We start from the raw sequence: 218,781 nt of genomic DNA on the forward strand, positions 1-218,781 counted from the left end.
TTATTGCTGTTGTTCTTATCAATGCATTCACTCTTTCTCTTTTACTGCACATTTCTGAGAGGGAGCAGATTATGATTTATTTTTCCATTTAAGGAGTCACCTTTCCAGAATCAGAAAATAGTATAATGATGATAGCTATAATAAAGAGTAGTGTTAGTGATAAGGATGATCATCTTTGGCTTGATGAGTGTATCCTAATTTGTGTGTAATATTGTTGTAATTTAAGAATTTGCATCACCAAAAAAAACGGAGGGCACATTGTTGTGATATTTCAATATGTCTTGCTCATTTTCTTTCATCGGGGGATTTTATTTTTTGTCCACATTTAAAAATAAATAGATTTTTTGGTGTGTGTGTTGCTTTTGTTATTTTTCTGTTTCCTTCCATCTGTCATCTTTGGTTCAGTGAATGTACAACTGTGTGCTTCTCCTCACCTTCCCCTCCCTCCCAGCCTTCCTCCCCTCACCTCTTCCTCCGTGTCTCTTGCTGTCTGTCTGTGTAGCCTATTAATGTGCAGTGCTATAAGGCTCTCAGTGAAAAAAATATATATATAAGGCCTGTTGTTTTCGAGTGTCACGTTAAGAAGGAATAAAAATTGCATTGGTTAAAAACTTATATTATTACTATGTTACTATTTGAACATTACCTGTAATTAATGATATAATGCCAAAATGGATTATGCTGAGTAATTGTTATTGAAAAGTGTCAGAAAACATTGCAAAATTCATAATAAAAACACTATATGACGTCTTCATGAGAAAGTTTTACTTTTTTATTTAAGGAGGGTCTAAAAATAACAATAGAGGAATGTTTCAAAAGGCAACGTTGAAGTAAATCCTAGTTTGTTGCTTTAAAGTAAAAATGTTTAAAGCTGCAGTGTTTAACTTTAATTAAAAGAAGTATTGTACATATTTGTTATGTTATAACAGAATGGTATGAGACAGATAATCTATGAAAAGGTTGATTTCCCTGAGCTGCTACTGCTCAGTCATGTCTTAGTGCTGCCAATCATCCTAACGAATGTGCTAATGGCGGAAAACTGTTCGTCTCTCATCATCGGTGGCTACAGTAGAATAACAAGAAAGGAAGCTGGAGGGACGATTAGCAGCGCACACATGTGGATGATTGACTACGCTAAGACTCTCATTTACTGTTTCCAGTTACTGGTATAAGGCAGAGGAGCTGTATTTTTTTTCCCACAGATTATCTGTCTCATACTGTCACAACATGGTGACAGTTTCAACAAATATGTAAAAAAAAAATATATTGTCTATAAAAGTTGCTGCTGCAGCTTTAAGGGGAATGAATAATTATGTAAGGCAATATAAAATGAATACTTAGTTAATTGAGCTCCGAATATTTCAGTAATGTAACACTATACACCTGCTTTAATTATACCTTCAAACAATTTCAAATAACCCAAGACATGTAGATTGTTTGAATCCATTATGCTGCAATCCCAGATTCCAGATTTATCACAGCCTCGGCCTTTTTCATTTTTGGCACATCGTGCTTCCTTACACTCAAAGGTAGATTTGTCATGGAAGATCCAGTCTTCCTGTCCATCTGGAATAACTTTACGCCCATGCAGACAACCTGTTAGTATTTTGACACTGAGTTGATATATAACTTCCTTTTTGCATGTTAGTTTTACATTCCTTGGATTCAGTTTGTGTTGAAAAATAATGGTCTTGTAATATTTTCCCAAGCTTAACAGATCTCTGCAGCATTTTGTCTGAGGATCTGGAAGTCATGTACATTTTACAGCAGTTTGAAGCTTTGACCTATAAACAAAACCATTTTATTAAACTTTGTGAATATTTTATTCAACAGAATAAAATAAAACAGCATTCACTTTATTGAGGAAATTGCTTTTTTATTTACAAGATACTCCATCCAAATTGTATATTAAAACCATTAGTGACATAAAATAGTAATAATATACATAACATGCAAAAACAACAAAAACAGATGATAGAGAGTGTGTTTATTTTTTAATTTACAATAAATGGAGTGTCCTAAAGATCAATTATATAAATATAAATTGAATATATTATTATTATGTAAAACTATATATGAGTGCATCTATCTATCTATCTATCTATCTATCTATCTATCTATCTATCTATCTATCTATCTATCTATCTATCTATCTATCTATCTATCTATCTATCTATCTATCTATCTATCTATCTATCTATCTATCTATCTATCTATCTATCTATCTATCTATCTAAAATGTTTTCTTTGTTACTGAGTTTCATACTATCCAATAACACTACATGTGTTTTTATATCATGCTGGTTTCAGGACTTTGTTCCGTTCCCCGCATATTTTACGTAAACTTACGTTATTTTTCCTCTCTGACACCATTCTACGTAAAACGTTTGAAGAATACGCATCTGCGTTACGTCGCTAGTCTCTCTCCAGGCGCTCGGTCAATGGCTTTGCGGGTCATGGAGGAGGAAGGTAAATAAAGAAGGGGCGCCGAGAACACGCAGCAGCAGTCGTTGCCTGACGGTTGCTGGAGGATTTTCCTCTTTTATCGGCGTGTAAGCAAGAGACGGACAGGACGTGGAGCGACATCCCGCAGCGGAGCTACTTTCGTTGGGCTTCATCCGGAGCTGTCGGCGGTGAGATGAACAACACGCTACCCGTCTGCTCGCACTCCTCCTCGGGGTGAACACCGCAGGAATGATCGATTCTCTTGGCCCTCTGTAGCTAGCTTGTTAGCAAAACACAAGCGGCCTGTTATAGTTCATATCTTTTATTTTTTGTTGTGTTATTAGCTGCATGTTGGATAAATAATGGGATAAACATGAGTATCAAATCTAATGTTGCTGTTTGTAGCTACAGTTAGCTTCAGGTAGCAACACTTTAACGTTCCTGAACGCTGCTAGGTGTGCACAGTTCAACATTTTCTGGGTCTTTTACGTAGATTGCGTGTAAAAAGTAGGCTGTGTATAACAAAAACTGAGTGCTGTGTGTAAACAGGTGTCACAGTGGCCTATCTGTGATAATGTGAGCATTAATATCTTTGTCTAATCCTCTTACTTTGACCCTAATCATAATGCAGCAGCTGTGTGAATCGGTTAGAAAACTGCACTCTACAATGAATTGTCCACCTACAAAGCAATACTCTGTGGTGGTTTTAGTCGAGAGAAAGAAAAAAGGTTTCACTTTTATGGAATAGAAAGGGAATTAAATGACACTTCCACACATTTCATTATGGAAATTGTAGCTCAGTTGTGTCCCTAGATAGGTTAGGGATTTGGAGTAGGTCAGGATGTGACACATTTCTGTCATCTGTTTAGCCATAAACTTATCTAAACTGCAACATACATTTTATACATATTCAGTTGCTACAAAGTGTGGCCTGAGGGCCACACTTTTTATTTGTAATAAGGGTAGAATTACAGCCAACCTAATTTTCTTACAACAGCACAAAGGATTTGTCATTTTATAATAACTAGAACCATGTCTGAAGACTTTTGCTGAAAAGGCAACTTTATTGCATCCAAATCAGCTTTAATCTAATTTATTAAACTTGGTTAAATAAATAAGCATTTTGACAGAAAGTGACCGAAATCCTGTATACATTTTTTCAAGCCAAATTTTTTTTGAAAACTAGATGCATTTCTTTTAATACAGCAAACATGCAAAATCCTGTTTAAATTTTGGCCAGTAAGTACTTTTGACTCTACGATTTTGGCCCATGTGACAAAACGTTTGGATTAACTGTCTTGAGTTATAAAACTAGAAATGCACTACTGATTTCTAATTTCTCTAAGAACTGTAATATAATAGAAATACTAAAAAAATAAAATCAAATATTCTTGCTATGAATGATCACTCATTACTTATTTTACCAGGGAGATGTGAAATCACACCATATGTCAGAAAGCAGTCGCTATGTAAGACCAGATGTTTACATAAATTAGCATTTTATATTAGCCATTAGCTTTGTAAAAATGTAGAACCTAACTTGGCCTGTCGCAACAAGTCAATTAATCGCATAATAAATTGGAAATAAAATGTCAATAATTTCAGTTTGCATAATTTGTCATTTTTCTCTTCTCTCTTTCTGTCAAAAACTGGATAACAAAAGTCAGTCTGGTGCTTTGGTTACAACTTGTTTTATTTTGAAGGACAATTTTGTTTACAGAAACTTAATAATTCATAATTTGTTGTTTCTGTTGTTTCTTTATTTTGGATATTTAAAATATCCTCCTGTGTTAAATGCTCTTTAGAATTTAAATAAGAATGAGTTCTTGCATTATTATGCCATTACTTGAAAATTGTCTCAAAACAACATTATCATTTATTGCAATAACTTCAAACGGCACTAATTCGCTGTGCTACGTTTGACCTTCCTGTTTTTCTGTCTTGTAACCCAAATGAACTGTTGCCATGGTAACAGAAAGTACATGTTGCTTTTAAAGGTCTTTTTAAACCTCTTTTGCTTAGTTTAGTTTTATTTAAAGACAGGTCACTGACATTCACTTGATAACAGCACAGAGTGGTTTGGTTATTTGTTTCTTTAAGAATCCCATTTAGTTTCTACCATGGTAGAAACGATTCCTCCCAGGGTCCACAACACAAACATTACATTGGAGTCATGCTTTTACAAACCTTACACAAGAAAGAGCTAATAAAATACATTAAGACACAAACAAAACCAAAGCACAAAATTCAAATTCAACCCACTCAACAATTTTAACATTTCTCAGATATTACAAAAGGACATGATGAAATATCTTAAAACACACAAACAAAATTAAAACACAAGATTAAAAACAAACAAAAGCAATCTTCACTGTTATTTTTGCCAATTTAAATAATCAGCTGATGATATTGTGCTTTTGCTGATCAAAAAGAAAACCCAATTTCATTTGTCTAAAATTTACCAGATTTTGATAACAGGTGATTTCTTGGTGCATCTCTATTGGACAAAGTTTTTACTATCAAATGCTATCAGTCATTGTTGTTTTCATAAATGCTATGTTTTTTTCCTAAATGTAGAGATTACAGTGGCATTAAAAGCTCAAAATGATGTGACAGTAGCTGAAACATGCAGCCAGTGCCTGCCGGGCCTCCGTGTCCTCATTATTAATGGCTCACAGAAGGCCAGAGAATGTCGTGTAAAACAGCAGATGGGCTTTGAATTAGTTGATGTGACAAGAGCCTCCAGATTTGGCTTCGCCTGCTCTGACCGCTGTGAAAAACATTACTTTACTTAACTTCTTCCTGAGAAACGTTAATGATGAAAAAGTGCTAAAAGGATAGCTCATCCCTCAACAAGCTGCATTTCTCAACGCTGCATTTTAATGGTGGCCATGCAGACTGTTTGTAGAGATGCTCCATTCAGTCAGACGCAGATCAAAATTAGCTAGATTAAGTAACATACACAAAATCATATATTTTTTAAACGTAACCAAGCAGCATAGACCTTTTGTTGGACTCTAATAAAACATAGAAAACAAGAACTTAATTGCAATAATAGAAAGTTTTTTTTCCATTTATTATTGCAGGATTTCCCCCAGAAAACTTGCTAAGCCCGGTGCTTGGGGTGCTAGGGCAGTCATCCAGCCGGCCGCCATGTTTTTGAGTTAAAAAACGTTTAAAGTTGACAGGAAATTTGAAAATATTACTTGATAGTTATGCATTTTTGGAAGAGTGGAAGATTAATGCCTAAACACCAACTATAAAGTCTTAAAAAACGCAATAATAATAATAAACAAACTAAGATAAATTAACAATGCTAAGCCTGGTGGGGGCACAAGTAAATCCTGGTGGCCTGCCAGGTTTATAATACACTGAAGGAAACCCTGCATTGTGTAGGGTATGAATACTTTCCAACATGACATTACTTTAATAAAATGTGAATAGAAACAGTTGTTTTTTTGTTGTATTATATTTGATTCTCCTGGTGGAGGTTGTATTTGTTTTCTATTGAGATATTTCTATCTAATTTCTTATTAAAATCAAAGTTGTTATTGGTTGATTGATGATGTATTTCTAAACCTGCTTGGGGTTTGAATAGTTTTGGGAAAATGATGCAGATTAAATCTGCTGGGGCAAACATCAGCCATGTGTTAAATGTCTATATATTAAACTTTATTAGCAGTAAAAACATTTATATTTTATCTCTTATGTGGTCCAGGTAAAATTATCCAAATTCTCTCTCTAGCTTTTAGGGGATTTGGCTAGCGTTGCCTCATCCTTGTGTTGCCATGGCGATGCGGGAGCTGGTGGAGGCAGAATGCGGGGGAGCCAATCCCCTCATGAAGTTGACCGGTCACATGACCAAGGAAGAAGGGGCATGGCGGCACCGCTCGACACCCACCGTGAGTTTTCTATGTTTTTGTCATTTGATCACAAATGACAAAAACATTTGTGGTGGTTTTGTCATTTGAAGCTTGACAAAAGCTTAATTTAAATCCACCACATTTGGTTTTTATTGTAACACACATTTTCTTTTCTCTCAGATTGCCCCCACTCCTATTGAGATTGCAACAGAGGAAGAGGTCAGTGTTGATTTCTTTTTTTTATTTTCCCCCAATGGACGATTAATTTCACATCTTTTTGTTTATATATCCTTGGCTTCTTGTCTACTTTGTCCTTCAGCTTGTGAATGAGTTCCTGCAGGCTCCCCCTCGACCTGCACACACATTTGACATGGGTCAGCTCTTAGAGGAAATGCAGCAGATTGACCAGCAGAGCTACAGACAAGCTCCACAGAGAGGTACTAAACCACGTCAGGTTATTCCTAAGGCTGGACAATAAATCAATACCAAGTGATGTCACATTTCAATGAACTTTGTTACTGACAGCCATCTTGGCAGGCAGTTGCTATGAGTTGCTATGACAACAGCTTAGAACAAGCTCTTGCCTCGTTGCTATCTAACTTGTAAACAATAGAAGAGCATTATAATTACTTGAATATTCTACTCACCTCTATGTAATACCAAGATAAATATCAGTGCTGTATTACTGCTGAACTAAAATAGAATAGAATAGAATTCAACTTTATTGTCATTGCACTGTCACAAGTACAAGCAACGAGATGTAGTTTGCATCTATCCAGAAGTGCTCTACAAGATATAATATTTATTTACAGATGTATAAGACTATGTATGTATGGACTATAAGGGGTTATAGCAAAGAGATATAGATATTGTGTATAAATATAAATATGGGAGCTACATGCACAGATTATACAGAATATACAGATTATACAAGAATGTTAGGGAATGGATTATATATGTATATAATATAATATAATACAAGATAAATAATGGCAGATAAAATTTACAGGTTGTATATGTGTGTGAAGAAAACAAAATTAGCTTAGCTAATGTAGCGTTTATCTGCAAGACGGACATTTAGCTTACGCATTACTACATGTTACCAGCCCATATTACCAAATGTACTTACTCTGCCAGTCACCAGAACCTTGTTATTCGCACTAAGTGTTAGTACATCCTTTATAAATCTGCTTAAACACCAATTGTATTCAGTCATAGATTTAAAGCTCCTTTATGGTGTTCACTAGGCAGTAAACTAGACCGTAATATGAGATGGGAGGCAGCTTGTTGGCATCATCCTACATATTTTTCATCTCTGTCTCGTTCAGGTTGATCCTGAAAGCAGCAACTTTGTTCATGTATCTTTCTCTCGCACATTGGTCAAGAGTGCCCATATATTTTCTTTTTGTTGGTCTCTAAGCCATGGCTACGCTATGCACTGAGCTGTGTTTGTCTACTAAGATGGTGCGGATCACCTCCAGTTTAGACTTGTGGAAACTATGTATGACAATATATATCGCGATAGAGATGTGATCAATATGAGTAGATAATACATCTAACAGAAAATTTAGTAATTTAACTGAAATTGTGCGTTTCTGACCCAGAAAAGCACAGCATTCTTGAGGCAGAGGAAAGGCTTTAGCAACTTCTCATGGCTAGCTAAGCAAAATTGGTGGCACCAACTCACTCACTCACTCACTCTTCGGTTACCTATCAATCAATCAATCTATCAAATTTTATTTGTATAGCACATTTCAGCAGCAAGGCATTTCAAAGTGCTTTACATCATATCAAACACAGAAACACAATGCAACATAGAGTCAACAATCAAAACACGACATTAAGTCAAGTTCCATCAATAAATTTATAATTGATTACGTTTCAAATACAATCCTAAACAGGTGGGTTTTTAGTCGAGTTTGCATCCATAAAAGGTTTACGTGTTACACTCCTACTGTGTTATATGGAACAAAATACCTATTGCTATTTTTATTCCCACTCACGCTCACAATCACACAGTTTGCAACAACTTGCTGAGTAACAAGAAGTTTCAAATCCCCACAACCCCCAACTTCGGTTACCTAGCAACAACCTTCTGGGTAACTTGTGCAGCAGCAGTTTAAAGTTTTGCCATCATGCCTCATAACTGCTTAAAAATAAAAAACAATGGCTGTAAGTGAAAAATCTGGATAAAACTGGAGGTTATGCCACCAGTTTGGCAATACTTCAGATATTTAAAACAAAAGACCTAATCAATAATTATCAATATTGACTAATATTAAACATTTATATTGTGATTATTTTTCAGCCATATTGTCTAGCCCTGGTTATTTCTATAGGTATGGTATGAAGTTAGTTCAAGCCTCTTTGAGAAGTTTCAGTGGTTTTTTTTCTCCCTCATAGCACCAGATGTGGCAGCGTTGGCCCTCTCAGGCGACTGGGCTGCAGAGTTCGTCTCCGGCTCGGACTCTGCTGCCACAAATGCTCTTGGTGAAGCAGCAGATGCTGATTGGACGAGAGAATTTATCGCTGAGGCTGCAGGTAATCCGAGTTTGTCTCACTCAGGGTTCTCATGCAACGCTGGATGTGCAATCCAGCTTTCTGTGTTGTCATCGGTTTGCCATATGTCTTCTGTTTTTAATTGGAGCGCAGTAATCAAATCAGGCACACATTAACTTTCAAAACCTGAAGGTTTTCACATTCATCCAAATTGAAACCACAAACTTTGTGGATTTTATGGGGTTTTATGTTCTGCACTGGTAGAAAGTGTAGAATAATAATCAAGTGAAAGGAAACTGATTAATGTTTTTACAAATAAAAATCAGGAAACAAGCAGATGCTTGTATATTACACCCCTTCATTAAATTACATATTATGTATGTAACTTAATAAACTAAATAACTACCTTCATATGTGACACAATTAGTTTATGGAGTCCATCTGTGTGTAATTTAACCTGAATGAACAGCATCATGAAGACCGAGGAGCACATCAGACAGGACTGGGAGAAAGTTGTGGAGAAGTTTAAGACGGTGGGAGTGTTATTCTGTCCAGAGAAATAAATCAAGTTGGCGATTAACTTCAGCCCAACAGTTTCTGCAGAAAACGGGGGCAGTTGTCAGTGATCGTATAGTGGTTTTTAACATAAATTTGCATAATTAATCCTCATCTTTAACAGAAATAACGAATGTATATTTTAGTTCTGAAAATAAAATCACACATGTGGCATTCAAAGATAATAGAAACGTAACTTTGCATGAAAAATTAAAACATACCCCTCCAATGAAGGATGAGGCTTTGCTGATAAACAGTGAGGTTTAAAGGCAATAAAACTTTAGTTTCACTTGTGTATGAACACAAAAAAACAGTATTAGCTAAAAGACTTTGCTCTTGTTTACAACTTAAAAATATTGTTTATAATCTAAAACTATAAAACAAACAAATTCACAGTTTTAGTTGCTCAATATTAAAAACATACTTATTTACAAATTAAACATACCTTGTGCCTCTGTCAAGGAGGCTGCTAATGAGAAGATACGTTTGATCAACTCTTTTGTTGTTATTGTTAAACTGTCGTTCGATAATACCGACATTAGAAATTGTATTTTCTAAGATAAAAGCATCAAACCTAAAACCAGATTGTAATCATAGATTCTAAAAATAAAACAAAGTAAACTCGATGAGCTCTAAAAAAGGCGGTTAAAAACAAATAAGGAACTTAATGTGGGATTATATACAAATGCTTTTATACCACCTACGTGATGTATATGTGATTCAGACATGATGCTGTTTACTAGCGGCATGTTTGCCTGTTTCTGCTGCAGATCCCGGGCGCTGGGCGGAGGAGTATCTGGAGCAGTCTGAGGAGAAGCTGTGGCTCGGAGACCTTGGGGACAAGGAGACTGAATGGTGAGAGCAAGCTCTGCTTTGAGTCTATTCAGACAATAAATGGCTTTTCTAAATGGAAAGCTGCGATAAACCAGAGGAGAAGAGGAGCACAGAAAGACATTCAGAGCTAAACCTTGAAACATCGATGTGTTATCAGGTGAATGTGTCAATTGAAATTTCATTCCTCTAACTTTTAGCCTACTGTTTTTTCCTAAATATGTTCCTATTTGACAAACATCTTGCAAAAGGCAATTAAACACGAATAAAAGCTGCTTGGAGGATGTGAGCCTTGGTCTTCGTTGGCCTCATTTATCAAGCAACGATGCAGTTCTTTGTCTTCAGCCTGGGTTCATTTTAACCAGCTTTCATAACCGCAAGGAAATTAAACTGTCACTGAACCTCCAGCCCAAGTTATGTTGATGTTTTTTATATGTTTTCTTTTTTATCTGACAGGACAAAGGAGTATCAAGCTGGAGACGAGCTGAGGCAGACAGCCAATGAGCTTGTTTCTAAGGTCGATGACCCCAAGTTGCAAAATACAGAGGTGGGCAGCTTGTCTCTGTCCTCAATCTTTGAGATTGTCATTCTTTCTCCAACATCCGTCACCATACTCTTTCTCTATTTCTTTTGCATTTCGTTGTATGGATCTTTGTAACTGTGTCATAAGCATGATCAAGTTTTACTTTGCTTTGTTCAAGTCGTTGTAATGGCAAAAGCCTGACTCGTCAGAAATGGTAAACACATCTTTTGCTTGTTTATTTATTTTGTTTTGTTGTTGTGTAGTTCCTGCGATTCATTAGGCAGATTGGCGAGGGAAGTGTGACAGTGGAGAGCAGAACAGACAAACAGCACACAGATAAAGTTCAGGCCGAGGAGGCTCAGAACTGGGCCTCCAACCTCAACCAGGTATGAGTCACTTCCCACTGAGGAGGGAATGGTTTTAAACTGGGAACATATCAGGGGAGCAAATTGGTTCATTTTTGCACAGCGTAGGTTTTGTCTTGTGACTCATCGGTGTAATATTTTCCACAAATAAAGCCACAAGTCTCCCTGTAACAAGAATCTCAAGGCTGCACAGCTTTGGAGATTAAATTTGTTTTGTAGATAGAGGAGCTCTATGAATGTCTGCTTCATATCTTTGTTTTCTGTACATGTGCAGAAAAGCTCAGTTTGTTTCCCAGTTGACTCAATATTTCCTCTGTCCTTGGTTTTACTGCAGTTGCTGCATCGCCTCAGAGGCTTAAAAAGGAGACGTCTGATTTTGGGTTTCTGCTAAAGATCACAATAGTGTGTAGTACCACTCGTCCCAAGAAAACAAAATTATTAGCAAACCAGAAAAGGGGAAAATTACATTCAACATTAGGGGTGGGGGAAATCAATACACAGTGCAACATTTTAGCTTTCTACAATACGGCCCATAATTTGTAGGATGTCCTGGTTACTTTTTGAAACTTAGTGCTTGCTTTTCCATAACTTTCAGGTTTCATTAGGGAACTTTAAATAGTACCTAATACAAAAAAATTCACATTTGGAAATGAGCCGTTTCAAAAACCTCTCCATTCTTGAGTCACAATCAACAGGCATTGCACCGTTACCTAGCAACCCAAGCGCAACACCCAGCAGATTTGGTCAGCTGGTTTTACTGCTATAGTTCAATGGCTGCTGGAAAAGACAAGTGTTTTGTTGTTGACTTACCGTCCAGAAACCACTTGCTGTTACTTCCAAAACACAAAGTTTAAAAACTTTAACTGAATTTACTCCTTTTGTTTTTTACTTCCAGGTTGCTTTCTGGAGCTTTCTCTGAATTTACAGATTGTTTTCCAGAATTTTAGAGGTTACCTTCCAAAACCTATCTAGAAGTTACATATATTTTTGTTTTATTTTCCTGGAATCTGACATGGTACTTTTCACTGATTACTGGAAAATTTAAGATACTTTAAGTAACATGTAAAGCATGGACTGTGTTATGTACTGATACTTCATGTAAAATAGACCATTTTAGAAATCCTACTTGGAATCTGATATTTAGTTTTAAAAGTTCTCATTTATCATTTATTTACAGATCATCTTCATAAATTTGAATTTTACAATCAGATTTTCTCCACACAAAGCAAGTTGGGATTTTTAGTGATGATTATCCAGCCATAAATTGGTTTTTATTTTATGCTTAGCGGCGTATTTTTAAAAAAAAACTTTGCATGAATCATGAATAATTCTGCATTAAAAAACTTGTAATTAATTAATTTATTCCCTGAAAGGCCTCTTGCAGTTCAGACTATAAATTTTTCTGCCTCATTAATTTCAACTCATAAAAAATAACCTGTAACCCTTAATGAACCAACTTTGACAAATATGTGTTGACAAAAATAGAGAACTTTAGTAAGAATTAAGTTTACTGGTCTTTAATTTACTGGGCTCAATAAGAAATATGTCTTTAACTCAGTGCAAACTCTACAAATCATCTTTGTTATTACCATCTCAGATCATATTAGTTATTATCATTATATCATTATTCTCTTATTATTTGTACTTTGAAGCTACATTTTGCTATTTCCATTAATACTGAACTTCAAAATAATGGTTTATATGTCAGTCCTGCTGTTGCTTTGACTGTGTACCATTTTCCATGACATAACTTAAATACATTTTTCCCATTTTTTTTAACCTTCCCTTAAAATCCTGGCATGCCATTCCTTCAATTAACAACTACCACTTGTTAATTAATTACCTATACTACTCAAACTTGATGCTTATTCTCCCCTGCCCTCCTCCCCAAAATATAAAAACTTTGCCCACAAACTTCTTCCCGCCCCTCGAAACATGCATCTGTTTGCCCCTGCCTCCCCTCGTCGTCCTCATCGTAGTTCCTGGCGGAGACGGGGGGAGGGAGTCTTCCCTTGGAACCTGCAGAGACGAATCAAAGGATTGACAAAGTTAAAGCTAAACAAGCAGAGCAGTGGGCCAAAGTCGTCAGGCAGGTAGGACCTCTGTGGTCGTGGCAGCAGAAGGCTTATTTTATAAAATAATGGTTAATTTTAATTTAAGGACGCATTAAGCATTCAGTAACCTTGCTGTTAAATGCCTGTTAGATATTAGTTTATTAGAAAGATGCAAAAGAACAACTAGAAATGATTTCTTGTGTCCATCTTGCTTTCATCTTTGCTTCCTTTACATTCACCTCCCGGCTCTTTTCTGTCCCGTTTTTAAATGTCGCCATCCCTCGTTTCTGTAACAGTTTTCTTAGCCACAGCACCTGCAGACTCGTGCCACCTATTGTCGTTGCTCTTCGTTGCTATCCAGGTGTCAGAGGAGTCGGCTGAAGCCTGGGTGGACGAGTTCACCGCGTCGGGACCAGACTTCCAACAAGCCAAAGCTGCAGTGGAGGTACGGGAAGAATGTGAAAGTGGAAAAGCCGAACGGAAATCCAGTGGTTTAATTGGGAGGGAAGCTGCTGAAGGACACCGTCTTCTGACAGGTTGAGGATTTAAACCAAGAAAAAGATGAGGAAACCTTCCTCATCTTTCTAACAGAAAGAGAGTTTTGTTCATTTGTAATCTTTGTTTTTTCATTTTTAAACTGACAATTAATATAGATGCATTAAAACCATAATTTCCATATTGCAGGAATAATATTGATAAAGATCAAGCACTCTTTTAAATTTATTCTATGGATTTTATGTAGTATTTGGTTTGGAGGTTTCTTTTCCATCAAGAGTGAAGCTATGTCCACATCCTGGCCTTTAAAGGGTTAAAATTTCCAACATATTTTCCTATTAGTATGAATATTTTATTCTAAACTAGTTTTAGAAAGTTAAAAATTGTCTTTAGGATCTTGAGTGAGAGGTTTTACTATGCAGAGAATGTATTGATGCTTCAAAGTCATTGTTGCTGTCAGTGATGAATCTCAAAGCCTAATAATTAAAAAATTAAAAAATCTTATAAATTTATTTTATCTAAATTATTATTTTTTTCCTTAAAGATGATGCCTACTAGGGAGTTAAAACTAACAAAAATACAATTTATTTTTTAAATTTATATTTTTCAAAGGGGCAAAATATTTAATATGAATATTTTGAGCAAAATTCATTTAAAATATTGAAATGTTTAAAATATTTTATCTGTTTTGAGAAATTTGACATGTTAGTATTTTAAATTTTTTAAAAGAAAGGAGGGTGAAAACTGGTTTCCATCTAGACTTCCTGTTATCTCCTGGGAGTCTTGGTTTCTCTCTCAGCCTCAGCAGCTGTGTTTCCTTTGACCAAATAATGGCACAATTTGACATTTCAAAAATAAATTAGCTTAATGGAAACGTGCCAATTTAATCACAAAAAAAACTTGTTTTTGCAAAAAGTTTTGACGTTGGATAATTTAATTTTTTTAAATTGAAATTGGTTTAGTTCACAAAACTACAATAGAAACTTTTTTTTCATGTCACACGAGCCACATAATCAACAATCCGATGTTACTGTTGGTGCAAACCATGAAGAAGACGATGGCAGGAAGTGGATGAGGATGACGGCGCGGCGTGTTTTTTAATGACCTATCACATAAACAAGCTTATTCACTTGTGATTTTGTTCACTGATTAGAAAAAGATTGGACTTTTGAGTTTCAGGCCTTGCAGTCACCAATCAGGGTTGATATTTGTTCATCTCTTCCAGATGCATGACTCTAAAATCTTTGACTTGTTTGAAAACTCATTGAATGCGCTGATCTTTTTCCTTTAAAATTAGAAACTCAAACATGTCTGATGTGAGCTAACGAGGCAGTAACAGTGTGTGTTGTTGATTTTGCCAGAGTGACGTTGATTTCTGGGAGAAGCTGCAGCAGGAGTGGGAGGAGATGGCAAAGAGAGATGCAGAAAGCCATCCCTGGTTGTCCGACTACGACCAGCTGCTCAGCTCTTCTTACGACAAGGTGACCAAGCTGCAATGAATCCCATTCATTTCTCTACCTGGACCATTTCTGAGTTTTCCTGGTTGTGTTTCTGACAGGGGTATCAGTTTGAGGAGGACAACCCCTGCTTGTCCCACCCAGACCCTTTCTCAGAAGGACTGAAGAGGATGGAGGCGGGTGACATCCCTGGAGCTGTGCGCTTCTTTGAAAGCGCCGTCCAGAAGGAACCAGACAACCAGCTGGTGAGACGGCAACAGCGGCCATGTTAAGCTATTTTATCCACAAGAAAATTTCTTACAAAATAATGTTTTTTACCCAATTTTACTCAAATGCAGATAAAATGATTAAGAATATTTTTGGTTATAGTTTTTTTTTCAGTTCTAAAAAAACAAACCTATGTGGTCTAGAAAAGTGTAGAATTGGATTTGGTCATTTTCCAAATTTCCAAATCTAATTTTATGTTTCTGATTTAAAAACAAAGATCGCTTTGCTTTCGTTTATATTTGGATGAAAAGGAAATTCCTCTACTTTTGGTTTGTAACTCAAGGCGAAGGGAAAGGAGGATTGAAACTCCAATTTCTTTCATTTTTACACTTTTTTTAAAACAAACTTTAATTTAAATAATCTGTATTTCTATAAAATATTCCAGCCTGACTACTTTTTAAGCAATGTATAAGCAAAGGATGAGAAATTAAAAAATTTATTTGTTTTATTGCAGGCTTGGCAATACCTGGGAACCTGCCAGGCAGAGAACGAGCAGGAATTTGCTGCCATCAGCGCCCTCCGCAGGTGAGACCTGGAAATTGCAGAACATAATTTTAAAATTTAACTTCAACTGCAGAATTATGATTCATAGTGGAAACGATCAAAATTGACCAAGACGACTGCATTTAATTTTTATGCTTTTTCTTTTAAGTAGACATTTTTTGTCTGCTATACAGTTGTCCAATTACATATGTAACATGTATTTTCTTGTTTTTAAGGAGTCTCTAACTGTTTAGCCTTAATCTAAACTGTTAAATTTAGATTAAGGCTAGGTGAAAAAATATATACTTGTAAAAATGATAAATACAAAGTAATAGGGAATTAATGTTTTTATATTTAAAATATAAGAACATTGCAGAGCATAAGATTGTTTTTTGACAAATAATACAGATAATGTGTTGGCATCACATTATGCTTAAAATGGACAAGTTGGTCCAAGAACATAGAAAAATATTATTTTAGAAGCTGTGGCAAAAAAGCTTTCTGGAAGAGCAATAATGGTCCTAAAAGGCAACTTTTGTCTGAGATTTCACTCTGCTCAGTTCTGCCTGTTTTAGGGCCTCTTGTCACTTTAAATCCAAATAAGCTGCAGCTGGCCACGCCCCCAACTCAACATTTACAAATGACTGCAAACAGAGACACAATTATACATCCGTACATCGTTGAAAAGCAGGAAAGTCTTTTCAGCAGTAAAACCAGCTGACCAAATGTGTTAGAGCTCTTCTTGGGTTGCTAAGTGACGGACGGGTAAAGCTCTGCTAGGGTTGCTAGGTAACAGGCTAGGCTTGGTTGGGGTTACTAGATGAGGGCCTGTGGCTGCTAATTTGTAATTTGAAACATTAACTTATTGAAAAAACACCTGGGTATTTTTTAGACACTTGTGATGTTTTTAGAATCAGTTGAGACTCAAATTGAAGAAATATACAAAACTGTACAATTTGCATAATAGGTCCCCTTCAAGATACCTTTTTCTTGTAGCCAGTCTTATGTTGATCCACATTTGTGGAGAGAGGTGTTTATGAAAAGGTCGGTAGCATGGGCTTGACTGACGACCTGTGAGAGTTTCTGTTAGTTGCATCTTTTAATGTAACTTTCCTCCCTTTGTTTTGCTGCTTGCTGCTCTATACATCAACAGATGTATAGAGCTGAAAAAGGACAACCTGACTGCGCTGATGGCGCTGGCTGTCAGTTTCACTAACGAGTCGCTGCACAGGCAGGCCTGTGAGACGTTACGCGACTGGCTGAAGCACAATCCAAAATACCAGTCTGTGTGGGAGCAGTCCGAGCAGGACCGTCAAAGAGACGGCGGTCAGGAAAGAGAAAAGGAGAAGGAGCGGTTCGGATCGCTGTTGCCAGAGTGAGTAATGAAGCCCGGCAGACGTTCAGCGCTCATGTTACAGAAGTGACTCTTTTGTTTATTCTCTTTTCTTCTTGTTTTCCTGCACAGATCGTTGTTCACCGATGTCCAGAATCTGTTCCTACGTGCAGCCAACTCTGACCCTTCCCAGGTGGACCCCCAGCTGCAGTGCGGTCTGGGAGTTTTGTTCAACCTGAGCGGAGAGTACGACAAGGCGGTGGACTGCTTCGGTGCTGCCCTTTCCGTTACTCCACAGGTCAGAGGTCAACACTGGGCTCCTAGCCATAGTATGTCTGTTTCCGAGCTCTCCATTATTCCATCACCTCCTTTTATTTTGTGGCACAATCAGGATTATCTGTTGTGGAACAAGCTGGGCGCCACGCTGGCCAATGGGAGCCGCTCAGAAGAGGCAGTGGCCGCCTACAGGAGAGCTCTGGAACTGCAGCCAGGTTTTGTCCGCAGTCGCTACAACTTGGGAATCAGCTGCGTAAACTTAGGGGCGCACAGGTGAGGAAATGTCTAATTAGGAAACAATATTATAAGGCACATTCATTTTTTGAAAATTTTAAATTGGGGGATAAGAAATTGGTATCTAAGGCATAAAACTTATCTGTCTTCAGTAGTCTTTGCAATTAACCCTCTAAAGTTGAGTTTTACTTTATTGAAATAAATACATAGACTTTATATGATGTGAAATAATTACAGTAAATCATAAGTAATTGTAGTTATTACCCTACTCATTCAGGGTCTGTGTAGAATTTGAAACGTAATAACTACAGTTTTTCTAATTGAAGACTAATAATTTTATTAATTTTAATAGGTTTCTTATGGAAGACTGATATTGTCAAATAACAATGAAAATTAAATAAATACCTACTTATTTAACTATAAATAAATAAATTCAAATAAAAAATACAGAAACTTTGAACTATCAGCATTTGGATGGTTGATACTTTCACTTCGCACTGTATTGATAATAAGTCTGGACAATAAATCAATAATATATATTGCTATATAGACAGGATCAATATCAGTAGATCATTCAAATTCAAAATTACTTTATTGATCTCTAAGGGAAATTAAATTAAATCTTTAATCAAATTTGTCTAATAGAATATTCAATAATTTCACCGAATTCTGATCCAGAACTGCGCAGCATTCTGGGAGATGTAGGCAGAGAAAAGGCTTTAGCTGCTCAACCTCTCAAGGCAAGCTAAGCAAGGTTCAGGGTGTCGACTAACTCACTCACTCTTTGGTTACCTAGCAACTCACTCGCTCTATGGTCGCCTAGCAACAGCCTGTTGAGTAACTGGCACAGTAGCAATTTCAGGTTTTGCCACCGTGCCTCTTAACTGCTTGAACGATGTGGAGTGAAAACTGTGGATAAAACAGGAAAAGGTCACTCCACCACTTTGGCTGGATTTCACATACTTAAAACAAAAAAACAAATCAATAATTATCAATATTTACTGATCTGAAAGCCTTGTATTGTGATGCGTTTTTCAGCCATGTTGTCCAGCCCAAATTTGTAGCAAAACGGTAATATGCAAAATCTAAGAATTGTGGTCTGCGTAGATTCTTATAAAGTTGTAGACTTTTCTTATATGTGCATATAAATAATTTGCCCACAGAGAGGCTGTGGAGCACTTCCTGGAAGCGCTGTCTCTCCAGCGGCAGGCTGCAGGAGACGGAGCGAGAGCTGCGAGGGGACCCGGAGGCGCAGCAGCCACAGTGATGTCCGACAACATCTGGTCCACGCTACGGATGGCTCTCAGCATGATGGGAGAAAGCTCTCTGTACGCTGCGGCTGACCGCAGAGACTTGGACACGTTGCTGGCTCATTTCAGCCAGAGAGAAGTGGAGGGTGGAAGTGAATGAGGACTAGCGTTCATCGAGTGTGAATGTGCTCGGAATGGAGGTCGATGTTTGGGGGAATCGGAGCAGTTAATAGTCGGATATAAATGGCAGACGCGGACACTGTGACGTCGGAGATGCTAGATGTTCGTGTGTTTTAAACGAGTACTATAATGCAGTATCACTCTCCAGCTGGAGAAAAGCAGCCAGCAGTTGTTCAGTCAAGCTGCTGCTGGGTTTCAGATATTTTGCTAGTCCTCATATTGTTGTTCTAGCAAATGAGTTAAAAAGGTTCCCTTTTATTTACTTGAAGTTTTGATGAATAAAGTAAACAACAAGCATGTTGATGATTTGCATCTTCTGTAGCGAGTAATGTTAGGTTGGTTTGTGTCATGACACTCAGTACTCTCCCAGTCTTCATTACCTACAAGTACTTTTTAGGATTTAGGTGACTAAAGGTACAGTGCTGCTGTAATAATACCACGAGTTCTGCTTTTCACCCAGAAGAGCTCTGAAGACAGAAGGTTGATGCAGTTCAGGAGAAGAAACACAAGTCAAAAAGTGCTGCAGCTTTGTTTTAATATCATGTGCATTCTTAGTGACCATTGATCTGCCAGGACAGTGAACTGGCAACCAGCGGGACTGTTATTGCTATGATCAAGTGTGTGCGTCTCTTCATTGTGATTAACTGGGTAACATTTAAAACACGTCATGAGAATGATTGTTATGGCTCCCCTCTGTTTTGCTCTTTTTTTGTAATGCTCTTAAACTAATTTTGCTTCATTGTAAAATACTCCTGTATGCCATACTGTGTATTGTAACATAATTGATGCACTATGATTGTTTTCAGGCTACTTGAAGCCTGATTGCAATCTTTAATATAATATCCAGCAATAAAGCTTTGATTCCAAACATGAGATCACAAGAAGGGTTTTTTCTGATGGGTATTTTAACAACTATGTTTGTAGCTGTAGAAGAAGTCAAACAATACATAATATATAATGTACTTTTTTTGTAAATATACTTACACACAGAAAATTGTGCACCAAGTTAAGAATGGTACAGTTTGGATGTACTGGGAGATTTACGGGATACTTAATTAGCAAAAAACTTTCACTACAGGTATCAAGAAGAAGCTTTTAGAGTTGAAAAAGCTTAAACTCTAACAATTTTTCTCACTGTTAAACAGGAGAAAAATAAAAGAGAAAAACGTAATCTCTTTCTAAATTTGATTAAAATTTACTTACATTTTTTCTAATCCATAAAAGTAAAATATTTTGAAATAACTAATGTTCACAAAGAAATTTATCTTTTAGAATGATATGTTAAACAGATAGCAATAAAATGTGTAATTTCCTAAATTAAACTTGGAATATCACTACGTTTTTAGTTATTTTAACTGACCAGTTTTGCAAGGTACACCGCGTGTTTTTCTTCTATATCTTTTTTTCCGAAAAGAAACGAGTTTAAATAATGCAAATGGGTGTTTTTCTCAAAGATTTCAAACGAATATTTTATCTTTGGCGCAGACTGTTTAACTCAACGTTCAAAAACGTCGTTACGCATAGGCCACGCCCATTTCAAACGTGGCTTGGTTTAAGCCAATCGGACCTGAGGCGGCAAAGCGGAAGCGTGCGCTTATTGGCTCGTTTAAAAGAATGAGGCACGCAACCCGCCATTTAAATCTTTTAAAAACTCGTGTTTATCGGAAGGTGAAGTTGGAAGTGAAAGGGTCTGAAGTTGTGTGGCTTTGTCTCGTCTAAGGTAAAGAAACACTTTATAAACTTAAACTTTACGCCTTTTTCTTAGCTTTATTAGTAAAACATGAAAACTCTTTAGTTAGTTGACTGAACTTCGTTGCTTTTGACTTACTTTTTAGTCTTAAACACTTAATTGCTTAAATATATCAGCAATTAATGATTGCTGATATATTAAAAATAGATATTTTTAATATCTATTACAATTAGACACGGGTTCTATGCAGGGTTGAACAGTTTGTAATCTCTCTCTTTGTGTATTTTGGGAAATAAACCCTGTCAATTTTTACTACTTCGCTTAACATTATTCTGCTTTTTTTTTTTTTTTTGCTGTTACTTGCATTAGCCCTTACCACAGCTGCCTTTTGTCCAAGCAATAATTGCAAGTATGCTGCAGATATTTGCACTTGTGTGTTTATTTTAGAACAGTGGCTGTATAGAATCCCCTGTAGATAAAAGAACTTTGTTTTAAATTGTTATATTATTAGATAGAAACGTGTTGACTTAAGATCACTTTGCAGGGTTCATGTCAGTTCTTAATCTCAAATTTCTGGTGTTCTTTTTAACGTTAAACTTGCTTTTTGTCCACCTGGGATTCAGGTAACCTTTAATAGGCATTATGGGAACAAGTGAGAGCAAGATGGCTGTGCCTGCAGATGCAAAACCACAACCAGTCATCAAGAAGACGCATGTGAGCCATCTGATAGATCCGCGCTCTCCCTCTGTTGGGATTGATCGATCACCCATTCAGGTTGGTTATCTGGTTTGACTATACACTTTAATACATTTTATTGACACAGACCAACACAAAGCAGTGAATGCATTTTTCAGCTCCTGTAATCCCAGTTTAACTCCAGCTTCTCTTTGAAGGTCTCTGAGGTTTATTAGTGAACTAACAGCATCATGAAGACCAAAGGACACAGCAAGAGAGTCAAGCAGAAGGTTATGGAGAAATTTAAATCAGGGTTAGGATATAAAATATCCTAATATTGGAACCTTAGAGCATTGTTCAGTCTGAGTAGATAATATGTCACATCTGCCAACTTACCAAGTCATGGCTAAGCTAAATAGCTGGGCATGCAGAACTTTTAATCAGAGAAGCAAACCAATGTCCTATGGTAACGCTACAAGGATCCATTGCTCAGGTTCAAGAATCAGTGATGTCTTCTGGTTGTGCACTCCATAAATCAGCCCTTTATAGAAGAGCGGAAAAAAGAAAGCTATAAGAGGTCATGTTTGCTAAAAGACTATAAAATGCTTGAGACTGGGAGCTTTCAATGGACAAAACCAATGAAATGGTTTAGCTTGCACTAAAACTCCAGTCCCTGGAGTCTGTTGTTGTGTATGTGCCCCAGCACACTTGAGCTGAATTAGCTCATTAGCATTTCTCTGTGAAAGGTAACTTGGTTACCTGATTCAGGTGAAGTGGCTGCATGATATTAGAAAATTTTGCAACAGCTATGTTGGTAGAAATATTTGCCTATTTTTTTCTTTCCTCTCATCTCTTCTTCTCACTCTGTGACCTTGAGCATTGTAGGCATTTGCTGCTGTGAGACTGTCCACCTGGCTAAATATTACATTAGCATAAAAATGAGAGATCATAACCCTTGGAATAGATTGGTCAACAATAACTGCTCTACAAACATTCCTTTGTGATGTGAATATTGCACACACTGATGTTGCAATTACTATAAATTATGATATTCTGCAGCCTTACCAGGGAGGAATTTGAACTGGAGTTTATATTAGAGGTGGGTGATATGGACTTAAAGTTTTATCATGACATTTTGTGGTACAATTGTGATAACAATAAATGACAATGAGAACTATTGGTTACCTTTTTTTCCCCATTTGTAATTGCTTCACCAAACTGCGAACGGTAACTGTATTATCAAATCTATTTATTGATTTCTTTGAACAAACGGTGGACAAAACGGTAAAACTGTCAATCATAGTTTTTTTTTAATATTACCTGGAATTTATTGTGACAACAAGTCCAAATTCTTAAGACATTTGTGATAAATGATGCAATAAATGCCTCCACTTGTAGTTTATATACATTAGAACTTCTGGTTGTAAAGTAACTAAATGTGGACAAGGTGTGAATACTTCTGACAAGCGCTGGCTAAGTTTACTTCACCTCTTAGGTTTGTGGAAAGGAGTCCAGCTCTGCTGCAGCTGTGAAAAGCGAGTGCCCCCTGGCTGTAAACGATCCCCGCTCGCCTACCTTTGGTATCACCCGCACCCCTGTGAGGGAAATCATGAGAGGTAAATATTTTGTAAGCAACTTCCTGCTGGCCTTTACTCGGCCTCAGCGGTCTGACTTGAACTTCTGCTTTTTCTTCCCCCAGCAACCGTCGGATCCTTTGCCCGCCGCCTGGGCATGCTCTTCCACAACGAGGCTGAAGGCAAAGTCCCTGAAGGTCCTCAGAAACGCCACAGTGATCCACTTGATGAGGTCCATGGGGATGAGGAGCTGGCCTCTACAGAGCCGCTTCTCAGTCCACGCAGAGCAACTGACTTTAGCTCTCTAGCCGAACATGCAAACCTCTTGGCCACCCCAGCTTCTCAGGTGTTCGTTGGCAACTCGAGTCCCTTTGAGCTTCTCTGGGATCCTCAGGTGGCAGTAGAGATCGAAACAGAAGCGAATATTAGCCTGGAGGAGGCAGAAGAAGCAAGGGAGACCCCATTGCACAAGAGGCTGAGCATGAGCCTGATAACATGCCATGAGGGGGCAACTTCATCTCAGGTGTTTGCTGAGATTCACCATGAAAGTTGTGCTTTCTCAGAACCTAATGTGGAAAAGGACCAAGTTGTGGATGGCGTGGATCATGCGTACGCCCTTTCCTCTGTTACAGTCCAGCCAAAGGAAGCAGAGGAAACCAAATCTCCTTTGCCTCCCTCAGAGCAACCAGATACCCCCAGTCCAGAGCAGGTACCTGTGTGCACAGGAATACGCTGCCCCACCTTTGACATAAAGAGCCCCAGTCAGCTGGAGTTCAAGCCGCAGTGGTTGGGGAAAGGTTTCGGCGCCACTGGGCTGAGATCCAGAGGAGTTCAGGGGAACAAAGGAAGCTCCTCTCCTCTTGCTGTAAATGTGGCAGTAAAGAGCATCAGCAACGAAAACAAGGGGCAGTCTGGAAAACTGAAGCAAAAAGGTGTGTAAGGCGGATAGAATTGGTGTGAAGACTTTTGTCTCTTTTTATAGATTTGTAAGTTTTTGAGTGTTTCTCCTCCAGGTACTGAGGGTCGCTCTCCCCTTCAGATCCTTAAGGAGACCAACTCTCCCCGTGACCAACGTTCTCAGGTACAAACAGACATTCATTTATTACACTAATACCATCATCTCTTAAAGAGGATCCATTATTATGCTTTCTTGAACAGATAGGCACATGTTCACTACCTTTTTATTATTATTATTTGCACAAAATTATATTTGGATGATATTTCAGTCTGGACAGTTCTTATTTTGAGATCCTTTTAGAAAGAGCTTTTTAACGAGCTCCTGTCACTTTAAATCCAAATGAGCTGCTGCTGGCCACACCCCCCAACTCAATGTTTACATGCGCAAGTCGAAATGGCTGCAAATAATGTGCAATTATAGATCTGGTTTTTTGTTGTTGTTGTTTTTTTTTAACATTATTCAAACATCTTTTCTGAATGCTAAATCAACAACAAAACACTTGTTTCTTCCAGCAGCCATTGTACAGTGGTAAAACCAGCTGACCAAACACGCTGGAACTCAACTTGGGTTGCTAGGTAACGGGTGAGGGTTGCTAGGTGAGGGGCAGTGCCTACATTTTAAAGGTTTTTGAAACAGCTCTTTTTCCAAACACCAAAAAATATTAACTTATTGCCACAAAAATGTCTGGGTGTTTTTTATTTTGTTTGGAAGCACTTGGGCTGCTTGTTTTTTAAAAGCAGTAGAGACCCAAATGAAAGTACAAAAATGTGAATTTTGCTTAATGTGAGCCCATGTTGACTTATTGCAGAAGGATTTCTGATTATGTGTAATTCAATAAAATGAATCATTGCAGTGACTTTCTCTGTTTTCACTGTGCAGACGAAGCTGAAGGTGTCCAATCAGTCCAAGCAGAGACTTGGACAGATGGACCGCAGGGTGCTGGCAGTGACTCTGGACAAGGAGAACCACTGAAGGAAGATATTCAGAATCTGTCCCTCCTATGAATTTTTTTTAAAAAATGTACTTTTATGTGTAGCTTCTGGAAGTATGTAAATATTATATCTGCTGCAGTTTCCTACTTTGTTTGGTCTTTTTTTCCTCGTTTTGCTTGTCCTTTTACATGAGATTTTGTTAACTTTTTTTGTCGGACCTTTTTAAAGCATTTGTGTAATTTAAATTTGTCAAATCTTTTTGTCAACAGAATAAAGGCTTAACACTAAAAGATCAGCTCACGCCTAGCTGCCTTTTCATTTTCTGGTGCTTTTAGCAAAGTGCATCATGCTCCTCTGGTTTACCTGTGTCTACTTTTACTGCCACACATGCAGACGATTTGTAAAAATCCTAAAAACTTGTTGTTGTTGTAGCACAAGTTCACACCTGCTGTTAATTGTGAAACTTTTGGGGGGCCAGTGTTGCACCATTTGGTTCTCCAATATGTTTCACAATGCTGAAGCATACAGAGTTGGTCAGTTCCTATTGTGATTTCCATCTCACATCAGTTTATTTATTTTTTAATTATTAGGCATTTAAGTGCATACATACAATCTCAATCAACAATCTTGATTTTTATGTTTGGGGAATAGTTAATTTGGTTTTGGATAGTTTTTCCTGTTGAAAGCTCCAATGCTGACCTGTTTTCACTTTAGGGTCCACCAGAATTATTATTATTATTTTTTAAATCTTTAGGTAATAAAAATTTACCTAACTTTTATTACCTAATAAAAGTTATTATTACCTAATAAAAGTTGGGTAACACAAACTCCAGTGTTCCCAGAGTCTGGACAGAAACTCATCTGTGCTGCCACAGGATCCCCCATAGTGGACATGAAGTTCTTCATGTACTCCTCCTTGGTTTTACATTGGACCCACCTTGAGTGTTTAAACATTTTCACAAATTAAACAGTATTTTTCCAACCTGCTGGAGTTCCATTGGGTTGCTAGGTGATGGGCAGAGCTCTGCTGGGGTTGCTAGGTAACAGGCCGGGGTTGCACTTAAGTAGCCATTTTACTTTTTTTTTTTTTTTAAAGGTTTTGTTGGCTCTAGTGGCCTTTATTTGAAGGAAGTTCAACAGGAAACAGGGTAATGAGAAAGGGGGGGGGGGACATGTGACAAATGTCACCAGGCCAGGAATCGAACCTGCGACCACTGCCACGACAACTAAGGCCTCAAATATGTGGGTTGTGCTTTTCCCCTGCACCACCACAGCATCCCCCACTTAATAGTTTTTTATTCTTCAGTATGTTTTTTCAGATGACTACTCTCTAGTACAGATATATAAAACAAGTGGTACTCTTTAGTACATGTATATTTTTGTGCTGACTATTCACTCTTGCTGTGAGGTTAATTGGTTTCCCTAGATTGCCCTTAGGTGTGTTTGTGCTGCCTTGATGGACTAGTGACTAATGTGCTTCTTGACCAATGACTGCTGGAGATGAGCACTAGTGCAACCCTCCAAGGACAAGCAGGTACAGACAATAAATGGATATAACTGATACTGTGTTCTCACTTAAAGTTCAGTTTATCAAAGCCGTGAACATTATGAGTCAGAAATTAAGACTATGTACAATTGTTTATCAGAATCCCAAATTTATTCATTTACATTGCAGTGTAGGTCAAGTTTTGAAAAGAAATGTAGTTGAAATTTTAGTTCGATCATCTAAATGTATACAATCAGTATTCAGAGCCTACCTGCTATAAAGATAAATGTATAAGCAGATATATAAATATTCAAGGTTACTGCTTTGATACAGTTTTGACTTGAGACAAACGGGTCACCAAGTAACCATTTTACTAATCCATCTGTCATTTTGAGTTTTTACCTATTTACTGAGGGGATAAAGCCAAAAACAATCCCAAATCCTGCTAAATATTGTCCATCAGTCACATACAAAACAAACACAAATGCAGACATTTGCAAACTATTGACTCAAGTTTAAATAAAATTAGAAAATAAAAAGAAAGTTTAAGTACTTAGGGGATCTACCGAAGCTAAAACAAATGATTGTAAATTATGTTATTCATATGGTGTAACCTACGTTCTCATATTAAACAGCATATAAGTGGAGCTTCTGTGACTCTACACAGGCTGTGACTTGACGTGTGTCTAGTTCTGACTCATCCAGTGTGCTACCATTTCCATTTGGCAACTGTTCGCATTGGGTAATCTTAATATTGCTCCAAAAAATTATGCATCCGCCATCTGTTTAATCTGAATTACAGATCAACTAATGAGAAATTTGACTAGGACGCCCACTCTTTTGTTCTACCCTAATTTCCGCCAGAACATGAGAAGAAAGGTGAGAGTGCAGTGTGACTGGGAGAAGAGGAAACCCTTGCATTACACTCCTCTCCTCCAACATTAGAAATGACTTGGCACAGATAAAATACCCTCTTCTCACTCTACGTGTCTCCTCCTGCCTCCATTGATCTCGCCTTGTTTTAAATCTTCACATGTTTCCAAGCATAAATGAACCGCTTTCTTTCTGCTTGTAGCAGAGGGACAGCCTCAGTTCCATATCTTGAGGAAACTGTCCCAGGATCCCGTGCAGCAGGCCATGCCATCTGCAGGCACGCCAATGCAGCTCACTCTGTTGTCGTGACCGGCCAACACCCCTGAAAAACAGCATAAATCAAAGAAGGTGACTATTTCTGAAATAAAAACCACTATATATGATACATAAATAACATAACAATATAAATATAAGTCTTATTTATGCATTTGAAACCAGATATTTACATGCACTGTATAAAATAACACTATCCAACATTAAATCAGACAAACTTTTTCTGTTTTATGTCAGTCAAAATGATTAAACTTATTTCTATTTGATTATATTCACTAAAATGACTGTTTTCCAATAGTTTTCAATAGTCCAATTGATGTCATTGGTCTGTAAACTCCTGATAGGTCAATCAAACCGTAATAGGAAACTGTTTTGGATTAGGGCTGGACAATAAACCAATAACTATATATATTGTGTTAGAATTGTGATCAATATCAATAGATATTTAGATAATCCAGAACTGCACAGCATTCTGGGGGATGTAGGAAGAGGAAAGACTTTAGCTAATAAACCTCTCAAGACTAGCTAAGTAAAGTGATTTGAATCAACTCACTAACTCACTCTTTGGTTACCTAGCAACTCACTCTATGGTTACCTAGCAACAACCTGTTGGGTAACTTGCTCAGCAGCAGTTTCAGGTTTCACCACTGTGCCTCATAGCTGCTTAAAAATAAAAAACAACGTTGTGGAGAGAAAGCTGGATAAAACAGGAAAGGTCACATCACCAGTTTGTCATTATTTCAGATATTTAAAACAAAAAACTAATTGATAATTATTGATATCGACTGATATGGAACTCTGATACGGTGAGAAGTCTTTCAGCCATGTCATCCAGTCCTATTTTGAAACTATTTTATCGAACACACACAACGGGATTCTCTAGCCATCATAATATCTATGAAGGAAACGGTTCTGTGTCCCAGATATAAACATGTTTGGACTGAAATTTACTTCTCAACTCCACAACAAAAGCAAAAGACTGAGAGAGTTTATCCAAAGCAAAGAAGAGAACAACATAAAAGCCAGGTTACACTTTGAAAATGCATTTAGGTATCTTTGGTGGCAAGTCCAATCGTTTGTGGAAGCAAAATTGAAGCTTTACCTCCACAATCTATTTTTATTTTTTATTTTTAGTAAAAAGAACATTCACAAGCTGGAAAACATCGTGTTGTGGGGGTATTTTGCTGCTGGAGGGTCTGGTGCACTTCACAAAACAGATGGCATGATGAGTAAAGAACATTTTGTGGAAATGCTGAAGCAACAGCGTCAAACATCAGGCAGAAAGTTAAAAGTCCAACTGGACAATGAGCCAAATAATACAAGCAAATTCAGTTCCAAGGACAACAAAGTGGCCATCACAAAGCTCCCCTCACTGTCCTCTGCAGGGCAAATGTTTCTTCCATTGTCTGGTGTAATCCATAATTTATCAGGTTTCCACATGTACGTACCCACTCTCTCAGCCTTCAGCGTGTCCCAGATGTTCACATTGAAGTCGTCGTAGCCAGCCAGTATCAGCCGGCCGGACAGGGACGGGGCCAGGGAGGTGACGCCGCACATGATGCCGGAGTCCTGGTAGGTGATGAGCTCCTGGTCAGCCCGCAGGTCAAACAGTTTACAGGTGGCGTCATCTGATCCTGTTATCACTGCGTTACCATTGGGAAAAAACTGGAAAGAGTGACAAATTATTACAAATCGAGGCTTTTAGAGGAACAACATCCTGAAAACGTCTTCTTCATGCGTACCCCAATGGCATTGACATCACTCTCATGGCCTCCGAAGGTCTGTCTGCAGGTGCCCTCCCTGATGTCCCACAGCTTCGCCGTAAAGTCACATGCTCCTGAGATGAAAAACTTAAAGTCTGGCGCTACGGCCAGGGACATGCAGTCTCCTTGGTGTCCAGCATAAACAGTCTTCTGGGTCCCTGTCTCAATGTCCCAGAGTATGCTGAAATGAAATGAGCTTTTATTTTATGTTCTAAACACTAAGATGGTGGTCCAGTCAGCTGTGATCTGTTCTTACCAGGTGCAGTCGCCTGAGCTGGTGATGATCTCAGTGTCGCTGATGAAGCGGCAGCAGGAAAGATAACCTGGGAAGACAGAGGAGTTTAAAAACTAGAGATGAAACGATCCACTTTTTTCTTTTCCAATACTGATACAAATATCTGGGGTTTATTATCAACCGATGTCGCTCCGATACAGGAAAACAGAGCTGAACTGACTTAAAACTCTTCCTTTTTTAAAACACAGCCATAAATGTACTGAATAATAAATTTATTTGATAACTCTGCACCAGTACAACACACTCAAATACACCAGTAGCTGCACTGGCTTGATCAAACAGGTAAACACAATACAACTTTAGCAATTAGAGGAATAACAACCAGTGTAAAATAAATTAGAATGAAACTGAAATTGACAAAAACAATAGGATGACTACCTTGTTCAAACATGTAAAAACAAACTGCAACAAACCTTTCAAAATGTGCAATTAGGAATTCTAAATGTAATGTAAATAAATTATAAAGTACGGCGGCGCTCAGAGAACAAAATATAGAACTAGACTGAGTAGATGTGCCCTCATGTATTGGTCACAGTAGCTGCATTTTCATTACAAATGTGCAAAAATCTTTGTCTATATTCCGCTAATGTAAAAATAAATAAACACAAATTTGCAGTTGCGGTGTTTCCATTAAATAAGAAACGCAATTAAAATCACGTGTGAATAAGTTTGTTCACGCGATAATTCATTAAAAAATCATGCAGCGCCATCATCCTCCATCTACTTCCTGTCGTCGTCTTCTTCACGGTTTGCGCCGGTGTAAACATCCGGTTGTTGATCATGTGACTCACGTGATACAAAAAAAGTGTTTCAATTAAAAAATATCTATGTCTACACGGCCAAAAAAAAACAAAAAACTACCTCATCCGACCGCCAAAGCTTTTCTAGCGAAAAATGTGATTTTTTTTTTTTATCCCTAAATTGGCAAATGTATTTTTGTCATTTCAATTTGCTCAATTAGGCGCGTCCTACCTGTGTGTGCGGCCAGCTCTCGCATCACCTTGACGTTCCCATCCTTCCCCTTCAGGTTGTAGATGGAGCACATGTTGTCCAGGCCGCCGCAGGCCACCAGGTTTCCTGAGGGCGCGTAGGCACACGTCATCACCCAGGACGACTTCAGCGGGATGGCGTTCACCTGGCGACACACACAGGACACGTCCAGCTGTCTTAGAAACCTGAAAAACTGCGGTTTTACACACCTAAAAGCTAAGATAAGGTTGTGAATTTAATCAGGATCAATTTGAACAACACTAAAGAGGTAAATAATAGATTTAAGGCCTTTAAATACACTTTATTCTAAAATTTCAATAAAATTTAGCAAAATTAAATTTACTTTTAATAGATTTTTAAAGATGAAATTTTACTAATCCCATAACTGTCTACTGCTAATTGTTCAATCAGAACTAGTATGCTACAAATTGAAATATAATGCTATTAATCCATTACATATCAAAATAGTCTCATTTAGTTTTAGCAAGCTGTGATTTTTGAATAAAAAATCTATCCAAAACGGAAAATGCCTTTAGAGCGAAGAGTGCCAAGTTGTAATAAATAACTTATGAAATAATTATTTAAATGTACTGTTAATTTATTAAAGCAGGTGTGAGTTTGGATGAACTGATGAACTTCTTTTTATGATGACTTGCCAGAAAAGAAATGAAGTTGTGAAAAAGATTTTGCGCCATCAGTGGTGATGACTCAGCAGAAAACATATTTAACATAAAATTCCATCTTTTGCTTTAATTTTTACATAAAAAAGAAACCCCTGAACCAGAAGTGGTATTTGACATTTAATAATGTCCAAGTGTGTCCTTGTTTATTTTGGCAGGATGTTTTTACAAGGCTTTGTCTACATTAGGCAGGTTTAGTTACAGAGAGTTTTTACAACCACTAGGTAACAATAACTAGGAGTTTTATTATGATATCTCTGTATACAGAGGGCTGTAAAACAGGCATTCAAAACAAAAAGACACAATCATCAACAAATAAAAGGTTGTAACTCATTCAAATGTTTCTACAGTGAATTTTGTGAAAAATGTTCTGTAAATAAAACTGCCTGGCTCTTTGCCCTGCGTTATAACTCCTGACATTCAGTCATCAGTGGAAAAACAAATCCAAAGCTCCCATCATTGCAGGTGACGCTGTTTGTTTCTGACCCACCTTGTTGGTTGTGACGCTGTCCCACACGATGAGTTTTCCGTCCTGTGAGGCGCTGACGCACAGCCTGCAGCAAACAGAAATAAAAACACAAAAATCACATCAAACTCGGAAAAAACACAAAATCTTAACAAGTAGTTTTGTCTAGTTTTTAGCGCAAATATCTTAGTTCACTTGAAATAACACAAAACTAAATTAGAAGAAATACTATTAATATTGAAGTTCTAGCTCCTCTGGCAGATTATTTCACTTATAACATGGAAAAGATGTATTGCTATAAGTGAATTTATCTGGAACTAGAACTTTTCATTAATATTAAGGAATTATTTACTTAAAACAAGCCCCTATATCTTGCTGAAAAGTTACTTTTAAGTTTGTTTTTCTTATTTTAAGTGAAGTAAGATATTTGAACTAGAAAGTAGAGAAAAAAAACAATTGGAAAGATTTTGAGGTTTTGCAGCGAGATGCTCCAAAAGTAATTTTCCCAAGCTGTTATTATCGTTCTTGTATCTAACACACCGTTCTGCGTTCTGACAGAGATCGATTCTGTTGCAGGTAAACCAGGTGAACTCGTGTGCAGGGTTGCATGAATTTACCTGGAGTCGGTGGACCAGTGCATGGCGTAGATCTTGGCCAGGTGACCCCGTAGCGTCTTCCTGGTCTTCATCTGGATGCGCCCCACCACAGTGATCCCCGCTGCCGCCTCCTGCAGCGTGGTGTCCTGCACTCCCTTACGGGCCGCCTGCGGAGCACACAGACCCAAAACACGCTTACCCTCACAGAGAAAATGCACAAAATTCAGTTTTTTTTAATGTGATTATGTCACCACAAATCATCATCAACACACGGGAACACGTGGTCGCATGTTCCACAGGTGAAATAAATATATGTAACTTTAAATTTAAAAATTTGCAAATTTTTCCCACATGTTTTTGGTGTTTTTTTATCATAAATTATAAGTTTTACATGTGAAATACACATTTTCAAAGTTATTACATGATCTAATGTAACATGTTTTACATACATGTGACGTACATGCACAAAATATTAGATTTGACGGTTAATCCCATGTGCTTCACATGTGACTTCCACACGGGAAACATTTGTACATGTGCAAAGTTTTACCATGTTTCATTTGTTTGAAACGTCTGATGTGAAACATGAGCGGAAAAAGTTTAAATGTTGAATATTTGATCATGCGTGCTTCACATGTTACATAATTTTTCACATCAGAAAAACATTTTTGGAAAAAAATATGGAAGGCTTTCCCCTCGGTTTCACATACTACTACGCAATTTAATTTCCACATGTGAAAACATGGAATAAAACTTCACATGTTACTACATAAAATACTTTCTGGAAGTGACATGAAGATGTTATTTCACATGTTAATTTGATACACATATGAAAATCTATCAAATTCTTTGTAATTTCTATTTTTTAAATGACACATCAGGCCATTATGACAATATCTATGTGAAAATGTTTCTCATGTGATTTTAACAGTGAGAAGGACACATGTGAAAAGTGTTTTTCTCCTATTGATTCACAGAATAAGAGGGATTCATTTTGTAAGGATGATAGTTCACCCTGAGAATCACCATTAAACACAATAAACCTGGTTGTGTCCTGATTCTTGACAGAGAAGGATCTACTTACAGTGATCTGATCTTTGAGGCTTTCTGCCTCCTTTCTCAGCTGCTCCATTTCACCCATGGTGATGATTACCAGCAAATGTCACCAGTGGAAACAGAAAAAGACGTCCTAAAATAAAAACCATGAATAAAACATAATAAAAGTCAGGTCATTAGAAAGAAACCCTTCCACCTGTGCTTTCACCTCATATTGTAATCGAACCCGCGCCTACCTGAGCTTGTTAACCTGCCTTGCGCCTGACTCCAAGTAAGTGCTGCTTTGCAAGTCAAACGAACCCTCGTCTGCTTTGCAAACTTTCATAAATACGCAGGAACTCGCAGAGAAACCCGCGGGGCACACCTTCAGGACAACGTCAGCGCACACACACGCAGAGACCAGCGAGAGGTCGAACGAGGAGGCAAACATGACTTTAACGACTCGGTTTGTTCTTCCAGAAGATGCAACACATCCTCACCCTGAATGTACACAGAAAACCAGAATGTCCTGTCGCCGTGCCAGATGTGTGTCGGCTCCTCCTGAAACAACGCGGAGTTTGTGCTGAGCTCTCACTTAGTGCTGATGGCTTTTGAATTTTGGTAATGTGGTGATTAAAAAGGGTAGAAAATCAATCGCTTAATGGCCGAACTCACACGGTGTGACAAATGCAATCAGCAGACAGGCGAAGAAGCGATCACAGATTTAAAAATGAAGCATTTCACAGCAAAAAAATATGATAAGCTGACATAGCAAATTACTTTTCTTATGAATGAGCAATCAGGATATCTGTTCTTCCTTTGTCTTACCTGAAAACAATCGTATGTGTGCTATCCTATGTGTGCAGGCTGCAATCTCTCAGTCGCTCTTCTCACTATTTGAATGAGTGTCCTTGTCATAACACATGACCAAGAGGATTTGCCTTTAATTTGTTTAAAGTAAAAAAAGGAGGGTAAGAGAGTGAAGGTGGTATTAACTTTAAATGAAAGAGATCTGATTTATTTATTTTTTTTAAAACTCTGAATTAAAACCAGGCAGTCTCTTCTAGCAGCTGATGATCCTGAAAGTGAAAACTGGGGAGGATTTTATTGTTATTGTTATTTTATTGTTATTTGTTGTTTCTGAATGTGAGTTTGCCTTTTTGCCGTCCTGTTCCTGGAACGCTGTCATTGTTCCCATGTGATTAAATGGCTGCTGGATGGAGAAGTGCATTAAGGCAGGGAGGGAGGGCGAGAGGTGAGACAGAAGAGCCAGTTTAGTTTTTTTTTTTTTTTTAATCCAACAGGGCTGAGATTTTAAGGGAAGCCTTTTGATTCAAATCTGCTCTCATCCGATTATTGACTGCTCTTTACATCTGGATGAGAGACGGAGAAAGGGATGGGGAGAGGATAGCGGGATGAGATGGGCAGATGGAGGAGAGGGAGCTGGAGATTTTTCTTGCAGTAATTTCTGAAAATTACATCTATTGATCAAGTTTTCAATCAAGTCGAAAAATGACCGTTAGAGTCAGGTTCCACACATTTTCCAGTATAAATCTGAATGTGTGCACACAACCAATTTAATTCTGCTTTTTAAGGAATCCCACAGGAGAGGGAAGTTGCTTTTACTGAGATTATCTCTCCATATAATACCACCATAACATTCGCCTCAAATCTCTTTGCTTTATCTGCCACAAAAGATTAGCAAACAAATATGTTCATTGAGTTTGTGGCAATATGAGGTTGTCATCAGCATGAAGGGGAATATTTAAATAAAAACTGTTAATTCATCTTGATATGCTGGATTTTTACATTTGAAGGCTTTTATAGGTAAAAGAAAAGTTAAAGAAACGACCTAATTTATAAAAGATCTGATAGACGTGATTTTATTTTTATTTATTTTTAAATTTACACACAATAAGTACTGATCTGCAGAAAAACAAGATGAGAGAATGCATAGTAGCAACAAAAATAAAATACACAAACAACACAATAAAATAAAGAAGGAGGTAATCAAATGGTGTCACAACAAAAAACAATGAAACAATTTAACATATGTGGTTTAGGATTTATATACGTATATTTTCCTTTGCAAAATGTGATTTTATCCTTTCGGTGAACTTTTTTCCTGGTCACTGAAACTAAGTCTGAAGTGAAGCACATGAGCGTCCACTCACCAACTGTCTGGATCTTCAGCAGCTCTTCCTCCAGCGATCAGATCACTTCAGGTCGTTGTCATAAGTTCAGCACACTTTCTCCTCCGCTCAGTCACTTATTGTTGTCGCACACGCAGCGCGATGCTTCTCGCTCGGTCCACCGCTCCTATGAGGAACAGATGAGGATTGCAGGGATGAAGGCAGATCAGCGATGAGGGGATAAAACCTGATGGACAGAGAAGAGGGGCAGGGCGGGGGGGGAGAGCGGAGTGAAACCAAACAAGGTGTAAAACGTGGATGTGGGGGGTCACAGGGCCTGAGCAGGGGTGAATCAGAGTGAGAAACACAGAGATGGAAACCATACTGGGGAGGGAAGGAGACTGGATGTCAGACCTGGGAACATGGCTATTTATGGTGGTCAGAGCTGCAGTTTGTGTTCTGTAAACCTGAACTGAAGCTAATATTAGAAAGTTGGTGGATGGAGAGGAAGATCAGCAGAGCAGAGACCAGCCTGGAAGGAATAATGTGGGAATTTACTGATAGGCCTGTCGCAATAAATCAATTAATCACACGACAAATTAAAACGAGATCAATAATTCCTATTTACATGATTTATCTTTTTTCTCTTTTCTCTCCACTATAAACTGGATGACAAAAGTCTTCATTCTGGTGCTTTGGACTCAATTTTGTTTACAGAGACTTCATAATAGTGATGCACCAATTTATCCATTGATATCGATTTATTCACTTAATTTTGGGAGATCGGTTTTCGGCCGATACTTACATGTAAAGCTGATCTTATCTTCCTTAGCAAAGGTCTAAAAATCGACTTCTGTCTTCTTCTGCTCTCCAGTTAGAAAGGTTTGACTGACAGATCGGCCCGCCAAGTCGTGTCTGAACGTTTACATTTAATAACAGTCTCTCCACTGGTACCAACTCAGCAACTTTCTTGCTTTATTTAGCAACAATTCAGACAAAAAAATTGGTACCGGCCAAAATCAGAATCAGCAGGTCCGGCTTTTTAAAAATCGGTAATCGGACAGAAAACTGCAATCGGTGCAGCCCACCTTCAAAATTCATTTTATTTGTTGTTTCTTTTAGTTTTGTTTATTTATTGAGGATATTTAAAACGTCTTGCACTGTTACGCAATAACCATAATATCACTTAAAAATGATCACAAAACAACGTTATTGATTATTGCAATACTTATCGTCCAGCAAAACGTGTTATTGTGACAGAATGAATTACTGGAGCACAAAAATAAAAAGTCTACCTGGTTTATAATTACTGTGCAAACAGAACAACTGAGCAAACACACCCAGTCAGTGTAAATTAACTCTTCCTTCATCTGTCAGCCAAAACAAAATGTTTAGTGGGTCAGAGCAGCAGCAGGTTCTGATATGATCAACATGGCTCATGACCCAGGGTGCCGTTGTGCCAGGGGGCGGCAGAACTGCTTGAAAAGAAAATTATCTGAAAGATATATTGGTCACCTTCCTAAAATAACGGTCTGAGTCATTTTTTGTCAAAAGTGATTTTTTTTTTTCTTTGCCTAAAAAACTTTTGGAAAGAAAGAAGTCGTGACTTAGGCCTTTATTTTAGGAAGGTGACGTATTGCTAATTGTTCTGCTATTTCCAAAGTACTCAAAAATAAAAGTCTGCTGCCACTTAATTCCTTTTCGGGAAAGACAAAATGGTTTAGAGATTTTTCTTTCTGATTTTAAATATTTACACTGCACCAAATCAGCTTTTTAAAATATTCTTAAAGACATATTTTCAGTGCCCAAAGAAAGATTTGTATGCTTTGATTTAAAATCTTTATTTTCTGTTTCTGCTCACTCATTAAAACCAAACGCTCTCATAAAACCTGCCAAAATTCATCCGAGAGGTTTCTCTTCACAGCTGCTGCACGTCACCTAACCACCTAAATCACCTGTAGTCGTTATGAAACAGCTTAGCTTGGATCTGTTTCGTGAAATGGCAGATTCAGCCAAAGATTTAACTCGTTGACAGCAGAAACCAAATATTCTCCAGCAAGTTTGAGCAAAAAGACTTTAAATCAGCTGCTGGAGTTCCCAAAAACACTTTCAGTAATTTGTTTGAGCTGCTCATTATGGAAACCCTGTTGCTTACAAAACTCCTGTGTTTCTCATTAAAGTTGCAGTATGTGACTTTTACAAAAATATGTTTATTACATATTTGTTAAAACTGTCACCATAATATTAGACAAATCAGTGAAAATACCAATTTCCTCCAAATACTCCCAACTGGGAGTTTGTTCCATATTAAAGGGCATAGAAGCCGAATGCTGCTTCTCCATGTCTGCATCTCCAGAACCAGAACCAGAAGTCCTGACTGGTCTGGAGGGTTGATACAACAATAACAAATGTTTTGGTTCTGATTTTTAGGCCAACCTGTGAAGACACTGTTGCAGTTTAAAAGGTAAATAAATCCAATTCATAGTCAGATTTAAATGACAATCAAATGCTAACTAGTAAAAAAAAAAAAATCTAAAACCAACACATCATCCAGTTCCTTCATCCTGACAAAGTACAGGGTGACAGTGGAGAGGAACAACTTCCTCTGCAACAGGAGGGAGAGTCCTAAATGGAAACGCACCAATCAGAGGCAGGAGGCGGGTCTTACCGCTGTCAATCAATGCTGCAGAGAAACGACTTACCGTTCCAGGAAGTCATTTATCCGCCATCACTGGTGGCTACGCTAACTAGCCTTAGTATCCGTGTCATGTTGTGGTGAACCAGATGTAACAGAGAACAAGAGTGAGGAAGAGCGTATACTGTCAGAACATAATGATGACTTCACAAATATGTAAAAAAAACATAATTTTTAAATAAAAGTTACAGACTGCAGCTTAAACTGTTTTTGTCGTCATTATAATTCGTATAAGGTAACTTATACAAATTATACAGATTTTTTATAGTCAGGAAGAAAAAGTATCATTGTTTTTGCTGTACAGGTGGAGGATCATCTTGAAAATTAAGGATTGGCTTTAATTTACAATTTGCTGAAACTAAATGGAGGCTCCTTCCTGTTACAGAGGAAGTTGCTCCTCTCAACTGTCACTCTGTACTTTGTCAGGATGAGGGAACAGGATGTGTTGATTTTACTTCTTCTACTTAATATTTAATTGTCATTTAAGTCTGAGTATGAATTTATCTTTTGAACAATGTTTAAAAGATAAATGTTGCAGTGATTTACGTTTTAAACTACAACGGTGTTTTCACAGGTCTGCCTAAAAATCAGAACCAAAGTATTTTTTTTATTTTTGTATCAACCTTCCAGACCACTCAGGTCTTCTGGTTCTAGTTCTGCATCTCCAGAACCAGAACCAAACACGGAGAAGCAGCATTCAGCTTCTATGCTTCTCTAATCTGGAACAAACTTCCAGAAAACTGAAAAACTGCAGAAACAGAGTTCCTTTAAACCAAGGCTACAAACCTGCCTGTTTACAGCTGCTTTTGACTCATTGATCAACATATTCAACGTGTATTGATCTTTTTGATGACAAAATGTAACATTTGTCACTGGTTTCTCAATTTTTGACAGTATGATGTTTTACATTACATTTTAATTTTGTGTTTTTATGATGTAGAGCTGAAATGTGCCATACAAATAAACTTGAATTTACTTGAGAACTTGTTTTCTTATTACACTAGATAAAACACAAGATTTTCCTCTGTACTCCACATTTGTCCAGCGATAGAAAAGTGTTTATATAACTGACCGTTCTAAAGCTCAGGCTGCAGCACCTGTGTGAATAGATGAAGTGAATTAAAACGGCCCGCTTATTTGTATAGCACATTTCAACAGCAAGGCAGTTCAGAGTGCTTTACATAATGAAAATATAGAGCAAACAAAACATTACATTGCAGTGGCATAATAAAGGAAGGAAATAAAAAGCTGGACAACAAACCAAGATAAATGATACTCCGGTTAATATTAACTGAAGGCAATGTTAGCATCACTTTACTAAACGGTTAATACAGGCATTGATATCATAATGAAATTAAAATCTATTTGAAATTTAAACTTCTATTGCTATAAAGTTACCAAAGAATACCAGAAATCACAATATCTATGGGCTGTGTTCAGTTTTTTTTTTAATCTGTCATGTCTTATTTGTTTGTTTTTTCACAGAGAATGTTTGGATTGGCTTATATTATATTAATAAAACCTAAAACGTAATCACTTTAAAGAGGTAAGTCTTGTATGAATTTGTGGTTACCAAAACAATCTGTACATAAATATAACAACTGGTTGGGCTTTGTGAGACAAAAACTGACTGGGAATCTTCACTAAAGGACTCAAATGCTAAAATGCTGCCTGCAATTAACATTAAAATAAAACAAAATGTCCCTACTATAGGTTAAATGGGTCAAATATGAACATATTATTTCCAGTCAAGGATTGAAACCAGTAAAGATGAACGCTGTGCCAAAACAAAAAAAAAAACACATCATGAACTCTTTGTTTGCATGTTTTGTCCATATATCTAAATCTGGAGCAGAATAAACAGGCTTGTAATGTGTGTCAGTGTGTGTGCTGCCCACTTTGAGGTTTATATTATGATGCAGTGAGGATAAATTAAGCTGCGGGGGGTTTTAAAGTGTTGACCTGTGCTCCGTCGAGTGCAGTGACGACAGCAGCGCTGACCCGGGATTTGGAATGAGTGGAGCTTGGGAGAGACAGGCTGCGGGACACAAAAACCAGAAATGCAAAGAGGGGCTTTGTTAGCAGACACACCAGGCAGGATGCAGAGAGCATGCAGCAAATCGTGATTTTAGGACTAACAGGACAATATGTTGGTAGTATGAATGAATCAGATGATTAATCATAAATTATTTACCTTTCATCAGGAGATTTCCAACGTAAAGCCTTGGAATCTGAATGTGTCATGAATTAAAAATAATGTCTCTGCAACTTTGAATAGTTTTCCTGAAGAAAAGCAGCATGATGCTGCCACCATCATGTTCCACCAAGAGGATAGAGCGCTTACAGATAGAAAGGAAATATTTAAATTAAAAGTAGCTGCCTGCTCTTCCAGTTATCTGTTTTTGTAAATCAGTGACTTAAAGACATGATGTGATAAGATTTAGTAAAGATACATAACTATTATAAAAGATCAACCTCTTCAGTCAGAGGCTCCTTCAAATTCGCTGTAGTACAAACTGCTACAGGAGATCTTTCCTCCCATAACAACCTACAATAACTCGTCGAATGATTTAAATTAACATGAGTTACAACAACTTTTAATGTCCCTTTGGGATCAATAAAATATTTTTGAATTTGAGTCATGACAATAAATCAGAATTATTATCATATTAAGAAATTTATTACGATAAATGATAAATACCTGAATCTAACTCAATAAATTTCCAGACTGCTTCAAGAACCCTGCAATTTTTCAATTAAATTTGATTTTTTTTAAATGTTATTTTTATGTTTTCCAGACCAAACCTTGTGTTTATGGTAAATCTAATTCTGTAGATCTAAAAAGAAATCAAAGATAATCACACGGATGAGTCAGTTCATTCACAGAAAATCAAGCAGAGCTCGTGATTTTGAGGAAAAGATCGACAACGGGAAGCTCTGACTTCAGTTTCACAAGTTGCTCTATGTAATTTCTGCTCAAACTCCAAACAGCAGGAGGATGTCTGGATGTGAGTTTCATGGCTGTGATCGTCGGGAGCCTAATGGCACCTGCCTCCTCGGAGGAGATTAACCCCAACATTTTGTATGGCGAGGAAAGGAAAGGGTTAAAACTACATTAAATGAGCCGCTCGACCCGAATTTGTGTCAGATTACAGCACAGAGTGTTAATATGGGCCTGGCAGTAAAGGGAGGGGGCTGCAAAGAGACACTGGTTGTAATGGGAATGGTGAGGCTGCAGTGGGAGGCCGGCCGGCTGTCACACCACTGGATGTGTATGATTAAGTGCTCTCTCCTTGGATTAATAATCCATATTCTAAATGGGAGACTTTTTAAGCTTCATAAACAAATGCACTCATTTATAAGGGATTAACAGTAATCTCTCTATTTCTATCCTTTTTTTTTTTAACCTCGCTCACCTCTCTCTCTCTATCCAACATCTCTCTCCTGTTGTTTTGGGTTTTTTTGGTAGCAGAGTGTTGTGCGTCAGGCTCATGTCAGTCGAACTTTATTATTTTCCTCAAATTCAGAGCAGAATAAAACCGGCGGAGGTAAATCGCTGAGCAGATCTTGCAGCCTGGCCTTACTTTGCCACCGTTTCTAACCTCTCTCTCTCCGTCTATAATCCTCTTTCCTCTTGCATGCATTTGGTATGTGGCACTCGTGCTTCGCTGGTGAACAGTCACATTTAATGCACATTATATTCTTTCCATTTTCAAATCCAATGATTTGTCAGAAAAGCATCTGGAGCAATTATACAGACTGACATCACAGAGGCAGCTCTCCATCACTTACAGCATAAATAAAGCACAAATTAGACACAGGATTAAAAAACGAAACACAAACAGAGTGAGATGCTTGAGTGGAAACTGAGAGATGAAAATAAATTCCAGTTTCAGTCTTGAGCGTCTCTTCTGACTGTCACAGCTCGTCCTTGCGGCCCGTCACCGTGTTTCTCCCTCTGCTCCGTTCTTTGGGCGCGTGGCTCCGGGCGTTGCGGCCCGCGGTGGCGCTGCCCTCCTTCTCCTCCTCCTCCTCCTCGTCCTTCTTCAACGCGCTCTGTCCGTCGGCGGCCCACAAGGCCTCTGCTTCCTCTCGCTCCTGGAGCAGGGATGCAAAATATATCAAAATGCTGATTTCCTGATGGAAGCTGATTTGGAAAGCAAATTCTGAAGGAGTTGTGCAAAAACAAAGCGTTTGTTTCTTGTTTTTAAATTCATTCCTGTTGATGTTTTGTGTGACGTTGATGAAACTGAACTTAACAACCTTTTATACACCAAACACTTCAGTGAAATCAATGTATTATCTTGGGATTTTTGTGATGGAACCAGAGTTGAGGTAAATTTACTTTAGTAACTTTTTTGAAAAAAAAAAAACCCCAAAACTTTTAGGAGTATTTTTACTATGTTGTACACTGTAAAACATTTGAAGGTGGTTTAACTTGAAAATTCAACTCAACAGGGAAACTGTTTTGGTTTTAACTCAGAAACTCAGAAAATAAAGTTCATGAATTTGATTTGACAAGAAACAAATGTCTGAAATTGTTTTTTAAGTTCTGATAATTCATCAATCTTGAATTGTGAGTTTTAACTTAACGCTGCAATTTAAACCAAATAATAATTATTTCACAATATGCACAAACAAAATCTGCTCTCATCTATTTAAAGAGCACACATTACTCTATTATTTTCACTCACATTAACAAGTTAAAATAAATATTTGCTTTACTTTGGAACAACTTAAATTCTTGTTCCAAACTGGATGAACAAAATTTCTGAATGTTATTTTCTGTAGGACATTTGAAACCGTGTAAAGTTTGGATGTACATTGTATTTAACTTCTAATGTTAATAAAAACTCTAAATTAAAGGATTGCAGTGAAAAGTGTTGACTCATGAGGCTGAATAAAAATGCAGGCCACACTTTTCAGATCTTAATTAGAAAAGGGAATTTCTCATCTTTTCCTTCACTACGGTACGTTGTGTCGGCTTATTAGATAAAATCTCCGTAAAACATATTAAAGTTCACGGTTTTAACCTGACAAGACGTGGAATGGTTCAGTGGGTTTCAAGGCCTGAACCTGTTTTTTTTTCTCCCATGTTTGAGTAAAATCACTAAATGCGGAGTAAAGAGGTGAAACGCCGAGTCCTAAATGGTTAATCTTTGCCAAGCGTGCACACGATGAGACCGCATCGACCGGGCCGCAGAACAGGCTCGGTAAATGGCCATCGTCATGCAAAACCAGCAGCAGATTTGCATTGTGTTCGAGCCGCTCCGATTATCCAACACCAGAGTCACGACATCAGCGAGCGCAGCCGCAGGTGTGACATAAGTGGGGAAGAGGCCATTTTGGACCTCAGCGCTCACCATGTCCCTGTAGAGCTTCTCCTTGGTGAACCAGAGGGCCAGAGCGCAGCGCCGACCCCGGGTCACGGCCGTCACGCCGTGGGGGTTCACCGGCCCGGACGAAAAGCCCACCAGTCGACCACAGCTCGGCTTAACTCGAGCCTGCAGACAAGAATGAGGGCAAAGAAATCCAACATTCATTATTGGCGTTAAAAAAAATGATCAATAATCTGCATATTTCAGTTTATCAAAGTGACTCACTGTTACTGTTTTGGCGTCTCGTTTAGTGAAGAACAACTCTCCTCCGTCAAAGTTATCGTTCAAGTAGAGAATGGCGCTGTTGGGTAAAAATGACGAACATTTTCACACATATAAAAAGGACTTTATTATATTTTATAGGATGTAACGTATTGATTTTAGACAGTTTGGTAATGCAGTGACAGTTTGCTTAAAGACAACTTTCCTATAATCACCTTCTACATGCTGCAGAAGACTGAAAAAAGTTATATAGGTACATGGATTCCTTTCATTTTATCCCTTTATTTTGAGTTTTATTCCAATTCGCTCAATAAATATAAGTAGCTCAGGTAACAACTAAAAGAAATCCCGAATGAAAAGGAGGAGAAAGAAGAATAAACTTATAATATTTACATGAAGACAAACTTAGCTATTCAACTCAGAAAACTATTAGAAATACAAAACAAACTATCAGTTTATTCAATGCCAAATCCCCTCATCATAATGATTTTCAGTTTTCTTTTAAAATGCAGAAAGAAATTTTGATTTTTCCATAAATTAACACCTTTAACTAAAATGCATCTTTCCTGAATCTGATTATTTGAAAATCTCACTTCCGTTTAAGTTATATTTGCTTTCTCTTTTGTACACATTTGGAACAAGGTGGCATTAAATCAAAGCATCATGATTCAGAGTAAATAATGGCCGAAATGGAGCAAATGAAATAAACACTGATGACTAATGGACCTCAGGTTTTCTTGTACCTGAGGTCTCTGTGTATGAAGGCAGGCGGTTCCCTCCAACACTGTTTGGTTTCCGGCTCAAGAAGACAGTTATCGACATGGACCGGGTGAGACAAATCCATCCTGCCCTCCTGCTCACCTGGAAGGAAACAGACAAACAGAATCACGTGTCAGAACCAGTGTGGTGATGGAAACTGCAAGCTGTCCTGATCCGGTCCAAAGTATTGGCTCAAAAGCTGATTCAAGCATTTTTAAGTTATCTGCAGATCTATCGCAATGAGCAATAAGCACATAAATCAATAAATTGAGTGATAAATTAAAACGAGCTCAAAGATTTCCAGCTCGCATATTTGCACACCTGACCCAGATGACCCTTGACCCTAAAGAGTGTTTCAATAATTAAAAATAAGCAAAAGAGAGGACAATATGACTATATCACTTCTATAACTGATATCCATACTGTAATATTCAACAATAACATAGATTATTTTGTAATATCACACGGTTATAGAGTAAAGAAAGACTTGAAAAGCCAAGCTCTGTTGCACATTTAATAATAAAATGTTCTGTGCTTTGCTTTGCTGCATTCAATCAATTTTATCTTTTAAACTACGTCCCAAACTTAAATTTAATTTGCTAGAATTTCATGCAACACACCAACATGAAGCACATGTATGATGATAAAGAGGAGGAAAAATGACACAAAGCGTTTTTAAATGTGCTAGAGCTCTGCTTTGGTTGCTAGGCGACGGGCTGGGCTCGGCTGGGGTTGCTAGGTAACAGCTCAGAGCTCGTCGTTTGTGACTTAATCTGGAAGTTTGCAAAAGGGTTAATTTTTCAGACACCAACAACACATTAACTCATTTCCAAATAAAGACTGGATGTTGTTTTTAAGAGCTTGAAGTGTTTTCAAAAGCCAACTGGACGTATAAAAATACACAAAATGTGAATTTTTCACAATAGATTCCCTTTAAACTTCTCCATATTTCTGTCCCCGATTTAGCAGGTGTTTTCCTCCGTCTGCATGATTGTCTGCTGCTTGTTCACTAATGTCGTATCAAAAAAACAAAAAAATGTCTGAGACTTTTGGGAAATATGAACACTCGGAAATATGATACAACTATAACATCACTGTGTCGAAATGAAACTTTCTCTGATCCAGGACAGAATAAAGAGTGATTGTTATTACCCGTAGCGGCACTGCGACACACCAGGTGTGTGAAGGAGATGAAAAGCCCCGAGGGACTCCTGAAGTAGGAGTGCAGCAGGGTTCTCACTCTCTCACCCAGCTCATGTAGCAGTCTGGTGTCTGACTGGTCCACCAGTCCTTCCTGAGACAGCTGGGACACAGACAGCAGGAGGACTTCAGAGATTTCAAACAAAAACCTCTCCTATTGCTGCTCTCATCCTCTGATTTCCACCCACCTTCACAGCCCTGAGGATAGTGAGACCCTCGAACGTCTCATGAGGAGTGTGCGGGGACCGCCGTCCTCTGTAACCATCGCCAAGAGACGCCGCGACCTAAAAAACACAACGTACACTGTAAAAACAACCAATCTCACCAACTATTGTTTGTCTAGTTTCTATTGCAAATATATTTGGACACATGAATTAAGACAAAACTAACTTAACATTGACTAAAAGCAAGATATGAAATCTTGTTTTAAGTAAATCATTTCTTGATATAGATAAAAATTTTCCAGTTCTATAGACTGATTATTTCTTTTTTTCTCCGAATAGTTTTTGCGGTGCTAGTGGCTCGTATTTTTTGTGACAGTAGGCAGACAGGAAAGAGGGCGAGGAGAGGGGGGAGGACATGCGGCAAATGTTGCCGGGTGTCGAACCCGCGATGTCCGCGTTGAGGACTAAGGCCTCCAAACGTGGGGCGCGCTGTGGTGGCGCAGGGGGTTAGCACTAACCCCCTGCGCCACCGGCTGATTATTTCATTTATAACAAGGGGACATTTAAGTAAGTTTGTCTTTCAATAGAACTACAACTTTTTCATCAATGTCAAGGAATTACTTACTTAAAACAAGCCTTTATACGATACTTTTAAGTTAGTATAATCTTAATTGATGTGTACTAAAAACGTTTGACTAAAAACTAGACAAACAATTAGCAGTGCACCGATTGCAGTTTTTTTAGCCACTTGCCGATAACCGATTATTTAAAAAGCCTGACCTGTCTATCACAATTTTGGCCAATTTTTACATTTGTTTGTCTGAAATGTTGCTAATTACAGCAAAGAAGTCGGTGAATTTGCAACAATGGGGCGACTATTGTTTACTGCAAACTTGGAGATACGACCTGGTGAGCCGGTCTGTAAGTCAAACCTTCCTAACAGGAGAGCAGAAGAGGGCAGTGGTTGGTTTTTAGACCTTTTCCAAGGTGGATAAAATGGATGGATAAGATCGGCTTCACATGTAAAAATGGGCCGATCACCGATCTCCCAAAGTTAAGGAAATCAGTGCACCCCTACAAAAGCCTCTGTGTTGGAGGGAGAGTTGAGTTTTATTATTGGAACCTACAGTTGCCAGCTGCAGTATTTTATCACACTCCTTCTCAGTCATGACTCCGTCCAGAACGACCCGATTCGTCCCGTTTAGAGCATCATCGTCCATGGCTATGGTCACTCCCACCTGTGGAACCAGACCCCCTGTTGAGACCAACAACAGTAAAAGATGAGACAGAAGAAAAGCTAAATTATGAAACTATGGAACGACTTTCTTGCCTGCATAAAACCCGCTGTCGTCCACTTCTTCTGGCTGATCTCCTTCCTTTATTTTCTCATTTATCATCTGTTTTTCTGCTCTGTAGGGAATAAAACACTCTGAGTCAACCTTACATTTCAGGTGAATTTTGCCTCAGTTTGACGCACCTCCAGTTTTCTCTGAGAGACTCAGGCACAACATCCTCTGGAGTCCAGAGATCCTGCAAACAGGATGATGAATAAACTGAGCAAACAGACATTTACGGCGTTCAGTCGCTGCTCTGGGCGTTAGCGCTTACCGGGTCCGTGAAAGTAAAGTTCAGATTCTCCACACCGAAATACAACAGGCTCTTCTCCTGCAACGACTGGTTGATGTATCTGGCAATTTCCTGAATGAAAACACAAACTTTCAGTCAAACGTTACTGTTTGGATGAATGTTATTTAAATGATGTATAGATTTTATGCATTTCTTATTCTGCAGTGTCATTTTGTGGTTTTTATCACTGTGACATCAACCAGCCAGTCAGACTAGAGATGGAGATTAGCCACCTGCCTATAATCTTATATATTTACACATAAAGTGCTCTAAATAAATACATGTTATCCCATTTTTACAAAAGAAAATTGAACTTAAAATATTTAGAGGGAGATTGCACGACTAAACTCTGATTTATGTTTTCCTTCATTTTCCCATCAGTGGAAAATAACAATAACACAAAACAACCCTGTCCAGGGTCATATTTCTTTAACTTTTTCACATTTTGTCTTGTTATTCAATGTACTTTATAGTTTTCAAACCTTTTTAAAATTAGAAATCTGTTGTGACATGTATTTGTATTTACTATATTTAGGTCTGGACTTTAACTAGACCATTGTAGCAAAGTATATGCTCTGATTCTGCAGGTTTTCTTCTAGGATTGGCCTCTGTTCAGCATGATGCTGCCTCCACCCTGTTTCCTGCTGTACAAAACATTTTGCATGCATCGCCCAGCATTTTCTGACCAGAGCAGCTTCTTCCACACATCTATGGTGTCTTCATGATGCCTTTTGTTCACTAATGTTCACTAATACATTTAAACCGCCATTCATATGGAGATTAAATGACAAACTGGTGGACTCTAATGATTAGATGATCTGAAGGCATTTGGTTGCACTAAATTCCATCAAAAGGAACCAACGTATGAAGGCCTGAAGACAAATTCATGCCTCTATTTATAATATAATATAACAGAATATAATAAAAACATCCTTTATTGTCTCGTAAAGGAGAAACTCAGGTGTAACAGCAGCATCAGGTGTAAAGGTTCACACAAAAAAGTTCTTAAAGTCTAAAATATTATATATAAAAACAAGATTTCATTCATAATAATAATAATAATATATTGTACAAGTCTATAACAGCAGTTATTTTGGACCTGCAATCCGAAGGATGTGCAACTGAGTCGGATCACTTTTCTAAAAAGTTCAGAATGTGCATGTGTATTGAAAATTGCAAAAAAACAGACTAGTTACAATACAGCATATCAGTGCAGATTTACTATTCCTTATAATACCAATTCATTTATAGCTATGTACTGGTTGGTGCTGGTCTTTCACATTAAGTCCAAATAAAATCCATTAAAGTTTGTAGTTGAAACATGAGAACATTCAGATTTAGATTCTCTGCCAATGAGCGACCTCTAGAGTTTTACCCGAGCAGGTTGGATGCCGTGTGACTCGGCATCGCCCCCTAGTGTCTCATAGTAGAGCTGCAGGTTGTCTAAGGAGTCCTTGTCAGAGGGGTAAAACAGCAGAAAGGAGCGAAGTGTCTGCAGCGCTGCACTCACATCACCAGCTGTTGGAGAAATAAAAATCAACCATAAATAATGGAACAATAATTAAAACATTATTATTGTTTACTGAGCAAAGCCTCACATTTAAACTGCGCAATGTGCAGATGCTCAAGCTGAGTGGGTAAGAAGTCCTCCTGTGCAGAAATCCGTCCGGGTCGTGTGGCGACCTGAGTCACGCAGGACTGCCGGCATGAGAGGAAGGACAGGGACAGAGCTGGACAGGCGAGACAAACGAACGTCCATATGTGTCATAAACAACACTGGTCATTGCAGCACGTTTATGTTTTTACTCCTGATTGCTGGGCCAGACAGGCTTTTATGTATATATTGATTTTTTTAAATGAATGTTAATGTTTGGCAGAAATAATATGTGAGCTATATTAATATTATTATTAAAACTTATGACGGTATAGTCATTTTTTTTGGAAACAATAAGGAGTCATTGCCAAGAAGATGTGTTAAATCTATCATGCATCCGTTCACACCTACTGATGTAAAGGATTAATGTTCTATAATTTATATTAGTAAAATAACTTTTTCTTAGTGAATAGGGAACCAAAACAGGCTGCAGCCCGGGGCCCCTCATCCTTGTAAATCCGGCCCTGGCTGATTGACAGGTCAGAGTTTAGTGGTAATAAGAATCTGATTTCTGTTTAAATCATCATATATTGAACTGAAACTAAGTTGAACAACAGACAAAATAAAAAGAAAAAAATCTTTTGAAAGATATTCTGAAAACTTATAGAAAACCTGATTAAGACCACTTTAAAATATAAAAAAAACCTGGGGGAAACCTAAAGAAATCAAAAATTTGTTTATCCTCCAAGTTTGTAATTTTTGCAGAAAGAAAAACAAATAAAATCAAATTAACAAATTACAAGTTTGTCTATTTCCTCCTGTATTTATCATCTCATCCTATTAGTTTTACCTGACATATTTAAATTCAACCAAACTGCGTAAAGAGATTAAAAGCATTGAGAAAATATACTAAACAATAATCCAGAACAAAGTTTTCCTCGCTCCTGTGGCATGAGAATATCTCATCCTGTTTTGTAACTTTTCCCACCTGCAGCCTTTTCGAACGCGCCGTCCACCCCGTCCACTCCCCGGTCCTCAGGCAGCGGCTGCGGTGAAACCTCACACTGCACCCTGCACTCGTCTGTCCGCCACAGAGTTTCATTCACACACGCTCTCCATTTCTCCGCCGCCTGCAGCCAGTCGGACGACGCTTCGTGCTGCGTGGCTGCATCATACAGAACCTGAGGGAAAACAATGCGGCCGCACTAAAACTGGGAGCTTAGGTGAAACAACTTCAGGAACCGTAGTGGTGTATATTTTTAGTCCTCAACTTTACTGCAGTGTTTTCTTCTTTTTACAGTTTATCACATCACAACCTAAAGCTTTACTGTTTTTATTAAAGATTTTGAGGTTCAAAGTTTATTAAAGTTGTCAAGAAACATAGATTGGTGCCTAACTGGAAGGAAAAATATAAAAAGTGTGCATTTGCATTCAGTTTTCTTTATTATAATAACACTAAATAGAATCCAAGGCAATCAAATACTTTTGAAAGCACATATTTTTCCACTTCACAATGAAAGACTTATCATCACTTTCTGTTTTTCTATAACACAAAAACATACATTTTTGAGGTTTTACTAAAACAAAATATAAATTTCAAGGTGTTCAAATATTTCTGGAGGATGCTGTGCCTCATCACTGCATCCATTCAGACTCACTGCTGATAAACAGACCGTTTTTCTCATCTTACCCAATGTTTCTCAGCCTCTCTGTCATAGAAGTCGTCCTCCGTCACTCCCTCCATCCGCCTGTACTTCTCGATGTTGTTCCTCATCTCCAGGTGACTCGGGTTGGCCACAAAATATGTGTGAGCTGCAGACGCCGCCTTTTTCAACTTCTCTAACTGGTGTGGAGGAGGAGAGGATGTCAGACAAACACTGGCATGTTTCCAGAAAACACAACACAGTTAACAGCCTAGTAGCTAATTTCAATTAAACATCACAGAATATTGACTGTAGAGTCAACGGGAGTAAAAATACTAATAAGTTTATTAACCAGAGCTCTGAGGATGCACAGTACGAGTGTTTGGCAACGTATTTTGTTCAATGTAGATAGAAAAAAAGGAGGAAATCTATGCCAAAAACTTGAGAATAATCTCTGAAATTTTCTAGAAACAAATGTGGAAATTTCTGAGGTCCACAAGTCAAAAATGTGGAAGAAGAAACTCAGAATTTTTTAGATTAATCTCAGAAATTTTCAAGAAAAACTTCTAAGTTTAAAAAGTTGACTTTTCAACTTGACAAGGGTGTAAGAAAATGGATGGATGGGTGGATTTTTCAACTTTTGAAACTCAGAAGTTTTCATGTTTTTTTGTTCAGAGTTTTTTCTTGCAACTTTTCAACTTTTGAAACTCAGAAAATTTCCAAAAGTCAAAACCTTTCGACTTTTGAAACTCTGAAATTTCCAAAGTTTTCATAGAAATTTTCTGAGATTCATGTAAAATTTTCTGAGTTTTTTTAAGCAAATTTTTGACTTTTGAAACTCAGAAAATGTCATTGTTTCCCCTAGACAATTTGTGAAATTAGGAAAGAAATTTCAGATATTTTTTGGCTAAAATTTACTACCTGACTACAAAAATGTACCTTTTTCTTTGTATTTACAGTAACCCTAATATGCAATTGTACAGAAGATGAGTAGGATCACTAGAAAAAGAAAAAATATCTGACTTTTGATCTCAGAAGATTAAAGTCAGAATTTTTTCTTATCAGAGCCTTTAATAATCCTTTGTAGCATAAAGTGCATCTTACCTTGTAGTAAGTGACTTGTAGGAAGTTGTAGGGGTTGCGAGTGTTGAATTCATATTCGATGTCACTAGAAACAGGAAGCTGTCCAGTAGGGACGACGGAGCGTCCGATACAGAACCTCAGACACTCGGCTTTTTGCTGAATCCAGTCCAGAGCCCAGAGGTCCCACATGCTGCCCTTCTCTGAGTCTGACAACACAGAAAACACAAACACATCTCACATCCAGCCATATATGTATATACCTACTTAAGTGTGCAATACTGGTGCAGGGCTATCAAATACATTTGTAATTTGGTACATTTAAGTCTGTGTTTAAAAGAAAGGACATTTTTAACTTCATTCAGCGCAGGTTTTCTGTATCGGATCGGTATCAGCCAATCCTAAACCTCGGATATCTGTATCGGAAGTGAAAAAAGTGGATCGGTGCATCCTTAGTTGAAACCTAACTTCAGCTGACTGTGTAAAGTCCGACTGTCCTTAGGCGGTTTTGAGTTTTCTTTGTTGCATAAATCTCAACAAAATGCATTGCAGTTTGTAGTTGTAGCATGATAACCTGAAAACGTTTATGAATCTCTATGCAAACCACTGTACTTTAATAAACTCAACCAGCCTCTAAATTGACTGAGGTGAAGTTAAGCTGAGCGATCTGACATTTATTGTTAATTTAGACTGACTGATTCATAAATATCTTCACCAGAATATAGTTATTACCTATAAACTTACCCAGTTTGTTGAAAGCCTCGGTCCCAGATGCCACACAGTCATCATGACACTGTCTGCGGGCTCTCAGCAGAGCCTCCTTGGTCTGGATGGATTTCTCCAGCAGCTCTGCAGCCTTTGTCCACTCCTCTCCGTAATAAGCGCGGACCCCGCTGTAATACAGAAAGTCATACGGCTGCAAAAGAGACAAAACTTTAGATCCGCTACCTCCGGAAGCTCTTACAGTGAGGGTAGATAATGCTACAAGAAGAAAACACAACGCCACGTATACAGTGAAATGTTCAGAGCGCAGCGCCATGGTCCGAAAAGCAGATCCCACCGCAGCAGCAGGAGAGGAAGAGGAGGAGTGTCTGCAGATAAAGACCATCCAGAAAAAAATCAGCCAGAGTGAGAAAACGAAACCTCATCATTGTATGCTACAAGTTCTTCACATCTTTTTGATTACTTCATCAAATCCGAAAGATGTGTGTATAAATCAAATCAAAGTAAGTTTGCTGGTTTGTTTTGATCTTATTAAAGGGACAGAGCATGTTTTAATTTAGGCAGCGTTTGAAACTGCAACTGTTGTAATTCGCCACCAGAGGGCGCGATTTTCTTTAACTTAACTTCTACTACCGTAAAAAAGAAAGCAAGTGCGACACTGCATCTCAAAGTCAACACAGCCTGTTGGAATCTCACCGACAAGGCAAATATTCAGTCTTGGCTCGGCTGGATCTCTCTCTCTCTCTCTCTTTTTTAAAATTTCCTTAAAGTGGTCTAGATATCAAAAGCAAAAAAAAAAAAAAAAAATAAAATAAAAAGCATAAACAAAACAGTCTAAGGCACAGGTCCAGTCCTGGAGGGCCACGGCTCTGAAACTTGTAGAAGTGCCTCTGCTGCACCACACCTGACTATAATAATTAGGTCATTAATGCTCTGGAGAACTGATCTACTCAAGAAGGAGCTAATTAAGCCATTTCATTTCAGCGTTTGGTACCTGTGGCACATTTAAAAACTGCAGGACACCGGCCGGCCCTTGAGGACTGAAGTTTGACACCCCTGAGGGCTTTTTTAAAAAATCATGTCATTTTGATTTTGACCGTTTACAGTTTAATATAAGAATCATATATTACAAACTGCGTTTTTCACATATATAAATATAATTCTGACCTATTTTTGTAGAGAATAGAAGAAAGTAGCTCCATAATGATCCTTTTATTAAAATAAAAAATTACAAGATGTCCAGTTTTAACCTATGAATTCTTTAAAAGCTGAGATGGAAATCATTAAATAGAAAATAAAATACAACAAATTCCATGTCAAAGTCTCATCAATCCATAGCAAAGTTAGAAAGTTATAGTAAAAGCATATTTGGTCTAAAAGTTTTCCAGATATCTAGCTTGTCATAAAAATAACGTTTTCCTTTGCAATAGGTTGTCACACAAATTTTAATAATTTCTATTAATTTCATTTAATCTTCATACAATTTGTGTAAAGTTTACATAAATAACAGTGGGTGTCTTTATTCTGTGTATTACGGTAAACGCTGGCTCTTCTCTCGTTCGGCCTTCCTTTCCTCAACACCAGGCATCGGCTCCTGATTCATTCAGACCAAACGCATAGGAGAGACAACAGGCGCCCTTTAGAACCAGGTAAACAACCGACTAGGTGTCCAAACTCAGGACAGCAACCGTCCCACTGAAAAGCAGAGCGAGACATTTCACCATGGCGGACGTTGGAGAGGTTTTGATGTCAGTTTTGTCCACAATTCGCGTCCCAAAGCCTGGGGACCGCGTCCACAAAGACGAATGCGCCCTGTCATTTTCGTCACCGGTGAGCCTTTTCCTTTTGTGAAGCACTGCCTCCACTAGCCAGAAGAAGAGTGCTAGTTTTCCAAATGTATTCGTATCATTTGCTGTACCGTGACAAGAAAGAAATACCAGAGGTTTCCTACTTTGAGCTAGATTTTCTTGTGGCTAACTAGCAGGCTAGCTTGATGCTAAGCTAGTAATGCTCTGTAATGGAAAGTTAGCAGCGCTAGCCGTGTAGCTGAGTGTTTTAATTAGCAAAGTAGAAAACAAGTAAACTTTTTTTTAACAGCTACGACTTTGAACCAGCTTTAATTTAATATAAACTTGCCGCATACTTTAACCACTGTTTTCTTATCTCATTTTGTGCTGGAATTGTAGCAAAAGCTGCTAAGTAGTGACGCTTAGCAGGTTGACAGGAGCTAGAGCAACGGATGCTTTGTCATCAAGAGCTACAGATGTGCTCCAGCTTTAATTTCTTGTGTTATGGCTTGATGTTATGAATTATTCGTATTTGTCTGACTTTTGGTGCATGTTTTCTCTTTACAGGAGAGTGAAGGAGGCATATACGTGTGCATGAACACTTTTCTGGGTTTTGGCAGTCAGTACGTGGGCAGACATCACGCTCGGACTGGTCAGAGGGCTTACCTGCACATTACCCGGACTAGAAAGGCTAAGGTAGACTTTAATGTGTAATATAATATAAACTGTCTGTCAATTACTCGTTTGCAAATGATAATAAACATTTATTTTGTTCACAGAAGGAGGATGAAAACAACTCTGGCTCAGGACACCCACCTAAGAAAAAGCCCACTAGACTGGCTATAGGTGAGTTTTCCTGAGGGAAGGGATGAAACGTTTGCACAACTTGTCAAAAATCTGTAAGAGATGAGTTGGAGCTAAGACAATTTTCTGAAAGAAAACTGGCACATGGCCACACAAAGTCACAATTTTGGTATTTGTGTCAGTTTATTGTGGTTTGAACATAAAGGAGGAAAAAATGCAAAGTTTCTTCACGACTCCTGTTGCTTGTGGGTTCGCTTTTCTTTGTTTTTTCCTTTCCATTTCTAATTTTGGTCACTTTTCTCCCAGTTGGGAAAGGATCTTTCTTGGTTGCTCTTACAGGCGATGAAGCAGAGCTGCAAAATGCTACTTCACCAAACTTTTTCACATTTGTAGCTCGATATACGTGCACATGGATGTATTTTGCATGTGTTATTGAATTAAACTTCAAATGATTCTATGGCATTTAAATCAAAAGAATGTCAGGAAGAAAAGCTATATCTCTTAATGTAGCATGTAACATATTTCTGGTGTGATTTCATGTTTTCCTGTTGTGTTCCCCCGATGAGTTTTTCTTGATATTTAATTGCACTCTGCTCTTTGTGTTTCTGCTTTTTTTAAAACAATAAAATTCAGTCAATATTGGCACATCACTCTAACATTGGCTTTGTTTCCAGTGAGTTTTGTTAGTGTTGGCCTTTTGCATCACATAAAACACGACATCTGCTGTATGCAGGAATAAGTGTTTTAATATGGTTTTTCTAGACTCATCTGTCACCACTTGTTGAATAGCTAGATATGTTATTAAAAGTTTTAAAAGAACAGCAGTGAGGGTCAGTGGACAACCAAATAGGCGTCTACTTCCTGTCTTCACCAGAACTCAGAACCTGGACTAGAGGGAGAAAACCTCGGAGGACCATGGAGGGACATTTCATGTCTACATCACATGTTGGCATCATTATTGTTTCTAATTTCTTCCAGGGATTGAAGGAGGTTTTGATGTGGAGCAGGAGCTTTACGAGGAGGACGTAAAGGTGGTCATTTTACCTGACAGACAGGAAGTGACCTCAGAGGACCTTGGCACAATGCCGGATGTTGTTAGAGAGCGGGTAACTTTTTAAAAAAAATTGTATTAAGGATTACATCCAGCAGCTACAAAGCTCCTCTGATCTTACACATTACAAGTTTCGAGGTTTTATTCTCTTGCAATAGGAGCATTGACTCATTATTCATTAGATATTAATTTTTTGGCTCTAGGCAAAAAAAAAATAAGAACATTTCAGATTGTACACTTGGTGCTAAATGGTTCATTGGGAACTCCTGGACTTTTATCAACTAATACTTCTCCAAAGTTTCTGTTCTTTATTTTTGTTTGTAGAGTAAATAGTCTGAGCCTGTACTCTGGTTTGCAAGAGGTTCTGGATTAAAATTGTAGAATTTAATTTAATTTTCATTTTTATCTGTGTATTAGTCATTTACTCTCACTCAGTAACTTGAGTGTTACCTTACATTTTCATAGCAGAGCCGTTTAAACCTTGTAGTTCCAAGTAACTGAGACATTATTCTAACATTTCGTGCTTCCTCTCCTGTGTTTCCAGGTGTCTCTGTCTATGTCGGGTATCATGGCAGCAGACTCGGTGTCTCACACCTTACAAGTTCAACAGTGGGATGGAGAGGTGAGACAGGAGTCGAAGCATGCCGCTAACCTTAAACAGCTGGACAACGGAGTCAAGATCCCTCCCAGGTGGTTTATTTAACTAATCAATGTGTTTTTAAGAAATCTGCTACTTAAGAGAGTTTTTAGATTATTCAAATAAAACCTTGCCTAACACAGTTGCACTTCAACACATTCACACGCTAAAGAACCAAGTGACAGCTAATCGTCTTATACCCTTATAACACAGTTCTGATCTGAGAAAATGTAAACTTAACTAACAGGAAACGGAATATATTTTAACTTATCTTAAAGATTGATCATATTAGCAGCAGCTTTATTATTTAAGATCGTTGCTCAATGTTTGAAATCATAAATTAGAAACTAATTCTCACTCATCCTGTGGAGTAAATCTTTTTAATACTTTTCAAGTAGAAAAAAAGAGGTGCAGGTCGGTTCACTTGGTAGATATTGTGCTTAAACAAACTTTGTCTTCAGAAAATATAGTTGTTAGCAAAAGGGTTGCATCATTACAACAACTTTGGTTGTTAGAAATCTATTGTTTGAGACCGGTTCTGAGTCCAGATTTTCAGAGTAGGATGTTAGATGAGTAGGATTAATTGGATGAATCAAATATTGAAATAATGGTCATCTAATTTAGTAATCGATTGTTAATTGGAGTATATAGACTCAAAAAAAAGACAATGTGCAGAAAGAAGAACTAGTCAGAGCAGTAATTAATAAATGACACTTCATGTCAACAGTCAAAACGTTCATAAAAACTCCCTTCATGTTTATGACAGTGTCACGTCAGTCTTATGCACACCTCTTCAAACAAAGTGTTATCAAACGTTGATATTAATCTTAACTGAATTTTTTTATGTTTGTCTTTTTTAAGATTTTATAGCTGGTGTTTAGGTATTGTTAATATCTGTCTTCTAGTAACATCGTTACCTAGTGATGTTTTCAAATTTTCTGTCAACTTTAAACATTTTTAATTCTAAAACACCTAGCGCCTCTACCAGCGGGTTTGTCAGGTTTTCTGGGGAAACTCTGAGGTCCTTTTACATCCAGCCTGCAGGACGTTAGCTGTCTCTGTAATAATAGAGTTCAGAGAACATGGACTCTATGACACTCATGACACTCACTGGGTTTTTTCCCCCAGTGAGTGTCAGAGCTTTGATATGTGAGGTTTTAATCTTCTTTCCGCCTCCGCAGTGGCTGGCGGTGTGAGGTGTGTGACCTGCAGGAGAACATCTGGATGAACCTCACAGACGGCAAAGTGCTGTGCGGTCGTAGGTACTTCGACGGCTCCGGGGGCAACAACCACGCCCTCCTCCATTTCCAGGAGACCGGATACCCGCTGGCTGTCAAACTGGGCACAATCACTCCTGATGGTGCTGGTAAGCTGAGGACACAATCATGAGCTGTCAGTAGTAAAGGTTATAGATTTATCTGTATTCTGGAGGCGCTGTTGCTTTGTAAGTTTATAAATGTATAAACCAGCCTAGGAATAATGATAATAATTCTTCTAGAGATATATTTTCATTAATCTGCTTTCTGTAGGTCACCCTCTGTTTTCCAGTGACTCGTATCTAACAGACCTGTTTTAAATTTGCTCGAGTGTTCAGGCCTCTACATTATCATCTATAATAATAACTTGTAGAACAGGTGGAGATATTTGTTGTTAAAATTATTTTAGATGCAGATTATTCCTTTGCTGCAAATGATCAAACATTCACTAAAGGAAAGCTACAATATAGCACTCTAGGCAATAAAATGAATTATTTATTTGCATTTTTTATGTATTTATAATATTTGTATTAAAGACTTGTTTCATGATATTGTATAAAAATGGGCAGAAAGTGCCCATTTAAAACAAATCTTATCAATTAATTTTCAGAATAATTGATGACTAAAATAATTTAGTTGTGGAAAATATAATTTCTGTCCCCTGACCTCCACTAAGTAACTGGGTTCCCTTCGATCTTTTTTTTTGCTCTATTTCCAAATGTCACTGATTCTGAAAATGGATTTAGTCATGGATAAAACTCTATTGATCAGTTCTGTCAGCATTTCAGCTCTTGTTTAGCCTCTGTCTGTATGTCATCGTTCTCAGTCATCATCCCTGTTCCGTTTGTCCAGATGTGTATTCATACGATGAAGACGACATGGTGCTGGACTCCAAGTTACCGGAGCATCTAGCTCACTTCGGCATCAACATGATGACCATGGAGAAGGTACGCTTGTAACAGTCGACTCCAGAAGAACGAGTTGTACGACCAACAGATCTACTAATTCTTATGTCTTATTTCAGTTAAGCCAAAACTGTACAAAAATATATACATTTTTCATTTAAGAAATAAAAAAACACCTTTGTTAATATGTTCTACTCAGAACTGTGGCATAATTTTTTTTTTACAGAGTTCAAATTCTGTAAGAAAAAATAAAATTACTATTAAGCAACTTTTGGTATCATTTATTAATTGATTAATCCAAAACAATAATCAATAAATTAGCCCTGCACTGTACTGATAAGTCGAGCAGAAAGGACTGAACTTTTCACATGTTAAAGTATTTGTTAAAGTATTTCTTTAGCTGCAGATTCATCCGATACTACAAATGATCAAATGTTTGGTAAAGGAATGTTGCGTTGTTGCATTTTAGGCAATAAATGTTTATTTTATTTTTTTAAAAAGGAAGTGAATTGTTTATTTGCATCTTTTAATTTATTTCTAATATTGTAAAAAAAAAAATGGAATAAGTGGGTTAAATGGAAAAATTTGCACAGTATGCTGATTTTTTTTTTATCCGATTACTCGATTAATCAGAATAATTGATTACTAAAATAATCGTTAGATGTAGCAGTTCTAGTCAGATTATAGATTATTTTATCTAGAATACGAAATCAATTATATTTTGTCCATTTGGATGATTTTATTATATTGAGTGTCCAAAATTGTGCACACTCAACATGTTGCACATTTTTGGTCTCCACAATGTACTTGCACACTCAGAAAATAAAAACAGTTTGTGTTGCTCACAAGTCTGACAGGCATGTACTGTAGTAGTATCTTGTTTGGGCATTACACATTAAATTTATGCATGTTTCATATCACATTTGTCTAATAGTAGAAGCATATAATCTATTAAAGCAGCAACATATCTTCATTAGGCCTTTTTTCTCGACACCTGTATGTTTTGTGAATCCCTGCTGCTTTTAATTTCTTTGCCAGCTGCTTCTCCAATGCAAACCACAGATTGCACTAAAGTCGACGGCTCAGATCTCCATACCGCTCACTGCGTGCTGTAATGTTGTTTTTATGATACATTTATGCATTTGCCTAATGATGCTGCACAGACAGGCTGCAGGAGAAGTGTTGTAGCTCTTAGTGTTGAGATTTAAAAGTTCTTGGTTCACACTCTGTTACCTTCGTACAGCCGGATTCACCCAGTGTTGGTTTTCACCTCTGAACTCTCTCTTTTCAGACTGAGCGGACAATGACCGAGTTGGAAATTGCTGTAAACCAGCGAGTGGGGGAGTGGGAGGTCATCCAGGAGTCGGGGACGACCCTGAAGCCCCTGTTTGGACCCGGTGTGACGGGTATGAAGAACCTGGGAAACAGCTGCTACCTCAACTCCGTCATGCAAGTGCTCTTCACCGTCCCAGACTTCCAGAGCACGTCAGTAATGCCATCTTTTTTTTTTCTGCTTTTATAATCTCAGTTAACCAGTCTTTCTAAGTACTCAATGGTTTTGTAGACTGACATGAAATTATCACTTCAATGAAACTAGAAGGATCAAGTAATTCAGCCTGGTTTATATTGTTTTAAACTAATCAAGATCCAATGAATTTATTTATTTATTCTTTTATATTTATTCCTTACAGATACGTTTCAAACATTGATAAGATCATTGATGAAGCACCAAGTGACCCAACCCAGGACTTCAAAACTCAAGTGTGAGTATTTTCAAAACTGACTCTGATATTTCCATAAATTATCTAAAATCTTAGACACAATACGACTTTTCCAGAATCTACAATCTGTGTATCAGATACATGTTTTCATAGACTTTGAAATCAACTAAACAGAAACGTAACAGCTTTGGTGTGGATAGTTCACTTTAAAACAATCCGTTTTTGTTTTTCTGCAAAGTTATTATTCTCACCTTTGAAATTCTCCTTTAGGATTGGGTAATACTAAGAAGTCAACAATACCATTTTTATTGTTTGGGTCATGATTCTATTTCTATTAGATTCAATATTGATTTAAATACTTAAAATTTTAATTGATTTTATTTAAATGGGACAGTGTATATTAATGAATGTACAATATTGTCATAAATACATACAATTTAGCAAGATGCTAATTTCCATCTTCAGTCTGGTAAAACAATCAAAAATAAATTAATTCAATCGATTCACAGGGTTTCCCAAATATTGAATCTGGAAAGAATTAATTGCAATAGATTAATGAATCAATATTGCTATTTAGGATCACAAACTTCAAGTTGAAAAGTCCAGAAATGCGTCACTGCTACTGTATTTGTTGCTTTCTCTTGGCCAGGGCTCTATTGAAAAAGATATTTAAAATCTCAGTGGGTTTTTTTATTCTGGTTAAATAAAGTAAAATAAGCCTTTTTGAATCTCCTTTATGACACATTTTGGATGCACTGATGTCTGTTTTGTTTGTTTTTTCAGAGCCAAGCTCGGTTACGGCCTGTTGTCGGGAGAATACTCCAAACCTGCTCCAGATCCCGGAGATGAAATTGGTGCATCTGAACCCAGAGTGAGAAGACATAGTCTTACAATGCTCATTTTGGGAATTATACATAAACATATTTAACATCTAAAGCAGTCCAATTTAAATTCTGTTTGTGTTTTTCCTGCAGGGCGACCAGGTTGGGATAGCACCGCGGATGTTTAAAGCACTTGTTGGGCGGGGCCACCCAGAGTTTTCTACTAATCGACAACAGGATGCTCAGGAGTTTTTATTGCACTTCATTAACATGGTGGAGGTAAAGCTGCTCTCTCAGTTTTCCTCCCAGAGTGTGCATTCACACCATCCCTGTTTAGACGGTTTTGACCCAACTTTAGTTTGACCATCAGGTGTGTAAACACTCGTTAGTCCTCAGCTTCCTTATTAAATTAACCCACCTTTTCTTTCATAGAGGAACTGTCGCTCTGGGCCCAACCCATCTGAAGCCTTTAGGTTTCTGGTGGAGGAGAAGATAGTTTGTCAGCAGTCACAAAAAGCCAAGTACACACAGCGGGTAGATTACATAGTACAGCTGCCCGTTCCCATGGACCAGGCTGCTAACACAGGTGAGGTGCTAATAGACCTCCATGTTGTTCTTTATCTTTAGTTTTAAATGCATTCATCACATCCATATGTAGAGTCAGATGTTCAAATTAGGAGTACAAACAATTAATCTACTTATGATTAACTGTCCATTAATGGTTCATTAGATTAAAATTATTTCCAGTCAATTAACTAATATCGTCCGGTTAGAGCTGCTTGTAGTGCTGTAGTTTGGCCGCCGTGCAGCAGAGGGCGCCGCGGCTCTTACTTAAGCGGAGCCGTTGATACAGGAGTCAAGATGGCGGCGGGGCTTTACAGAAAGGTAAAGAGAAACGGTCCAAAGTCCGGTCTTCGTTACAAGATGCAATTTATGAGGTTCTATTTTGAAATGTAAGCACCCGACAATATTTTTGAGTTAAGTTTAACCATAATAGCACTCATCCAGCAGAGTCAACTTCTAATTTAAAAATTACTGATGGACTACGATGGCGAGGATGTGATGTCAGAAAAGCGAGAGCATAAAGCAAAAAATCTGTAACATGTCAGTAGGCGAGGTTGATTGTGGGTTCTGTAGTGAGTTAATTCACTTATTGGAACAAAGTTTCAACTTCAAAAGCAACCACAGACGTTAATTTGGTATGAATGTCCTTCTGTTTGTGAGGGATAAAGTGTTTCACATGTTCTTCTAATCTTTTATTTGTCTATTCAGAAACTCAAGAGGTTCCTGTTATATTTTATAAATATGTCAAATATGTTTATTAATGTTAGAAAACCACAATTTTCAATTAACTTTAAATTAACTCATTAATTGATATGTAACTTGCATAATGATACATCCAGTCCTTTATCTTATAAAGTTAACTTAGAAACTTTATTTATGTTTTAATTTTTTTTTTTTGTTTGTTTTTCCTCTGGTTTCCAGAGGAGCTTAAGGAGGCAGAGCGCCGCCGTGAGGAGGGGGACTCATCAGCGCCGACAGTGCGAGCACAAATCCCCTTCTCGGCTTGTATGGCGGCGCTCAGCGAACCAGAGATGCTCACAGACTTCTGGAGCTCAGCTGTGCAAGCAAAAACCTCTGCTACCAAGTAGGAAACTAAACAGCCTGCACAAAACTCAACTCAGATGAACTAGAAGAACTTATCTGTGTCATCTCATTTGTCAGAACAACTCGGTTTGCCTCTTTCCCCGATCACCTGGTTATACAGATTAAGAAGTTCACCTTTGGCCTTGACTGGGTGCCTAAGAAACTGGGTGAGCAAAGACGCTGTTTGCTGTTTGTGTGAAACTGAGTAAGTCCTCATCTTTAATCAAGAACGAACATTTTGATTAGTTTGGAAAGTTTCAGACAAACAAAAAGTTTCAATATAAAGTTTGGTGAATGCTTAACTTTTCTGAGCAACTCCTACTTGTTCCAGTTTCGTTCTCTTCAGCAGTATTTACTGATTGGAAATGGATGTTGTGCGATTATTTTTGCAGTCACAACATCCTTAAAGTTTGATTACGCTTTCTGCCCTCAGTGCTTACAGGAAATGCAGAGTTTAGGGACTCTGACACTGGAAAAACAGCGTCATAGGAAAATGATCATGTAGATGAATCAGACATCAGTTCTGGTAAAATATTCATAGATCCTTAATTTGATACGATTATATGTAACTTCTGGTTTTTAAGATGCAAATCTGAAGGGGATTTTCAGTCTTGTAATTTATTTGGTAGCATTTTATTCTTTCCTCTTACTAGCTTTCATTTAACATATCTTCATGGTTCCTTTATGCGCACCATTAAAAAATAGTATATATTATAATAATCTATATTTGTGGTAGAAATGAAGTGAATTTCTCTGGACAGATGTGAGCATCGACGTTCCGGACACCCTGGACCTGAGCGGCCTGCGTGCGACCGGCCAGCAGCCGGGGGAGGAGCTTCTACCTGAGGTGGCCCCGCCCCCACTCATGACCCCAGATGTGGAGGTCAAAGGTATCCTGGGTTCGCATGGCAACGAGGACGACGACTCGCTCTACTCCCCGCTGCTGTGTCAGTCTGTCTGTCATTTCTGCTCCTTTTCTTCTTCTCCTGCCACTTTTTTGTCCTCACTTGTTTTCCTTCTTTTCCTTTTTCTTCCTTTTCTGTTTTCATGAGTCCGTCCGTTGCCTTTTTAGTTCACAATTTTGGAAATGTTTTGTTTTTTTACTTGTTTTTAATTTTATTTGTATGTCATTTTTCTTTTACCAAGTAACTTGAACTTCAAAAACACAAAATCTTACCAAGTATTTTTTTGTCTAGTTTCTAGTGCAAATATCTTATTATACTTGGAATAAGACAAAACTAACTTACAGGTAAAATATCAGCAAAATGTTTGTTTTAAGTAAATATTTCCACAATATTGAAAAATTACTGCGGAAAAATATCTTGTAAAGTTTTATTTTCTTGGCACCTTTAACAGATAAAATCACAAAGTGCTTCACAAAGCATACAGGAAAATCGCATAAAAAATGACAAAATAACATTTTATGTAAATTTTTTATTAATTCATATAAAGGAATTACATTTTTAAAACAAGCTGCTATATCCTGCTGAAAACCTGCGTTCAAGTTTATTAGTATATTTTCACTAGAAATTAGGCTATAAAAATTGGTAAGATTCAGTTTTTTAGTTCAGAAAAATAGAAACTAGATAATCATAAAATAATTCAACTGTTTCCTGTCAACTTTATCCCAGCTCCAGTCCTCGATGACTCCACTGTGTCCCAGTTATGCGAAATGGGATTTCCACTGGAAGCCTGCAGGAAAGCAGTCTACTACACTGGGAATACTGGAATTGATGCTGCCATGAACTGGATCATGAGCCACATGGACGATCCTGGTGTGTAGAAACTGGGAATTTTCCAGGCAGCGTTCCAAGTGGGCTCTTTATCCAATCTGTTCGTGTTTCTGTCTCCTGGTTGTCTGCAGACTTTTCGGCTCCGCTTGTGTTGCCAGGCAGTAGTTCTGGACCTGGAACCACTCCCACAGAGAGCCTCTCTGAGGAACATCTGGCAACGATCGTCTCCATGGGCTTCAGTCGAGATCAGGCAACCAAAGCGCTCAGAGCAACGGTTAGTATCACAACATCCATTTAGAAGAGGAAATTGGCAACTTGTTTACATTTGGAAAATCTGTCTGATTATGCTGGCATGTTTTCCCAGTTTTATTACGGAAAACTTGATCTAACAGCTTTCAATTTCACTTTCTTGGGATGATGATGATCTCCTGAGAAACAGCTCCAGGCTTTCTGGATGTATTTTGTTTTTACATTTTTGTCAGATCATGATTTCTTGGTTAATGTCAAGTTGTCATAACAAAGACATTTTGAATAATGTCAACTTTGTATTAAAAGTGTCACGATTTACTGAATGACACTTTATGACAGCAGTCACAAATATTCATGAAGACTTACTCATGTTTATGATGGTGTCATGACAGTCTTATCCACAACCCGTCAAATAAAGTGTTACCCATAACCTTAACATTTTGCTTAAAAGTTAAGTGCAAAAACTTTAAGAATCTGATGAGGAAGTGATTCATTGATTGTTTGCTAAGGCAAAGTGACTGAGGGTGACTCTGAAGAAGCCATTTTCAAGTAAGACAAAATGCTGAGAAAAACGAAAAGAGAGAACTTGGCCAGAAATGTGTGGTGAAGGACGAGTCATGTCGATTTTAAAGCATGAAGAATGATGGAAGGTCTGCAGTTTACTGTGAAAAACCAAGGAGGATCCATCAGGGTTTTATATTTACGTTTCAGTCATTGGTCTGCAGATCCATAAAGCAGTTTTTCTGTTTTAGAAAAACATCTTCATATTTACATTCAAGATACTCAATAAAAGCTTGTCTTTTTAGTTGATTTGATCAATTTTGTAATAAGTTGCATTGATCTCTGTGATAGAGTAACGTGCTGGAGCGTGCGGTGGACTGGATCTTCTCTCACCTAGACGACCTGGACTCCATGGACGTGTCCGAAGCCGGGCGCTCGGCTGCAGAGAGCGAGGGTGGGAGGGATCCTCCACCTGGACCTCGCGTCAGAGACGGACCAGGGAGTGAGTAAATGAGACTGGCGGTCAGAATTACCTGTAGAAGAAAAGTTACAGCTTAGCTTTGTTTATTTAATGATGAAGCATAAAGGTTTTCCTCCTTTTTAGAGTACGAGTTGTTTGCATTCATCAGTCACATGGGGACGAGCACGATGTGTGGACACTATGTCTGCCACATCAAGAAGGACCAACAGTAAGTTTGTGTCTAAATATTGCTAACTTTCAAAGGTTCTTTAATAAAACTAAGTTTAAGCATCAGGTTGTAATAAACCCGTTTGGTGGAGACCAGTGACTAAATGAAATCTTTATTTAGAACAGAAAAAAATAAAATAATTCAGAAGAAAACAAAAAATATAATAACATAGAAAAACACCTTTTATCTCCAGTTTGGTGGATGTAGGCATAGGAAAGGCTTTATCTGCTCAACCTCTAACAATGAGCTCAGTAAGGTTGGTGGCTTTAACTGACTCGCTCGCTCTATGGTTACCTAGCAACTCATTAATGCTGTGGTTACCTAGCAACAGCTAGTTGAGTAAGTTGTCAGCAGTTTCACTGCTTAAAAAAAACAATGATGTGGAGTGAAAACTGTTTTAAAACAGGATAGTTCACCCCATCAGTCTGGCAATATTTAAAACAAAAAAAATCTATCAATTATTTTTCTACTGATATGAAAAACTTATCAAAACTACACACTTCTCGTATTTCATTTTAAGTTTTATTTTTTTAATAAAATAAACTACTTCTTTATATTCAAATAGTTTGAGAAGCTGAGCTTGTTGTTCTGTAAATATTTAATTTCCTCAGAGTAAACAGTCCTGGTAAAGCTTGAGATCATGTAAATTTTAAGTTTGCACAGTAGATGGCATCATAGTTCACGTAAAAAATGAGTCCTCACAGAGACGCTTCCTCATCAAGATTTAAATATATATATTTCTTTTTCATTCGCCTCCACTGTTTCCATTTGTGATTTTACGTACTTTGAAAAGCCTCAGCTGGTATTTTACTTTCCAAAATGATTCACTGAGTGATTAAACAGATTGTTGTATGACTCTGTATGTATTTATTTTTCCACAGATGGGTCATCTTTAACGATCAGAAGGTTTGTGCTTCAGAGAAACCTCCCAAAGACCTGGGCTACCTTTACTTCTACCGCAGAGTGGCCGACTGAGGCGGACCAGCGTTTCACTCCAGGAGAATACGACGCCAACAAAACCCACAACAGCAAGCTCTTAAAAACGCTCTGGCACGCTTCACAACTGACAAACATGTAAATAAATAAGTCCCTCAGATTGCTTATAAACACACTTTAATAAATTGGTGCAAATGTACAGATAAGTATTGTTGGGGGTGGGATGGGGGAGTTGCTGTCTGTCTGTAGCCACTGATAACAAACCGCAGGCCTGATGGAGGATAAACTCACCAGAGCAACTCTGAGTCAAAGCCAGAGCTAATCGAGACTAGTTAAAGCGCAGCATTCGGGTTTTACCCAGACAAAATATCCACCGCGTTCGGAAAACTTGAACAAACGCCCCAAACATGCGCCCGACTCGGACGCTGTGCTCATGATTGATATGTTTACGCAAGTGCTCATCTGTCCCGACTATTGATTTCCACTGCCATCAGTAGTCACTGCCCGTATTCACTGACATGTGACGCTTTCAGGCCTTTGTTTCTTGTTTGACTGGAACATTGCACCACTTTAGTTAGACTCAACCTCCTCTACCTGTTTAAGTGCTAAAAACACTCATAATAAAAAAAAACAAAAAACGGTAAAACCGATAAATCAACATGTTTCTCATAAGCGTCCGGTGAGGGTGATACTTGGGTGACTTGTGTTTTATTTTGAAAACAAATGCTTTGTTACTTCTGCTGTGAAAAATAAAGATTTCTCTCTGTCAACCTTGCTCTTCCGTGTCTTTCAGCTCATTTCTTGGATTTCACCTTTTCTGACTTCCCATTTATGAGCAAATGAAAGTAGGAACTGAATACTCTGGCTAAATAAGACATTTAATCGTTCTATTTGCATTTTTAAGTTCCTGGAGTTCTGTGAGAACAGCTTACAGAATGCCAGGCCTCGATTGTGAGAAAACTCACAGGCGTCACCAGCAAACCCACTGAGAGCTGGGGTTTAGATTGGCCTACAACTTTCCAAGTGCTGCTTTCTCTTCCGCCTTCTACACTTTCTGCATCCTTGCACACTTGCTTTGATGAACTGAACTAGTGAGAGGATAAGAGGTTTTTACCCTCAATAACGGCATGAAAAACAAAACAACAAACTGACTTAAGGTAAGATCTAAACGTAAATAGTTTGATTTATTTGTTTTGCAAATTTTGAGTATTTTTGGTGTTTCTCAATACATTTTTATTCGGTTTTGGAGTTTAAACAGAAAGACGACTTAACTTGAATGTTTTACGTTCAGATACTCCCATTTTCTTTCCAGCAAAGTACTTAAAATATTTTGTGCTCCAATTACCAAGTCAGTTTATTTTTGCTTGATAATTGTAGCAAATAATAATTTATCGATTGTTTTCAGCCTTCACTGATCAGATTATAATTATATGCAGAGTAATATAAGATTCATATTTTTGCTGCTTTAATGTAGCACAAAGTACGTCTGCAGACTGAAAACCCACTCTGAAACCTTTCCGGTTGTATAATTACATTTAAGAACTTAAATTACTGCTTCGATAAAACTGTTTTTAAGATCATTTTTAATTTATACATATTGTTTGTTCAGTAAAATCATTTAAAACTTGTTTTCAATCGAGGATTTGACTGTTTCCGCACCGGAAGCATCCTTAAGATGCGCCACAGTTGCAGCAATTTTAAAAGAGTAAATCCTCTATGCGTTTTATATTTTACGATTATTTCTACATTGTAAGTCAAACCAGCATAAGTTACATGTTTAATGAAAAAGAAGAGAGAACGGCAGGAAGTAGAGAGGAGCTTGGTGGTTGGGGATCACATGGTTGGTAAGGCGCTCTGAAACAGTAGCTGTGTGTTGGTAAAATGGAAAAAGTTTGCTTTCACTCTGATCTGCTGCATTCATGTTTCTGTTTTATGCTTTCACCTTTAGAATGAAGACAATCATCTTGTTTGGTTTGGGTGAGTTGGTTTGCCTCTGAAAATATATTCATACAGTAAGCTACAAAGCTCAATCAATGCTTAATAAACTTTTTTTTTCTTCAGTGCTGGGAGCGCTTTCTGCTGCAGACAAAGTTTATATCACAGACGTTGGGGGCAAAGTCACCCTACAGTGTGGCGTCAGCAGCTTCAAACACATGGTGGAGTGGAATCGTGATGATACACGTATAATCAGAGTCCAAAGAAATGGTTTATCTAGCAAAGGTTCCTACAAAATTAATTCTAGCAAAGTTCTTGTGTTTTTATGACATTAATAAAGATATAATCATGAAGTATATCTGTTTTCTATGTTAGGAGAAACTCCATTTAAAGACAGGACAAAGTCATTAAAAGACACAGACATAGAAATCTCCAAAATACAGGAAAGCGATTCTGGAAAGTTTACTTGTGTTGCAGATGGTTCACGTAATGAACACCTTCTGATCGTAGTTTCAGGTGAGTAACAGATCCAGGACAAAATAAAACTACAGTCAATTAAAAAACAGCACACAAGTTTATGATTACACTGATATATTGAAACTGTAATTATTAAGAATGAATGGAACAGCAAAGGATGAACAAAGTGGGAATATTTAACATGTTTTTCTTTTTAAAACTGTATGTTAGTTGTATGGGAAACAAAGGCTGCGTTAATTACAATACTCCACTGTTATGAACTGAAAGTTCAATCAGAAAACGATTTAAGAATAAGAGCAGAAGCCAAACAAAGGTCCAGCAATTTGCTTTTTAAACCTGTTAAAAGTTTGCACTGCTTTTCCATGGCCTACAAAGTAAACTGTGTAAACAATAGTCCAGTATCTTGTTTTTACACATTTGGATTTCCCATTGTGCTTGAACATCTCATCATCTTAGCTTCTGGTTCATAACAGTTTATTTTTACTTAACTAGGAAATAAATGACACCCAAATGTTTTTGAAGTAACAATAAATGCAGTCAAATTGTTGCCAGTGGTTCAGCTACCTTTAACTTTTATCCCTAGATGGTCAGATAATTATTAAGGACAGGAAAAGGTTTTTTTAAAAATACATCTTGATAAAACTACTGTATAATACAGTTAATTTTACACCTCTCATCCCAATTAACACACTATATACAATGGGGCTGCGTTATAAGCATAGACAGGCCTTTTCTTTTCACAATTTTGCTCAATTTCTGTTTAGATGTCTTAAAATGTTTTTTTTTTTTTAGATGCATCAACATTTGTGGCCAGAATACACAGCAGCTTTAGCATGAGTTCTGCATCTTTTAAGATTCTCACTGTGTCTTCTTTCTGTTTCTCATCCCTACTAGTCTCTGTTGTTCCCTCTGGTACTCTGAAGGTTGGCGCTGACGCTACTCTGGAGTGTAAAACAAATCCTGGAGTGTCAGGTCAACACAAACCTAATGTCAAGTGGCAGAAACCCGATGGTTCAGTTGAGACCAAACCCAAAGTTGAGCTCAAACATGTTGCTTCATCAGATAAAGGGACTTGGACGTGTCTAGTGTCCCATCAAGGGGAGACATTTAATAAAAGTGTAACCATCAATGTAGAAGGTAGGATGTTTTCACTAAAATATAAGACTACTCTGAAAAAACTGCTGTGTTCAGAAGTATAAAATGTCTTTTTGTTTTTTTTCAGAACATGTTGAGACAACAACTCCTCCTACAATAGTCGAAAATTCAAAATCCTCAAATTTAGGAAATGGGGAGAACTCCACTGGTTAGGACTGAATGTATCACTTATTCAACCATTTCCTGTTTTTGAGTTTCTCTCATTTTAATCCGGTCTGATGTTTTTGCTCAACCAGGTGGCGTCAGAGGATTTGGGCACCCAATAATGCTGCTGGGCCTGGTTTGGTGGATTTGGGTTGCAATCGGAGCCGGAGGCCTGGTAGTGATCATCCTGATCATCGTCATCATTGTCGTGCACAAGAGGAACAGAAGGAAGAAGGTACATGTGGAAAGTCAGGATACCTTTTTTGCTTCCTGTTGTAGGTGGGTAGGAGGCCCAAAAATTATACTGAAGAGTAGCATAACTTCAACATATTTTTACTCAAGTAAAAGTAAAATGTAATCTTCCAAAAAGTTACTCGAGTAAAAAAGTATTTGCTAAAAAAAAAGTCTACTCCTGTACTGAATGACTGACCAAAACGTCAATCATTTAATAATAATAACAAATTGATTTTTAAAATTGATTTGGAAATTATTTTCCAAATCAACGTCTTTCAATATGAAACATTAATAAAAAATGCAAGTGTGTGTCTGGTGAATATTTGCTTAAAACATGTTTTTTTCTTCATTCGGTTATTCACAGTAAGTTGAATATCCAAAAATGTTATTCAACTACAAGTAGCGCTACTTCATAATAAAATTATTCAAGTAAAAGTAAAAGGTTGCCATCCAAGTAAGAGGAAAAAGTATTTGGTAAAAAGGTAATTCATAAACTGAGTAATTGATCAAAACATCAATCACTCAATATTAAGAAATGACATGATCAGATGGAAGAAAATATAAAGTTATTCAATAAAAATCGGTATTTTAAAGATCAAAATGAAAATTATTCACATAAATGGCATAATGGTAAAATGACAATCAGGCAAATCAATTTATTTCAATATGAAACTAATAAAAATTACAGGTTTGTGTTTGAATTTTTGTTTAAAACAAGCCTGTGAGGTTAGTCACACTGTCCAGAAATTTTACTGGAGTAAGAGAAGCAATGCTTCATAATAAAGTTTAAAAGTAAAAGTAAAAAGTACAGTGTTAGTAAAAATACTTCTAAAAGTATTTTGTTTTTCCAAAAAGTTACAAATGTAAATGTAACTAGTAACTACTGAACTTTATTTACAGAAGAAATTTCTGAGGATGAAGAAAGCCCAGCTGTCTCAGAAACCAAAGAAGTACTGCCAGTGTGTGCGGTAAACGCTCCCAGCTCACTTCTATCTGTTAAAACATCCCTTTACCCCGTCCCCATTCATCTCCTTCTGCTTTTCTAATAGACTCTGCTCATTTTGTACAAAATGACCTTCGCTTTTCTCTGCTCCTTTTAGTGAGCTCTTCATTATTTTTGCCGTAATTAGTGTGAAAACTTCTCTTTACTCTCTTTATCACAGCCAAACAGCTGCAGCAAAGCCGCGGCAAGGACGCCGGAGAGAGAAGCCGTCAGCCCTGCCGCTTCAACCTCTGCTGCAGAAGTGACATGAAAGAGGGAGGAAGGAGAGATAAAGAGATGGAGATAAAGAGAAGGAGTGAACAGCAGAGGGTGAATGTGGCATGAATGTAAATGAGCGTCTGAATGAAAGTATAATCAAATGTAATGCTGTCAGCACTTTGAGCTTTTTCAGCAAATACTGTATAGGAGGTGATCATTGTAATTTTAGCTTTAACGGGGTTTTTTTTAATGCTCTTAGTGTAGCTCAACATGCTAGTGATAGCCATCATGCTAACGTTAGCATCTTAGCTAAAATGAGCAAATTTGAGCTCATTTTGATATAAAAGAACAAGCTAATTGATTTAAAGCTGCAGTAGTCAACTTTTATTTTTAAAAAAAGAAGTTTTACTTGCTAAGACTATAACCATGTTGTAACGAGATGAAATAATCGTTGAAAAGATCGATATTCTCCACCCCCTCCCTGGACTAATATTGCCGTCTGAAGGAATGCACCACTCCTGACCAACAATAACCAATCAGAGCCAGGAGGCGGGTCTCAGCGATGTCAATCATTCTCATGTACTCAATGTGATAAAGGGAGAGAAACAACCTTACGTTACAGGAAAACCGTTTATACGTCGTCATCAGTGGCTATGCTAACTAGCCTCGCATTCACAACAGGCTTTGCTAGCTGCAGTACAGCAGAAAGCAAGGGGAGGTGAGCAGTGTCACATGGAGTATGATTGACAGCACCAAGACCCGCCTCCTGGCTCTGATTGGTTGTTTCTAGATATCAGTAGGAGGAAGCAAAAAAATTTTTTTTCATAGATTTCCAGCCTTATACTGTCACAACATGTGACAGATTCAACAAATATGTTAAAAAATATATTTTATGAGTTACATACTGCTGCTGGAAAGTTGAGACTTTTTTCCAACCTTAACCTTTTTTGTTTCTGTTTCCTCCACCTTAAGAAGTTGCAAGATAAACCTGTGAACATTTCTTTATTAGTGCTTCAAGGTAACATATTTTATCATTTGATATGTGCTTGTTCATTTGTAAACTTATTGCCCTTTCTTATTGCTGGTTGTAAATAAAAATATTGAAGATTTGCTTCAAACTGTTTTTTTTTACTTTAATTTCCAATCAATAAATCAGATGGGATACCCAGATGACTCATTATTTCTGGATGCCTCCACCAGTCTGATAAAAATCACAATACCACACATCAGTAAACACGACACGGCCCGTTGATTGCCACACTGTTTTGTGCAGCTCCCCAGTGTGGTCATGCATAAAGTTATATTGCAGTGTAATCAATGGGAAAACGTCTACATGTAATCATATACTGAAGGGATATTTAATTCAGGCACAGCAAATGAGAAATTGTTGCTTCATGAGCTCTTTCATTGTAACTTCAAACAATATTGTTACACTTTGTTTGAGACGCAGTAAACTGGGCCTGTACTGGTTCCAAAGCTCTGAAATTCCCACAACTGGTGCACTAAGACGCAGGTGTTGACCCCAGTGCAGCTCTACATGCAATAAAACACCTGTTAAACACACACACACACACACACACCAACAGCAGTGACATATATACTAAAGAGTAAAAAGATAATATCTTATAAGTTAAAATGCAATCTTGTTTTGTCAGCTGGTAGCTCCTTGTTGTTCCTGCTCCTTAATAGCCTATAAGCCACAAGTAGTGGTGACATATTTCTGTTCAAATTTAAGCCACATGGATCATTTCCGGTTGCCTCTTGCTCCTGTTGCTTTTAGCGATAGCTGCAAGAGCTGCACCAAGGTAAATATATAACATCGCACAGGTAAACAAAACACTTAATGTTTACATACTGTAATACCCGTGTAAGCCTATCGATGTTAGCTATGTTAGACACATATGAGGTATTGTGGTGAACACACAACTTACCTTCGAAGTTCTTTATGAAGTTTGACACAAACAGCTTCAATCCTTTGTTGCTGAATAATTTTATAAACATTATTAATAGTCCTGCAGTGGCTGAGGAGCCATAGCTAACAGAGTGTTGCCTGGGCACCTGGAAGTGGTCTATGTGGCTAAAAAACGCATTAGTGCTAAAACAGAAGTCAGTGGCATATAGGCTATTTGAATTTAATGCAGGTGATCCATTTGGCTTGTAGCAGAACGGATTGGATCATAGAGGTGTTTGACTTCCTGTGTGTGTCGCGGTGTAGGAACGAGACGGTGTCACAGCATACAAGCTGCCAAATGTCAGAGCTGAACTCATTGCTGTACTGAGATCATCACCTGTGAGTAACTCCTAAATATTCTCTATTCACATAAAGCTTTATTAGAAAACAGTAGGCAAATTTAAAACGATTTATTTCTGATAGAAAACATAAAAGTCAGGCTTAAAATAGCAAAACGAACAAGTTAGGATACGTGACCAGTGATGAACACCTTAAGAGGGAAATGGTGTAAATACTTTGGTGTAACTTTGGCCTTTATTTCTTTTTTAACTCTCTCTGTGCAACAACTGATTTGATTTTAGACAGATTCAGGTGTGTTTGACCTTATAAAAATGTCTCCATAACTGAAATATGTACAACAAATAAAAGGAATCAGTTGGCAGACTGTTTATTATTATTTGATAAAAACATACAAAACAGTAAAGAAGTGGATCAAAATTTAGTGGGATTTAATACGTTACTCCTGTTCATCGCTGCACTTATAGCAAACCTGAAACACCAACTTTAATCAGCAGCTTTTCCTCCCTGACACTAATTTACGAGTGTTTCTATTTTCTTTCAAAGTTAGGACAGCCAGAGATTTTCAAAATGTCAAAACCTATATGCCAAAAATAGATGCTCGTCTTTACATTGAAAGATCAGAACTTATGCAACTGGAACGCGTATATTTCGCAATCATTGGATAAAAAGAATGCTAAATATGTGCTAATCCTACAGCAGCAGTTCATACATGGAGGTGAACAAACTTCAGCACATTTGATTTAAAAGTACACTAATCCTGGAGAGTGAAGCTCTTCTATGGAGGTTTTGTTGACTTTTATCTCCAGCTGCTGCCAATCGATTGAAAACGCTGCTGATAATGTGAAACCTGACTACTGTAACGTTGTTTAGTTTGTATTTAGAATAATAATTGTTCATCCGCATTTGAAAAAAACTGTTATTTGCAAACTAAATCCTGATCTGGGGGGGGGCACATTTACTGACGAAAACTGCAGAATATTCATGTATTTTTCTGAAGAGCAGAAGGTTATATAACTGATATTATCACCATAATGACATTCTTGACAAAACGTGTCCCTAATGGCTCCCCCTGGCACGATGTGCAAAATCAATGAGATTAGATATTATATACAGAGCATATTTTGTGTGATTTATGATTATAATAGGGTCATTAGGTCCATGCAGTGCTTGTATGAGTGTCACTGTTGGGTTTTATCGTAAACACACTGCTGGTTTGGAGCTTCTCGTGTAACGATAGTGAAGGTCTAATAAGAATAAATTGAATAAATCCCAATGTTCATGATCTCTGTGGGGAGAAAGCATCAGTGCGCCACGCAGGTCGAAGGCTTCATGAGCTGAAACTTTAAGCTGTTATCTGCAGGAGTTTGTTGCAAACGCAATGAAAGAAACAAGAGTTCAACTAAAGCCCTTAAACCTGGTGACAGCATAAAACTACTATTTAGTCCATCAGAAGTAACCAACCAGTTTCTATTTTTCTGGCAGATATTTTGTCTTGGTGGGTTACAATAACAGATTTTAAAACAACAAGGTTGTTTTAAAATCCGTTAAGTCGAATCACGTTCATTTTGGCGCCTGTGCTGCAAAACAAAGCATTTCTTATATTAAAAGTGTAAAAAAATAACATGGGAGACATCAAACAAATCCGCCCTTATATTGCTGATTTAGAGGACTGATTACATTCATTACACTGAAAAAAATATTTTAAGAAATGAGGACAGCGATGGGGAAAAAATAAAATCCGATGCCTGTATTGGTCAAGCTTTGTTGCTATCAGATGTCTAAAAACAATCCAGTGAGCAGAATAATCTGGATTTTTCTGTCTCGCTTCCTGGGATTTATGGATGTCTTGGCGCACAATCATAGAGCTGTAACTTAAAACGCTTTTTAATTAAAAGTGCAGAAATAATGCATGAATTCTGCTTTGTAATGCTGGTTTGTAAGGTTTAATAAATATTTGTGAATGTATTGAGATAATTATATGAAATAGTACTAAAAAACATCCAGTGGCGCGTCTGTTTCGCCGTTTGTTTCCGAGGGAAATTGTCTCTGATCTGTTATGTAAATAAAAGTCTGTATTTTACTTTAGTATTCTTACTACAAATCTGATGCAGTGATCATAATCTTCAGAGGTGCTGTTTGTATTTTATCCTGTATACTAATTAAACTCCCAGTATCTGTTACTGGGATTAGTGGGCATGTTGGTGCTATGGCTTTAAAAGAAAATAGAAAAAAAAAAATACAATAGCAACTTTAAACTTTCCCTTTTTGATTCATCAAATTAAAAAATGAAAACATTTTGAGTGTTTGGCATTATTATGGTGAAAAGTCCCAAGACATGTCTTTACTAAAATCTTTTTGTATTTTCAGAGGCACTTTAACCGTAGCTGCTCCTTTCATTCTCGTTGTCCAACCCTGAAAGTATAAATTCAGTTTGCTTCATTATAAGTGCATAAAATCTATGAATTAGGATTTAAATCTTGCTTATGCTCTCTTGTCTCAAGAGTGTTAGGTTTTGGATGAGGATTTGGGATTATAAAATGGATTAAATTGATCTTATTTGAAGAACAATTATCAATAAAAAGCTTTATTAGGAGATATAGTCTTGTTATAAAAACCTCCACTCTATTAAAATTAAAAGATAAATCAAATTTAACATTTAATATAATTTTTTTTGCTTTTTCAAGACATGAGCGCAAGTTTCGTAAGTTTTGTAAATGGAGACTCTTTAAGGATATGAAAACAAACTTTTGTTGTTTCACTTCCTTATTTGTTATATGATCTGATATGTTGGGGAGTTTTGGGTCTTTTTTGTCTCATTTTAGTTTTAGAAATGGTCAAATCTCCTCAGTGACCGCCCCGTAAAGACTGCAGGTGGGTCAGATTAAATGCTGTAACGATAGTCGAGCTAAGGATTTAAACGATTTTAGACAATGTAGTGGAGAATTTTTTTGTTGCGAACGAACATATATGTGTAATTTCCAAAATGCAGGAGAATATAGTATACCGTAAGGAGAATAAGGCTTGTTATGTTTGTGTTCGCTGCAAACTAGACTGCTTCAAAAAGCCATTTGTGCGTTCCTCTATTAGGCTTTTAGTCAGTCTGAGGACATATAATTGCAATATTTTATATTATATTACAATGGGGAGTCTTTATATAAGCTGTCTGAAGCTTTTTTAGTCCAATGCCAAGTATTTTGTATCATATCTGCTGCAAGATTTTGTTTAAAGACAGAATAGATTCACTTTGGTTAAAAAAAGAAAAGTTCTTGATTCTTTTTAAGAAATGACCTTTAAAGATAATGCTTGTTCTCTCACTGTCGATACATCGTAAGAAGGAATTATGTGTTTTTTGCGTGTGAAATAGCTCGCCTTGTTGATGGCCTGCGATAAAACTAAGATGAAGAGTCTCTGCTTCATAATTTCAATGCCGTCCTGCAGGCATATCTGTCTTTGTGATGTTTTAGCATTTGTACTGCAGTATCACTTTTCTGGAGCTGTTTTTACCTTCAGTCTGCTGGCTGTGGGAAATCAGGATCATCAAATGGCTTTGCTGTCCTAAACTTCTGCAGTTTTGCTGATTTCTTTGATGTCCGTCCACTTATTGCACATAAACCTGAAAAGCAGCAGTTCTTGATAAACTCTTGGCTTTGTGATGAATTAAAGTGACACAGCTTTTATTCTGCACCATTTTAAAGAGCAAAAACACATTAAATTTCTCCATTTCCTCTTGCTGGATTTAATTCATCATTTCACCCAACGTTTATGTCTACTTTCGAGCCTTAATGCGCGTTTTTTTCTTCTCTGCAGGCGATTACCAAGCTGTGTTTCCCTGTTATGAAAATATAACTGTCTATTCACTGGGGGTGTCCTCATATGAGACAATAGGATTCCCTTTTCATAGATTCATAATAACCGGCATTACTCAGTTCCCTTTTTCATTGTCTTTCACAAATGAACACACACATACACACACATTCAGGCATTCAAAGCGAAACCGAAATTCATGAACTGGTGATTATCCCTCCTTCTTGTATTTCCATTTCAAGTTGTGTTTTCCATCAGGAGCCAAAGCAGATCCGCTAATGTGATTTCACTTGCTTTTACTTCACCATAAAACAGCCGTTGTTGTGCAGGAAACCCAAGCACAAACTTGTGCCACATTCATGTTGAGCGCGGAGAGCAGCGGTGCTGCAGAACGGGAGTTTTAGGCATTTTAAACAAGCTGCCAGCTGCAGGTGCAAACTGAAGCCCTGCCAAAGGATTTAAACATTTTAAAAACTGAATGTTCTCGATCTGTTCGGAGTCAAATGATCATGTGTTGAGGTGTTTCCCCTCCCTGTAAACTCCCCTCATGTGTAGCTGCAGGCCCACGTAGGTTTCACACGTCGAAATCACTCGAGTTCACGTTTAAGTAAACTCCAGATTGTGATCAGACTTCAGACTCTGCTTGAGATAAAATTGTTTTTGAGAGCGATGAGGTGCTAAACTGATATTATAGGGACCCACATCTTAGTGGGGTTTTTGTTGGGTGTTAATGCTTCACTAGGGGATGTGGTGCAAATTAAAGGAAATAAGAGGTGATGGTGAAACTGGTCTGTTGGCCTTTAATGTTTCACAGGTGTGTTTCAGGCCACCAGCAGCAGAGCACCTGTCTGTGTTTGTGAGATAATCCTTTGATTCATGATCACGCTAAACGGATACGTCTGCATGTTTAACCACGTAGCATTAAAGCTGCCTTTTACATGAACTCTCCCAAAAGTCTTTACTGACTGAAGAAATACTCTAAATCTGAACTGGAGGCGCTTTTTAACATTGTTAAAAGTAATAGAAGAGCTGCAGGTGTAACAATAACAACCTTCTTTATCCTGCCATTTTACAAAAATTACACATTCAGAAAAATCTCTATTTGTTTTGTTCCTGACCGTTGTTACTTCTTTCACTGCAAAAACACAAAATCTTACCAAGTATTTTTGTTCTACTTTCTAGTGTAAATATCTCAGTATATTTGAAATAAAACAAAACTAACTTACGATTAACTTTTCAGCAAAATATAGGAGGTTATTTTTGATTCAATAATTCCTTAATATTGATGAAAAAGAATTAGCTATAAGTGAAATAATCTCCCAGCGGAACAGGATATTTTGACTTATAGCTAGTTCTTTTTCATCAGTATTAAGGAATTATTGACTTAAAGCAAACTCCCACATTTTGCCGAAAAGTTACTTGTAAGTTAGTTTTGCAGATTTTAGTCTATTTGCAGCAGAAAATAATGCAAATATAGAAAATACTTTGTAAGATTTTGTGTTTTTGCAGTGAATTCTCAGGTGGTTTATGGCTTTAAGAAAAATTATTCTCCTGAGCTGAAATGTTTGAAAACGCTTCAGGACGGTTGTAGTATGGATGGATATAACGCGTCTCCTGTGGATTTAGTAATATTTGTGTAGCAGATTAAACATGCCGCCTTTGAACTGTTGAGGGTAAAACTACATTTTCATCTTTACTTTTTCAAGCATTCACTCTGTTTCTGTCTCTAACGTCAACATCACTAAAACTGCAAAGCACTCTGTGTCTCTTCAGTGTGCAACATGAAGAATAAAGGCTTTGTGTACAAACAAGTGAATAAAAAAGTATTCATTAGGAGGATGAAGGTCGGAGCTTTAATTAGTTTTTTATTTGAGGACATTAAGGGACAAATCGACTTGGTTCATTGGCACTTACTTGCTCTGCAGATGCATTGCTCTCCATCTTCTCTAATATAACGTGTAATTACTCTGAAACAATGAGAGAAAGAAAAAAGAACATCTTTTTACATGAAATTGTCATATTGCATGCTTCTGCAGCTGTGAATTTGTGGACACTGAACTTTGAGATCGTCCAAATGAAGGACAATAGTTACACAGATGACATTTTTATTTTGATAAATTTTTACTTCATTAAAGAACAAAATCTTTAAAATTATTACAATACTTTTGACAACTTAAGATGCCTCCACTTAGATGCACACATCCATACGGGAACATACACACAAAACATATATATTTAAGTTCACAAAAAATGGCTTTGTTCTGATAACACCGACAAATGGTATGGTGGGTCTGGTTGCCCAACAGTGTCACAGCAGATTTCTTCTATAAAAATGTTAAATTCCTTCTGCTTGATTGTTAATATTCACAATAATCCACATCTGTTTCAGATCGGAGCTCATCATCAACGAGAAATCAACAAATACCCATAGAAATCTGCAAGAAGCTGTTCAGAAATATAGAGACATGAGCTATTTTTAGAGACTTCTTTAATTAATTATAAAGAAGTATAAATGTTTTTTATTACATGGCAAATCAGTTTTCTGTTTATATTCCCCCAGATTTGATGCACCTTTTACTTTGCTCTAGTATCTTTTGAGATATGCTTATCTGATTTCTCATCAGAAACAAATTTCTTGCGGGAATAAAAATGAAATAAAATTCAAAATATGCTGGGGTTGTGAAAGGCTTTGGGTTTAAATGCAGCTATAAAAGTACAGATTGTAACTCTGCTGCATGCTTTATGTGTTTTGCAGTCGTTCGCCAGATTAAAGGAACATTTTGAAAATAACAACCTTTAAGCAGGTATTAAACATACATTTCATTAAGACCACAGTTTTGTATAGAAAATATTGTTTATATTAGTCTGATGTAATCTAGAATGCGATTTCATTAGATACAAGCAGAAAATCACTATAATTTAGAGAGAAATTTGAGAAAAAACGATTTCAGCTGGTGAACTGAGTTACTGAAATAAACCAACTACTCAATATTCTAATTATTGAGTTTGGCTGTATGTAGTGTAATATATAGTTCATAGAGGACAGAAGGGAGACATTTCAAAACAAAAAGACAAAAATGCTTTTCAGGAATGACAGAATGCGTTTTCCTGCTACGAGGGACGTTTATGCTCCATTTAGACAATAAAATACGGCTCAAATTAGAAAGAAATTTGGGGAAATTTCTGATACAGGGGTAGAAAGTGATATACAAAATAAGTTTAACTCTTCTTTCACTGTTTAATTTGGTCCAATGGCGGAAAAAGCCCAACATATTTTTTTTTATAGCAGACTGATATTAAGTAAAGCAGAATATTAATGAAGCCAACGCCATAGTTTGTTAGTTTTTAACCCTGTATTTTTACATATATTGTTCATCTTCAAATGCATTTTGTTTAAAACACCTTATGCTTTGTTTACTTTCATTGTGTAACCTAAGAACATAATATGCCAACACTAAAAATAAATATTCTGGGATTTGTAAACTTTTTTTTCCATACATGACAGTTTTTGTTTCTATTTCAGTAGCCATATTACAATTTTTACACGAGTTGGCATAAAAAGATGAATACATATCTTGATTATTTACAGGAATATAGCAGCAAGTTTTGATGCGCAAACAGTAAATGATACAGACAGAGCAGAATGTAGGCAGAGCAAGTTTTCCATGGCCAACTAACGTCATCAATAACCTCTGTCATCATTAGCCAATCGCAGATCAAATGTAGGTTTCTGTCCTAACCACAGTGCATGTATTAAACTGGAGATGCAACGTGCCTCACTGAGGAGAATACCTGAACGTGAAACCATTTTAAATGACTGAACTGATGAACCTGTGTGTAAAAGTTGAACTCAACAGTCTGGAAGTTCATACAAGAACAAAATTTTAAGTGTTTTTTGTGATTTCAGTGACGATGAGGCACATAATCACAGACATATCCTGCCATTTTTGTGTTTTTTTATTTATTCTTTCCTCAGAACTTAGAGTTGGATTAAATTCACTGTGGAATCAGTTTTTCTTCCTCAGTAGACTGAAGCTTATTTTTCTTCAGACGATTAGATTTGAGGCTTTACTTTGACTCTTCCTTCCTTTGAGCTTATTTCTGTTGCAATTAACCTTTTCTATCAAACTGTAAACTTTAATATGTTTTTTGGAAGGGGTTATATTTTAGACTATCATCAAGTTGAACATACTGTAATTGTGAAATGGGAGAAAATGGATAAATTGTTTTAAAAATTTTACAAATGAAAACCTGAAAAGTTTGACACACATTTGTATTCAGACCCTTTTTTACTCTCATAGACCTAAATAAAAACCCTTATAAAAACCAAATTAGTAAACAAAAGACCTGAAATTTAATCTAATCCAGCTGTTCAGTTGATGTCTCAGGTTTGTTAGATAACATTAGTGAACAAACATCATCTTAAAGAACAAGAAACAGCAGAAACGTGATGCATGTAGAGGCTTTTCATGCCAGGCTAGGCTAGGTTAGCTAAGCTATGAACATCTCACAGATTGCTGTTCAATCTATCATCTGAACACGAAAACAGCATGGCGCACATCCAAATCTATTGCTAGGCCCATATTACAGTAACCAGACAATAGCTGCAGAGATCTAAGTCTTAAATGTGATCTATTAGGAATTTTCTCAAAATTCTCATTTGGGTCTTAACTGCCTCTAAAAACATCCAAAGCGTTTATGGAAAAAAAAACCCTATTTTTTTTTTTGGTGAAAAAAAAAACACCCTATTTTTGTTTTTTACCACTAAGTTTATGTTTTATGGCGTCTGAAAAATTAGCCGTTTAAAAAAAGCTACCGTTTGTCCAGTCGCAATCAACCGGCAAAGAGCCGTTACCTAGCAACCACAGCGGAACCCTGTCGGGGTTGGTAGCTGAGATCGGCTAGCAACCCCGGAGAGCTCCAGGAGTTTTGCTCAGCAAGTTTTACCGCTATTTGCGCTGTAAAATTGCTGCTGGAAAAGACAAGTGTTTTGTCGTTGACTTACCATTCAGAAAAGATGTTTGTATAATGTTGAAAGACGGTTGTATAATTACGCATAGAGTTGCAGTTTGCAGCCAATTTCTAGGCGACGGTAAGTTGGGGGCGTGGCCACCAGCAGTTTATTTGGATTTAAAGAGACAAGATACCTTAAAACAGCTCATTCTGAAAGGTACCCAAGATATTCAGAACTGACTACACTAAAGTCTCGTTATGTAAAAATGATTTTGTGCAAAAGAAAAATTGGAATGAAAATGTTTTGCATAGTCTAAAGACCTATCCTAACCAATTAATGGAAGCGTAATCTGTTTGTAGTTTAGGGACACAGCAAACATGTGGAAGAACATGCTCTAGTCTAGACTCATTTAAATGAGTCTAAGATGTCGTATTTTGAGCACAAAACATAACATAGCTGTATACATCACCTTGACAATACCATCTCCATTGAGAAACATAGTGGTGACAGCATCATGCTGTGGGGATACTTTCTTTCAGTAGGCCAAGGGAAGCTATTTAGAGTTGATGGAAGATGGGTAACGCTAAACACAGGACAATAATATAAGAAAATATGTTAGAATCTGCCAAACATTTAAGCTAGGAGCGGAGGTTCAGCTTCCAGTAGAACAACAACAACCATAAACATACGGCAGAGATACAATGGAACAATTTACTGTAGATGTTATAGTGGCCCAGTCAAAGTTCAGACCAAAATTTAAGTGAGAATCTGTAAGAAAGACAAGACGATCCCCAAATATCTGACTGAGAATTAGCTATTTTATGAAGAAGAATTGCCAAACATGGAGCATGAGTCGGAAAGTTTTGGCTAAGGGAAGCTAAATGCAAATTCACATTAATTACACTGTTTGTATCAAGAAACACTGTACAGCTGCTTAATACTGTAATCTGATTTACTGTAATCCTGTTTGTGTTATAAACTACTCTGTCTGTCAAAAACAAGGAGCCTGTATTTCCATTCTGACGAAGTGATCACAGAGCAGCCTACTAACCAAAAATAACATCACAGATGAAGAAGAAATGAGTGGGAGAGACCGTAAACTTTTCTGTCCTCATCCCCTGTTTCACAATGTTGAGGTTTCAAGAAAGCTTGAATGAAGTTCCCCTCCATCAGCTAAAAGATGAAAATGTTTTCAGTCACTGAGCAGAATGTCACTTGTTTTTCATTCTCTTTTCCACTGACATTTCGTGCATTGACACATCTGAAGTGTTGCAGAGAATGAAACATTTCGCTCTTTTCCACTGGGCCTCAAACATCCACCGTTTGTTTATTTGTTTAAATTAGCTTTAACATAAATTGGTTTTTCTGAATGCAAAAAAACAGAAGAAAAACTGAGATCGATCACTGAGGGAAACCCTCAGAAGGAGAACACGGGGGATGAGCAGAGTGAAAAATGTGAATCATTCCTTGTTTCTTGATCGTGGCCCACACTGGGTCTTTCTTTCTTTCGGTAATGACACGTTGTGATACACACACCCTCGTTAGGTGAGTGACTAACGAGGGAGTCCTCACTTTCAGGTGTTTTCCATCAAAATCACGAATCGACAGAGAGGAACGCCACGCTTGGCTTTTTTAAACAGATTCACACTCAGACCCTCTTTAAAGGCGGTTTATTATTTACAGGAGACGTGTTTCTAACCTGCAGGTCTCGTCGTGCAGAGGAAGCGACAGGCCCGTTTCATTTATGAGCTCAGAGGGAACAGAAGCAGGTGTGAAGCCTTCATGAAGGCAGTACAGAGGCAAGCACAGAAACCTCAGAGAGACACATGAGACGTGTATGAGATGTTTGTTTTGTCCTTGTTGTGGTTCCTGTCTCCAAACCACCTCAGCAGCGTGTTTCTGAAGCACCCGGCCCAATGATCTGATAACTGTAGCTGCTTAAGTGAACATTTACTCTATAACAGGATTAACGGTGTGAAATGTGCTGAACTGTATCATTTTTTTTTAATGTTTCTCCTTTTACAAATCAGGTTTTTCAGGTATCTAAGCAGATTTGAAGCAGTTAGCTTGGGAAATAATATAAAAAAGAACAAATGTCTGTGTGCAGCTTCACTTTATATTTGAGAAACTAAAGTTTTAACAGGTGATTTTCACACACACCAACCAAAACCATGACCAAAGGTCATGTCTCAAACAGAAACATATGTCTATAAAAATCCTCTCGGCGTTTTAGAAACGCACCCATCTGGCTTCTTTGTCCGCTACCGATCGGTTTTCTTTGAGATTTTTCATTTAAAAGGCCGTAACATGTAAAAGATGAAGAATATTCCAGTTAATGCATCAAAGAAGGGCCACACAAGTCCAGTCCTCTAGCTGCTCTCTTGCAACTTTTTTTTGGTCACTTGGTATGTTTTTCAACAAAAAGACAACTCGGAAACTGTTTATGGAGACTGTAATGTTTTGACAATTTAGCAGATTAGTATATTCATCAATTATTATTCCAGTCCTCATTCTGCATTTAAAGCCTTATAAAAAGCAATTTTCCAATTTTCTCCACAGACGTGCTTCTTGTAGCCTCAATTTTTTTCTTCTACAATTGTTATCCCCTTGCAACTTTTACTTCACCAAAACTCTTGAATCAAATTACTGAATTTCAAAATCATCATCCTCATCATTCACAGCTGTGGAGGCCTGTTACTGAACCGTTGGTTTGATTCTGGCGCGTTAGAGAAGGATGCATCTGAACGTTACAGGACAGAAGCCCTTGAGGACTGGACTTGAGCGCTGCTTCATCAGAGCACATTTCTCTAACCTTTATCTGATATTTACTTAATTAATTTAGAAAAAAGTGTGTGTGGTTGATGTGTTTAAAAATAATAATAGGAATAATAATGGGAAGTCTTATTTTTATGCATTCAATGAATTAAAAAGAATCTGATTTTTCAGTAGTTGATCTGCCCGATCAAAGGAAACTGTCTGATTCTGGTGTCTCTCTCTAGAGTCTGCATGAGGTTGAATTTAGACGAAACTAAGAAAAGACATAAATCCTGTCTTTTCTGTACTGCGCTGGATTCAGATGGACACATTTTAATTTTTAGAGAGAAGCTTTGCAGCCATGATGCAGAAAATGGAAAATGTTCTTTATCCCCAAGATTGAACCTTTTTTAACCAAATGTTTTCATGTTCATTTTAATTTCAAAGTTAGCTGGACCACAAACATCCAGTGACTTTCACCCAATGGGACTTGAGTCCCCATTCGTTAAGTTTCACAAAAAACAGAGTTTTTGAAAGAAGAGTGAATCGGATTGCGTTTGTGTTATTGAGAAGATAGACAATAGTTTTGGACGCAGCATCTCCTGAATGTTAAAACTGATTATTGTGAGCAGATTTTTAACTTCAGTCCTTCAATAGTTTCTCATATAGAAAGTAGTTGATTTTATTCAGCAGATTTTTACTTTAAATTTCAGAAACACATAAATTGAACATGGATTTTTACAATAAAAAACACAAGAGTTACAAAAGTTAAGAATTTGGTTGGTTGTTTAATTTTCTTTTTAAATGCCAAAGTTGGGCTTTGATAAACTGTTTCCAAATGATTATCTTTACATGTTTTAAACTAAAATATTATGGTTTTTTCATATTGAAAACAGTGAAACCTTCCACTAATAGACTTGTGTGTTGCTGGGACATATCCACAGCTCATTTTAATCATCATTTAGTCAGGTTAAATTTGTTCATGAAGTCATAAAACAAACATGGGAAAATCATACTATCTTTCTTTCCCTTTTAATGTATTCTTTGAAAAAATAAACAATGAAACGACTTGATATTAAAACTAAAAATAAAACTCGGTGCAAAAGATAAACTTTGAATTATTAGTCCATATTTGTAATACCTTCAGAAACAAACAACCACCACTGATCATAAAGTGAAATGTTTAATTTCTCCTGTTTATTCTTAATGAACGTCAGAGAGAGCAGAAAAGGAACAATATGTGTTTCCTAGCCTTAAAAAAACTTTGGCCATCTGAAGGCTTAGATTTGCAGAAAATACTGAAAAAGGTTAATGTTGTAGTAAAACTGCCAGCAAGCTTCCACTGGGCAGGAATAAAACACGATTAGAAGACCAAACTCAGCCACAGGCATCAACTATGCTGAGATTATTGAAGTCCATCTTGATGGAGGTGATTCCTATAGCAGGCTTTAAACTTTAAGCCCAAAATGAGCTCATATAAATTATTTAAATGGTCATTTCTCACCAGTTATCAGAGCCACGTTGTTGACGGCGACAGACTGTTTGACAAGTTTTCAAAAACCAGATTCAGACGGACAAGTTTCAGTCCTTAACTGATTAACGTTCGACACAGTTCTTCAAGCGAATAATATTTCATGTGAAGAATTTTGAATTATCGGCCCAAATTACAATAAAATAATTTACATTTTGATAAAGTATAGTGTTGAATTTTTAACACTTCACTCAAAGCTGCAGATTCAACAATGAAAAATGGCAGAAACACAGAAACTATTGCCTTTCTAAACAAAGACAAAATGTGTCGAAGCACGTTAAAGTGCTTAGACACATTAACAAAGTTCTGCTTTATTTACTTTGGACTAAATGGGATAATTGGATTAAAAAGAGTAGCTTGACCTGAAATAGTCGTATGTCCATAGATGTTCAGTGTTCTGACCTTGCAAAAGTTTCTTTTTGGGATTCTTTCAGTTTGTGTGGTAATGCAGATTTCTGATTTTTGAGTTTTTAAATGCGCAAGAAGACATGGACATACTGCGTCCTCTAAGTCCAAAGAAACCTCCGTTCCAGCTCTCAACATCGATTTGTTGTGGTGCTGAGAAGCTTTGGACTTGTTACACTGGTGAGTCGATTCAGGCATTAAAAATGTTCAATCTAAAAACATGGAAGACTGGGCACCGCATGGATCAGTGAGAGAGCCTGGGCTTTATAAACGGAGGCCCCTGTCCTCGAAGCGATTGTCCCCAGTTCGATTCCCGGCCCTCTGCCGTTTTCTGCATGTTTCCCACTTCTCTCTGTTTGCCCTTCCTCTTATCTACTTGCTGTTAAATAAAGGCCACTAAAATCCTTTAAAAAGAGCATTAAACCCTAAAAAAGCTGTGATAAACTCTGTTCTCGTGATTCGACGGGTTAAAGTTTGGAAACAGGAGCCGAGGTCGGTCGTAAACCTCTCAGATGGAACTAGTTAATTTTTGCTGGATAATAAATTATGCAGATTATACTAAATACAATTAACTGTTCTCAAGTTGTAGTTATTTATTTTTTTAACATATCATGTCTGTCAGAGAAAAAACACAAGACAAGATCCGAGAAGTCTGCTTCTACACCTGCAGAAAGAAAGAGAAAAAAAAAGCAGAAAACAGAAAAAATAATGTTTCTATCTCTAATAGTTCTTGTGTAATTACATATATATTTGTTTGTGGGTGGCTTAGTTTTCAGGGATGGTTCCTTTTTTAATCTACCTGCACTGTGAAGGCTGAGTTTGGATATTTTGTACGGAAATTAAAACAAATTGCAAAACATATTGAATAAAATATTGTTATTTGTCTAAAATGTGTTCATTAGATATTTATTAGACCAATAGGCTTTTTATGAAATATTTTGGACAGAAATTGTGAAAAAAAAAATCTTATTGATTTAAAACGGTATCTTCACACTACCCGAATGTTGAGTTTTGTGTTTCTAAGCTATAATTCATCCTGGAGATTCTTGTCACAAATAGATGGAAACAGTTTTAGGCTAAAAAAACGGTATTTTTTATGCAGATGTGTCTCTTTTTTTCCCTGCAACAACCAATCAAAGGTCATTATTTTGATTCCGGCTTTAATTAACAACTGTGCGTCTTTCTTTCAGACCAATCGCTGCAGTGGGAGGTGCAACGGTTCTTAAAAACACGGCTCGCTAGATAAAATACAAAGCATTTCCGCCTGACTCCGAATCACCGTCTACAACGGATCACTCTGAGCTTGGCACTTGAAAAGGGCTGTAAGTATAAACCTTTTCTAAATGTACATATTTACACATTTACATTGATTTTTAAAACATAAATTGCTCTTAACATCTTTATTAAACAGTGACACCTTTTTTGAACAATGATTTTAAGTCATTTGTCCCGCAGGCCCACCGAGGCCTCAACAACAGACATTTTCTATTTTATTTATATAATCACAGGATATAAATGCCATGTTTATTCACTGACAAAATGTTTATTCTCTGCATATTTGATAAGATTCCACATAAAAACAAAGTGTCGAGTGTAAAAGAAACACAAACTGATAAATATGTAATTATGGTGAAAGTAATTTAAAACTTAAAAGTTTATATTTCAACATTTTCTTTAGTAAATCCCTTTCTCTCTATTTTTTAAAGAAACTATAAATAAAAGTTACAGTTCTGAAGGTACAGGACAACTGACCGCTACGATGAGCGCTACTCATGCTCCATGTTTAAATTACGTGCAATTTGCAAATTATAAAGTTAAAATGCAAATATATATAGGCACAGAAATTATAACGATAAACGATCAGTTTGTATATATATATATATATATATATATATATATATATATATATATATATATATATATATATATATATATATATATATATATATATATACATATATGTATATATATGTATATATATATATAGGCACAGAAATTATAACGATACACAATCAGTTTGTGTACAATAAGTTACAGTAGTAAACAAATTTATAACCTCACTCCACTGTAACATTTACCTCTTTTACTTAATTTTCTATCTACAGCTGTCTAAATGTATTTTCATTATATGTAACAACTACATATTCAACAAGCTCTATATGGCGTAAAACTGAAGGCGCAATTCAGGAAAACTAATTTCATATTTGAAAATATGAAGTGAAATTTGCTTGTTTAACCAGACTGGACAGCAAGTATTGAGAATATTTTCTATTTTCTGTCATTGTCAGAGAATAAAAAAGGCAGTTCGCCTCAAATTTCCTCAAATACAAGAAAGAGGCGATTAAAAAGAACAAAACCAACAAACAATCACAGAACTCCCTCAGTAAAGACTGAACCTCCGTCTGTCCTGTGTTTATAACTTTCTTTAACCTTTCCGCCCTGTTCGGCCCTCATATCGCCCTTCCCTCCTCTTCATCAGTGGATCTGAAGCTTCATCCTGCTACAGATACAATCATGGTGGTTTCTGGGTTAAACTTCCACAGGTGCAAAGACTTTGAACGTCTTGCTCATCATCTGTGTCTCTCTGCACTCTACATTCACATATCACACTCTTACAGATCAGCTGTAAGAAATACTGAATCATTATTCCTTTCTCAGTCCAAACCTATGTGACTCATGATACCTTCTGCTTTTTAGGCATTCAAAGTTTATCATAGAGACATATGGATAGTATCGCTATCAGAACAAACACAAAATACACATAAATGTATTTGACATAGTTCTGATAGCGATCCAAGTCACCTATGATTATGTATTTGTCAGTTATTCGAGTCTAATACAACGCTAAAAGTAATAATGTTATGCGCAGTTGAGCCCAAAATTCTTATTCTTATTATTTAATGTATTGTTTTTTATTTTATCACCTGGTTTCTTCTGGCTGCAAGTCGCATTATGTTTCTGAGTGGCGCAGTCAGGATCCATGCTTCAAACTAACGGAGAACCTGTGAAAGGAGCGAAAGATTAGGGTGATGGCAAGGAGGCCCTCCATCCTCGGAGTTGAAGCTTATAACCAAAGATAAATTTACAAAATAATCCTGGAAACATCTAATCAAATGGACAGCAATTATAGGAAGCTGCAATGCATGCCAAGCTTTTTCATTGATAACTTAGAATAGTTTAAATAATTTATGAAAAATATATTTTTTAAATCTAAATAAATCAGATTAATGATTATTTTTAAAAACTTATAAGTTTTTCCTTTTATACCGATTTATTATATTTTATAAAGATATTCCTATCTCATTTAAAGTAAGAAACAAACTTCCTGGTTGAATGAGAATCACTTTAAATCTAAATCTACCAGAGGTATGAATTGTTTTTTAACTTAGCTAGTCTTAAATTAACACATATCTCCTCATTTTAAGACGCAGCGGTCTAAATTAAATCATTACTGCAGCAGCAGGTTAGCTTAGCCAGGAAAGCTATTGCAGTACCGTAACAAAAAGTCGCTTCAAAACGTCCAAAGATCCATTAAATAGGTGTAAATGTATTTCTTACTTGACAAAAACAATCCGTAGTATTTAATAAACTTTCATTTTCTCCTGGTGATGACGTTTTTATGCTGTTTTCATGTTTTTCCGAAGTGGCTAATGCTAGCTTGTAGCCGCGCTGATATTACATGCTGAAATTTGTCTTAATGTCCAAATTTAAATTTTGGAGGAATAATGTTTCAGCCGCCATGTGAGCAGTTTTCGCCCCCAGACGGATATTTGACCGGGGATATGTAACGACAGCGAACCAGAGCAAGTCACGTGACTCAGACAGCGCGCAGCAGCGGCCATTACAGTCTCTGTTTCACTAAGGAAAGCACTTAGTAAAACTGAGATTTGATTTTTTTTTTTTTAGCAACATAATGTGTCATTGAGATACTATAAACATTAAATATTTATTAGCAAAACCAGCTTTTCAAGAGTTTTATATATAAACAAACACATGAAAATTTGGCAAATTCATTTGTCATTTAACCAAATGAGAGACATACAGGTCATTTAAGAATAAAGCGATGAAGATAAGGTGAGAAAACTGGACCAAACCAAAATCACGGCAGTCTGAACTCAACCGTTGATTAAAAAAAAATAGATGAAAAACTCAACAAACTAGCCAAACAACTTCCTTACCATTTTATAATTATTAAACATGGCATTGTTTATTTTTGCCATAAGGTTGAGGCCCATTTAAATAAAGAAAATTAGAAAATCTACTAGACATTCTCTACTAAAATGTCTAGTAGAGAGCTGTTCAAAGTGTGGTCCGTGGGCCATTTGTGGTCCTTGACATAATTTTTTTCAGTCCCCGATCAAAAGTCAAGAATGCCAAAACTTGGGCCAACAAGATAAAAAACAATTGATGACCCCCTAAAAATTGGAAATTATATGTTTTTTTCTTAATAAGGTAACAGTCCAAAGTCCTTTTTATGTTTTGGATCTTTAATTATTCACAGGTTTAAATTTTGTTTTTTGTTTATTGTTGAGTAGGTAAAACAACAAACAAAAGACTACAATGAACAAATTTTTGCATTTTTAATTTAATTAATTTTGTGGGTAGTTTAAATTTGCCAATTTTGGCCGTGGCGCAAAAAAGCCTTTGACACCGCTCATCTAAAAGATTAATACGGATCATCTCATAACAGTTGAATTTATTATGTTCAGTAACATCTAAGACCCAGAATAGTAATCATCATCTGATCAAATGTTTTGTGTCTTAAATTATTCAAAACATATTTTAAACAAATTGTGCCATTTATTTTAATTGATTTTGTATAATTGGTGTGTTTCAAGCCAGACAGAGCTTGACAGTCTTCATATTCTGGGCGGAAAGTCTACAATAAATCATTTGTAAAGTAGATAAAGAAAAAAAGTATTTTATTGCTAATGTGTAAAAAGAAATAATTTTTTTTTAAGTAACCTGTTTCTCTATAGGAATAACAGTTGTGGGAGGAAATGCCACTTTTTCGTTAATATAACAATTAAATTTAAAAAATAGTCCCTTTGTTATTATTTTATTTGACTGTAGTGTATATATTTGTATTTAATGTCTGTACGCTGTGAGCGCTTGAAAAGTTAAGTCAAATTCCTTGTTTGTGCACACAATATAAATCTGATTTTGATTCTGATTATTTAAAACAGTATTTTGAACAGAACTCAGAGAATAAAAGAGAAATGAAAGTGAGATGAAGCAGTAAAACAGGCATAAAAGGATAAACATGTGCCTTAAACCACAGTCTGTGTTTGCTGCTGGTGCTGTGGTCTCTCTTTTTTCTCCCTTTAAGCGTGGAGAGATCCGTCTTTCGTGGAACAGCAGAGGAAGAGAGGGGGTGTGAGAGGCAGAGGGGAGGGGAGAACTGGGATAACAATCTGCACCTTAACTAAATCAAGTCCCACCACAAGCCAGCGAACGCGCTCTGAGTTTCTCTTCCCCCTCGACGTTTGCCTGCTTGTTTGAATCCAAAGCCCACCACAGGCCGCCTACTCTCAGCTTTCTGAACCTTTCCTCTTTTATCTTCTGAAAATCTCTCTAAATCTGAGACCACCACAACCCCAGGGCTGCTTCCGCTTAAATCGTTTCACCTCTTTACCAAAATCTAATATTGAAGCAATTTAAATGTTAAAACAAGGATAATTCCACCAAAAAAGCCTGTAAATTTAAAAGAAGATCCTTCTAGAAACTACTTTGAAATATTAAGTTTTTTTATGAGACTTTACAAAAATTGGATCTCTCTTCCGTGCAAAGTCATGAATTAAGACAGGAAATTATAAATGCTGAGGAGTCGCAGTATTTTCAAAATACAAGGCCCACAGCATAACTCGTTTAAACTAGAGCGAAAAAGGTCATGTGAGCTAAAATGGTTTGTTTTGATATAATAGGACTCTTTAATGCCCCCATTCTTGAATTCAGAAATGTTTTTTAAGGCAACAAAAAGGTTGCAGGTGTTCCACAAGGCTCAATGTTTGATCACTGTTCTTTCAAGCATAAATAGGTTTGCTTTGTTTAAATGTATAAACTATGATTTATGACCATGTAGAAATTTCTGTGTGCAGACATCTTTATCCTTGTCTATTTCTAATATACAGACCCTATTAATAAATTAGAATATTATTGAAAAGTCCATTTGTTACAGAATCTTTACCATTAAGAGAAATACATTATATAGATTAATCTTTACACAATTTCCAGCCTTTACTTTTGTATTATGATGATTTTTCACTTACAGTTAATGAGAACTTGATATTTAAAATTAGAATATTACATCAGATTTGTAAAAAATACATTTTATAAAACAGAAATGTAAGTATAATGAAAAGTATATGCTTGATACCAGTTTAAAGTTTATTTTCAAAAGGTACTTTTGACAAATGAGCCTCATCAGAAAGCATTTTTACTTATTGAATGTGACTGTATATCATGACTTAACAGTTGAAATAAGAAAATCTTTAACTGTCTTAATTTGTGAATTAATTCTCTTCAAAAAATAATTAACAATTCATTCACTACAGTTTTCTGCATACTTTCTCCAAATGTGTTTTCAGGCACCAAAATGAAGAACCTGCTTCAGTTCTTCCTCTGTCTCATCATTGTCCTCAAAACAAGTGGTAAGAAACACCAAGTACAGACTTTTTAGAAGAAGGTGTTTTGGTTTTGCATATCAACACTTAATATTATTTCACTTTTAGGGGCTGATGAAGTGTTTTATCATCGTGTTGGAGAAAGGGCTGTACTGACTTCTCCAGGCCTCCCTCAACAATATTACGTAAGCTGGTTCTTTGAAAGAGGCCCTGAGATTGAGATTGCCGACGTTTCCTATTTTGGTAGAAAACATGTTAATCCAGGTAAGCAAAGCATTGGAAATGGAAGCTTGCTATCTTTTTGGAGTTTACCAATAAAAGCAATATTAATAATTATTGTAATTTGTGGTACTTTTGACATTGTTTTGTATTCAATCAATTTTGCATCAGTTTCTGGCGAAATCTGGACCAGCAGGTTGTCCATCTCTACCAATAGTCTGATCATCAATAACATGCAAGAGGAAAACTTTGGAACCATCGTCTGCAAAGTGAAAGATGGTACTAATCTATATACCACAGTAAAATTTCACCTGATCAAAGTCATGGGTAAGAAAAAATTATGAATGTTTTGTATTTTAACCACAAGACATTTAACTTTAACATGGCAAAATATATGAACAATGTTTTCAATGTCTTGCTCAGAGTTAAAGTATTTACCTACAACTTTTAGTTTATCTGATCAGTTTTTTATAGCTTTTTAAATTTTTCACTTCCAAGAAAACCTACAAAATCACTAAAATAAAGCTGAGATATTCCTTATTGAAAGTTTTCTTTTTAAGATTTTAAATTCACATTTCCGTATCTATACATTCTGGTTTTTATGTTAGTGAGTATGGAGGAACAACGACCATTCCTGATCCCTGGACATCGTCTGTCTCTGAACTGCAATGCTGAGACTAAAAGAAAACACTCAGTTTATTGGATAAAACCAACGGGCAACAAAGCATCTCCTATCCAAGGATCAGTCACAAAGAAAGCTGAAAGCCAAGACAATGGAAAGTGGGAGTGTGTTGTGAAAGATAGCGGAAAAGAGAACAAATTCAAATTTTTTGTTTCTGTTGTTGGTGAGTGATTGATTGTGAACACAGATTGCTGCATGTTGGAAAAATGTTTGAATCTTTTTACGGTTTTTCTCTGTTTCAGACTTCTCCTCTGCTTCCAAATATGTCTACACATCTACAAACCTCCCTCTTAGCATTCCTTTTTGGATTACTCCCAAAGAGTTTGTGCAAAAAATATTGTCCAACGTTGAGACAATTGAGTGGCTCTTCACCCCGAAAACATCTTCCAATCAACAGACTCTCTTCTCCTTCTCATCAAAGGATGGACAGCTGAAACAGGAGGATACAGCCAGAGAACTGAGCTATAAAAACTTCACAGATGGTGGAAATTTTTCATTGCACAGAAATCTGGCGAGGGTAGAAGACAGAGGGACCTACAACTGCTCCATCACATTTAAAAATGGCTACGTGCTCAGCAGGAGTCTGGTTGTAGATGTGCTGGAAAGTAAGTGAAAACAAAACTTCGGCTGGTTTATGTTACATGTTTTCAACACAGAAGTTCTTTCACCAGCTGCATTTCTGTTAGCCATAAAATTGCACAAATTGAAAGTACGAAAGTAAATTTGCTTAATGTGAACACAACAATTTCTTTAAAAAACTCCTGTTTTTGCATCATGATGAGGTGGATTTTCAGTCAAATCGAAATAGATGTATTCTGCAAAACTGCAATTGAAACAATTTTTTTTGCATCACGAGTCACATGATCAGCAGCCGAATGTTACTACTGGTGAAAACGACAAAAACAACAGGAAGTAGTAGAAGGAGGATGCATTATTTTTGTTTTTTTTGGTCACTGTCCAGCTCACAGCATCGCACAGTTTATAAAAAGTTTGTGACATTTGAACATGTTGAACAAATAGTTCTTCTGTAAAATCGCAGACTAATCTCCACAAAACGCCGTTTACGTAGCAGCGAGGAGCTTGTCACGCCAACGCCTGAATAAGACGCCGATGAATGATGAGCGCTAGCGCCATGACTGAATTATGAATCTATCTCATGTAACATCATTTTTAATGAGTTATTGCTTGAACAACATCTGATTTTAAAATAATTTCTTATTTAATAGAAACACTGTGATTGCAAAAATGTTTTTTTAGCAGAATATTGACAGATTTGCGCACATTTGTAATTTAAACACAGCTACTTTATATTTTCTCTAGGTAGTTAGAATATACGTAAGTTAGTATAGAACTAAAATCTGTAAATAATTGTTTTGAATTAAGATTACTTTGGTAACTTTTAGACCTTTCCATTAATTTAAGATATTAAAAGCACATCTTGGTGGAGGACGGTGTCCGGTGTGACAACAGGAGGTTTTTTAAAACTATTTTTTGACTACTTTTTGAGCTTGTAAGATCAGATAAGTTAACTTTCATTTTTATATACTGTAGGTTGTAAGAAACTTTTAGTTGCTGTTTTGTCTAACAGTTTTTCAAACAATCAAGCCGGAAGTGCGTGAAAGAAACAAACCACCTGTTGCCACCCACATCCTTGGAAAAACTTTGGTTTTGGAACTTAGAAGGCCGTGACAGGTTTATTTTTCAGTGAGTTTTCTGCTTTGAAATTAAAAACAAAATCTACTTTTTCTTTGTTCTCCAGTCACCCCCTCCCCAGGAACGGAGTTAATTTCAGGCCATCACCTGAACCTGTCCTGCTCCACCGGCGGTCCTCTGGAAACTGGCGTCACGGTGAAATGGGTCCCCCCTGATACATCATCCTTGGCGAAAGCCGATTTTTTGTCCAGTCACCTCATCATCACGAGAGTGGGAACGGAGGACTCTGGAAAGTGGAGGTGTGATCTGAGGCGGAACACGACGACGCTGACGTCAGCTGTGATAACTCTGAAGATCGGTGAGCACAGGAAGCGAGAGGAGAGCAGGAAATATGACATGGTTATGAACCTGCGGCCACTTGAAGACAGAAACTTGGTTGAACTTATCATTTCCTCTACTGTACACTGTTTGACTACTCTATCTCTCTGTTCTCCACAGATCCCATTCTCACTGTGTGGATGATAGTGACCATATGCGCCGCTGGAATCATCCTAATCCTCCTCCTCATTCTAGCTTTCATCCTCTTCAGGCGCAGACAGGTACATTAAACTCTTCTCATTTTCATTTGGATCAGACATGAATGTTAGCTTTTCTTTTCTCGTTTTCTCACTGCCTGTCTTTCTTTTTTGTAACTCACATCAGCGGAAGATGAGACAGTTAAGGCATCGACTCTGCAAGTGCAAAAAGTAAGCGATAATCATTTCCTGGATTGACAGGATGGCATGCATTGATGCATTTAGACACATATAACTAAAGTTTTAAAAGTGACCTGTTATGCTTCCTTGAACATGTTAGGATTGATCTACAGGCTACAAAAAATGTTTATTGCAAAATCATTTTGAACTTCTTTCAGAAAGAGATGTTTTAGGGCATCTTGTCACCTTAAATCCAAATAAGGTGCTGCTGACCACGCCCCCCCAACTCAGTGTTTACACTTAGACATAAAAATGGCTGCAAACAGATGTGGAAAAGCATTAGCATTAGCATTAGCATTCCTTCCTACACAACCAACAAAAATGTAACAAGCAGTTTGTTGATGGTAAGTCAACAATGAATCACTTGTCTTTTCCAGCAGCCATAGTACAACTCATACAGTGGTAAAACCAGGTGACCAAACATGTTGGAACTCCACTTGAGTTGCTAGGTAACAGGCTGGAACTCTGCTGGGGTTGCTAGGTAACGGCACAGTGCCCATTGAAAGTGACACAATTGAGAGGTTTTTGAAACGGCTCATTTTCCAGACACCGAAAAACATTAACTTACTGCCAATAAACGACTGGGCGTTTTTTATTAAAAGCCCTTGGGCTGTTTTTTTTAGAAGCAGTCAAAACCCAAATGGAAGTATACAATTTTGCACAATAGGTCACCTTTAAGAATCAAGAACATTTGTGTCTCTTTTCTTGAACTAAACATTTTTCTTTTGTTTGTTTTTCAGCCCAAAGCCAAAAGGTTTCTACAAGGCCTGACGGTTGGGATGATCACAGCAGGACATCAGGGCGTCATGCAAACAATTCTGTCCCAAACGGACCCTCGTCGTTTCTGAACTGTGCTAACTCTCTTTCATGTGTTGAAGGAGAGACAGAAGAGACAGAAACTTGTAGACATCGCTAAAATGAAAAAAGAGAGGAAACAAATGTAGAAATTGTACATATCAATCACTTTTTCTTACCTTTTTGGATTGTTTTTTTACTAATAATGGTCATTTCAACCAGGTCAGATATTTGATATTTTTAATTTTGCATCTTAATGAAAATGAGTCAACTTGGAAACAGTTTTAACTACTTTTCCAACAAATGATTTTCAGTAATTTTTTAAGATGTGACTTTGGTAATTGCTTGCTACTTTGGCTTCATCAGTGATCATAATTTTGCATATTTTGCAAAAGTAAACTTTGTCCAACAGGAAGAACAACTACAATCAGTGGAAATACAATATAATTTAAATTTTTCAGAAAATAACTATACAATTAGATTATACAAATGATTTGAACACACTGAACAATATTTATTGTTATAGTTTGTAGAAATAAATAACAACTTTGAGATTTAAACTGAGATGTTTGTCGGTTTGATATCAAATGGAAAGAGGTCGGCCGAAATGCCAGCCGTTTTTACCAGCCGTTCAAAAGAGTCAAGACAATCTTTCAAATATAAAATCAGAATACGTTCGTCTAAAATAATATTCAAAGTCTCTTTGTTCAAAAATAGCAAAGAGATTATAAAAATATCTCATAAGGACTGCATCTTGATTGGCCATATGCATCAACTTTAAGTGTTCAGACCATAAAAAGGCAGCAGGTTTCTTTCTTTTTTTGCTATTTATATTTACATTTTATAGAAACATTTCTGGATACACTAGTATAGGGTTATTTCAGCAGTTTTAAAAAGTAACTTTAACAATCCATGGAGGATTTTGTCTTTTCCGCCAGTCAGACAAAACTGATTTTAATCCTCTTCTCCTCTGCACAGAAGCTTTTAATGATTCCCTGAAGGTTTTTTATATATTAAACCATATAGATTAGTGATTCATTGGAGATTATATTTGCTTTTCTGTAATGACTGACAGTTCATAACCTCTCCCTCACCATTAATTGCTTCCCAATCGTACCTCCTGACAGCCTTATTGATGTTGACATGCTGTCTTTCTACTGTTTCCAATTTAAATCCAGCAATAAGTTTAGTTATATATATATATAAAGAGTTTTACTCTTTCCTTGATAGGGTCAGAATCATTTTGGAGTCAGAAAATTGTACTTAAGATGTAACATATCTGTAATATTGTAAATTTATTATTGTAGAAATACTGTTTTTTATTGTAATTTGATTGTGTATTGTCATGTAATGTGTATTTTCAATTATATTTTATTATCTATTCATGATATAGTTATCCATTTATAAAAATAAAAAAAAATACTCAACATATATATATATATTTTGTACAGATGGTGATACTTTATTTCCCAAAAGTAGAAACAGGATGGGGGTTTTTTCCAGAAAAATAAAGTTGATTTAAAGGTGAAGCTGTAATATAATGACTGTATTATGAGGTATTTCAATAAAGGATCAGTATGCAGCAGCTGAGCGGTGGTTTGTTGGTTTATACCAGCGGCGTGGCGCCTTTCTGACAGACTCGAGGATACTCAAATTCACAGGGCACGTCGTACCAGCTCTGAGTGTAGCTGTCCACCACCGCACAGTCCTCTCCCTCAGGACCCTGGGATTGGTTGTTGTCTGGTTCTGATCTGTCAACACTCCAGAACCTTTAAAAAAAAAAAAACAAGAACAGAAACCAGTGTTTCCACAAAGACCGATCAGAACCATCTTTAGAGGAAATGTAGATATGTGACACAAAAGCAGGTATTTGTATTAGAACACAGGATGACTCCCAGGCGCCACCTAGAGGTTTGTAAAGGAAGTCCCACAGAGGGTTTTTATGAGGTCCTCACATTCAGTGGTTGAGAAAGTCCACAAATACTGTGCTTTAGTTAAAATACAATTAAACAGACACAATTGTACGGTACATTAGCAAAAGTAAAAGTACAGTATCAACATTTTCACTTGAGTAAATGTAAGTGCTTTTTAAAAATGCGTGAAAGCATTGAGAGTATAAGTACTTGTTAAATCTAATTCAGTGGTGTAGAATATCATCAAGTGTATGTACTGTTTGTGTATTTTCATTAATACATCAATTGTGTACCATTTTAATGAACAAATCTGCAGATAATGCTTTTGTTTTTATTGTGGTTACATTCTGTGACACAGTTTACAATAGGACTTGTGCACTGCAAAAAAACAAAATATTACCAAGTATTTATGGTTTCACTTCTACTGCAAATATGTTAGTACACTTGAAATAAGACAAAACAAACTTACAAGTAACTATTCAGCTAAAAATAGGAGCCAATAATTCCTTAATATTGATGAAAAAGAAATAGTTCAACTGAAAGATTATTTCACTTATGATATAGGAAAAATGTCTTTATCCAGTGACAGATTACTTTACTAACAACTAGTAAAAGAATCATTGACTTAAACAAGCTCCTACGTCTTGGTGAAAAGTTACCTGTAAGTTAGTTTTGTCTTATTTCGAGTGAACTAAGATATTTGCACTAGAAGCTAAACATAGTTGGTGAGATTTAATAGTTTTGCAGTGTGATTCTGTGCATCAGAAATTGACCTGCAACTATAAATACCATTCAGCTAATAAGAAAGAGGAATGAAAAATACCTTTGAAAGTTTGTATTTAACACAAAGCAAAACCAATGTGTTATTTTAACTGCATTAAACACATTTAAGTAAAAGTTGTCTCTCTGAAAAAAGGGGCATTAGACAAAACTAACAAAGAAATTCCACTGACATTTAAAGTTTTAAGCATTAAATTGCTGTAAATTCAGCTTTGGGTCAATAGGGAACAATATTTGAATTTCTTGATACTATTTTAAAAATGTGGACAAAAGAATTGAACCACATTAAGTTGTTTTTTTAACCTGTTAAATCTAATTGAGTACTTTCAAACTCATAAATAAAAGAAACTCAACACAATGTAACGCGAATGTAACGTGTTACGTAGCACAAAATGTAGTGGAGTAGAAAGTACAGATACTTGAAGTAAAAATCAAAAGTATGCCAATAAAAAAATCTACTTACATAAGTAGGAAAAATGTACTTAAGCACAATTGCTGATCTTTATCAGTTTTTAAACTACCACATGCTAATCTAATGCTAACATATTAACACAACACTGAAAAATCTGATTAAAAATCTAAATATATGCTGAAAATATTTAAGTAACAATGCCCCTCTCTGTATTTGTTCATCTTGATCCTGAGGTCTGGCTTGAAATCAGCTGTTTCCAAAACAAATGTATTTATTAGAAGAATATTCCTGTAAATGTAAATTAATCTAGTGTGGGTGTCTCACTGTTTGCTTCACAGCAGAAATGACCTACATACAACATGTGACGTGTTTCGGTAACATTGGTGCAAGTTTATGAATCATTTTATGGTCAATGTGTGGGCGTGTGTGAGCTGCACACAATTTAAAAAAATCATCTACTTTTTATTATTTAGTTTTTAGTTTTTTTATGACATCTTTTATGTCTGGATTTCAAACTATTGCAGACTTTTGGGTATCATCACTCAGTTCTGCTGTTAAAAGCATTCATATTTCCTCTAGTTAAATATTTCTTCCAACACATGTTGATGCTGTGATTTTTTTTTCAGTCTCATACCAGTAAACCATGTTGCCATGTTTTGTGTGCAGCCTTTGAAAACTATAATAGATTGTATGCATTATTCTATTGATCAAACTAACCTGAGTTTCCCTCAACAGTTTAAGTGTTTTTCACATTTTATAGTGACATTAGAAGTAAACAAGAGTGTGTATTGGCTGCTGCAACACACTGTCTCTATGTCATGTGTCTTACCCATGTGGCTAATTATCTGCATAAAGTCATACTCAAACACTAGTAATTAAGTGTAAATAAAGGTTGAAGGAGGAAAATGCTTTTACTGTATTTTTTCCATAAACAATTTAAATGTTATCTTGAGTTATTTCTGTAGTTATGCTGCTGTAGTTTTAGGCTGCGGGGGTCAAACGGACCACTTTCCCTCACTTCTTCTTCTTCTACTCTCCAATTTGCATTATTTGCTGTTTTTTCAACTGTCGACTTTTCATTTTCTTTCATTTTTTTTTCTCTCCATAGCAGCTACATATGGTCTGACGTTCGATGTAGCTGTGAAACCTTCCTGGTTCATAACTCGGCTAGAAAGGTGATTACATTTTCACAAAGAGCCAAGTTGAGTTCAATTTATTCACAATTGTGTACCTGAATAAATGAAATCATCATATGAAAACTGCATTTTTTTTATTATCTTTGTCTGGCGTTAAGTATTGTTTGATTAAATGATTCCCATTGTCCCCTAGGGGGCTCTGTAATATTAGGGTCATTGTAGATAGAAAAATGTGAGGAGTAAAAACTCAGAAATTTTGATATTAATTACAGAAATTTTCTAGAAAAAAATTAAAAATTTAATTTAAAAAAATGTTAGACTTTTTAAGGTAAATTTTTTTTCCCCAAAAGTCAAAAAGAATTTACTTTTCAAATTTTCAAGTATTTTTTTTTATTTTTGAGTTTTTTCTAAGATTTTTTACTTTCCATACTCACAATTTTTTATGTTCTTTTCTAGAGAATTTCAGAGATTAATCTCTACATTTCTGAGTTCTTTGCCAGAAATTTAGTCCCCCATTTTTTTCTATCTACAATGGCTGTTTTCTAAAAGAAACAGAAGAAATCTGTTAATGGGTCAGTTTTCCAAAGTGTACAAAATTCTTAGGGTAAATAAAAATTACATTAAGTTTATTGAAGGTTTGTCTTTTATCTCACATCCCTTTTTATTACTGATGGCAGCAAACAGCTGACTATCCCTTTATCAATAAGCTACACTTAGTAAGTATTTATAAATATATGATGAACAGATTTTAAAGAACTTTTTTTTTATAAATACATACAAAGTTTTTAGTGGTGAGTTGTCCATCCATCTCCAGTCTCCTTCAGTTACACTGTCACTCAGTCCGATCCAGTAGTAAATGTGAAACCCTGCGATCCTCCTGCCTTCTTTTTCCACAGCATCCTAAAAGTTATGTTTAAGAACATAATAATCAATACCAATTATCTGATACTGCACCTTTAAGATGAACAGAAGCGCTTACATGCTGTTCTCTGGTGGTCAACATGGCGAGCTGGGCTCCTGTCTCTCTACATTTTTCAGCGCTGGAGGTGAAGTTGTGCTTGTCGGTGCTCATGTGGAAGCACTGGTCTCCCACCTGCAGCCATCCAGCTGGACACTCTGTGCAAGTTACGGCTGTTTGGACAAACACACCATTTGGGAAGGTTTACTGTACTGCAATTAAACAGATTTGTTAAAATATTTTGACCTTGTTGATTGTGACATTTTAAACCAGACATAGACAAGTCAGACGAAGTAGTGGGCTGTTTTTAAAATGATCGTAAACACGACGTTTATCTCAAGGTTTTCTTTTTACCATTTACATTTAAAATCTGGTCGTAATGCTACAGAACCATTTTTCCTTCTCTATAACGACGATTCAGTGGTTTATTGTCCAAAACACACGTTACAAACCTGTAATTTGTTTGGCCATAAACTGGTAAAGAAAAAAAACTGATATGTTAGCAGACAAAAGTAAAATTCCTTCAATCGCTTATTCTTGTGTACACGCTGCTCAGACCTTCCCCCTCACTCTTGTTAAACTACATTTTGTTCACAACAACAGAACCTTTTTCCTGTAGAGCAAGTTGTTTCTTCACCATTAGCACATTTAGCAGCGTGTGCTCTTGGATGATTGACAGCGCTAAGACCTTCCTCCTGGCTCTGATTGGTTGTTTTTGACCAAGAACGATGCATTTTTTCAGACTGCAACAGTAGATCAGAGAGGAGGTGGAGGAGATTGATCTTTTCACAGATTATTTGCCTCATAACAAACTGTCACAACATGGTGACAATTTTAACAAAAAACATATTTTTGGAAAAGTTACAGACGGCAACTTTAATTTTGTTGTCTGCATGTTATCTTGTATGCTTTTAAAGCAGGGCAGTCTTGACATATGATCTTACATATGTCAGTTTTCTGGCCGGTTGCTGGTCACCGATCTCTAACAAGCCATACCTGCCAATTCGGATTTTGGCCGATAATTTCTTTTGTATGAAATATTGCTAAATATGGCAAAACAGTTATTGAACTGGTAACAGTGGGGTCACTATTGTTAACGGCAAACATACAGACATGACCCCTTGGGTGACCTTTGCCAAGGTAGACAAAATCAGGGAAAAAGATCAGCTTCACATGTAAGAATCAGCTAATCACCGACATTCCAAAAATAAGGAAATTGGCACAGGTAAATTAGTACAATTGTAACATATATATAAGGTTTTATTTTAACAATACTATAGATGTGAACTTTGTCAAAATTAGTAAATTTTTTACATTTATTTCATGATCTTCGATAACTTGAAGAATCTAAATTAATAAGTTACAACAACATTTAATTTCCCTTTGGGACACATAAAGTATTTCTGAATTTGAATTTGAATTGAATTGTCTGTTACGCTGCTCTTGACGGTTGGTGGTTACCATAGCAACCCGTAACGGACAGCTCCTCCCCCTTTTCCTGTTGCTGTTCTGTAACTGTAGTACTTGTTAGGATCCACTCTGTGTTTTCTTTACAAGTATTATATTTTAACGTATATTTTAGACAAATTTAATGACATGAGTAATTTTGCTATGCTTTCTATACATTTTTAACTGTTATCATAATTAATGTTGCTGCTATCATTGGGAGCTAAATGCTCTGTAATTTGTTTGGGGTTATTTATTGTATTTTATTTAATGTATAGGGGCAGAAGCTGCTGGGCTCATGTTAACACCCAACTTGACTTCTTCTTTTTTTAGGTTTTAATTTTTGACAAAAAGTAATCTTTCAGTTATCAGAAGTCTTTTATAGTCTTTTATTTCCTGTACAAAAATATTAACTGTTATTTATGTTAAAGTTGAGATTAGTTATGTGTAAATTTATGTTAAATACCACTACACAGTCATAATCAGCTGTCCCCATTTTTTTTTATAACTGTGGGACAGAAGCTGCTGGAATGATGTTAATCACCAACCTGATTTGCTCTTTTGTTAGAATAAAAACAGTGAAGTTAAGTGTGTCTGTCGTGAAGTCAACCTACTGGATCTGAGGCGAACATAGAAGGTTACATATATAAAGATATGTGAGGTAAACAGTTTGGCAAGCAACAGCACACTGAAATATCCATCTGCTGGAGCATGGAGGAGGAACATACCTGGAGCTGAGCAGTTGTCGGCCATATTGGCGTACTGGTTACACAGCAGCCTGTAGCGATCCTTCATCAAATCGAGCCTCACTTTCAGAAAGGCCACCTCTTCCTGAGGGGTCTTTGGTTCCTGACAGGCGATTTCAGGAACCAGCAGGCCCAAGAGAGCAAAGATGACGGAGGCTAACGGCAGACATCAGATCCGTTAAAGTTAGAGAGCAGACAGACGACACACAGAGTCATCAGCTGTTAGGAGAAGATCATCTCACCGGTCACAGGATTCATCGTGTTTCTCGGAGAGCTGGGGATCACACATGGTCCCTTCAGGCTCTCTGGAGGTTTTTATAGAGCAGTTTGTTTACTACAGAAAAGACAAAGTACAGATTGCAAAAGTGTACCAGACAGATTGGTCCGTGTCATCAAAGCACGTAATCTCAAATGGTGCCACGTCGTTCTGCCAAACCAGTGCTGACCTCTCTGACCTTTTCTGGCAAGATGAGGAAGTTTCATCCCGGCCTCTGTCTCACTTTCTTTCCATTTATAAAAGTTATCTGGGAAACCAAGAGTTTATTTTAGAAAAGAAATGTAAATGTAATAACATCAATAACTTTCAGTTGTTTTTTTTTTTTTGCTGTTGTTGAGTTTTAAAATAACAGACCAACATAAAGTAGTGAGAAGTGAAAGGAAAATAGTTCATGCTTTAAGTTATAATCTTTGGATCTAAAAGAGAAATTTTACTGGACGATAAATGATCACAGAAGTTACTGCGATAACGATAATATTATTGTTTTGAGACCATTTCAATTAACATAGTGGTAATGCCATAATAACAAAAGAACACATTCTAAAACATAATTAAACTTTAAATTTGAATGAATATTTAACACTGGAACGGGGAGACATTTTAAATAAACAAAACGACAGAAACAACAAATATAATAAATTATGAAGTCTCTGTAAATAAAATTGTCCTTCAGCTAGTTGAGACCAAACAGACTGAAGACTGTTATCATTCATCCATTTGGTAGAAAGAGAGAAAAAAGAGAAAAACAACAAATCATGCAAATGGAAATTATTGAGCTCGTTTTAATTTATCACATGAATACTTTTGAGGTCAAAACTCAACCATCCCTGTAGAATGATTTTTTTTAATGCTGCCTGCCAGCAGGTTAGACAAACAGAAACAGGTTGTTAAAGTCTTGGCACACAGATTTGGTATTGTTTACCTTGACGAGCAAAGTTCCCTCTCTGTTCCTGAATTCCTCCTGAAATTGGCAAAGACAGGAGTCAAAAAATGACTCAGCAGCGACTGGAACACAAGTTGTGTTTGTGTGTGAAAGTTATTTGTATTCGCTTCATAAACAAGGACAGCTGCAAAAATATCACCTTTAAAACACACCCCCACACACACGCAAGTCACTGGTTCTGCAACAGACTGTCAGACTTTTTTTTTTTGTCTTGTTTTGGTTCATGTCCAAAATGTTTTTTCCCCCACAACCCATTATTCCACTAACAATGTCAGCTTCTCTGCTTCATGAGGCTGGTTGTTCAAATTAATTAACGGAGAAAAGGAGCGCTTAGTGTTTATCTCTGTGTCCATGACTTGTTTGCAAAGAAAAAAGAAGTGTACTCATTATGAGTAATTCTTATCATCGAAATCCCTGGACTTCCCGCATTATTCAAAGGTGTTCTTTCTTTGAACGTGCGCTTGCATCAGCTGTCAGGAAGCAGAAAGTACCGGCTGTTTCTTTCACCTGTTCTTAAAAACAGTCTGACTCATTTGTCTGCCAAATCCAGAAGCTCTGCAGGATGAAAGTCAGGAAAGTACTGAGGTTGAGCAACACGGTATAAATCGGCCAAAACAAAGAGCGAGAGAAAACATCCCAGCATCATGAGCAAATATAACAAACTGCACCAAGAAAGAGGAGCGTGGACGATCGGGTCAGAGGAACGGTGAAGCTGCACAGCTCCCTGGTTCGGCTCTGCAGGCAGAAGAGGCCGCCTCGATAAATCAACCAGCGGCGACAAATTTGATTTCGAGGAGAAATATTGTGGCTCTGGAGGAGTGGAGATTACAGGGGCCTTTGGGGAGCAGTGGAGGTGCAGGGAAGAGAGAGGGAGTGTTAACAAGGTCACAACAGACAGACGTGGAGGATGGAGAGAGGAAACTACAACGGCCTGCAGCAGATTCTCCAACTCACACATTTTGTTCTTCAAGTGCCAAAAATCAGCAGCGTTTCACATCTAGGAGAAAAGCCTGTCGTAATAAGCTATTAATCAGTTAATCGCATGATAAATTAAAATCAGCTCCATGTAATGAAGGGCAAATTAGTTTACAGAGACTTCATAATCTATTTTATTTATTGTTTTTGGTTGTTGCTTTTTTATTTTGAATATATAAAATATCTTTAGTTCCAATATGAAGTGTTCTTTTCAAAATAAAGTTTACTTTGAGATGGAAAACTTGCATTATTATTCCATCATCGTTATCCATTGTGTAGTTATAGTTTATAATATTATTATTATTATTGCTGTTATCATTGCTTATATTATGATTATGTTACTATTACTTACAGAATTCAATTTTATTGATCTTTGAAAAAAATAGTCAGAATGAGCCAGTTTGAAATCTCATTATTTAAGAATAATTTTGTGCAAAAAATGTTTTGAACATGTTTTGTACATAGACCTATACTAACCTATTAATGGAAGCATAACTCTCTGCTGTTATCTCTGTTGATTGTTACCCCTTTTTCTGACACACTATTTCCTTCCGCTCAATTTTCTGTTATTACACTTGGATACAACCCTCTGTGAACAGCAAGCTTCTTTAGCATTGCAGCTCACTGAGTCAGTGACTGTCTGCCATCTGCTTCCTTGTGATAGTGTCGTCCATGACATGGGCATGACATAACATTTCTGTCATAAAAACCCATTTCAAATCGGTTTTGTGTCATATTAAAAGTAGCTGTAAGCCATAAAATACATAATAAATCCACATAAGTGTCTCGTTTTCACCTGTAATGTTAAAATAATTCAACTTCTCAATGATGCCCTAACTTGTTGAGATGAACCTGTGTGTATAAATGTAATTATAAGATTCTTCTTTAAAAGCCTGGATGGGAACCAGTTGGATCGAATGACCCCCTGAAATCGTAAACATATGGCCGCCGCCGTGGCATGCCAAGCTTCCTCATGGTTGATGCTCTGCCAGGAACCGACTGCAGCTGTCTTCACTTGATGTTTTTCTCACTCTCCGACTTTAGTTTGGTCTTGCGTAAATAAAACTCTTGCTCTTCTGATCAGGTCTGCTGACTGACTCAGCCATTTGAAAACATTAAGCAGCTTTTGAGTTGCTCTCGTGGTTTGCTTTCAGTCATCATCCATCTGTGCAGTGAAGCGCTGAGCCGTCGGTTTTTCTGAATTTGGCTGAATCCGAGCTGACAGCACAACTCTGTAGACTCAGAAATTATTCTGCCTTTGTCAGCAGTCACATCATCAAGGTCAGCGGCCTGTTATTTACCAGAAAATGAGCCAGAAACCCATCAAAACTTAACGTGCTTTTTATTTTGCTTTCTTTAAAATTGCTTTGTGTTTTTGTATGTTCTTCCAGACGACACAATGATTGATAATCCCTTATCGACACATAATACAGCTGATGTGGTGACATATTCCTCTTTAACTGGGCAGGTTACTCATGATTTATTAATCCAAAGCAAAGTACGTTCAGCTTTACTGATACATTGCGGTTCAAAAAGAAACGCCACAAAACAAAAACACCATAAATAAACCAAGATGACGAACAAAAAAAGCGGAAACAGTCAGAATCAAGTTAAAAAGCAACCTCAAGGACTTGGTGGGGACGCATGAATGTGGAAAAATCTTCCTGCTGATTTTTAGATGCTCTCTTAAAAAGTGTGATCTGTTCCACACTTTTCTGTCATAAAAAGAACAGGGTTTTTGCTTCTTGATCTGCATTTATATTCATATCAGCAACATGCTGATTGCAAACTTTATTAATGAATGACAGCCTCCTCAAGAGAGCTCCTGACTTGACTTGATAATTTCAGCAAGGGTCGTTTTAGCAGAATTAAAAAACCGCAACTCTAAGTTCATAGAAATGTATAAAATCCCATCCTGATGCTGCTCTGCTGCTAGTTTTACATCCTAGCTGTTCATATAATGAGGTTTTCTATAGAAATACTCTTGCAAATTTCAGTCTGAGAAAACAGACAACCATTTAACTACATCTGGTGAGCTTAACAGGGAAGAAAATAAATAAACGATGAAGCTTAAAATGCACAACCCAAGAAAATGTACGTTTTCTAATTTGTGTACAAAGTTTATACATATAGGAGATAAGCAGCATTTAGTTTTTATGATTTAAAAAAATAAGCTTTGATCCTAAAAATATAAAAAATAAGAACTAAGAACTTATTCAAAATACTTCCAGTATTAAATCACTTTTCTTAATTGAAAAAAAATAGCACATTTATTTTTATTTTGGAAACATGGTTGATTTTTTCAAGTTTTAGACTAAAACCTTAGCTTTCAGTTTCAAGTTTTAGTTTTTTCTACTACAATTACGCTTTTCAAATTAACAAAACATTTGGCCCTAATTTAGCTCCATATGTTTACTTTGACTGGGTTATTCTTACCAACAATAAAAAAAATTTATAAAAGTCATATATGTTTTTACTTTCTCCACAAATATGAGTGGATTAGTTTCATAAAAATTCATTAAAATGTGGCAAGATTAGTAAAGGTTGAAGCGGTATGAACCCTTATATAAGGCAGTGTAAGGTTTATAATGTAGAACACCGTATAAAAAGTAAATCCTCTTCACTTAACTTTAACTCCCAGTTATCCTCCTGGGGTAGATAATGCTCTGAAGTGAAATTCTGGTCAAATGGTTCCGCTCAGCTCAGAGTCAGAGGATTAATTGACAGCTACCATGCTGCAGACTGTTTTGTGTCTAATCAGGCTCCCAGGGACAGAGGAGGGGGGCGCAGAGTGTTTGAGGAGTCAGACGTTTTTCCTGATACTTATTGGCTTTTTGGCCTCCATCTGTGCCAACATCACACTCACTGTGCTGCACTCGTCTGAACACAACCTGCAACATCTTGAGAGACTCTCTCTGCTACAGATTTAGCTGCTGGAAATAAAACGAGGAGGCAATATGTAGTTGTTTTAGAAGACATAGAGTCTTCTAAATTTTGTTCTCCATAGAAACAGATCCAGTTTACCTCATTTTGTTAGTGATAGAGAGATACACAAACCAGATACTTCATTTTTTTCTCTCTGTCTGAAGTTAAATCAGTTGAAACTATTCTTGTTTTAGCTTAGTTAGAATTAGCTAGAATTTCCGAAATGCCATAGAACTTTGCGAGAATGTTTTTTAGAGATTTTCTTTGTAACTTTCCTTGAATTTAAAAGGTTACATACATTTCGTCAGTATCAGAGATAGCTAAATGAATTCAGTAACGCCTGATCTGTCAAGAGAAAGGGACCAAAACTCCAGAGAACCATTGTGAGAAGTTTATGGAAGGAAATCATGCAACATTAATGTGGGTTTACTATGACTTAACAAAACCTAAACATCTTTCACTCTCTGCTGCACATCTCCCTGTCTGTCTTTCACTCTGTGTGCCAGTCTCACCCAGTTCAGCGCAGATTATTCTTCCTTTATTTCACTTCAATGTGCTTTTTGGACACCTGTAATTGGCAATAAAAAAGATAGAGCACTCTCTTCAGTCCAGTGAGGGTCATGTAGTAGAAAAAGCACAAAAGTCCATAATTGTGAAATATTTCTCCTGCAGGGCCAACAGTCTCTTGCAGCTGAGCCTGATAATGGGCTTTTGAGGATACCCTCATTTAAAGCAAACACCACTAGGATGGCACGAACACGATCCTTTACAACCACCAGGCACACATTCAACATGCACAGTTGCTTCCAACGCCCACGCAGGACCTGCTGGAGTACCATTTTCATATCTGGAAATTACGTCTTTCAACTGGAGAAGGAGATTAAAATATGTCTTAATGGCATCTGGATATATAACATATTATAGGACCCATGTTGGGAAAAATTGGATATCAAACTGTTATATATATATAGCATGGTCTTTATCACAAAGATATTCCCAAAAGTGTAGGAGATTTTATCAACATCTGGACTTATGTGCTGAGCATATGTCGGAATATAAATATGCAAAAGAAAGGAAAAAGATTTAAAAACCAAATGAATAAGAGGTGACCGTTTTCAAAGCAATCATGATGCACAGAAGGGGACGTAATCAGAGAAAATTAGTTTTTCTCCTCAATAATATCACACAGGCAATTCTATAACCAAAATGAATCATTCAATAGGAAAAGTAATGGGGAACTGGTTGCTTTTCAGCATGAAATTGACAAAGAAAACAAAAATAAACCTGATGAATACTGATCATTTTTCAACCTTGAGACTGTTTTACGGCTTTTTGTTTTGCTTTATCTAAGAAATAGTTCCTGACAGAGAGCTATGGAGGTGGCAGCATCATGGTACGGGGATCAAGTAGCACAACAGGTGTTTTTTTGTTGTTGTGTTTGAGTTATATTTTCTTTTGATATGAAAAAAGTTTTGTGACAAGAATAATTTTTGTCTCTGGAAACTTTGCAGGAGAACGTTCCTGCATGTGAATGATTTGAAAGTCACGGTTGAAACCACACCAGAGGAAAAAACTCATGAATTATGGACCTTGGTGTCTGGATTGTGTTCTGACTTGAGAATTTTCTTTGCTTTCCAGGTTTCAGTGTTCCTCTTGTACCATTTGGTTGTTCTGCCATAGGAGTTTAGTTACTTCCATGGTTTCTGTGATTTATTTCGTCCGGTCATTAATGCTACTCATGAACTCCGCTGTTATCCATTCAACAATCGCTCTCCCCACTGCTTTATAATCCTGGTTTTCATCCGCTCTCTGTCAGATCCTCGTGTTTACACCTGTCGGTTTGTCACTGGGGGTTTTCTCAGCTCCTGCTTACACCCCATCAATTTTTCCTTTTGTGTTGCTGTTGTTTAAGTTATTGCTTGCATCCCTGGAAATACCTAGGAGTGTTTTTTCTCTTGTAGCTGCATGCCAGCGTCCAATCTCCTTTTGGGTCCTTATCACCACAAAACACAGACACAAACATGGAAATTAATTTCCAGGCAAATGTGTTTTTTTCCCTTTACATTCAGCATTTCATCTGTGGATTACTGTAACAACTATAGCAACACTCAGAGCAGCAAAAAAATAAATAAATAATTTCCTAAAGAATAAATTCAATTCTTAAGGTTATGGCTATGATTTTGTAAAGAAGTTACTTTTTCACCCAAAACAAAACATAATATAATTATTCAACAATGTGTGTTCACATTTTTGTTATTAACCTTTTTCTTTTTCTTACAATAAAAAAACACCTTTTAGATGTAATGTCAGTTACATGTAACCTGAGTTTAGTTCTCGTTCCTGTGGTCTGACTTTACCTTGTGGTTCAAAAGATCACCAGAAAATTACGTCATTGCTTTAAAAAAAGTTTTTTTTTCTCCATATTTCAGATGAATTTAAAAACCACAAGTAAAATTACATTAAAGATAAACGCTGAACTTCCCCTTACAAAAAAATCCCATGAAAATCACATGTGACCACATGAAAACCACACATGCGGTTCACAACTTTTTACATGTGAATGATATGTGAAAAATGTGAATCACATGTGAAAGCACATGTATATGTGTGATTTTGGAACGTTTCGTGGTAAAATCACGCGATTCATATGCGATACACACATTTCCACATGTGGAAATATGTGATACATATTTGATATACATATATACAATTATAAAATAATGGGACTACCTTTTTTTACCATGAAAATGTCCAATTTCTTCATATTATTCACTTTTCACGATGAAGATGAGGTCACATGTCAATCTCATATAATTTTCTAAGACATAACTGCATACTAAAGTAAACTTGTAGCTATGAATCAAGACTTCTAAGACAAGTATATACGTACACAAAACAACAATTTATTTACTTCTGTTTGAAACTGTTGAGAACCAGAAACAACTTTTAACATCTGAGCATGACACCATACAAATTTGCCAAAAATTAGGCGCAGACAATAAACGTGTCGAAACCAGATGTATAGAAACGGGTTTAATACCATCAGTGCCAGTCCAGAGAGGGAAAACAAAACCTCAGGTAAAACCTCAGCGACTGGTCCTTCACGTTGTTTCAGGAGAGACTGTAGCATTCGACTGTGAACCCACTGAGTCTCCTTAATGTCTTCAAGGATGGTTAGAACACACACACACGTGTTGGCATTGGTGGCTTGTATAGGGGTCTTCTTACATGTGCCAGTAACCACAGATGAAGGTGCAGTAGGTGCTGATGCTCAGGTGGGGAGTTTTCCTTCTCCAGTGCTGAAGGTGATGAGGTCTCTGGCTGTTCTGATGTGTTGCTACATTCATTCCTCATCTGAGCTTCACTGGACCACTGGCCTCGAACAAAATGTAAAAATTAATAAAACAAAGCTCCTATGATCTTGACTACATTTTATGTACACGCACACACACACACTCACACACACTCACACACAGCAGAGTCCTACTTTTACATTAATATGTAATTGACCATGGGGTGCTCCGATCTGCTAAATAAAGCAGCATAACGTGACGTTGTTTGGTGACTATCTTGTGTCAGGCTAAAAAAACACTTCAGTTGATAAAACTATGATTCTCTCGGCAATTAAAAGAAAAATCACGCAGTGTTAAAAACAGTAACAGGTCAATTTATATTTTTCAACTGGAAGAATGTCATCATAATAGCGAGCTGACACATCTGCACGCGCTCCAGACATGGAGAAATGGCCGTTTTATTATAACGGGCCTCAACTTTAACTTTGACAAACAGCTGCCGTCTGTTGTGCCCTCCATTAAACCAGATTTATATTTCTGTGTAAATTCAAATGAAGTAAAACATTTCTTAGCTTTTGTTCAGGAAAAAAAGCCAACTCTTCAAGTCCACTTTATCCATAAAAAAAAGAGAAAGAAAGCCTCAACTATCCGCTTTTTTCCCCTCATTTTTTTAACCGTCCTCAACTGTCCAACGGCGCGAAATGAAGAATCTTTTAGAGTGTATTATTTTATTTTATAAAGCATTTTAAACTTTTATTTCACACCAGTTGGTTATTTTTTTTAGTTACCTATATACTTTACATTATTATCAAATATTTCAGTTAACACATAAATATAAGTGCCGCTTTGTCTTAAAGTTTAAGATTATGCCTCTGGGATAACGTAATATTTATTTAAGTTATGCCAGAGGCACATAAACTAAGGCACATGTGAGAAATATGTGATCACATGTGATCCCATGTTGAATAAACCATGAACAAAATACTTTATCACATGTAGAACATGTTCATGGGATTTTTTGTAAGGGTCATGGTGAATAAAATCAGATACAGTAAAGGACTGTATTTTATCTCTGTTTTATTTCTACATAGTCAGAGCTCTGACGTATGTTTGTAAACCACACTCTGCTGGTTTAAGTCTTATCTTGTATAGACACGTCTCTTTTCTTTGGAAGACAGAAAAAAATGACACAGAAATAATTTCACCTGTATTGGTTACATCCATCATTTCCTGTATTCAGATAAGTTTCAGTTTTATAGTTTTCTGGTCAAAAACATCCCCGAAGTGTGTTTCTTTCACAGTCTTTCTTTATTATGTAGACGTGGTTATTAAAAATTCAAGATGTTCTTCAAAAACGTTTAGTGATTCTGCAGATTAATTTGCAGTGCGACTGTTTTAGAGTTTTATTGATTCTGTCTATGACCTCTCTGAGCTTTGATGGCCCTCTTTTCGTTTTAGCTTTTTTGGTCAAACTTATTACCCTCCTTCATAATAGATTTAATGATGCTCTGTGGGATAATCTAATGCTTTGACAGTTTTAGAAACCCACCAATATTTTTTTACCTTCCATGAATTAGCATGCTATTTGTTTCAGTATGAGAGCAACTAATAAAAGACAAGGAATCATTTTTAATGTGTAGGTTTGCATAAAGCCAATGAGTCCAAAACAAAAAGGACAATAATGTGTCACACACTATTTTGTACCCTACATTTCTCGTTTGCTTAGAGCAATACTAAATCATTTCATATTGCATTCATTTACAATATGGAGTGACTTTTAATTTATTTCCATCAACCTGTCTTTCAACCTACTAATATTTTACCCCCAAAGTTCTCCCTCTGCTGCCCCGCTATCCCCCAAGCATCCTGGTGCCAGCGATCCCCAAAGATCCTGTACAGAAATAAAAAAAATCCAGGGTGGCAGCCAGTATCTTAAAGTTCCTGATTCATACATGTTCATAAAAACTTGCCCGACTCTTTGAAACATTGTTGGTGTTGGGGTCTCTTCTGTTGTCTCTTTTGGGCTTTCCTCCAGGGTCTCTTCACTTTGCGGGACATCCTTTGATTTTTCTGCCACCCTGGATTTAATCCCGTCAAGCTTTACTTTTAAAGCAACGATTTCTTTATTGAGCTCATCATTCTCCGCTTCAAGCCTTTTCTGCTCTTTGGACTTTTCTCTCAATGAATCCTCTGCATTTTTTATCATTGTGATCTGTGTCCGTTGCAGGAGCACATTTAACCTTGACATGTTATCATAATCACATTTCAACGTCTGAATAGTAGATCTTGCTTCTTCCAATTCAAAATTAAGAGCCCTAATCTGTTCCTTGTAATGCTCTTTTGCATCTACAAGCATGTCATTTTCTGCTTGCCAGCTCCTTGCATTATTGTTTCTGCTACCGTTGAGGCGCTCGATTTTCATCCTTAGGTTTTCCACCGTCTTTTGAAGCTGCTCGTTTTCTTTCTTCAGCTTCCCGCAGCTCTCCTGTAAAATTTCTATTGTTGCCAACAAGAAATAATTTTCTGCCATTACACTGGCTTTTATTTCTGCCAAGAAGAAATCCTTGTCTGCCATGGTATTTGCTGTGTGGGTCAAACCTAAAACTGAAATGAATTTCTCTGTGGAATCTGGGAATACAGAGACAGTCACCAGTGATTGTTTTAATAGCTATTTTTTGTCAGAGTCTTTGATAGTCGGTTTATAAAACTTCATTGTAAAATGCAGCAAGGCATGGCTTTCCCTACCTGGAACAATGAATATGATATTTAGCTAGTAACAATAAAGGATTTGTAAGAAACTCAGAATTGTTAAGCATGCTTTTAGTGAGGCCAAATATGACATCTTCCCATAACAGAATAATTTTGTGCTTCTATGTTGTTGTGGATAAAGTCACACAGATTCTGCCAAAAAGCATCAACAAAGGGACAAAACAAGTGGACAACAGTTTAAGGATATGAATCACAAAACGTACAATTTACATCAAATTCTTTCTTGAATAGCCTATATAGTTCTCATAAAAGGATTCGTGCAAACATCTGCGATAGCTTTTCATTTTAAACGGGTAGGATGTTCTGATGAAGGCAGTGATATTTCTGTGTTTTTGTCGTGTAAATTGTTCCAATGCTATGCTAAGCACAACCTCTAAGTTTCCACTTCAGTCTCGTCACATAAAGAAATGAGTGATCAGAAATGATCATATTTAACATTAACACAGCCTGCTATAGGTTTCGGTTTGTAAACATCACGGTATACGTTTTAGACAAGTAGTAGCACCGACATCTACCGACTTCCACCCACTTAGTTATTTATCCATCCGTGCTACTGTAGGAAAATCTGACAAGGTAGCACAGATTGTCAGAACAACGACTCATGTCCTTTCACTTGTATGCGGTGTGATCGATGATAAATTCTTGTTGAACTTCTGTCTTTTTCTTTTTTTGTTGTTTTATTTCTCCCTCTCAAAATAGCCGAGGATTCTTCTGCCAATCTGCTGGACGACTTGTTTCGCAACACTAAAGCGGTTCCCTGCATTTACTGGCTGCCCCTCACAAAGGAGCAGGTGAGAGACGCACTACAGCTTTTACACTGATTTTAAATGTTTTTTTGTTTTTTTTTTTGTTGCGTTACGAACACAAACTTCAGCGTATTTTGTTTGAAATTTAATTAACATAATAGTAAAGTTTAAGCAGAAAGATTTTTTTAAATAATTTTCCATTACAAACTAGGGCTGTTGTAATCAAGTAATCTATTGATTATTCTTATGATTAATCGAGTAATCGGATAAAAAAAATAGATAAAATAAAATATTGGTAAATCTGGTATAACACCGGTGTTACTATTGGATATCAATATCAGTCCAATTTTTCATGTTTGAGCATCTCTAACCAGTGTTGTAGTACTCCGGTGTTGGTCTCAAGACCATTTTCCCCCCCTAACAGTTACTTTTTTGTAGTTTAAAAAATTAACCTGTAACAGTAACGGCTCACTTTTCTCAGTGTAGAGGCTTCACTGCAAAAACACAAAATCTTACCAAGTATTTCTCATCTAGTTTCAGTGCAAATATCTTAGTACTTGAAATAAGACAAAACTAACTTACAAGTAACTTTTCAGCAAAACATAGGAGCTTGTTTAAAGTCAATAATTCCATAATATTGATGAAAAAGTGCTAGTTCCAATAGCAGATTTTTTTCACTTATAAAATGGGAAAATGTCTCGTTTTAAATTTTAAAACGAGACATATCTTAAATGTGTGAGTGTGTGTGTGCATGGTTGTTGGTCCTGTCTGTCTCTGTGTTTCCCTGCAACAGACTAGCGACTTGTTCAGGGTGACCCTCCTCTCGCCCAAAACGTTCGCTGGAGAGAGACACCAGCACCTCCCAACCCCACTAGGGACAAGGGTGTTAGAAAATGGATGGATGGATATTCTAAATGTCTTGTTTTAAAACCTTAAAAAAAGTCTTAAGACAACACTTTTTTAAAGTCTTGTTTATAAAAACATGTTTAAAAAGACTTTTAAAACATTTTAAAACAAGACACTTTTACCATTTTATAAGTGAAATAATCTGCCGTTAGAACTAACACTTTGTCATCAATATTAAGGGATTATTTACTTAAAACAAGCTCCTATGTTTTGCTGAAAAGTTACTTGTAAGTAAGTTCTGTTTTATTGCAAATGTACTAAGATATTTGTACTGAAACTAGATGATAAATACTTTGTAAGATTTTGTGTTTTGCCGTGTTGAACAACCTCACATCCAGCTAGTTTGTGTTTCTGAGACACAGCTGTTCAAAAATTGACAGTTCAAATATTTACAAGGTTTTTCATTTCTGCTATCAGAAACGAACAGTTTCTGTGTATTTTCCATAAATATACAGAGAACTGTTCTGATGGTTGGCTCTTCTGATGGTTGGCTTCAGGATGGGGTTTACTGTCACAGTTTCAGCAGCAAACTTACTCTTCTGCCCTGCTCTGCAGGTCTGAGACAGTGTGTGGGCCTGCATGTGTGGCTTATTAACTCTAAATAAAAAACAAGTCAGTATCATGTCCTTTGTGTAGGTGTGTGTTTGTACAGCTGAGCTTAACACAAAGCATCAGCAACTGACAGCGGTGCTGACCAGCACAGGTGTTCCTCATTCCCCCTAATTGGCCCTGTAACAGCATACTGCCCACAGGAGAAGAAACCCAGACATATGTGTGTGTTTTAACTGTATTTTAAACACACACACACACACACACACACACACACACACACACACACACACACACACACACACACACACACACACCCAAACGCACACCCCCCACACACCTGCACACACACCCCCATTCAAGACAAGAAGGTCACTTTGAGCTTTGTTTGTACTTCTATAAAGGCATAATTCAACTTTGCTAGCTTGAAGATAATTGCAGGCTGCAATTTCTTTCATAATGAGTTACCAGATTTTTTTATTGACATTTATCCGTAATATGTTATTGATTATGTTTGCTTTTATTAAATATGTGTTTGTGGCCTGTGGATCAATACCTTTATTGTTGATTACTGAGTTTTGGAAGTGACTGCTGGGCCAGGCGTAGCTGACAATCAGATAAACGTTTTATCTTGTTATTGAGCTTTTTATATTTTGTGATCAATCTGAATTTTCTTTGGTCATTTAAAAACAAAACTTTAACTACATCATTCATCTGCAAAGACAAGTCCCACAAAATAATATTTTCATCTCTTTAAATTTCATAAACATAGCACAGTTCAGAATTAAAAAATCTTTATACTTCCGTTTTAAAACTTACATCAGCTAAATATTCTGCATTCATGAACGAACTACATGCAATGTATAAAAAATATATTTGTTAATACGTTCAGGGAAATTCCTTTGAAAAAATATCTGAACTAAGATTTTCTTCACATATTTTGCAGAGGTGAACTCTGGATTGACCACTGCTGATGCCCTTGAAACCAAGATTTGTGTTTTTCTTTGACTCATTGATGCTCCTGCTGTATTTCTGAGCCTCCAGATGACCTCACTGTCACCTGGAGGAACAGCACCTGCGCTTTGTTTTCAGGTTTGTCGTGTCTGTCTGCTTCGCACCAACGTCTCAAAACATGTGAAAAATAAAATCCCAGCTAAACCGTCAAGATATTCTGTGTTACTTTATTTGTTTGGCAGAAAATTAAGTGACATGCAAGTGTTTGGTGGTAATAAGTGCTATTATTTTCAGTTGTGAAGTGGAAGAATCTGAAAAGTGTGGCATGCATTTGTTTTCAGCAGTGTTGTGCAAGTAGCTTTTTTGCTACTTGTCTTTACCAGCTCTAAAGATATCTCAGTTGCCAGTTCTTCGCAGAATATCTGAAGCTGAGTCAGATTAGAGGAATTTCATCTGTAAAAGTTCCATTTCCAAGTCTTTGATTTAGATTTGGACTTTGATTGGACTTTCTTAACTCATAAAAAAGCTCTGATCTAAAACACTGATTGTATGTTTAGAGTTGTTTTCCTGATAAAAAGTAAACTTCTACTTTAAAGATTTTTTCTTTCCCATGCTGTCAAATATCTAAAGAACATCTGACTCACTCAAAGGCACGGGGAAGAAAAACACTTTAACGGGTAAAGATTTGAGGTTGTAGGTCATCCACGAACATGCCATAACTTGTTATGATTGTTTTCCCTGGGACCAATCAGTGGTTACAAATATGCTTAAATGCCACAAAGATGCAGAGAAATGCTCTCTTGCCACACCCCACCACCGCGCAATATGGTCTGTAAGTTAAATTTAAAAACACCTTGGGTGTTTAAGGTGCTACTGACAGGGAGAATGGTTGACTGCAGAAGCTGTAACTATAGCAACAGAGGATTCTTCCCAGTAACATAACATTTATAAATGAGGGAAAGTGTGAGGAGTTTTTGAGTTTTGGTGTTAAAGTGTTCAAACTGTGTATGTCTGTTGATGCTGTGGAATATAAGCAACTATGATTTGTAGATTTAATTGTCACTTTTAGGTCTGATTCAGGAGATGTGGACATGACGCTGCAGCACAAGTAACAAACTTAAATACACAAAGTCCTTTATGGATTTGAATGTGAAAACATCTTTTAAAAAAATAATAATAATAAAAGGTGCTTCTCTGCTTTTATTTTTATTTTATGATACTGAATTAATTGTGAGCAAAACGGATAAAAAAATTATATTTGCTTTGCCAGAATTTACACCTAATTCAGATGCCGTGGCTAAACAAGAAGGTATACAGATATTTTTTTCTTTTTTTAGTATGTATTAAAAAAAATTATAGATTTATTCTTAATTTTCAGGGATGTTCAAAGCTATAAATTTAACTTGAAATAATTTTAGAGTAGAACTGAGAGCCTGACAATCAGAAAATTGGTTTGTGATTGAATTTATTTATTTATGACTACTATTACTAATAATAATAATAATAATAATAATATACTGTGCTAATGTAATTTTAAGAGCATTTAATTTTAAAGCGGTTTGATATTAAACAGTTTGTTGGTTTTCAGCCATTTTTGAGTGCAGTCAGTCCCCAAAAATGTAGATTATAATTGACTATGTTATATTTATAGCATCAACATAAGTAATTCTAATTTTTCTATTATGTATTTTTAACAATTGTGTGTGCTTTTTTAAAATAAAAGTGTCAGATACACTGGGAGAAAACAATTCAGATACAAAATAATAACACTCAAAAATGCAATTTTGAAAATTAATATAGAAACATACGGAACATTGTTGAAATGTCAAGTCAGTTAAGTTTTAGGATGAAATGAAGTGCTATTACAGGCCTAGCCTTGATTTGCAGTCTAATTCAAATATGGCTGATAGCAAATTAGTTTGGGTCCAAACTTAACCTTTTATAACATTTGAATTATTCACTGACAACCTTTAAGATCACGTAGTAATAGAAGCGTGAGGAACCACTGGTCAATATCACTAACAATATATTGATACAGCCTGTGTTAATCATATAATCACTAGATGACGCTGTTCTTTCCAACCTGATGTCACGATCCAGACTGACGGCGCTTATTGTCCCGCCCACTTTGTCTCGCTACCCAATCACAGATTACGTAGAACTGTTGTCGTACGTGTGTGTTGACACTGTAGCAAAGCAACCGGGAGAGAAGCTAACTGCTAGAAACCAACGTAACAAGGTACTTTTTAAGACACAAAAGCTATTCTGCTTTAGAAATCCACGCAGACGTTAGCATCACTCTTGCATTTTAATGCCTACCATGCAGTGTTGAAATTTGATCACTAGAAATGCTGGAAACAGCGCGAGGCCTAGCGACAACCGTTACCTTGCACTCCCTTGTCTGTTAGCATTCTGGCTAGCATGACAGTTGAGCTTAAAGACAAACTTACTCATTTGTTTGTGAGAAATGCCGGTTTAAAGCCCCCAGTTAGACGATGTAATATATGTCCTATTGTTTTTTGCTTTTTGTAATAGTGTGGTGCTGATGTCTGAAGTAATACGCCTTATAGTTGCTTTTTCCGGTGATTTTAGCTTTGCAGCTAACAGGTAAATATAAGGAAATAGAGTTTTGTGGTGTGAGCCTGTCTGTAAATTCCCATTATTTGTATCAGTATTTTACTCACAGATATATTTGAAGACGCTCTGGTATTGCTTTAGGTGTTAATTTTTATCTGACTGATTTTTTTTTCTTTCCTAAAATCATAATTTGATCTCTAGGTGGAAAACTATTCGGATTATGTGTTAGTAATAAGTGCGTTAGGAAGGTGAATATTATTAGTGTGCACTAAGAAGTGTTGTAGTGGATTATATGTTCCATTACAAAATATGCCGCTAATTTATTGATTTAATTATCTTGTACTAGAATTTGTAAGAGTTTTATTTAGCATTTTATAAGTTTTAGAAGGATTTTCCATTTGGATAAATAATAATTCATAGCAATATGTGGCTGAATAGGATGCATTTGAAAGCAAATGTATATATATATTTTTTATCTTGCCATCTGTTAAAATTTGCCGTTTCCAGTTTTAGGACTACAGTACTATGATTGATAAAGTTATTTCTATTAGTTGAACACCCAAGTAATCCTTCAGTCAACTGTTTACTGCTTATTCTTGTAGGATCTTGGCAGGTAGAGGGATTTTTTTAATCACTTTTTTCAAAGTGGTAGTTGTGCATAAATCTCCTTTTGTTAGTTTGAATGTCCTACTCTAAGCTTTTTTTTAGTTTTGTAGAACTGGTGTGTCAGGTTTGTATTCTGCCTCACTCTCATACACTTTTGTTTTAAATATTTTACAGCCTTAGTGACCTCTATTGATCAGGAATCTAGCAGAAACAAGGGTAAGGAGAGAAAAGGAAGACATGCAATTAATTGAATCTGGAACATCTGCATTGAGGATTTTATCCTATGCATTTTGTGCGCCTTTTAATCTCTGTTTAGAGATCGGCTATCTAATTGAAATCAAAGCTAAATGTAAGTCACCACAGTACATTGTTGTTTGACTCATTCTTAAAATTTGAGGCTTTTAAGCTTCCCCCTTTTCTAAAATGCAAAATACTTAAATATACAAAAACTGCCTCCAAATAAGTTGGTTTTATCCCAAAGTGTTTTTGAAAACTTGCTGATTTTTCTGTTTCCTTTGGAGTAATGGACTCCAAAAAGTCCATTACTTTTTGGTAATGGTCTCTGAGTGGCTTTTCAGGTCGTACAAGTATAGGGAACATTTCACTTCAGCCATGTTATTCACAAAGTCTTTGGTTTTATTCTGGAATTGAGACACAATTGAAACGTGTTCATGATAGGGACACCAAACCTTTCTTTTTCTGGAACAGTGAGACAGCTGGACACTTCCACTGTGTTTATTTGCTTAAAATTGTTTGACTAGATGAATGTAGCATCTTCAGGCGTCTGGAAATCATACCCAAGGATGAACCAGACTTGTGGAAGTCTGCAATTATCTTTCTGATATGTTCCCTTTATTAGATTGTTTTTTTTTTTCTTTTAATGTCGTTCAAGGAATCAGTGTATTTGAGGCGATCCTTTAAATACATTCACATGTTTGCCACCATTTAAATTAAATATAGGGAATCAGAAGCTTGCAAAAGCCATAATGTGTAAAAATTCATCTTTTCTCTGTAAAACCATATTGAGTTATAAACCAGCTTAGTTCAATAAAAAAATATTTCATTAATCCAAATGGGAAATTGTTATTATTGACAAACACAAACTGCTATAATTTATTTATGCTTCCTAGGTGGTGTATGAATCTTTATCTGTAGGTCGGTCTATTCAGTAATCTTTATATTTATCTTTAACGTTTGTTGCTTTTTGAGCAAGATTATGCAAAGGACTATGCTATGGATTTAAGTGTTTCTTACTTTTCTGTTGGCTTTTCTTAGAAGAAATTAGCCTCTTATTTTATGGAAAAATGTACTTTGGGGTGAGGGGCTCATATCTACAGGCTGACAGAAATCTCCCGTTTCACTTATGAATTTTTTTTTGGGATGACATTAATTAGAACAAATAAAGGGAACACAAATCTACTTTTTGTTCTGTTTTTGTTTCTGTGAGAAAAACACGAACAGCAGGTTATAATTGGATGGATAGAAACAGCTGTTAAATTTCCAACATTGTGTTTTTAATGGATTTCTCCATTGCAGTGGACTGGTGTCGACTCCAGTTAAGCTCCCCTCCGTCTGCGGAGCCTGTCTCCTCTGAATCAGATACTCCCCACATAGCAGCACTATTTTAACTCTAGTTAATGGTAATAATGCTATGATTATTATTAGTGCGTCCTTCATTAACATCCACCTTCTTTTGTCGTCAGTCTCTCATCAGCCTTTTACTTTTTGCTTTGATATGATTATTGTCCTGTTCTGCTGGTTGTTGACCCGTTTCAGCTCCACAATGGAGACATCTGATGTTTGCTCTGAATAAAAAATACTACCACCTTATAAGATCATAAAATAAATTTAATCGGTGCTCACACTTGTTTTTTTTAAAGCCTCAGAATGTGTTTATATGGATCTGATGATCTTCAGAGTTCATTAGTTTTCAAAGGATTACAGGAGAGAGAGATTAACTGCTTCTTATAATAGTTGAGTCTTTTGAAAAGTTTACTAATAAGTATCATGGCTGCAGGATTGTAGGAAAACATGAATATTATGACATTTTGGATTTACACAAATTTTCCTCTGTAGTGTTTTTCTTTTTCATCAGCAACGTCCTCATCACTCCACATGAGCTTTCTGATTCCCTCACAAAAAAATCTGTATTAATTATAGCTATAAAGGAGAGTGAAAGAAAAGTCTTTCTTAGTGGTTGAATACATTATGGGGAAAGAGAGTTTTAATGCACATGGCACCCAAAATACTATAGCCTTTGAAATGCTGCATCAAAGCAGTCCATTGTAATTGTAATATTACACACATTGATGATGCGATGTGGCTTTTATATTTATTTGAATGTTTTATCAAAGAACTTTCCTTGTTCTGCAGATTTATCGTTCTGTCTTTCGGTAATACCCTTCGGGTTTCGCCTCTTTCATAAATGCATTTGCCTTTGAAATATACCTAGAATATCAAAAAGCGCCTGTTTCTGGGAGAACCCGACAGGTTAATTTTCTTGGTTGCAACATATGTGTAATCATCTGCTCAGTCTGGCCCTCTTTGATGGCGATCCAGAGGGACAACATGTGAAAGATGTGCATGTTTGCATAAAAATGAGCCAGATTTACAATCAGATTTATCATCATCTTTTCTCCTCATGAAGCCCGAGCTGAACAGGAAGCCGAGGAGACGAGTTTCTCTCCGTCTCTCCTTTGCCTTAATTTTAGTAAGTCCCCTGCGGTAATGAAGCCAGTCTGATGCAACTGCATTGATTTCATCAGACATCTGTAATAGTTAGTTTTCATGTGTTTTAGTATCGGAGATCTTAAGCTGGCCAATCAAAGCTAATGCGACATTTCCTCACTTAGCAATCAAATGGAAGGTAGAGAGAGTAGACCTGCACCCATTTGTTATTATATTGTATTATTTTTTTGTATCGGGGATAAATTAAAACATAAAAATCAAACAAGAGGTTACATCTGGGGGAATGTTTTTCTGCTTAATTTCTCATTTGAAGTTGTTTGCTTGAAGCCCAGTTAGATTTATTTCACTACTTGAGTAATTATTCTGCTGTAGCCTTCAGTCCTAAGTGCTCTTGTGGCTTTTTTTTTTTTTTTTGCAGGGAATAAGTTGATGAATATACATGCTCTACTTCACATTCATTACACATGTTGCCCTCAGTGGTGCTGCCACTCTTCTGCTACTTTTGTGGTACTTCAGGTAGTCAGACTGTCAAGTGCTTTGGTCAGGAGTCACAGGCCGTTAGATATTAAAGAAGAGGGATTATTGCTTCTCTGTGTCGATGTCATTTTAACAAGCAAAGAGCGTCTGAGCCTCTTTAAAATTAGATAACGCTGCATGCAGAGGATGTAAAGACTTGAGTCTTTGGCCTGTTTTTCTTGTCCTCATTTGCAAACCAGTAAGGACCTGGCTGGCTCAGGAAAATATTCAGCTTAAATTTTATATTGTGATAACGATATCTTGCATTTAATCTGTATTTCTCGCACTTTTAAAAAAATGTTTTAACTAATATTATAATGGTAAAAATGTCATGTATTCACCTTAACACACTCCAGTCTTCAGAGGTGGGCAGAGTACCCAAAAATTGTACTCAGAGTAAGAGCAGCACTACTTGAACACATTTTTACTCAAGTAAAAGTGAAAAGTAGCCATCCAAGAAATAATTACTCGAGTAAGAGTAAAAAAGTATTTGGTAAAATATTTATTCAAGTACTGAGTAACTGATCAAATTACCAATCATTTAATATTTAAAAATTACATAATCAGACAGAAAAAAATATAAAGTTAAGTGAAAATGTTTGTTTTTTAGGGACACAAATGACAATAATTTATACAAGTAATAAAATCAGGGAAAAGAAAATTATTCCAAATCAGTTTTTTTCAATAAAAACCTTATAAAACTTTAACAAAAACTGCAGATGAGTGTCTTTGTTTGGTGAATTTTTAGTTGGGACATGTTTGTTTGTTTGTTTAAACATGTGAGTAGAAAATCCAGAAATTTTACTCAAACAAGAATAAAAATACTTAATGAAATTACTCAAGTGAAATTAACAGTAGAGTGTAGCAAAATGTTACAAAAATTTACTCAAGTAAATGTAATAGAGTAAATGTAACTTGTTACTACCAAACTCTGCGAGTCTTACAGATGGTCAGTGACACAATCTGTTGTCTGATAATCAGCAACTTTCAGGGGAAAAGACTTGTTACAAAAAGTCAAGTGATTATTTATTTTGCGTTTAAGCATTTAATTTGAGCAGGAAGGGCATTCACCTCAACACAAACTAATTTGTTCAGCATAATGAATATTTATTATTCCTAATGGCTCAATGAGTCATTGTTAAATTTGTGTCTTGTTCTCAGACCAGTCAGAGGTGTGTGTGTGTGTGTGTGTGTGTGCGTGTGTGTGTGTGTGTGTGTGTGTGTGTGTGTGTGTGTGTGTGTGTGTGTGTGTGTGTGTGTGTGTGTGTGTGTGTGTGTGTGTGTGTGTGTGAGAGAGAGAGAGAGACTTTTCAAAGCATTAAGTTTGTTATATTTTAGTTTACTTTGTTCCTGCTATTTAATTTGTAAAGTTAACGATGTTTCAGGTTTCCCACTGAGACCTGCGTCTTCTGTTTTGTCAATGTCTTTGTGTTTTCTTAACTTATAGTTGTGTTTAGTGATTTGTTGAGGTGCTTTGCACTTCAGGGCCACCGTAGTTTGGAGTAGGTATGGCCATTTATCGTATCGTTTGTCATTTATCATGATAAGAATTGGATATATTGTTGTCAAAATAAATTAAAATTAATGATATTTTAAAAATACCTGTACCTCTGTATTATTGGGTTATTTTCACATTTTTCTTCACTGTTTGATCAATATGTATTCATACATTTTAAAATTATGACTAAATAATTATGACTAAATGCAAATCAAGCTCCTTGATGTGATTGGTGTCCTAAAGAAGTGAATTACCAATTCAAATGTTTTCCAAGCGCAGCATTTAGGTTTGTAGGGCTATGATTAGCTAAAATAGTACTAATAAATAGTTCTTATAGTCAGTTTTATTATTATCACAGTAATACAATAAAATGTTATAATATTGCAACATCTTTAGTTGGGGCTTAATTTGGGGTTAGAATGGTTTTCCTTAAATTTCTTATGTATTTAAAACTAGTTCCTCTGTAAAATAACCTGCAGAACATTTTATATTTTATTTATTTTAGTCGTTAGTTTTTGGTAAAACACATTGAAATAGTCTCAACAGAAATGGGTATTATTGAGTGAAAGCTAATTAGTGCATATTTTCTTTTTTTTTTCAAACATCTTCTGTACCAGCTCCTTGTTTTGTGTTTTTTTTTCTCCCGTATTGTCTGACCTGCTATTTGTGTCTCATATTACTTATTTCCCTGTCTGCAGATGGAGGTGGAGCAGCTTCTGTCTCTGTCAGGCTCGGCGCTGGCCCAGGCTGTCAGCTCTCTGCTGGAGACTCCTGGCCTCTACGTTTTCTCTGACATCCTGGAGCTGCCTAATGTCAGAGAGGTAAACACGTCGACTTTTATATGACAAAAAGAATAAATAATACTATTTTTATGTCATAGTTTGACTAAAACCAAGTTTTAGTTCCATTCAAATATCAGAATAAGTATCAAATGTGACTGAAAGTCAAAATATTTGTGCACACATTCATTTCTTTTAACCGAAACCAGCCTCTGTATTTCCAGCATGCTGCTCCGTTTTCTGCTGATTTGACCAAAATATAAACGAAGAAATAAAATCTGTAACAGCATCATGTGAACATCAGTTTTACACAAAGATGTAAATAAATTCACACTGCTCATATGTCTATAAAAAATCAGAAATGTACTCCTTTATAAAGATGTACTGGGTTTTAAAATGTTGCTTATCATAACTGGATATCAATAACATATTAATTATTGCTGCATTTTTTTCAGTCACTCTAAGATGTTCAATCTGACCAACCAGAGAATATTCTGATGAATCGGTTGTTGCAATTTTAGCTCAACGTTTTTATCAAAAACGCTCTGAAACATCTCTGTTGCGCCGTGTATTTATTAAGAATAATTCACCTTGACCTTTCTCACAGTTTTATCATATCAGGTCCGCAAACTTCTAAGTATTTCATTAGGATTTTATGTGACAGACTAACAAATATCCACCTTTTCTCTGTTGTACTGCAATTTTTATACTGTTGTTAATTAGCACAAGTATTTTTATGTTTTTAATTTGACTTCTGATGGCAATTTTTTTATTATTTAGGGGTATTATGCTAAAGCGGGTTGAATGTAAATGCACACCACACTATTCAGTATTTCATTTGTGAACATTGAAAATGAAAATTGTCTACTTTTTTCCTTCGTCTTCACAATTACACTCTACTTTGTGTTAATCTGTCACATAAAAGCTCCCTAAAATACACTGTGCTTATAGTTCATTGTGTATGAATCCTGTTGCAAATGTTTCATTCTTTTATTAGTTTTGCTACACAGTAAAGTCGTAGAGGATGAAAACAGATGAATGAATGGATAAAATGCCAGTTTTAATATTTGCAAAAGATTTGGGGCACTTTTACGAGCTGAGCAATGAATTTCTGTTTGTCTAAATGACCGTAATGTGGTTTCATGCTGGTAAAATGAAAGACAAGCGTCACTGCAGAAAATTGAAGACCGTATTGTGGAAATTAAATGTCTGTGGATTCAGATGTAAAATGTGCAGCTCGATGTTTATTGCATACAGTCAAATAAAACAAATACTGTACCTACAGAGATGTTATGATTGAGACGGATGAAACAAAAGGGGAAATTTTGTGACGGTTCAGTCTAAATAAATATTGTAGAAAAGTGTGTTATATGTTGACCACTGTGTCCTTTAGCGTATTACTTCAGAGATATTTTATAACAATCTCCGTTCTAATCTCTGTTGTCATAATTGCAAAAACTATTTTATTTTTAGATTTTTACCTGCTAAATAACAATGAACTCAGCTCACAATAGTTTAATGAAATAAGCAAAGCAATCAGATTTCTGTAGACAATTACTGTAGAGTTTGAACAGAAAAACAAACAAAAAACATTTTCAGCTTGATTATATTTTTCTAGGTTTGTTTTTGTGTCTTTTCAGCAATAATAACTTTATATTGTTCAATTTTGCTTTATTAAATAGGCGTGAACAAGTCTTAATTGTAGTAATAGACGCATATTACTAATAAATTACATTAAGTTGAAAACAAAGCCTGGATAAATACTTTGTGTTACAATTTTACAGTTTGAGATTTTTATTGCCATCAGTGAAAACTCCAATTTAAGCTATTGTTGAGTTGTGATCAAGGGTCACACAAAATCGTTCAGAGGGCCGCAAATGGCCCTCGGACCACACTTTGGACCACACTGCCATTAGACATTAATAACTGTTTTAAAGTGATGCTCATAACAAAAGAGGAACACTTTAACAGGGTTGATGAAGCACAAAGCTTTGCCTCTGTGAATTGCAGCTTTTATATTAGCAGATAAAATTTGTTTATCTGACTTCCTCCTCATAGATTATCATCCTGTTTCAGTTCCATTTTATCTTTATAACGAGTTGAAAACATGATCTAATTATACGTTTTCCCCTGCATGGAGCTTTCTTCCAGTAAAACAAAGATGTGCTTTCGTTTAGAGGATGTCGTCTTTTGTCTTTTTCTCACAGGCCGAATACCTGATTCATGCATATTCAGCATTCGCCACATCTATGATACGATTATAGGAGTTGAATAAAATTTTTCTTTAGGTGGATTTACATTTTAGGTTCGCCAGGCAAACACCTGGCGAACCTAAAACAAGCAACCGAGAAGCAATCTAGGACACTCCAGGATAGTTTGTGAGAGGAAAAACCAGATTTAATTCAGATTCCTCCTCCCGCCTGGTCAGTGGTTGGGCAACGGTACCGGAACGATTCGGGCAGAGATCTTAAATCTGCTCCGAATCAAAAGCTCGCCGGGGACACATTTTCCCTTCCATAATAATCCAATCCTCTTTGCACTGAACTGAATCTTTTTAAATATGGAAACTATTCATTTTTATGAGTCCTTTTTCACTTGGCCAGACCTGCTCAGTATGCTTAGATAATACTTATCTCAAATGCAGTCGTCCATTGTGTACTGCCTCATAATTTTCTCTTTCATCTTCCCTCTGACCCACAGCTGGAGAATGGCCCTCATGCGCCGGTGTATCAGCTGCTGAACCTCTTTGCCTATGGAACCTACTGCGACTACAAAGGTACTGCAGCGGCAGCACTATGTAAATAAGTAATAGAGTCGCCCTGCAACTCTTTTATGAAGCTCTATTTCTCCTTAGCAAGGCAGACACTTAAACAGGGAGGTTTTGAAATCTTTCAAGTGAAGACCTGGAGGTTGTTTATTAACTGTAAAATAACACTTTCATTTCTTTAGGCGAGTGCTCCTATTATCAGATAATTGTCTGTCACAGCAAGGCTGGTACAAACGAGCTGTCTAATTTAATCTGGTGGGACTTAATTTGTCCTCTGCACAAAGTATTATGAGCAAGAAGTGAGATCTTAATAAATATGTTTAATTGAATGTTGAAAATGATCCAACGGGAAAAACTACACAGCCTACGTACTTTGCTGCCCCCGCCTTCTGGGTCACGCAGTAAGGAAGGAAATTTACTTTCATAAGGCCGTGTGGTGGAGCTGTCAGAGCTGTTGTCTCTAGAGGGTCTGAGTCCTACTCCCAGGGGAGCAAAGTCTGCCGGAGAGACGGTCACTGGAGTCAAATCTGCTGCAGACGCTTTCCCAGCTCTGTTCTTTGACTGCTTAAAAGTTCAACACTTTCCTGATAGTTCCTGGTATTAAGCAGATATATTTCTTGATTGTTTAGGTGTTTTAAAGTGATAATGATCAGCTTGATCAGCCCTGACTGGTCAAAAATAATAAAAAAAAAATCCAATGTTTTTATGATCAGTGATTGAAACATACCTGATTCTTTTCAGCTTGTAGCATCAACACTCTTCAGTGTAGATGTTACACATGGGAGAAGAAATAAAGATAGCCACGTTCAACTTTAGTGAGATGTTTAAGGATGTTTTCACACCTGATAGTCCAGTTGACTCGGTTGACTGGGGATCAAAATAGGATGGTGCTGGAAACCTTTGAAAACTTACCTTGAAAATGCTTGAAGGGTGCTTGAATTTTACTGTGGGGAAACCCTGAGTGCTGGACATGGTTGGTAACATTACTCTGGTCGGCTGTGACTTATAAACAATGCCTAATTGGTACCAAGGTGCTAAGAAAATATCCGTAACACCAATAAAGGTCAACTCCAGTTTAGTATTGGAACAAATTGACACGGAGCTGATGATAAATACACTTTTTAAATATTATTTTTAGAAGGAGATCATAAATGGAAAATGTTCGGCACAACATAAAGTATTTTTTTCTTTCATTAGCCACATTTTTTTTCCTTCTATTTTCAGTGAACATTTTACTTCTATTTTTTTTTACTTCTACTTTCAGTACAACAGCCTTGGACTACCAGTCATTAAACCTGGTTAAGATTTTAGTAGAAAGTTCTAGTCTAATCTCTAGCCTGAGGTCAGGCTCAGACTAAAGATTAGACTAGAAACAAAGAAAAAACATTCGACCAAAAAAGTTAGAAACCAACATCTAAGACTGTTTTTAGGACCTATGATAAATTCTTGTTTACTACTTTGTTTCGTGGAAACATTGCATGTTTAAAGTAGGAGTGCACCGACTGCAGTTTTCTGGTTGATCGCCGATCATCAATCTTTAAAAAGCCTGACCTGCCGATTCCGATTTCAGCCGATACCCGATTGTTTTTGCCTGAAATGTTTATAAACAGCAATAAAGTTACTGATTTGGCAGCAGTCAAGTCACTATTATTAACTGCAAACGTGCAGACATGACCTGTTGGGTCAATTCTCTATAATGAGAGAGCAGTAGAGGACAGTGGCTGATTTTTAGGGGAGTAAGATCAGCTTATATCGCCCAAAAATACGGAAATCGGCACCAATAAATTGGCTAGCCAATAAGTCTGCGCACCCTTTCTCAAAAATGAAAGACTGAAAATGGAATAATTTTGGATTTTTAGCAGGAAAAAATATTTTTCAGTTTTTGTTTTGATGATTTTAGCCAACAGTGCAAATAATTTGTACACCACTGCTTTAATGTGTTGAGTCACTGGCTCATGATCAGCTTACTGGCTCTTTGAGTTAATAAACCGTTGAACAGGTGTACCTAATAAAGTGGCTGGTGAGTGTATTTAACGGTCAAAGCTACTCTTACTCCTGTTAATTTTCCTCCCTGTTTGTCAATCATTCTTTGTTTTCCTCTGCTGCAGAGAGAGCGGCGTCTCTTCCAGAGCTGACTCCAGCTCAGAGAAACAAACTCCGTCATCTGTCCATCATCAGCCTGGCTTCCAACCTCAAGGTTCATTATTTCTCTTCTTTTAGTTTCAACATTGAAGTGCAGATAATAAATGTTCTTCTGCCACTGCATCACTGCAGGCTTTAAATAGTGAGCTCCTACATCAATAATATATCGACATCGCTGCTTTTAAATATGACTTTACTTTTTTATTCTGACTGATAATCAATCCCTGTAAAGTTCATGTGAGGTTGCTTTTGATTGTAAGCCCATGGCTGCGTTTGCATCAGCCAACTTAGCAACAAATACACAAATAAGCATCAAGGTTTCTTTCCAAATCTTGAGGCTCTTCCTTTGGCTTGCTTCTAAATTTTTTATAGAACAAGAAACTATGTTTGAAATCATCTTTCCTTTGGACTTTCCAACTACGCTTCACCTTTTATTTATGCTCTTTTCTTTCTCGGCTCCTGTTGAATAATTGATTCATTATCCTGGTTAACACAGTCTTTTTTTTTTTTTACTCCGTTAGCTCTTTCTCCATTTCCGTTAGCATCACTCCTTCTTCTCCTGCCCTCTGTTTTGTGTCACTGCTTCCCCTGCATGCAGCCTTGAAATCTCCTAATTGCCAATAAAAAAAAAAAGAACAGTGAGATTTTAAACTGCTTTCATCGTCCGACAGCAGCAGCATTCAAGCAAATGAGCATTTAAACCGGAATTTGGTCTCTGAAAACCACTTATGTACCATCAGAGTTGCTGCCAGTTTACATAGAGTTGAGAATATGAAGGTTTAAGCTGCTTTATTTCCCCTCAGTGCCTGCCATATTCGCTGCTGCTGCAGCAGCTCGAGCTGAAGAATGTGCGGGAGCTGGAAGACCTGCTGATCGAGGCCGTCTACTGCGACATCATCCAGGGGAAACTGGACCAGAGGAACCAGCAGGTGGAGGTGGACTGCAGCGTCGGCCGCGATCTCGGCCCCAACGAGCTCCCAAACATAATCAACACACTGCAGGAGTGGTCAGTACCAACCGTATTCATCCTCTGTAGCTGGTTTCCATTGACCATATAATGGCACAAATTGGAATTATGAAAATAAATGGAAACACTCCAATTTTGATCTGAGTTTCCCTCAACAATTTAGGTGTTTTTTACTGTTTACAGTAATATTATAAATAAGAGAGAGAGTGTATTGGCTGCTGCAACACCCAGACTGTCTGTAGCTGGATTTCCATTGACCATATAATTTTTGCATATTGAAATTACGAAAATAAATTTGCTCAATAGAAACAAGCCAATTTTGACAAAAGTACATTTTTCAATAAAAAAGTTTTTGTGTTTGGATGAGGTGGTTTGTTCGGCATTATTTTAGTGTATTTCACAAAATTGGAATGAAAACACTTTTTTCTCATCACGTGTCACATCAACAACGTCATTTCTGTCAACTACTGACAGAAATGACGAAGAGGACGACAGGAAGTGGTAGAAGGACGATGGCGTGGCATTCTTTTTAACGATTTATTCACATCAGAGCTGGACAATAAATTGATAATAATATATATTGCGAAAGACACGTGATCAATATCAATAGTTAATACGTATGATAGAATATTCAATAATTTTACTGAACTCTGATCCAGAACCACACTGCATTCTGGGTAATGTAAGCAAAGGAAGGACTTTGGCGGCTCAAAATCTCCAGGTCAGCTAAGCAAGGTTGGTGAGATCAGCTAACTCACTCGCTCTTTGGTTACCTATCAACAACCTGCTGAGTAACTTGTGGTTGCCTAGCAACAATCTGTTAAGTAACTTGCGCAGCAGCAGTTTAAGGTTCTGCCACTGTTCCCCATGACTGCTTAAGAATAAAAAACCACAAGGTCATAATAACAGTTTGGCAATATCTCAGATATTTGAAACAAAAAGCTATTCAATAACTATTGATGTTGACCGATATGAAATGCTTATATTGTGATACGCCTTACTTCATGTGTGATTTTAATTACGTTTCTGATTTAATGGAAACACCGCAATTGCGAAATTGTTAATTTTTTTTGACAATCAGTCAAGTTTATTTGTACAGCACGTTTCAGCAACACGGCAGTTCAAAGTTCTTTACATCGTGAAAACATAAAAACATCATAAACAAATAATAAAGTCAACAGTTGTGAAAACCAATAACAGACATTACATACGGTTGATAAATACGGTGAAATCATCCAATACACATCAGATATGTTGGTCAGTGTTCCACTTATTATGGTTCAAAAGCAACGCTAAACATCAACACTAGTAGCAAGCATTAGTGGAATATCAACAAAGGCTGCGTTCACACTGCAGCCTGAAGTGACCCAATTCTGATTTTTTTTGTTGTTGGTGTAATGCGACCTGTATCCAATCTTTTCAAGACAGTCTGAACAACACAAGTCGGACTCTTTTCGGATGCGACCCATATCCGATACGTATCTGATTCAAATGCAGCCTAACGTTCAGGTCGCATTCATCCAAACTGAACGTCACTGATACTCAACAAATCTCACTCATCTGCGCCCTGATGCGCACAAGCAGGAAGAAAAGCAACCACCATGACGGACTATATGAGTGTTAAGTTATTGATATGCTGCTCCGGTCAGAAAACAACTTCACATGCTCCACCGTTAGCCTCCATGTTTACTACCGCAAACACCGCGCACTTCTTCTTTTATGGCGGTTGGCTGAACACCGCCATAGAGCATGTCCCGCATGCTCTACTGTGCATGGGGGACACTTTCAGTTCAGACTGCAGAACACATCCAGGTCACATGTGTGGCAGTGTGAACGGCCCCGGCAAAAGAATCCGATTTGAGAAAAAATTGGAATTGGGCCATTTCAGTCTGTAGTGTGAACGCAGCCAAAGTTTTGTTCTCATTGCTAATATAAGCTCGGTTTTCTGACCGGCGTTCCTCCGTCTTTCTGTGGCTCTCAGGTGTACAGGCTGTGAGGCGGTTCTGTGCGGTATCGAGGAGCAGGTCTCGAGGGCGAACCAGTACAGAGAGAACCAGCTAAAGGTTAAAGTCCAAGTGGAAACAGAGGTTTGTCCTTCATTACTTTACCCCGCGGTTCTGTTTTTCTCAGGGAGAATAAATGTCTTTCTTCTTCAACATTTATTTTTCGCCCCTGGCTGTCTTTGTTATTTCAGTTTTCTCGTTGCTGCTTATCTCCATCCCCCCTCCTCCTGTTGGCTTTAATAATCCCAGTTTATACTGGCTGAACGATTCCTCTCTGTTCCACTTCCAGTCTAAGCAACAGAGTGTTTATTTATAATGAAAAACATGAGCTTCTGCTACACATGAGAAAAAAATACAGAGGGATATATGTAATTTTTTCCCCCAGAATATTGCGTTCTCAGCTTTCACATTTATTTTAATGATTTGAAGCCATTTGCATTTTTACTTTCCCGTTGTTCCCTGAGGTCTAACACAAATACAGCAGACAGGTACTGACACACCAGTCTGTTTTCATTTCAAGTCTTTTATTTTAACAGTAAATTCACAGGAGACATACAATGTCTCATAAAAGCAATAATACCAACGAACTGCTTCTCATTTCTTTCAGGTTCCTGCTACAAATTTCAGTGTATGTTATCGGGGTTTATGTTGTGAATGAACATGAATTTCTGCGTATTTGTAACATGAAAAGAAAAGAATGCATAGTTGTTGTTTTGCTTTTGAATAAACTTAAAAGTGTGGTGTGTACTTATACTTTCATAGCCCTGAAAAGATCTGGTACCTTTATTTGCAAAACTGAAGATTTGTGGCTGCATGCAAAACGCTGCGGGGTAGAAAAACTACCTGAAAACATCACTTCTACAGAGAAATGTGGTGGCGGCAGCATCATGCTGTTTGGATGGTTTTCTTCTGGTCAGGGTTGATGTGAAGTTAAAAACAGAGCAGCCAGTGCTACATTAGATGATTTATATCAAAAGTTCTAAATAAAATCTGTGGAACAACTTAAAATTCAATACAATTGCACGCTGTGAATATTTTATTTTAAAAAACATTGGAAAATACAAGTTTTTTTTCTTCCACTTCGCAATGATGTGACACTTTGTGTTTGTCACATTAATTTGAAAAGTATGAATATGACTATGAATAAATCTAAATGGCACTGCATGACTGCATGAATATATTTTAAAAAAAAACATTTAGAGTTTATATAAATGAATCTTTCTACAGTGGATGAGCTCAGTTAGTCTAAAAAGTGCAGCAGTGGGACATATTAAAGGTGTGATTGTGTACACAGTTGACTCAGTTGCAATTATCTCTTACCTGTTAATGACCTGTTATTTACGTAAATATACACATCAGTGTCTGACACAAACACCACCACATATAATCACTAAGTACTTTAGTACAATTAGTCTTAATTCCCTTCTTATTCACTGCTTTTTAAAAATTCTTTTTTGATGAGAGTTTCCATTGCCCATGTAAAACTGAGGAAGTGATCCATCTCACTGCTATATTACGTCTTTGTTTTGCTCACAGAGTAGCATGACCTTTCGACAGGCTGCAAAATATATCTGTTTATGCTCAATAAAAGTGTAAAAGTCAGGTGTTGAGAGCTGTTTCTTATGTAAAATCAACTTTCTTTGAGATTCACATCATGCTATAATGTTATTCCCTGATCAAAAACACACCTGGATTGTTTCCTTGATTCTTTCATGCATGTTTGAGAAATCTTTTAGTTTCCACGGCAACCATTCAGCTGTGCAAAACATTTGGCTGGACTTAGCCCCGCCTTCGAGGCGCAGCTCCTCCTCTGAGCTGCGGTTTCCAAACTTCCAAGCGTCCCTCTCAGCTCCTTCAGACTAGCCACCAGCAGTTAGCAAACACCTGGTGGAACTGCACATCTTATTATACGAGCTAAAGGGTTAATGGAGGAGCCATGCTGTGAGTTTTTAAAGAGACAGAGGCCCAATTTCAAGGTCAATTTTCTTTTCAATTCTAATTCAAAATATTTTCTTGATCCCAAAGAGAAATTAAATAATTCCAAGTCATATTTGATATATATGGAGTTTTTATAACAACTGAAGTTAACGTAGTGTTTTAAAATGATTCTATAACTCTTCCTGATCAGGTGAGTTTTTTTCTCCCTGTGGGAAGCTTAATGCCAGCATGAGAAGAGTAAACATAGTTGTATTTCGCAGTTTTTCACTGCTGTTTACAGACCGAGTTCATCTTGTCAGGCGTGTTTGCCTTTCGGTAAGTTCATGAAATCCCAGGTGTGCCTTTTTGTCTGCACAAACAAAAAATTAATTTTCAGGGTTTGATTCACTTTACTCAAGGTGATGGCAGAAGTTTGTCTCTTTATTGTTTAGCTGAGGGCTGAAAATATGTGATTAATGATCATATATAATAAACTCTGCAGACGGAAACTTGCCGTCACTGTATAAACAGATCCATCCCCATCAGAAAACTAAAAATACTTGGGACTGTTGTTGCTTTTCAGGCTGCTAGTGAGCAGCTTCGTCTGCAGCGGCGATTTGGTGGATGTTGAAGCTGTTTAGGTTTCACAGGTGACAAAAGAGCCTTTATTCCATCCAGCTTCGTTTTAGTCGCCTAATGACTTGACCGTCTTACCAAGTCTTTAACTTTTATGCTGCATTAAACTAATGTCACCAACTAAATCACAGGCACAGAGTTTAAAGCAGTTACTGCCGTCCAGGGACTTCCTCATGATACATTTCTCATATGTTATCCATCCCTAATTTTGTGATTTACTTATATATACAACTAAAGTTTTCAAAGGTAGATAGTTGGATTCTTAATTAAATAATTTACAAATTTAATATGATACAGTTTATGCTCGGGGTGTCCAAAGTGTGGTCCGGGGGCCATTTGCGGCTCTCTGAAGGATTTTGGGCGGCCGCCTGAGCTTTTTAAATACAAAATATTTTCTTTAAAACATATTAGGTACAAAAATAGATTCTCACATTTTTATATATATATATATATATATATATATATATAAAGTTTAATTGAGTAATTAAAACCACAGACATTTATCAAGTCAACCCAAAAAATGTAGAAACTGACTGAACATGCAATCGTGTAAAACCTTTTGTGATCCATTTTCTACAACAATGCAAACATTTTGCTCCTTTTTATAAAGTGTAATTTTTTATTTATTATTGAGCAGATATAATAAAAGAAAACACAAAAAGTTTGTTTTAAAAACGTTCTTTCCCTTTATGACTTCCAGAACATCTGGACACCACTGGTCTGTGCTAAACAAGGTTCTCAGGGGATTCAGAGGATAAACTGGCCCACAGCATCACAAGTCCTCCACCATATTTAACAGTTTTCTTCATGTTTGTCATCTCCTTTAGTGTTTGTTGCTCTAAAACCTCATGTTTCATCTTACTGTCTGTAGGGACAAACTAAAAATGTCTCCTTGTCCAGCCTGGTGGCCAAGCAAAATGGACCTCAAGTCACTGATTACTAATAAGTCATAGAAACTCTGAGTTACAAAATGTAAATATAAATTAGAAATGTCAGTTTTAGATTTATTTCAAATGGTCTCAATGTTTGTCTCACCAGTGGTTTTCTTAAAAAACAAAATTACTTTTTCCTCTACAGCTGTGGTGTCCAAACGTTTTGCCCCAAAACTGGCAAATTTCTATTACTTGTTGGGACAAAATTTATTATTCTGAAAATGCACAAATCAGTCAAATTCTGTGTTAGCTAAACTTTTTATGAAATCTGTATGTAAAAATGGAAAAGACAATTTCCAAATTATTTGGGTCATAGGTTGTTTTCTATTTTATTAGCCTGTCTTGACTTGTGGTCTGGGGCCGAACAAAATCATTTCCAGAGCCACAATTGGCCCCCGGGCCACACTTTGGACACCCTCCCTCCACAGAATAAATTTTCTGCTGATGTAACGGATTCTTGTTTTCTTCTTCCATCAGGTGTCAAACCTACAAAAGACGTTAAAGGCCACCGCTGCGTCTCCGTCCTCAGGCCCCGCCCCCGCCGGAGCAGCGTCCAATCAGGATGCAGATCAGCCAGCCGAGCCTCGGGACCCCGCCTCCTCTCAGGAACCACGACAGCCGGGCAAGAAGGCTTCAAAGGTCAAAGGGTGAGTGCTCTGACGCCAGGTTCCTTGCTTTATTTCGACTGGCAGCCTAATAATTAAAACATCTGAGTTTTTATAGATTTAAAGTGCATCTTTTCTCCCAAAGCTTCACAAATTGAATATGAGCAGAGTGTTGATGTTTTACTCAGAACAAACTCAGTTCTGTCTTTTCAATCAAGTCTCGTTCTTTTTATTGTTGCAGTTCAGAAAACTGGAACAAAAAGCAGCATGTGGTGTTTTTTTTTATTTCATTAAATATCTCTTTATTGAGATTTATCCATGCGTTCTTTTGTTTTGACTCTAATACGTCTCTTCTTTTGTCAGGCATAAAGCACAGAACAACAACGAAGATCAAACCAAGCACTAAATTAAAGCGATCAGTTTAGGAAAAACAAATCCCCAAAAGAATCCACTTCTATTTTTTTTTTAAAAAACAGTAAAAATAGAGCTGGTGATTGAAGTGTGTGTGCATGAACTACTTTTGTTATCAGATACTCACCAGTGTTTCTGCAGTTCCAGTATAACCCCGTTCCCCTGCTCTGCCTCCATCCAGCCGTATTACCGACGGCTAATTTCACATCTGTCCCGAATTGTAAAATGTCACTGGATACACAAAGAGCCGTTTCTCCCTCTGGTGATCAGCCGCTGTTTATGTTTGCCTGCTGAACAGAAAGCCGGCTGCTAACATTTGGGCGAAACACAAGAGCCCTCCCTGTAATTTCCATCTTCGGAGTTTCATTCAATCGGAGAGCCACTCTGCGTTTTCACATCCAAATTAATGATAGCTTAACCTCAATCCTCCAATTTAAATAACTTTTAAACCTTCTTTTTTTGAAGTAAATCCATATTTCAGTGGTTATAATTAAACATTTTACTAGCCAGATTTCATATTAATCCTCTCAGATCCACTCCAGTTAAGGCTGCAGTGTGTAACTTTTATTAAAATATGTTTTTACATTTTAGTTAAAACCATCTTGTGACGGTTTATGAGACAAATAATCTGTGAAAAGATCAATTTCCAACCTCTTCCCTGAGCTACTACTGCTGTCTGAATAAACGCACCTCTCCAGACAAAAAAACCCAACCAATCAGAGCCAGAAGGCGAGTCTTAAAGCTGCCAATCAACCCTCAGTATGCGCTGCTAAATGTGCTGATGATCCACAAACAACTCACCGTCATGTTAAACTGTTTATCTACAGTTATTGGTGGCTAAACTAACTAAACTGAGCATTTACAACAGGCTATGCTACCTGCAGCGCCAGGTGAGATTATGATTGACAGCGCTAAGGCCCGCCTCCTTGCTCTGATTGATTGTTTCTAGTTCCCACTGGGAGAACACAGATGAGCTCAGGTTTTTCACAGATTACCTGTCTCATATTGTCACAACATGGTGGCATTTTCAACAAATAAATAAAAAAGTATTTTTTATAAAAGTGACACGCTGCAGCTTTAAAGCAGATTGAATATTGATGGGGAATATTTTAGCATCTTTGCATCCAGGTTGCATCAGTTCTGCTGCTTTCCTCCCCCTTAAAAGCAGAATTATATAAATAATCCTGAAACTAAGCATCAACTCGGTGAGTTTTGTTTTAATTGGCTGTGTCCCAAACAGGCTGCGTGGGAGCGGAAAGATCTGGTCCAAGTCCAACTGAGGCGGAGGGATTGGGATGGGAGGACGGCCGCACTGATGGACACTCGCTAATTTACGGCTCGTTGGCACGTTGACGGACGGACGGACACATACCTAAAAACGATACGAGCCATTCTTCCTGGAGAGCAGCCACACACCTTCGCTGGAAATTCTTGTCAACAAACAAAACGCCTGCGGGGCGAACGAAGCAGGGGTGTGGTCCGCTTCTGCACAGACTCTCGGTGTAAATAAACGCACTTGTAACACACGAGGACAGAACCGTCTGCAGTAGGAATCAGTTGCCTTTGACCGGAAACAGGATCCGTGTGTTTAAAGGTGTTCGTTCATCTGTGTCGTCTGGTTCAGATTAATTTTCAGCTGATTTGTTTTTTTTTCTTTCTCTCTGCTGGGTTGAAAACTTGTATAAGAATCAGAATATAAGTTGTCGGGAAATAAAAAAGCTCACTATTCATCTCGGCTGGCTTATTAATGTCACTTCTTTTATTAAATGTGCCTCTCTGGAGGCCCAGCTACTAAATGTTAACTCGCAGAAGGGGGGCTCCCCGTTAAGAGGTCAAGTCGTTAATTAGGGCGTGTCCCCAACGGGATTAATGCGTTATAGAGCCGAGGCTTCCCCTGTGCACCAACAGCGCCTGCAGACACCAGTACGGCAAGCCCATTCGGATTTTATAGCAGTATGTTTGGCCCACAGCCTCCGTTTCTGTCTCTGAGTTGCTGCCACTCTTGTTTGTACCTCCATCACGATCAGATTGCCTCCATCACGCCGCCGCCGCGTCCGTCTCTCCTCTCCTCTTCGTCCTCCCTTCATCCTGCGTGACGTTAATGACGGCAAATGGCTGACCAGCGGTGACAAGAAACCAGACGGGGAAATTATCCTGTTCCATTTAACCCGCCATCTTCCTAAATTCCCCCTTCCCTCCGTCATCCTGCCTCACCTCTATAAATAGACGTGTTAATTTCAGTCGGTGTGTCGGGCTTCATATTTTTTTTTTTTTTTCACGACAGTGGAGCTGTGACTTTTAGCAGCTGTGCACCTCTAGAGGTGTCTGAGTGGGAGAGGATGCTGGAGAATCGGGTTTGACCTGCACCTCCACGCTCATCCTGGTCACACATTGAAGCTGAATTTCTTCACACCGCGACAAAAAAATCTCAAAATATTTCATCAGAATTTTATGATAGGAGTTATGAAGCGACTGAATTATTTTTAGATGTAAAAATCAAAAAGGTGTGACGTTTTTCGCCCTCCGCTGATCAACACTAAAGTTTTTATCTAAAGACAAAATCTTTGATTCCTTGAGCTCAGTGAACATCAGTTTTCAAGTCTTACCACAGATTCTTAGTGGGATTAAAGTTTGGACTTTAACTAGGTCACTCTAACACATAGACATGCTTTGATCTAACAGACTTTCCTGCAGGAAGATTAATCTCTCTCTGTGTCTGAGTTTTTTGGTAATTGGATGTTCCCACCAGAAACCAGTCAGGGGGGAAAAGTAGTTTGATTTAAAAAAGAGAGAAAAAAAAAACAAACTTTTTCTTTGTAATCAAAAACAGCAGAAATTTGAAATTTGGTTTTAATTCACAACAAAGAAAAAGAAAAAATGCACCTTTTTAAATTAAAAATGCTAAACACTGAACTAAAACACAAATGTTTCAACTTTTTGGTGATCAAAAAGAGAAACCAGAATTAAAATGTTTTTCATTCTTTTTCTGTTCGTATTTAAAAAGAAATAATTGTATTCTTCCATCTTCAGCACATTAAATCCATTAAATTACAGTAATTGTTTTACTGATAGGCAATTTAATAGAAAACTCAAACTTTTAGGCATTCATTTTTATTCTTTTAATGTACAGAAGAAAAAACGGCGCCCCCTACAGTCAGCACACAATAAGTCAGAATAGATTCCAATAGAAGCGGCTTTAAAACGAGAATAAAACAAATAATTTCTTTGCTGTTTTGCTTCATATTTCTGGTTCCTGATTAATTATGCCTGAGACTAAAACATAAAAGCCTGCAACTAACAATTATTTTAGTTATTGATTTATTTATTTGTCTAACAACTAGATTAATTGTTAGACAAATGTTTCATCGTTTGTCTAACAATTAAACATTTAATAACATTTAAAAATGGAACATGCAGATTTTTCACTTAGGCGTAATAATAGAATATTAGAAATACATTAAAATATGCAAATAAACAAATAATTTGATGAATCTTTAAAGATGAAAATATATGTTTTTTTTTCCTTAAATGGTAAAAGTTCAGCTACTTCTTCTTATGAGGACAGTGTAGAGCTGATCTGTTGATTATTTTTTGGATTAACCAATTAATAATTGAATAGCAAATGGTGTCTAGTACGAGATTTTTTAAAATAAATTTGAACCAGGTGAAGCTACATTAATGACACTTGAGTTTTGAGTTGAACATATTTACAGACAAAGGTTGTAAATATGCAGAAATGTGTGTATTTTTGCACAGTTTTATCTTAAAACATCTCTGAGTGTGCTGGTTTTTCAGTCTGTATCCTCAAGTTAACAATTAATCTATTAATAATTAGTTGACGATTATTTTTGATAATCGATTAATTGTGATTAATTTGATTAATCACTTCAGCCCTTCTGGTTTTCAATGTCCTGCAGTGTTTTCATCATGCATGAGATTTTGTGCAAATGTTTTGGTTTTTTTTAAATTTCTCATCCTCACAGCATGATGCTGCCATCACCATGCTCTACGCTGTGTTGGTCTATCTCATAAAAATGCAGATGAAGAAAATGCTCTTAAGTCTGTAAATGTGAGACGTTCCTGGTGGGTGAATACTTTATGCACAGCCATTAAATCTCCCCAGAGGAAGCCGGGCGATCCATTATTACGCCGATTGATCAGTGAATTGCCCTGAGGAGATGTAAACACTCGCTGCACCAGCAGGACTGGTGGAGAATCTCAGAACAGTCGATGGCATTCCTCTTCCTGTTCCCGCCCTGATTTTATTGACATTAGTTTGAAGAACTACACACAGAGGAGATTCCTGCTTAGCACCCTGTTAATCTTGCTATAGCGAGAGGAATCCATATGAGGTGAGGAGATAAGGAGTCGCATTATTCTCCTCTCCCTTTCAGTGGCTGCAAACATGATTGGCACATGCAGGACTTTTTAACGCCGAGACTAAAGGTTTAAAAATCGATGCAAAGCGCCGGACTAAATGCTCGCACTCCAGAGAGACAGATTAGGATACACGTGTATCTATTAAAATGCACAATGTAAGCTTTATCCCCCCCATAAAGCATGGAGGATTGCGCAGCTCCCTGGGGAATTTGTTCAGCATGCACAGAAATAAACAGACACAGAGCTAAAATGCCAGTGTCGAGTCTTTATTCAAGTTACATGGAACAGAAAGACCAAATTCATATGGGAATGCTACGAACGACCACAAGACTGGATATCTGAAGTGTTGCACGAGCTACCATGAAACCACCAGTACGACATCTGTAGGAAATGGTTTGACTGGGATTCACGTCAAAGCTGCTTAAGAAAGGTTAAAGGTGACCTATTACGCTTCCTTGAGAGGGTTAGGTTTGGTTTATGGGCAATACAAAACATGTTTATTACATTTTTTGCTCAACATCATTTTTAGATGATGAGATTTTAGTCTGCTCAGTTCTGCCTGGAGAAGTTTTAGGGGCTCCTGTCACTGTAAATACAAATAGTGCTCCTAGCCACGCCCCCCAGCTCAACATCTACAGTCACAGGTGCAAATGGCTGAAAACAGGTGCGCAATTACACAACCGTATATCTTTGAAAAGCAGAAGTAGAGCCTCCAGCCGAGTCAACGAGAATGCAGCAAGTGGTTTCTGGATGGTAAATCAACAACAAGTGGTAGTAGTAAAATCAGCGAACAAATTGTGTTGGAACTCCACTTGTGTTGCTAGGTAACGGGTCCAGGCTTGGTTGGGGTTGCTAGGTAACGTGCTGTGCCCGCTGTTTTCAAAACAGCTCATTTTCCAGACACCAAAAAACATTAAGTTGTTGCCAGAAGTCATCTGGGTGTTTTTTTTTTTTTTTTTTAGTGTTTGGGCTTTTTTTTTTTAGAAGCACAAGAAACGCAGATGGAAGTATAAAAATGTGAATTTTGCATAATAGGTCCCCTTTAACAGAAACTGAAATCTGACTTTGGAAACTCTCCAATAAGCAATTTTCACGTTTTCTTAGTGTTTACATGCAGATTCATTGGTGATCCTTCTTTTCTTTGTGTGCTATTTTCCTCAAAATGGCTGATGATGGAGGTTTTGCTGTCCAGAGTGAGATAAAAAGCTCCCAGGAACAAGGAAAGAAAGAAAAGAAAATCAAACACCAAGATTAGTCTGAAGATCCCAGCTGCAGTTCGCCCACGCATTTGTATTAAAACATAAATCTGTCCTTTGTTAGGCACCATCCAATGTCAGGAGGGGAGGGAAAATAGATGTCCATTCATGTTCTGAATATCTTATCTCCGCCACTGGAAGTGCGTTGTTTAATAACACATTTACAACAGTCCAGCAGGAAGGCTTGACAAAGGGATGAACTTCAGCCAGATAATTAAGAGAACAAATCATGAGGAAAATAAATAAAAAAAACCCCCCAACAACAAAACGCTCGGCTACATCTGCAGAGAAGAGGATCCCCCACTATTTGCATTTCAGGCACCCAAAGCTGGGGAATAAACATCAGTTTTTGGAGCGTGACATGTTAAACACATTGCCTGTTGGCTACAGCCTCGCCAAACAGCTTTGTGAAATACTCCTGGATACGCTGAGAACGGCCTCCTTTTACCATTTACTGCTGAAGAGGCCTGGAAACCACAAGAGGAGTCTGCTGGATTGGCGTTGATAGCGCTGAGGAAGCACAGGTAGGGCCGTCTCAGAGGGGGGCGGGGTGACAGGATGCTGCACGGCTGTTAAACTGCTTGTTGGTGAATTAGTCACGCCAGGCTGAGGCGCAGCGCCGCCGGGTATCTCGGCGGCGCTCGGGGGGCCGTACAAACAGTGGAAAAACAGGGTCACAGTGATGCACACCAAGAGAAATGTTCACACCGAGCAAGAGGAAGGGAGCGAGTCGGATTCTTCTCAGGCCTCAGGGAAGCCGGGGAGATTTCGCGATGGCTGGATACCTGGGTTCCCTGAATTTCTTTCACAGTCGGAGAGGAAAATAAAACAGCTGCGGGTTTGTCCCCTCGTCCTGGTCCGGCAGAAATGTTTATCGTACGGACAGAAAATAGTCACAGGTTCACAACTGGAATCCTGACACAGCAAGAGACAAGAGAAGAAGAAGAAGGGAACATATTATGGAAAAAAATGGCATCAAAAATACGACTTAAGATGGAGACAAATAACTACATTTATCCATTTTGTTTATTAATGTTAGTTTCATTGTTATCATTGACATAGTCACTTAAGATTAGCTTTTCTTCATGGAGTTCAGGTTTATTTACAATTAACGATTATTTTAGAAATCAATTATTCAGACGATTAATTGATTAATCAGATAATAAATTTCCACAATCTGCAGATTTCTCATTTACCACTTAATTCTTCTTACGCGATATTAGAAATACATCAAAAGATGCAAATAAACAAATAATTCCTTTTTTTAAAAAGAAAGTAAAAATGTCATTGCCTAAAATGCAATAATATAGCATTTTTTTACTGTACGCTTGATTATTTGTAGATTAATTGATTAATTTTTGCATTAATTGATTGATAATTGGCTAGCAAAAGTGGCTTAAAAGGAGGTTTTGAGATTCACAGAATTTGAATCAGGCGAAGCTAAAAGTTTGTCACTTTAGGAGCTTCATTTACAAAGTTTTTTTTATTTTAAATACCAAATATATATATTTGTTGTACAGTTTTGGTTTTATTATTGCTCTGAACATGCTGTTTTTTCAACAAATGGCCTTTTTTTGAATGAATACTCCAGTTAACGATTAATCGATTATTAAATCAGTTGACGATTATTTCAATAATCGATTAATCTGATTAATCTTTTCAGCCCTATTTGAGGAAAATGTATTTCTGTAGTTTCAAAAAGATTCGTAGCAGATTCAGAACTAGACAGTATGAATAGAAATAAATCAATAACATAAATCTGGACAGACATTGATCGATACCAATAGAAAATATGTCTGATAGAATACTAATTTCACTGAACTCAGATTCAGACCTGCACAGCATTCTGGGAGATGTAGGCAGAGGACAGACGTTAGCTGCTCAACCTCTCGAAATAAGGAAGGTTAGAGGCATCAACTAACTGACTCGTTCTTTGGTTACCTAGCAACAACCTGCTGGGTAACTTGTGGTTACCTAGCAACGACTTGTTGAGTAACTGGCGCAGCAGCAGTTTAAGGAACTACTTTAAAATTAAAATAAAAACAGCTGTGTGGAAACTGTGAATAAAACAGAAAGATCACACCACCAGTTTCAGATATTTAAAACAAAAAACTAATAAAGAATTATTGATATTATTGACCAATATGAAACGCTACTGTTGTGATATAGTTGTCAGCCATATTGTCCTAATGTTTAAAATGGAGGATTGTATAGATAAGATGTAAAATTGATGATAAACGTTTGTATGTTTGTATCTCGCAAAAATAAATTAATTAAAAGTTTGAAGACGAAGAGTGAGGAGGAAGAGGAAGGAGGAGTAAAGGCCTGAAGCTGGTGTGGATGGAGAGCTGCATCACTGGGGACTGCTGGGAGACGGAGGAGATGGAGGAAAAGCCAATGGGTGGAGGAAGCAAGAAGCAGCACTAGAGAGTGGCTCTATAATTATCCTGATTGAGATTAACTTAAAATACCCTTGAACAAAAGCATCATTTCATGGAAGGTGGCTCGGCGCCTCTCTCATAGGCGCCAGATGACTCATCTGGGGAGGGGGGAGTTTGAAACACTGATACATCTAACAGCAGCACCAACACTCCAGGCCTTAATGTCCTACAGAGAATAGCGCTGTACTGCCCAATTATGCTGCATGCGAGCGCTCGCAAACTTAAACCCAGACGCACGGCGGAGTCACGGGCTTGGCCGCTCAAACGCCGTGGCTGTGCGGGGCCGCCGGGCCGACTCATTACCTCTCCCTGTCGGTGAAGGAGGAGGCGGTGCTGTGCAGCGTCTGCCTGCTGTCCTCCGAAGCAAGGGAACGGGGGAGCGCGAGGGACAGAGGGGGGGCCACGCCACGGGAAAGCGGGGGCGGATGCTGGGAACAGCTGCGATCGTAACTGGGAGAGAAAGCAGAAGAAGAGGAAGAGGAGGTGGAGTGGAGTGAAACAAAGAAAAATGAGAGCAGATCACGAGAAAGAAAGAAGAAAGAGAGGTGGCAAAGTCAGAGAGCATCGAGAACATTGAGTCGTTTAGCATCAGCGAGCACATTACCCTGCCACTGTGAAGGAGAAAAACATCGAACTCATTAAAACACTGTCAGAGCTGCGAGGAAGAGGAGGAGGAAGAGGAGGAGGAGGGGGTCAGCGGGGTGAGGTGAGAAGTGTGCAACAAGGTGAAGAAGCGAACTGACGTATCACTGAGGTGTCGTGCAATTTACTTCAGCGACAAGAACAAGTCGATCATTTCCCCATGGAAACTGTCGTCACATTACAACAAACTTTATATGACAAGTTCTCACTGAACTTTCAATGCATTCAACCCCTTCTACCCCGACACTCTAAATAAATCTAATGCATGTGCTTTCATAAATAGCTAGAAAATCATGCGCTCACTTAACATTAAAGCTGCAGTGTGTAACTTTTATAGGAAATATATGTTTTTAAAATATTTGTGAAAACAGTGAGTTTGTTATGAGACGATCTGTGAAAAGATCGATCCCTGAGCTGCTATTTCCTTCTGAAGAAATGCACCAAAAACAACCAATCAGAGCCAGGAGGCAGGTCTTAGTGCTGTTAATCACTCTCATGTACTGGCTGCTCGATGCCAATTCCAGAGGGACAACTTACAGTTATAGGAAAACCATCACTGTCATCAACTAGCCTCAGCATTCACAACAGGCTATGCTACATCAACTAGCCTTAGCATTCACAACAGGCTATGCTAACTGCAGTGTAGTAAAGAGCAAATGGGAGAGGGGCGGGGATGAGCAACGCCACATGGAGATTGATTGACAGCACCAAGACCCGCCTCCTGGCTTTGATTGGTTGTTTATATATATATATATATACTGTATATATATACTGTATATATATATAGTTTATTCTTTTTTTAATTATTGGTTCTGTAGTGTTTTAGCCAAATTATTAAGAGTCATTGTGGATCCAAAGAACCAGGTTGCAGACCACTGGTCTAGTTAAAGTCCAGACATAAATATCCAGTTGAGAATCAGTGGGAGGAGTTGAAAACTATTTCTTACCATACAATCTCTATGTAATCTTTCTAAACTGAGTTTAGTCTACTTTGAGAAGAAGAATGGGCAAAGATTTCAGGCTCGTAAAGAACTTAAAACCGTGTTTCTATTTCCTTCCACTTCACATTTAAGTCCTACTTTGAGTTGGTCTTTCGCCTAAAATCTAGCGGTGCACTGATTGCAGCTTTCTGGCCTATCTCAGATTACCAATCTTTAAAAAGCCTAACCTCGCTGATACTGATTTTCACCAATAGTGAAACTGGAATCGGTGCACTCCTACCATAGTTGACTGATATGAACTTGGTAAAAGAGGACAGCGGTTGATGTTATATAATACATAAGATTTACTTCACATGTAATTATCGGCTGATCACTGGAAATCGGGGCCAATTTATAGTAAAATCCCAATGAAAACACTAAAGTTTAAGTTTAAAAAAACCGTTTCCAGAGGTGTGAATACTTTTTAGATGGTACCATGTTCTGTAAACACAGCAGGGTGCCACTAAAGACCCACTGAGGAACAGCAAAGCTGCTCTGAGAGCCATAAAAGCCTCCAGAAGCCTCATCTCTCCACAGCAGCACCTGTCCACTCCTGGCTGACACCACAGCACATCGCCTCACAGCTCTACCCACACCGGCAATTTTAGCACTGGGGGAAAAAGAAAGAAAAAAAAATAACTAAAAAAATCACTGAGCGCATATGCCGTTCCTCCATAATCATAATGAACTGGACGATAGCCAATTTCCACTATAGGCTATCATTTGGGTCCATCTGCACCCTCCCCTCTTCTCTCCATCGAACACATGGTGTTATTTACACATTTATGACACTGAAGCAAGAGCCAGTCTGCGGAGAGTGCTCTGCTGCCGTTTCTCTGCTGCCTTTCTCTCCCAAATCCACCAGCGCGGCATGGCGCGGCACGACTGCGCGGTGGGGGCTCATAAGTGGAAGTAAGTTATCAGAACAACAGCGACGCCGGTCTCAGGAACACGGAGGGAGAAAAAAATAATAATACAAAAGAGAAAAGACAAATCATGTATCCGCCGCTGGCAAGACGGAGGATTATCTGTGAATCTTCAGCCAGACTGGTGTTTCTGGGAGAACTGAGAAACCGGTGAGGGGAGATAAGAGAGCCGACTGTGCAAAAGAGGGAACGCAGGTATCTGAAACGGGGAGGAAAAAACCCCGAAAAAGAGAAGAGAGAGGAAAACTAAGATTAAGACGAGGAAGGAAGAAGCTCATTATTAGAGAAAGAAATGTAAAATTAGGTTATAAAAGACTTTGGGGCAAGATTCACAGATAAGAGTAATAAAGTGAGGAGGAAGAGAGTGGAAGTGTGAGGGGAGGGGAGGGGGAGGGTCCCAGCGGTCAAATAAACCGGGATCTTATTGGTTTGATCAGCAAAGTGTGTGAGTGCCTCACTACATCACATGGACGACTCCCAATTTCCAGATAATGGCCAAGCCGCACCTTCCCCGCCATGAGAAGGCAACACATACCGCATGTTTACCACCACGTCTGTATGCGCTGAGAGCTTCAGCGGCAGGTGGGCTGCTGCTCAGGAACACTCAGCCTAAGTGGAGGCCATGCTAACGTCCAAGCCGGCGAGCCAGCCAATCAGAGCGGCTCTCCACGTCCTAATGATGGCGGCAAATGTTTAATCATTGCAACACTAATGGCTCTAAATGACACATCTGTGCCAACTGTGACTTTGAGGAGCACAAGTGTTGTTAATAAAGTCATTAGTAGGCAATTACTCAGCTTTCACTTGAGAGGGAGAGTTGGTGGGGGATCACACAGAACCATTACGTAACCATAACGATACACAAACCAGAGGCACCAGCGTGGGGCCGTCAGCCATCTGCAGTTTGGATCCCCGTGCTGCCACCACCATCAGTGAGGAACATCAGAAAGTATTCCTACCCTTAAAAGTTTTTCACTTTTAACGAGGGATGCACCATTCCACTGTTTTCACCTCCGATACCGATGTCTGAGGTTTAGTATCGGTCGGTACCGATCCGATACAGAAAATGTTATTCCCTCATCAACAACACACCTGGAGATTTGCCTTGATTCTTTCATGCATGTTTGAGAAATCCTTTAATCTCCATGGCAACCAGTCAGCTATCCAAAACGCCTGGGTGGACCTAGCCCCGCCTTCGAGGCGCAGCTCCTCCTCAGAGCGGCAGTTTCACAGCTTCCACCTCACAGAGCACCCTAAGCCCACTCAGCTCCTACAGACTAGCCAGCAGCAATTAGCAAACACTTGAGCATCTACTGACACCATTACAGCAGCTACTTCTCAGTGCAGCACTGGTGAAAATGTTGCTAAAGGGTTAATAGAGGAGCGATGTGATGACTTCCTGAAGAGTAGGAGTTTTTAAAGAGACAGAGGAGCAATTTTAAGTTGTTAAATTACAAAGAAAAATGTCTTTTATATCAAATTTGATAAATATAGCATTTTTAACAACTGAAGTTAAAATAGTTACTTGATTGTGCTGTGAAATGACCTTAAGCGCCTGGAAAACACGTATTACTGCCTCTTTAAAACGTTTCTTTTTTAAAACACAGACAGAAATGTACAGAATAACAGATTTATTTGATATCTCTGCAGCAGGTCAGCACATATAAACACACCAACAGCTTCACTAGCTCGGTCAAACATGTAAAAACAACTTTGATCTGTTCAGCCAGCGCAATTAGGAGCAAAACAGCTACAGTACAATAAATGATAAAGAAGCTGAAACCGACGAAAACAAAAGGTTGACTATCTTGTTCAAATATGTAAAAACTAAAATGCAACAAACTTCTAAAATAATTCAGAAAGTGAAATCGGATCGGTGCGTCTTTGGTCACAAACTCTTGTTTTAGTGGGATTTTATGTGACAGATCAACACAGAGGAAAAATCATACATGATTCATTAAATTTAGCTCCATCCATCTTCCTACCAACTCTGACCGACTTCCTGTCTCTGCTGAAGAAAAGCATCCCCACAGCATGATGCTGCCCCTACTATGCTTCGCCATGGTGATGAGGAGCCGGAAATTATACTCAATTAAGAGCAGCAATACGTCAACATATCTTCACTCAAGTAAAAGTAAAAAGTAGCTTTTCAAAACAATTACTAAAGATTAAAAATGTATTTGGTAAAAAAGTTTACTCAATTACTGAGTGACCAATCATAAAATCCGATTCAATATTTTAAAATGTCATCAATCAGACAAAATATAAAGATATTCTGGACTAAAATAAAAGAAAAATGATTACAAATAAATACAATACAATTGAATAATTTCAATATTAAACTTAAAATTAATACTAACAGAAGGCGATGTGTATATTGGAACAGGGTAATGTATTTCCAGTCACATTGCATAGTGTTTGTGTCTTATTAACCTCTAAATAAAAAACAACATTAGAGCAACAAAGCTGGTGTAAAAACAAGAGTTCTGCAGGAGTTTCTGTATCTCATAGATTTTTTATTAAAATATATTTGTTTCTTCATTAAAGTTATTTGTATTTTTTTTTTTTAAATATCCCAAAATTGTCCTCAAGTAAGAGAAGCAATAGTTCAAAAATAATATTACTGTAGTAAAAGTAAAAACAACAATGGTGTAAAACTGCTAATAAAAGCATTTATTCCATTTATTTATTCTATTGTTTCTAGACTGATCTGCTGAATGTCTTATACATATAAAAAAACTATTATAACTGAAAACTAAAAAATCTCCACTTCCTCCACTCACAACTAGTTCATCTAAGCCAAATTAGTCCATTTAAGACATTTTCGTATATTAATGAAGTGCAATTATGCCTGTAATTAGCCAGATAAAAGCTTTACAAAAAGAAATTTCCCTTTTAAGCAGCAGAGTAATGTTTTATTCATTTGGTAACGCTGAAAGTTTATCTTCTAAGTCCTCAGAGGCCTCCTAATCTCCAGTTTAGAAACTAAGCAACTCCACAACTGACCTCAATACATCCTGAATGGAAACTGACATTATGATAAGAAGATCTAAAATAAAATTTTCACGCCAGGAATCTCAATAACCAAGTAATTTCCTCCCAGTGTTTGCATCAAGCATCAGAAAGTTAGCTCTGATGTGGTTAAACTTCACGTCGAGGTGTTTTAGTCAGGACCCGTTAACCCCGTCCTGCTGTGGGACGGGTGTCCAGCTCGCACAGTGAGGGTCCATCATTTCATATTCATGTATTCACACGCAGAGCGGCTCAACGGAGAGGGTTCAGCTCCTTACCAGAGTTTGGCTGTGATGATGACGGCTGTCAGGATGAGCAGCGAGGAGATGGTCACGGTGACGTAGAACTGAGGGTCCACTGCAACACACACACACACACACCCACACACACACACACACACACACACACACACACACACACACACACACACACACACACACGCCTGCTACAAAACATGCTGTGCAGACAGATGCGTCTTAATAAATTAGAATATCATCAGATTTTCATTATTATTCTTCCACTAAATCAATTTAAAAACTAAACTCATGTTATACATATATATATATTGAGCATTTTTTTCAGTAACATTAGGAAAAAACAAAAAAAAATTAATTTTAATACATTTATTTTTTAAAAATATTATATTTTAACCAGAAGACACTTTCCACAAAGAGGATAAGCCAACAAAATGTTGTTACTTAAGAAGCTGGCTGTTCACAGAGGGCTGTAACCAAGCACATTAATGGAGAGTTAAGTGGAAGGAAAAACTGTGGAAGAAAAAAGGTAATGTGTCCCTAATTCAAGAGTTTGGAGGAGATTAGCAAGACATCAAGCGACTGGTGAACCAGAACTAATCAAAGCAAAGTTTGTATTTCTCTTGGACATCAATTTCCAAAGAGAGTCAAAGTGGAGAGTCTGTAGTTTTATCAAAAGTCAATGCAGGCATCTACCAGGACGATTTATGTCACTTTATGCTTCCTTCTGCTGTCAAGCTGATTTCGTTTTCCAGCAGGACTTGGTACCGATCCATTGCTGAAGGTTCCAAAACCTGGACCCATGATTGGCCAGAAATACTAATGAGAGTCCATATTAAAGACACCAGAGCCAACAACGTAGATGTGACTGCAGGCAGATCGCAAAGCTTCCATTACACCTCAGCAGAACCACAGGCCGATTTCCTCCATGCTATGCTGCATTAATGCAGTAATTCAAGCAAAATAAGCCTCAACTGAGTATTGAGTCCATATACTGTGCCATTCAGTAAGCTAAGATTTCTGAATTAAAGGGGCAGTATTATGCAGAATCAACAGGTCTGAGCTACACATTGTTATTCCCTCATCCAAAGAAAAATACCTGGAGTGTTTTCTTGATTCTTTCATGCACATTTGAAAAATCCTTTAATCTCCATGGCAACCATTCAGCTGTGGGTGGACCTAGCTCCGGTTTCGAGATACAGCTCCTCCTCCAAGTCACAGTTTTCAAACTTCTGAGTTTCTGCCTCACAGAGCAGCCGTCCCTTGCTCAGCTCCTTCAGACTAGCCAGCAGCAATTAGCAAACACCTGGTGGAACATCTGCTGCTCTCATTATATGAGCTACTTCTCAGTGCAACGCTGGTAAAAACGTTGTTAAAGGGTTAATAGAAGAGCCATGTTATGATGACTTCCTGGAGATGGAGTTTCAGAAAGAGCAGGAGGTTTAAAGAGACAGAGACCCAATTTCAATGCGTTAAATTATGATGTTAAATTTGATATGTATAGAATTTTTATAAGAACAGCAGGCAACAAAGCTACTTAGTTGTGCTATAAAATGGCATTGTATGGTTGGAAAATACATAATACTGCCCCTTTAAAATATATATTTCTGTTGATATTATGCAATGTTGGTTTTGTCAGAAGGTGAGTTTTTTGTGTTAGCTGGAAGCCATAACCACCAGAGCACTTGAAATACATCCCTCTGAGTGAAATGGATCCATATATTTGAGCATCATTTCTGCTAAACTGGATCATTGAAATTAATTAACTTTCCAGTGATGCTCTGATTTATTGAGATACACCTGTAATTGAATTCAGAACAGCAGAAGGAATCAATAAAGCCAGCTGAGACATGAAATTGGATGTGTGAGGTTCTGGCCTCTGACTACACCACCAATCCAACGCCGTCGCTCTCCGTTTGTTTATTTTTTCTATGCAGTTTTGACACGAGCCAAATTCTCCCTGTGAGTGATGAGAACTTTATTAGGCATTCCCCGGCGCAGACACAGCCGGCTGCACACAGGAGGGTGTCAGCCTTCACCCCTGTGACAGCTAATTCCCTGGAGGACTCCTGGTGCGAGTGTGTGTGTGTGTGCTCCCACACTCAGGACCACCTTTATTTAGAAACCCTTCATGCGGATCTCCTGATGCCCACCTTCCTCGGGTTTCGCCTCCTCTGCCTCCGTCCCTCCATCCTTCTCTCCCTCCCTGTTCCTGGACTCCAAGTGTGCTTTCTCCTGGGGCTGCACGCTTGAATCGAGGTAGACCCAATCCCCCGGCGTGGCGCTGCTGACCTCCTGCAGGTGCAGGTGGTCGGTTTCCTGGCTGGACAGCAAGTGGTAGGTGGCATCCTCCTCCAGAGGCTGCGTGGGCCCCCACACCACCGCCCACAGCGGGGTGGGCGTCACCTGGGAGTTGACGGACAGCTGTGCAGACGGGGAGTTCTCCGGCTTCTCGTCCTCTTCGCCGCTACAGGTGGAGGGCTGTGAGAGCAGGGCGGCCAGGAGCAGGAAGATGAGGGCAGCGAGTCGTGCGACAGGAGAGATGGAGCTGAAAGAGGAGTGACAGGAGCTATCACAGGGCTCCTGCAGGTTTCACCAACTTGAATTTAAGACTTTTAAAGACCATGACAAATGGAATTTACACCAGACCTGTTTTGTCCGCTTTAACGGGGCAGTACTGTGTAAAGTCAACTTTTTTGCGCTCTACATCATGTTAGAATGTTATTCATGGAGTATTGGTTTGATTCTTTCATGTATTTTTTGATAAATCCTTTAATCTCCATTGCAACTAATCAGCTCTCCAAAACGTTTAAGTGGACCTAGCTCCGCCTTCGAGACACAGTTCCTCCTTGAAGCAGCAGTTTCCAAGCGTCAGAGAGCATTCCCCACCCATGTATCTCCCACCCAGCTCCTTCAGACTAGCCAGCAGCAGCTAGCAAACACCTGGTGGAACTTTCCATCTGCTGAGCTCATTATACAAGCTATTTGTCAGTGGTAAAAATGTCGTTAAAGGGTTAATAAAGGAGTAGTGTTATGATGACTTCCTGAAGGCAGAGTTTCAGAAAGGAGTATTTAAAGAGACATAGGCCCAATGTCAAAGCATTAAATTACAAAGTAAAATTTATTTTAAGTCGTATTTGATATATACAGCACTTTTATAACAAGTTTTATAACATAGTTAAATTTCTGTGCTATAAAATGACACCATGTGCCCAGAAAACGCAAAATACCGTTCCTTTAAAACCATTATGAAAGAAATTTGAGGGTGAATTCACGCCACCCCTGCTTAGTACGTTTAAATTGAACCCTGGTTCGTTTACCGAGAGAGCTCGGTTTGTTTGAACTCTGTTTCCACCTAAAAAACCTCCGTTTTGGTTTGATAGTGAATGCCAAGATGCCCAGTGACGGATCAAAAAAGCAGGAAGCCAATTATAGCACAGAGCATTATGGGTAAATACAAATAAAGACAAAAGCGAGAATCTAACGTTAGAGATCAAACAAAAGAGAAATCACACGACTGTTAAAATTTGAAGCTACTCCATTTTTATTTACATTTTGAGAAGGAAGCTGCGCTCACGTCTTCTTCGGAGGTTTTGGTGTCGCTTTTTTGGCGCAGCGCCATCACAGGCGAAAGGGTGAACGACAGTTTTTAATTGGTTCGGCTCATTGAAAATATAACAAATATTGAAATTTTGGTCCCCAATTGAACGGAGTCTACCAACTTTAAGACTGGTATCACGACGGAAATGTAGGGGGGAAATCGCTAATAAATACATAGTTTGAGTTGGCAACAGAAGTGAGAAAATGGCGAAGACAAACATCATGCAGTCAACTGCCGATAAATGTCCACTTAGTGGAAGTAACAAACTAGCTGGCTTATTAGCAACTTTAGCCGCAACCGCGCAATGATAAAAATCTGATTATGACTCAAAAGTTTTTCATAACAGTAAAGTCCCGCAAGAAAAACGAAAACTAAACGGAAAATATGAGCTTAAATAGTCCTGCCCTCACAAAATGTAACACCTGTGATTAACTAAGGCCAATTTATTGTTTTTTTCAATTAATGAAGGACATTTTAAGGCCTTCATTTTAGATACATGAACGTAAGACTTTTTAAGGATGTGTGGACAGCATGTATCCGAGAGAACCGGTTGCCCAGAGGCACCTTGCACAGCCTCTGCAGCTCAGGCATTGATTCCCATGCCAGCCATCAATCAGAGTGACATTTTATGCATCTGCATCCCATACTCAGAAACCTTACCATCTCTCCATCGCTTCGCTGTGTTCACAGAGACTCTTCTTCTCCGATCATCTCTGCAAGACATGAGGGCAAGAGAGATACAGAAAAGAAGAAGAAAGAGGGGGGGACGTCCTGCTTTTTTCCTTTAATCTATTTTTCCCATTTAAAAACACAGAACCCAGCATGTGGGCTGGCTCAAAGCCAACTTTATCTCTTAAAAGAAGATATTTAAAAAAAACAACAACAATCTTAACAAAGCCTCTTCAAGGGAGATCTAAATTTACCACTCATTTGCCCGCCACATGTTTGCACAGAATCAACATCTGCATGCAAAAAAAAAAAAAAAAAAAAGTACACACTCACTGTCAGGTCTGCTCTCCCTTTCACACAGTTACACCTGAGCGCAGCACATTAATCATCATTTCCAGCGTCACGCACGGAGCCAGGACTCAGTGCGCCACTTTGGGCAGAAACGGGGAACTTTCTTCCCCGAAATGCCAAAGAAATGTCACCGGGAGACAGCGCAGGCACGCCGGCAGTCGGACACAAGCACTCAGACACATATCAGTTATCATGCTTACCTCTGGCAGCGGAGAGAGGGAATGAGAGAGAGGGAGACGAGAGGGGAGAGATACAGAAAGCAAGTGAGGAAGAAAAAAAAAAGCATCGGTTGCCGTAGTGACTGAGACATGTAGTCTGGTAGAGTAAGAGAGGGGAGAGAGAATGATGTAGAGGAGAGCAACAGACTGTAGGAAAGAGATTTAAATGTTAATTATGCTTTATTATTTTTATTAAATGGACACAGAGGAGAGGGAGTGATACAAAGGATGACATTAATGAGGTAATTATGGAGGTGAGAGGTTAAAGCATTAAACAACAAGTAACTCTGTGGCGTTTACGAGGACAGCCCCGAGAAAAAGAGACGGGGAGGAAAGAATGAGCAGAAAATGTGATTCCAGCTCATTTAATCGGGTTTACTCCGGCAGGGAAGTGGAGGCGATGAACTGGTGTGTCAGGAAGAGGCAGGGTCACCCAGAAATCAAAGGAGAGGAGGAGGAGGAGAGAGAGAGAGAGAGAGAGAGAGAGAGAGAAAAAGACAACAAGAGCTGCAAATTTGCACTAACAGTTTGACGGCTTTATTGAACGTGAAAATATTTACAGAGAAAACAATCTGCCTATCACACGTCCACACACACTCAGTCACTCATTCTCTCCATGTCCATATGCTCGCCTCCTCTTCCTCCCAGACTGGCACTCAGTCTGTCACTTCTCCCACCCTCTCATTTCCTGCTGGTGGCTGCAGGCCGTGGAGTCCTGAGCTTCACTGGAGAACGCAGCGCAGCCACGAGCCAGGCGATCCGTCCTCCTCAGCCCCTCCGTCCTCATTATCCTCGTAATCTGGAACCCAAAAGGCTTTCATCAGGGATTTGTCACCACATGTGTCTTCTAAAAACAAACATGACAGTGTTCATTTCTGCTGTTCCACTCATTAAAACTTGTGGAAGACGTGAAGACGTGTACCGTTGGTGTCCTCGTCTTCCTCTGTGTCCCCCTCTGATTCCAGCACCGTCGTGTCCATCAGGCTGTTTCTCTTCACCGTGACGTCACCCCTGTAACATTTAGACCCCGGATTAACTAAACGCATTACATTAACAGAGGAGACGCAGACAGATAAACCTATTAGCACACATTTAAATCCTTGTAGCGCCTGGAAATTAAATTCATCTGACCCAGAGAGGAAGTAACGAACGTCGCAGGTTTTCTATGTGTTTTTTGTTGTTGAGTGCTTTGAAAAAGTATTAAACTTTTTCTACATTTTGTCATGTTGCATCATTGGGATTTTATGTAAATGACTAATAAAAGGAAATTCGTCTGTGAAGGGGAAAGAAAATGGATAAGATGGTTGTCCATAATATATTGGTGGTTGAATACAAATGCTTGTAAAACGTTTTAGATTATTTGTAAAAGAAAAACAATAAACAAGTTTGAAAACCACATGTCATTTTATTCCACTAATATTGTTTGAGTTATCACATAAGATCCCAGTAAAACCCAACGACATTTGTGGTTGTAAGGTTGCAGAAATGTAAAAAAGTTTAAGAGGTGTGAATATTTTTTCATTTTTATTTCATTTTGATACAGATTTTTCCTTTAAATTAGCAATTGGCCGCTGTTTTATATGCAAGGTGCTAACTAACACGATGAATAACCACAAACTAATACAAAAACTTTTAAAAATCTCTCACGTATTTCTCTAATAAGTTAATGCGCCACAAATTACAGGGTTCAATCTTGTCATTAGGGTTTCCATCATCTGTGTAATGTTTATCCATAAAACTTTGAGAAGGCATGTGTTTGTAGTTTACATTATGATAATATGGTCCTTAGTTTTGCATAAAATAATCAATTCAGAAAGCAGCCGGGTTGCTTTAGTGGTTCAGTTTAGATATTCAGATTTTTTTTAGATAGAATAAGTTCAGAAAACAAAACTAATTTACATGCCCTTTCTCTGACCATTCTCTTCAGAGTGATTTAAATCCCAGGTTAGGAAATAATTAGTTTTCAACACTTATCGGGACCCAAATTACTTCCTAGAAAATGAACAGAATTTAAGCAATTTTGGAATCTTTTATTTACTTTTTAAAGTGACAAAAGAGTCTAACTTTTAATTTTTAACTTCCTGCTCATTTCCATAAGCCACTCTTCAAGATGGGAAAGACTAGAAGTCAAAGAGAATTAAAAAGCCTCACCACACAGTCATGAGGATCGTAAAGGGATGAAAAAACAAACACTGAAGCTCACAGTTAGTGCATCTGCAGCAAAGATTGGCATCTTGGAGTTTCCATGACAACAGTTTATTTTAAAAGTGACCTATGATGCTCTCTTGGAGCAGATTACGGTAGGTCTACAGGCTACACAAAATCATTCTTAGATAATGAGATTTTAGATTGGTCAGTTCTGCCTATTTGAGCTGTTTTAGGGCGTCTTGTCACTTTAAATTCAAAGAAGCTGCTGCTGGTCACACCCCCAACTCAAAGTTTACACTTGTATGTGAAAATGGCTGCAAACAGATGTGCAACTATATAACTGTACATATTAGAAAAGCAGAAGTAGAGAGTGGTGAAACCAGCTGACAGAATGTGCTGGAACTCAGCTTGGGTTGCTAGGTAACGGGCTGGGTTTCAATCGGCAGTGCCTGCTGATTTGTGACGTTACATTTGGGAGGTTTTTGAAAAAGCTCATTGTCCAGACACTAAAAAGTATGAACTTATTTCCAATAAATGCTGGGTGTTTTTTTTAATCACCTTGAAGTGTTTTTAGAAGCAGAAGAAACCCAAATGAAAGTATAAAAATGTCTAAAATGTGAATTTTGCATGATAGATCCCCTTTAAGGCAGTTGCCAGTAATCATAGAGGGCGCTCTATGTTGCCAGGTCTGCATAGGAACCCAAAATTTAAATAAGAAACTTTGAATCTGAAATACCGGTAAGAGCCGAACCCACCTGTTTTTCCCAGAACTGGGGAGCTGCTCCCACACTATGAGGTCTCGGCCGCCGGTCACCCAGCGGTGGTCTCCACTACCAGTCGTCCACGCCGCGAAGCAGAGGATTCTGGGAGCATCCGGCCAGGTCAGGGAGGCCAGATAGCGACACTGAGGCAGAGAGAACACTGCAGAGAGGAGAAAGAGATTAAAGGTTTGGAGGTCAGCAGAGGGGCACAGAGTGGTTTCAACTTAAGTCCTTATTGTGTTTTCACGCTCAGAGCGGCAGGAGGAGCTTCTGGCTGCGCACGCTTTAATCTTTGACTCACAGTTAAGGGAGCTCTCGCCGTTCGCCAGGTCGTAGCAGGAGCCAATTAGGATGCCCCCCGTCTGGTGAACACAATCTGTCACGCCGGTGATGCTGCTGTGATTGGTCAGCCTGGATATCACTCCTGTGGTAATTGAACAGATGTTAGTCGGGAGGATTATGCAGATTTCCCGAACATCTGCGGCTCACCTGTCCTCCAGTGAAGGATCTTGATGGAGGCTCGACCGTAAGCCAGGACCACCCGGTCCCCGCGCGGGCTGAGCGTCAGTCGGCTGCCCGGCCCCCCGCTGAGGCCCGTCACCTGGCTGCTCCAGTGGTGCAGCAGCTTGAGGGGCTCTCGCTCCGAACGCCGGTTCTCCCACACAGACACCCCCCCCTCAGCCGAGCCACTGAACACCAGAGGACCCTGAGACTGTGGAGGGCACCAGAGACATGGTTGTCATGGTGATTTGAGTCCTTACCCAGTGTTGCCGGGGTGTGTGTGTGTTGCATGTATGTTTGTGGAAATGGAATTAAAGTGAATATTTTAAGATGTTTTTCATTCCGCTGCTGGTTATAAATGGATTGTGTGCTTTGCATGAGAAACAACAAAGAGGGTGACAATAATGTGTGATGCTTTAATGCTTTAGGCGTATTATGATGTTTGCAAATTGAAAAAAAAATATAAAAAAAACTCTGCATGTGCAGCTCTGGGTTTCAGTTTTTATAAAAGCCTCCTTTTTGCTAAAAGAAAAACAAACAGTATGCTCTAAAATTGGACCAGCTCCACGGCCTGGATCTCAGCGAATGTCTTTATATCCGTTTGAAAGCAACAAATAAGGAAAAGTTGAAAGTGTGGAAATTTGACAGCTGTATTTTTTGAAAAGAAGCTTTTTTTCTTCAAAATTAACAATACAAAATGTTCTAAATATATTGAAGACACTCATAAAAGCATGTTTTAGTCTCAGTTTGAACGTCACTGGGGTGAAGGAGAGTGCTATCCTGGAAAAATAAATCAGAAGATCCGATTCATTAAATCACAATACTGTAATCTAAATCTATTTGTATGACATCTAAATAGGACCTAAGAACTGCGTCTGAACTGATTTATTTAGAGTTTAGGAGTTCCACAGGGAACCGTTTTAAGTCCCGTACTTTTTAGTTTAGTTTTAGATCCGAGTTTAAGACCCAACTAAATAAAAATAAAAAAATGACAATCAATAAATTATATTTAAACCAATACATTGTAGAAGTAACGGATGTTTTTCATCTCTTGTTATAGCTAGATCCTAACTAAGTGAACGACTTTATTAAATCAAGACTGCATCCAGCTGTGTTTGCATTTTATTTCCTTTTAATTGAAATGTCCTAGCAGGGACTGTGTGTTCAAACTAGCCAGAGGCCAGAAGGCCTTCATGTAAACGGCATTTGTTGCTTTTTCACACTGACTATGACCAAATAAACACGACGCACCTGGATGGAGGTGACTGCTTCCTCGTGTGCCTTGACTGACTGGCAGTTTTGGAAAGTATGCCAGCTCCAGGCTTGAACTTTCCCCCCGTCTGCAGGGTGACAGAGTGTGAGGTTAACGTGTGAAGACAGGCGACTGGCAGTCATTATCGCTGGTCACAGCTGACACACCTGAGCCAGACAGCCGAATCAACCCAAACGCATTGCGCTACAGTAACTCGGTGGCAGATGATGCCACAGAGTCAGACTCGGCAGGGATATTAGTAAAGACGTAAACACGAACTTGGGATGAAATTGTGCACATGCGTCAACGGAAACAGACCAATTATTCTGTCCGCTGTGTCGCTTGCACTTTGTGGCCTCGCAGAAACGCACCTGAACCGGTGATGATGTAGCCGTCCCCCTCAGGCGCGAAGGAGAGCGCAGTCACGGCGTTGAATGTGTAGATAGACTTAACACACTGCCCTGAGGGGAACAGCAAAACGCTGTTTAATTGACAACATGCAGGCCATTATATTTCAAGAAAGTAAATATGAGTGTGTGTTTGTGTGGTAAGCATACCGATGCTCAGGGCCCAGATCTTCACATTGCAGTCTGCAGAGCCGCTCAAAATAAACCTCTCTTTGTCAGACAAGGACAGGGACCTGGCTGCAGAGACAGACAGAGAGAAATCAGAAAAACTGAAAAATTAATCCAAAATATACAATATTCTATACAATTTTAAACACCTTGTTTCTTTATAAAGTACTTTCAGGAATCTAGAAATGAATTATACAAATGAATACATAGCCATAATTATATTACTCAAGCAAAAGAAAAAGGTAAAGTGCCTTTTTCCAAAAAAGTTACTCAAGTGAATGTAACAAGTATTACCCACTTTTGAACATAGACAACAGCAGCCTGTACTTAACAGGCTTAATGTGATATATTGGTATTAGCTAGTCATCTTTTAGCTAACATTACCTGCATCCAATATGCTCAGAAAAGCAGGTTATGACAACGAATAAAACAGTTTTAACTGCTGAAAAAAAGTGACAGAAGGCACAGACATGGGAAGTGCGGAAGCCCCTACTGTATCAAATCAATATAGAAATAACAGAGAGTTGGCCACTTTAAGGTAAAAACAACAAACAGCCACCCTGGTGCTTCACAGGTGTGTCCACATTCTTAGACTTGTAAGTTTTCTCTTTCTCCCTCCAAATTCAAACGAGCTTACTATGACCAAACTCTCCAGCTTTAGTTTCAGCAGATCAAGGCACATACAGGCCTGTCACAATAACAAATGTGATAAATTGTCCCAGTAATTATTGCGATAAAACAATTTTCAATTAATACGCTGATAATGGCATATTAATGCAAGTTCGCCCTCCCAACAACCAATAACTTTCATTTTGTAAAGAACTCTTAAGACTGGAACAGGAAGATATTTTAGATATCCAAAATAAAACACAATAATAAAAAACAATAAAGTAGAAATAAAATCACACACACAACCCAAACCACACAACTAAAATGTATTATAATGTCATTATTGAACTCATATTCATTTATCATGTCATTAATTGATTAATTGTTTATTGCGACAGGGTTAAGTACATGTCAAAAAATTCAGATTTTTGTCCCTGTGTGAATCCACCACTGGCTCTGACCGGCCTTTCTGTTCATTGTTTCGCTGAGGATAGTGACACCCTCTCACCAGCTTCAGTCACAATCTTCATAACGCCTTTTGCTTTTCTCCTGGGGCTAAAATTCACATTTTCCACCTAAACACATTCAACTCTGGAAACAAAATTACTCCAGAACCCTGAAGCAATATCGCACAAGACCACATTCAAGCATTACAAAAGGGTTTTATTGCCTTGGGAGCAAAGCATAAAGAAACGAGGGATGACTCAAAACTTTTGCACCGTGCCGCAGATGAGAGGAAGTGATGATGCATAAAAGGATAAAGGACAGAAATCACAAGAAATAGACGGAGAGGACATGTTTGTGCAAAAGAAGAAAAATAATCTCATTAGCAGGGGAAGTGCTGTAGGACTGCGCTGCACTTCTACGCTGGGTGCGTTAAGCCGGAGAAGGGAGGGCAGCCAGCGAGTCGAATGATGGAAGGCTGCCTGCTTCAGACAGACAGTGAACTCTCCAAAGTGTCTATTGAGGTTATTTCTCAGCGGAGTTGATCTGATGAACTGCTCCTATAATTACCAGGCCGCAGGACACGGGCATTACTCAGCCTCAGCCAGCCCACATGTGCATTTGCGCGTACTCACCCAGCCTCCTGCAACACTCGAGGGGAGGCGCAGACAGGCAGGTGACTCCGCCGGTGTGGCCCCCCAGGTTCTTCTGCTCTGTTGCCGTGGGAACGTGCCACACCTTCACCGTCGTGTCTCGACTTGGGTGGAGGTCAGGAGTTAGAAAGTAAATTTTAAGAGAGCAGGACGAAAAATTAAATGTGGTGGAATGACGGCGAGTGCCTACTAGGAGATAAATTAGGAGGAAGGCTCACTTCGCCCATCCATTATGCAAATAGCGCGCCGCTTTACCTTCCAGAAACCACCAGGTTGTCAACAGCAACCACACTGGTGACTATGTCATTGTGACCCACCAGCAGCCTCAAGCGAAACCGCGCTTTCTCCCAGGACGCTGTGAGGGATGAAAACTCTGCTTCTGCGAAAAAAAAAAAGAAAAGAAAAAAGGAAATGATTTGTGCAATTAGCAGTGTTGACTCATCAGCACCCTGCCTTGTTAATCTACAGTACACGACTCTTCGGTATGGATTAATGCGACGCTGCTGCTGCTGCTGCTGCTGCTGCTGCTGCAAAGCGTGGGGCTAAATTAGCTCCATGGATGCAAAACGTGGGCCTTGTCTTCAGGGAAGCACAACTCGGCCTGTTGGTTTTAATCCTGGCTGCCACACGAGCTTGTTAAGACTCCTTGGAGGCATACGTGTATAATCTGGTTTTAGATGGTAATCGAAAATTAGGGCACTGCTTTGCTCTTTTAGCTCCCTGAGATAAAGTGTAATGCCAGTCTTCTCTGTCTCTTTTTTGCTAATTAGCCCACCTTCCTGCCGCAGCAGCTCTTCTGGAGAGCATCCTGACTCGTCTCTGCTCTGAAGTGACACCTTGGCCGATTCAGTCGCATCCTGAGGTCCTGCCGTATCTCCTTCGTTTCCTCCTGCCGCCCTCTGCCTGGCAGCCGGCGCTGGCGTTCCTGCAGCTTTGGACTCAGCTTCTCCCTTAAGGATCTTGGAGGCTGGAGGCGTTTGTGATGAAAGGGTCTCAGGGGCATTTTCCCTGTGCCAGAGTAGAAAGCATGAGCTGAATAAATAATCAAGATGCAAACTGCACATAGCAACCTTTACATCGTACCCTCCTGATATCCCTTGCCCATTTTCACATGTTGTCAGATTACAACCACAGACTCTGTTTTTTTCATATTCTTATGTGAGAAACAAACTGTAGTCCACAATTGTTAAAGGAAAATGATGCAGGATTTCAGCATTTTGTGGAAATAACCTAAAAGTAGGGCTGGACAATAAATCAATATATATTGAGAGAAGCACGCAATCAAAATCAATAGATAATATATCTGATAGAATATTCAATAAATTCACTGAACTCCTATCCAGAACCGAACAGCATTCCGGGTAATGTAGGCAGAGGAAAGGCTTAAACCGCTCAACTTCTCACATGAGAGTCACCAATTAACTCACTCACTCTTTGGTTACCTAGCAACAGCTTGCTGAATAACTTGTGGTTACCTAGCAACAACCTGTTGAGTAACCGACGCGGCAGCAGTTTAAGGTTTGTCTCATAGCTGCTTAAAAGTAAAAAAACTATGGCGTGGAGTGAAAACTGTGGATAAAGCAGGAAAGCAGCAGTTTGGCAGGATTTCAAGTGTTTAAAATAAAAAACAAATCAATATTGACTGATATGAAACACCTATGTGATTCTGTTTTCAGTCATATCATCTAGTACTAGTTAAAAGTGTGGCATCCATTTGTTTTCTCTGGAAAATTTGCATTTGTGAACTTTAAAGAGACACTTTTCACTAAAGTTACAGCTTTAGGTGTTCTGAAAAATATCTGTGCCATATTTATATTTGTCCTAAAAGTTGTTTTAGAGATAATAACACTACAAAGAATTGTAATACGATTTGTTTTGAGTTTTCTTGAATGTATGTTATTACATTGAAACCAATGTCTTTATAGAAACACATTCTGTCAGCCTTTCGAGAAACAAGAATGTTATTTTCTAAACGTTTTGTGTTTGTTTGACTTCCCAAAAACATAATTAATTTTATTGTACTCGAAGAGTCGTGTATGTTTTGTAGCTCAAGGCAAAAAGGAGTGTGGCAAATATTGATTTTTGGATACTAAAAGCTCCAGATCTCTTGTCTTCAGTAGCCTCTAACAGGTTTTCTAAAAACAGAAATAAAATGATTGTTCTTTAAGCATGAGGACAGTTTTTCTTTAATAGAAATCAAAAATTATAAGCAGTCTTTTCTTAAAGGATCATGTAATATTTGCGACTCTAACGCCTTATTTAACTGAGCTAAAGGCAAAACGGCTCTTTCAGTTTTAAAGGGGGCAGACTCCTTCCATAAAACTTCCAATAAAATATGTTGAAATTGGTGGTTGCAACCAAATAAAATGTGAAAAAAAACTGAGAGGCATCGTCAACAAGGAGACTGGGTTGTGGATTCTGTTTTACACAATGGGGCGCATCACACACATCACATCTGAACTTGATGATTAAGACGATTAAGAGCTCAATATGGAGGATGACATCAGTGATTAATGTTTACATGACACACTATAAACAAGAGTCAAATCCTCTGAAAGTACCAGAGGATTTGACCTCCCGTGTGTTTGGATAGACATGCAAAAAAGATCAAAGGCTTCAAAGTGAATGTTGTTGCTTTTGAAAAATTACGCTTCTCGCCATATGTACGCCACCATCACACACACACACACACGCACACACACATACACCAACGGGCACCTCTCCCTCACTTCCTTACACTTGTCTTTTCATCTTCTCCTTATTTCCGTCTCCCACAATCCCAAGAGTTTGCTGCGGGCCAGAAAGCTGCAGCTGAAGCTCAGCCAATCTGGAACGCAGCTCCGCCTTCCTGGAGATCTGACAGGAGAAAGTCAAGAGATTGGTAGTAAGAGCAAGCTGCTAAATCCACAAGTTGTTTATATCCTGTTTATATGCACAACCAGATCACTCGGTCTGTCTCCGTCTATTAGACTGCAGCTTGAAACATACCCTGTCTGACTGGGGGCTTTGAAATATGCATGTCTGAATAAGATAGATGTCAAGTGTACATCAAGTGTCTGTTTTCCCTGTTAAAGGCAGCACACTCCACCAACCTTACACAGCTCATCACACCGTCAAGAGCTGCTCTGCATCTGAAAACAACTGGGAATCTCTGGTGGTTTGATGCTGCTGATGGCAGCCTGGCTTTTATTTCTTTAGTTTTTGGTCTATGTGAGGCTGCAAACACCACATTTTAATTGGCTTTAAAAATACATGGCAGTGCAGCCCACAAAGTATCAAACCTCCAGGATCGAGCCAGACTGGAAAAGGGATGTTTTTACATTTTTTTTATGGTTGACAGAAGGATGAATTCATTATATGTTGATCAGAAATGACTAATATTAGCTTGATAAGCTCTGATTTGCAAAGTGCTGAAAAATTTGATTTTGTTTCTATTCAATAAATGCATCAAAACTAAGACATTCCACCATTTTCTGGAATATAAATACATCAACCACCACAGACATTACTGTGAGAAAGTACATGTTTCTTACAGTTTTTGCTTTGTTTTATCTCGCTCCAAAAGTTCTTATGATCAAATGATTTAACAGAAACAAAATCAGGCACATAAATACATTTAAGTGTTTGTCAAAAAGTGATTTTGTTCATTAGAGAACAAATGTTATCCACACAACACCAGGTTGGGTTTAACAGCTTTTTCCCTCTAATTTAAATCATCATTTGAAAGATACTTTTTGTATTTATCCAGGTTATCTTTGTCATGTTAAAATTTGTTTAATCATTTAAAACATGGGCTGCACTGTGGTGCAGATGGTAGCATAGTTGCCTTGTAGCAAGATGGCCCTTGGTTCAAGTCTGGGCCTGTGTTCTCCATGTCTCGGGATGGGAAATAAGATTAAGCAATACCGATTCCATTATCGAGTTTACTTATCTATTGCTTGTCGATTTTAGTCGTCTCATTGAGTTAGAAAACAAACTCTTTCATTAATAAAATGCACCATATTGCATTCGATTCAAACAAAATTAAAGCTGGCTTAAAAAGAAATAAGAATTCCTCTGTCAAATTAATATTTTAACATAAATGCAACTTCTTGCGCAACAGGGTTTTTGGGAAGACAAATTGGCATGTTTGTCTTTTTGGGGAGCACCTTTAAAGATTTGAAGTCTCTCCAGCTTTGGAAAACACCCTCTCAGATATGTATTGTTATTTATTTTAACCTCTGTTAAAAAAAATGGGTTTTTTTATGCAGAAATGTGAGTCTGGTGAAAAATATGTCTAATAATACCTGCTAGGTTGTTTTCAAAAGATGCTTTTATTCTGACAAACGAGCCTCATCGGGACCCAGATTTTAATTTATTGAATATGACTGTAAATATGAACATGAGCTGGAGATTAAGCATACATTATGACGCTAACATGAACACTACGACCTGGAGGAATTTAACGTTACCTGGGACAATGGACCTTACCAAGCTCCGCCCACAACCGACCCACGTGACCACAAGCCTCACGGTTGTTTCTATGTAAACATGACTCGATTAGTGCATCATTTCTACCGGATTTTCACAATATATCAGCTACTACAATGGACAAAGGAACTAACAAGTTCATGTCATCATCTGGGAGGAGGTTACTGGTTTCTCAGTCACAAGCTGGTTGCCAACATGAGGCCAGCAGGTGTCAGTCAGTTATGGTAGATCTGACATTTGGTTTGATGACGTCAATATGAGAAGCTACAGACTGATAGGAGGAACCAAAGAGCTCTGTAAAGGTAAAGGCAAATCTTCTGAAGTTGGGATATAATTAATTTAATTTCACATAATTACCACGGTAGAAGCCATTTGTTTGTTAAAATTTTATGAAATATATTTGTTCTATTTGATGTTTGTTGTGAATGACGTAAACTCACAAACAACAAGGTAATTAGTCCAACGTTTAGAAACTACAGCGGCTGTAATGCGCCACAGCAAAGGTAAACAAAGGTAAAATAACCCGAACAGGTGATCAACTCAAAACCACTCCTACCTTTTTACTCTCTCTCTCTCTCTCTTTGTAGTTTAAGCACACCTGTTACCATGGCAACCGCCTGCTCCCCGTAAGACGAGCAAAGATTACGTTAAAAACATAACATTCAGTCCGTTACGATATCAAGTTTCCAGGCTTGATATTTATTTCTCGATTATTAATCAGCGCTTCCCTGAACACAGCGACGGTTGACTGACTAGCTGTACTTGGTACTAACGTGGCTAACAGGAGTAACAGTTTAGTCAAAGCCTTTTCTGCTAAAATAAAGTCTTTAGTGTATGTCAGATACAGACACATTGCATATTGATCTGTTTAGCTAACGTAACACTGTGTAGCAGACAGGCTTCAAGGTGTAAAAGTTGTATCAGTTCTGCCATTATGCTGTACTTAGCTAACGGGAAGCGTCTGTTTGTGAGACGGCCACGCACGTGACCACGTAGAATGGGCATCAGCCAATGAAAAGCGGCCCCTCTGGTAAGGTCCATCATGATGGCAGGAGACGCTGGGCTCGAAGCTCCCCCCTTCGAGTCACCGACGTTGCTAAGCAACATATTAAATACAGTACTTTACGTTCCTACAAATCAGACAGTTGTTTACTGTATGGCCAACTGCTGGAGGATGTTTGAGGCATTTCAGGCTTTAATTGTTTTTAAAGCTCCGTACGTGTTGCAACCGGACCTAGAATCGTTTCTTTTTTTTTCGTGAAATGTAACCATACTTTGGAGCGTTTCTGCCGCGACGCCATCTTAAATATTTTCTAGACATTACGTTATCACGCAAATACGTCTCACGTTATCGGAACCGACAAGCAGTCGAAAATCACGTGATTTATCGTGCGCCACACAGAAGCTGTTGCTCTGCATTGAGCCAGGAATATAGTTGGTCGGGAAAATTACATAATCATACAAAGAATCTGAAAAAGAGACACATTCTTTTGCTTTTATTTGTCTGAAGTACGACAGCTAGATGTTCTCCGAAATGTTTGTATTTTTTTAGTGCTGATGTTCCTGAATACACTTGAATGTAACTTTTGCTCTGTGTGCTAGTGGAGCTGTTGTCAGCTGTTCGCCATGGCAACGGGTCACCAGAATACAAGTGGTTTTAAGCTGTTTTACACCTGGTTTTTGGCATTATTTTCCCTTTTTTTGTGGTACAATGCAGCCGTTGTAAGGTCTAAAAGTCACTCATTGCTCCTCCTTAGTTGGTAGAACATGGATATATTTATAAAAGTCATCAAATATGATGAAATATTTTATAAAGTGTAGGAGTCATATTTTGTTAAACTTTAACAAACCAACCCAGGAGCCTTAAGCAATTATATAAAATTAAATTATTGATCAATACAAAAGAGAAATTTGTGTAGTCCTCTCTTGCGTCTTAACAGACCTGACAGAAACCAAGCTGTTTATAGATTTATTCCCGGGGAAAATACATATTTTGCACATCATTTTGCAATTTTCTCAGCTTTATATTGAGCCATATTTTTTAGAAATCATATAAGAAATAAGGGCACTGCAACTATTTTTGTGATGATGACTCAATGAATAATAGTGCCTGCAGGTAATTAGTCTTTTGAAATTGACCCTTGGTGTGAGTGTGTCTCTATGTGTCTATAGAAAATAAAAAGCATAAAAAAACTAAAGAAACTAATAAAAGGGCAAATACTTTTCACAGCATTTATTTTTTTAAAAACACATGCTTTTGATGCTTTTTTTATTATGCCTTCAAAGAACCCTCAGCACATTTTTCTTTTTTATGTGCTATCATGAAACACAAGAAAAAACACCACAACTTGCAGCTCAGATCTGAAAACCATAAGTGAGAATCAGCCTGGAAAAGCCAGGTGAGTGCAACTCTAGTTGGTGGCAGAGCCGTAGGGTGCAGCTCAGCGGACGTTAAAAACTCAAACACACCTCTGAAAGAAGTCATTCTTGGACCCCAAAGGTTTGAAAATGTCTCATTCAGTGAGTACTTCAGATTTTCGGGGGGGGGGAGGTCTGTCACAGTCAATTTCAGAGTGAATTTATCTAGTCTCTGCATCTTTATACTCTCCCAACTCTCCTGCTACATTCACTGAACCACCAGAGAAGAGAACAAAAAAACTTGTGCAATTTCTTCTCACTTCACTGTTACCTCCAAAAATTGCTTTGTTACATTTTTTACTTCAGTTCAGAAAATAAATAACTCAGTAATGTCGACTGCTTTGTAGCTGAACGAGAAAATCTCAAAATTGTTTCCCAAAGTAGCAGCACACTAATTTTTGACCTGATAAGACTTGAATTTCAACAGAAACACCCCCCAAAACTGAACAGTTTGGGTACATATTTCACAATCGGTTAATCAATATCAGATTTAATACATAAATGATGGATTTGACATTTTTGAAATCATTATCCCTGAAGGAGGTATTTCAATATTCACAGCATATGTATGCAAATATTTCATGACATTCCTTATGGTAAAAAGAAATGTAGGAAGCTGCCAATTACTATTAATAACCACTATTTTTCCACTGCTGAGCCATTTAATTAATTTATTTTTTACTTTTCTCACATGCTGACATGTATATTATGTTGATTGTAGCTTTTTTTATATCAGTGTGACACAAAACTGGGTTGTAATTATTATTAGTATTAGTATTATTAGGGTTGTAAAATTGACTGAGCAGCATTCCAGTTCTTTATTTCTTTTCTCAGTGGTCAGTAGGCTGCACATCATTACTACACATAAGGCAGAATTATCACCTTGTTTACAACATCAATAAAAATGGAAATTCAGAAGGTTTAAAAAAAATAATTTTGACTTACTTATGAACAAAATGCAAATAAACCAAAGCTTCTGGCAATAGGAGCAGAAGTGCATAAAATAAACATAAAAATGTAATATAAAAAAATATTAAATTGTTAGAGAAAATGTTGGTCTTAAGATAATCTCCATAACTTTTCAGAGTCTAAAAGATGTTAAAATTTAAAGCAGTATATGATTAGCACAAATGAAAATGAATCTTATTGTCACATTGTTGATTGAACTGGGTTTTCTAAAGAACACCAACAGGTTCAGCCACATGGGAAGGAATGACAAAGAAAAACTTTGTGAGATTCTTTATCTCACCTGTTCAGAAATAGCATTGCAAAGGGAAGCCACTCGGTTCGTTCTTTAAAAAAGAACAGACCTTCAGGTGTGCAAAATAAGTGATATTAATTGAATCAAATGTTACTTTTAACTTAGCAGATCTTTGTTGAAATCTCTTACACTGAGCAACCATTTCCAAATACAATGAAAATTATTTTTGTAACATTGAGTGTTGCAAGAAGAAAAGGGATCACTAAGAAGACAGATGCTCTTACAACAAAGGGTTGATAAGGTATTAAAATAAAACGTCGCTTTAGAAGTCGCTTTCTCCTTGGGACTCCAAGAAAAGAAATTTGAGGAAATCTAGAAGGCATGAAAATAATGCAGAACCCAAAGATGCTCTTCTGATGTAATTATGCTTTATTTTTAAATCCAAATTCAGTACTCTGTCTGCCTTTTCATCTTTTTGTATTTTTTTTAATTGATTTTATTTCTCCTACAGTGCCTTGCAAAAGTATTAACAATCCTTGCATGTTTTTATGTAGATAATTTTCAAAATATGTTCCGAATAAAAATGTTAAAGTATGGTGTGTATTTGTGATCATCATTTGTTCTCTTTATGATAGCACATAAAAATGTGCTGACATTTATTTGAAGAAATCAAACATTAAAGTCAAAGAAACCATCAAAACAGTGTTTTTTATATTTAAAAAAGTACTACGAAAAGGTATTTGCCCTCTCACAGATTTCTTGTTTTTGCTTTTTTGTAATGTTTAAATGTTTTATACCCACTTGTCCTTGCACGGTCACTAGTGGCTGTCTCCAGTCAATGGGTGAGAGGTGACAGGTGACCAGTCCACCACAGGGCAACATAGAGACACATTACAAACAACCATGCAGACACTCATTCACACCTAAAGATGGTTTAGAGAGACAAATTAACCTGACAGTCTTGATTTTCGGATGTAGGAGGAAGCCAGAGTACCCAGAGAGAATGCGAGCCTCCACAGGGAGAACATGCAAACTCCTTATAGACTGGGATTTGAACCAAGGATCTTCTTGCTGCAAGGCTACAGTCCTACCAACTGCACCATTGTGCAGCCTAAAATAAACTCCTAATAAATATAAACACTTTAGTATGACACTGTACACTGTAGTGACTGAAATTTGTAATAAATGTCACCCAGGTTAATGTTTTCCACTAACAATCCACTGTAAAGACCAAGTGAACCAGAAGGACACATTATGAAGGTGTTGTGCTGGGGTTTGGTTGGCTGTCTGTCAGTTCAGGGTCTCATATATGTAACCTTTACCCTGTATGTATTTATCCTCCCAATTAGGAGCTGCAGGAGTAGCTCAGCAAAGACAAATCCGTAGTGTAGGGCACATAATTTCTTTCCACTGCATTTAGATGTGACCTTTTATAAGACGAGACTTTCCTGAAGTCTGCGGTAATTATTTTTCCCTGATACGCTCTGTTTAACGTCTGATTATCAGATCTGCTCAGATCCCTGGGCAAAAACTGTCAAATTATTCATAGCACTATTATTAATTCATGTTAATCACTGCCTTTATGAAGCCAACGCTGTTATTTCAAGAATAACACGCATCCATAACCATTCTACAGCCCAGAAAACCAGTTTGAGCCATGATCTTCATAAAGTCTCTCTTGTAAATGAAATCTTGGATCTCAATGAGGCAAACTTTATAAATTAAAGTCAAATAAATGAAGAGAAAGTGACACCAGTAGTCCCCAAACTGGTGTTTACTCAATCCTAAACCCACCACAGCCCTTTTCATCTGAGGGAAGGTCATACAGGGAGAGTCACATGAACACGAAAAGCCAGATGAAGTGTTTCTGTACCTTATATTTCTCCTCTGGGCTCAGACTGATTTTTATTTCCAGATTTTCAATCTGCCTTAACTTCTTCTGCAGCTTCCTCACCTCCCCCATCTGAAGCTCTAGCAGTGTATAAGGCCCCGCGGGTTGGCTAAGACTACGAGAAATGAAGCTAAGTGTTCAGAAAGTCTCACATGGGCGATATTTGAACAGAAAACAATGCATAAAGCCAGTCTGGATGTGTCTGCAGGATTACCGCTCTGTTCTGTTCGGGAGACGTGTCGCCGGATGTTGACGTTCCGCTGTAAAACGTATAACTGTCCCTGCAGCGACACCCAGTGGCCAGCAGAGGTATGAGTAAACTCCAACGAAACAAGAACCTGGTTTGGCACTTTTTTCTCTCTCTTTTTAGTTTTTATTTATTAATATGAACGCATTACAATCAGCATCAAAAAGGTACCACAAAATACACATTATGTGTTTACACTACATACTTACAAAGTTACAAAGAATAAACAAACACACAAAATATAAAAGAAATGAATCTAAAACGTAGCAGGATATATCGTACATTCATTTTCTTTTTTATAAAAAAAGGGGTCAGCTTTTTTGAAAATGATCAAATCTGATGGTTTTTATGTTGTAAAGCACTTTGAACTGCATTGTTGCTGAAGTATGCTGTAAATAAATGCAACTGATTGAACTTAAAAGCATTTTTGACTTCACAAATTTAACTAATTCTTCCACTGCTTTAAAGAAGCAAGATTTGTATAATATTTGACTAATAAGAGAACATTATTTACACTGTGATCACTTTTATGGTCATTAGTTAAAAAAAAGACCAAATGTAACCTCTTTGATGTTTATATTTGTTAAATGTGCCCCATGAACCCAGATAAACTTGTAAGAATCCTTCAAAAAGTATTTCACAATGTCACATGTAAAAAACAGATGATTGAAATCCTGTTACTTCCTCAATTAATGCACACTTATCCACATCCACTTGAACCTGTACCTCAGAAAGACTTGGATAAAATGTGTTTGTAATTTTAAATTGCATTTTTCTTATTTTGGAGATTGGAAACAATAAATATTTAGATCTAATCTTCTTAATTTGTTCCTTGTTAAGGATTATGTGGACACTTGTCACTTAGGATACACTTGAGATGAGGTGGGTAGAGTATCTAAAAATGTACTCAGGTAAGATAGCACTACTTCAACTTTTGACTAAGGTAAAAGTAAAATGTAGGCATCTGAAAAATTACTCAAGAGTAAAAAAGTATTTAGTTAAAAAAAAAGCTACTCAAATATTGAGAAACTGATTATACCATTTGATTTAATTTTGTAAAATGATGTAATAAGACAAAAATATTTTTTTATATGAAAATGTTTCTATTTCAAAACTTTAAAAATGGTACAAATAAATAACAGAAGAAACACTTTCTCAAATTTTTCAACATAAAGCTCATTAGACCAATACTTACAGAAGGTAGTGTATATATCTCATGAAGAATAAAGCACTTCTTCGTGAAGTCATGGCAGTGTACAGTGATTACCGTTTCTTCTTTATCTACAAAATGTGCAGCAGACAGAAAATAACAATAAAACATCAAAGCTTCTGTACCAACAAGAAGTTTGACTTAAACATAAACTGTAGATGCGTCTGGTTAATTCCTGGTAATCTAATGTTTGTTTTTCATTCAGTGAAGTTACTCATGTTGGCAAAGTATCCAGAAATTTTGCTCGAGAAGCAAGACTTCGTAATAATATTACTCAAATAAAAGTAAGATGTAGTAAAACTTCTAAAATTACAATTATTTCAAATGTTATTTAAATAAATTTCTAGAAAATATTTGAGTTAATATCTAGCTATTTACATGTTTACAGCAAACGAAGAAAAACAAAGAACACAAGTGAAACCTGAAATTTAATAGAAAAATGAAATTTACACTGTTTGAAAAAACAAAATGGTTTAAAAAATTGCAATCAGTTGTTGCTTTGAACTTATTCTTTTAAATTCAGAGACAACTGGAAGGTACAAGAGCAATAACACAGAAATGGTCAAAATACACTTGATGGATAAATACGCAAATAAGGTGCAACTGCAGTGAAATCTGAAACTAAATTTGAATTTTATTGTTGAATATAATTATATCTCGCAGTGGCATATTAGGGCAATTGTAAAAAGAAAAAAGGAATACATTTCTGAGAACAAACTCAGGAATTTTTAGATTAATTTCAGGAATTTTCTAGAAAACACTCAGAACCTTCTGAGCTCAGAATGTTGAAAATTTGCCATAAAGGCTCAGAAATCCTCAGATTATTTTCAGAAACACTCCAGACAAAAACACTGTGACATTTATGAGCTCCGAAAGTCAAAAATTTGTGAGGAAAAAAACTCAGGAATTTTAAAATTGAAATTTCTAGAAAAAACTTGGAAATTTGTTTGAAAAGTTGAAAATTTTTGACTTGTGAAACTCAATATTTTGTTTCTATGAATTTATTTGATTAATCACAAAATTTGTGATTTTTTTGTAGCAAATTTTCAAGCCAAGACATTTTCTTGTTTTTTCTAGAAAATTTCTGAGAGTTTTGTTGGAAATTTACTCCTTTTTTTCAATTTGAAATGGCCCTAATACGCTGTTGTAACGTCTTGTATACAGTTCAAAAATCAGACTGTACCCTGTCATGGCAGTAATTACGCAGCATTAATCCTTTTAATTTATTTTTAAAAGACATTTATTGAATTTATCCTAATACAATGTAATCTCTTATAACTACCTTTTTGATCACTGCTCTGTCTGTAGCGTAATCACTTCATCCAAATAAAGACAGTAGGGAAGATTGATCGATTTTAGTGACCTCTGATTCGTCCAAGGTAACGTGAAGGCATCATGCTCAGTTCAGATCAAATTCTGATCTTTGAATTCAACAAAATAAAAGTAACCAAGAGCTGATTAGATTCGAAACGGACCGATGTCGCCCTAAAACTCCCGCTGAGACGACTGAAGAAGAACATGTTGCATTTTTAAATCAAGTATCCATCAGATACCGGACATGACATCAACACAGACACACTCCTTTTGTCTGACGACCTTTTCGAGAGGAAGTGAAGCTCAGACGAAGCAGCTAGCTAAGCGGAGAAAAAAAGAGAAAAAAATAGTAAGACAGGGAGGGGGAGGAAACTTCACTGATTTACAGGAATTTTGACAAAGTTGGACCTCGGGACCAGATTGTTCGGGTTGCTTTGAGTTTCGGAAAGGAGGTCGGAGTCGTCTGAACCGGTAAACGTCGCTGTTCTCTCTGCCGTCGTTAGTAATTTTCCCTGAATGTGCGCTGCCGCCTCTCCGCCACAGCCGGAAGTCTGTGAGGATGGCCGAGTTTTTTTTTCTCGCTTTTTTTTTTACCCTTTAGGGTTTTTTTTTTTTTTTTTTCCCCTGCTTGTTATTTTTTTTTTTTTTTCCTATCAGGCAGGAGGGCAACACAGACACATTGTATGCTAGCTGCAGTTAATCAGCGCGGTGGGCCGGAGTAACCACAACACCTACTGGGCCCGAATGGAGTCAAGCTTCCGAGCTTCAGCACCGTTTAGACCCGATATGTAGCACTTTATACAAGCTAGTGTTAGTAGCTCTCTTCATACACTTCTAGCTTAGAGCTAACTGTCTACAGCTGGTATTAAAGCATCAGTACTTTTATTTTATTTAGAGACATTTATTTCAAAACCAAAAAAGACTAATATAATGGCGATTTAGCTATTGATAAAAGCATAAATAACATACCTGTGTCTAATATCAGAGACTACCAAGAAGTGGTTTGTTTCAGGTTACATTGATTTAGTCTGGTCACTGTGTAACTTCAATAATTAATTTTTCACATTTTCTCTTTGTCATTAGTTTTTCCACTAAGATATTTCTGCAACCCTAACAATGCAATTATCCACTTTAGATATACAAATGTTGCCAAACATTTTGGGGAAAAAAAGACAGCTGGTAATGTTTACTAAATGTTTATTATGAGAAATGTGTTATTTTTTAAAGAACCACCGTTTTATTTAAGGTTTAATAAAAGGATGGATGCATTTTTTCCCCCTAGGTGATGTTGATATTTGCGGAAAATGATGTAAAAAACAAAACATAAATAGACGCAAAAATATTATTGATACTTTTTGTGACGGAATGTTAGGGCCAGTTTATTTAATAATATTATTATTTTAAAAATAAGAATAAAGTCGTAATTCTAAAAGAATAGATTTTAATTCTACAAAAATAAGGTTGAAATAATACAAGAATAAAGTTGTAACAATAATTTAATAATTGTTACATATTATGACTTTATGATAAAGTCATAATATTGCCTGAATATATGAATAAAGTTTCAATAATGAGAATGAAACAATTATTTTATGAGAACTCCTAAATGAAAAAGCAGTATTACCACTGTGTTAAAATGAGGAATGTTTAGCATCTTGTAAAGGTATTCTTTTCTATTGGTTTTACAAATAAGGAAGCTTTTAATCTTTTATCAACATTAACATCAAATTATTATCAGTTGCAGGAATTTGAAGCGATTGTGCAAACGAGTGCCTCTGTTTTGAAGAAAGAACCACATGAACTTCCCAAACTGGTCACATCTTGATAACTCATTAAAAACAACTTTGTTCCTGGTAATTTTGCACCTTTGCTTTAATATTTTACTATATTCTCATAATATTTTGTCTCTATTCTCTTAATTTAAAAAAGATAATTACCATAGCCTGGCATTAATACTCCGTCATAACTTTTGGTGTCTTTCTGTGGTTATTCCATGAAAAAAAACATTGTACACCTGCATTTATTATATCAATTTTTGAAAAGATGAGTTAGTTTTTTAAAATATAATTTTAGTTTCTGAGAGCCATTGTAGATGCTCTGGCCTTAGACTCAACAAAGTAAACAATGACCCCACGCTCTCTGGGGCCCCAAAATTCCCATTTTTGTACTTTTCTATTAACTCGATTGGCAGGATTTTCTTTCTGAAAATATTCTGAATTATTGTGCAGAAAAATGACTTCTGGGAAAAATATGTTCAATCTAAATTAGTTGGTTTTTTTGCCCTCTTGTTTTGGAGTTAATGTTTATCTCCGCCATCTTGAATTTCCTGTCATTAAGTGGCAACTTAAAAATGTTGAATTACCTCAAGTTGTTGCTTTAATAATGTCTCATTTAATGTCATAATTATAATTACGTTGGCCACCTATACATATTCCATCAAAAATAACTATGTACATTTATTTAAGAAACTATTTGTACCATTAAAGATATTTTTCTGCATTTGCTTTCTTGTCACACTTAAGTGTTTCAGATCTTCAAGTTAGTTTAATATAAGTCATAAATAACCAGAGTAAACACAAAAAGCAGATTTCAGATGAGATTTTCATTTATAAAGAAAAAAATTACAGCATAAATAAAATTGTATAACATCACAGTGCATAACTTAGAGAAAAACTTTAATTACAAAGTTAAATTAGAAAAAAGTCCCACATTAATCATTTGTTATAAAAGTACTCGTATAGATTCAACTAAAGCATTACTTTTTTATTTAGGTTCTTTATGTTCATCTGAATTTCTAGAACTTTCTAATTGCTCATTTTTGTTGCCCTGTGGCATAAATATGACACGACACAGAGGTCCATTTCTAAGAAGTTTTTCCGATATGTCTGTTTGTTTCTAAGCAAAAATATACATCCACTTTTTTATTTATTTTTTAAAAATAATCATAGTCAGTTGCACATATCTTTCAATTGGAGTATTTTTAATAACTGTACAATGATTTCTTATGCTGTAAGTTTGCCCTTCTTTGTTATTCATACTTTTGTTTTATTTTTACGTTTTTGTAAAACTATATGTTTTGACTTGCCTGTCACATTACTGCTGATACATCAGAATTTCCCCACCGAGGAACAGTAAAGGTTATTTTTATTCTATTTATTCTTAATCTTAACACAATAACTACATTTAATCACATTTTCAAATTTATTGACATTCATTTCTCTCAGAGACCGAATAATGAAGAGAATAGTAAAAATAATAATCGGACATATTAATCATTGGGGGTTTAAAAAAACGTCATTAATTGGACTTTATCTTTGCTAAATTCTTACAATGATAAGAAATTGAAACAGTTAAAACAAAGTGCAGGTGAAATTTAGAATGATGGAGATTTCTACATCTTTGAAAATTTGCAACAAATCGTTTCAAATTCAAGTAAGACAAGGAAGTGCAAGGGACTACTTCCCTTTTTATGACTGTGTGCATTATTACCAGCAACCAAATCGCTGGTTGCTAGATAGCATATAAAGCATATAAAGATTCTACATATACTGCTGTGCAAATAATACATTTATCCTATTGGGTCACACTTTTCACAGCCAGCAGGAAAGACTGAATATGACTGTAAAAATGAGTGGCGTGAACTGAATCAGTCTTGGTGCTGAAAGAACTGATTGAATCCCATTTAATTCTTTCATTCATAGCATATCTTAATCATCAGCAGCAGCTCTTCCTCCAGTATAAGCCTGCTTAATGTGGACAGAAGAGGGACATTTAGATCATGCCAAGCTGAGTTTCTTTGTCTCTTTATCTTATTTGGCAGATCTATAAACCTTATATTTCTTCTTCTTGTGTTTTCTTCCTGCAGAGATGATGGAAGACTCTCATTTTAATTCCTCATATTTCTGGTCTCACCTCTCCACTGTGCCCACGCAGGTATTCATTTATGATTGACATAAAATAAAATATTAAAAGCTGCAGTATGCAACTTTAAGAAGAAATAGAAATATTATTTTAACATATTTGTTGAAACTGTCACCATGTCGTGATAGAATGTTATGAGATGGATAATCTGTGAAAAAATTGAGCTCCTCTGCCTTCTCCCAGTGCTAGCTAGAATCAACCAATCAGACCTAGAAGGAGGGTCTTATCGCTGTCAATTACCCTACATGTGGCGCTGCTCGTTCTTCTCTTCGCTCCCCATCTTGGTCTCTGCTACAGTGCAGCTAGCAGAGCCAGTAGGGAATACTAAGGTTAATGCTAAGTTGTTTCTCCACCATCAGCACATTTAGCAGCATATACACAAGGTTGACTGACAGCGCTAAGACCCGCTTCCTGGCTCTGATTGGTGGTTTTTTGTCAGGTCAGTGGATTATTCTTAAAATGTACATCAATAAAATGTAAAGTGTAACCTTGGTGGACTCATCATGGATAAAAAAAGACCTTTATTTTTATAATAATCACATCTTTTATGAGATTAACTAAATGTGTTATCGGATTGTACAAGACTATGTACCATGTTTTCATGGGAAATACAAATGTATTACTCCATCTTACCTCACGTTTGATTATTGTACACCAGCACATTTACTAGATTTTTTTATTTTTATTTTTTTTTCCAGAAGCAGTCCTGAAAAATGCAGTTAAACAGTCTTTATCTTTATTATTTCTTATTATTCTCTTTAAGTAATGCACTATTTTTACAGTTACAATCTCCCATTTTGATATAATCAGATCTGGATTCATATCTGTTAATATTTGTGTCGTTAATTAATTTGAATATTTTTATTCTTTGTTTTTGTGTAAAACAATCTAAATGTGGTTACAGGGTGGCACTTCATTCATTTAATTCACTAACACATTTAGCAGTGTGTAAATAAGGTTGATTGACAGCGCTAAGACCCGCCTCCTCTCTCTGATTGGTTGTTTTTGACTGGGAGAGGTGTATTTCTTCGTGGTAGCTCATGAAGATGGTGAAGGAGACTGATCTTTTTACAGATTATCTGTCTCATTACACCCTGTCATGACATGGTGACAGTTTAACAAACAATTTTTATAAAGTTACATACTTCAGTTTTGCCTGATGACATCATTCTCCTCTCCTGACCTCTGCCAGCTTGAGAATAGCATGTTTCTGAACAAGGTGAAGGAGCACCAGGAGAAGAACTCCTTCTCTCCTTCATCAGCCTCGCACTACCAGACCACTCTTCTTACCATCCCGACCCCTGGAGCCAAGACAGATGGCGGCGGGCAGGCTGGCGGTGCGGCGCACCTCCACCCGCCTCACAGCTCCCAGAACATCACAGTGCTGCCCGTCCCCTCGACAGGCATCATGACAGCAGGTACGCCTGTTTCTGCCCAGAGCAGCCCTCAGGGCCCACTCTTTATGTTTTAACAGCTGGAGCCGTGGCCGTAATATCTGACGACGCAGAAGATGGTTTCTGAATGTAGCGACTCGTAGCAGGAGAGCATTAAATGATTTAGTTTGATGAGAACAAATGTTGCCGACAGGTCAGCTTGAGGGTAAAATGAACATCTGTGTGTCTCTTTTTATTCCACAGCCACAGGGCGCTTCTCAGAAATGATTCAGCAGCTCTTTAGCTTTTGCAGGCTCTTTTTTTTTTATAATGCTGTTTTAGCAGTTCCAGGCTCAGCAGAAGATATTAAATATGTATTTGATGATACGTTTATATCAGCCTTTAATACTTTCTGCCTTTGTTTTTCTGCATGCAGCTGGTCTGGTAATCACAACACCTCAGGGAACGCTGGTCTCTCCCACATCCTCTCAGTCATTTGTCTCCGGTCATCCAGCGACCACCATGATAGTTTCAGCTCTTCCTTCTTCAGGTGAAACATACAAATACGTCTAGGATGAAAATCTGATGCACTGTACACTCAGTCTAGGACCGGGAGATATGGCATAAAAATTAAATCTCAGATTTTTTCATACCAGATACAATTTACAATTTTATTTTCTGGCTTTGTTTGCTAATAAAAATTACATAGCACAGAAATAATTTTCACAACACAACATTATTTTCCCTCCTACTAAATTACATTTATTAAACTTAAATACAAACTTTGTAGAAATTGTTTATGAAATTCTTTTACCAGGCATATTTACATTGCCATCTGCACTTTTCAGTTTGTTTTTTAGTCATACATGATGAGTTTAAAAATATGATGTTCTTGTTTTAAGACTGTTCTTCCTTTCTGTTGTAGACAAGAAAGAAGGAGACGGGACGTCCCACGTCGTCGTGATGCCGCCGCCCTCCAAACGAGGGAGAAAGAAGAAGGCGACTACTCTGTCCAGAGTTACCACTCTGGGTGGACCAGGAAATGACACGCTAATACTGACACACCTGACACCTGGTGGACAGGTAAGACAATAACTAGAGAGGAAAATTTGAATTTTTAGCTAAAGAGACCTGTCCAAATTCTTTGTTGTTGTTGTTTTGGAAAGGTGTCTTCTTTGCAGCATCATCCCAGAGATCCATATGAGATGTCCAATGAGGACGAAGAACATGGACATAAAGACTCCACAAAGACATACAGGTACGGTTTTAATTAAAAAGCGTCTGCTGTGCGTCCTCGCTCTGGCTGCATAGATGTTCAGCTCTTATAGACGAACTAGGTGCTGCTGACACAGACACAAACACGCATAGTAGCTCTTCTAAACATTCTTTTCTGCATGTTTTGGCAGGAAGTCAGTCTTTGTAGCAGATGCTTGATGATGCATTTGAAAAGACAAACACATCACTGCTCTGCAGCTCCTCTGTGCTTCTCCACATGCTGCACATTAGCCTTGCTTCTTCTGTTTGTTTGGAAATAGCACTCTGTTCCTTTGTTTTATATCTTTAGACCTTTCTTTTTCTGTTTTTACTAAATTTCCCCTTTTAATGTCTTTCTGTGTTGTCCAGGTGTGTGTAACATTTGTTAACCCACTTCTGTCCTGATTGAATTTTCTTTTAATAATTTATTTTCTCCCATAACTTAATTATCTGACTCATTGCTCCATTTTCCTCCTCCTGTCCTGATCACCCCACCTCCCCCTCATCCCATCTTTTGTGAAATTTCCTCCTCCTCTGGTTTTGTTTCCCTCCTTCTGGTTCTCCTTTCTCCATCCCGGCCTCCCATTTCTGTGTCTCTCCGCCTGTAGGTGCCGGATGTGTGCGGCGACCTTCTTCAGTAAGTCTGACATGCAGATCCACTCCAAGTCGCACACAGAGGCCAAACCTCACAAGTGTCCTCACTGCGCCAAGTCGTTCGCCAACTCGAGCTACCTGGCCCAGCACATCCGCATCCACAGCGGGGCCAAGCCTTACACCTGCTCCTACTGCCAGAAATCTTTCAGGCAGCTCAGTCACTTACAGCAGCACACACGGTACTGCAGACCCCACCTTCCCTCCCTTATCCTCTCCCCTGCACCTCAGACGGAGAAACATTTGTTGCTTCCCTTCCTTAGCAACCCCAAAAAACACCTGAAGAAACTAAAAACCTTGTTTTCTTTACTCCAAATTTACTATTTATTCAATTTAACTCTGTATTGTATTGAAACAAATCAAAATTGCATGGATAAAAAAGATGGTACCCCAAATTGAACACACCAATAAGTGATCACTGCATTTGCAAATAGGTAGTTTTGCCTTTTCCTTCTGAGCAAACTGTCCACCCTGTAGTTTTCAGATCTTACCGTAGATGTTCAGTAGGGGTGATAAATATTTTATCATAATATTTTGCAGTACTATTGCAATAATGATAAAAAATTATGATTAAAAACTACATTACCTCTTTTTTAGGTAACTGTATGGCTCCAAAAATACAAATTGTGCTCTTGAAAATCATTCTTATTTTCTTTCTTAAAGAAGCGTGATTTGTATCACTAAGCTTCATTTATTCCGATTTTTGATTCTCTCATGGAAAAAAATAGTGGAGAACGTTTTTTTAACATTATCTGAAATTTATCACGAAAATAATAAATCATAATTATTATTGTGATAATAATTTCATATAGTGAATGACAAATGTCCATTTAACGATTTGATAAACGCCCAGCCCTAATGCTCAGTAGGAAATATATCTGGGCTCATTCAGTTTTTTTTAAGAATACTGAAGTGTTTTATTTATTTATTTTTGTGTCCTTTAATTAAATTAAAGTTCATTCATTTCAGTAATTCAATTCAAAAGGTGAAACTCGTCTGTTATCTGTATTTAGACAGTAACATTCACAGGTTGTTTTGTGTTTATTTTGATGATTATGGCTAATATCTAATAACAAATCTAATTAAGCTACTCAAAAAAAAAACGGAACCTAAGATTAGTTCTGAATGATATTGCTTACAAATAAAATCTGTGTTTTTTTTCATACCTGATCCCATTTCCAATTTTAATCTATTTTTTTCTTGCTACATTTTATAAGATAAAGAGAAATGTTTTTGAAAAAGTGCCTTTTATTTCAGTAATCCCTTCTGTGATTTGTTCTAGGGTGAGGCTACAATAATTTGGTTTAATTATATGGGAATAGCCACAATATTAGGAGAACAAAGATTCAATTTTACCATGAGTGTGTCTTAAAATTAAGAGAAAAATGTAGTTTTAATGCTTTTATAGAGTTACCGAGATCTGGTGTAATTTGTGGTTCTTTCTTTGAAATAAACTCAGTCAGTCGTTTCAAAGTCCAGCTGCTAAATAATTTGACGCTGATGTATTAAAAAAATAAAAAATTTCCTTTTTTGTAAAACCGGTTTAAAAGTATATCACAAGAAACTTAACATTCCTCATTTAAATTGATTATTTTCCACAGCGTTTTCATAAAATATCTAAATAGATAAAAGCTGTAAAACATGCTTGTCAAACAAGATGGCTGCCATGAGCCTGGTGCTGACATCACTCTGATCTGTGGAAACCCAAGGAGTGAAATGGTGACTGTCAGGTCAGCAGTCATGACCATGATTGTTAATAACGTTGTGTTTGTTATTTTTCCTAATAACGAACACAACGTTTCGTTTTTAAGAAATAATATTTATCAGTCTTCAGATTTTCTTGAAACTGAGGTTTGGATTTCCATTTGCTAAAAGCTGCCAAAATCATAAAGTAAATAAGAATAAATGCTTGAAATATATCAACATGTGCATAATGATCACATTTTGAATTAAATTACTGGAATAAATTAGCTTCCTGATGACATTTTAATTTAATCAACATACCTATGTAATCTTAATCTGAGCTCCTTGTCTTTGCTTCATCATCCTGACCAAACTACTCTTTAGTGTTTTTGTTGCTTTAAATAAGCTTCCTAAGCCTCCGTGATATTAAATTAAACCGTTAATGACTAATATGTAAGGATTAATAGCAAGTACCAACACATTTGTCCATGCTATTGTGATATTGTCACTGCTTGCCAATAAAATCTGCTTTATAGAGTAAAATTTATTACATAATTTTATTGTTACCGGTGAGGGTCAAACTGAATTTTGGTTTCAGATTTTAGTCTCAGAAATAAAACATTGGAATTATGTTTGACCCTTACTGGTGGCAATAAAATTATGTAACAAATTATTCTTTTTTAAGGAGTCACTTAAAACTCCCTCTCATTTTTTCATGGTAATTTTGCCCCATATTAAGGCATTCAGATATATAATGGAGAAGTATTTTTATTTAAATAATTTCTTCAGGGAAATGAAGCGTTGTTGGAACAAGCTGGAAGGGTACCAACAAGTTTGTCCTCGTCTCTGTCCCTGTCCTGTTAACCTGTCATGCAGCGTTTGTCCTGCAGCCCGGGCTGCTGTCCTCCTCTTCCTCAGAGGGACGACAAGACGATGAAGTTCAGATTCATATTACATTCTTCCAGTGACCTTTTCAGAAAATCAGATTTCAGATTAGACCTTTCTGGTCGCAGCTCTGCCCTCTAATAAGATTTTACATAATTCATACTGTAATCAGAAAGGACGGTCCAAATGTACGGGGTTGTGTTGAATTGATTAACTTGTAATATTTTCCTTCTTGTTTTCTTCCCTTCCTTTCTTTGTGTTTGCAAACACGTTTTGCTTCCCTGCGTCTTTGTTTAGCGTGTTTTGTTTGTTTCTCTGCATGTTCTGTCATTTCCTCTGCTATATTCATAGACGCACACATTCACAAATGCATGTGAAACAGCATCACTGACTGACTCACTCATTAGTCTTCTCAGCCGTCTATTTTACGCTCTGTTTTATGTTTTATTTATTTTCATTCTGTTCTTGTTAAATTAGATAAATGCTTCCAAGTTGTTTTGCTGCAAAGCTTTGCTTCATTCTGTCTGTGTATTTTGGCCAACTTCAAGTCTCTTTGTCAAGTCATCTGTGAATGCTTGTCGATCTGAGCTGATCTGTTTGTAAAACCTTCTCAAAAAATTAGGGGTGCACCGATCAATTCTTTAATTTTGGGTGATTGGTCAGTACTTGCATGTGAAACCGATCTTACCTACTGATTTTATTTACACTTAGATAACCTCAAAGCTGCTGCAATTTTGCCTTTTCTTCTCCAAGACGGAGAAGAAAAATATGTAAGACAATATGGACAAGCTGCCTCCGATTTCATAATACGATCTGGTTAACTACATGGGTGTCCAAAGTGCAGCCCGGGGGCCGTTTGCGGCCCCTGGACTGATTGAATGTGGCCGCTGACTTCACCTCAAAAAAGATAAAAATTTGGACTCCTAGTGCAGGTATTAGATACAGATGTAAACTTTCTGTCTTCAATTAGGTCAAAATTACCACAAACAAGTAAAATCTTCTTACAATAGAAAGTATTCCTTATAACACAAAGGATTAATCTTTAAATAATCATTCTTTTCTTTATCTCATTAAGAACCAGAGACTTTTACTCAAAAGTCATCTTTGCTGTACCCAAATCTTCTTTTCATTAATTTAATAAACTTGGCTAAATACAGAAAGCATTTTCAAAGAGAGAGTGACCTACATCCTGATTTTGTTGTATTTGTTTTCCAATTGATACCTAGAAAATTAGCTAAATTATTTTCAATAAGGCAAACCTCCGGAAGCCTTTTTAAGTTTTGGATCTAGAATAATTTACACATAATTTTCGAGCAACAAATCTGACTTATTTAGTTGTTTAGTTTAGGTATTGCATATTTAGTTTATTGTTGAGTGGGTAAAAACATTTTTTGACCCTCAGGTCCTTTTGACTCTATGGTTTTGGCCCATGTGACAAAAAGTTTGGACACCCAGATGTAGGAGCTTTATGACCTAAAATCTATAACCTAATACAGTCAGTGTTTAAACAGATTTATAAAGGACTTATAAACACTTTATAAACACTTAGTGTGAATAATAAACTTTTCTGGTGACTGGCAGATATACACAGGCTAAATGTCTGTATTAGCTTGCATATAAAAGCTACATTAGCTAAGCTAAATTTGATAGTTTGACAGCAAGTACCACAGTAAATATCGCTGACATTGTTGGTAAGAAGCTCAAACATAAATATGCAGTCCAATCTGTTGTGCAAGTTTTGTTTGTTTTTAAAATTAAATGTGAGAAAAGACTAGAGGATCTGATTTTTTGGTTTAGTTTAGAAGTAGAAACTTTATTTATATTTGCGAGCACTACCTCATACAGTTAAAACAAGTTTTATTGTTTCACGGGAATTGTTAAATGTTTTTCAGTAAAGTAAGATTGGAACGTTGAAGGTTTATTGTGACCTTATAACACATGACAGCGTCAATTATATTAAAAAAAAATGGGTATAGAAAAAATTTTAATCATTTTAAAGATCGATGATCTGCAAGAAAAGTTGGTGCACCCCAAGAAAAAAGTATGACCCTGCAAAAGGCAGAACAAGAATACAATGATTTCAGATAAAGAAAAACTTTATTTAGTCCTATTACATTTCAATGCTTTTTGAAAAATATGATTACCAGTTTAGATACAGTTTTGAGTCATGTTTGCCACTCTGTTGCATCATCTGCATTTAAGCAGAAATAGTTGAGAGATTTTATTGTTAGAATCCATCTTCTCAGCTGCTCCAGGTTTTGGAGCCTCTTTTGTCACGTTTCTCATAAGATAACGCTAAAATCTGTGACAAGTCTGGAATGAAGGCAGAATAATTTAACACTGAAAAACTTTTGCTTTTATTTACTGTTAGAAAATGTCACAGTGTGTTTTACCATTGTTTTGTTTAAATAATTTATTCTGGAAACATTAGTTACTGCATCAGGTGTTTGATTGTAAAAATTAATGTTTACTGCTGGTTAACGTAAAATTCAGAAGATATCCAACCATCCATCCAACCAACCATCCATCAAACCATCCATCCATCCATACATACATGCATCCAACTAACCATCCATCAAACCATCCATCCAGCCATCATCTATCAAACCATGCATCCAGCCATCCATCCAACAAACCATGCATCCATCTATCCATCAAACCATCCATACATCCAACCAACCTAAGACTAATTATGTTTCAATCCATCACAGTGATGGCTTTATGATGGTATCCATCCATCCATCCATCCATCCATACATCCATACATCCATACATCAAACCATCCATCCATACATCCATACATCCAACTAACCATCCATCCATACATTCATAGAACCATCCATCCATCCAACCATCCATCCCTTTTATTTAGTTTTTACATTAAGTAATTGTTTATGTTCTTATTATTTTAAAGACTTTTTAATAGTTACTGGTAAATATTAAATAAATAAATGAATTTTTCTTTAAAATTTTTTTTTTACTGTTTGATTCTCAAATTGTCTTGCAGTTGATTTAGTTCAATAAGAGAATCTTCATTAAATTTCTGATAAACTACCAAAAATAATATCAGACAGTAAAGTTGTATTTCTTTGTAAATTGTTTGTGTTTCTCCTTCCTGTCTGTCCTCATCAGGAACCACACGGAGTCAAAACCCCACAAGTGTCTCCACTGCACCAAATCCTTTGCCAACTCCAGCTACCTGGCTCAGCATGTCCGCATCCACACCGGAGTGAAACCTTACTCCTGCTCATACTGCGACAAGTGCTTCAGACAGCTCAGTCACCTCCAGCAGCACAGCAGGTAAGTCCAGTTCTCGTTTTGGGTTTCTCACCTACCTGTGTGTTGCAGGAGTCTGTGTACATGCGTGTGTGTTTGTGTTTTTCTTTTATTTTCAGAATCCACACCGGCGATCGGCCGTACAAGTGCACCCATCCAGGCTGTGAGAAGTCCTTCACTCAACTCTCAAATTTACAGGTGTGAAATAATTTTTTCTTAAACCAGGGGTGTCCAAAGTGTGGCTCGGGGGCCATTTGCAGTCCTCAGAGTAATTTTTTGGCGGCCAATGATCACAGTTCTAGAATAGCTTAAGTTTTGTTTGCCAGATCAGGCAGTTGATGCAAATCCACATTTAAAAACAATGCTGGGGTGAAATTTTCACTGATTGCCAGGCTGTTTAAAACAGGTACAGATGATTAAAATATTAAAACATAAAATGTAAGGTGCAACACAAAGTATTCATCCATTTATGCTTTTAGTTGATTACTAATAGGGACCAAAAACATCTGGTGGCTTTTTCTAAAATGCAGCCTTGTGCACGGCCATTTAATGAAATCTGCCAAATAAAGCAAGAGTGAAACAAATCTTGTTCTTGATGCTAAAATGTTTTTATTTTTTTTAATGTGACAAAACTGCAAGAGCCATTTTTAATTTTAAATGTAGTGATGTTTTAATTACTTGTCTACAGAAATTTGACTGCCTTACTTATTTTATTAAAATATTGTGAATTTAGTTTGCATATTTAGCCATTAAAATTTAAAAATGGAATGGTTTTGGCATTTATAATTAGAAGAGAAAATTAGGACTGTCACAATAAGCAATGAATCAATTAATCTCATGATAAATTAAAAAGAGCTCAATAATTTCCATTGGTGTGATTTATCGTTTTTCTCTTTTTTTCTCTCTTTCTACCAAAAACTGGACGACTAAAGTCTTTAGTCATCCAGTCGTCTTTTTAACTTGGCATTTTTGGCCCCCATGCCTAAACGTTTGGACACCACTGTCTTAAATATATAAACTCTCTCAATAATTTGAATTAATATAAGTTACAACAACATTTAATTTCCCTTTGAGATCAAGAAAGTGTTTTTGCTTTGAATTTGAATAAATTTACTGACATTTTCAAGCTGCTTTTCTTCTAACAATGATTTCCTCCCAGTCCCACCGCCGCCAGCACAACAAAGACAAGCCCTACAAGTGCCCCAACTGTAATAAAGGATACATAGATGCAGCCAGCCTGGAGGTGCACATGTCCACACACACTGTCAAACACGCCAAGATCTACTCGTGTGGTCTCTGCAACCGCTCTTATACCTCAGTAAGACAAATGTCCATTTCTGAAGAGCATTTCTACATGAAACACTATGACACGCCGCACTGGCATCAGACGCCTGGCAGCTACTTTACATCGTGTAGTCATGTGTCCACTGTTTCCCCTTTGCCTATCCTCCCTTCATCTCAGGAGACGTATCTGGTGAAACACATGGAGAAACACAACCCAGACCAGTTGACTGCTTCTGTAGTCTCTGCAGCGCAGGCGGCGCAACAGAGCCAAAGCCAGGCCCAGGGCCAGGCTGGAGCTCAGGGCCGGGTGGAGAGCACGGACGGAGGTTCACGCCGCGCGGGAGGCGGAACGGCGGGCGGCGGCCAGCAAAGCCAGAACAGCTACCCCCAGTCAGAAACCATGCCTTGTCCTTTTGACCTGCATCAGTACAAGACGGTATCTGCCAGCGACATCCAGTACAAACCAGTCAGCGTGTCTGACATCACTTCCCACAAAGACCTCTGTCTCACTGTGTCGGCATCCACCATCCAAGTGGAGCACCTCAACTCCTAGAGGCGAAGGGAGATTAAACCAATTCAAACAGGAGATGGAGACTAACTGGATTAAAGCAATACTAGGATAAAATAGAAACTCGGGAACAAGTGACCGTGCCTGATCGATGATTTGAGGCAGACAAGACAAAGCATACGCTGACATGTTATACTGAAGACTTTTCTTTTTTACAGTTTTTTGGGTTTTGCCTTTTTTTTTTTCTTCCTCTCTCTTTCTGCTTAGTTGTTCTGTCAGAGTGGAAACTGCATGTAAAGACTAAGTATGTTTCAATCCATCACAGTGATGGCTTTATGATGGGATCTGAACTTGTTTCTTCTTATTGTTACCACCAAACGATCTTCCAAGCAAATGCAGATTTGACCATAGCAATGATGGAGCAGGCAGTTAACGGTGAAGGTAAATTTTTATACTTTCATACAGACTTTCAGTCTTTAGATCAGTGTTATTGCCTCTGCTGTTTGTGTAGCATACATGCTTTTGATCTTTTAAACCTTAAAAGGGAGCTTAAAGGTTATTTCCTGTCCAGGAAAAAAAGCAATCAAGTATATAAAGTTATATACTACCATTTTATTAAGTATGATTGAATATCTAAGGAATTAAAAGATGAATTTATTTGCAGTTTCACATGACCTTTGAAGAAATAATATACTTCAGCTGTCATGTGATCAAGTGTAGTACTTTGTGTGTTTGTCCATAAGGTAATGTTATACAAATGTCCTCTTGCTATAATACTTCCACCATAACAATGTTTATAATACTTCTTTAAAGAAACATTAACTCACTTAAAGTTTGTGCAGCTCTTCTTATTGCTTAAAATACAATAAAGATTATAAAATGTTTGATTTTTTTCCCTCTATTTTATTTGAGTTGTGGAGTTATTTGCTCTGGTGTCAAAGGTTTACAGGACTGAATGTCTAATGTTATGGTTAATTATTTATTCTCCTTTTGTGACTATTATCGCTTTGATTTATTTATTATAACTTCCATCAAGTTACAGAATTATTTAGTTGGAAATCCATCTATTTTAAAGACACTTTAAGATACTTGATCTCCTGTGATTGAGGCGTTGACTGACCTCCATCCTGAAAGGACCAATCCACATTTTTCCCTGCAGAAAGTTATTTCCTAAAACTAATTATTTCTTTTGTGACTTTAAAATGCTATTTATTTGAACTGAGTGACTGGCAGAGATTTTAACAAAAACGTACTAATGTATTTTAAATAGCTGTAAAGGACATAATGGGGAAAAATTTAATATAAAACAGGTAAAATTTAAATTATGATCATCAACTACAGAATAAAAGTTTATTTTTTCCAGAAGTCATCAGTATCTCTTCAATAAATGGAGAAAATATTTAAAATATATCTGAAGTTGAAATGGGAGGACACATGAACGGTAAATGTGACTTTTGTTAAAGATGGAATAATATTCTAAACATCCAAAATATTTTGGATAGAAATAAGTCCTGGGTATTTGAATTGCTGTTTATAACTAAGAGGATGTCAATGTAGAATTATTTTATATTTAATCATTGAAACAGTATCTAATTAATCTGAGTTGATTAAACATTTTTGTTTATGTATTCAAAAAATTCTGAATATTTTAGATATATAAATATTTTTAAACAGAGGTCCAGAAGTCCAGAATATTTAAAGAAAACAACATTTTTGTAAACAAATTCAATTTAGCCTTTAGGTTTTGATGGCAATTATATTTTTGATTTCCAAACGTTTGTAGTTTTATTTTTACTCATCTTAAACTTAGATTCAGCTAAAAACTTCTCAGTTTTCAGGACAGTAAAATATGACAATTACAAATAAGGATGTGATTTAATTTATTACATAACGTTTTCTTTCTAATTGCAGGTGGAATCTAATGAATTGAAACTAGATTTTTAGATTTACGAAACTAAAAATAGATGTGTGGTTGGATTAAATATTACAACGACCTTCCATAGTATTTAAGCCAGTCTGCTGGAATGTGCATATTTTTATGAGGTGTTTACAAAGGTGGAATGTACCATTTGAGTACAGGGGGTTTTAATCGTAGTTTTACTAACATATTTTAGGTTTATTTATCAATAATGGAGTATTAGTGATATTTTATTTATTATTTTACAATTCAGTAATATCAACTGTTAAGAAAAAAGTATGATAACACCGCTATTGGTGGTTTTTGCTGTCCATCAATTTGGTTCCGTCCACGGTTCTCCGCAGTCTGCAGTGGATGTTGCGTCACTGAAAAAGTGTAGGAGTCCAGAAACTTCACTCATGTAAAAAACGGCAATTTGAAAGCTGTGTGGTAACGGCACACAGTACAGAGCTATTAAATATATTCATCCGCTTTCCTGCTTTTTGGACTATGCCTCGGAAAAAGCCATTCAGCAACAAGCAGAAGAAGAAACAGCTGCAAGTCAAACGCGAGAGAAAGAGAGGTAACATTTTTTTTTTTTTTTTTTGCTGTTAGCATTAGCATGCTAACGCTAGCGGTTAGCGTCACGGCAGAATTCAGTTTTTGGAAACTGTTCCTCCGTGGTTAAAGGTTTCGTTAATGCATTAAGCTAACACGTGACTCCATACATTTAGTCTGTTATAGGAGCGTGTGTTTGCTCAGACTGCATCACGTCGCGTTTACTGTAACTTACAGTCGAAGTTGAAAGTCAAACTTAAGCCCGTCAGTTTATTACTGAAGCGGTGAATTAACGGCAGACATGAGGGATGCAGCTCACAGTGGAGCACGTTGAGTATGTAAACATCACGGTGGTTTACAAAGCTATGTGTTATGATGTAAGTTTTGCTGTAGGATTGGACATTTAAACTGCCTTTGCGGTTGAATATTATTTAGATTTATAGGGGAATGTCTTGCTGTTTAACATATACCTTTACATCTGATAGATTTACAGGAACTGTTTGAATTGTTTATATTTTTAGTTTTTTTTTGTAAACATACCAGCCCAACGGAAAGCCGAGGTGGTGGCAGGATCATGCTGTGGGGATACTGGTCAGATTGATGGAAAAGAAAAAACTAATTAAAGGCCAGTCCTGGATTAAAAATATACTGAGAACTGCAATGGACCTTAACCAGAGGTTCGGTTTCCAGGTTGCCATTGAATCAGGTTTACAACGTGAAACAGTTCAAGAGTTTATGAATACTTTAAAAGCTTCCCAGTTGTTGACCAGTATGTTGTTTTTATCACTTTTTATTCATGTCTTTTTACGATGCAAACACTCTGAAATGCCTTGTTGTTGAAAAGTGCCATACAAATAAACTTGACTGACTGAGTTTGACCGTGACGCCAACCTGGTCTGATAGGTGACACAGGTTCTGGTCCGAGCAGCCGCAATGCGAGCGTGGAGCGAGGAGGAGAGCGTCAGTCTGACACTTCTGACAGTGAGACCACTGACATCAGAAGAATAAACCAGCAGCCCTTTGGGAGAGATGGCAGATATGATCCAAACAGGTACGCTAATTCAATACAGCTGTTTTATTTGGAAATGAACAAACACTTACATTAAAATAAACGTTTCCGCTGATCTAAGAGGGCATTTATCGTTTTGTTTATCATTTATCATGGTAAATCTTTTATCTTGATTTTGACAAGTCTCGTAATTGTGAGTTTATTCTTGTAATTTCATTTATTTTTTATAAATATATACATACTTACTAATATTCTGTTGTATTTTCTGATTTTAACCTTTCATCTGAAAAATTGTTTGCTATTTTTTTTTTACTTTTTTCTTTTAAATTCATGTGATTCATAATCATGATGACATTTTGATTTATTGTTGTCATGATAAATTCCAATTAATGAGGTTTAAAACCACAAAAACTGTCATTGTCATTTGTGCTGCTTTTTTCCACTGTTTATTCAATAAATATAAATCAATAAGTATAACTAAAACAGAAAACCCAACTAAATAACACAGAAATAAACTACGTGCATTTTGAGGAGACATAAATAATTATTATCGCCACTTTTATAGTTATCACAATAACACCAGAAAGTATTGCGATAAAACTTTTCAGTCCATGTCGCCCTCCCTTACACTCATCTTAATCTGATCTGCTTTAACACTTTAGCAGAAAGAGTGAAACAACAAGAACCAATTGTAATTTATTTTATGATAAGTAATCAGTTTTCACCAGCTTTCTGCTGATCTCATTAAACATGTGGAAAAAGTGGATATTTGATTACACTGTATTTAAGCTTCAGATACTAACAAAAGAAAAATGAAACTTTTTGCTCTTTTTTTTTTAAGGTTTCGACTTCACTTTGAGAAAGAGAGCAGAGAGGAGGTGGAAAGGAGGAAGAAGCTGGCCATGGAGACGGTGCTGAAGCCGGTGTCAGATAAAGAACTAGAAGTCAGCAAAGATGAAATCTACCCTTCAGAGAAAGGTATCATTGTTTTATTTCTTATATTTCTTTAAGGCAACGTAGATGAGCAGAGTGCAGTGAAGGGGTGAGTCACTTCTTTAACCTGCTGAGTTTTAATCTTCCTCCACCAGGTCTCGGCTTCCCGCGTCGGCCGTGTTGGACTTATGAGATGACGCGGGAGAGCCTGCTGAGGAAGGAGGAGAAGTCCTACAGAGACTACCTGGAAGATCTGCACTCCAGAAACCCACCCGGCTCCCTCAGCCACTTTGAGCACAACCTGGAGGTAACATTGTTTCCACGATGGACAAATGTTTAAATTAAAGTCTGCCACTTGCTTTTATAACAGCAGTAAAAATTCTGCAAAGTACGGCTGTTTTAAACAATTACTTTAGTAATTGAGTCATCTATCAATTATTCTGATAATTAATCGAGTAATTGAATAAAAAATGGGATAAAATAAAAATATTGGTAAATTCTACCATAACAGTGGTTTTACTATCAGACATCAATATCGGCCCAAATTTTCATATTTGCATTTGTCAACAACTCGTTTTATTGCACAACACAAATAATCACCAGGCCGGAACACGGTGCGCTAAATAATAAAATATAATTTAACAAACTTTCGAGGCAGGTAATTTTCCTCGAGGAATTTTAACAATCGAGGTATGTGAATCATTCAAGGAATCGTTTCAGGCCTAATACAAAGTCTAATTTGTTCAGTGTGTTCCAGTGCTGCCTGAATGAAGTTGGAATTTTTTTTTAAAGTCATCCTTTTTTGCTTTGTTTTTTCTTTTTACACTAAAGACCATCAGATATACTGGTTTATACAATCTAGACCAGTAAAAGTTCACAACCTTTTTTATAAAGTCAACAGAAACTCTCATAACTTTGATTATACTGCAGCTGTGGTCAGATGAAAAGCTGTAACTTCCTTTACGTCCACTTATAAATTGGCATTACTTTCTATTTGCAATATCTGCACCTAAATATGTAACATTTAAACCTCAGTGTTCACCTGAGCGACTGGAGATGCAACAGTAAAGCCAAGAAGGAAGAGTAAAGTACTGCAATACAGACTGCTACAGGAGATTCTTCTACAGTAAATCTGAAGAATATTACATTTAATGTCCCTCAGGGGTTGATAAAGTATTTTTGGATTTGAATTTGAATTTAATCATCCAAACCATCATTGCTCAGTCTACTTCTACAAATAGTTTTCTTTTTCTTTCCAAATATTTTTCATTTCCAGCAGCTTTCACACACTGATTAACTTTGTGAAACCTTATCAACAGGTGGAATAAGTCGATATGAAGAATTGATAGAAAACAGCTGCATATTAATGCATCTAACAGTTATGGATCAATATTAAGTTTCATTTAGACATACCTCATTTATCTTCGCATGCTGATATTTGAGTTATCAGCATGGCATTTTCATCTACTGTAGTTTATTTCACTGGATACAGTTAAAAGCTGAGCACGGTGGGACAACACAAGCAAAGCTTTAAATTATATCTGCTAAATCTTTGCAACACAGGGTCACATTGTTGTCACTTCAGCTACCTTTCATTTTAGTAGAATTATTTAACTATATGTAGATATTTTCCCTTGAATTCGAAAGCAGATGAAGAGCAATTCAGAAAGTTACCAGCGTTACTGTTTATGATTGTTGTTAAATCTTTATTTTCCTTTTCATTTCAGACTTGGAGACAGCTGTGGAGAGTATTGGAAATGTCTGATATCATCCTTCTTATTGTTGATATACGACACCCGGTAGGTGAACCTATCATCAGTGAGGTTGTCATAATGGATCAGGCCACTAGGGGGAGTCACTGTCAAGAATCAACAAAAGCCCAGAATAATATTTTCACTTCATTTATCGTTCATATTTACCAATTACTATTATTATTGTTTTATTAAACAACTCTTGCTAGATGAAAGCTTAATCATTTGTTCTGGGAATGTCAACACAAAAACTAAACTGAGAAAATATTTCAACTATTACAAAAATAAATATATGAATGTGGAGGAAATAATCAGTTGATGATTTGGTGCTGTTACCTCAGACAAACTGAAATGAGCTATATTGTTGATTTTAATTAACTGTCTCTTGCAATTGAATCAACTTTAAAAAAAAAACACTGGCAGGGTTTTTTACACATGGCATTAAAAATGTGAAATTGTAATATTTTCTGTAGCTTTATAAGTTAAAAAAGCAACAAAGGATAAATAATTATGTCTCCACACCTCGTCCACACTCTGGTTGTCCAAAAGTTAAAACCATTCTTTGTCCGTCTCTGTGTTTGCTAATTCGTCCATTGAACCGTCTAACCTGTAGCCCCTAATAACTCTGGCTTAAGATGATGTTTTAAATATTTTAAATATAAATTTAGTAATGAATGGTGGGTTTACCTGTTTTTTTTCATGTTTTAGTAGATTTTCTACAACAGAATGACAATAAAAATACTCGTGATATTGTTTTAGATCTATTTTTTTGTCATTAAGTTGGAAAATTGTTTTTCATTTTCTATAAATTTCATTATACCTCATAAAAAAACATATCCACCATTTTTAAGTGTTATGGTATTTTTTTTACAACCTAAAAAGAGATTAGATGATGACAAACTTCCTGAAGTAAATGTGTAAAAAAATTATACGTTATTGTTTTTTGAGGAGGTTATGTAACATTCACAGCTAAAAAAAAAACAACTTCTTTTTCTGGATTTACAGAAAATATTGCTCTTAAGATTGTAAAGTTGCAGACCTCTGACCTAGTTTTTTATTTCTTTTCCTTTATCACCTCCTTCCTCCTTTCCATCCCAGCTGTAATCTTTTTGTGTTTTATCTGAAATATCTTCATAATAAAATTCATATGTATCCTTTTAAAACGTGAAAAAACTACTTGGAACTTTGCAAATTATGGCTATTGACTCTTAAACTTACTGCTGTTTTTAAATATATTACCTAAACATTTGCTTTCACACAACTCTCCATCTTCCAGTTAGTATTGATAGGACTGAATGATTTATTAAATGTGTCTTTCTGTGTCCACCAGGTGCTGCAGTTTCCTCCAGATCTGTACCGTTACATCACAGTGGATCTCCACAAGCAGGTGATCCTGGTGTTGAACAAAGCAGACCTGTGTCCTCCGCCACTGGTGATCGCCTGGAAACACTACATGGCCTCCCAGTTTCCCCACCTGGAGATGGTCTGCTTCACGTCCCATCCTGGACAATCCTACAACACAGGTCAGGAGGCTACAGTAACAGAGGCCTTGTTGAAAAGGCTAGCATAGTTATCTTGAATAAATAAAAACGTAACAAATATAGAAAAACTACAACTAACTGCGTTTATAAAACTTAAACATACTTAAGTTACAGATATTACATCCTTTGTTTTTGTGTTTACGGATCGATTTATTTGCCGTTAAACCAATTTGAAATTGAGTTATATATACAATTTCCCCCCCACAAGCAGTTTACGTCAGCTGACAGCAAATTACGGCACTCTAAACTCCTCTTGGCAGCACTTAGCTAGTCTGCAAAATGGCAAAAGTTTGGAGAAAACGCCAGAGTCAGATGTTGTTCAACAGTAACTAAATGCATTTTTTGACAATCGTAACTTCTGTTTAGTATTCATTTGTATAAATAATCTCAATATAATACTTTGACCTTTTTGAGTTCTGCACCTAGAAATTAGCCAAAGTATGAATAAACTAAAAATACTGCTATACCTAATAAAACTAAACTAAAATTAAACAATATTTAACTAATGATCACCAGAGTTTGGCAGTAACTAGTTACAGTTTCTAACTGTAGTAACTGTATCTACAGTTGCTACGGTAACGGTAGCTGCACTACAGTTGCAGTAATACTTTTACTCAAGAGAAAATTTACTTTTAGTAAAAGTTATTCATTTACTTAAGTAACTTTTAGGAAAGAAAACGCACTTCTAGGAGTATTTCCACTACGCTGTACTTTTCACTTTTACTTGAGTAATTTTATTATGAAGTATCATTACTCTAACTTCAGGTTTTGTTTACTTTATATTTTAGTCTGTCTGATGATGTAATTTTTAAATAATAAATGATCAGTTACTCAGTACTTGAGTAGGCTTTTCACCAAATACTTTTTTTAAAAACTCTTACTCAAGTAATTTCTTAAATGGATACTTTTCACTTGAGTAATTTTATTATGAAGTATTGTTACTCTTTTCTTGAGTAAAATAACTTCACTGAATAACAAACCAGCTCGTTTTAACCAAAAATACATCATAAGTTTTATACAGATGAAATTGATTTGGAAATATTTTTCTTTTGCCTGATTATTTATTTGAATTATTTTCATTTTCATCTTTAAAATGCCAACATTTCCACATAACTTTATATTTAATTTCCTCTGATGTTGCAATGTTTAGATTTTAAATGATCTTTTAACTTGAGTAATTTCTTGGAGGCCACTTTTTACTTTTACTTGAGTAAAAATATGTTAAAATAGTGCGACTTATCTATAGTTTTTGGTTACTCTTCCCAAAGTTACAATCACAAATAAAAACTAGCAAACACACTTAAAACTAACTTAATTAGACAAACAAAAAGCCACAAAGAAATAAAACTAATCTATAATGAAAAACCCAAAATTGTAATAACCGTGTTTGTTGTTTTGAAGAGTTAATTATTACTTTTTATTCTCTCACACCTGTTGTCATTATGTTTCTCTAAAAGTGTTGCAGAAGAAGAGGATGAGAAAAAAGGCTGACTGGAGTCGGGCCGGAGGTCTTATCGATATCTTTAAGGCTTGCCAAGAGATCACAGCCGGAAAAGGTGAGAGGAAGAGTTTTTACGTTCTTCATCTTTACCTCAACAACTGATGCTTCATCGTAACAAGTCACCCTCTCAAAATGTCTCCCTGCAACCTCCTTTTCTCAGTTGACCTGTCCAGCTGGGAGCACAAGATCCAGAGAGACGCTGCTGCGGAGCGGCTGGACGGAGAGCCGCAGGACGAAGGAGCTGAATCGGTTCTGGTGGAGCATCAAAGTGACAGCGCTCTGGAGATGAGCAACCAGGAGCTCTACAAAGACGGAGTCCTCACTCTGGGCTGCATAGGTGAGTTTTATTACAAAACTTTAAAAAAATTTAACTAGATTTGTCAGTGGTGGAGATTTTCATTCATTCCAGACAGAAGTAGTAATTGCTTACTTACATTTAAGTATGTAAACACTTAGGATATTATAGATTTACATTAAAATGCAATCATATTAAGATTCAAATTCAATAAATTAGAATATTATTAAAAAGCCCATTTAATTGAAACATATTATATAGATTAATTCCACACAGATGGATGTTTGAAAACCTTTACTTCTGTTAATTATGAGGATTTTCCTCTTACAGGAAGGTCTGTCACCAGACGTTCTTGCAATAAATGATAATATTGTTGTTTTAAGACCATTTTCAACTATTTACCATTTATATAATTTTAATGGCAAAATAATCCAAGAGCACATTCTCAAATATCAATTAACTTTATTTTTAATTTTAAAATTAAAGTAAAACTAAAAACTAAAGTAAAGATAAATGCTAATTTTAATAAACATTTACCACTAGAATGTGGTAAATGTTTATTTTATTATATTGGTTTTTTGACTGGACCTGGAAGACATTTTAAAATATCCAAAATTAATAAACAAAACAACAAAACCAAAAATATAAAATGCTAAAGTCTCTGTAAACAAAATTATCCTTCAAAAATGGGCTGGTTGAGACCAAAGAAGACATTTGTCATCCAGAGAAAAATTATAAATTGTCCAAATGGAAATTATTGAGTCCACTTTAATTTATCATGCGATTAATTGATTTATTGCTTGCTGTGACCGATGTAATGAAAACATGACATTCAAAAGTAAAATATCACATCAGAACATTAAAAAAAACATCTCTAATACAGAAATGCAGGCTTCATGAAAGTTATGCTTAATAAATAAGGTCCACATGATTTTCTGCAGTAGTTAAAATAACGTACCCAAATTTGGGGCGTGCTGTGGTGGCGCAGTGGGTTAGCACCTTTTGGAGGCCTTAGTCCTCAACGCGGACGTCGCGGGTTCGACTCCCGGTCCCGACGACCTTACCGCATGTCTTCCCCCCTCTCCTCACCCTCCTTCCTGTCTGCCTACTGTCGAAAACAATAGGCAGTCTTATTGGAATCCATAGGGGGGCCCAGAAGAAAATCTTTGGGAATCACTGCATTACATAATATATATAAACCTACTAGAAATATCATAAATAAGGCTCCAAACTTGTGGAAATCATTGCTCCACCAGTGGACATTACATTTTCAAATATTGATGGAGCTGAGCTAAACCACAGCAAATTGACAGATGTTTCAGTAAAAAATACTTAAGCATTCTGGCTTTGGCACAGTATGGTACCATTTACAAATCTGGGATTTTCCTGTGTTTTTACTTATTAAAATTAATAATCTTATTCTTGCATGTCTGAAATAGCTTGTTTTGATAAATAAATACCCTCATTTATTTTTTAGCCAAATATAATAATAATAAAACAATAAAAAATGTTATATCTGACTCCAATTGAAGAGTATTTTTTAAATTCAGTCTAAAAAAAACCTAAAACAAAACATTACAACAAATGTAGCCATATTTTATTGAAAAACAAAATGAAACCACCAAAATGAATTTCTTTTTTGGCACTACCAGAGCTCCATACAGTGTCTTTTTGTTGTTGAAGCTATTGTTGTGTTTACATCTGCTGTACTGGTGCACAATTACCAAATACATTTGTAATTCAGTACATTTATGTCTTTGTTTTTAAAAAAAAGAAAAGTTTGATGTCTGTATCAGATCGATGTCGACCGATAATAAATCTCAGATATCGGTATCAAAAGTAAGATAAAAGTGTATCTGTGCATCCCTAAATCCTAACCTGTGGTTGGATTTATTTTCCCAGGTTTTCCTAATGTTGGTAAATCCTCTGTAATAAACAGTCTAGTGGGGAGGAAAGTAGTGAGCGTCTCTCGAACGCCGGGTCACACCAAGTACTTCCAGACCTACTACCTCACCCCGACGGTCAAACTCTGCGACTGCCCCGGCCTCGTCTTCCCCTCCCGCGTCAACAAGCAGCTACAGGTACGGCTCATCATGTCTGAGTTTAAAGCTTCTTATAATCTAAGACATGTTAAATATCTGACTCTCTAAATCATCTGGGTGTGTCTCCTCAGATTCTAGCGGGCATTTACCCGGTAGCCCAGCTGCAAGAGCCGTACACATCAGTCGGTTACCTGTGCGAGAGAACGCCTTACCTTTCTGTGCTGAAGCTCAAACATCCCAGTTTGCAAGAGAAAGAATCCCAGCAGAGCGTGGAGGAGCCCAGTTGGACCGCCTGGGATGTGTGTGAAGGTGAGATGACGTTTAATCCGCCGGCAGGCTGATGCTAAACTTCCATGCTAATCCATTTAGCATGGATATTAAATCCATGCTAAACTTTAATGTACGTGTTTGTAGCTGATATTAAGATGCTAACACTGGGAATGTCTTCTGACATGGATTTGGTGGACTGTGGTCTTTTCCTGTTCAAAGGAAATCATTTCTTTCTACTCTTGCCGCTGGTTTTACTTTGCTTATTATGAAGGATTGATTCCAAGTTAATAACCCGATCCAGTTGGATCGCAGAAAACTCAGGTTTTTAAGAAAATGGCCGCATATCAGTTAATCAGTTAGATCGATCAACTTTAACTCAATCGATAACTTACTTCCCTAGTCGGAAGGTTTTAATGTTAGCCTTAATCTTTTCAAGGAAACAGACGACAGGAAGTTTGCAAACATCCATTAATTATGAATAATATCAGACGTTGTAATGACTCCCCTCAGAGCTCTGGCTAAAGATCTCACTCTGTCTTTGTGTTTCTCAGCTTGGGCAGAAAGGAGAGGCTATAAGACGGCGAAAGCGGCACGCAACGATGTTTATCGTGCAGCCAACAGTCTGCTGAGGCTGGCGATTGATGGCAGGCTCTGTCTCTGTCTCAGACCGCCTGGCTACAGCTGCCTCAAAGGTACGACTACTCATTTCAGAAGATCTTGGAGGGTTACATTTCTGCTGGATTTAACATCTTTTTGGGGATTATTCCCGGCTAACAGAGCACTGGGAAAATCATCCAGACCTGCCTGAGATTATGGCTCTTCAGGGGAGAGGAGCAGAGGAGGAGGGAAGTGCAGAGCGGGAAGACGAGGAGGACGGAGAATCCAGCTCCGAGCCTGAGGAGGAGAGAGACAGGGATGCTGACGACGACGAGGACGGTGATGATGAAGATGAGGGGTTTGGACATCGGGGGTGGAGTGACGACAAGCCGTCATCAGGCTTCACTGTCAACATGTACAACGTTCTGCGGGAAAATGACTGTGAGTGAAACTACAGGAAGAGGAAAGCAGAAAATAAACAGCTCCTACTAGGGGTGCACCGATTGTGATTTTGGCCGATGCTGATTCTTTTTTTTTGTCTGTAATGTTGTTTGCTAAATATAGCAAGAAAGTTGCAGAGTAGTGCATACATGACAAACTCGGCTCTGTCACATTCAAGTATCGGCCGATCTCCGATCCCCCAAAATGAAGGACTGATTTATCATGTTGGTGCACCCCTAGCTCCTACGCTTCCCAGGCTGCTTCAGTTCACCTCTCATTCCTTCTTCCTCCTTAAACCTGCATTCCTTCTCAGGTTCTGTTCTCATAAAATTCTCCTTTGCACATTAACAGAATCAGCTTTTCTTCCAGTTATTTTCCTTCCCGTTTATCCTCCAGAGCGTATTTATGTTTCCCATGCTGTGCCTCCGCTCGTTCATCCCCACGACTCCATCCTCTCTTTCTCATTTTGCATGTAGTTCTCCGAGACAAACGAGCAAAATAAATTCCCTGAGCCTGCAGCTGGTTTTCAACGTTTTCATCAGAAAGTGACCTCATAGCTGGAACGCCAAAGTTCAGAAAAAAAAAAAACGATGAAACGGTTCAGACACTCTGCTAATGTGAAGCCAGTCGCTGGAGCTGCTTCTTTAGCGGCTCTAAATCATCGATGTGGAGCGTAACTTCTTGGTTGATGGGTGTGGGGCTGAAAATTGGAGATGCTAACCCACAAAACAAGAACTGACAAAACCAACTCTTCACAGTTTTGCAGCTAAATGTTTCACAACTCTGTCAGTAGATCATTAATCTGCAGCAGGGCTTTAATTTGGATGAAGCTGGTTGTGAAAATAACTAGGATTTAGTTGAAACTGGGGGAGTGAAATGTATCAACTCCTGTTCTGAAGGAATTAAACATGTAGTGTTTTAACTACTGCAAATGTCCTTTAGATGCTGACAAATTTCCAGTAATTAGTCCATGTTGAGTGAAACTGAGTGAGTAAAAAATGTGTTATGAAGAGACGTTTTGGCATTTTGAACATAGTCGTTATTCCTTTCTTGCCCTCTTGTTTTCATATCATCCATCTTGAAGACTGGAGAAAGCCTTATTTTCTCAAATACTAAAAAAAACAGACTATTTATACAATTTACCACTAAATCTAGTTTTTTAAAGTTGAGGTTGTGAGGCAAACGGATCAAATCACTCCCAATAAACCCTCATCTGTTGATGTTTGGCTGGTAGCTGCTGTGTCGGTGTTCACACTCCCACCTTCACCTGGATGTGGAAATTTAAAACTTTTCCTCCAACTACATAGAAATAGAAGCTGATCACTACAAATTGCAGTTCATCCATCATGGATGAGGACGCATTTTATCAGAGATTATTTCAAAATGAGAGACGTTTCTGTCTCTTGTTGTCGTTATCTGGTGTTTTCTGGTCGCTGCTGTCAGATACGGTCGTTTTGTAGTTTTTATTCGGTACCATGAGGGGGGTAAATAAAGTTCATAACAGTGTGGTTGAGTTTGATTTTAGTATTTTATTGATCTGAATGAGTGAGGAAAATAGTTTCAGACTTTGTTTCCAATCCTGTTTTCACAATATTATGTCCTTTTATTTATTATTTTTGGTTTCTTCCTTTTGTCCCAGTTTACGTTTATATCTGACGTATGTCCTTTATTTTTTCCTCTGTATTTCCTTCCTTTCCTCTTAGGGTCCTTCATTCCTTCTTTCCTTTATTACTTAGTGTATTACTTTCCTTCTTCATTCGTTCTTCTTTCTTGGTGTCCTTCATTCATGTTTTCCTTCCCTCATAGTGCCTTTCCTTCCTTATTTCATTTTCTTGTGTCCTTCCTCTTTTCCTCCCCTCTTTGCATCCTTCATTCCTTTGCTTTTTGTGTCCTTACTTACCTCTTAATGTCCTACCTTGTTTCCTTTCCTTTGTGTCCTTACTTGTTCCTTTCCCTCCTTCCTTCATTCCTTCCCTCTTAGCATCCTTCCTCTTCTAAGTGTATTGCCTTCCTTCTTTCCATCTTTTAGCTCATAATGTGCTACATTCCTTCCTTCCTTCCTTCATTACTTTCCTTTCTGTGCCCCACATTCCTTCCTTTCCTCTTAGTTTCCTTCCTTCCTCCCTTGGCTTGTCCAGATGTTAAAACCTGAGCGTTGTAGAAAAATCTGCCATAGATTACTGGGGGGAAATTATTAATATTCATTTTCAAATTAAACATGAAGGACTGAGAACTGTTTGGTTTTTACATCAAAAGTGAGTGAGATCTCTGAATGAACACAGAAACATAACACTACAGCTTGAAGTAGAAAAGTTTTGGTTTGGTTTTTGTAGAACTTTCTGTTTCTGAACATGAAACGCATCAGGAGTGTGCTGTGAGATTAAAGAAAAGGCTTGAGGTGCATTCAGGCTATTTTCTGAATTATTTCATTTCTAGTTCGCCTTATGACAACTGGACTGCTTCCTGCAATTAAAAAAAAACCTCAAAAACCCACCTGTGTCAGTGTTTCCTTTTTTTCTGTAACATCTGAAGAATATTTGCTGTTACTGTTCAGACAGATCATCCTACAGCTGCTCTCATATACTATATTTTTAATTTAAAAACACATAATTGGGTATTTTATTTAATAGTTTAAAGATCCAACTTTCACAAGTCTGAAGGAAGTATTTACACCCCTGGTGAGATCAGAAGAAAACAAAATTAACTCTGTGGCCTACATGTAAAAAAACCATGTCTTAGAAACCTGAAGCATCATTCACACGAAAAACGAAGGTGGAAGCATCTTGTTGTGAGGAAATGTTTGCTAATTACATCCTGGTAGAGGATGCAAAAGAGCTGAAACTAACAGCATATTGTGGTTCAGCAGGTCTGATTTTTTTTAAAGACATTTTAAATAAACAGAAATATCCTACTTCATAGTTTCACTTTACTTTGTGTTTAACTGTAACATAAAACCCAACAATATTCATTGTAGTTTATATTTTATTGAATATTACTAAAAGGTGCTTTGTAATCATATGTAGACTAGTATATTAATAGGGACTTATTAAGCAAAATTCATATTTTTCACATTTTTATGCTTCCATTTTGGTTTCTACTGCTTCCTATAACAGCCCAAGCTCCTAAAACAGAAAACATCCAACCATTTTTCGGCAACGTCTTTTGGTAAAACGAGCCGTTACAAAAATCAACGGTCACTGCCCGTTACCTAGCAACTCCATCGAAGCCCGGCCCATCACCTAGCAACCCATTAGCTCCACCATGTTTTTAATGGCTGCTGGGAAAGACAGGTGTTTTGTTATTGGCTTACCATTCAAAAACCACTTGCTACATTCAAGACATTCAACAGGCTCCTGTGTGTGTTTGCTGTTTGTTCTTTGGAGAGACTGTGCTGAAATGTCAATTTCCACCCAGGGGATTAATAAAGTATATTCATTCACTTTATTATGCTTTTCAAAGATGTATGGTTGCATAATTGCCCATTTGTATGCAGCCATTTCCACGTGCGAGTGTAAACGTTGAGTTGGGGGCGTGGCCAGCGGCAGCTAATTTTTATTTAAAGTGACAGGACACCTTAAAACAGCTCATTCTGAAAGGAGCTCACAAGTAGCAGTGATTACTAGACTGAAATCCGTAGGTTGGGCAGGTAAGTAGCTTTTGTGCTGTTTAACACTTGGAGAAAAGTGATTAGTTTTAAAGGACTGTTCCATATGAATTTGCATACAGGTTGTTCTTACATCCAGTAGCTTATTGGTGCTATGGTTTGGTGGTGTATTAAAACTAGCATTGTCAGGTATCATACTAGCAAAAACCAACATAATATTGATACCCTTTAAGCTAATACCATTTTATCTAACTTGAGCTTTTACATTTTTTGTACTGCATGTATTATATTTGAGGTCACCATGCTGCTGCTAGCCTAGATGCTTCAATTAATATTTTAGCTAGCTTCAGGTTTTTACCTAGTTTTAGCTTTTTTTTCACTGCATAGAGTATGTATCATGCTAGTGCTAGCCTTGGTGCTAGCATTACTTTTTTAGCTAATTTTTGATTTTGCATTTTGACATTCCTTCTATTATGTTACTGTAGTCAACATGCAAGTGCTAGCCTAGATTTGATCATTAGTGTTTTAGCTTCTTGGCTTATTTCACCTTATAAACTGTTGTAATCTTCAAATTTAGCTCTGTAAGCAGGCCATAGACCTATCCTAACCTGGTCAAGGAAGCATAATTAGTCAACTTTAATGAGTTTTCATGTTTTCTTGAATGTGGAGTGTTGCTTTTTGAGACCATTTAGCCTACTTCATGCTGCCCACAGGTTCTATATAAGTATCTTTTTATTATTTGAATAGTACAAATGAAAGTAAATGTAGTTAATCTGAGTTAATTAATGATTTAATGAGAAGGAAAATTACATTTACACACAAGTCAAGGTTGGTTTGAGTACCTTTAACAAAATAAATCATAATTTTGCATTTACTCTGGTTAACTCTCTGCAGGCCCACTGTTTCTCAGATCTGTATATTTAATTTTTCCTTCTCGTTCTCACTCTCTTTGGGAATATTTTCCTCTAAAGTTGAACTTCAAATGAAGTTCTCCAGATTGAGCAAGTTTCTGGTATCGCAGCGTGAGTGGAAATGACTCCCTCTGCAGGGGTCAGTGAGGCAGAGATGGGTTTGGTTTGTAGAGGACTACTAGATTAACTTGCACAGGAGGTGCACACAGCTAGGCACACTTTTTAATATTATGACCCACGGTATGAATACTGCATATACTGTGGTCTGTATTAATCAAAATGGAGGGTAACATTTGAAGATTTGTGAATTTCATTATAAAAGAATCACCCGGAGGCAACGCTGGTGTGTGATTTACATTTCCAAGGCTCAATAAGACCAAACAACAATTGCTTTTATAGATGCTGCACTAAAGCTTTTATTGCAGTGATGCTTATTTCTCAAAACATTTGGTTTTTGTTTCTAATATGCCTTAAACACACAATAAGACATAACTCCATAAAGTCCACTCCTTGCAGCTGTGAAGCATGTGGAAAACATTACCACCTTTCCCAACTTCCAATAAGACAATTTCCACGTAATCCGACAACATTTTCAGACCTCGCCTTCAGATTTATGTTTCATTTGAATCCTGTCTGTCTCTGCCATCGCAGATCAACCGTATTTTTAAAAAAAATTATCTCAGTATTTGCCAAACAGTTTCCACTCTTGACGCCTCTCCAGTGTCGAGCGTAAATCTGGCCGCGGCTCATTATCTCATTAGGTTCAGCACGACCCGCTGGGCACTGCTCATGAGCAAACTGATTACAATCACAACCGACTGCTTCCACAGCCATTATTACATACAGATGGGAGTGGGTGGAAAACCCCACTCATCCCGCGTCATTCGGATTCGGTGCCAACTTGTATGTCACTTGGAGAGGCTGAATGAACTCTGAGGGGGGAAACGAGAAATCATCTGGAATTATTTCCGATCCACGGGCGGAGCAATGAGCTGCTTAATTTCCCCAGTCATATATTTCTTACTATATTGTGGCCTTCAGACCAGAAAGTCAGTAATTACAGCCAGACAAAGACCCCAGATTTACTGGGGCGAAATGCCGTAAATTTTAAATCTGTTAATTAAATTCTGCTGCTCTCAATCACTCTGCGACCACGCCATTAAAACTCATGTGGTTTTAATTTGATCGCTCCCCCTCTTTTATTTTGGACAGCTTTCAGAGAAATTTTCTGAAGTACTTCAAAATTGGTTTGCACAGAAATTAAACGGCTTTATATTTATATATATATATATATATATATATATATATATATAGATATATATAAACAATAAGTGAGAATGAGTTTGGCTTTGGGGTAAGCAGACATTTAATTTGCATTGTTCACCAACATTATCACAGAAATACAATAAATTGAATTAAAAGAGGAATACTAGATTAAAATTACATTTGATACAATAAATCATAATTTGTTGGTTTCAACATTACAGGTTGTAAAATAAGCAACAGTTTGTACATTTTTATGATGAAACACCAGAGCATAAACACGTTGAATGGTTATATTTTGTATTTTTGCAGTGAGTGATTGATGAATATTTTAACCTACTTCATGCTGTCAGAAAGGTGCCATTAACCAACCTCTTGACTCTACAGGCCTACCAGTTATCAACTGTACACTGCAAAAACACAAAATCTAACCAACTATTTTTTTGTTTAGTTTCTAGTGCAAATATTTTAGTACTCTTAGAATAAGACAAAGTCTAACTTACAAGTGACTTATAAGATGTAAAAGCTTGTTTTAAGTCAATAATCCCTTAATGCTGATAAAACATAATGAGTTCCACTAGCAGATTATTAAACTTATAACATGTGAAAAATGTCTTGCTATCAGTGAAATTATCTGCCAGCAAACTAGGACTTTTTGAGAATAAATATTAAGGAATTATTCACTTAAAACAAGCCCCTATATCTTTTTAAAATCTTACTTGTACATTAGTTTTGTCTTATTTCAAGTGTACTAAGATATTTGTAATAGAAACTAGACAAAAAGGGTTAGGTTGGTTAGATTTTGTTTTTGCAGTTCAAATTCCAGTGTAGGTTGCGAAACTGAATAAAATGTGAGTAATTAGAGGCAATTCAGGATTTAACAATGAGGGAGAACACTGTTTATGAAAGAAATCATCATTTGAAAACTGCATTTTCTTGGTGTGGTGAGGAAATTTGTTTAATTACGTCATTTAAGTTAGATGTTTTTTATGGTTTGTATGTGAGTTTTTACTTTTTGACATGTAAAGTCAAATAGATTTTGCCTGAGTTTGAATACAGATAGATGTATCATGAAATAAAATGAGCAAAGTCAAACTGAGCTAATATAGAAAGGGTGTTGTCTTATTTCCTGCTCCCTGTGTGACCTTTATGACAGAAACCAAGCAGGAATTAAATATCAAGAGGCAACTCAAGTAGAAAAATGTATTTTGGTTTTATGCTCCTCTTGTGAACATTACCAGCTTATGTACACAAACACAAAGCTGTAAAAAGTATAAGAGGGGTTTTTTTAAAATTAAAACTCTCTGTTGAGTCTCCGTGGAAACAGAGGAGCTGCAATAAGCCTCATTATATAAATATTGTGGCTCTACATCTTTGCTGGCAGGTATACCTCTGTGGTCACTAGGGGGCTATCAAAGCCAGCACTAGCTGCTCAGCTGCAGTTAATAATCAGGTGCATGGGCCTGTAAGGCGTCTCATTTGTTGTTAATAACGGGTACTTGTAGCTTGATTTTACTGCCCTGCCAGCTCCTGAAAGGCCGAGGCGCTAAATGTTTTGTGCGTTTGTGTGTTGCTTTCTATAAGCAGCTGGCCTCTGTTTGTTAGAAGAGTAAAAGTGATCTGTTGACAGTTTTCTTTCACTGTGTAAACTGTTTTTTGGGGGAGTTTTTGTAAAGAAATGTGCGACGTTCTCCAAATTTCATGTTTTATGCTGTAAACAAAAGCAGGTTTTTGACATGCAGACGCAGTCAGATTTACAGCCGAGGCAGTTGTTGGCTGTCCGGTGCTGCAGCAACACAGTGGGGGGTTGCAGGCGGTGAATAGCTCACATTGCTCAATCTGCTGTTTGTTTCCATTACCATCACCTATAACACTGCAGGTAATTCAATCAATTTATTCAAGTCTCATAGCAATCTCATTGTCATTTTTCTCTGCTTTATTAAAGGTAACTTTATCTCATATTGGGAAAATTGTAGAAAAACACAAGCTGTAACTCAAGTCCATTAGTTCAGTGAGAGGGGGGAAAAAAATCATAATTTATTAATAGCAATGCCTCACTTAGTGGTGCCTCTAATAATCCATATTTCCTAAATGTTATCACAGTGTATTCACTGCACAAACACAAAATAGGTCTGGTTTCTAGTACAAATATCTTGGTCTGCTTGAAATAAGACAGAACTGACTTGCAAGTAACTTTTAAGCAGGATATAGGAGCTTGTTTTAAATCAACAAATTCTTTATAATAATTTAAAAAGTACAAGTTCCCCTAGCTGATTATTTCACTTACAGATGTTTTCCCTTATAACACATTTTCCCATGTTGTAAGTGAAATAATCAGCAAGTGGAGCTAGTATTTTTCTTTTTTTGTCAATATCAAGGAATTATTGACTTAAAGCAAACTCTTATATCTTGCTCAAAAGTTACTTATAAGTTAGTTTTGTCTTATTTCAACTGTACTACAAACTATACTTAAGGCACTTGGTAAGATTTTGTGTTTTTGCAGCGTAGCACTTTTTAAATCAATTTCCGACTTTCTGTTTTTTTAGCAACATGTGAAACACAAGAAAACATGTCACTCAATTAAGATAACTCCTGAAACAATGAGTCCTAGAGCAACAATTGAAAACAAAAACTGTGGACCTTGATTTGCTCAAAGATTGAGCAGAAAAGGAGAGGAAGTAAAATAAGTCTTAGCATTTGTTTGTAAATCCTGACAGGAAATGCTCCTTCTGTCCTACCATTACAAACATAAACATGTTCAATTTGCTGCATTGGAACATGGCGCCTCGAATGATTAAGTGACGTAGTTACAAAGGGTCAATAGGTTGAATGATAACTGTTGGATAATGAACGAGAGACTCACTCACCGGATTTTTCTCCTTATTTTTGCAGCAACAAGAAATAGATCCACAGGCATTTGCACAAGTCATCATTGTGACCAAAGAGCTCCCTCAGGTACCACACCCATGTTTGGAAGGGCTCAATAGAAACTGCAAACAATGAGAAGAGCCAGATTGTGAGCGTCTAATTTCCCAAGGTTGTCAATGCTCTGCAAACTTTCTCAGCAGCATGTCAGCGTGGGGCAAAGTCACTGTGAGCTTTCAGAGAAATGTGTGCAGAGCAGCGTTCCTGTCTTCCTGCTCCAGAGAGTCATAACACAGCAGCTGGGATTGTTTGCTCAGAGGACTTGAGCTTGAGAGCTGCGAAGGCCTGCTCTTTGTTTGACCCACAGCTCTCTGAAAGCAGAGGGGATCTTTAGCTGCGTTTTCATTACAAATGGGCATAAATCTTTACCTATGCTCTCACAAGGAAGAAAAGCACAATTTTGTAATTGCAGTGTTTCCATTAAATAAGAAATTAAATGAAAATCACACCTGAATAATCAGACATTAAAATTCATGGCAGTGACTGGTGTAAACAGTTGCAGTAAATATTTTCTTAATTCAAATGTGGCTGAACATCAGGCATCAAAGGAGACTTTGGTGTCTTATTTATGCGTTGGAGCGATACATTTCTTAAACTGGGGAACGCCTATGTATGCAGCGCTTTAGGAAAATTGTAGTTGTCGATTTTACAGAGAAGCTGTGGATTCAACACATTCAATTGACAAACAACTCTTTATTAACTGTGTGATTCTGTGAGATAAACATTGTCTTAAACCCCCCCCAAAACAAACCATCACCTTCCTTCTACTTTCTGCTGTTTGGCGTTTTTACCAGTAGTAACATCCGGATATTGATCACATGACTTGTGTGATGCAAATTGCAGTTTTACAAAATACATTTATTTCAATAGGACCAAACAACCGTTTTGGATTTTTTCGAAAATCGGTGTAATTTTTTGTAATCTGAATTTGCTCAATTTCATGGTTAATAAAAATCCAGCCAGAGTTCTGTGGTTTAATAATCTTGCACATGGTGGCACTTTCACGTCTTTAATTATTAAAATACTGCCCTGAATGTGCGAGTTTGCAGATTTTTTTATGGCAGCTTCTGCCCCTGTGATGCATGGATGAGTCCTCTGCGCTCGCTGCTGTTTGTCTGTGACTCTGCTGCTGAGCTGGAGCCCATGTGTCAGTCGGGTAAATTTAGCACTACCTCTCACTGCATCGCAATGGCACTCATTTGCACCCCTCCGAGCGCTACCCACTCCTCCTCCGTCCTATCCCGTCCACCCGCGCTGTCTCCGGGGCCTCCCAGCCCGCCACAGCAGTCACTCTCACTGCAACGAGCCAGCAACAGTCGGTTTAAAAACAGGGCGGGAGAGTTCTGGCATCTGAGCAATGAAGATCTGATCTGGGTTCCTTAAGAGATAAAGAACTGGGGTTTTGTTTGAATATTAGCTGTAGTTAAAGGATTGATGTAATTGAATGTCTTCATATAAAGACCCTGGGAAGATGGCATGAATGTTTGAGGAAAGTCAAACTGATGTTTGACCCAAAAGCTGTGGAAGGACAAAACAAGGCAAGGCATGTTTGTTTGTGTAACTCCATTTTTAACAGAGCAGAGCTGAGTAAAGAAGTGCTTTATTTTGGACAATGAAAATACAGAAGATACTAAGAAAAAATAATAACAGGCCAAGAAGAGACAAAAGTCTGATAGGACAGAAAAAATATATATAATTCAAGAATAAAATCCTTCACCAGTTGATCATACATTTATGAAATACAATCATATGTATTTCAAAACATAAAAACACATTTACAAAGTATTAATTGGCATTTAAATAAAACGCGTAACAATGGAAAAAAAAAGTTACAGTTACAGAAGTTATTTCAAACGTTCGCTCTTCTCTACTGGAGAGAAAACTGACCTCTAATGGTTTAGTAATGGTTGAAATGCATTGGTATATCCTCTTGATTTACATGAAACAAAAACATAAATAAAATTAGTGTTTTGCACTGAAAAAAGCACAAAATCTGGTCTAGTTTCTAGTGCAGAAATGCCAGTACCCTCAGTAGACTTGGAAATAAGACTCAATTAACTTACAAGTTAGTTATAAGATAAACTAATTTGTAAATTAATCTCAACTAATGTATGAGTTAGTTGAGTCACAACATCTTAACAATACTTGGTAAGATGTTGTGTTTTGCAGTAAAGCATCATGGTTTTATGGGACGGTGGTTTTAGGAGTTTGTTCCTTAACAGTCACTACAGGTGGTCTTAGTGTGAAACAAAGGATAAATATGTTAAAACTAACCTCCTGTTTACTATTAA

The 218,781-nt window shown here is 37.2% G+C and overlaps 13 protein-coding genes and 1 long non-coding RNA gene across 29 annotated transcripts; 8 read left to right on the forward strand and 6 right to left on the reverse strand.

The window, feature by feature from the left end:
* Nucleotides 1-2,407: 2,407 nt before the first annotated feature.
* On the forward strand, nucleotides 2,408-19,985 carry pex5 (peroxisomal biogenesis factor 5). Of its 3 annotated transcripts, XM_014468689.2 has the most exons (17): nucleotides 2,408-2,633; nucleotides 6,191-6,347; nucleotides 6,489-6,527; nucleotides 6,628-6,745; nucleotides 8,712-8,849; nucleotides 10,133-10,217; nucleotides 10,650-10,740; nucleotides 10,980-11,102; nucleotides 13,061-13,174; nucleotides 13,497-13,580; nucleotides 14,992-15,111; nucleotides 15,189-15,332; nucleotides 15,809-15,879; nucleotides 16,991-17,212; nucleotides 17,303-17,468; nucleotides 17,562-17,719; nucleotides 18,844-19,985. In XM_014468689.2, exons 2-17 carry the CDS (start codon nucleotides 6,234-6,236, stop codon nucleotides 19,088-19,090), a joined length of 2,034 nt encoding a protein of 677 aa, XP_014324175.1. In that variant the 5' UTR covers nucleotides 2,408-2,633; nucleotides 6,191-6,233; the 3' UTR covers nucleotides 19,091-19,985. The 3 variants fall into 3 exon arrangements, with proteins under 3 accessions (XP_014324175.1, XP_023186859.1, XP_005798807.1); XM_023331091.1 differs by lacking the exon at nucleotides 13,061-13,174 and having other exon boundaries at nucleotides 2,409-2,633; XM_005798750.2 differs by lacking the exons at nucleotides 10,980-11,102; nucleotides 13,061-13,174 and having other exon boundaries at nucleotides 2,409-2,633.
* Nucleotides 19,986-20,754: 769 nt separating this feature from the next.
* Nucleotides 20,755-25,229, forward strand: cdca3 (cell division cycle associated 3). The gene is made up of 6 exons (XM_014468666.2): nucleotides 20,755-20,830; nucleotides 21,424-21,574; nucleotides 22,971-23,091; nucleotides 23,175-23,981; nucleotides 24,063-24,130; nucleotides 24,887-25,229. Exons 2-6 carry the CDS (start codon nucleotides 21,443-21,445, stop codon nucleotides 24,977-24,979), a joined length of 1,221 nt encoding a protein of 406 aa, XP_014324152.1. The 5' UTR covers nucleotides 20,755-20,830; nucleotides 21,424-21,442; the 3' UTR covers nucleotides 24,980-25,229.
* Nucleotides 25,230-27,031: 1,802 nt separating this feature from the next.
* gnb3 (G protein subunit beta 3) lies at nucleotides 27,032-40,804 on the reverse strand. Of its 3 annotated transcripts, XM_023330394.1 has the most exons (10): nucleotides 40,186-40,804; nucleotides 35,571-35,715; nucleotides 33,446-33,550; nucleotides 32,383-32,528; nucleotides 31,790-31,853; nucleotides 30,602-30,764; nucleotides 29,591-29,657; nucleotides 29,314-29,515; nucleotides 29,020-29,236; nucleotides 27,032-27,620 (listed from the first exon to the last, which is right to left on the reverse strand). In XM_023330394.1, exons 3-10 carry the CDS (start codon nucleotides 33,500-33,502, stop codon nucleotides 27,514-27,516), a joined length of 1,023 nt encoding a protein of 340 aa, XP_023186162.1. In that variant the 5' UTR covers nucleotides 33,503-33,550; nucleotides 35,571-35,715; nucleotides 40,186-40,804; the 3' UTR covers nucleotides 27,032-27,513. The 3 variants fall into 3 exon arrangements, with proteins under 3 accessions (XP_023186162.1, XP_005798806.1, XP_023186163.1); XM_005798749.2 differs by lacking the exon at nucleotides 40,186-40,804 and having other exon boundaries at nucleotides 35,571-36,552; XM_023330395.1 differs by lacking the exons at nucleotides 35,571-35,715; nucleotides 40,186-40,804 and adding an exon at nucleotides 33,654-35,300.
* An 812-nt stretch (nucleotides 40,805-41,616) lies between these two features.
* p3h3 (prolyl 3-hydroxylase 3) lies at nucleotides 41,617-54,237 on the reverse strand. Of its 2 annotated transcripts, none has more exons than XM_014468710.2 (17): nucleotides 54,148-54,237; nucleotides 52,634-52,980; nucleotides 51,914-52,098; nucleotides 50,857-51,009; nucleotides 50,155-50,347; nucleotides 49,171-49,302; nucleotides 48,948-49,090; nucleotides 47,555-47,644; nucleotides 47,424-47,476; nucleotides 47,277-47,356; nucleotides 47,074-47,201; nucleotides 45,971-46,066; nucleotides 45,735-45,885; nucleotides 44,567-44,684; nucleotides 43,827-43,902; nucleotides 43,587-43,727; nucleotides 41,617-42,321 (listed from the first exon to the last, which is right to left on the reverse strand). In XM_014468710.2, the coding sequence occupies exons 1-17, from the start codon at nucleotides 54,213-54,215 to the stop codon at nucleotides 42,142-42,144; spliced, it is 2,334 nt and encodes a 777-aa protein (XP_014324196.1). In that variant the 5' UTR covers nucleotides 54,216-54,237; the 3' UTR covers nucleotides 41,617-42,141. The 2 variants fall into 2 exon arrangements, with proteins under 2 accessions (XP_014324196.1, XP_023186157.1); XM_023330389.1 differs by lacking the exon at nucleotides 54,148-54,237 and having other exon boundaries at nucleotides 52,634-52,782; nucleotides 52,854-53,572.
* Nucleotides 54,238-54,309: 72 nt separating this feature from the next.
* usp5 (ubiquitin specific peptidase 5) lies at nucleotides 54,310-68,122 on the forward strand. 2 transcript variants are annotated; one of them, XM_014468711.2, is made up of 20 exons: nucleotides 54,310-54,442; nucleotides 54,967-55,095; nucleotides 55,179-55,245; nucleotides 56,182-56,309; nucleotides 56,799-56,944; nucleotides 58,073-58,257; nucleotides 59,000-59,094; nucleotides 60,344-60,537; nucleotides 60,744-60,815; nucleotides 61,557-61,644; nucleotides 61,748-61,873; nucleotides 62,027-62,180; nucleotides 63,080-63,242; nucleotides 63,320-63,408; nucleotides 64,003-64,188; nucleotides 64,873-65,016; nucleotides 65,106-65,248; nucleotides 66,076-66,226; nucleotides 66,329-66,413; nucleotides 67,295-68,122. In XM_014468711.2, the coding sequence occupies exons 1-20, from the start codon at nucleotides 54,335-54,337 to the stop codon at nucleotides 67,386-67,388; spliced, it is 2,547 nt and encodes an 848-aa protein (XP_014324197.1). In that variant the 5' UTR covers nucleotides 54,310-54,334; the 3' UTR covers nucleotides 67,389-68,122. The 2 variants fall into 2 exon arrangements, with proteins under 2 accessions (XP_014324197.1, XP_014324198.1); XM_014468712.2 differs by having other exon boundaries at nucleotides 64,003-64,131.
* LOC111608056 lies at nucleotides 58,175-97,606 on the reverse strand. Of its 2 annotated transcripts, XR_002752512.1 has the most exons (7): nucleotides 97,519-97,606; nucleotides 91,119-91,196; nucleotides 80,465-80,517; nucleotides 78,251-78,359; nucleotides 66,118-66,257; nucleotides 62,013-62,071; nucleotides 58,175-58,262 (listed from the first exon to the last, which is right to left on the reverse strand). It is a non-coding gene; the product is annotated as an uncharacterized LOC111608056 (long non-coding RNA). The 2 variants fall into 2 exon arrangements; XR_002752513.1 differs by lacking the exons at nucleotides 58,175-58,262; nucleotides 62,013-62,071; nucleotides 78,251-78,359 and adding an exon at nucleotides 65,573-65,885.
* LOC102234422 (T-cell surface glycoprotein CD4-like) lies at nucleotides 68,776-71,155 on the forward strand. Its single transcript, XM_023330396.1, has 5 exons — nucleotides 68,776-69,326; nucleotides 69,411-69,569; nucleotides 69,660-69,800; nucleotides 70,656-70,898; nucleotides 70,984-71,155. The coding sequence occupies exons 1-5, from the start codon at nucleotides 69,269-69,271 to the stop codon at nucleotides 71,067-71,069; spliced, it is 687 nt and encodes a 228-aa protein (XP_023186164.1). The 5' UTR covers nucleotides 68,776-69,268; the 3' UTR covers nucleotides 71,070-71,155.
* On the forward strand, nucleotides 72,277-100,506 carry LOC102226965. Of its 3 annotated transcripts, XM_023330392.1 has the most exons (11): nucleotides 72,277-74,785; nucleotides 89,385-89,516; nucleotides 94,782-94,844; nucleotides 94,926-95,081; nucleotides 95,208-95,363; nucleotides 95,645-95,881; nucleotides 95,961-96,323; nucleotides 97,478-97,729; nucleotides 97,870-97,970; nucleotides 98,074-98,117; nucleotides 98,867-100,506. In XM_023330392.1, the coding sequence occupies exons 3-11, from the start codon at nucleotides 94,790-94,792 to the stop codon at nucleotides 98,895-98,897; spliced, it is 1,395 nt and encodes a 464-aa protein (XP_023186160.1). In that variant the 5' UTR covers nucleotides 72,277-74,785; nucleotides 89,385-89,516; nucleotides 94,782-94,789; the 3' UTR covers nucleotides 98,898-100,506. The 3 variants fall into 3 exon arrangements, with proteins under 3 accessions (XP_023186160.1, XP_023186158.1, XP_023186159.1); XM_023330390.1 differs by having other exon boundaries at nucleotides 94,926-95,363; XM_023330391.1 differs by lacking the exons at nucleotides 72,277-74,785; nucleotides 89,385-89,516 and having other exon boundaries at nucleotides 92,730-94,844; nucleotides 94,926-95,363.
* On the reverse strand, nucleotides 100,359-106,657 carry LOC102226705 (C-type lectin domain family 4 member D-like). Its single transcript, XM_005815985.2, has 5 exons — nucleotides 106,555-106,657; nucleotides 106,295-106,468; nucleotides 104,142-104,293; nucleotides 103,941-104,062; nucleotides 100,359-100,690 (listed from the first exon to the last, which is right to left on the reverse strand). Exons 1-5 carry the CDS (start codon nucleotides 106,568-106,570, stop codon nucleotides 100,528-100,530), a joined length of 627 nt encoding a protein of 208 aa, XP_005816042.1. The 5' UTR covers nucleotides 106,571-106,657; the 3' UTR covers nucleotides 100,359-100,527.
* A 16,128-nt stretch (nucleotides 106,658-122,785) lies between these two features.
* On the forward strand, nucleotides 122,786-143,423 carry cops7a (COP9 signalosome subunit 7A). Its single transcript, XM_005798746.3, has 8 exons — nucleotides 122,786-122,888; nucleotides 129,233-129,355; nucleotides 132,014-132,089; nucleotides 134,189-134,277; nucleotides 135,026-135,228; nucleotides 137,171-137,276; nucleotides 141,155-141,324; nucleotides 142,934-143,423. Exons 2-8 carry the CDS (start codon nucleotides 129,233-129,235, stop codon nucleotides 142,971-142,973), a joined length of 807 nt encoding a protein of 268 aa, XP_005798803.1. The 5' UTR covers nucleotides 122,786-122,888; the 3' UTR covers nucleotides 142,974-143,423.
* Nucleotides 143,424-146,323: 2,900 nt separating this feature from the next.
* pianp (PILR alpha associated neural protein) lies at nucleotides 146,324-160,850 on the reverse strand. Of its 3 annotated transcripts, none has more exons than XM_023331560.1 (6): nucleotides 160,406-160,850; nucleotides 159,846-159,898; nucleotides 157,738-158,132; nucleotides 155,609-155,687; nucleotides 150,074-150,220; nucleotides 146,324-148,244 (listed from the first exon to the last, which is right to left on the reverse strand). In XM_023331560.1, exons 2-6 carry the CDS (start codon nucleotides 159,854-159,856, stop codon nucleotides 148,223-148,225), a joined length of 654 nt encoding a protein of 217 aa, XP_023187328.1. In that variant the 5' UTR covers nucleotides 159,857-159,898; nucleotides 160,406-160,850; the 3' UTR covers nucleotides 146,324-148,222. The 3 variants fall into 3 exon arrangements, with proteins under 3 accessions (XP_023187328.1, XP_005798802.1, XP_023187329.1); XM_005798745.2 differs by having other exon boundaries at nucleotides 160,188-160,850; XM_023331561.1 differs by lacking the exon at nucleotides 150,074-150,220 and having other exon boundaries at nucleotides 160,188-160,850.
* Nucleotides 160,851-160,937: 87 nt separating this feature from the next.
* LOC102234168 (pre-mRNA-splicing factor PRP46-like) lies at nucleotides 160,938-179,098 on the reverse strand. Of its 2 annotated transcripts, XM_005798837.3 has the most exons (14): nucleotides 177,561-177,600; nucleotides 177,329-177,461; nucleotides 170,104-170,222; nucleotides 168,142-168,374; nucleotides 167,622-167,745; nucleotides 167,349-167,470; nucleotides 165,643-165,729; nucleotides 165,457-165,546; nucleotides 165,085-165,173; nucleotides 163,822-164,044; nucleotides 163,634-163,756; nucleotides 163,327-163,492; nucleotides 161,346-161,434; nucleotides 160,938-161,222 (listed from the first exon to the last, which is right to left on the reverse strand). In XM_005798837.3, exons 2-14 carry the CDS (start codon nucleotides 177,416-177,418, stop codon nucleotides 161,146-161,148), a joined length of 1,632 nt encoding a protein of 543 aa, XP_005798894.1. In that variant the 5' UTR covers nucleotides 177,419-177,461; nucleotides 177,561-177,600; the 3' UTR covers nucleotides 160,938-161,145. The 2 variants fall into 2 exon arrangements, with proteins under 2 accessions (XP_005798894.1, XP_023187327.1); XM_023331559.1 differs by lacking the exons at nucleotides 177,329-177,461; nucleotides 177,561-177,600 and adding an exon at nucleotides 178,789-179,098.
* A 792-nt stretch (nucleotides 179,099-179,890) lies between these two features.
* Nucleotides 179,891-195,836, forward strand: znf384 (zinc finger protein 384). 4 transcript variants are annotated; one of them, XM_023331557.1, is made up of 11 exons: nucleotides 179,897-180,588; nucleotides 183,983-184,050; nucleotides 185,231-185,456; nucleotides 185,848-185,961; nucleotides 186,337-186,494; nucleotides 186,578-186,669; nucleotides 187,274-187,498; nucleotides 193,017-193,184; nucleotides 193,280-193,358; nucleotides 194,320-194,478; nucleotides 194,623-195,836. In XM_023331557.1, exons 2-11 carry the CDS (start codon nucleotides 183,985-183,987, stop codon nucleotides 194,995-194,997), a joined length of 1,662 nt encoding a protein of 553 aa, XP_023187325.1. In that variant the 5' UTR covers nucleotides 179,897-180,588; nucleotides 183,983-183,984; the 3' UTR covers nucleotides 194,998-195,836. The 4 variants fall into 4 exon arrangements, with proteins under 4 accessions (XP_014324176.1, XP_023187325.1, XP_023187326.1 ...); XM_014468690.2 differs by having other exon boundaries at nucleotides 179,891-180,588; nucleotides 194,320-195,836; XM_023331558.1 differs by lacking the exon at nucleotides 187,274-187,498 and having other exon boundaries at nucleotides 179,899-180,588.
* A 1,399-nt stretch (nucleotides 195,837-197,235) lies between these two features.
* Nucleotides 197,236-210,280, forward strand: gnl1 (G protein nucleolar 1 (putative)). The gene is made up of 12 exons (XM_005798744.2): nucleotides 197,236-197,432; nucleotides 198,311-198,458; nucleotides 199,258-199,394; nucleotides 199,505-199,656; nucleotides 201,077-201,148; nucleotides 202,431-202,623; nucleotides 204,099-204,197; nucleotides 204,303-204,479; nucleotides 206,340-206,518; nucleotides 206,611-206,788; nucleotides 207,301-207,441; nucleotides 207,527-210,280. Exons 1-12 carry the CDS (start codon nucleotides 197,360-197,362, stop codon nucleotides 207,793-207,795), a joined length of 1,818 nt encoding a protein of 605 aa, XP_005798801.1. The 5' UTR covers nucleotides 197,236-197,359; the 3' UTR covers nucleotides 207,796-210,280.
* Nucleotides 210,281-218,781: the final 8,501 nt, after the last annotated feature.

Source organism: Xiphophorus maculatus, chromosome 3 (genome assembly GCF_002775205.1).
Source record: "Xiphophorus maculatus strain JP 163 A chromosome 3, X_maculatus-5.0-male, whole genome shotgun sequence".
In the NCBI taxonomy this organism is placed as follows: domain Eukaryota; kingdom Metazoa; phylum Chordata; class Actinopteri; order Cyprinodontiformes; family Poeciliidae; genus Xiphophorus; species Xiphophorus maculatus.

What these genes read in the sequence shown, in the direction of transcription:
- cdca3 (XM_014468666.2), top strand. Translation starts at nt 21,443, where the DNA reads ATGGGAACAAGTGAGAGCAAGATGGCTGTGCCTGCAGATGCAAAACCA. An exon ending in TGTGAGGGAAATCATGAGAG is followed by an intron (nt 23,092 to 23,174) that starts GTAAATATTTTG and finishes TTCTTCCCCCAG; the next exon opens with CAACCGTCGGATCCTTTGCC. An exon ending in CCCGTGACCAACGTTCTCAG is followed by an intron (nt 24,131 to 24,886) that starts GTACAAACAGAC and finishes TTCACTGTGCAG; the next exon opens with ACGAAGCTGAAGGTGTCCAA.
- LOC102234168 (XM_023331559.1), bottom strand. Translation starts at nt 178,914, where the DNA reads ATGTTTTATTGTTATTTTCTGTCTGCTGCACATTTTGTAGATAAAGAA. An exon ending in GATCTGGGCCCTGAGCATCG is followed by an intron (nt 165,547 to 165,642) that starts GTATGCTTACCA and finishes TGTTCCCCTCAG; the next exon opens with GGCAGTGTGTTAAGTCTATC. An exon ending in GATCCTTCACTGGAGGACAG is followed by an intron (nt 163,757 to 163,821) that starts GTGAGCCGCAGA and finishes CAATTACCACAG; the next exon opens with GAGTGATATCCAGGCTGACC.
- pex5 (XM_014468689.2), top strand. Translation starts at nt 6,234, where the DNA reads ATGGCGATGCGGGAGCTGGTGGAGGCAGAATGCGGGGGAGCCAATCCC. An exon ending in AGGAACCAGACAACCAGCTG is followed by an intron (nt 15,333 to 15,808) that starts GTGAGACGGCAA and finishes GTTTTATTGCAG; the next exon opens with GCTTGGCAATACCTGGGAAC. An exon ending in CCCTTTCCGTTACTCCACAG is followed by an intron (nt 17,469 to 17,561) that starts GTCAGAGGTCAA and finishes TGGCACAATCAG; the next exon opens with GATTATCTGTTGTGGAACAA.
- gnl1 (XM_005798744.2), top strand. Translation starts at nt 197,360, where the DNA reads ATGCCTCGGAAAAAGCCATTCAGCAACAAGCAGAAGAAGAAACAGCTG. An exon ending in GCGTCAACAAGCAGCTACAG is followed by an intron (nt 206,519 to 206,610) that starts GTACGGCTCATC and finishes GTGTCTCCTCAG; the next exon opens with ATTCTAGCGGGCATTTACCC. An exon ending in CGCCTGGGATGTGTGTGAAG is followed by an intron (nt 206,789 to 207,300) that starts GTGAGATGACGT and finishes TGTGTTTCTCAG; the next exon opens with CTTGGGCAGAAAGGAGAGGC.
- gnb3 (XM_023330394.1), bottom strand. Translation starts at nt 33,502, where the DNA reads ATGGGTGAAATGGAGCAGCTGAGAAAGGAGGCAGAAAGCCTCAAAGAT. An exon ending in ACAGCGTCACAACCAACAAG is followed by an intron (nt 30,765 to 31,789) that starts GTGGGTCAGAAA and finishes GTGTGTCGCCAG; the next exon opens with GTGAACGCCATCCCGCTGAA. An exon ending in AGCTCAGGCGACTGCACCTG is followed by an intron (nt 29,516 to 29,590) that starts GTAAGAACAGAT and finishes ATTTCATTTCAG; the next exon opens with CATACTCTGGGACATTGAGA.
- cops7a (XM_005798746.3), top strand. Translation starts at nt 129,233, where the DNA reads ATGGAGGTGGAGCAGCTTCTGTCTCTGTCAGGCTCGGCGCTGGCCCAG. An exon ending in AACCTACTGCGACTACAAAG is followed by an intron (nt 132,090 to 134,188) that starts GTACTGCAGCGG and finishes CCTCTGCTGCAG; the next exon opens with AGAGAGCGGCGTCTCTTCCA. An exon ending in GCCTGGCTTCCAACCTCAAG is followed by an intron (nt 134,278 to 135,025) that starts GTTCATTATTTC and finishes ATTTCCCCTCAG; the next exon opens with TGCCTGCCATATTCGCTGCT.
- znf384 (XM_014468690.2), top strand. Translation starts at nt 183,985, where the DNA reads ATGATGGAAGACTCTCATTTTAATTCCTCATATTTCTGGTCTCACCTC. An exon ending in TCTCCACTGTGCCCACGCAG is followed by an intron (nt 184,051 to 185,230) that starts GTATTCATTTAT and finishes GACCTCTGCCAG; the next exon opens with CTTGAGAATAGCATGTTTCT. An exon ending in CACTTACAGCAGCACACACG is followed by an intron (nt 187,499 to 193,016) that starts GTACTGCAGACC and finishes TGTCCTCATCAG; the next exon opens with GAACCACACGGAGTCAAAAC.
- LOC102226965 (XM_023330390.1), top strand. Translation starts at nt 94,790, where the DNA reads ATGAAGAACCTGCTTCAGTTCTTCCTCTGTCTCATCATTGTCCTCAAA. An exon ending in CATTGTCCTCAAAACAAGTG is followed by an intron (nt 94,845 to 94,925) that starts GTAAGAAACACC and finishes TTTCACTTTTAG; the next exon opens with GGGCTGATGAAGTGTTTTAT. An exon ending in GGTTGTAGATGTGCTGGAAA is followed by an intron (nt 96,324 to 97,477) that starts GTAAGTGAAAAC and finishes TTTGTTCTCCAG; the next exon opens with TCACCCCCTCCCCAGGAACG.
- LOC102226705 (XM_005815985.2), bottom strand. An exon ending in CGACAACTGCTCAGCTCCAG is followed by an intron (nt 104,294 to 106,294) that starts GTATGTTCCTCC and finishes TTGTCCAAACAG; the next exon opens with CCGTAACTTGCACAGAGTGT. An exon ending in TGACCACCAGAGAACAGCAT is followed by an intron (nt 104,063 to 104,141) that starts GTAAGCGCTTCT and finishes CATAACTTTTAG; the next exon opens with GATGCTGTGGAAAAAGAAGG.
- usp5 (XM_014468711.2), top strand. Translation starts at nt 54,335, where the DNA reads ATGGCGGACGTTGGAGAGGTTTTGATGTCAGTTTTGTCCACAATTCGC. An exon ending in CCCGGACTAGAAAGGCTAAG is followed by an intron (nt 55,096 to 55,178) that starts GTAGACTTTAAT and finishes TTTTGTTCACAG; the next exon opens with AAGGAGGATGAAAACAACTC. An exon ending in GAGCCACATGGACGATCCTG is followed by an intron (nt 65,017 to 65,105) that starts GTGTGTAGAAAC and finishes GGTTGTCTGCAG; the next exon opens with ACTTTTCGGCTCCGCTTGTG.
- LOC102234422 (XM_023330396.1), top strand. Translation starts at nt 69,269, where the DNA reads ATGTTTCTGTTTTATGCTTTCACCTTTAGAATGAAGACAATCATCTTG. An exon ending in AAATGGTTTATCTAGCAAAG is followed by an intron (nt 69,570 to 69,659) that starts GTTCCTACAAAA and finishes TTTCTATGTTAG; the next exon opens with GAGAAACTCCATTTAAAGAC. An exon ending in CCTTCTGATCGTAGTTTCAG is followed by an intron (nt 69,801 to 70,655) that starts GTGAGTAACAGA and finishes CATCCCTACTAG; the next exon opens with TCTCTGTTGTTCCCTCTGGT.
- p3h3 (XM_014468710.2), bottom strand. Translation starts at nt 54,215, where the DNA reads ATGAATCAGGAGCCGATGCCTGGTGTTGAGGAAAGGAAGGCCGAACGA. An exon ending in CGCGTTCGAAAAGGCTGCAG is followed by an intron (nt 49,303 to 50,154) that starts GTGGGAAAAGTT and finishes TCGCCTGTCCAG; the next exon opens with CTCTGTCCCTGTCCTTCCTC. An exon ending in AGAAGCTCTACAGGGACATG is followed by an intron (nt 42,322 to 43,586) that starts GTGAGCGCTGAG and finishes TCCCTGCTCCAG; the next exon opens with GAGCGAGAGGAAGCAGAGGC.
- pianp (XM_023331560.1), bottom strand. An exon ending in ATCATCACAGCCAAACTCTG is followed by an intron (nt 150,221 to 155,608) that starts GTAAGGAGCTGA and finishes TTTCTCTCCCAG; the next exon opens with TTACGATCGCAGCTGTTCCC. An exon ending in TCCTTCACCGACAGGGAGAG is followed by an intron (nt 148,245 to 150,073) that starts GTAATGAGTCGG and finishes TTGCTGTGTCAG; the next exon opens with GATTCCAGTTGTGAACCTGT.